This window comes from Manis pentadactyla, chromosome 15, assembly GCF_030020395.1.
Source record: "Manis pentadactyla isolate mManPen7 chromosome 15, mManPen7.hap1, whole genome shotgun sequence".
Taxonomy (NCBI): Eukaryota; Metazoa; Chordata; class Mammalia; order Pholidota; family Manidae; genus Manis; species Manis pentadactyla.
The window spans coordinates 23,218,211-23,492,471 of NC_080033.1; the positions used below are offsets into that span (position 1 = coordinate 23,218,211).

The 274,261-nt window shown below is 42.0% G+C and overlaps 5 protein-coding genes across 17 annotated transcripts; 3 read left to right on the forward strand and 2 right to left on the reverse strand.

Moving 5' to 3' along the window:
* The first annotated feature begins 1,061 nt into the window (after window positions 1-1,061).
* RHPN2 (rhophilin Rho GTPase binding protein 2) lies at window positions 1,062-62,369 on the forward strand. Of its 2 annotated transcripts, none has more exons than XM_036929865.2 (15): window positions 1,062-1,227; window positions 14,122-14,237; window positions 27,404-27,532; window positions 30,095-30,170; window positions 45,277-45,354; window positions 45,782-45,906; window positions 47,486-47,652; window positions 49,775-49,962; window positions 50,365-50,521; window positions 52,113-52,232; window positions 53,777-53,971; window positions 56,284-56,360; window positions 56,700-56,846; window positions 57,152-57,358; window positions 61,863-61,984. In XM_036929865.2, the coding sequence occupies exons 1-14, from the start codon at window positions 1,159-1,161 to the stop codon at window positions 57,332-57,334; spliced, it is 1,827 nt and encodes a 608-aa protein (XP_036785760.1). In that variant the 5' UTR covers window positions 1,062-1,158; the 3' UTR covers window positions 57,335-57,358; window positions 61,863-61,984. The 2 variants fall into 2 exon arrangements, with proteins under 2 accessions (XP_036785760.1, XP_036785758.1); XM_036929863.2 differs by having other exon boundaries at window positions 1,063-1,227; window positions 57,152-57,307; window positions 61,863-62,369.
* Window positions 62,370-63,667: 1,298 nt separating this feature from the next.
* FAAP24 (FA core complex associated protein 24) lies at window positions 63,668-66,852 on the reverse strand. Its single transcript, XM_057493012.1, has 5 exons — window positions 66,832-66,852; window positions 66,465-66,583; window positions 66,207-66,346; window positions 65,900-66,052; window positions 63,668-64,439 (listed from the first exon to the last, which is right to left on the reverse strand). Exons 2-5 carry the CDS (start codon window positions 66,568-66,570, stop codon window positions 64,191-64,193), a joined length of 648 nt encoding a protein of 215 aa, XP_057348995.1. The 5' UTR covers window positions 66,571-66,583; window positions 66,832-66,852; the 3' UTR covers window positions 63,668-64,190.
* Window positions 66,853-67,141: 289 nt separating this feature from the next.
* Window positions 67,142-158,660, forward strand: CEP89 (centrosomal protein 89). 5 transcript variants are annotated; one of them, XM_057493001.1, is made up of 19 exons: window positions 67,142-67,299; window positions 70,462-70,568; window positions 83,568-83,726; window positions 84,853-85,036; window positions 92,615-92,717; window positions 97,819-97,847; window positions 98,802-98,844; window positions 101,101-101,319; window positions 102,457-102,602; window positions 106,633-106,683; window positions 106,940-107,023; window positions 121,336-121,446; window positions 124,658-124,766; window positions 127,270-127,450; window positions 131,501-131,668; window positions 132,269-132,410; window positions 135,071-135,160; window positions 149,189-149,358; window positions 158,293-158,660. In XM_057493001.1, exons 1-19 carry the CDS (start codon window positions 67,261-67,263, stop codon window positions 158,546-158,548), a joined length of 2,391 nt encoding a protein of 796 aa, XP_057348984.1. In that variant the 5' UTR covers window positions 67,142-67,260; the 3' UTR covers window positions 158,549-158,660. The 5 variants fall into 5 exon arrangements, with proteins under 5 accessions (XP_057348984.1, XP_057348985.1, XP_057348987.1 ...); XM_057493002.1 differs by having other exon boundaries at window positions 102,460-102,602; XM_057493004.1 differs by lacking the exon at window positions 158,293-158,660 and adding an exon at window positions 150,050-150,260.
* Window positions 158,661-165,524: 6,864 nt separating this feature from the next.
* SLC7A9 (solute carrier family 7 member 9) lies at window positions 165,525-191,715 on the forward strand. Of its 6 annotated transcripts, XM_036929850.2 has the most exons (15): window positions 165,525-165,722; window positions 166,126-166,274; window positions 167,060-167,207; window positions 167,397-167,639; window positions 168,048-168,173; window positions 168,419-168,518; window positions 169,242-169,286; window positions 169,774-169,897; window positions 170,666-170,769; window positions 180,006-180,102; window positions 181,113-181,262; window positions 186,050-186,224; window positions 187,046-187,080; window positions 187,976-188,088; window positions 191,595-191,715. In XM_036929850.2, the coding sequence occupies exons 2-14, from the start codon at window positions 166,188-166,190 to the stop codon at window positions 188,066-188,068; spliced, it is 1,527 nt and encodes a 508-aa protein (XP_036785745.1). In that variant the 5' UTR covers window positions 165,525-165,722; window positions 166,126-166,187; the 3' UTR covers window positions 188,069-188,088; window positions 191,595-191,715. The 6 variants fall into 6 exon arrangements, with proteins under 6 accessions (XP_036785745.1, XP_036785744.1, XP_036785750.1 ...); XM_036929849.2 differs by lacking the exon at window positions 191,595-191,715 and having other exon boundaries at window positions 187,976-188,274; XM_036929855.2 differs by lacking the exon at window positions 187,046-187,080 and having other exon boundaries at window positions 165,531-165,722.
* On the reverse strand, window positions 190,414-269,840 carry TDRD12 (tudor domain containing 12). Of its 3 annotated transcripts, XM_036929848.2 has the most exons (32): window positions 269,712-269,840; window positions 265,457-265,615; window positions 263,098-263,234; window positions 261,729-261,848; window positions 259,013-259,068; window positions 257,636-257,721; window positions 254,182-254,371; window positions 253,544-253,636; window positions 229,041-229,138; window positions 228,376-228,452; window positions 225,717-225,797; window positions 224,519-224,579; window positions 224,052-224,159; window positions 221,836-222,021; window positions 220,152-220,308; window positions 219,540-219,667; window positions 217,923-218,114; window positions 217,560-217,688; window positions 216,639-216,756; window positions 215,911-216,050; window positions 215,559-215,779; window positions 214,080-214,179; window positions 205,807-205,994; window positions 204,834-205,044; window positions 203,151-203,243; window positions 201,178-201,350; window positions 192,997-193,106; window positions 191,817-191,877; window positions 191,614-191,727; window positions 191,376-191,529; window positions 191,223-191,289; window positions 190,414-190,818 (listed from the first exon to the last, which is right to left on the reverse strand). In XM_036929848.2, exons 1-32 carry the CDS (start codon window positions 269,823-269,825, stop codon window positions 190,727-190,729), a joined length of 4,014 nt encoding a protein of 1,337 aa, XP_036785743.2. In that variant the 5' UTR covers window positions 269,826-269,840; the 3' UTR covers window positions 190,414-190,726. The 3 variants fall into 3 exon arrangements, with proteins under 3 accessions (XP_036785743.2, XP_036785742.2, XP_057348983.1); XM_036929847.2 differs by having other exon boundaries at window positions 190,414-191,289; XM_057493000.1 differs by lacking the exon at window positions 225,717-225,797 and having other exon boundaries at window positions 190,414-191,289.
* Between the last annotated feature and the right edge of the window lie 4,421 nt (window positions 269,841-274,261).

Sequence of the window (274,261 nt, forward strand, 5' to 3'; positions counted from 1 at the left end):
TTACTTGTTTGTCCTGGGTTGTTGCCAGTATTTTAAAACTTCCCAACAGTCTCTAATGCACCTCCACCCCGCTTTTTCTTTTCTTTTCTTTTTTTAAGAGAGAAGGAAATGTTTGGCTTCTTTTGAAAGCAGTCTGTGTTCTGTTCTACCTGTGGTATCTACCGTGACTGCCAATTCAGCAGTAACTGCGCAAATTTGTCCCTTGGTTGGGGGTGGGAAGTAGAGACTGTAGGCCCGCTGTCGGAGGGGCGTGGCCCAGTGGGCTTGGGGGCTTCTGGCTCGGGCTTCGGGATCTGGGCACCCTGTCCTGCCAGGCACGGAGCACCTGGTTCGAGTCTGCGGGTCAGCGGAGGGGAGGGGTGCGTGAGTGGTCCGAACCCAGTCCCGAGCCCCCTTTCCTCCCTACCTCTCAGCTAAGAGCTTTAACACGCACTTTTGTTGTAATACCTTCGACCACTCAAGAGTACATGACCCAGCCCCATTATGCAGTTTAGAAAATTGAGGTTTAAAGTGGTAGTTAGGAAATGTGTTCACGGACGTCTGCCGAGTCTCCTCCACACAAAAATCCTTTCTAGGGATCCCTGCGTAGGCAGCCCCTTCTCCCAGCGCCTCCCACCACCCCCAGTGGATCCGTCTAGTGTCTGCAGCGAGGGTGGGGGCCAGCGAGTTGACCGTCGCGCCAGCCCGTCCGAGTCACCCAGCTGAGGCCCTCTACGTGGCGTTGGGTCTGGTCACTGCCCCCGAGGCGTCCACGCTCCTCCAGGGAGGAGCCTCATCTTCGCCCGCGCGCATCAGCTCCAGACGAGACGCCGCGTCCAGACACCGAGCCCCCGGCCTGCCACCTGCGCCACAGGGGTGAGGCTGCAACGACGCCTCAACTAGCCTGGGAAGGCTGACAGAAGGTGAGCGACGAGCCCAGGGCCACCGCAGCTCTCCAAGAGTAGAGCCCCGGGCCTGGGGCGCCGGCTCTGCCCGGCCAATCCGGAGCCGGGGCGGGGATTGGGGCGTGGCCTAGGCGGGCCGGACAGGGGCTCGGGGCCTGTCCCGGGGCGGGGTTGGAGAGCTGCCGGGTGGGCGGGGCGGAAGGCGGGTCCCGGAGCCTTCTGGGGCCAGCGCGCACTGGAGCCTCAGTTCACCCTGCGCGCCGGTGCCGCCAGTATGACCGATGCACTGCTGCCCGCGGCCCCCCAGCCGCTGGAGAAGGAGGGCGACGGCTACTTTCGGAAGGTGGGCGGCTTCGGGTGGGCGGGGAGTCCGCGCCTATCTCCACGCTGTGGAACGGGCTGTGGGGCTCGCGGCCAGGGTCGACCAGGCCGGGAGGGGGAGGGGGCGTACTGGCGTACTGGCCAGGGCGGGCTGGGCAGATGATTGGGGTGAGGGGTGCGGCGGCGGGGTACCCGGCGGCCTAGAGCAGGTGGCTTCCGGGGCTGGGAGGCGGGGGGCCTCTGGGGGCCCCTCCGCGCAGGTGCCGGCCGCGGATGGGGGCCCGGAGGTGTTTCCGGGTGACCCCCTCTGGCGATCCGGGGCGCGCCTGGAGAAGGGACTCGTTAGTAGTTGCCCTGGCGCCCTCGGTCTCGGGGCGCGCTGGGACCAGAGACCAGCTTCCACTGGAGCGCTTGACGGGGCGCGGGTGGAGACAGGACTACCCCAGAGGGTTGGCATTCTCCTTTGCCACCAGAATGTCCGCCGCTTCTTTGGCTTTAAAAGAAGGGGAGAGTTGCTCGTGGGAGGTAACTTCGGGCGTTGCCCCCTCCGCTGCCTCAAGTCGACCAGGAGGGCGTGAGCGCGGCAGACGTCAGGGCTACGGTCTCTCCCCTTCTCTCCAGATGCTAAAGAAGGTTTATCTGATTGTTAGAGACCTCCGGCGAGTGCAGGCTCTGCGTCCATTCATCTTCGGCGCGCGCGCCCTGGATATAATAGTCCTGCAGCCCGGGCCCTCAAAAGCGACCCCAGCCTGGGAGTGGGGGCGCTAGGATGCTCGCAGGTGGCAAGACCTGGGCAACAAAAATGCTTTCGAGCTCGGAGGCACTGTGACACCTTCCACCAGTCATCCTCGTAGGTCCCTTCGAGTCTAAAAATAGCCTTTGGAGTTTGGCCAGGTTTGACTTAGTGATTTGAGAGATTGTTGGGTTTTTATAGCATTTATGACAGAAGGCAGAGTGCATAATTTATAAATAGGGAAGTGATACTCTTTCCCACAGAACAATCAATTCTTAATTGTTCCAAGCCTAACAATCCAGGAGGTAAAAGGTCTTGGCAGCTTCCTTCTTCTTCCTTGTGACACAGCCTTTGGGCTTTTGCTCTCTCTGTTGAGGAGCTGTGGTAGCTCCAGGGGATGGGCAGGACAGAAGAAGAATCTGGAAACAGGTGAGGACAGAGTGGGAAAATTCTTTTTTGTAAATTGCTTTAACATTTTTTAAAAAGTAGTTTTAAGGTATATTTAAGTTCAAAGATGTCATCATGGGATTACAGGATTATAACTTATAAACTTCTAATTATGTGTGGCATTTGGGACAGAGGATCACAGGCCATGGAATTGCAGAAGGAGGTGGAGCCTGGGAATCACTAGATCTCTGTCCTATGGCCCCAGAGTCTGGCTACCACCCCCACATGATTCCTATGTAGCCTCCAGCAAGTTGCTGGCCCTTTCTGGGACTTCATTTCCTCCCTGAGTTGTTTGTTCTCCAAACAAGTGGAGGTCTGGACCTATAGACCATCTGGGGGAAATGACAGAGGGAGGGGCAGAAGAGATGGAGAACACCTGTGAGAGTTATATTCCTAAATCTTCCAGAACAGGTTTTCCAGGGGAGGATGTGCACTGGAAAGAGAGTGGATGGCCGGCAAAGTGCTGTGAAAGGACACAGGGTTGGATGTTTTTTTAGACGCAATTTCTCTGGTAGTAGATAAGAGAATCAAAGTAAAATGAATCACTGGTTTATATTTAGAAACATCTCCATTGAAAAGGAGACATTGTAATGTTCATTATGGTATATACCAGTCCAAAGAATGTTCTTTGTACCAGAGTAATAAAAGGTGTTGGTGTTGAACCTTTTTTGACTTGTGATCTGAGCCAATCTGACCTGAAACAAATGATCCTTGAATGAAACATAAACGTTACACAGGTGAAGGGGAGGAAGAGCTCTTCAAGTAGCGAGAACAGGATAGGCAAAGACATGGAATTGCCAGCACTTGTGAGGGAACCCTCTGGGCTTGGAGGTGGAGGTGGAGGTGGGAACCAGGTTGTTCTGGTCATTCATCCTGCTAAGGAAACAGAGTTCCTTGGGGATCCATTAAGGTGATCCATTAAAGCAGGACCAGACTTGAGTCATGTTACAAGTCAAATGGCCTTTATGGGGAAGGGAGGAGAGGCAGTGGTGGAGCCAGGCAAAGAACAGGAGGGTTTAGCTTCATGGAATTTCCATTGTCTTTGCCCTTCCTACTCTGATGTGGACTGTTGGTGACTTTTCAGTCAGTTATATAAACTGAGCACAGCCTCACCACCCATCCATCCCACCTGCTCACACCCCTAACTCAAACTAGGGGTCCGGTGAGGAGGGCCTGAACAAGGGCAGTGTCAGCATGGATGGGAAGAACCAATGTATTGGATATGATGGGGAAGGTGCTGCTGACGGAACCCAAAAGGTCTGCCTTTGGTGTCTGGGTGGATGGTCAGACGCCTCACTGATGTGGTGGAACCAGGACGCTGAAGTTGGGCAGGTGCATTTGAGGCCCCCATGAGATAGCCACGTGGTGGTCTCAGTGGGGAGTCCATCCCACAGACCTGGCAGGCATGAGTGCACCCTGGCTGGAGATGTGGCTCTGGGGGACACCACTGTAGGAGGCAGATGGTGAAAAGGACTCAAAACACAGGGAATAATACCACCTCTGAAGGGACAGGCAGAGATGGTAGGCAAGCCAGGAGGGTGGCAGCGTCAAGAAAGCCTGGAGAAGAGAGTCTTTTCAGTGGAGAGGTGTGGTTGATACGTCAGAAGGGCACTGGAAAATACTGGATTTAGTCCTTTAGGGGGCTGTTAGTTAGTAAAGGAGTGGGTGTAGAGTTGGGAGCTAAAGCCAGGGTACTGGGAAGCTGTGATGCTGTGGGGAGGAGATCATTGTTGGAGGGAGGGGACAGGTGTCGGAGGAGAGAGAAGAAGGCAGGTCTGCTTTAGATTGAGGCAGTCTAGAGCCTTGTGAAACTGATGGTGAAGAAGTTGGGGGTGGGGGTGGTTGAAGAGTCAAGGGAGAGTGAGAGCTGTGAAGCGGTCCCAGGAGGCAGGGGGAGAGGGCAAAGATTGGAAATTAGCAGAGTATTGGGTGGATGAGCCAATCAGGGGCAGTAAATGAGGATCCCCCAGACTGGAGGTGTAGTCAGGGCATCATTCAGCTGCTCCCAAGGTAGGCTCCCCCGTCCTAACTTGGAGTTTGGGGATTTTGTGCACATTTACAGAATCAAATTTATTTCTATTAAAATCAGGTCTCTCATTCTGTACTCTTTATCCTATCTTCTCTCTCCTCTTCTTGAGAATGCCATTCTGCTTCATTCATTCAAAAAGCATTTACTGAGTGACAGCTCTGAGCCTGACCCCTGTCAAGTTCGGGGCACATGCGACCCTGGCTCAGTATGGGTTCTTTGGCAGTTCACAGCAGGCTTCATTTCCTGGGGCTCCAAGTAGTGCTCGGAGTTGGTGCTTTGTCTGGATAACTCAGGCATGCTTGGATAGGAATCAACTTCTTTGCTTTAGCCCAGAGAAAAAAAGCGGGGGTCCACAGTTCATATTCAGAGCTTCAACTGTTTTGTGTGACTTGCACACAAAATGAAAAATAATTGCCCAAAAGCCCACTGCCAACTGAGCAGTGGACCCTGAATGTGTGAGCCAGTCATTGGCACAGAGGGAGAGCCTGGTAAATCAGGGTCTTCTCAGGGGCCTGTAGGGACTGTGCAGAGCCCTGGGACACAGACACAACTTGGTCCCTGGTCAGGCATGGACACCCCCAGTACAGACTCTGGCTTCCTGGGCCGACAGCTTGGGGATCTCTGAACTAAAAACAAACAGAAAACAGAATACTTTCTGGACTATCGCAATATGTTTCTCTCTTCTCTGGCTTCTCACTGTTCTTTTTTTCTTTTCTTGCTTTCTTTCTCTACATTAATATGTTTAAATAGAGGTACAACTCTACAACTATAAATTATTTTCTTAAAAGAATGGCCAGTGGAAATTCTTTTTCCCAAACAGGTTTTTATGCTCATCTTAATGAAAGTTGTGGAAGAATGTGTCCTGGCCTATATAGTTAATACAGGCTGTAGGAGTTTCAAGGACACTTCATCCTGAGAGCAGGTCCCTTATCCCAGGGTCTCTGGCTGCTGGAGTCCTAAAACCGTCAGGAATAGCTGTTCTTGGCCAAGAGAAACCCAGCTGAAGAAGAACTAGAGAAAGGTGTTGCCCAGGGCTGTTGAAAGGGCCCTATATGCAAAGTCTTAGCCCAGTGTGGAAGGGGAGAGTCAGGACAGAGCGAGGTATTGTCAGTCCTTATCTCTGCCTCTCCATCCTTGGGGAACACTAATGACCCGAAATGAATTTAGCTCCATTGTTTTTACGCAAGAGCTGGAGGAGAAGTTGTTTCTTGTTCACAGAACCTCCAGGCTAGACAGGGCCCCAAGGTTCACTGTGTCCTGGTTTATGGTCCTTGTTTATTCTGGGCTTCATTGAGGCTCTAGTGGAGAAGGAAGAAGGAATATTTTTCTTTTCAACCCAGAAGTTCCTCCTTTGCTCCATTCACCTTAGTTGGGTGTAATTTCATGTTAGACATGTGTTCATCATTTAGGAGCACACTTGTGTGCAAGGTGCCTTTTCTTGGGCTAAGGCCACAGAGTACGGTGTGGATCATGGGGGCTCATCCACCCCAGCTTTGCTGGGTAGTGATGATGTCCCACCAGGTATTTGGAACCTTGAATCCTTTCCCATGGAGGGAGGGAGGAGAAGAGGTATGAAGGTTGCTTATGCTGCCCGCTTCCCGCCCCATGGTCTGAACCCAGGTTGTTCGAGGTCGCGGGCTGATCATGGCGTTGGTGAGGGTCTGCTAGCTGGACTGGTACATACTGACTGCCCAGAGGGTGTGCCTGACAAACATCTCCTCACACTGTGGGATAGTGGCTGGAATGGGTCCCCTGGCAGAAACAGAATTTTCAGGGTGACTCAGAGGAAAGTCAGTGTGATGAGCTGTACCACTGTAAATGTCCCTTGCTACCTGGAGCTATTTGGATGGATCCCAAGGTGCCACCTGATGATACTGGCATTGGCGTCTGCCTGATCACCACTTCCTTCTTTGGCTCAGGTACCAGGGCCTCATGACACAGAGGCTGCATTGCAGGTGGCCACAGAGGACAGTGGTACTGCAGGTGTGGCTTAGCCAGAGGTCTGGGTATCTGGCAGAGTGGGCAGGAAGGGGTGCTGGCCAGGAGCAAGGTCTCCTGCCTGCAATTCCAAGGGCAGGGGGAGATGTGCAAGTCCTTCTGGCCTTTCCAGGCAGACCTTGAGATTTCACCATAGTCATGTGCCCTTAGAAAAATCCCAGATTTTGATTGGATTATACAAAGAGGAAAGGGCAGGTGACTGAAAGCAACTTCAGAAGTAATTTCTTTTTCTCTAATATTATTTGTATTACAAATATAACATAAGTTATTATAAAAAAGGTATTAACAGAAGTGTACAAATTCACACACACACAGCAGGCCCCACCCCACATAGACACAATTTTATAGATAAGGACTGTTAACTATTGGTGAGTACATCCTTCCAGTTGAAATAGGCAGATCATTAGCTGGGTCTAGAAATACACTTGATTCATGGACATTTTGGTGATCATGAAATAACTTTGTTATTCATTCAACAGTGAAAAACAACTGTGAGTAGTACACAGTAGGTGTTTATAAAGATTTGAGGAACTGACTGAAGGAAACCTTTAGCTAAGGGTTAGGGCTAAGTGTTGATTCATATTGTGGACCCCCCCATCCCCTGTGGAAGGATTGGGATGCTGGATGGAAACAGCTGAGCCTTGATCTGCAGCCCCAATACCCAGCAGAGATCCTGCGATAGCAGGAGGACTCTTTCCAAGCACCAAGTTCATGTTTTAATTTTTATGGAAATGGAAAAGTTAGATTCTGCCCTTCCAACCAGCCCTGAATCTCTGGCATGGTGAAAAGTTAAATTAGATGTATGTGTGTATTGCAGGGTACTGCATGCTATTTCTGTGCTTTCTGGTTGACAGCTTCTGGTTAAGTCATAAACAAACAGTTGTCTTTTCCAGAGCTTGGTGGTTGAGTGAGGGATTGCATAACTAGGAAGGAGTGAGAAAGGCAGAGAAAATATCCTTATGCTGGAAAAGCAGCAGAAAGCACGCACTCTCCTGTGCTCTTCACAAGACTCTCTGGCCAGGATACCCTGTGCTGTCACCCCTCACTCAGTCTTACTCCTGACCTAGAGACCCCGCATTCACACCGTGCCCTTCATCTGGTGCAAACACATCTACATGTGTGGGCTTTATCTTTTGGTTGTGTGAAAGAGGGGTTCCTACTGGTTTTGTGGGCAGAGGGAGCCAGGCGCTAGGCATTGCCCAGAGCAGAGACCCAGTTGGGAGGAAAGACTGCTCCCCTTCCCTCCCGGTAGCCTGGCCTTTTTGCCTTGCCAGTGTCAGTCTCTTCAGGTGTAGGTTGACCATTCTTTCCTTTCTTCCAAATTGAGTGACTCCAGTTTTTGCCTAATTGCTATTCATAAGTACTTGTTTCCCAACTGAACAATCTGACTATACACTAAAGGCATGCAGATGTATGTTAACATCCAGAATTTTTGCTCTAGGTGAACTTATTCTAATTAGGACTATTTTAGTTGCAGGTGCCAGAAAAACTGATTCAGTATGGCGTAGACAGATAAATACTGTGGTATATTTCTGTAATGGAATTCTACTCAGCAATTAAAAAGAAACAGCCACATGGATGAATCTCAACATAGAATATTGAGCAAAATAAGCCAGACCCAGCAGAATATATATGATATGATTCCACTTATATGAAGTTGCCTAGAACAGGCAAGTCTAAGGTGATAGAAACCAGATAGAAAGGTCTGTAGTGTATTGGTTGCTTGGGGCTGATGGGATTGTTCTGTTTTTATTTATTTGTTTATTAAGGTGTCATTGATACACACTCTTATGAAGGTTTCACAAGAAAAACAATGTGGTTATTACATTCACCCTTATTATCGAGTCCCTCCCCCCACCATACCCCATTGAAGTCACTGTCCATCAGTGTAGTAAGGTGCCATGAATGTTCTGTTTTTTGACTGGAATAGTGATTACACAAGTGCATGCATTTATCCAGACTCATAGAACTGTGTAATTAGAATTTGTGTATTTTATTACATGTACATTATACATCGATTTTAAAAGTGGCTTAGGCAGGAACAGGAATGAATTGATTGGCTCCTGTAACTGAGAAGTCTAGAGGAATAGCTTCAGGCCTGGCTGCATCTAGGGCTCAGATGCTGCCACCACGACTCAGTTTCTCAGCTCTGCTTCCCCTGGGTTGGCTTCGTTTCTGGGGAGATACTCCCCTGCTGGTGGCAAAGGCTGATGGAGGAAAATGAAGGTCTCTTTCTGATGGGCTCTGATTGCCCCACGTCAGGTGCTCACTCTGAATCAATCTCAGGGCAAGGGGCCTTCCATTTCCAACTGGCCAGGCATCAGATAGATGTTCCACCCTTGGAAGGATGCAGGGGAGCATGGATTTACACCCTTGACTGTCCTGGGCTGTGAGGTGGGAGAGTGAAATGCTGGTCACTGTGCCCAAAGAGCATGTTGTGATACTGGGCATCCCTCAGCCAGGAAGCATGTGAAGGGTGCCTGGAGGCCGTCAGGCCAGCTGTCCCAGCATCCCCATACTTCCTACCACTCAGGCTCCCTCACAGCTCATCTTACAGCGGCAGAAAAGACATGTGCTTAAGTCCTGCTCCCATCTTACTGCCTCTTGGAGCTTGAGTAGCTTGCTTAGCCTCCAAGTATGGGACCTGAGATGCTGTAACAGGGGCTCTCTGACATGGGGGAGGTGCCCACTAAGCTAGTGATAAAGCTGAGGTTTTATTCAGCACTTGCTTTGTGGGTTATTAGCTGTTGCACCATCCTTCCATATTTTGAGACTGATGCAAATGCCCAAACCTTAGTCGGGAACCAACAGGCTGTGTAGTGGAAAGACTCCTTCACCATAGGACAGTGACACTCAAGGCCAGGACACTTCAGTCCCCTTCCTGCTGTTCCAGTTCCTGGGCCACACAGACATGATGGGTGCTGGCTGCTGCCTTGGTCCCTGACACAAACCCTCACTCCGGTGTCGACAGGGTCCTGTACATTCTGTTGTGAACCCATCAGGAACCACAGCGTGAGTGAGGACATGGGTTCCCACCAGCAGAGGTCCCCTGGCAGGGGCTGGTGGATGGCTGGCAGCCTCTGGTGATGCCAGGGGGTCTTTCTGGCAGGCTTGCCCAGATTCACCTCTCAGAGCTCCTGGGGAAGTTTCCAGATAGCCCTGTGGGCGTTTCTGGTGTGTCCAGCACTCCTTACATTCCTACCTGTCAGTAAGAAGTAATGTAGTTTTGGGTCCAATTACTCAGTCACATCTAATCCTAAGCATTCCTCTGTCTTATCTAGAAACTTGACTCCACATCTGTGGGCTGGTTAGGGCGTAGTGATTCCAGGCCAGCCAGAAGTTGGGTAAAATATAGGCATCAAAGAGCTCTCATCCAAGAGCTGGAACGGCTGCTTATCTTAGTTCTGGGAGCACACCTAAAAGAATTACTTATTTAAGCTTCTCTGTAAAATGGAACACAGCTTTAGTGAACCATGTACTTTTGAGTCCAGTCAGACCGTTCATAGTAATTTTAGGACATGGAAAGGAAAGAGGCTGGCAATTATTTTAGCCCTTTAATATTAGATTAGCTTCCTATAGTAAAGACATTTTTATCTTATACCTGGAAAAAAAGAGAATTTTCTGACTTTAATTTTAAAACAGGGATCATTTAATGGTTTGAAAGATGTTAATGTTAAGATCATTCCAACTCAGATTCTGAATCTCTGTGTGATTTGAACTTGGGGGCCTGTGTTGGGGGCCAGGTGGGTGGTGGCTGGCTGGGAAGTGAGACTGAGAGATCTTTGTGGAAGGAGAGACCTAACTCAGTTTCTGGCCCACTAGTGCAAAGGCCGCTGGTACAGGGATCTCTGAGGTTTCGACTGTAGATAACTATAGATAACTGCCTTCCCTCCTTGGGTCGAGGCCATAGGGCGTGGCTTGGGCAGAGGTGAGACAGGCTAGGTGTGTGCAGAGCTACAACAGCAGTGACGGAGCTGGAAAGGGCATTTTTTTCGCACAGTGCTGTCCACCAGCCACTCCCAGGGCTTAACTACGGCCCCTTCAGGGGCAGTACCTACAGATAGAGGAATGGAGAAAGATAAAGACAAAGGGGTCAAAAAGGAATGGCGCCCTCAACTCAGATCTGAGGACTTCAGTCTGCTACAGTGGGAGGAAAACCATCAGGTTAAAATGAACTTCTATTCTGACCTTAAACTTTTCAGAATGAAACCTTACAATCCAAATAGGAAGTAATGAATAGAGAACACAGAGAATTGACTAAAAAGATATTTTTTAAAATTGAAGTATTGTTAATAGACAATCTTATATTAGGTTCAAATGTACAACACAAAATATTCAACAGTTAGACATATTATTAAATCCTCAGCCCCCCTAGTCTGGTTACTATCTATCAACATAGAAAGATGTTACAGAATCATTGACTATATTCTCTATGCATTACTGTTGTCCCTGTGACCAACTTATATTGTGGTGGCAAATTATTATGCCCCTTTATCCCCCTCATCTCCCCCTTGGTAACCACTGAGTCTACTGCTGTTTTGTTCCTTCTGTTTTGCTTTGTTTTAATATTTCACAAATAAGTGAAATCATATGGTATTTGTCTTTGTCTCGCTTATTTCACTCATCGTAATACCTTCTGGATCCATCCATCTTATTGCAAATAGCAGGATTTCTTTCTTTTTATGGCTGAATAATATTCCATTGTATATATGTACCACAGCTGCTTTATCCATTCATCTATTGATAGACACTTAAGTTGCTTCTGTATCTTGGCTATTGCAAATAGTGTGGTGCTAAACATAGGGGTGCATGTATCTTTTCAATCAGGGATTTTGTTTTCTTTGGGTAAATTCCTAGAAGTGGAATTACTGGGTCATATGGAATTTCTGTATTTAGTTTTTTGAGGAACCTCCATACTGCTTTCCACAGTGGTTGCACCAATTTACATTCCCACCAACAGTGTAGGAGGGTTCCCATTTCTCCACATCCTTGCCAACATTTGTTATTTCTTGTCTTTTGGATAGTGGCCATCCTAACTGGTGTGAGATGTTATCTCATTGTGGTTTTAATTTGCATTTCCATGATGGTTAATGATGTGGAGCATCTTTTCGTGTGCCTGTTGGACATTTGTATTTCTTCTTCGGAGAAATGTCTTTTCAGGTCCTCCACCCATTTTTTAATTGGGTTATTTGTTTTTTGGGTGTTGAGGCATATGAGTTCTTTATCTATTTTGGATGTTAACCCCCTAAAAAGAAATTTAAGTGATCAATAATAATATATGAGAAATAATGTTTACCTTCACTAATAATAAATGCAAATGGGAAGAATGGGATACCTGTTTTTGCATATCAACTTGGCAAAGATTAAAAATACAGTTGATGCTTGAACAGCATGGAGTTAGGGGTGCCAATGCAGTCAAAAATCTGTGTATAACTTTTTTTTTTTGCTATTATTAATGTACAATTATATGAGCAATATTATGGTTACTAGACTCCCCCTATTATCAAGTCCCTACCACATACCCCATTACAGTCACTGTCCATCAGCGTAGTAGGATGCTATAGAGTCACTACTTGTCTTCTTTGTGTTTGTGTGTAACTTTTGACTTCCCCAAACACTTAACTGTTAGTAAATAGCCTACTTTTGGCCAGAAACCTTATCAATAATATAAACAGTCGATTAATGCATATTTTTTATATGTATTATATACCGTATTCTTACAGTAAAGTTAGCTGGAGAAAAGAAAATTCTTTCAAATTGTGTCAAATCTCAAAAATTTTCCAGTATCTTTATGGAAGAAAATCCACATCATATAAGTGGACCTGCACAGTTCAAACCTGTGTTGTTCAAAGGTCAACTGTAATCCTTTTCAACTCAACAATAAAAAGAAAAATAAACCAAGTTTAAAATGGGCAAAAAACCTGAATATATGTTTCTCTAAGGAAGATATACAGGTAGTCAGTAAGCACATAAAAAGATGTTCAACATCATTAACCATTGGGGAAATGTAATTCAAAACCACAGTGAGGTACCACACACTAGGCTATATAACATAACAAAACAAAACAAAAAAGACAGTAGCAAGTATTAGTGAGGATATGGATAAATTGGAACCCTCATGTACTGTTAGTGGGAATGTAAAATAGTATATCCACTGGAAAACAGTTTGACAGTTCCTCAAGTGGTTAAACATTAAACTAACCATGTGACATGCAGTTTCACTCCTAGATAGATAGCCAAGAGAAAGGAAAACACACATCTGCATAAAAACTTACATGCAAATAAGCAGCCCTATACATAATAGCCAAAAAGTGAAAACACCCCCAAATGTCCATCAGCTGATGAATGGATGTATAAATGTGTTAGAGCCATATAATGGGGTGTTAGAGACAAGGAGAAACGAGGTACTGATACACACTACAACATTGATAAGCCTTGAAAACATTGTGCTAAGTGAAATAAGTGTATCACAAAAAACTGTATTTTGTAGGATTCCACTTGTATGAAATGTCCAGAATAAACCAATCTGTATAGACAGAAAGTAGATTTGTGGTTGCCTACGGCTAGTCGGGAGAGGGAACAAGGGAATGCCTTTCTTTTTGGAGGATATTTGGGCTGGTGTGAGGGGGCTGGCCTTAAAGAGGTTAGACTCCCTTATAACTCTGCCCCACAACTATACCTTAAAAAAACTTGAGTTATGTTAAGATTCATCTTTACAAATATGCATCAGATAATTACATATAATAGCAGATACTTGGAAACAATCTAAATGTCCAAGGAAATGGGTATAAGGAAATGGTAAATCCTAAAAAAAAAAAAAGGCGATATTGTGGTCATTAAAATCATGATTTCCAGAAACATTTCATAATAAAGGAAATTTTCATGATAGGGTATTAAGTGAGAAAACAAATTATATGTGCTGCTGTGCAGAAAAGGGTTAACACAGCATGCCTGTTGCTGCTTTCCTTAGAAAGGCTTGCTTGCATCTAGGAACCTGGCTCTTGGGGTGTTCCCTCCATCCCCTAACTGATAAGGTTGGCTTACTTTCCCTAGACTGATGGCACGAAGCCTGTGGTTTATGATATACAGCTACTTTCCTTCTGGGAGACTAGAGTTTTGGTACATGCTAGGCAGAGGGAGCCTTTGTGATCAGCCCCCAGTAAAAACTCTGGGCACTGATTTTCTACTGGGCTAACCTGGACAGTGACATCTCATATTTTTTGTTGCATTTTTGTTCCTGGGAGAACAGTGTGCTCTGTGTGACCCCTCAGGGGGGGAGAAAGCATAACGAAGCCTGCACGTGGATTCTTCCAGACTGCCTGTGTTTTTCCCCTGTGATCCAGCTGTATATCCTTACCGTCACAAATCTTTGCTGTTAGTGCAAATACATGCTGAGTCCTAGCAAATATCCAAACTTGGAACTGGACTTGGGAACTCCCAAAACAGCCACTAAGATGGAAAATAACAACATGCATATAAAATACATGGTCGGGAAAGAAACCAATGCATGGTGAATGTTTTGGAGTTGTGTTATTTTGAGTGACTCTTATTTTCTTTTTATACTTTTCAGTATTTTGTTTATTTTCCATGTGGATGTTAGTTTTATTTTCAGAAAAGCTTAGTTTTTTTAAACGTTTTCTGTTATGTAAACATTGTTGTCATTTTTGGAGTGGTTGACCTTCAGAGGGGCATCTCTTATTTTTCCTTAGGGTTGCAATCCCCTTGCACAAACTGGCCGGAGCAAACTGCAGAATCAGAGGGCTGCCTTGAACCAGCAGATCCTGAAAGCTGTGCGGATGAGAACAGGAGCAGAAAATCTTCTTAAGTAGGTATCTGCTGATTCTACTGCCTCAGCTGGGAGCCAGCCTCTCCTGAGGCCCGTCCATTTATTCCCTAAACTCCTAGGCCTGCCCGCTCCCTCTCTAGCTCTTGGTTTTAACTTTGGGTCCACCTCATTTCTGGCACCTAGAGCAGGCCCTTTCTTGCCTAGAACTTGGTTATATTAAATACACGTATTTTACCCAGACTGTGTGTTGAAGGTACAGAAACAGTGGGAGATGTCCAATTATTGTATTCCTTTTTTTTCTCCCTGCTTTCTGTGGGACTTGTCTGTTTTCTCTACTGCCTACTAGAGAAACTGTGCCTGGTCTAGAATTCACTTCTTGGTAAATGTTTGTTGAATGTATAAAGGGAAAGAAAGAAGCAAAAAGGAGGATAAGGGGACATTTCTATTGCTAGTGTCCATCTCTCTAATGAGAGGGGCCCAGCATAGCCCTGTGCCCGTGGGGCACTCATTATTATGCTCCAGTGGTAAACTAGTTACTTATCAAGCAGAGAACTCAGTGAAGCCTTACATGTGTCACAGGCAGCTATAAGCCCTCCCCTCACCATTCAGCACAATGCAAGACAGTGTGCCAGCTTCCTCTTGTTTACAAAGAGTGGAGACTTTTTTCCTTCAGAGTAACTCTTGTCAGGCCCATGCCACCTTCTGCACTGGGTAGTTGAGGCAGGCACCATGCCTGCTGCCTGGCTGAGTGAGACAGAAACCTGGCAGGGACCCTGGAAACCTGGAAGTGTATGGATAGTGGGTGTTCCCAGTGGTTCAGCTTTACTGCTGGAGGCTGAAGGGATCCGTGAGGCTGCTCAGAGGTTGTTGGGAAAAACAAATACACCAAACTGGGTGTTTGTAAAAGAGCCACAATAAATACTCTGGTGGTCACAGATATGTATGACTGGCATGATCAGCCTCTTCACATGGACCACTCACCTGAGCTCAATAAAGACAGCAGGAGAGTGTCTGACCATGAAACTGAGGTAAATTCATTTCTGGATCAGTCTGTATTTGCTCCTTTGGAAAAATCTCTGAGATACTAAGTGGGGGAAAGGAAGGTCAGGATGGCATGCCCTGAGTGTGTTTGAAGGATTTGTTGTGCATATGCATCTATGTGTGCACAGGTTTTTTCCCAAAAGGACCAGGAAAAGAGCTGTTAGTAGAGTTGGCTCGTGGCAGCAAGACCAGGGGTTGGGGTAGAAGGGAATCTGTCATTTTACTCCCTTCAGTGTCTGAATGTTCTTTTATGAATTACTTTTATTCATTTTTATTGTGAAATACTGCCGGAGCCCAGAATAATCTAACCAACTCCTTGAACCTGCCACTGAGTCAAGAACAGTGGTGCCATGTCTGTGTTGCTTTTGTTACTTGAGGAATAGCCGGGGATGCAAGTCTTGGGGTGGCCAAGTATTGGGAGCCTCTTCTGCAGCTACTTCTGTAACAGAGTGGACAGGAGGTTGTTCCTGGATGAGAATGGGGAAATATTTTAACTTTCAAATGTCTTTTTAAATGTTTGAACAATGTCCCTGTTCCCAGGCAAGTCTGGACCTGGAAATTATCAGGTCCACAGCACAGCGGCCATCATGTGTCCAGGGCCACTGTGGAGATGCCCTCCGTCTTGGGAGTGTCTGCTGTGTGCTGGGCCTGCAGGGCTGGGAAATGTGCGGGTGCATTTCCCTGCATGTGGTGTGTTTTGTGGCCTCAGGCTTCGGCTGACCCTTCAGCAGGCTGGCTCTGTGGTCTGGGGACAGGTGGGCAGCCCTGACTCTGGGACCTCCCCAGGAGTGGACTGCAGTTGATTTGCTGCTCACTCATCCAACAGATGGATTTGTTGAGCCCCTCACAAGTGGTGGGCGGTGTTTGAGGAACAAGGGGGAAAGGCTGCAAGCAGTTCAAACAAGGCTTTACTTCATAATGCTTGGGCTTTTGTGTGGGGGACCTTACTACACAAGCAAACAAATCCAGTCCCGTTGAAGGTGAAGTTTTCTAGGGTGTCGATGAAAAAGAAATGTGATAAAGGTTGATACAGCGTGGTATGGCATGGCCTTAGAGACCGGGTGGTCAGGGAGGCCCTCTCTGACCAGGGACTTGGTAATTCTAAGGCAGGACCTGGGGTGGGGTTTTGTCTCTGCTCTGTTAATGACACCAGCAAACAGCTTTTCAGCCTCTCTGAGGCACAATGGCTCAAGCTCATTGTCAAGTCGGCTGCTGAGCTGGCAGGGGTGGGGGTAGGGTAGGTTGTTAATGATTCTCACAGTGACCTAAAAGTTCAAAGTGCCCCTCTCTGGAGAATGTTGTCAGAGGAAACCCTAAAGGTATTTATTAATCTGACTCAACTGGCAACGGTTTCCCGAAAACAAATAGGGCGTTTGGCCAAGCCCAGCTCTGGCCTCTGGGTGTCCCTGGGCAGCCGATTAGGTGGCTCTCCCTGCCAGCAAAGGGTAGTTTCAGTCATAAACTGGGCCTCACTGTTCTGTCTGTTCATTTGTCTGTTTTCAGGCTCCCAACTGTCCTACCACAGCTACCAGAAAAAGGTAGAGCAGCTGGACCTGGGGGCAGGGGTATTTGGGGAAATGTCCCCCAGAATGCAGGAACACAAAGGTCCCAGTCCTTACCTGCATTATGGGGCCTTCAAGGCTGGGCAGGCACTGTGAGGAGCCATATTTTGTGCCCCTTCAAGATCTCTGATCTTTATCAGCCAGGAGTCCAAGAGCTTCCTTTGATTAGGAAGATCTGAGGTATTTTAAATGTGCTTTTTCTGGCTAAACAAGGACAGCATTCTCTCTCTTTTCCTAGCTCCCTTTCCTTCTTTAAGAAGAGCTGGGGTACAAATGTGATGATGCTTCTCTGAAACAGAGATGGTCTTTGTGAAATTTAAAGCAAGTTGCCACATAGCTTAGTTTTAACTGGTCCTTTGAACAAGGGCGAGTAATTTAATGTCTTTGGGCTTTGGGTTCCTCTCTTGTACTGATAGCTGTTAAACTAGAGTAGAGTGGCCCACTCTAAGGCTTACAGGGTCCAGGTGGGCATGAAAAAGAGTGAAGGGGGCTGGGACTGGTACAGTGATATAATAGGGAGTGGTGGGACTGTGGTGAAGCACAGAGCATGTTCTGTCCCTGGAGGGGGCAGCTGCAAAGTCGCCCAGATAGAGGCCAGGGGCAGAGGTGCCAGGTCTTAAGGTTTTTTCTTTCTTTTTTTCTTTTTTTTCAGGTGAAGCTAGAGATCTGACTTTTTTTTTCCTTTTAATCTTCTGATAGTTGAATTTTTAAAAATAGGCAACTCATCTAAGGGGGGAAAATAATACCCTGAGAACCAAATGAACAAGTCCCACAGCTCTAGTTTGTGATCTCTGGACCAGAGGTTCATGAAGTTCTGGGCCAGGGGTGGCCTGGGGGGACTTTGGCTGTAATGAGAGTGATCTGACTCTCACTCTGTCTCACACTGTTAGGTCTGAGGGGCACCAGTGTGCCTCTTCTGTGAGATATGTGAGCGCTTCATGGCCTGTGGGCCTTGTACCTACTCTGAGGCCTGCCTTCCTGCACTGAGATGGGCTGGCAGCCGATGTCCTACCAGACCAGCTGATCTGCTGCCTTAGCTGGCTGGCCACATGAGGGCACAGGGCAGTGCTTGGCTCCAGCCTCCCTGATTCTGTGGCAGAGCAGGATTTGGGGTCAGGTGGATTAAGGTCAGACTTGTCCAAAAAGGTCTGTGAAGCCGGAGCAAGGCTTTGGTGCCTGTCGATGTGCCTGTTCCTGGAGGGAGATTTAAGAGAAAAAAATTACACTAAAACAAATGGAGATACATGGGTCAGAATGCCAAAGCCACATGCATCTTTAAGACAAAACATGGGAACATTACAGAAAGTTTGGACATGGGATGGAGAAGCCATTTTCACAAAAGAGGGCTTCTTATGGTGGAAAAGGTGTCAGCAGCTCCAACTTAGAGGGCAAGTGTGCGGATGTGGTCAGTAGCCTCAGGAAATAATTGAATGTGGCCCTCCTTCCCTGCTCACAGTTGGTGGGCTGATCACTTACAGAGAGTAAGCAGGACACCTTCTCATTCCTGACTTTTCTCAGCATGTGCGTGCTGTTTATGGAAAGCTTGACAGAGTGGGCCTGCCTCGGCAGTCAAGGCCAGACGGAGACCGTGGAGAACCTGGGCTGGGAGGTTCTTGGCAGAAAAGGGCTGAGACACCCATCTTCCTCATCCTGGTCAGCCTCAAGGCTTCATTTGGCTGTAACGTCTGTTACCAGACCACAGGGGTCTCAGCAGAGGTGTGTTCCCAAGGGAAAACTGAGAAAAGCCATGTTCCTCTAAAAAAGCCCACATAAGCAATTCGTTTTCATCCAGAAAGGCAGCCCAGGTGCAGAGCACCAGGACTGAGGAGACCAAGGCTCTAGTCTTAATTCCTACTTTGGGCTAGCTGATTCTAGCCTCACTTGATGCCCCAGGCTATTCCCCTGGCCCAGGCTCAGAGACCTGGGTGTGCGCACCATATGGAATTGACATACCTTACTTAAAGAAGCCTCCTTCCACCAGCGAATCAGTGAAAAATTGTTACCTGTATTAGAAGCAGCTCATACCCTAGGGTTGATTTCTGCATCAGTGTTGTACCCAAGGGCCAGGGTTGCCTCCGCCAGGCCATCAGCTGTTCTCAGAGTGATCCCCACAAAGAGGACCACATCCAAAGAGCAGCTCATGATTTGTTGCAAATCCTGAATCTCAAATTGTTGCCAGCTTGAGAGAGAAGAGTTGTGGCAAATCATTATGTAGAGTTGGAAAATTCAAGAGTTGGCATATCTGGAAGGTCTCTAGATATTTGGGCAAGGGTCTTAGGGTCTCAATTGTTTATATTTACATTGAGCCCATTCTGTTGCTACAAATGATTCACTCCCTCCCCATTGCCTCCAGAGAGGGGTCTTTACCTGGCCATTTGCTCTTTAACCAACTTAAATTTGTTTCACCCCCACCATGTGGAAAGGGTCATGCCAGTTTCTAGGAGAAATACCAAGAAATAGAAAACAAAGATCATGTCCTCAGAAGTTACAATTGTTTATCTTGCTTCATTCCAAAATAGATTTGAGGCATCTTAACACAACTTATATACCATCAGACAACTTACATACAACATGTACGATTAAAACAAGAAGGAGTGAGGATATGGGGGCAGCAGGAAGGAGAAGAAGAGAGACATTGAACTGGAAGTAAGGCTAATACATGCTGCAAGGTGTTAGACGGGGGTCACAGTCTGTCTCTGAGCTTCCTGGCAGGCAATACAAAGATGGGAAGGTGATCTGGAACACCTTTCATCCCCATTAGGCAAAAGCAAGCGAGTTGCTAAGGAGCTCTTCCCACTGCTGAGGGCTGGGAGAACGTCCTCCCTTGCATCCTCACGGACCTCATCAGCTAGTGAGTCAGTCATGTTCTCGGTAATGTCTCTGTAATACAGGTTTTCCTGCAGCAGATTGTGACCTGTGGTGGGTAATGAAATCAATTCAGTGGGTTGCTGTGGTACAATAAAAATAAATGTTTGGTCTTTGTGCCTCGTTTCTGGCTAGAGCGCCTAAAGCCCTTGGAATCTCCTGAGTGTCTTTTGTATGCTGATGAGGTGACTCCTGACAGGGAGAGGAGGCTGTTTGCCAGAAAGACCAAGCCAGCTTAGGGGGTTGGAACTTTTCAGCCCCACTGCTGGACTTCAGGCCAGGAGAGGGGCTGCAGATTGGGTTCTGTCACCAATGGCCAATGCTTTAATCAATCATGGCCATGTAATGAAGTAACGAAAACTCCATAAAACCCCTAACGATGGGGTCTGGGGAGCATCCAGGTTGGTGGCCACACTGAGGAGGGTGGTCGCCTGGAGAGGGCATGGAAGCTGCCCACCCCTCCCAGGCCTGTGCAACTCTTCACGTGACTGTTTCTGAGTTGTATGCTTTCAAATAAACCAGTGAACATGACTGAAGTGTTTTCCTGAGTTTGTGAGTCATTCTAGTGAATTGTCAGGGGTTAATTCACTTATCTAGTGAATAATCAGGGGTTTTGGGAACTCCTGATTTGTAGCTGGTCCATCAGAAGTGCAGGTACTGCCCCCCCAGCCCCCGCCAAGGTTGTGACTGACACCTGAAGTGGGGACAGTCTCATGGCACTGAGCCCTTAACCTGTGGGGTCTGTGCTAACTCCAGGAGTTGGTGTCAGAATTGAATTGAATTGCTGGGCACCCAGTTGGTCAGAGTCAGAATTGGAGAGTTGCAAACCTCAGCGTATTTAAAAGTAAGTAATTAGAGTAAATAGAATATATTGGGGTGCACCACACATATGGCAAAATTTGGTTTTGTGAGATCTTTGTCTTAGGGGTATGTGTGCGTAGGTGTATATTGTATTATGATGTAAATTATATTTCTTACTGGTGATAATACATCATGGAGAGAAACTGATGGGCCCAAATGTGTGGCAAGGTGAGAGAGCCCAGAGGAGAGGGCAGAGTGGAGGAGAAGTGGTTTCGCACTTTGCTCTCTGGGGGTAAGGGGGCCAGGTGGTGAGCGAAGCAGGGCCATGACAGGTGGCTGGTTCTCATCAGCTGAGGAGGGTGCCCTGGTCAGGTACTGTGACTCTGGCTGGAGCTCTGGGCTGATGAACCTCAGGGGTCCTCCTGTACCCCATCCGGGGATGACCGAGGACTTGCCAGGGTGGTTCATGGAAATGTGTTCGGCAAGGCCTGGGCTCAGTACTTGATTCTTGCTATTGCCACTGGTTGTTTTTGCAGTGATTCCTACTCTGTAAAGTGAGGGACACTGGTAAGGTCTTCAAGGCGGTGCCAAGTTCGCTGGGTAAAGTTTGTTCCTTCGTGTTGCCTAACAGTGTTGTGTCTATGGATGCACCACATTTTGCTTATCCGTTTGCCAGTTAATAGTTACCTGGATTTTCCCACTTTTTGGCTATTGTCAATAATGCTACTGTGAATATTCCCATTCATGTCTTTGCTTGGAGATATGTTTTCATTTCTTTCATGTTGATTCCTAGGAGTGGAAATACTCAGTTGTATGGTAAGTTTATGTGTAACATTTTTAGAAACTACCCAGCTATTTTCAAAGTGCCTGTATCATTATATTCAGGAATGTATGTGAGTTTCAGTTTCTGTACATCCTCACTTGCACTTTTTTATTATAGCTAATCTAGTGATTGTATATTGGTATCATTATGGCTTTACTTTGCATTTCCCTATTGACTAATGATATTGAGAAATTTTCATGTTCCTGTATCTTCTTTAAAATTTGTGTTGAAATATTTTTTTGTACATTTTATGAATTCAGTAAAGTTGCAGGATACAAATTCAATATACATAAATCTGTTGTGCTTCTAGATGCTAATAATGAATTGTGAGAAAAATAAATTAAGAAAATGATCCTGTTTATAATTGCATCAAAAAGAATAAGATGCCTTGGAATAAATTCAATAAAGAAAGTGAAAGACCTATACACTGAAAACTGACACTGATGAAAGAAATTGAAGATGACATAAGAAATGAAAAGCTGTTACATGCTCATGGATTAGAGGAATATTGTTAAAATGTCCGTACTATCCCCAAAGCTGTCTGCAAGTTCAGTACAATCCCTACCAAAATTCCAATGACATTTTTCACAGCAATAGATAAAACAATCCTAAAATTTGTGTGGTGCCAAAAAAACAGAAGATCCCAAAAACAAAGCAAACCTGAGAAACAAGAACAAAGCTGGAGTTATCACAGTCCCTGATTTCAGACTTTATTACGCTGCTATATAGTCAAAACATATTATTAGCTAAAACATAGTATTAGCATAAAAATAGACACATAGCTGAATGGAACAAAATAGCCCAGAAATGAACCCATGCTTAGTGGTAAATTAATTTATGGCAAATGAGCCAAGAATATACAATGGGGAAAGGATAGTCTCTTTAATAAATGGTGTTGAAAACTGGACAGCCACGTGCAAAAGAATGAAACTAAGCTACTATCTTACACCATACACAAAAATCTATTCAGAGTAAAGACTTGAATGTAAGACCTGAAATCATAAAACTCCTAGAAGAAAACATAGGCTGTTAGCTCCTTGACATGCATCTTGGCAATGATTTTTTAAATCTGACACCAAAAACAAAAGCAACAAAAACAAACAAGTGTGACTACATCAAGCTAAAAAGCTTCTGCACAGCAAAAGAAACCATCAAGAAAATGAAAAGGCAAGCTATGGAATGGGAGAAAACATTTTCAAATCACATTATCTGATACAGGGTTAATGTCCAAAATACATAAAGAACTCGCACAACTCAGTAGCAAAAAAAACCCACTATAAACATATTGGCATAAAAATATGGGCAGGGCAGTAATTCCACTCCTAGGAATTTATCCAAAGAAAACAGGATTCCTGATTCAAAAAGACATATGCACCCCTATGTTTATTGCAGCACTATTTACAATAGCCAAGACATGGAAGCAGCCTAAGAGTCCATCAGTAGATGAATGGATAAAGAAGAAGTGGTGCATATACACAATGGACAATTATTCAGCCATAAGAAGAAAACAAATCCTACCATTTGCAACAACATGGATGGAGCTAGAGGGTATTATGCTCAGTGAAATAAGCCAGGTGGAAAAAGACAAATACCAAATGATCTCACTCATTTGTGGAGTATAACAACAAAGCAAAACTGAAGGAACAGAACAGCAGCAGACTCACAGACTCCAAGAAGGGTCTAGTGGTTACCAAAGAGAAGGGGCTGTGGAGGGTGGGTGGGGAGGGAGGGAGAAGGGGATTAAAGGGCATTTAATTAGCACACATAATATAGGTAGGTCATGGGAAAGGCAGTATAGCACAGAGAAGTAGTGACTCTATAGCATCTTATTCCGTTGTTGGACAGTGAGTACAGTTGGGAGGGGGGGGCTTGACAATATGGGTGAATGTTGTAACCACAATGTTGCTCATTTGAAACTTCCTTAAGGTTGTGTATCAACAATACCTTAATAAAAAAAAATGGGCAGAGGATCTGAAAAGAAATTTTTCTAAAGAACACAGATGTCCAATAGAAACATGAAAAGGTGTTCAACGTCACTAATCACCAGGGAAATGCAAATCAAAACCACAATGAGATATCACCCCACACTTCTTTGGCTATTATTAGAGAAAAAAAAAAGAAATAAGTGTTGGCAAGGATATGGAGAAAGGGAAACTTTGGGCATTGTTGGTGAGAATGTAAATTGGTACAGCCAATGGAAAAGAGTATGGAAAAAAAATGAAAATAGAGCTACTATGATCCAGCAATTCCACTTCTGAGCATTTATCAAAGAAAGGAAGGACACTAAAACTCAAAAAGATATATGCACCCTCATGTTCGTTACAGCCTTATTTGCAATAACCAAGATATGAAAGCAACCCAAGTATACATCATGGATGAATGGATAAAGAAAATGTGTTATGTATATACAATGGAATATTATTCAGCCATAAAAAAGAATGAAATTTTTCCGTTTGTGACAACATGAATGGACCCTGAGGGCATTATGCTAAGTGAAATAAGTCAGACAGAGAAAGACAAATAGAGGTATGATCTCACTCATATGTAGAAGCTAAACAAACAAAACCAAGCTCATAGATACAGAGAACAGATTGCTGGTTGCCAGAGACAGGTGTTAGGAGGTGGGGGCAAAATGGGTGAAGGGAGTCAAAAGGTACAAACTTCCAGTTATAAAATAAATAAGTCATCAGGATGTAATATGCAGCATGGTGACTATAGTTGATAATATACTCTGTTGCATATTTGAATGTTGCTGAGTCCTCATCAGAAGGGAAAAAGTTCTGTAACTGTAGATGATGGTATATTAACTAGACTTATTGTGGTGATCATTTTGGAATATATACAACTATATCATTATGTTGTACCTCTGAAACTAACATAATTTGTATATCACTTATACCTCAATTAAAAATTTTAAAGTTCATACCATTTTTAAAAATTGGGTTTTTAAATTTTTTTCATTAACAAAACTCTGTATAATGTGGATACAAATTCTTCATCAGATATATAATTTGCAAATATTTTTTCCCAGTGTTTGGCTTGTCTTTTCTGTTTTTTTTTAATGGAGTCTTCTGAAACACAGGAGTTTTAAAATGTGATGGGATCCAATTTATCAATTTCTTCTTCTATGGATTGTGCTTTTGGTGTACAGCTAAGAATACTGTGGCCAACCCAAGATTGTGAAGATTTTCTCCTACATTTTCTTCCAGAAGTTTTAGAGTTTGAGCTCATATTGAGGTATCTGATCCATTTTGACTTAATATTTGTGCATGGTATGAGATTTAAATTGAGGCTTACCCTTTGCCTATTGTGCAGAAAAGAGTTGTCCTGGCAGGCCTGAGATGGCTGTCCTTTCTAAGGACAACCTTGCAAGGTTGGCTTTTGATTGGTATCTGAAAACTTAGATTTCAGGAGAGTGTCTACCATTCCCAGAACTGGTTAGAGGGGCTCACTGTGCCTAAACTATTTGTACAAACCATGTGGTTTATGCTGAACACCTGCTTTCCTTCTAGGAGCCTGGAATTTGGAACCTACTAGGCAGAGTGCCTACCTGACCAACCCCCAGTAAAAACCCTGGCACTAATGAGTTTCCTTGGTAGATAGCATTTCACATGTGTTGTCACAGCTCTTTTTTTTTTTTTTAACTCAAGTATGGTTAACATACCATATTAGTTTCGGGTATACAACATAGTGATTCGACAGTTATATGCATTACAAAATGCTCACCACAATAAGTGTAGTCACTATCTGTCACCATACATGGTTGTTAAAATATTATTGACTGTCTTCCCAATGTTGTACTGTTCATCCCTGTGACTTAATTTGTTTTATAATTGGAAGTTTGTACCTCTTTTGCTCATCCTCCAGGCCCCCTCCCCTCTGGCAACCACCATTTTGTTCTCTGTATTTATGAGCCTGTATCGGTTTGTTTGTTTGTCACAACTCTTTGATGAAGGGATTAGATGTGTCCTGTGTGACTCTTCTGGGAGAGAGGATTCTTAGCAAAAACCTGTGCCTGACCTGAGGTTTTTGTCAGATCTCACCCCACGCACCTTTCCCTTTGCTGATTTTGCTTTGTGTCCTTTTGCTCTAATAAATCAGGGCAACTACATTCTGAGTCCTTGAGTCCTCCTAGCAAATCACTGAACCAGAGTGGTCTTGGTGACGCTGACATACCTAGAGATATCTCGTTGCCTCAGTACCATTTGTCAGAAACGCTCTTAACCCCCTTGAACTGTCTTGTCACCTTTGTCAAAATCAGTTGACCATAAATGTAAGCATTTATTTCTGGATTCTATTCTGTTCCATTGCCTATCCTTATGCTAATATTACATTGTCTTGAGTACTGTGACTTTATCTTTTAAAATTGGGTGGCATATTCTCCGACTTAGTTTTTTTTCAAAATTATTTGGCTATTATAGGTCTTTTGCATTTCCATATAGATTTTAGGATCAGCTTGTCAGTTTCTACTAAAAAGCTTACTGGGGTTTGTACTGGAATTGTATTGAATGGATAGACCAATTGGGGAGAGTTGACATCTTGACAATGGTGAGTCTTCTCATCCATATACATGAAATGGCCCTCCATTTAATATGTCAGCAGTGTTCTATAGTTGTCAGTGTACAAGTCTTATGGTTCTTTTGTTAAATTTATTCTATTTTATTCTTTTTTGATGCTATTGTGAATGAAATTGTTATCTTAATTTCATGTTAGGATTGTTAATTGCTAGCATATAGAAATAAAATTTATGTATCGAATTGTATCCTGTGACCTTGCTAAATTTTAGTTCTGATATTTGTTTTGTGGGTATCTTGAGATCTTCCACACACCAGATCATGTCGTGTGAATAAAGACAGTTTACTTCTTCATTTCCAATCCAGATGCCTTTTATCTCTTTACCTTTTTGCCCCTGGCTCGAACCTCCAGTACAGTGTTGAACTGAAATAGCAAAAGTGGACATCTTTGCCTAATCATCAGGGGGAAAGCATCAATCTTTCACTATTAAGTATGATGTTAGCTGTGGGTTTTCATAATGCCCTTTATCAGTGTCTTGCCTGAGGGTTTCCACCCCAGGCAAGTTCACTCTAAATTTGGTTAGACTGAGAAATGACAACAGAATGTTCTTGGGGTAAAAAGGTTTATACCCAGCTTTATTCTCATGGCAGTAGATCGAGCATTAGAATCATGTCTACGTCCAGCAGTTTGCAGGCCTGTAATCCATGGTAATTAACTCCGTATCAGATAATGTAATTTGAAAAGAGCACTGGGTGGAGCTTTTTATATAAGTGACTCAGTCAATAATAGCTTATTGCCTATGGGTGTGGAAGCAGTAGCCTAGCAGTAGGCCAATTACATCCTCAAGTAGTTTAGGGTCAGGTGAGGATCCTGGCCATAGGAACTTCAATTTTCCCTACAAGTAAGTTTTAAATTCTCTTTAATTCCTAGTTTGTTGAGAATTTTTATCACAAATCTGTGTTGAATTTTATCACATGCTTGTTTTGCATCTATTGAGATGACCATGTGTTTCTGTCCTTTATTCTATTAATATAGTATGTTACATTAATTGATTTTTCAGATGTTAAACCAACCTTACATTCCTAGAATAATTCCCACTGGGTCATGGTATATAATCCTTTTCATATGTTGCTAAATTTGGGTTGCTAGTACTTTGTTGAGAAATGCGTATATTCATAAACATGTCTATTGTTTTTTTTTTTTTTCTTGTGATGTCTTTTGCTGCTTTGGGGTCAGGACAATACCAGCCTCAAAAAATGACCTGGGGAGTGTTACATCCTCTTTTACTTTCTCATCTGTTTCCTTTTAAGGGGATAATTTGTGGGCTTTTGTGCATGATTGGGAGTAGTTCTCTTTTCTCTTCTCAAGGCTAATTCTTTGCAGAGGTGTATGTATATCTTAGAATTTGTTTCTGACAGCTCAGGGTTATTGGCTCTGTCCCAGGTTCACTTACTGGCAGATGGCCAGCATCTCTGAGACACCTTGTCTGATCACATCTGGCATTCATATTAGAACTTCCCTGTGGGAATTGGGTGGCCTGCTGACCTGGAAGCTGGGATGCTTGGCTGAGAGCATTTCTCTCCCCCTTCTTTTAACAGAGCAGCCACGAACCAAAAGGTGCGGGAGCAGGTGCGCCTGGAACTCAGCTTTGTGAACTCAGACCTGCAGGTGCTCAAGGAAGAGCTGGAGGGGCTCAACATCTCATTGGGAGTCTATCAAAGCACAGAGTAAGTGGGGACAGTGCATCTTCCAGATACTTTCTGAGCTTTGGAACATGCTCTGTCAGAGATGGTGCACAGATAGACCAGAGGCCGTGGTGGCCCCTCTTTGGGAAGCAATGGGATGATCAGGTTCAGGGTTGAGCAAGGTATAAGTGTTAAAGGGATGAACCTGTGGAGTTTGTTGGGAAGACCTGGAGAGCTGGACAGAAAAGCATTTATTTGCCTTGGGAACTTTGGGACCTAGTTTTATAGGAGAGCTGTGTGTCTGGGTCCACACGGGAAAATGGCATCCCTCACACAGGCTAGGTGGTGTCTCTGCTGTAAAAATTCCTTGGAAGCACTTCTGTGTCGAGCTTTGAGAGCTGATCTGTCAGGTTGGGCCCAAGTTGCCCTGCCTTCTTCCTTCTTAGCCTCTCCACAACTCACAGGGCCTGACTCTGGGCCATTCTGTTGATAGGGTGCAAGGTTGTATAAACTGCCTTAACAGGGATCTTTTACATGAAAGATTAGGGGACACATTTTAGTTTCCTGAGGAGTTGGTGCCACTGAGACACTTCAGAAATATTCCCCATTACATATTTGAGAAATGAATGTTTTAATTCAGAAGCATCCCTTAGGGAGTGTTTGTGGGGGGTGAAATATTAAGGCTTGGCCTTCAGAAAAGCTCAGAAAGTCTTCCACCTCAAGGTGAGCTACCTTTGAAAGACATGTCCATCTTTGAGAAGAAATAACTAAGAGCTTTAAAAAAGGGTTTACCTACTTTTCTAAGTGGGGAAATGAGACTTCTCAAAAGGTAGGGGAGCACCAGCGGAAACTCAGTCAGAGGCTAGATTCCTAGATTAACAGCGTATCTAGGAACCTTGAGTTACATTTGAAATATGCTTTTCATGACTTCTCCAGTCCTCTCCGTGGCACCTGGGGGGGTGTTCTACAGAGCTGGAGGGAAAGCGTTCATGCATGAAACCTCTTTTTGTGACGTCCGTGTGCTCTGGCTCACCTACCTGTGGGCTCCCTGTACAGTTTTGAACACCTAATCAGAACAACAGGTGAAAGGCTTCTCCCAACCTACACTCTGGTATTAAGTTCCAGTGTTTTTCCCAAAAGGCCAAAGTTCCCTGAGAAAGCCACGCAGGGCTGAATTTTGGTCATCAATGTAGAATGTTTCATATTCCCACTAAAATGTACTGAAGAGTGGGAAAGCCTGTCGTGAGGGCATCCCACAAAGACATGCAGTTAAGGCCCCAGTGTGATCACAGTCTGGCTCTGATGTGGCCAGTTGGTCCCCTGCCCTCAGAAGAGGGGAGATGTGCAGGTTCATAATGACACCTTGCATTTGCATCTGCCATTCTTCCTGCTTCCAGAGCAGATTGTTTATTAGCACAGTTGATCTTTAAGCACTTCTGTGAGGTGAGCAGAGAAGAAACAATTCCATTGTGTAGATGAGAAAGCACAGGGAAGCCAGAAGTCATGGAGAAAGTTATGTGAGTGCAAGATTGGGGTGGGGTGCCCTACAAGGCGGGGGCTCATGACCCTCACTGCTCCTGGACAATCTGGGGAAGAACGGGCCTTGCCTCCAGCCCTGCATGGGGGCAGGACGGGAGGGTGCTGGGGCCTAGAGGAGAGAGGCATGGCCTTCTCCGTCAGGTCTAGCTTTGGCTGTGGGCTTTGGGGAAGCCATGCCTGGTGGGTCCCGCCTGCTTTCAGCCCAGCCTGGTTGTCTTCTCTGCACCACGGGGCAGTTTCAGCTTACAGCTGCATTGTCCACTCACCCTACTCTGCATTCCTGGCCTTCTTTCTGGGCTGGGCTGAGCAGCCCCAGGAGGTCTCCTATTACAGGTCAGGGAGCTAAACCCATGTTTGCAAAACACAGTCTGAGTCCTGCTCACTTCCTGTTTTCCTGTTGGCCCTGCCCCTAGGTTCAGGGCACGCTCTTGGGCCACCTGTGGGGTAACCAAGTGGTCAGGCAGGGGAGAGGAGGTGGAGGGGAAGCAGCTGGCCAGGGCCTGACCCTGGCCTGGGAAATAGGTGCACTTCCGTCAGGTGGGGCCCTTGTACTCAGGCCCTTCCCTGTGTAGGTGAAGGGTCACCAAGAGGGTTAAGCCCCACAGGAGGCTGCCCCCGAGAGCCCAGGCTTAGAGGCTGTGGGAGGGATGGGACCCTCTGCAGTGAGGAAAGGAGGGGGAGGAGGGTGGAGTTGGGGGCTGACAGAGGAGGTCCACTAGTAGGGTGGGGGAGCAGTGAGTGCACCAGACATAGACCCTGCACGCAGTAGGTTCTCAGCACAGTTACTGAAAGAATGGCTGAGACTGGAGGGATAAATTGGAGTCAAGGTGGGAGGCCCTCATGTGGGCTGGGTAATACAGAAATTGCAGGGCCCTGGGATCAGGTTTACAACAGAGACAAGCACGCGACCACTGGAATGGTCTTCACGGGAAATAAACTGGTGTGTGCTGGTTAGCGTGAGGACACTGAAGGGGACCTGAGCTGGGCTCCTGGGAGAAGGCTGTAGAGTGCCAGGTTCATATACTTTGATAGGCATGTTCATATACTTTGCTGTGTTCCTTATAGGGAGGCATTTATGATTCCCCTGATTCCGCTTGGCCTGAAGGAAACCAAGGATGTGGACTTTTCAGTCGTTCTCAAGGTAATCCAAAGCAGTGGGCCCTGGACAAACTGTTTAAAAAGGAAAAATAGAAGTTGTATCTCCCTTGCAAGTGGCCTTAGGTTCAGTGGGCCACGTGTTGATTTTTGCAGGGTTACCCTGAGTGCCCTCAGCAAGCCATACAGAGAACCTTCTGTGGTCCTTTCATGTCCTTATTCTTGTCTTTGGTCACTCTGAGGCTCCTCCTGTGCCTGGGAGGGCGGGTTAGAAACCTGGGCTGGCCCTCCCCAAGGAGGCCAAGTCGAAGAGGGTCTGTGGTGGACATGGTTTGGAATTGTAAGATTGTATCCTAATTTAGTATCTTTTTTCTTGAATTTTGTCACTGATTTAGACCATGTTTTTGGAAGAATATCTAATTTCTTCCCCAACATTTTGTTATGAAAATTTACAAAGTTACAGAAAGATCGAAAGAATTTTGCAGTGAACTTATTCTCACTACCTAGATGCTACCAAGAACATTTGCTATAGTTAACTTTATCACTTATTTATCCATCTGTGCAAACCTGCATCTTTATGTCAGTCCATCATATATTTTTATGCATTTCAATGTAAATCAAAGATGTTGGTTCACTGTCCCTAAACACTTGAATAGTTACAGTTTATGGGGTTTTTTTCCCCCTCTTATAATTTCTGGGGATCTGGCCTCCTCTCTCTCTTTCTTCCTTCCTCCCTCCCTCACTTCCTCCTTTCCTCCCTTCATGCCTTCTTTCCATCCTTACATCCCTCTTTAAAAAAAAACAGCTTTATTGAGATATAATTCATATATACCTTGCTATTAATTCATCTCTTTAAAGGTGAATAATATCTGGCCTCCTCTTAAGTGTGTGTCTGTCTGGAAGCAGCGGATACTTGTAGGCCCATCTATGCCTCCCGCCATGCTGGATGCTGGTAATGTCACAGCCTTGAGAGCCTGTGGTTCAGCGGGGGATTCAGATGGGAAGTGGGAGAGGAGCGTTGATGGGGGCACCTGGAGATGCCTCACCCCCAGGCCCAGGCCAGGAGCGACCTCCCCATGGCCGAAATATCCTCCTCTCCCCAGCTCCATCGCTCTGAGTTGTAATGAATCATCTCAAGCTTCCATTTAGGAGGAGAAAGGGGAAAGGGGTGCAAGGTAGTGCCTGTCTCTGTCTAAGCTTTCCAGTACAGGCGTAGATTGTCGGAATTAATCCCAGCATCATGAAAAATGCTTAGAAGAATTGTTTCTTTTCACAGTAATCCTGTTAGTTGATTCATCTTGGACTACTTTTAGTTTAGAAAAGAAAAAAAATCATCATGTGGCATTTGGGGTACTATAAAACCTGTCCATTTCCAAGCAACTGGTTAATGCTTTGGAAGCTTCTGCACCTCACCATTCTGGAGCAGACTGAGTCGCTTGACATAAGCCCTTTTATTCAGAGTCTTTTTGACTGCTTCCTTATTTAAATCTAGGTTCTCGTCTCTGACCTTGGGGTCTGTTTTAGAGTTTGAGAGTAGACACTGGTGGTCTGGCAGGAGCCAGGATCACCAGAGATTTGATTTTCTGGGTAGAGAACAGTCCAGGAGCCATGGCTTTATGCCAAGTTTCCCAGGCCAAATAAGCTTGGAGATATCACATTTGCCACAGGTCTGTGAGACTCAGGACAACCCTTGTGTCTGAGTTGCTTTTGTAGGACTGTTTCTTTTAGTTTAGCTCGGTGCCAGAACTGCAGAAGTAACAGATATTTTAAAGGGAGGCTCTGGAGAAATTTGGGAATTTTACTGGCATCTGTAAGGATCCAAACATGTCATGTGCTGAATTCTGCATTAAACCCAGTGAAAAAAAATCATGTGCTGTGGGCATGGCTGACTGCCATTCATTTGAGGCTTCCAACCTTGTCATTTTAGCCTAAAAGGGACTACAAATGTCAGTCGTAGAAAAATGAGAACTTTGGGGTCACATTCCGTTTTCTACCTTCCACATCGTGCTAGAGAGTAACAGGCGCCACAGAGGTAGTTTGACTGACTGCATTTGGGCAGCTCAAGTTGTCTTTCAGATCTGTGTGATGTTCAATGGTCAGTGAAGCTTCACAGCGTGATTCTGTTCTATTTTAAGTAAATGGGCTTTAAAACAACTTCCTTAAAAAGCACCATCAAAATAAATACCTTTTCCAGAGAATTCAAATTTTCTTCTTTGCTTTTAAATACAGCATTATTTATGTTTCTGATTAAGAATGGTATTGCTCAATGTTCAGAAAATACCAAGACATGTAAAGACCCCTTACAGCCCCACCGTGCCTCCCCATGGGGCCCTGTAATTTGCTCAGCACTTAACCTTTGGACACTGGGTCTCTTCCTGTGACCAGGGGCCTGCCTCACAAGGGTGTGTCTCATTCTGTCCATTTGAGCTGAGCATGGTGTCTGCTTGTATTGTAGGTGCTAAACCAGGTAGCAATTAATCTCATTCTTTAGGCTGTTTTCAGCAGCTCTCACTGAGCATCTTTGCATACTTTGCTGAATATTCCTTTTGAATAAACTTCTAGATGTGAATTTGGTAGGTCTAAGATACATATTACGTACCTCCCCAGCAGACATGGTCCTGCCTTATATTTCTACCAACTGTGTGACTGCTTATCTTACTGCACCTTTGCTTGTATAACCAGTTGGGTATCATTCATTATGTTGGTTTTTAAACATCTTTTTTATTTTTGTGAAATTAGGCAAAAATTATTAATATTAGAATTTGCATTTATTTGATCAGCACTAGATTTGAATACACTCTCATGGATGTTTATATGCCCCTTACGTTTCTCCTTTTCAAAAGGACTGTTCCTGTCCTTTTCTGCTTTCCATGGTGTTGCTCTTCTTATTTCTTAGACAAGTTCTTTATATATGAAGGATATTATCCCTTGGTTTTTATATATATATAATATGTATATGTATATATATATTTTTCTTGATACATTCTCTTTAATTTTTGTTACACAGTTTAAAAAGTATAATATATATATTTTTGGCATACAGATTTTATGTTGCTAAACTTATCAGTTCTTTCCTTTATAATTCTTCTATGATGATATGTTCAGAATGGCATTCTCCACCCAGGATGACATAGTACTTTGTTATTTTTTTCATCTACTGCTTTGTTTAAAATTTTGACTTATCCAGAATTTGTTTTGGGGAAAAAAATGTGATGTAGAGCTATAGCTTTTATTTTCACCAAATAGGTTGCCTGTTTCCCTCAAATTATGTATAAAGAATCCATCCATGGTGCTGGATAGTGTCCATTTCCCTCCGTGCACCCCCAGCCCCCATCTTGTTCTGTGCCAGGGAGGCACCAAAAGACTCCTGCTCTGGAACTTCCTATTGGGCGTGGCCCCGGGGGAGAGGCACCAGCAGGAGATGAGAGGGTAAGAGGAGAGGCAAGTCAGGACATTTATTTCCCAGCTCCCTCATCTGGTGTCCTTTGTCATTCCAGTAGAGAAGGGCCTGGTGGCTGTTGGGTGCCTGCCTCAGACAGCCACCTCTCTGGGTCTCCAGAGCTCCTTCTACCCCCACCCCGCCCGACCTTTCAGCTCTGGGGTTGTAATGGCTCTGGAGGTGCAGACCATCCCTGTGGCTTCCCTTAACCCTGCCCGCATCACTGCGACAGCCTTTCTTCACACTCACAGCAAGCACACCGTTTTGTGTGCCCCCTCTCCCCTGCCTGGAGCTGATGCAAGCTCCAGCCTTTCCCTCTCCTGTGGAACCCTGGCTTTTGTTACGTACCTGGTTCTCGGATCTACTTCAGTCGGCTTCTGATCCAAATCTGCTTCCACTGTCCTTCCGTTTCTCACTGTTTAATCCCTGTGTGTTTTAACAGCAGTTAGAGTAAGCCTCCTCTAGTGCTGTGATTCTCCAGAAAAGTGGCTCTTCTTGCACATTTTTATTTCCATATTTTGTCAAGTTTCCTCAAAATTTACTTTTGGGTTTTGATTGTAATTTCATTAGATTTGTAGCTTACTTTGAACAGAATTGTGTCTTTACAACTTGTACCTTTTCATCCATATATGTAATATTTGTAGTTGTAGATAACAATGAAAAGCAAATTTCATGAGAGTAGGGACCATGTCTGTCTTGTTATAAAAAAATGATGTAATGAATATATGAAAGAATGAAATAACTTAGGTCTCTCAATAAAATTATAGTTATTTGCTTAACTAATTAAATTAATTTTATTCTCAAGGATGTTGTGCTTTTGTTCAGATTGTGAAAATTATTGTTCCTCTGTTAGATTTTTCTAACTGGTTATTGGTGTATAACATAGGAAGACCATTAACTTTTATATATTAACTTTTTGGCCACTTAACTTAATTATTTTTAGTTTGGTAGTTTTTCAGTTGGTGCACTTGGATTTTATAAATACACCCATTATTTCGCAAAAAAATGTTTTTTTGTTTCTTCATTTCTAATATTTATATCTTATTTTTCTTAATCTGTTGGCTAGAGAACTTGTAGAATTATGCTAATAGCAGTTATGGTGGAAATCTTTGTCTTGTTCCTGATGTTTATAGTGCATTTCAGCCAGGTATTTTTTAATCCTATTAAATATGTTTAATCCATCCTAGCTTACTAAGTTGCAGTCAGGCATACATTTAGGATTTCTCAAAATCCTCTTTGACTTCCATGAGGTTAACATACAGTTTCTCTTTTAACTTCTTATTTTAAGTGTAGTTTCTCTCCTGATTTTAGGAACATTTTTGTCACTGTCACAGTAGAAGTTGACAATAACGTGCCGCTCTGAAAAGGCTGCAGTTGTCATCCTTGAGCATCTCCTCATGGTAGTCCTTAACACTGCTCTCAGAGATGTCATTGGAGAAGTTCTAGATGAACTTTGTCCTCCCGATCATCCTCACCATAATTAATGTTACCAATAACTTAATTGAAAATCTATATCAGCATCATAAAACGAAAGAAGTTGGATAAAAATGACCGAATTAAAAAACAGAAGGAGCTTTCTGCATATCCTTGGACCCAGCAAGACATCTTCTCAGGATGTATTCTAGGGAACTAATCAGAGGGGTGCACAAGGAGACTGTCATGGTGTTTACCTTAAGTGCACAGTCTTACAGATGACTTAAATGTCTAACAAAAGGGGGTTAAGAATATCATAGAATGTAGTAGGAGTTCAGTTTACTTGTTGAATAAATGAATTGTGCTTTCATTACAATGGAGGCTCATATAACCATTAAGTCATGTTATAGATATTTTGTGGCATATGAAAATGTTTGATACATTGCTAATTTAAAAAAAACAAGCACCACAAAGTCATATATTCATTCAATACAATCCCATTTTTGTAACTTGAGCGTATGTAAGTGTGCATGTGGATGTGCATTAAACATGTAAAAAGCAGGAGGGCCTCTAATGGGGAAGTGTGAAAGGAGTGTACTAGCAGACACTTGAGAAAACATATTTGAACAATCGCACTCATCAACTTTCTCTTTTTGAGAGCCAGCACTTATGACGGATGTTGTAGAAGAACCCAGTCTCCATACCCCCTTATAACTGGCCTGATTTTTTTCCTGTAATACTTGCCATCTTCTAATATACGATGTAACTTATTTATTTGTTGTGCTTGTTACTTATTGTCTGTGCCCCCTTTCAAGAAATAAGCTCTGACGGGAAAGATCATTTTATTCACTGACGTAGCCCAAGTGCTGGGCACAGTGCCTGGCACATGGCAGGTGTTCATTAATATGTGTCATGTGACTGAATGAAGTCACAGAGTGGTCATCAAACTGGACTGTGCACCTGGTTCGGGGGCTCTCTGGGGTGCTTCATCTGTAGAAATGTCCAGAACTGCTCTCACAAAGGTTCCCATCCCAGACTCTGAGGGTAGCATCCTCCTAACAGTCCCCAGAAACAGATGTCCTTTGCCAGGAAGACTCTGTGCCCAGGTACTGAGGGTAGCCCGTAGGATGACGGTCTGAGAGCCTGATTATCTTTGACATTTGCCAAAATTTATTAACATATAGTCACTTACATGGTCACGTAACTATGTTGCAAAGACACTTTAAAATAAAATAACTTCAACTTTCCTTTTTTAAAAAATTTTTATTTTGTTATCATTAATCTACAATTACATGAAGAACATTATGTTTACTAGGCTTTCCTCTTCACCAAGTCCCCTCCACAAACCACATTACAGTCACTGTCCATCAGTGTAGTAAGATGTTGTAGAATCACTACTTCTCTTCTCTGTGTTGCACAGCCCTCCCTGTGCCTCCCCCCACATTATACATGCTAACCATAATACCCCCTTTCTTCTTCCCTGCCCTTATCCCTCCCTACCCTCCCATCCTCCCCAGTCCCTTTTCCTGTGCGAACTGTTAGTCCTTTCTTGGGTTATGTGATTCTGCTGCTGTTTTGTTCCTTCAGTTTTTCTTTGTTCTTATACTCCACAGATGAGTGAAATCATTTGGTATTTGTCTTTCTCCGCTTGGCTTCTTTCACTGAGCATAATACCCTCTAGCTCCATCCATTTGTTGCAAATGGTAGGATTTGTTTTCTTCTTATGGCTGAATAATATTCCATTGTGTATATGTGCCACATCTTCTTTATCTATTCATCTACTGATGGACACTTAGGTTGCTTCCACTTCTTGGCTATTGTAAATACTGGTACGATAAACATAGGGGTGCATCTGTCTTTTTCAAACTGGGCTGCTGCATTCTGAGGATAAATTCCTAGGAGTGGAATTCCTGGGTCAAATGGTAAGTCTATTTTGAGCATTTTTTTTTTTAAATAATTATTTTTTATTGAAGGGTAGTTGACGCACAGCATTACATTACATTAGTTTCAAGTGTACAACACAGTGGTAGAACATTTATACACATAATTCTAGGTTCCAGCTATCACCCTACCAAGCTGTTACAATATCTTGACTATATTCCTTATGCTATACATTACATCCCGGTTACTTATTTATTTTACCATTGGAAGTCTGTCTTTTTTTTTTTTTTTTTTTTTTTTTTGTGAGGGCATCTCTCATATTTATTGATCAAATGGTTGTTAACGACAATAAAATTCTGTATAGGGGAGTCAATGCTCAATGCACAATCATTAATCCACCCCAAGCCTAATTTTCATCAGTCTCCAATCTTCTGAGGCATAACAAACAAGTTCTTACATGTAGAACAAATTCTTACATAATGAATAAGTTACATGGTGAACAATACAAGGGCAGTCATCACAGAAACTTTCGGTTTTGCTCATGCATTATGAACTCTAAACAGTCAGTTCAAATATGAATACTCATTTGGTTTTTATACTTGATTTATATGTGGATACCACATTTCTCTCTTTATTATTATTATTTTTAATAAAATGCTGAAGTGGTAGGTAGATACAAGATAAAGGTAGAAAACATAGTTTAGTGTTGTAAGAGAGCAAATGTAGATGATCAGGTGTGTGCCTGTAGACTATGTGTTAATCCAAGCTAGACCAGGGCAATAAAACATCCACGTATGCAGAAGATTTCTCTCAGAACAGGGGGGGTGAGGTTCTAAGCCTCACCTCTGTTGATCCCCAATTTCTCACCTGATGGCCCCCCTGCGACTGTGCCTGTCTTAGGTTGTTCCTCCCTTGAGGAATCTTACCCGTCTCTGGCTAACCAGTCATCTTCCGGGGCCATACAGGGAAATGTGAAGTTGGTAAGTGAGAGGGAAGCCTTATTGTTTGAAAAGGTTAGCTTTTTACTTCTTTGCATATTTATGCCCTGTGGCTTCTATGCCCAGCATTTGTCTTGAGGTATCTTTGCCACTTGGAAGAATTATGATACTCGGTAAATTTGATACGAGGCACGAATTCTATTTAAGGGTTGTAATTAGGAAGGAAGAAGAAAAGCTATAGAAGTAGCAGGCGGAAGAAAACATGGGAAGATTGATTATTTCTTTGACATATCTTCTTGTAGAGTACTTCAGCATGTATAGGTTTTAAGCTACTACTTAAATTGCGCACACACATTAACATAATAGGAGTATAGTTATATAACCAAAGCATATCTGTAATTACCAGCCATCTCCAGTGAAACCAAGAAAACCAGTTAGGCACCTTAGGCATTTGTGAAAACTTATCTATGATATGGTGGATATTGTCCAACTGAACTTGAACAGTCTGAGAGAAATCAGACAAATTAAAACAACCCATTCCTGGGGACTGTTCACATGCCATATGTTCTTTTAACAGTAAATAGTCTGTAGTTGTAAGACTTTGGAGCGCTAGAATTTGCACTTCTCCAAATTCTTGGTTGAGTTCCAACAGTATAGATCCAGTCAAATTTGTTGTTTTACTGTATGCACAGGCCAGCTTAGATATCTCCTTCCTCATTCCCATGGCAAGTCCAGGAACTGGTGGGATGAGTGCATCTACAGCTGTAGCAGTGCGTGGATCTTTGTTGGGGTTTTTTGATGATCATCTTCTGGCATGAGTCTTCCAGAGAGTGCAGATGTTGGAAGTTCTTTTTCATATCGTATCTTAGTTCATGTTTGGGGTAGCCAAATTAGGCTTTGATCCTCTGTATAAACACAAACAGACCCTTTGCCTACACTTTTATATGCCCTTTATACCCTTGTGTAGAACTCGTTGGAGGTTACCACACAGGAACTGCCCTTTTTTTTTTTTTTGCTTTGTTTTTGGTATCACTAATCTACACTTACATGACGAATATTATGTTAACTAGGCTCTCCCCTATACCAGGTCTCCCCTATAAACCCCTTTACAGTCACTGTCCATCAGCATAGCAAAATGTTGTAGAGTCACTACTTGCCTTCTCTGTGTTGTACAGCCCTCCCTTTTCTCCTACGCCCCCATGCATGTTAATCTTAATACCCCCCTACTTCTCCCCCCCTTATCCCTCCCTACCCACCCATCCTCCCCAGTCCCTTTCCCTTTGGTACCTGTTAGTCCATTCTTGAGTTCTGTGATTCTCCTGCTGTTTTGTTCCTTCAGTTTTTCCTTTGTTCTTATATTCCACAGATAAGTGAAATCATTTGGTATTTCTCTTTCTCCGCTTGGCTTGTTTCACTGAGCATAATACCCTCCAGCTCCATCCATGTTGCTGCAAATGATTGGATTTGCCCTTTTCTTATGGCTGAGTAGTATTCCATTGTGTATATGTACCACATCTTCTTTATCCATTCATCTATTGATGGACATTTAGGTTGCTTCCAATTCTTGGCTATTGTAAATAGTGCTGCAATAAACATAGGGGTGCATCTGTCTTTCTCAAACTTGATTGCTGCGTTCTTAGGGTAAATTCCTAGGAGTGCAATTCCTGGGTCAAATGGTAAGTCTGTTTTGAGCATTTTGATGTACCTCCATACTGCTTTCCACAATGGTTGAACTAACTTACATTCCCACCAGCAGTGTAGGAGGGGTCCCCTTTCTCCACAACCTCGCCAACATTTGTTGTTGTTTGTCTTTTGGATGGTAGCCATCCTTACTGGTGTGAGGTGATACCTCATTGTGGTTTTAATTTGCATTTCTCTGATAACTAGCGATGTGGAACATCTTTTCATGTGTCTGTTGGCCATCTGAATTTCTTCTTTGGAGAACTGTCTGTTCAGCTCCTCTGCCCATTTTTTAATTGGATTATTTGCTTTTTGTTTGTTGTGGTGCGTGAGCTCTTTATATATTTTGGATGTCAAGCCTTTATTGGATCTATCATTTATGAATATATTCTCCCATACTGTAGGGTACCTTTTTCTATTGATGGTGTCCTTTGCTGTACAGAAGCTTTTCAGCTTGATGTAGACCCACTTGTTCATTTTTGCTTTTGTTTCCTTGCCAGGGCAGATACGTTCATGAAGTAGTTGCTCATGTTTATGTCCAAGAGATTTTTGCCTATGTTTTTTTCTAAGAGTTTTATGGTTTCATGACTTACATTCAGGTCTTTGATCCATTTCGAATTTACTTTCGTGTATGGGGTTAGACAGTGATCCAGTTTCATTCTCTTACATGTAGCTGTCCAGTTTTGCCAGCACCATCTGTTGAAGAGACTGTCAGTTCCCCATGGTATGTCCATGTCTCCTTTATCATATATTAATTGACCATATATGTTTGGGTTAATGTTTGGAGTCTCTAATCTGTTCCACTGGTCTGTGGCTCTGTTCTTGTGCCAGTACCAAATTGTCTTGATTACTGTGGCTTTGTAATAGAGCTTGAAGGTGGGGAGCAAGTTCCCCCCCACTTTATTCTTCTTTCTCAGCTTTGGCTGTTTGGGGGTCTTTGGTGTTTCCATATGAATTTTTGAACTATTTGTTTCTTTTTTCTCTATTGATTTTTCTTTCTCAGCTTTGGCTATTCGGGGTCTTTGGTATTTCCATATGAATTTTTGAACTATTTGTTCCAGTTTGTTGAAGAATGTTGTTGGTAATTTGAAAGGGATTGCATCAAATCTGTATATTGCTTTGGGCAGGATGGCCATTCTGACGATATTAATTCTTCCTAGCCAAGAGCATGGGATGAGATTCCATTTGTTAGTGTCCTCTTTAATGTCTCTTAAGAGTGTCTTATAGTTTTCAGGATATAGGTCTTTCACTTATTTGGTTAGGTTTATTCCTAGGTATTTTATTCTTTTTGATGCTTTTGTGAATGGAATTGTTTTCCTGGTTTCTCCTTCTATTGGTTCATTGTTAGTGTATAGGAAAGCCACAGATTTCTGTGTGTTAATTTTGTATCCTGCAACTTTGCTGTATTCCGATATCAGTTCTAGTAGTTTTGGAGTGGAGTCTTTAGGGTTTTTTATGTACAATATCATGTCATCTGCAAATAGTGACAGTTTAACTTATTTACCAATCTGGATTCCTTGTATTTCTTTGTTTTGTCTAATTGCCATGGCTAGGACCTCCAGTACTATGTTAAGTAACAGTGGGGAGAGTGGGCATCCCTGTCTTGTTCCCGATCTCAGAGGAAAAGCTTTCAGCTTCTTGCTGTTCAGTATCATGTTAGTTGTGGGTTTATCATAGATGGCCTTTACTATGTGGAGGTGCTTGCCCTCTATGCCCATTTTGCTGAGAGTTTTTATCATGAATGGATGTTGAATTTTGTCGAATGCGTTTTCAGCATCTATGGAGATTATCATGTGGTTTTTGTCCTTCTTTTTGTTGATGTGGTGGATGATGTTGATGGATTTTCAAATGTTGTACCATCCTTGCATCCCTGGGATGAATCCCACTTGGTCATGGTGTATGATCCTTTTGATGTATTTTTGAATTCGGTTTGCTAATATTTTGTTGAGTATTTTTGCATCTACGTTCATCAGGGATATTGGTCTGTAGTTTTCTTTTTTGGTGGGGTCTTTGCCTGGTTTTGGTATTAGGGTGATGTTAGCTTCATAGAATGAGTTTGGGAGTATCCCCTCCTCCTCTATTTTTTGGAAAACTTTAAGGAGAATGGGTATTATGTCTTCCCTGTATGTCTGATAAAATTCCGAGGTAAATCCATCTGGCCTGGGGGTTTTGTTCTTTGGTAGTTTTTTGATTACCGCTTCAATTTCGTTGCTGGTAATTGGTCTGTTTAGATTTTCTGTTTCTTCCTGGGTCAATCTTGGAAGGTTATATTTTTCTAGGAAGTTGTCCATTTCTCCTAGGTTTCCCAGCTTGTTAGCATATAGGTTTTCATAGTATTCTCCAATAATTCTTTGCATTTCCGTGGGGTCCGTCGTGATTTTTCCTTTCTCGTTTCTGATACTGTTGATTTGTGTTGACTCTCTTTTCTTCTTAATAAGTCTGGCTAGAGGCTTATCTATTTTGTTTATTTTCTCAAAGAACCAGCTCCTGGTTTGATTGATTTTTTCTATTGTTTTATTCTTCTCAATTTTATTTATTTCTTCTCTGATCTTTATTATGTCCCTCCTTCTGCTGACTTTAGGCCTCATTTGTTCTTCTTTTTCCAATTTCGATAATTGTGACATTAGACTATTTATTTGGGATTGTTCTTCCTTCTTTAAGTAGGCCTGGATTGCTATATACTTTCCTCTTAAGACTGCTTTTGCTGTATCCCACAGTAGTTGGGGCTTTGTGTTGCTGTTGTCATTTGTTTCCATATATTCCTTGATTTCTATTTTAATTTGTTCATTGATCCATTGATTATTTAGGAGCATGTTGTTAAGCCTCCATGTGTTTGTGAGCCTTTTTGTTTTCTTTGTACAATTTATTTCTAGTTTTATACCTTTGTGGTTTGAAAAGTTGGTTGGTAGAATTTCAATCTTTTGGAATTTACTGAGGCTCTTTTTGTGGCCTAGTATGTGGTCTATTCTGGAGAGTGTTCTATGTGCACTTGAGAAGAGTGTGTATCCTGTTGCTTTTGGATGTAGAGTTCTATAGATGTCTATTAGGTCCATCTGTTCTAGTGTGTTGTTCATTGCCTCCGTGTCCTTACCTATTTTCTGTTGGGTTGATCTATCCTTTGGAGTGAGTGGCGTGTTGAAGTCTCCTAAAATGAATGCATTGCATTCTGTTTCCTCCTTTAATTCTGTTAGTATTTGTTTCACATATGCTGGTGCTCCTATGTTCGGTGCATATATATTTATAATGGTGATATCCTCTTGTTGGACTGACCCCTTTTTCATTATGTAATGTCCTTCTTTATCTCTTGTTACTTTCTTTGTTTTGAAGTCTATTTTGTCTGATGCTAGTACTGCAACACCTGCTTTTTTCTCCCTGTTGTTTGCATGAAATATCTTTTCCCATCCCTTGACTTTTAGTCTGTGCATGTCTTTGGGTTTGAGGTGAGTTTCTTGTAAGCAGCATATAGATGGGTCTTGCTTTTTTATCCATTCTATTACTCTGTGTCTTTTGATTGGTGCATTCATCCCATTAACATTTAGGGTGACTATTGAAAGATATGTACTTATTGCCATTGCAGGCTTTAGATTTGTGGTTACCAAATGTTCAAGGTTAGCTTCTTTAGTATCTTACTGTCTAACTTAACTCACTTATTGGGCTGTTATAAACACTGTCTTGTGATTCTTTATTTCTCTCTGTTCTTATTCCTCCTCCTCCATTCTTTATATGTTGGTTGTTTTATTCTGTGCTCTTTTGTGTTTCCTTTAACTGCTTTTGTGGGTAGTTAATTTTATTTTTTGCCTTTAGTTAGTATTTGGTTGGTCTGCTTTCTTTGCTGTGATTTTCTTTTCTCTGGTGACATCTATTTTGCCTTAGGAGTGCTCCCTATTCTAGAATAGTCCCTCTAAGATACACTGTAGAGGTGGTTTGTGGGAGGCAAATTCCCTCAACTTTTGCTTGTCTGGTAATTGTTTAATCCCTCCTTCATATTTAAATGATAATCGTGCTGGATACAGTATTCTTGGTTCAAGGCCCTTCTGTTTCATTGCATTAAATATATCATGCCATTCTCTCCTGGCCTGTGAGGTTTCTGTTGAGAAGTCTGATGACAGCCTGATGGGTTTTCCTTTGTAGTTGACCTTTTTCTCTCTAGCTGCCTTTAAAACTGTGTCCTTGTCCTTGATCTTTGCTCTTTTAATTATTATGTGTCTTGGTGTTGTCCTCCTTGGGTCCCTTCTGTTGGGAGTTCTGTGTCCTTCCGTGGTCTGATTGATTATTTCCTCCCCCAGTTTGGGCAAGTTTTCAGCAATTATTTCTTCAAAGACACTTTCTATCCCTTTTTCTCTCTCTTCTTCTTCTGGTACCCCTATAATGCAGATATTGTTCCTTTTGGATTGGTCACACAGTTCTCTTAATATTGTTTCATTCCTGGAGATCCTTTTATCTCTGTCTATGTCAGCTTCTATGCGTTCCTGTTCTCTGGTTTCTATTCCATCAATGGCCTCTTGCATCTTATCCATTCTGCTTATAAATCCTTCCAGAGATTGTTTCATTTCTGTAATCTCCCTCTGGATGTCATCACTTAGCTCTTGTATATTTCTCTGCAGCTCTGTCAGCATGGTTATGACCTGTATTTTTTATTCTTTTTCAGGAAGACTAGTTAGGTCTATCTCCTTCTCAGGGGTTGACTCAGTGATTTTGGTCTGTATCAAATTCTTCTGCGTTTTCATGGAGATAGAGATAGTTTGCGGAGCTGACACATGTGACAGCTGGGAGAACGTCCCTTCTCTCTGGTTTGTGGCCTTCCTCTCCTGGGAGAACAGTAACGTCTAGCGGCTTGTGCTGGGCCACTGCATGCAGACGGGGCTTCTGATTCTTGCCTGGCCACTATGGAGTTAAGCTCCGCGGTTGCTGTGGAGTTTAGCTCCGCCATTGCTGTGGGCGTGGCCTGCCTCAGGCTGCTTCTCCACTGTGGCGGAGCTGGGTTGGAGGGGAAATGGCCGGGAGGCTCTTTATCTCCGTGAGGGGTCTCTGAGCTGTGCTGCTGCCCAGGGGGTTAGGGCACCCGGACTTCCCTGGGATTCACAACAGCTGGGCTAAGTATCCCGAGATGCTTCCGTCCAGCTGTGGGGTCACTGTTCCTTTACTACTTTCAAAAAGCACTCGCTTTTCTTTGTCCCAGGGGCGCCAGCTGTGGGATCTGCTCACAGGTCTTACTGTCCTGTTTCCCTAGTTTCCAGCACCCCATGCACGCACTGTGTCTGCGCTCTGGTGCGGATGGTTGGGGCTGGGTGTTCAGCAGTCCTGGGCTCCCTCTCCCTCCCCGTTCCGACTCCTCTCCTCCCACCAGGAGCTGGGGTGAGGGGCCTCGGGTCCCGCCGGGCCCTTGCTTGTATCTTACCCCCTTCACGAGGCGCTGGGTTCTCGCAGGTGTGGATGTAGTCCGGCTGTTGTCCTGTGTTTTCTGGTCTCTCTTTTAGGAATAGTTGTATTTGTTGTATTTTCAAAAATATATATGGTTTTGGGAGGAGATTTCCGTTGCTCTACTCACACCGCCATCTTGGCTCTGCCCCCCCCTACAACTTTCCTTTTTACTAAAGCAACAAATGCAAAGTTGTAAAATACACATAAACCAAATTAAGAAATCAATCCTGTCACTGAGGAAATCACTGTACTGCACAATCATCCATACATTTTATGTATTGTATATGTATTTTTGTGGGGGGGCACCTGAGACATTAGTGTTTTACCTATTTATGGTTTTGAGTCGCATCTTACAATATCTTACCTCATTTCTCTTACAGGACTTCATCTTGGAACATTACAGTGAAGACAGCTACCTATATGAAGATGAAATCGCGGATCTTACGGATCTGAGACAAGTATGTTTTTCTGTGTGGCAGGGAGGGGAGGATGGCTGCTAGAGCTTGTTGAGTTGCCAAATTATCCCATGATTGCCTTGAGATCTTATAAAATCGCTGGGGGCTGGGGGGGTGGTCATAGAGAGCCACCGTTGTGTGCTGTGTGCCACACCTGCTCTGTGCCAGCCACTGTGTTCAGTGCTTGGGCTACATCATCTATTCAACTTGTGCATAAGAAGAGCATAGAAGGGGACACATGCCCACTGACATGATTTAGGGTTGGATTCTGGACTCCTGGTTCATCCCTGCATTTTCCACCCCTCCTGGAGTTTTCAATATGAGCAGTGGGGCTTGAGCTCTATGGAAATAGTGAGTGAGAACATCTTCAGAAAGGGGACCCCTGCCGCATCCTCAGAATTCACCTCCTTGGTGTTCCCCTTCCTTTCAGGCTTGTCGGACGCCCAGCCGGGATGAGGCTGGTGTTGAACTACTGATGAGTTACTTCATCCAGCTGGGCTTTGTGGAAAGCCGGTTCTTCCCTCCCACCCGACAGATGGGGATCATGTTCACGTGGTAGGTGTCTGTGGCCTGGCCTAGGGCTTTCCCACCTCAGCCACAACCTCGGAGCTGCATGGTGATGCTCCTCTGCACTGAGCCCCTCTTGCTAATTGTCCCCTTTAGCCCAGGAGAGCCCAGAGACGTGTAGAGAAACTAGTGTTTATTTGTAAGGGAACCCAAGGGGAAAGGCTTCAATAGACTGTGGCTTCTTGCTTCTCAGAACAAGTGAGCCGAGGAGAAGAGGCATTGTTTTTTTGGTGCTCATTTTATTGTTGGGAAAACACTGGGGCTCTTGAGTAGAAATAGCAAGAACCAAGAGTCTTGTCCACAATGGGATGGGGGTGGGAATCAGGTTTTGTCCCAGTGACCTGGGCAGCAAAACAAATAGATCAGATTTTAAAAACTGAGGCAGAACGTTTATCTTCTCCAGACTTGGTATTTCCAAAGATGAATGTTGTTTAAGTCCTTTGGAGATACTGCACCTCTTCTCTGAGCATTCATTCTTAGGAGTGTAGAGAAAGGAGAAAATAAATCTAAAAGCTAAGGTCCGTATTCAGCACTCAGTTTCACTATAGCTGGTGGCTACTGATGCTTTCCTTTTGAGAGGCAAGACAGATGACTTTTCCTGAAGATGTTTTAGCTGCTTCCACTTGGGTGAGACTGCTAAAGGTGATTTCTCCTTAGTGTTGAAATCAGAAGAAGCTCCGTTTACCTCCTGGTTGATGTGTGAATTTTAAAACAAATCCTGAATTTTTTAGACTTCAGGAAGAATTATGAAGGGTTAGTAATTGATTCCATTTAGGAGAAGTCTTATATCTTTTTAATATACTTTATTTTTAGAGCAGTTTTAGGTTCACAGCAAAACTGAGGGATTTCCCACATATCCCCTGCCCACACACATGCGTAGCCTCCCTCATTATCAATATCCCCCACCAGAGTGATGGGACATTTGTTACAACTGATGAGCCTGTAAGTGCATTATCACCCAAAGTCCACAGCATATGTTAGGGCTCACTCTTGGTGTTGTACACTCTGTGGGTTTTAACAAATGTCTAATGACATGGATCCACATTGTAGTATCACACAATAGCTTTGATGCCCTAAAAGTCCTGTGTGTCCTACCTGTTTATCCCTTTCCCTTCCCCCAACCTTAGCAACCGCTGATTCTGTTTCTGTCTCCATAGTTTTGCCTTTTCCAGAATATCATATAATTAGAATCATACAGTATGTAACCTTCTCAGATTGACTTCCTTCACTTAGTAATACACACTTAAGTTTCCTCCATGTCTTTTCACGGTTTGATAGCTCATTGCTTTTAGCTCTGCGTAATGTTCTACTGTGTGTATATATCACAGTTTGTTTACTCGTTCACCTGTGAAGGGACATCTTGGTTGACAAGCTCTGTTTCTGAGTGTGCTTGTGGGTATCTCATTCAAAATGAGCAGGCCCATCATCTTGCTTGAAAAGGAAAGTCTCATTGCATGTGCATCTGTGAATTTTTTTTTTCCAGAAATACATTCTGTCCATTTTCACCCCAAAATGGCATTAGCTAGCCAAGTAATCCATATTCTCAACACACATTTCTTTTAAATAGGTATGATTCCCTCACCGGGGTTCCAGTTAGCCAACAGAACGTGCTACTGGAGAAGGCCAGTGTTCTGTTTAACATCGGAGCCCTCTACACACAGATCGGGACCCGGTGCAATCGACAGACGGAAGCTGGCCTGGAGAGTGCAGTGGATGCCTTTCAGAGAGCTGCAGGTACGTCTCCTCAAGGACTGCTGGGACGAGTCCTGGCTCCACCAGCTGGCAGGGGTACCCTGGCTGGAGAGGGTCTGTGGGTCCTCCCCAGGCCCACACTTGGCCTCGTGGGCCCAGCTGCCGGCATTGGTTATCTTCCCCCAAGGGAACTGCTTATTAGCTCAAACTCTGACGTCTCAGTCTGCATATGGCTCATGTACACAGTGAATCCTGTGGTTAACAATTAATGCCTTACAAATGAGTGGTCTGACAGATGGCAGTGAATGAACTGTTCCTTGGAACACTGTTGAAGAAGAGAATAAATTTTCCCAAACAGTGAAAAAGTAGACTTTTTTTTTCCCTTTAATCTGGTGTGCTTCGGTAATACATATTACTATCCATGCCTTCATACTGTGTGCATTCTGCAAAGCCCACACACCTGTGGTTGCTGTTTACCCTCTGTCAAGTGCCTTGTAGCACCAGCCTATAGAGGACCGGGCGTCGCCCCACTGAGTGCAGTGGGTGGGCCTAGCTCATGGGTGTTCGAGGGTACTGTGTGGTGCCCTTCCAGCAGTGCCTGTGTCCTGGAGACCCGGCATAGGGCACGGTGGAAAAAGCATGGACAGTGCAGCATACCACATGATCCCCCAAACTGGCTCACAGCACGTTTCCTCCTGTGCCAGTCCGCATCACTGTGCTTTGGGGTGTAACCCCTGGCAGAGAATATTTTTGGGCATCACACTTTGCTTTGCAAGGCAATGAAGAGCTATAGCTTTGCCGTTTGGGCTAATCATGGAATTGCTTCTATTAAAATGATTGATCCCTCAGGATGAAACGACATGCTTAGATTCAGTGTGGGAATTCATTTCTTTCACTGCAAATCTTTTTGGGCTCCTCTTTCTTCCTGGGGAGTCTTAAGCAGGTATTCCTGGTAACCTGTCTCTAAGACTACAGAGATACGGTGACGCGAAGCTTGACAACAGAGTGGGAGCAAACCCAGAGGAGAGCACACAGCCTGCAGCTGTTGCCACCATTTTGCAGGGCAGTTTATGCTTTGCTTTTGCAATAAAACCAGAGGAACCAGTCAGATGGGATTCATGTCAAGGATTTTATTTCCCCTCCAGGTTGATTGTCAGTTAATGTTGTGACAGTTAATTTTCTAACATGTTTTTTTTTAAAAAGTCAGCTAAGGTCTATAGCATGAAAATTTCCACTGGAGTGGCTGAATTGATTTTTCCTGGGTCCTGGGGGAAAGCCCGGAATTTCTGAATGACCCTGGTATTAAGTGTGAGTGTATCTCCCTAAAGCCCTTTAGTTATTCTGCCTGCTTTCTGCTTTCTCTGCCATCAGATGCCTTGTCATGGAAGGAATTTCTCATAGTTGTCCCAGATGAGACAGCAATGACCAAGGAGCAGGCAGGTTTCCTTGCTTGGTACAGATGTAAATGTTTTGGAAGAGAATCTTGTTTGTTTGTTTTTTTAATTGTGGTAAAATACACACAACAAAGTTACCATTTTAACCATTTTTAAGTTCACTGACATTACATATGACCACATCTTCTACAGCTATCCATTTCCAAAACTTTTTCATCATCCCAAACTGAAACTCTGTACCCATTATACCTATTGAAAAAGAACTATCCATTCTCTCTTCCCCCCAGGCCCTGGCAAATACCTTTCTAATCTCTGTCACTATGAATTTGACTATTCCAGGTACCTTATCTCATAGAATTATACAGTGACTGACTTATTTCACTTAGCATAATGTCTTCATTCATGCTGTAACATGTGTCAGAATATCCTTCCTTTTTAAGGCTGAAAATATTCTGTTGTATGGCTATACCACATTTTGTTTATGCATTTTTCCATTGACAGACATTTGAGTTGTTTCCACCTTTTGGGCTTGTGAATAGTACTGCCGTGAACCTTGTCCACAAGCATCAGTTTAAGTCTCTGCTTTCTGTTCTCTGGGGTGTATACCTAGGAGTAGAATTGCTAGATCTTATTGGTATTGGAGAATCAGGTTTTTAAAGATGCCCCAGGACACCAGTTGTATATTTTTGCTTCTTTTCATTCTCTATTCTTCTGAACAATATGGTGAAATAAATGATTCCCAACTAATGTGCCAAAATTTCCAATTATAGGGATTTTAAACTACCTGAAAGAGACATTTACTCATACTCCGAGTTATGACATGAGCCCTGCCATGCTCAGCGTACTGGTCAAAATGATGCTTGCACAAGCCCAAGAAAGTGTTTTTGAGAAAATCTGCCTTTCTGGGATACAGAACGAATTCTTCATGCTGGTGAAGGTGGCTCAGGAGGTTGCCAAGGTAAGCCTTCCTGGTTTCTGTGACTTTTGGCGGGGTGTGGGATGTTTTAGTGTGGGCCCACTGGAAGCAGGGGGTGCTTCCCAGGACAGCCTGCCCACGATCTGGGCAGCATGTCCACCCTGTCCAGATGCTGGCTTGCATTTTCTTGGTAAGTACCAGTGTTTCAGATATGGATCACTGATTCCATTTGCAGCTTAGCCTGAAAACCAGCATAATGACAGTTGCCTGATCTGCCTGTTAACTATGACAGTGGCAACACTAGGAACCCTTGGAATTGCTCCCAGATTTAGCAGTGGCCTCTGATAGGGCGGCTGCATAGAAGAAAAGGCTCTTTTTCTGTGGCCCTGATCTGTGAAGGCCTCTGTGCCAGTCTCTCCTTCCCCAACATTACTCCTGTTTCAGGTGGCGGAAGTCTATCGGCAGCTGCACGCAGCCATGAGCCAGGCTCCAGTGAAGGAGAACATCCCCTACTCCTGGGCCAGCTTGGCCTGCGTGAAGGCCTACCATTATGGAGCCCTGGCCCACTACTTCACAGCCACCCTCCTCATCGACCACCAGTGTAAGGCCTGGGGGCTGGGAGGCTCTAGTCTTTGGTCGGGGTTGTGGTTCTGCTGGCTCGGGGAGATTCTGAGCTGAGCGAGAGCTCTCTGCCTGCCCTAGAGAGCTTCACAGCCTGGGGGCAGAGCATGGGAATTACCTGTGGGCCCAGGCAACTGTCACACAGGCCAGGGTGGGATTAAGGGGTATGTGTTCCTGCTGTGGGAGGAAGAAGGCTAATTAATTCTGCCTGGGATGGAGTAGACTGCTTCCTGGAGAGGGCTTTTCCCCGGAATCTAGACCAAGGTTAGGACCAGGGCTGGGACTAATGAGATGCTTGGCTCAGACACCAAATCCAGGGATGCCCATCCACTCACTAGTCAAGGTAACATTTTAATGTAGTGTTTTAGATGAATCACAACCAATGCAAAAAAATCTCTGGTGATCAGAATTTTAAATAAAGACACAGATTAGTAACAAGCAAGCAAGCAATGTGTCCTAAGCCACATTGGAGCCTGAAGCAAAAAGAAATTTTGTTCATTTGCAGATTTTTTTGCATTAATTGTAATACTTAGAAAATTGTATTAAAATATCATATATCTTGATTGCTGGGTTTTGGTACTCCCTTAAATTTTGAGCCTGAGGTGAGTGCCTCCCTCTCCTCACCCTAGTTTGGCTATGATCTGAGGTTGGATGAGACTTTTGTTGTAATTAGCACTAATCAAGGCAGCCTTCAGAGTAATGAAAGGGACAGCGTCTGGAACCAGACTGTCCGGGTGAATATCCCAGCTCTGCCATTTATAAGCTGTGTGATCTTGGGCAAGTTACTTAGCTGCTCTGTGCTTCAATTTTCTTATCTATTAGATGGGCATATGAAGAGAATTTATCTCACAGGGCTGTTGTGGGAAGTCAGTGGCTTTATGCAAAGCTAAATAGTGCCTTGTATATAGTGGGCTTTCTGAAAGTGCTGCTGGTATTATATACAGTCTGTTAGGCCAGACACATCATGTAAACCAATAGAGGTGTAGTGCTTCAGTAGTTGGGGTAGAAATACAAATGGGCAGCAGCTGGACTCCTTGGCGTCATCACAATCAGTTTCTCAGAGCCAGTGACATTTGAGTTGCAGTTTGAACTCTAGGAAGGACTTTTCCAGCTTAATAGGGTGAGGAAGGACAGTAGAGCAGGTACATTACCAGAGCTCTGGAACGGGGGCTGAAAGTATGGAGTAGTGGTGTGTGGTTTGGTGACTTAGAGAGAGGACATGTGCCATGGAGGGCATAGGCAGCACAGGGGCCACCAGAGGCATGAGGTGTGGCTCTGCTAGGCGGTTGCATGAGGCTGGGGACGTGGAGGAGGTAGAGAGTGGGGGTTGAGAGCCACTACATGAGCTGGAGCGTTCCTGGCTTTGTGCACAAAGACTTGTGGGCTGCATTGCCTGGGGTGTGTCCGGGGGTGAAAAGGAGGCCAGTTTTCCCAGTGCCTCAGAATACTGGAGAAGAAAGGAACCTGGAGATGTAGTTGAAAGAGAAATCTCTAAGTGGGTCTGAGGTGCCATCTCCAGAGTCTGCAGCCACATCCACAGAACATGATTTATTCTGTGGTTCCCATTGCAGTGAAGCCTGGTGCAGATGAGGACCACCAGGAGAAGTGCCTGTCCCAGCTCTACGACCACATGCCAGAGGGCCTGACGCCCTTGGCCACGCTGAAAAATGGCCACCAGCGCCGACAGCTGGGTGCGTGTTGGCTCTCCTGCTCCCTCCCTCTCTGTGCCCCATTTGATGCCCAGCTGGATCTGCTCATGGACAGCCCCAAACGGTGTCCAGGGCAAGGCTTGGAGAGCAGGGTGTCCTGAGTCATTGTGGCCACTCTAGATGTGAACCAACGGGGCACAGTCTTCTAGCTTTAATGGGCTTCCAGAGTGGTGTATTCATGGGTTCCACAAGGACCCAGGCCTCCCACAGTAGAAACAGAGCTTTGATAATCTTCCAACACGCTAGTGGTCCAGGGGATGGTCCTGGCCATCCAAATGTGAAAGGACACGTTTGTTAACTTTCTTATGTCGCACCTGAGAACTGGTAACAAATTGTCCTAATTTGGTGTCTGCCAAGTCTCAGAGTGAGTATCTTCTCTCTGTGAACCTGAATTCCTCCACTACCCAGACCTGCCCCTGCCCCCACCCACCCAGTTTCCCCATCTCAGTGATGGCAGCTCCATCCTTCTCAGCACAAAACACCGGACTCACTCTCTGCCCTTGTCATTCTCATCCCATATGTGATTAGCAAATCCTGTTGACTCTACCTAGAAAACATATCCCAAATCTGATCATATCTTACCACCCTGGTCCAAGGCACACTCACATAGCACCTACTTAACAACTGTTGACTCCCTTAAACCTTACGCAACCGTATGAGATAGTTATGGTATGATCCCCATTTGTCAGTTGAGAGAGAAAACAGACCCAGAGAGGCCACGTGTTTGCCCAGCTTTTTGCAGTTTTCTCAGCTGGTCTCCTTGCTTTCCTCTTTGCTCCACCGTAGTCTGTTCACATGGGTCAAATCACATCAGTCCCCTGCTCACACCCTAATGGGCTCCATCTCCTTCAGAGCAGGAGCAGATGTCCTCACTCTGCTCTTGTAAGGTTGGCCTCGCCCTGCTCCCTGCACACATGGTCTGGCTCCTGCTCCTTTCTGACCTCATCGCCCTCAGGTCCTCCAGCCACACCCCCAAGGTCCCCTTTGTCTGTGAACACTAGGCATGCTCCTGCCCTAGGGTCTTTGCACTTGCTGTTCTATCAGAAATGCTCTTCTGTTGGATATCCTCACTTCTTTCAGGGTTATGTTCAAAAGTTACCTTCAAAAAGGTCTTTCCTGATCACCATCCCAGAAAAGCAGGTCTTCATTCCCAGCCTTCTCTTGCCATATCTGCCTACCTTCCTTTATTTTCTTCCATAACCTATCATCATGTGATCCATTATGCATTTCTTTGCTTGTTAAGTACCTGTCTTCAACTACTAACATGTAAATTCTATGCATGCTGAGGCTAGTTTTTGTTCATTACTTTATTTCTAGTGCCTAGAACATTTGGCAAATATTTGCTGAATGAATGTTTTATAGATACAAGTAAGCATATTGCCAGTGCACGTAAGCTGTGCAGGCAGATCCTTCAGAAAAGAGAATGAACACTGTTCTGGGCTGATCCTTGGGCACCTTGGCTCTCCTTGAGGTACTTATATTGTGATGAGGGCATGTGTCACACGGTGTTGATTTCCTGTTGACAGGCAAGTCCCACTTGCGCAGAGCTGTGGCCTATCACGAGGAGTCCACGAGGGAGGCAGGCCTGTGCAAGAAGCTCCGCAACATTGAGGTGCTGCAGGAGGTGCTCTCCGCAGCGCACCAGCGGTCCCGGCTCAAGTTCAACCAGCATCAAGAGGCTGACGATCTGCTCAACTTGTTTGAGGCTCCTGACATCATTTGTGAGTGGTGCAGGTGGCTGTGCCCGGCATACTGTGCACCCTGTGTGGGAGGCAGGGGCACTCTGGGGGCCCAGCCGTTACCTGCTGCAGGGGTTGTGCAAACCTGTGCTGGGCCCTAGGCACGGGGGTGGAATGCTGCCCCTGCCTTGGGTTTTCATCTCCTCGTTCCCACATGGCCTCTGCCTCACCTACCCCCTTGTGCCATCTGACTCCCTCCTGCCCCTCAACAAGCCTCCCTTGATGCAGGGGTCCTGCCTGATTCCACCCACCCCTCCTGACATCCTTGAGGGTCTACTCTCCCTGGTTTGCTTCCTCTGGGTGCCTTTCCTTAAAGTCCTTTGGGGCTCCAGCCACTGCCTCTGGTCAGGAGAACCTTAAAACTATCTTTTGCCTTGTGGTTTTTGCTGCACTGCACACCTACCCACGTTCCATCTGCTTGCTGGGAAATGCACTTTGCTGTCTGTCTTCTACCTCTGGCTCTGTGGTTTTAGAGCCAAATGCATCCTTTCTCTCCCCTAAGCTTGTCTGTTCCTCTGTTTTCCATCCATCAGCACCAGCATTTTCTTTCTTTTTAAGGACAAAAATTATTTTTATTATGAAATGAGAAGTATTTCACTGATACAGTGGAACCAGGGGATGGAGGGAAAATTTTTACTTTGGCTGTGACAATTCCTCAAAATCTAGTTCAGTGTGTGTGTGTGTGTGTGTGTGTGTGTGTATGTGCTGAAAATATTTAAGATCTACCCATCTACCCTCTTGGCAGATTTCAAGTATACAGTAGTATATTAATAACTATAGTCACTATGCTGTATGCTATATGTTACAGCTCTAGGACTTACTTATCTTGCATAATTGAAACTTTGTACCCTTGACCAACATCTCATTTCTTCCCTCCCACCCCAACACCTGCCATGCCACTCTCTGCTTCTATGGGATTCCACATATGAGTGAGATCATGCATCACCAGTGCTTTCTAAGCATCTCTCCAAGGTGTTGAACACTGTCCTGGCTTCAGGAATACAGGGGTCAATGGCATAGTTGCTGTCTGTGGGGTAGTAGCCATCAATTTTGTCCTAGAGGACAGGAGTCAGGGGGCCTTTACAGGAGTTAGAGGAAGGAGCGGGGTGGTCCAATCAAGGGAACCCTCTTTGTTCTCATCCCCTGCCATCCCACTTCCTACACCTTTGTCCCTATTCTCTAGAGGCCTACCCCAATTTTCAGGGACCAGCTCCTTAGAGGCAGAGCCCTGCTTAAGCTAGAATCCCAGGCTTGTCTGTAGTAATGTTGGCTGATACCTACTGAGCAGTTGAGGTCTGCCACACACAAGAGTGAGCATCATGTGTATGTGGAATCTCATTCAGCTCTCCCTCCAAATATGTGATGGGGGTACTAGTATCTCCCTCATCTTAAAGAAGCAGCAGTTAAGGCCTAGGGAGGTCAATGTCTTTGCCCCAGGTGACGAAGCTGGTTGGTGGAAGTAAGAATGGCACTCAGGGATTCTCCTTCATGAATACTGACCACCTCCTCCTTGGTCCCATTGTCTGCACATTGTGCTCTGTGGCCAGGAGGTGGAGACACAACCTGATGGAGGGAGGTTCCTGGTGAGGCTGTGGGGTAGGGGGCTTGCCACTGTCACTGTGGATGAGCAGCCTGTCTGAGCCCAGTGCTGTGTCAAGGAGTTCGTAAGCATCCTGTGAATAGGGATGTTTGTGTTACCTTGGCATGCCAGTCATCTCCACATTTTCTTTTCATACTGTTGTCATGTGTATTGAGCCTGCTCTAGGATGCTTTGTTAGAAACTGCATAGGCTTGTGGTTAAGGGTTGGCTTGAGCCTGACATGTATATAATGGTAGAGATTTGAACTACTAGGAGACACAGTTTGGCAAATTGACTTCTCACTGTAAAATCTTCACATTACTCATTAATAATAAAAAGAGGAAACACATCTCGCCCAGGACTTTGTGCTGAGACACAGGACTCCCATAAAAGCCACACCTGAAACATAGATTACTTCTCAGTAGGATTTATGAATGCCAAAGGGAGTCCACTGGAATAAAAATAAGCTCCTTTAGGCAGGGAATGTGTCTGATTGTCACTACTCAGTCCCAGCTCCAGAGCAGGCAAATAGTAGGGACCTAAATGGAAGGTACTGAGCCAGGGGGTTGAGCAGTAGTGCATATTCCATACTACTGTCTAAACCAAAGTAAGGAGAAAAGTTGGCCTCCTCTCCCCTTCAGAAAGAAGACTTAGACCTGAGTTTTCAAGGATAACTTTCAATTACAGAAACATTCATGCTTTTAATCTTTTCCAGCTAAAACTGAGCAAGAGGTTGAAATTATACCACCACAGTTCTCCAAGGTGATAGCAACAGACTTCTTCCAGAAGCTGGTATGTTTAATGCTTATTTTATAATGACACAAGGGGACAGCTTTTCTAAGTTGCAAGTCTATAAGAGGATATTTTTAGATATCTTAGATTTCTTAATGAGAGAATTTATATAAGATAGTTTTTAATTAAGACCATTTAAAAAATAATTTGATCTAAAATCTATTGAATATTTTAGAGAAAGTGGAAATTAACATTCTTACATGACTAGTCATAGCAGTGTTATCCTAGATGGTTTCATTCATCTCTGAGCAAGGCTCAAGGAAATAAGACATTTCCTTTAGCTTTCAAATGCCTGATTCAGCCTTTAGATCCCACACCTAATGATGCTCTACTCCAAAGGGCCCTTTATCGGTGTTTTCGGCTAACAAGAGATGGACACCTCCTCGGAGCATTTGCTTCACTGCAGAGGAAGAGGACTTGGGATTCACCTTGAGAGGAAACTCCCCAGTTCAGGTCCACTTCCTGGATCCTCGCTGCTCTGCTGCGGTAAGCGTCTACCATTCTAGATTGGGACCAAAACTCCTTGGCATCTTTGCAGGCAGTCAGACTGGTAAATACAAAGAAAGGTGCCCAAACAAATATATCTGGTGCATGAATCTGGGGTTCCCTTGTGTAAAAGGCCTGGATGTGTCAAAGGCCTCTCATGGATGCTACATGCCCAAAGAAAAAAGGATTTTTTGCTTTCTTGGAGCACACCTATGCAAATATCTGATTTGTTAATAATCGTGGGAACTGATTCAGGGATTTGAATGAACAGGACAGTGACCTTTTTTTAAATCATGCTTCTGTAGCTAGCAGGAGCCAAAGAAGGGGATTATATTGTTTCCATTCAAGACGTGGATTGTAAGTGGCTGACTGTGAGCGAGGTTATGAAACTGTTGAAGAGCTCTGTGGAGGATGACATTGAGATGAAGGTTGTGAGCCTCTTGGACTCCACCTCGTCTGTGGTGAGTGCTGACAGCCCCTGGCAGTGAATAGCAACCTGGAGTGAAGTCAGGGTGAGTCTGGCCCCAGAGTCTTTACCAGGCACTCTGCCTCCTGCCCGACATTGGGACATGCCCACACACAACTCAACCCCTAAGCTTGTCATCACTGGGGTGTGCTCACCTTGGGTCAAAGAGATCATTGGAAAAATTTTGTTTAATCCTGCAGGTAAAAGAACCAACTGATGTTTTTTTATGATTAAACTCAAATAGAGTTTACAAAATTACAAAAGTAATACATACTCATGGTAACTCATGGTAGAAAAAAATACTCAGATGGTACAGAAGGACTTAAGATGCCATGTGAAACTCTCTGCACATGTCAGACAGCATTAGTCATTTCCTGTGAGATCCTGGCAAGAGTTGGAAGCCTGTACAAGTTCACATGCAGTTATAGCCTTTTTTGCTCTCCAGGTGGGAGGAATCATTGTATCTGTACTCTGCACTTTGCTTCCTTTAGTTATGTACCTTCGTCACTTCCATCTATAATGACGTTCACTTACTCATTCAACACTTAATTGATTGTTCATCATCTGTGTCCTAGGCCCTTTTCAAGTGTTAAGAGGTACAGTTTGAGCTAAGTAGATAAGGTTGCTTTTTCGCAAAGCTGGCTCTAAGCAAATATGTGGTTTTGATTTTGATAAGTGCTGCCGAAAAAGAAACATGTAACACGATGGAATGAGTGGGGGAAGGGAGAGGCTCCTCTGTTCAAGACTTGCCCTGAGACTTGCATGACTAGGAGGAATCAGCCATTTGAAGAAGTACAAGAGGAACACTCTGGGCAGGGGGCCAACAGGTGCAGAGATGCTGTGGCAGGAATAAGTTTCTCCTGCTAGAGGAATGAACAGAAGGCCTTCCACCTGGAGCATCATGACAAGGGAGAGAGTAGCAGGGAATGAAGCAGAGCCTCACTGGCAGTGGTGGGAGTTTGGAGGCCACTGGCTCTTTTAAGAAGGGGAAATGACATGGTAAATTGATTTTAGAAGGACTCTGCTACCTGTAGGCTGGCCGGCTGGCAGCAGAGTGAGCTAGCTGACAGTCATCCAGGCCAGCAATGTTAGCAGCTTACACGGAGTTCAGGGACAGCAGCGGGTAGGGTGGGTGGGGACCATGTCAATGGAGGTGGAGATTGGGGGATGCACCTAAGACATATTTGGGAGGTAGAGCTGGCACAGATTTGTAGATGATTGGTGTAAAAAAAAGATGGTGGAAAGACAGATGAGTCCTCAGATTTTGGCTTGAACAATTGCATCATTTTTTGTAATGATGTGGGGCAGGAGGCAGAGGATAGAGAAAACAAGAGTTGTACTTTGAATGTTCTTATGCCATTAGACATCCAAATGTAAATGTAAACTAGGCAATTAGATGTTCAAATCTTCAGTTCCAGGAAGAAGTCAGAGTTGCAAATAAATATTTGAGAATCGTCAGCATAGATATTTAAAGCTGGAAGAGACAAAATGAAGTGACCCTCAAGGAGATGAGGGCTGAGGACTAAGCCCTGAGATAGCTCAAGCGTTTGGAGATCAGCTAGAAGAGAAGTAGGGGCAAAGGAAGTTGTGAAGGGGAGTTCAGAGGTATGATGAAAAGGAGCTTCTGGAACCAAGAAGAAAATGCTGCCTGGAGAGAGCAATCAGTGGTGCTGAATAGAGTTAAAAGGTGGAGGAGGAAGGTAGGGCCGAGTCTGTTATATTTGGCAGCAGGACAAAAGGACATGCTTTGCGGGGATACAGAAACTCAGACTAGGGAGGGTTGGAGAGTGAATGGATTGTGTGATTCCATTGGTAAGAAATGTCCAGAACAGGCAAATCCATAGAAACGGACGTAGATCAGTGGTTGCCAGGGGCTGGGGCTGGGGCTGGGGCCCTGGGGAGTGGGCGGTGACTGCTGGTGGGTATGAGGTTTCTTTCAGTGGGGGATGGAAATGTTCTGAAATTAGATAGTGGTGATGCTTGCACAACTGAATATGCTAACAACCATGGAATTGTATCAAAATGGTGAATTTTTTGGAATGTGAATTAGATCTCAATTTTAAAAATAAGGAAGATAAAGGTGAGCCTCAGAACACCTAGGGAGAAGGGAATCACGAGAAATGGTATTTTTAAGGGCAGAATCCATGGAATTGCTGGACAAGTGATCAAGGTCCCAACCAGGAAAAAAATAAGTTTGTCAAAAGGCAGATCAATACAAGAGTTGGTCTCTGGACTGAAGGGCTGGAGGAGAGGGCACAGCAGAGGAGGTGTAGTTTTACAGGGCAGCCACACCCTGAAAGTACAGGAAAATTGGTCTTTCCATCCTGTCATATCTTTGAACCAGGCCTGTTAAGAATGTGATGTATTGATTAAAAGCAAGGATTCTACACTCAGACTATCTGGACTTGAATTCTGCTGGCTTTACCACCAGTTGTGTGACCTTGGGCATCAGGGAATAGTTCTGAGGCTCAGGAAAATGAGAAAACAATGCCTAGCTGGGATACATTTCAACTCATAATAAATGTCATAATAGGAGGAGCATACTTTGAATGCTAGTAGAAAGCATCCCAGGATTGAAATGGAAGACCTAGAATCAGGCCCTTTCTGCTGTTATCAAACTGTGTGACCTTCAGCAGATCGATACACTCCCTAGGCCTCAGGTTCCTCATCGGTATAAGTTAGACGAGTGCAGTGGTTTCTAACTGCTCCATAAAGCCCTGAGCATTTCAAGAGGCACACCAGAAAGAGTGGGGGACTGGGTAGTGGAAAACATGCTGAAGGAGGACAGGAAAAAAGGTGGATGGGAGGATGGAAGACGTAAGAAAGGAGCAGAGACATTGGGGTGGTAGCTGGGAGATGGGACATAAGAGGAAAGCTTTTTCAAAGAAGGCAACATGTGCATGACATTTATGTGTACCTGGATCTCACAGTAGGCTTGTGCGCTGATGGGAAAGGTTTGGGAAACAGGAGTGCAGGGAGGAGGAGCTACCTGGAGGAGAGGAGAGTGAGATCCAGGCACATGGGAGGGCTTGTTCCTGAGAACAGATGCAGTGAAGTACAAGGCAGGGGTATCAGGAGGGCATGTGAGGGGCTAGAGAGAAGGAATGAAATTACTAGCGATATGTGGGAGTGCCAGGTACCAGGGTGCCTAGTACTGGTTTGGGGCTGGGGTTAGGATTTCAAGGGAAACCAGCGGCTTGGTAAATACCCTCCAGGAACGTGCTGCTGCGTGGATGAGGGCCTGGGTAGTGCAGAGGGTGGCGCAACCACTGGAGTTTGATATTCGCTGGCTGAAGTATGGAAGAGAACTGAGGGTGTTTCTAAGGGAGTGGTGGTGATGAAGCATAAAAGACTCCAAGCAGGTTAAGCTTAAAAAATGTCTGGAGGCCTCAAATCTACCTCCAGTGCTGTTTGTTAACACTTTTAGTGATAGAATATGTGTCCTGTGGTGGAGTTAATGGGAAGTTTAACAGAAAAGCAAGAGGCATCTTCATTCAAAGGAGACAAACTCAAGAGGGACATCCTATAGTGAATACCCTCCTTTACTGCTGCATTGCTCCAATTCCTTGATTTGTGCTATGAACAGTGTACCCAACCACTTCAGATATATTATATGTATATTTAAATAAATGGTCTGATTTCAGGGGCTGGAACATAATAAATAGCCATAGTCAATAAACATGTGGTGAACAAAGCAATCTCAGTATTGGGAAACCTTAGAAACATGAAGTGTTTAGAAAACAGATTGCTTCAGATTTCCTATTTGAGCCCTACACAGTCCTTAACAAATTAATAGTATGGTTTAACGGGTACAGAGTTTCATTTGGGGAAGAATGAAAAAGTTCTGGAGGTGGATGTGGTGATGAATGTACAATGTGAATGTAGTTAATGCCTCTGAACTGTACACTTTAAAATGGTTAAAATGATAAATTTTATGTTAATCTGTATTACACCAGCTTAAAAAATAGGGAAAAAGTTATTATATTCACCATGGATTCTATATTGTCTTTAAAGAGAATTATAGACCAATTAAAGTTGGTTTATACCTACTGGCCTGGACTGAAAACCAAGTTACCTTAAGTAAAGAAAGCAGGGTACAGACCAGTACATGGAGTGTACCTCTTTTAAGGAAAGACAAATGATGGTGTATGTTTACACCCATATCAAAACCTATATATGAACGTTACCTCTCAAAGTGTAATAGAAATGGTGGTTACCTCAGGGGGAAGGGCCCAGAAACCAAGGTGGGAAAACTGTATGTTTTTTAGATTGCTGACCATGAGATCGTGTGACATTTTCAAAAACACTAAGAATCATAAAAGGTAATGGTCCCTAGCCTAATTTACTGCTCTTGAATATATTTCTTAAAAAGTGTCCTTGATTTTAAGAACCTAATTCTATACAAGCGTTAGTCACCCAAGTTTCAGAATTATATCAACTTAATTTTAAAGGGGAAGCGTAAGTGTACAATGTCAGTCTCCAACTTGGCAGTCATTTGTCATGTATCTTGAGGATTACTAACACCCCTTCTCTTCCTTTTCCATGTGCAGCATAGTAAGTGTGCCACATACTCTGTGGGAATGCAGAAAACTTACTCCATGATCTGCTTAGCCATAGATGACGACGATAAAATTGATAAAACCAAGAAAATATCAAAAAAGCTTTCTTTTCTGAGTTGGGGCACCAACAAGAACAGACAGAAGTCGGCCAGCACCTTGTGCCTCCCATCAGTGGGGGTCCCGAGGCCTCAAGTCAAGAAGAAGCTCCCCTCCCCTTTCAGCCTCCTCAACTCCGACAGTTCCTTGTACTAATGTGAGGAAATAAAAATGTTCAGGCCCAAAATATTCCCGGTGCTCATTAGGTCCTCAGACTTATACCATAATGGAAAATTTCCAAATATTCTCAAATCCTATTTTCCCACAGTGTAAACTTAACAATTGATGTCTTTATGAAATGTAAGTAACAAGAAACCTCTAGATATTTGTGGAAAACACTTGTTTGGACAGTGTCACCATATTGCTGCAAGTTATTTATTATATAAAGTATTATAAATAGAATCATGTTGAAAATATAGCTATTTTTAATGGGTACAGTTATGACTTTTAGTTACTATCAGAATTAAGTTGGGGTTACATATATATTGGTTCTACTCGTAATAGTTTCCATGCTTGGGTAATAGATCATCATTCCTTAATTCAAAATTCTGATGATCCAAAATTAAGGTAGGTCAAGGGACTATAATGATAGACTTAAATTAGTGTTACTAAAAACTGTTCCAAACAACTGCTTCCTAAAGGGGAATTCATTCATCTAAGACAAAAAGATTTTACCATTATTTCTATGTAATCTGAATGCTACTTCCAGAATAAAGCCTATTGCCAAGTTCGTTATGATGTAACAAAAAACAATTTAGGAACAGCTGCTTTTCTTCATTAAAAGGTCATTTAAAAGTTGCTAACACAGTGGCAGTGTTAGACGAAGATGCTATCTACAAGGTAGATAATATACTGTTTGATACTCAAAACATTTTTCATTTTCTTTAAAGTAGAAAGTACATAATTGTATATTTTAAGAGTTTTTAAGATGAGTTAAAAACATTTTATAAAGATGTAAATGATTCAAGTTTAAAGCTGTTTGACTTTTTAAAAATAGCATTCTTACGAGTTGATTTCTCTTGCTCTAAGTTGGATGACACCGTGATTCTAAGATTCACTGTTGACATAGAACAAGTTATATAGCTAAAAATGCATAGTACTGAAATCTAGTTTTGAGAATTAATAAGAATTTAAGTATTTTGTAATGTACAATATCAAAAGGGAAGCAAACCAACTTTGGGAAAATGTAGCCCCTGCTCTTAGGGCCATTTTTGTATAATTATTTAAATAAACACATTCATTTGCCTGAGTTAATGTGTTCTGCTTTTATTTTGCTTTAATTCCCTACCTTAATGCACAAAATGCTTTTCTGGTGTTTGATGTTTTAAAAATTACTAACATTTCACAAAACTGGACTTAAAGAACTTTCAAGTTATCTTAGTATCTTTGAGAACATATAGCATCTTTAACTGTGTTTATTTTTTGAATAGGCAATTGTACCTTTTGATCCCCAGCCCCCAGCTCTCCTCTCTGGATGCAGATGCCCTGCCATATTCCTGTATATCTTCCCATCATTGGGCTGTACATTTCTAAGCACATTGTTTTCCTCCCTCACACACCTTGGCTTTTTAATCTTTAAACAGGAACTCTAGGCTCCAGGCTTTCTGTGTTCAGAAGACATGCCTAGTGATTATAAACAAACTGTACAGCTACCAGGAAGGGAAGGGAGGAGGGAGGGAGGGAGGAAGGAAGGAAGAAAAAAGGCAGGACAATTGTTTATTTACACTGGCAGCAGCCCAAGAAAGCTTAAGTATATTAAGACCAGACCTGAAGAACAGCAGCTCTGCCACCAGAAACAAGGAGCTTATGGTGTACAGTGCTTCATTGTAGGTTTGTTTCCTTTAGACGGCCACATCCACAGTTGGAAACTTAGTAAGACCTTTCCGTGATAGACACAGGTCAAGGGCACACATTAAAAGCCACTCAGGCTGGCTTTTTGCTGAATCTGAGAGTTCCGAAGTAAACTGACTCTCTTAGGAAGATCCCTGCCAGTCCCCTTCTTGCTAGCAGAATGAGGGCAGTGCCATCAGAGACCCAGTAAGTTAAATGCCTAAACCCAGAGAGCAGGGCAGGACAACTGGCAGGTTTCATTCAGGTCTCACCTCACCTTTCACTAGTTGTTGTGAGAGGAAATCTTTGATACCTTTTAAATATGAGATGAATACATGATCCTGTAATTTGTGGTGTAAAGGAGAACGTACAGTAGATGCCTTGAGAAGCCTGTCACCGGGGCTGTGTGAAGAAGGCATGGATGTGCTGTGCTACTGCTGGTCCAACCACTGGCTCCAGTTCTTGGATGGAGGCATTACTTAGTTGCTGGATACTTGGGAACTTCTGAAGCAGAAGGGGAGCTTTCACTTTTCCAACTCCTGGGATCTGTTGCACAGTTCGGAGGAGGGATGGCTCAGAGATCACAGCTGGCTTCTTCCTGAGAAAAGGATTCCTACTTGGCTCTTTGGTTTGCTCTTGAACCTGAATAGAAATGAAAGGAAAAGCACGTGAGTGCCCTCTAGAGAACTGAGTTTTCTTAAACATTTGTAGAAATTTTATCTTTAGTTTTTCCATGTGGTTCAGTTTGACTTACCACAAATATTTTCATATACCATGAATATAATTTTTCAAACAGCAGAATTATTGAAAGATGAACCATATGACTCCACAAAGGAGTAAGAGATAAACATTAATTTACAAAAACTTGAGTTTTATAATGGATATAACCAATGAAAACACTGAGGAATTCAAACATGGTCGTATGGTCCACTAAGAAACGTTTCAGTTGTATGGGATTAAATGATGGCTATACCTGCTTGATACAGGACCTTCAGGAAGCTTGCCTATCAAAGAAAAAACCTTAGATATCAACATTATATCACAGGAAGTCAGGAACAGTTCAGCAAGGGATGTGGTGGAGAGTGGTAGAGATGGAGGGGGATCTGTGGTTCTACTCAGGGCTACTTGTCATTCCAATTTGGTTCTCAGCTACACATTAGAGGAAAAAATTTAACAATAACAAAAACTGATGCCTAGGCCCTGCCTTCATGCTCTGATTTTTAATTGGTCCCTATTTTTAAAAGTTCCCCAGGAAATTCTAATGTTCGACTAAGTTGAATAATCAGAACAGCAGATAATCAGATTTTCAGAAAAAAAATAAACAAATTTGTACCTAGAAGAGCTGATGCTTAAAAGATATATGGGGATGAGGCAAAGTAGCTTGCGGTTGACATTTTTACCAATATAAGTGCAGAATATTGAATGATGGCATCATCATCGCTTGGGAGTCCAAAGTCAGGTCTCCAATTTAATTAGACTTATCTAGAATGGACATCAAGTTCAGCTGGCTGCAGACATTCTGAACTTAAATTCCTCAAAAAGGTTTTATAAATCAACACAGGGAATGCTATACAGGAGACCCTTTTCCGAGGTTTTGATTTCCATGGTTTCATTTACCCTAGGTCAGCTCAGAAACAGATGATCCTCCTTTTGACCTATTGTTAGAAGGTCAACAGTGCCTAACGCTACATCACAATGCTTAGTCATTCATCTCACTTCATCTCATCACAAAGGCATTTTATCATTTCACATCTTCACAATAAGAAGGGTAAGTACAGTATAAGATTTTGAGATAGACCATACAATTTTTATTACAGTGTATTATAACTATTCTATTACATTATGTTATTGTGGTTAATCTCTTACTCTGCCTAATTTATAAATTAAGTTTATCATAGGCATGTGTGTATACGAAAAAACGTACATATTGGGTTTGATACTATGCAGTTTCAGGCATCCACTGGGGATCTTGGAATATAAACTGTAGATTGGGTTAGTGGACTGCAACCATAGGAAGGGCAGTTGCTAGAGTAAAGGATCCATGAAGGTCAGTTAAGAGTCCATAGACAGGCTATTACGGAGGAGTAGGAATTGGTACTTACTAACTGGATAATAAGGCATGAGGCTTCCATCTGGCTGGCCACTGGGAGCAACACCATCCCAAGGTCCAGCACAGTAAATTTCTGTACGGCCAGGAAGTACTGTTCACTCATCTGCGTTTTTTCAACTACTACAATCCCTTGAAGATTACTGGACTAAAAAAGACAACAGTAAACAATTTTGTAACAAAATTCTTTTCAAGGTTACAAAAGCTATCAAACAGTGCTTGGAATGGCCGATGGTTTAATATAAATTATTCCAAATGATAGGAGATGGGATTGAAATCAGTTTCTTAAACTCAGTACTTACATTTCTAACCCGAACCAGCCTCTTTCTATAGCCATTTCCGGCCACTAAATCAGCTTCGGTGATATAAAGAACACAGGATTTGCTGGACAAGTAAAAATCTACCGGTGTCAGGTCATCCTCAAAAATGAGTTTAATTTTCCCTTAAAATACAGGCAAGAAAATGAGTTCCGTGAGCATTCGATGAAAAGAGGGCAACTGGTAGCACGTTTTTTAAAAGTAGGGGTAGGAGAGGACTTATGGAAAGGGCAGCCCACTGACCTTGCATCCCCTGTGCCAGCTGCGACCCGCGCCATTTCTCGTTGGCCACAACGTGCCCAAAAGGCACATGCATGGGTCCTGTGCCATCAGAGGGGTTCCTAGCCATCGGCAGCCTGGATCTAACAAGGGAAACGCAAGAGGCACTTGAGCAGGCTCTCCTGCACACGGATGCACATCCACTCAAAGCCCGGTCCTAATTATCAGGAGCTGCGGAGTGTAAAAAGAGTGATTTGCCAAAGTCTAAGACCCAGGAGATTCCCGTCCTGGTAGCCGCGTCCCTCATTTTCTGATCTCCTGAAAACCCGGCTCAGTCCGCGCCTTGGCTCCGTCCGGTCCAGGGCGGGCACCAAGCTGGCCCGGGCCCTACCTCGAGTCCAGTCCAGGGGCTCTGTCATTACCTGAATCGCGCCACTTCCGGGATCCCTCCCGCAACTTCTTTCAGTCTACCATCCTGCTCGCCCTCCACCTACCACGTCCCCGGATAGGCTATGTGTCAGATCGATACCTGAACTGGCCAATAAGAGAACGGACAGTGCGCCCTGTTTCCGCCCCGGAGGATTTGGAGGGAGAGGGAAGCCTCTGGTTGCCATAAGCGACGGGTGTGAAGTAAGTTTGGCGCTGATTGGTCGAGGAGAAAACAGAGCCAATGGTAGACGAAGTTGTTGCAAAGTCATTTACCTAGAAAAAGTGTCTGGGGCTAGGCCAGCGGGAGCCTGACGGCGTTTAGGGAGCGGTACTCGGCTTTGAGGCCTGTTCGTTGGTCCGACCCTGTTTAGGCCACCCCCGCGCGGCAAGGATGCTCCTGGGGTTTCGGAGAGGCCGCAGGAGCCAGTTTGTAAGTAGATCCTCGCCCAGCTTTCTGGCCGGGGTCTCGGAGTTAAGGGAGAAGGGTGAGGATTTGTCCTGAGATTGAGGCAAGACAGCGGCACAAGAGGACGAGGTTTTCCGTTAAAGAGCTCTGGTTTTTCGTTTCTGGGGAATCCTAGAGTCGGCCTCAGTCGGACAGGAATCGCCCTGTCTCCCCTGCAGCATTCGCTCCGATGTCGGGGTGTTCACTTGTGCCCGGCACACACCTGTTGCTCTCCTGAATGTCTACCGCTGGGAAGGCAATCTTGATTCCTCTGTCCGCCACCCACCACGTACACCTCATCAGCAAGTTCCATAGTCTACCCACCAAATATATCAGCTGTTCTCGCCCCCACCCCGCCTCCAGCGTCTTCCCGGACTGTTGCAGCAGCTCCTTAACTGTTTCTCTGCTTCCACTTTTGCCTCTCTCTCTAGGTACGTCCTCCACGTAGCAGTCAAAGGGGTTCTTTTAAAATACGGATATGATCGTACTATTGCGCTCACGAGAATCCCAGCCCCCAACTCAGGCTTACACACTGTCCAGCCATACTCGGCTTTCTTCTGTACCTTCAGGCTTTTGCTGTTCCTTCTGTCTTGGAATGTTTCCTTCCGAACCTTCCCAGGGCCACTGTGTCGCAGCGAGTGCATACTCCCAGGCTCATCTAACCCCTCTGGTCTCTGCTACTCACTTTCTCTAGTATCCTGACTCCAACAATCAGTTGACACTTTCCGTCACCCTTACCAATGTCTTCACTGCCCTCATTTCCAGCCCTAACTTAGAATTCCACGGTCCATCATTATAACCTTTTCCCGTATACACCCTTAACTCCCTTGCTCCTGTCTTTCTTTTCCACAGGTGCCTGGAAAAATTCCAAACCTACTTACATCCAGTTCTTTGTAAACCTAATTTTGATAAGACACTCCTGAAATCTGTTTTAAGTTGAGGTTAGAAAGCATGTCTGACTTGGCTTTCTGTTCTCAGCCCTACTATCTGTTGGAGCAATTTTAGAAAGGTGGATGTTGAGAAACAATGGAAACACAGTTGAAACATACTTTTGCATCACAATTTTGCTAACTCAGCACATTTACTGAGCTTTTAGTGCATTATTGAGTTCCTTCTGTGTGCCATATAACCACAATTGATTGAAAGCCTGTGGCCATGCTGTCTAAAGGGTAGACAAACCCACAAATAATTCAGCCCCAAATGGAGGGCAAGAACTCCTGTAGAGGCATGTATCAAAGAAGGGATGGCAATGCAGTCCAGAGAGGTGACCTGGGCCTTGGGAAGGAGTAAGGAAAGAGACTTTAGGATGGAGGAAACAGCACATATAAATGCCTGAAAAAGAATTAATTATTTCCTTTGTGGGAAAAGGGAGGCAATTCTGAGTGTTAAAGCACAGTGGATGTGTGTAGGGATAAGGAGGATTAGCAAGAAATGAGTCTGTGTCTATTGGGAGGAATCATGATAGCAGCCTTCTGTGCCATGCTAATCCATTTACCCGTCATGAAGAGAATGGGGCTGTCCCATCAGGGTTTTCATGCTAGGTCGAGGTAGTTTCATCCTGTGTTTTAGAGGCTAAGTCAGGGAGACCACAGTTAGGAAATGATTATGGTGGCACAAAGGGGATTCACTCTTTCAAAAACCAAAACAAAACTCATGATCCCTTTTAGAAAACCTACTGGATGCCAGCCCTGGGGGAGTCACTGGTGAAGAAACCCTTTTTTTGTCTTTGAGCATCTCCCAGGCAGTGTGGGATGGGAGACAGGGAGAGGGGGCAGACGTTAAACTGTCAAGTTACGCACACGTGCAGGATGGTAGGTATTACATAGAAGGGCCATCAGGAAAGAGGGATACAGCAGAGACCTCTTTGGAAGCCCTGCTCTTGGGGTGGGCCCTGCAAGTGGGACTGAGGCTGCAGGAGACATTGGAAGGTCTGCCATCCCTCACCCCTGAAGGATGCCCAGAACCATGGCTCTTTCTCTTGGTTGCGCCTCCCTTCTCTTCCCTTTACCTTGTACCAACCACAGCCTGATACATCTTTCCAGGGGTGGTCGCTGGGTGCTTCTCACTAGCCCACAAGATCTCTTTAGTGTGTTATCAAAACTTTTAAATGGAAACAATCCCTACTTATACCACCTGTGCTTTTTTCTAGTCTTTCCCTCCCAGATGCCTCTGTATTCCTGCAAACTGGGGTACTTGTTATTTCCAGAACACTGCCACTAATTTCTTGCTTCATTCCTTTGTTCATGCCATTTCCTCTTCCTAGAATGCATTTCCATCACATTCCCCAAATTAAGAGCAGTGGCCATCTTGGATGACCAGTGTAAAAGCCCCTGATTTTCTCCAAGGGGACATTAGAAGTCCACTTGCTGGCTCCCAGACCTGAAAGAGTTCTTTCCTCCCTGGGCCACCCCAGTGCTTTGTCTTTACCTCTCCCTTGACACTTTCCATAATTCTGTGTTACATCATAAGAATTTGGGTTGTTTTCTCCAAGCTCTCTCACCCTGAGGATGAAGACAAGGTTTCTTTTTTGCTATAACCGTGTTTTGCTTTGGGTAGGTGTGATGAATGGCTGGGGACTACAACATGAAGACTGGTATATATTCAGAAACTTCTGAGAGACTCCCATTTGCCTAAAGCCAGGCTCTTGGCTTTCATTGAGTGTAGGAACTAGTTTCATTTCTCTGCATCTTTGAGATACTACCTGAAATCTTTATGAAGCCCCTACTGGGTGTCAGATAGTGCACTAAGTGCCAGAGTGCTGGGGTGATAAAGACATGAAGGTTGCCTGCTCCCAGGAAGCTTCCTTTCTGCAGGGGGTGGCAAGTGAGGGAGGAGGGTTATCAGGGGCACTGCTATGAGACAAGTGGTGATGTGAGAGGGTGACTCTGGGGGATGGTCAGAAGCCCCTCTGGGAAAAGAAGGATGAGAGGAACCCACGCTGGGCAGCTGTAATGGTGCTCACTGGGTGGGCATGCTTGTCTGGCCAGATAGGAACTGGAGAGGGCAGCGGGAGGAGTGGGCCTCCTGGTGGGGCTAGATCCCCAGGTGGCCTGTGCAGGTCTCCCTTTCTAGGCCCAGGGTGTGGGGAATGGCAGGACCCAGGTGATCCCATACACCAGTGACCGCTGCTGTGTTTCATCTGTGCAGAAACACATCATCCATGGCATTCTCCCTGCGGCCAGCATTGCACCGAAGCCAGCTGTGCCCCGTACACCTCCTCCCCGCAGCCCCAACCCCTCTCCAGAGAGACCAAGGTGAGTCTCAGGTGAGCAGGCACCGACGTCACCCTGGTGTTCAGCTGCAAGTGGTGGGTCCTGGAGCTGTTCATACTGATAAGAAAATCCCAAGTAGAGTAATTAGATTCATGTCCTTTGAAATACTTGTCATCGTTCCATAATGAAGCACTTAATGTGGTTTTTCTGTGTGATTATGGCCTATCCCTTTCAGGTGTATGTAGTTTTCACATTTCAGAGCTGAATGCAATAACATTTTTTCAAAGTACAAAGCATTAAAACCCAAGGATTTAGGTGGAAAGTATGTTAAAAGGAATCTGAATTGTGCACATAGTTTTCTTTTGAAACATAATTCTGCCTTTCAGCAGAACTGCTTTGCAGGAGGGAGGGAAGAAGTGTGATCACTTGGGGCCTGGGATTCCTCCATCATGCAGTGGGCCCAGCACACCAGAGAGCTGACTTTTTTTCTACTTAGGACCCTTGCCTGTGCCCTCAGAGGTTATAGACACTAGAGAAGTTTAGACTTTTTTATCTATAAGATATGTGAATACATGGCTTGACTGTTAACAATGAGAACTCATTTCATGCAAGGATTATACCTTCATTTTAGTGTACTTTGAAACTAGAATACTGTAAGCCTCTTGATAAAAACACTTTGAAAAATTTTTGGTGTTTGTCCATCACTACAATCTTGATAACAAGAATAGTTGTTTGTTAGTGTTTCCTCAGTGCCACGGGCTCTGGCAAGTGCTTAAGAAGCATGTCATTTCGTCCTCTCAGTGACCCTGTGACAGGGTCCTGTGGCATCTCTGTTTTGAGCTCAAATGTTAGTAATTAGCCCAAAGTCCTACATTTGGCGAGTTTTGACACACTTCAGCTCTTCAGCATCTGAACAACATTCATATTGTATCATTAGGACTTAGATGTTTATGTAGCAGCGTCATAATAGGAGGGTTAGCTTTACATTCCATTATAAAGGAAACAAAAAATGTGTTATTTCATGGAAGTCTTGCTATAGCTCATGAGAAAATCTCTCTCTGTATTCTTTTTTTTATTTTTTATTTTTTATTAAGGTACAATTGATATACACATGAGAAAATGATGTGGTTACCACATTTACCCATATTATCAAGTCCCCACCCATACCCCAATGCAGTCACTGTCCATCAGTGCAGCAAGATGTCACAGATTCACTATGTGCCTTCTCTGTGCTACACTGTTCTCCTCATGACCCCCACACCATGTGTACTAAACATAATACCCCTCAATCCCCTTCTCCCTCCCTCCCCACCTGCCCTCCCACACCCCTCCCCTTTTGTGACCACTAGTTCATTCTTGGAGTCTCTGAGTCTGCTGCCATTTTGTTCCCTCAGTTTTGCTTCATTGTTATATTCCACAAATGAGGGAAATCATTTGGCATTTGTCTTTCTCTGCCTGGCTTATTTCACTGAGCATAATGCCCTACAGCTCCATCCATGTTGTTGCAAATGGTAGGATTTGTTTCTTTTTTATGGCTGAATAGTATTCCATTGTGTATATGTACCACATCTTCTTTATCCATTCATCTACTGAAGGATGGACACTTAGGTTGCTTCCATATCTTGGCTATTGTAAAAAGTGCTGTGATAAACATAGGGGTGCATATGTCTTTTTGAATATGAGAAGTTGTGTTCTTTGGGTAAATTCCAAGGAGTGGGATTCCTGGGTCAAATGGTATTTCTATTTTTAGTTTTTTGAAGAACCTCCATATTGCTTTCCACAATGGTTGAACTAGCTTACATTCCCACCAGCAGTATAGGAGGGTTCCCCTTTCTCTGCATCCTTGTCAGCATTTGTTCTTAGTTTTTTCGATGCTGGCCATCCTTACTGGTGTGAGGTGATATCTCACTATGGTTTTAATTTGCATTTTCCTGATAATTAGTGATGTGGAGCATCTTTTCATGTGTCTGTTGGCCATCTGAATTTCTTCTTTGAAGAACTGTCTCTTCATATCCTCTGCCCACTTGTTAATCGGGTTATTTGCTTTTGGGTGTTGAGGCATGTAAGTTCTTTATATATTTTGGATGTTAACCCCTTGTCGGATATGTCATTACAAATATATTCTCCTGTACTGTAGGATGCCTTTTTGTTCTGTTGATGGTGTCCTTTGCCGTACAGAAACTTTTTAGTTTGATGTAGTCCCATGAGTTCATTTTTGCTTTTGTTTTGCTTGCTCGAGGAGATGCGTTCAGGAAGAAGTTGCTCATGCTTATATTCAGGAGATGTTTGCCTATGTTGTCTTCTAAGAGGTTTATGGTTTCATGACTTACATTCAAGTCTTTAATCCATTTTGAGTTTACTTTTGTGTATGGGGTTAGACAGTAATCCAGTTTCATTCTCTTGCATGTAGCTGTCCAGTTTTGTCAACACCAGCTGTTTAAGAGGCTGTCATTTCCCCATTGTATGACCATGGCTCCTTTATCATATATTAATTGACCATAAATGTTTGGGTTTCTATCAGGGCTCTCTAGTCTGTTCCATTTGTCTATGAGTCTGTTCTTGTGTGAGTACCAAATTGTCTTGATTACTGTGGCTTTGTAGTAGAGCTTGAAGTTGGGAAGCGAGATCCCCCCTGCTTTATTCTTCCTTCTCAGGATTGCTTTGGCTAGTTGGGGTCTTTTGTGGTTCCATATGAATTTAGGATGATTTCCTCTAGTTCATTGAAGAATGCTATTGGTATTTTCATAGGAATTGCACTGAACCTATAGATTGCTTTAGGCAGGATGGCCATTTTGACAATATTAATTCTTCCTATCCATGAGCACGGCATGTGTTTCCATTTATTGGTATCTTCTTTAATTTCTCTCATGAGTGTCTTGTAGTTTTCAGAGTATAGGTCTTTCACTTCCTTGGTTAGGTTTATTCCCAGGTATTTTATTCTTTTTGATGCAATTGTAAATGGAATTGTTTTCCTGATTTCTCTTTCTGCTAGTTCATGGTTAGTGTATAGGAATGCCACAGATTTCTGTGTATTAATTCTGTATCCTGCAACTTTGCTGAATTCAGATATTAGATCTAGTAGTTTTAGAGTGGATTATTTAGGGTTTTTTATGTACAATATCATGTCATCTGCAAACAGGGACAGTTTAACTTCTTCCTTGCCAATCTTGATGCCTTTTATTTCTTTGTGTTGTCTGATTACCATGGCTAGGACCTCCAGTAGTATGTTGAATAGAAGTGGGGAGAGTGGGCATTCTTGTCTTGTTCCCGATCTTAAAGGAAAAGCTTTCAGCTTCTCACTGTTAAGTATAATGTTGGCTGTGGGTTTGTCATATGTGGCCTTTATTATGTTAAGTAACTTGCCCTCTATACTCATTTTGTTGAGAGTTTTTATCATGGATGGATGTTGAATTTTGTCAAATGCTTTTATAGCATCTATGGAGATGGCCATGTGGTTTTTGTCCTTCTTTTTGTTTATGTGGTGGATGAGTTGATGGATTTTCGAATGTTGTACCATCCTTGCATCCCTGGAATAAATCCTACTTGATCATGGTGGATGATCTTTTTGATGTATTTTTGAATTTGGTTTGCTCATATTTTGTTGAGTATTTTTTCATCTATGTTCATCAGAGATATTGGTCTGTAATTTTCTTTCTTTGTGGTGTCTTTGCCTGGTTTTGGTATTAGAGTGATGCTGGCCTCATAGAATGAATTTGGAAGTATTTCCTCCTTTTCTGTTTTTTGGAAAACTTTAATAAGAATGGGTATTAGGTCTTCACTAAATGTTTGATAAAATTCAGGAGTGAAGCCATCTGGTACAGGCATTTTGTTCTTAGGTAGTTTTTTGATTACCAGTTCAATTTCGTTACTGGTAATTGGTCTGTTCAGATTTTCTGTTTCTTCCTTGGTCAACCTTGGAAGGTTGTATTTTTCTAGAAATTTGTCCATTTCTTCTAGGTTATCCAGTTTGTTATCATATAATTTTTCATAGTATTCTCCAATAATTCTTTGTATTTATGTGGTATCCATAGTGATTTTTCCTTTCTCATTTCTGATTCTGTTTATGTGTGTAGACTCTCTTTTTTTCTTGATAAGTTTGGCTAGGGGTTTATCTATTTTGTTGATTTTCTCAAAGAACTACTCTTGCTTTCATTGATTCTTTCTATTGTTTTATTCTTCTCAATTTTGTTTATTTCTGCTCTAATCTTTATTATTTCCCTCCTTCTACCAACTTTGGGCCTCATTTGTTCTTCTTTTTCTAGTTTCATTAATTGTGAGTTTAGACTGCTTATATGGGATTGTTCTTCTTTCCTGAGGTAGGCCTGTATTGCAGTATACTTTCCTCTTAGCATGGCCATGGCCACATCCCAGAGATTTTGCGGTGTTGAATTATTGTTGTCATTTGTCTCCATATATTGCTTGGTCTCTGTTTTTATTTGGTCATTGATCCATTGGTTATTTAGGAGCATGTTGTGAAGCCTCCAGGTGTTAGTTGGATTTTTCATTTTCTTTGCGTAATTTATTTCTAGTTTCATACCTTTGTGGTCTGAGAAACTGGCTGGTACAATTTCAGTCTTTTTGAATTTACTGAGGCTCTTTTTGTGGCCTAGTATATGATCTACTCTTGAAAATGTACCACGTGCACTTGAGAAGGATGTGTATCCTGCTGCTTTTTTGTGGAATGGTCTGTAGATGTCTGTTAAGTCCATCTGTTCTAGTGTGTTGTTCAGTGCCTCTCTGTCCTTACTTATTTTCTGTCTGGTTGATTTGTCCTTCAGAGTGAGTGGAGTGTTGCAGTCTCCTAGAATGAATAGATTGCACTCTATTTCCCCTTTTAATTCAGTTAGTATTTGTTTTACATATGTAGGTGCTCCTGTGTTGAGAGCATAGGTATTTATAATGGTTGTATCTTCTTGTTGGATTAACCCCTTTATCATTATGTAATGTCCTTCTTTGTCTCTTGTGACTATCTTTGTTTTGAAGTCTATTTTGTCTGATACAAGTACTACAACTCCTGCTTTTTTCTCTCTATTAGTTGCATGAAATATCTTTTTCCATCCTTTCACTTTTAGTCTGTGTATGTCTTTGGATTTAAAGTGAGTCTCTTATAGACAGCATATAGATGGGTCTTGTTTTTTTATCCATTCAGTGACTCTATGTCTTTTGGTTGATGCATTCAGTCATTTACATTTAGGGTGATTATCAATAGGTATATACTTATTGCCATTGCAGACTTTAGATTCGTGGTTATGAAAGGTTCAAGTTTTACTTCCTTACTATCTAAGAGTCTAACTTATCTCACTTAATATGCTATTACAAACACAATCTAAAGGTTCTTTTCTTTTTGTCCTCCTTTTTCTTCCTCCTCCTTTCTTTATATATTAGGTGTCATATTCTGTACTCTTTGTCTATCCCTTGATTGACTTTGGGAATAGTTAATTTAATTTTGTGTTTGCTTAGTAATTAGCTGTTCTACTTTCTTTAGTGTGGTTTTATTACCTCTGGTGGCATCCATTAAACCTTAGGAACACTTCCATCTATAGCAGTCGACCAGAGACTGCAGAGATCATTTGTGGGAGGTAAATTCTTTCAGCTTTTGCTTATCTGGAAATTGTTTAATCACTCCTTCAAATTTAAATGATAATCTTGCTGGATAAAGTAATCTTGGTTCCAGGCCCTTCTGCTTGATTGCCTTAAATATATCATGTCACTCCCTTCTGGCCTGTAAGGTTTCTGCTGATAAGTCTGATATTAGCCTGATGGGCTTTCCTTTGTGTGTGATCTTATTTTTCACTCTGGCTGCTTTTAATAGTCTGTCCTTATCCTTGATCTTTGCCATTTTAATTACTATATGTCTTGGTGTTGTCTTCCTTGGGTTCCTTGTGTTGGGAGATCTGTGCACCTCCATGGCCTGAGAGACTATCTCCTTCCCCAGATTGAGGAAGTTTTCAGCAATTACCTCCTCAAAGACACTTTCTATCCCTTTCTCTCTCTCTTCTTCTGGTACCCCTATAATGCAAATATTATTGTTCCATTTGGATTGGTCACACAGTTCTCTCAATATTCTTTCATTCTTAGAGATCCTTTTTTCTCTCTGTGCCTTGGCTTCTTTGTATTCCTCTTCTCTAGTTTCTATTTCATTTATCACCTCATCCACCATATCCAATCTGCTTTTAATTCCCTCCATTGTGCTCTTCAGTGACTGGATCTCCAACCAGAATTCATTCCTGAGTTCTTGAATATCTTTCCGTACCTCCATTAGAATGTTAATGATTTTTATTTTAAACTCCCTTTCAGGAAGATTCATGAGGTCCATGTCATCTTTCTCAGGAGTTGTATTAATTTTACTCTGAACCAAGTTCCTTTGGTGTTTCATATTTGTATATGGCGCTCTCTAGTGTCCAGAAGCTCTACTCTCTGGAGCTGCTTAGCCCCTGAAGCAATGTCAGGGGTCACATGGGAGTGGTATTGGTGCCTGGGGGGAGGAAAGAGCTGTTGCCTGCTTCCCGGCCACTATGCCTATCTGTACTACCTGAACCAGTGGGCTGAGCACACAGGCATAAGCCTCTATGCCTTGCGTTTGCAGTTGCTGTAGACAGATCTTCCCTCTGGCTGGCCTAATGCCAGGGTAGGGTTTGCTGGTTTGTGAGCCACGTGGGGCAGGCCAGGAGAAACACCCAGTGGGCTGCGTATCACGAAGGGGGTCCTTGGAGCTGTGTAGCCAGCCAGGGAGCTGGAGCACCTGGAAATTGAGAAAGCTCCCAACCTGCTGGGCAGAGTACACCTGGACAATTTTGTCTACCTGTCCTTTCTCTTGAGCAGGAAGCTCTGTGTAATCCTTGCTCCTTTAGCAGCCCTCCTGCTAAGGGCTTCCTTGTTAGGAAGTCTCTCTGACAGCCCGAACTTCCTTTGTCCCAGAGCAGCTGGATATGGATCCCTTCTTTCCACAAGCAGCCAGAATCTCAGTCTCTCCAGGAATTCTGCCTGTCCTAGCTTTCAAATCCCCCAGCCATGAGAGTATCATGAAAGCACCACAAAATGTAGGATTGTGCTCCAAGAGCAGATCTCCAGAGTTAGGTATGCAGCAGTCCCAGGCCTCCACTCCTTCCCTGCTCCGTTTCTCTTCCTCCAACCAGTGAGCTGGGGTGGGGGAGGGGCTTGGGTCCGGCTGGGCTACAGCTTTGGTACGTTACCCTGTTCCGTGAGGTCTGCTCTTTCCTCCAGGTGTATGCAGTCTGGCCCAGTCCTCCTTCCTGGTGCTCTTTCAGGATTAGTTGTATTCATTATATTTTTGTATTATATGTGGCTTTAGGAGGAGGCCACTGTCTCACCTCACATGCTGCCATCTTTAATCCTCTCTCTCTGTATTCTTCTATGGTTTACAGAATTTATTTTTCCTGGATTGTAGTCTTTATGAGCCCAAGACAATCAACATGGCTTTGGCAAATTTGGAATACTTACAGATTTTTTTATTTCCAAAAAATATTCAAATTAAACTTCGGTGTTATTCTACTTCATGTATAGTGTAATAGTCTAAGAATCTTAGTAGCAATTTACTTCTGTTTCTTCCTTCCCATCCTTTGTGTTACTGTCATCATGTATTTTAATTCTGTTATAAACCCTACATAGTTACTGTTTTTGCTTTAGACAGTCTTTTACCTTTATCAAAAGTTTTAGTGAGGTATAATGGGAATACAGTAAACTGCATATACTTCAAATGCATAATGTTTTGACATATGTTTACACTGGGAAACTATCACCACAATAAAGAGAATAAATAATATCCATCATCCCCTGAGGTTTCCTCATGGCCCACTGTAATTCCTACCTCTTGCCCTACTCTGCCGCCTCCCGTTCCCCTGCCCAGTCCACCCTCACCCTTATCCCCAGGCAACCACTGATCTGCTTTCTGTCACTGTCAATTAGTCTGTATTTTCTAGAATTTTATGTAAATGGATTACACAAAATAATTTTGCTGGCTTCTTTCACTCAGCATACTTATTTTGAGATTCATCCATATTGTTGTAAAAATCAATAATCCGTCCTTTTTATAACTGAGTAGTGTTCCATTATATGGCTCTGCCATGATTTGTTTATCCATTTAGCTATTTTTGAGTTGTTTTCAGTTTTTATTTATTTTAGAAATAAAGCTGCTATGAACATTTGTGCACAAGTCTTGGGACATATGCTTTCATTTCTCTTGGGCAGATTTCTAGGAGTGGAATAGGTAGATCATAAGCTAGGTGTATATTTAACTTACTAAGAAATCGCCAAGTTCTTTTCCAGAGTTGTTATTCCACTTATGTTCACACCAGCAGTGTATGAGTTTACATCCTCACTGACACTTGGTTTGGTCAGTCTTGTATGTTTGTATGTGTGTGGATGTGGTTTTATAATTTTATTTGACACTAGTTTTCATTCATATTGACTGTCCATAGGTTTTGAAAGTGATGCCAGGTGCATAAGTAACAATGTGTAGAGCTTGTTTGGTGATTCTTTATCTTCATTATGCTTTCTGGACAACCACGTACTGATAAGTTGTGAGACATTCATTATTCCTTTGGCCCAGACAGCTTTGTGGAGTCTGGAGTCCGCGAGCACATCTGAAGTTTCCAACTCCTTCCTCAAAAATTTCTGGGTCTCACTGAGTGCCTGAGGGGCATATTTCCTGCAGCTCACTCCGCGGATGCACTGTGAATGTTGGGGGTGAGGGGTACTCTCTGGTTGCCATCTCCTTGATGGTGGAATGGACCCTTCTCACCACCCTTTGTGGAGGCCATCCTACTGGGCCCAGGTTGGAAAGGAAGAGCATGAGGGATTGTCTTAGCCAATCTTTTAAAGTTTGGATATTCTAAAAGGTATATAGTAGGAGCTCACTCTGGTTTTATGTTATGTTTCTTTAATAATTAATGATGTTGAGCATCTTGTCATGTGTTTGCCATTTGTATTTTCTTTGGTGAAGTGTCTGTTCAAATCTTGTGCTCTCTCTTTAAATCGGTTTATGTTCTTCTTATGGTATTTTGATAGTTCTTTATATATCCTAGATATAAGTCCTTTCTCAAATAAGTGATTTGCAAATATTTTCTCCTATAGCTGACTTATCTTTACATTCTCTTAACAGTATCTTTCAAAGAACAGAAGCTCTTGGTTTTTATGAAGTTTATCTTATCAATTTTTTTTTACAGATCCTGATTTGAGTATCACATCTAAGAACTCTGCCTAACCTAAGGTCACAAAGATTTTCTCCTATATTTTCTTCTAGAAGTCTTACAGTTTTAGGCTTCACATTTAGGTCTGTGATCCATTTGAGTTAATTTTTGTATATGGTATGGAGGGTATAGATTCAAGTTCATTTTTTTGCATATGGATATCCAGTTCTAATACCATTTGATGAAAACGCCATTGAATTAGTTACCTATTGCTGTGTAACAAATTACACCAAAATTTACTGGCTTGAAACATAAAACAATGGTGTTTTTTATCCTGTATCTCACTGTGCTCTTTTTTTTCTTACTTTTTCCTCTCTGTTTCATTTTGGTTATTTTCTGTTGTTTTGCCTTCACCTTCACTAATCTTTTCTTCTGCAATGTGTAATCTGCTGTTAATCCCTTCCAGTGTGATTTTCTTCTCCTAAAGTTCAAGTCTTCTGTATTATCTTCCATGTTTCTACTTAGCTTTTTGAACATATAAAGTGGTTATAATAGTTGTCTTAATGTCCTTCTCTGCTAATTCAGACATATGTGTTCAGTTCTGAGTGGGTTTCAGTTGATTGTTACCTTCATTATGGGTCTTGTTTGTCTCTCTCTTTGCATGCCTGACTGTCTCTGATTGCATACTAGATATTGCTGTGAGTCTTACCTTGCTGAATGCTAGATATTTTTGTATCCCTTTAAATTCTTTTGAATTTTGTTCTGTAATACAGTGCAGTTACTTAGAGCCGGTTTGATCTTTTGGGTCCCACTATCATAATTTTTTGGCAGTGTCTGGAGCAGTGCCCAGTCTAGAACTAAAGATTCCCCACTACTGAGGCAAGACCTTTCAGAGTACTGCACTGTGTCCCATGCCCTGCAGTGTTCCCATCTGTCTGGTGGGAACAGGCACTGTCCCCAGCTGTCTTGCCAGTGGGTTTCAGCCCCAGGCAAGTTCGCTATGGATTCAACGTGACCAAAGAAAATGACAGTAAAACATTCTTGGGGTGAAAGGGTTATACCCAACTTTATTTCCACTGTGGCAGGTCAGTCACTAAAACCCCATTCACTCAGAGCGAGTGAATGCAGCAAGCCGGTGTCTGCCTCTGGGCCTCTCTGCCTGCACAGCTATTGTCTGGGCCTCTCTGCTCATACAACCGTCCCACAGTCATCCTCTGGGCCTCTGTCCTCGGTGCTGCCACCACTCCAGCCTCGGCTCTGCTCTCCTGCAGCACTGCAGCCCTGCCACCGTGTCACCCAGAGCACTGGGCTGAGCTCTTTATATAGTCAACAGCAATGTATTGCCCACACGTGTGTAGTAAGCTAGCTAGCCAGGGCCAGGTGAGAATCCTGGCCACAAGAACCTTCATTTTATCCACCTTCCACCCCTCCAGGATTCTCACCTCTCAATCTGTGTGCCCTCACTCCTCTGCAATGGTCCCTGTGCAAAGAAGCTGGAACATTGTAATCAGATTTAACCAAAAGGACCATGGGTGGATGTGGATAAAATGAGAGTTCCTGTGGCCAGGATTCTCACCTGGCCGTGGTTGACTAGCTCACTACACATCTGTGGGCAATACATGGCTGTTGACTCTATAAAAAGAGCTCCACCCAGTGCTCTGGGCGGGACACGGTGGCAGGGCTGCATGACTGCAGGAGAGCAGAGCAGAGGCTGGAGTGGTGACAGTGCCAAGGACAGAGGCCCAGAGGACAGCTGTGTGAGATGACTGTGCAGAGAGGCCCAGAGGATGGCTGTGTGGGATGGCTGTGCGGGACGGCTGTGCAGAGAAGCACAGAGGACAGCTGTGCGGACAGAGAGGCCCAGAGGCAGAGACTGGCTTGCTGCATGCAGACTCGCTCTGAGTGAATGGGATTCTAGTGACTGACCTGCCACCTGGAAATAAAGTTGGGTATAACCCTTTCATCCCAAGAACGTTTTGCTGTCATTTTCTTTGGTCACACTGAATCCATAGCAAATTTGCCTGGGGCTGAAACCCATTGGCAAGACAGTGGGCCTTACAATTTCCACCTTCTTCAGCAGACACACAGGCCGATCTTGTTGCCTTCTGCTTTGTCCTCAGCAGCCGAAACTGCTGCTCTGGTCCACAGCTCTAGTTTCCTTTTGTGCTTGAGCCTGAGGATACAAGCAGAGCATGGAGTGCTCCACAACCTGCGGAGGGGGCTGCACCTCTCCTGAAAGAACCCGCAGTTCCCGAGTCCTTCTGGCTTTCCACCAGCTTTCAACCAGGTGGGGTCTCAACCAAGGAGGGCCAATGCCTCCAGCACCGGCAGAGCTTCCACCCCAACCTGTTCGTCAAACCTCTGCTCCTCCATTTCTGGGGCTGACGGCTCCACTACATCCTTCTCTTGCCCCATGGCACCTGGCAGCCTGCGTGCTGCTGCTTCTCGGGCCACTCCCTCTCGGGCCTCTTCCTTCACCTGCCGCTCTGCACCCAGCAGCCTGCACTCCCATACTGCTCCTTCTCGTGCTGCTCCCTCTCGGGCCACAGCACTTCGTAGTGATGCCATTTCAGTCAGCTTTCTCTTGGGGTGGACTCCAGTCCTCCACCCTTTCACAGTACCACATGTCCACAGGGTACACTTGAATGTCTCCCCATCCATAGGTGCAGCCCGCTGAGGGCAGCCTGTTCTTTTTCCTTGGTCACCAGTGAACCCAGCTGACTGTCGCCAATTGTCTTGCCAATGGGTTTCAGCCCCAGGCAAGTTCGCTGTGGATTCAATGTGACCAAAGAAAATGATAATAAAATATTCTTGGGGTGAAAGGGTTATACCAACTTATTTCCACAGTGGCAGGTCAATCACTAAAATCTCGTTCACTCAGAATGAATCTGCATGCAGCAAGCCCGTCTCTGCCTCTGGGCCTCTGCCTGCACGGCTGTCCCACACGGTCATCCTCTGGGCCTCTGTCCTCCACGCTGCCACCACTCCAGCCTCAGCTCTGATCTCCTGCAGCATTGCAGCCGTGCCACCGTGTCACCCAGAGCACTGGGCGGAGCTGTTTATATAGAGTCAACAACAATCTATTGCCACACGTGTGTAGTGAGCTAGCCAGCCAGAGCCAGGTGAGAATCCTGGCCACAGGAACCTTCATTTTATCCACAGCAGCCATGTGTAAGCACCTGGCCCTGTTCCTGTAGTCCTTGTGGAAGGTTCATCCCCCAGCCTTGGTTAGTTGCCTCACATTCATGCATGGAGGGGTATTTTGCTGAACACTTGGGGACCTTCTGCACATTTCTGGACTTCCCTCTGTTCAGCTCTTTTTTTTTCTGGGACTTTGTCCTGCAAATTCTGTGTGTTGTAGTGTTCCCAGATCTCAGTTCTATCTCCACAACTCAGGGAGTCCTGGTTCCACCTGGAAATTCTCTCAGGCAGTAAGCTGGAACAACTGTAAGTCTATTGTTTTATTTTGCTCTTTTAAGTGGGAAGGTGAACCCATCACTCTATCTTTCCTATATTATAGTTTTGAAAATTTATGTTTTCAAATGCCTTTAAAAATCTTTCCTATCTTTTTATATATCTTTTTTTTTCCATTTTGGACTTCGATTTTAAAAGGAAAACTACCTGAATATAGACTGCCTGGATTAGAGATCTGGTTCCTTCCCTATTAGCTAGGAAATCTTGGGCAAGTGGAGATGGGAATAATTATTCTTACAGTTGATGTGACATGAAATGAGATTGTCAGATGGCACATAACAGGCTACAGGCATTTAGTCAGTAGATACGCACTGAGTACTGTAGATCAGAAGGTAAACCTGATGTATTCATGCATCCTGTTCAGTGTTCAGCCCAAAGGTTTGTGTCTCACTATCTCACTGGGATGTTTTGTCCCTAGGTCTGCTCTGGCTGCAGTCATTCTGGCAACAACACTGACCGGCCGGACTGTTGCCATTCCTCAGCCTCGCCAGAGATCCCTGTCTGAGAGTGACACAACCTATGTTGAGAAGGACGCTTTCATTGAGCCCTATGCCACCACCTCAGAGCTGAGGCTTCAGTAAGGACCGGATCACTGGCTCTGCTGCTGCTCTGGGCAGTGGAGGAGCCTCTCTTGTGTGTGCATGTGCACGTGTCTGGTCATGACCGCTTAGCACTCAGGTTATCATCGCCAGTGTCAAAGGGACACTGTCCTGGAACATTTATTGTTCTTGAATTGTGTCAGAATTTTCTCTAGAGTGGCTCTTGTTAAATTACAGCTGTGAAAGCACTGGTCATTCCTACGGCAGCACAGAGCCATTGAATTCAGTGCTGCTTTTGGCCCTTAGAAGGATTCTCTTAGATGGTATGTTACAGAAAATTTGTGTAGCTAATATAAAATAAATAGAATAGAAATAATATTTATAGTAAATGCAGACCCAGAGTTTTAACTTTAGTAGGTAAAAAAGTTAATTTCAGATTGGAATGGACGTACTAGAAGCCAAGTAGATAAATGCACAAAGGACATGAAAGTTCATAGTAGATGAGTGATGGCTCAGGCATAAATACATGGAAAAATACCCAGTCTCAGTAAGAAATGCAAATTGATACAGTGAGATTTAAATTCTTTCAGAAAGTTTTAGAAAATTGTAACCAATGTTGTCACAGGTTAGGGAAGTGATTTGTGAAATCATTTTGTAGATGATGCTTATAGACCCACAAAATGTTCTTACAATTTGACTCGGCAGTTTACCATAGGTTGTTTGTTTTATAGGACTAATTCTAAATACAGAAGAGATTATCTGCACATTGATGTTCATTACAGGGTTATTTATAACAGTGAAAATTGTCGGGAGAGAAAAAACTAAGTAAAAGGAGTGGCTGACTAAATGGGTATATTTATTTGAGAGGTATCTTAACATTTTGACTTTAAGAACTTGTTAATGAGGCAAATCATATATGTTTGCAGTGGTAAGAGCTATAAAAACCTGGATATAAAACTAGAAAGAAATGTTAAGTGTGTACAAAGAAATGGGCTAGGGGATGATTTAATCTTTTAGCTTCTGTATATTTTGTAATGTAGTTATAATACTTTTTTTGGTGGGGGATCTCAGGCAGTGCATTTAATACATGTACTTACACCAGTTGAAGTGTTAAGTAGCTCGCTTGTTAGTTGGCTTATTTTGCTCTTTAATATTCCAATACAGACCAAATTGGCAGAGTGAGATGGGGAGAAGAACTTCTTTGCCATCCTTTGAAATGCTGGGCTACAGAGAGGAAGAGGACGCTGACACACTCATGTCATCCAGCTTCAAGGAGTCGGGGGATCTTGGTGCCCACAAAGATGGAGGTCTCACTGGGGCTGTGTATGCTGTGCCACACAGAAATCAGGTGTTTGCCCCTCTCCAGAATTTCTTCTGCACCTTGACGTCAACTTGCAGTAAATTGTATATAGACTACATTAGTTAAGGATTCTCTTTGCTCTCTTTTGCCTTTAATGGCTTTTGTTTGGGGGCTTATTTTTTTAACATGTCCAATCTCATGTTCTGTCTGGTTAGGCAAATATTTAGGACACTTTCTTTATCTTTCCAAGACAAGTCCTTCAGAGACAAAGATAATGTATTTATGTTCTTAGTGTACATTTCCATCTATTACTAGTAATCCAGCTCTTTTCCTTGACTCCAAAAATGAATTTTCCTATTGCTTGTTCTATATCAGTGTGCATGTTGCTTCCTTCAGATTCCTGTCTGACAAGAGGATCGTCGTTTTTCTGTCCATAGTAGCTGACATTCTTTGAGTGCTTACCATATGAGAGTCTCTATTTCAAGCTCTATTTCAAACATGCATTTATCTCCTGTTATCTTGGTGCGATGGGTTCCATTTATGGTCTGTCACACATGGGGAGAAACCAAGGTACAGAGAGGTTAAAGGAGCCCATTCACCATTGCTCAGCTGTTCTGGTTAAATTCTGTGCTCCCACGGTTTTGGAAAATGTGCCATTTCTTTATGGCGAAAGACAGCACCATAATTTCTTCTCTCTTTCTCTTTTTTTCTCCATTGCTACAACGTGTTATTCATAGCGACTATACACACAGACTTATGGCATCAAGCTATATTCATATTGTTTGAATTTATGTGGATTATCCTCCATCATATTGAATCACATTCTAGATGGTCTTAAGGAACTTATTTTGAGGAATCCTTATGTGAGTGTTTCATGAACTAGCCATCACTTTCTAAGATAACAGACTTTAATATGCGAAGTTAGGTTTCTCCACAGCAAAGAGCATGCACGGGAGCAGGCTGATGGCTGCCAGGAGTCCAAAGCAAGTTCGGTTGCAGGGCTCTGAACAGCCTTGGGGAGGCCCCACTACCCTTCAGTCCGCACACTTTCTGGCTGCTATTTGGACTGAGGTTACAGATGCAGGTGCATCATTCAACTATTTGGGAAGTGAAGCCAGTTGTAGGTTGCTTGAGTGAAAGAGCCCGTAAGCTGGAAAGGGATTTCAGTTTTCCACAGACTTAGAATTAGTTTGCCTGGTCAGCTTTTTGTGGGGGGCATAGACAATAGGGCGAGGAAGACACATTGACCTTTTCTGAGCATTGAATATATGCCAGGCAGCTTACATGTGCTATCTCATTTACTTCACACTATTGCGGTGTGTCTGTGTGAAAAAACAGGATAAATGGCCTGCCCAAGGTCACTCAGCACCCACCCAGACAGAAGCAGAACTCAGATCAGGGCACCAGTTTTTCCCGGTTTAGAAGTTCGTGTTTGTGGTCCCCATGCCCTGCAAGAATACTTCTTATACATAAAGCATTTTTTGAGACTAGGATTTAAGTATTCTTACATTTAGTGTATGATTAAAATATGTATCTTTGAAAAAGTGGGTATGTGGAGCATGTAAAACTGCTCTTTAGTCACTAGATGGCGCTAGCTCTGTAGGAGATGTTTACTGTGGGGTATGTTTTAATTTCAAAAAAATAAAAGGAAAATTACCTTCTCTGTATTTGCCATGGACATTCTGTAATCTGAGGTAAATAATTTATAATTTTACCCTTTTTTATGAATCATTATGCTTCCTGTAGAGTGTACAGTTGTCAAAACTAGTAAGATAAGGAAACAGACCAACCCAAATCAGGCAATTTGGAGGAAAGTCTATACCTCATGCCTCTGTGTTTCAGGGTAGTCTGGGCAAACATCTTCATGGGAGCGTGCATCTGCCCAGAAATGGCCTAACAAATGGAAAGCAAGTCTTGTTTCCAGCAGTTTTCTTGTTGGTACCACCCAAAAGTAAGACTGGAGGGGAAATCGGGTGTGTTAATTTTGCAGTTCACTTGATGCTAAGCCCAGTGGACAGAACAGTCCTGTGGGCATTCAGAGACCTGAGTCCAAGTCCCATCTTTACTACTTCCCAGTGGTATGAGTTGGGTAAGTCAGATAGCCTCTCTGAGCCTGTTTCCTCATCCTCTGAAGGACTGTGCTAGGGAGGAAACTGCCTTTGGGCAGGTATATAAATCTGCATGTAGCTACTGAGCATCCAGTGAGTAGCGCATCGTGCTGGGGGCTGGAGAATCGTGTCAGGCAGCATCCAGAGTCACACGGTCCGTCAAATACAATTACAATAAATGTTACGAAGGAAAGGGACAGGGCAGCTTGAAACCACACAGCAGGGGACTTCATCTTTCCTTGAGGACTGCTGAGAATGACAACCAAGGGATAAGAAGGAGTTACCACTTGCCTTCTTCCCTGCCTGAGGTCACCTGATTTTTCTGCCCAATACCTTTATAGATTTCATTCATTAGCCTAAATGCCATTTCATCAGAACTGGTTTTGATTGGTGTTTATTATTTTCTGTCCTTTTTTTCCTGAAATTTAGTTTATAATTTAATTTTGCAAACATAGATTTTCATCTCCCTGTTTTATTTTCAGGGAACATTTCCTCCCCTATTTTATTTTATCTTTGACTAAGTTTATCATCTATTCATTCTATTCTACTTGGGGAACACTAGTTATGTATTAGGTGGATACCCTTTGTTTTCCATGTCTGTTATATTTTCTCTAATCACTTGTCTCTCTTTTTCCTCTCCAGCATTTCTTTATGTGATTTCCTCTACGTACCCTCATCTGTCTTTCAGCACTTTGCCACTGGGTTTAATTGCTTCTAGTATAGCTTTTACCTCTGTAATTGTTTTTATTTTTCCTTTTGTTTTTTGAGCTCTGCCAGTTTACTTTTCATATCTTTCTGTTTCCTTATCATTTTTCTGTCTCCTATATCTGTTCTTTGGATTCCTATGTTAATCTGTACTGTCTTTAATTTCTTGGAGCACGTAAAGGCTGGATTGGGAACAATTAAGGCAGGCTTTTCTCAAGTATCTCCTTTAGCTTCTCCCCTAACCCTTTGCCCTAGGGTGGCACTACTTCTCTTGGGCCCCTCCACACCCTTGCTCTCATTTCTCTGGCCAGAGGAACACTGTGTACCTTTGTAACTGTGACACTTTGTGATTTTTGCGGCCTTGGCACACCTGAAGTCTGGGAAGATTTGGCAACTTTTGGCTTTTTCCCTCTCGTCTGAATTTCATAGATTTGGTAGTTGTTTTCTGGCCATTGACTAAGCTTTCTTTTCTTTTTTCTTTTTTTCCATTCTTTTGATTGATTTCAATAGGTTTTAAGGGAAGAAAGTGCAGTTTAAATGCCTTGTTACCATTTTTAAATAGAAATCACCAATAGGATGTTACTGAAGCTCTTCTGTCATGCATTCTTGGAATTGTTGTGTTTGTGGATTTGTAGAGCACCTTCTTGTCATAAAATATACCATATATTCATTCATTTGTTCATTTATTCATTCAACTAACTACCAACAAACTGGTGTTTGAGTGTTTGCCATGTGCATGCATGGAGACCAGAGAGTGGACGTTTGCACGGGGGTAACAAGTTCTTTCTAGAAACTTCCAGGGGACACAGCATAGTGGGGATGCTGTTGCTGAACGTTAGGAATGTCCCTTTTCTCTCTCCACAGTTTTTAATTTTTAATTTCTTAAATATTTTTGTTACATGGATAATGCATCAGTACACATGACTGACTTATAAAAACTTTCAGTATTGTACATGAAGCAAAAGCCTATCCTGAAACCCTATCATTCTTATTCCAGTCATCCTCTTCTCTCCAGAAGAAGCCTCTATGGTCATTTTGATGTCTGTGTCATATTTTTGGCTGCAAGTAATGGAATAGAAACATAAACCTTAAATAATAGACTTTTAACTCTCCCACATAATAAAGTCAAAAGGAAAGAGACTACAAAGTTGTCTCAGCTGCTTATGGAAGGCTGGCCCCCAAGGTTCCCTTGGCTGCTGCTTCATGGTCACCAGTGGGTGCGGCTGGGCTGGTCCCAAACCAGAGAGGAGGAAGTGAGGCACGTCCTTGTCAGGCTGCTCTGTGTTTGTTAGGGAGAACGTTTTCCCGGTGGGGTGTCACTGGTCTCGTGCCCATCCTTGACCACTTACTAGCTAAGGAGAAGAGGAGTTCCATGATTCATACCCTAGGTCTAAGCCCATGCACTAGACAAAATCAGGATTCTCTTAGCAAGGTGGAGCAGGTGGTCCTGGCTGCTGTGTGGGCAAAGACTCCTGCAGACTGTCTGACTGCATTTGCACATCCATGTCCACATGCAGCTAGAAATACCCGCTGTTTGTTTATGTGCCTGTAGATTATCGACTGTGCTGCACCAAATCAAGCACCTCTGCCTGAGCCTGACCCCTACCCATAACAATAGGAAGCCAGGAGAGCAAGTAAGGGGCCAGGTTGTCTCTCCAGCCAACTTTGAGAAGCCACCAAGCGAGTGACCTCTGTCATCTTCCAGTGGTGGGGTCTTCTCTGGGCAGCAGGTGAGGAAGCATGGATTCTCAAACTCTTGGTTCATCTCCTCTAATGTACCAAGTAAGAGTAGGTCCAGCATGTTGGACCCACAAGGTCCCTGTGCAGGCCCCTCACAGTCCTACTTTACAAATCAGAACTGCCTCTTTCAGAGGTAGTGTTCGGTTTACCATATACTCATCCCAAAGGGTTGCTAGCTGGACCTTTGTGTTGCCTCACCTCTAATGACTGTATAATGCACTTTGGGTGGAGTTATTACGTTATATCACTGATGTGGGAAGAGGCATCTGGAAGGTGCCTTGCCACATGGACTGCACCATATGCATCCGTCAGGGTGACCCCTGCTGGAGGGCAAATGAGTTGTGAGGACCCTGTCCAGCTAGATGGGTCTCACAGCCACAGCACTAACAGTCACACGAATCAACCCTGCAGCTTCCTTGTCACATTGGCAGGTTCCCAGCATCTTGCTTTCATGTCCTGACTTCTGCCATCACAGATTAGTTTTGCATGTGTTTGAACTTCATGCATAAAATCCTAGAACACATATTTGTCTTCATCTGACTACATTGTTAGGTGTGTACAATTGTAAAATATCTTCTTGGTAAACAACACTTTGTCACTACAGAGTGAACCTCTTTATCTCTAAGTGTGTCTTGCTTTAACATCTATTTCATCTAATGTTCCCCGTCTTCCTTTGTTTATTTCTTTTTTATTTGCATGGTCTATTTTTTTCATCTTTTAATTTCAACTTTTCAGTATTCTTATGTTTAGCATATAGAATACAGCACATAGATTTTTTAAAGCAAGTTGACTGAGATATAATTCACGTACCATACTACTCATCCATTTAAAGTATACAATTCAGTGTAGCATATAGTTTTTGTTAATCAAATTGACAAGCTTTTCCTTTGTCTTTTTACTGGATCATTTAGTCCTTTTATATTGAATATGTATATATATATATATGGGTATATTTGATTTTAAGTTTGCCATCTTATTTTATTTTTCCTATTTGTCCCATTATACTTTATCTTTTTTTTTCTTCCTTTTGGATTGATGATTTTACAGTTGTTTTTTTCTCTCTTCTAGTTTGCAAATTATACAGTTTCCTCTCTAAGAACTACCCTAGAAGTTGTAGCATGTGCATTTTACTTGTTTAAATCTGAGTTAGCGTATCATCCTGGAAGAGGATGAAGGGCTGTGACCAGTGCTGCAGAGAGGTGAGGGGAAGGCCTTGCCTAGCTTCACTAATGTCCACACTGTGGCTGGGCTGGCCTTCCTTTCCTTCAAAACCCAAAGTATTGTTTTAGTTATCAAGGTACTTTTCACAATCAGAAGTATTTGGTAATTTTAAATTAAAACTTTTAAATTAGAGTGTTTTTAAAATATCTCAACTTTTTTTTTATTCATTGACATACTTAATGTACACAAAAGGTACATAAACCTTAAATGTACTTCTCAGTAAATTTTTGCAAAGTAGCTATCACCCAGATTTTTAAAAGAAAAACACAAACAGAAGCCCCACTTTGTACCCTAAAAGAGGTCACTGCTTCCCCCAAGTTAACCACTGCCCTGACTCCAAGAGTAAATTAGATCTTCGAAAAATACCTTAGACTGGTTTTGTCTGTTCTGAAAATTTAGGGGTTTAATCATACAGTATGTATCCTTTGGAGTTCCTGAGTGTCTTCAGTTACTGTGTGTAGCAGTACTGATTCTTATTGCTGTATCATGTTTCATTATACAACTATAACATCCAATTACTTACTCATTTTACTGCTGGTGGAAAACTGGTTGTTTCCAGTTTGGGGCTTTAGAGACAGTGCTGCTGTGAACATTTGTATATATATGTGTATCTTTCTGGTGGATGTGTAGAACTCACATATACTGATGAGTGGTATATGTTTAATCCTGGGCACATGTATTGATCAGCCTTAGTGCTAGTAGATACTGCCAAATAGATTTTCATCAGAGGGTATCTTTATCATGGTATTTGAGTCCCCTTAGCATTTTCACATTTCCTTGGTCGTAGTGAGTAGTTTAGCACATATATTCACCTTTGACAAGGTAAATAAATTGTTGGTTCCTAGGAAACAAAAACTAAGGGGTCATTTATTTTTTCTTTCTTCAAATCATGAGTAGAGTGGAAGACCTGTCTGCACCCCCGAGCTGGGTCATTTTGGGGAGCCCTGTGCCTGGAGTCTGGTGGGCCTGACAGCCTTAGCTCTTGGCTCTGAAATGCCCCTTCTCATGCACACCTCGCTAGTCAGTGCTGCCACCTGCCTGCCAGCATTGGGGCCCTTCCGTTGCCTGCAGCTCAGCACCGCTAAGCCAGGCTGATTGCATAAGCAAGAATTTACTGAAGAATCAAGATAGCAAAGGGGGCCTGCCCAGAGAACGCCAGTAATAACTTACTGTACAAGGCACAGCTCACTGCCCTTCCTCTTGGGCAGCCTCTGTCTCCTGCTTGTCTCAGGAGGTGGTCCCATTCCTGGCCCACAGGTCTGTAAGGGACAGTTCTGCAGTGCTGCCACCATTCATGGTAGCTACATAGGATATGCTCACAGACGGTGAAGGGGGAGGTCCCTTTCCATCAGGAGACGTTTACAGTGGACTCATAGCTAGTGAACATGATAGACCTTGATCTCAAATATTTGTCTGGATGAGGGTTGTCACAGGATGGGTCGGCCACTGTCATCCCATGTGGAGATGAACAACAAAGCATCAGTACCAGGGTAGGCTGGGACTGGGCGCTGTGCAGAGCTGGCCAGGTGCAGCACCTCTTCCCAGGTTGGTCCCTCTTCCCAGGTAGGTCCCTGGCGGGAATGAGGGAGGGAAGTTGCCCAGGTAGCATGGGTGGAATGTGACATTAAAGTCAGCCTAAGCATGACTTGCATGGCATTTCATTTGCCACTGGACCTTTCCTGATGGACCTGAGGTTTTAACCAGCTCCGCAGGGTGTACCCCTTTTGTGTATTGGAGAGGGAGGCAGGCAGCAGTGGAGAAGGTAAGGAATAAGGCATCTGAGTTTGTTAGGAGGAAATCTGACACAAATAGCATTTATCACGTTTATTCTTTTCTCTTTCGTAACAAAAAGGTTCCATTGTCACATGAGGTGGACAGTGAAAATGAGGAAAATATTTCTGAGCAAGATGGGTTTCCAGGCTCACCTCTTACACCACAGCCTACACAAGAAAAAGGTAAAAAAAAAATTTTAAGTCTGAAAGCATTTTGAGGCAATAATTATCGGTTAGTTTGGAGGAAAATATATAGCCATTGCTCCTTTATACTGTGTTTCCATGATTATAAATAGGACTATTCCTGAATTTTGTTTTCACTGGAGGTAAGTTATTACACCATCCATTGCCTGGATGTTAGGATGTCTTTGGAGTACAAGCTGCTTCCTTTGGAGTCCATTCTGTTGGTGGTCAGCCATGAGAGGATATGTGGGGAAGAGGGTTGTGGCTCAGGCTCTGCAGCTCTGCAGGTGCCTCCCCCACTGCTCCCGTTCCTGGTGTCACCCGGGGCTGGAGCGGAGTGGTCTCCACAGAGAGCGTGAGGGAGTTTAGCTGTCCTGTTCCCCAGGCTATCTCCAGTGCCAGGAGCAGGGCCTGGCCACGGTGGGCCATCACTAAAGCTTTGTTGGATGAATGAGTGCATGGACATATTTATACTACAACTCTAACCACATCTCCAACTGTCTTTGTCTCCTCTGTTTAGCACAGAGAGAGTATTCAGTGCATCATAGCAAAGGTAGGGAAGAGTATTCACTTTCCTGTGAGGTGGCTTATGTTTGAGAAGTGAGAAAGAGAGCCTGTCATACAGTGGATACCAGTAACTGCTTTATCAGGACCCTCAGAGTCGTTTGGGCTCAAAGATACTGTCACATAAATCGGTTCCTAAGGTGACTGGAAAACAGAATGCCAGCCTAGTAATAGTTCATTCAGAAAATGCCAGTTGGTTAGATGGCATATTTTATCCCTATGGAAAAACCTATTCGAATATTAAATTCATGAGGAAACCATATCTTTTAATTATAAAAGTAATAATTTCTCACAGTAAAAAAAAAAATGAAGAATTATATAAACACACATAGGTGTATTCCCCTAGTTAATTTTAGTGATTTAGAATGTGTGTGTATAAAATATACATTTTGTTACCTACCTTTTAAAAATTATTATGATATCCTTAATACCTCCCTGTGTTCATACATGTCCATCCATTTTCTGACATCTTTGTTGCTTGTGGCCTGATGTGTCGTATATCAGTCAGAATCCAATCAGGAGACAGAAAGCATATGGTGATTTGAACAGGGAAGGTTTACTATAAAGAATTACTAACTATAACAGGATTGCCAACTGAGAGGTAGACAGAAGTCTCAAGAATACAGGAATAGTGGATCTAGGGAGCAGTCACCCCTCTACAGCTAACAGAGCAACCAAGGGAAGAAACGTTTGGAGAATCACCCAAGGCTGAGATGCAGACATTGGCGAGGGTGCAGCTGAGGCCTGCTGGCTGCTGGAGCGGTTAGCTGTGTTGTCCTAAAGAGCTCCCTGGAAATCTGTCCTATGTAGGGGAGTGCCAGGAGAAGCCACCCATGGGGAAGTGCTATCCACTTAGAATAAAAGGGATGGAGGGAGGAAGGGAGGGAGGGAGCCAGCCTCTGGCATGGGGACCCCAAGCCCCTTCCTCCTCTGGTGTCTGGTCTCCAGCGCTCTCTATTGATAAAGCTTATTGTGTGACCTGCACAGAGTGGAAAACTGCCCTAACTCTGGCCTGGGGGCAGGGGAGAGGGTGTTGGTGCCAAGAGGCCGGATGGCAGTGGTGACTGATTGGCATGGTGACGTGGTCTTGAAACACAGATGGTGACTGGGAGGCAGTGCAGCTCCTGCTGTGGGTTTCAGCTGTGGGGTTAAAAGCCCCTGGACACTTCTGAAAAAGGCCCCCATGTCTCTCCCCTCCACCACCAGATTCTAATTTGGTGGCTCTAGGCTAAGGGCCAGAGATCTATATTTTTAAGGAGCATTTTGGGGAGTCTGAATGTGGGTGATCCTTGGACAATGCTTGAGAAGCTGTGGTCAGGTTCAAGACCCACTTCCTCGTTATGAGAGGCTTGGCTGAGTTACTTAACCCTGCTTCCGCCCAGTGCACCACTTGTCAGATTATTGCAAGGATTACATTCAGTCCCACGTGTGAAGCACAGCACCCTCCATAAATGCCAGCTGATAATTACTTTCTAAAGCTGAAGCCATCAATCTGCGAGAGTGGTGTGCCACCCTGCACCCTAGGGACACCTGGCCGAGAAGACCAGGCCCCGAAGTCCTTTGGTCGAGTTCCCAGGCCCTTGGTCAGAGCTGCCCAATAACTGCTCATGGATGTCATCCCCCCTCCATTCTTTGATCCCACCAGAGCCATCCCTCTGGTGCTTTCACTTTTTTCTCCACAGCCAAATTTGTCAGAAGACAATCTCTCCACACCTTCTCCCTTCTCTCATCTGTCAATGTCTCCTCAACCCACTCCAGTCTGGCTCTGCCTCTCTCACTCTCCCAGACCAGTGACCTCCGTACTGGACAACCCTGTGGCTGGTGTTCTGGCTCTGCCTTTTCTGATTGCTTGGCACTGTTCTGCACAGATGATTGCTCCTGCCACCTTGAAAGCCATTTCTCCCCTGGCTTCATGACATCTCACTCTCCTTGTTTCTTCTCGCCTCTTGGGTGTCCCTTCATCTCCTTAGCAGGCTCATCTTCCTCTACCTGCCCGTTAAATGTTCGGGTTCTCTAAGGCCAGTCGAGGCCCTTTTTTCTACTCTCCTAAGCCATCACACCCTGCGTCCTGCTTCTAGTATACTGTTTATTGTTTTTATGCCCAGGTTTCTTCTCCCAGCTTATGACCCTATATAGCCAATTGCCTGCTATTTTATTCTGTTCATTCATTCACTCAGCCATCGCACATACAATGGAGGACCCACTATGTTCAGGCACTATGGTAGCAGCCAGAGATTTTCAAAACATGAATCAGGTAGTGTTCCCATGTGCTCCCCAGGTATCTCCATGCCCTTTCTATTTAGATCTCTTCAGTAGTTTCCCATAGTCTACAAGACCTGCTGGCCCTGCCCCTGCTGACCATTCCTAGCCACTCTGGTGTTCTCTTACTTCCTCAACTGCGTGGTGTTCCCTCCTTCCACTGGGCCTTTGTCTGTGCTATTCTCCCTCCCTACCCACTAATGGCTATTGTATATAGATATGTGGAAGAGGTGGGAAGTGGGGTTATGTGTATGTTCAAATTTTTATGTTTTTTATGGTCAGTTATATCTGAAAGGAAACCTACCCACTTGATACCCATGGTTACCTCTTGGGAGGGGAAAGGTTCAGAGGATTACGTTCATGGGGGAGTTTTGATTAATCAGTGTTACTAGAATTTTTGAGGGCAAGAATGTGTTCATGTAGTGTGAATTTTCTTTCCATAAAGATTAGGATAGTATCTAGCATGGCATCTTGTATGCCGTAGGATGCCCAATTTTTAAATTTTACTTATTTCATTTATTTATTTTATATTTATTTTATTTATTATTTTAATAGTTTACAACACTTGCCTGTGCAGTTTACAGCACTTGCCTATTGTAAAAATGAGAAAGGTGAGAACTCTAGAAGTCTTTAGAGAAATGATAAATGAGAAAACAGGAAATAAAATATACACCAAGCCAAATGAACTGCATATCTTCTAAGTACCAAACTGGACCTTGAGTGATGTGAATTGTGAGTTTAATCATCATCAAGTTCTTTTTCTGAAAAGTTGATGACTAAGATAAAATAGAGATGATTATTTTCTTTGGGAAAATAAGTGAATTAACCTTTAAGAATTTTTCGTGATTATTTTCAAATGTGCTCAAAAGTAGAGACTAGTAAAATGAACTCCCATGTACACATCACCCTTCTACAGATGTTACCATTCTTCACTGGATCCCTTGCCCCTCCCCAGCTTTATTTTGTGAAGAATTAAAGGGAGACTTAGAAGATTGCTTTCTTATGAAAGCAGTAGATCTGATAAAGCATTGGAAGATACCAAGTTAAGACTATCATAAAAGAGTTATTAAAAATGAAAATTATTTCTTTTTATTATCAGTTTAAATATTTGTTTATCAGAAATTTATTCATCACCTCCTGTGTGTCAGAGATGATGGAGTCATGGGCCCTTCCCCTCATCTTCCAGGGGTGGGGGAGGATGTGCAGCTGGTAGACTATGTCTGGGGTGCTGAGGATGACAGTGGAGGTGGGCACAAAGGTCAGGAGAGCAGGTAACACTGCCTGCCTATTACAGGAGTTGGCAGGGAAAGGAGATTTCATTAGGCTGGACTCAAGACAATCCAGGCAGGGTCTCATCCAGTGCCCCAATCCAGGCTGCCCAGGACATTTGATCAAAAGTAGTTGGATTAAAAATTGTGGATCAAAGTGGCTTTTGGGCAAAAATAAGCTCTTCAGAGATTAGTTGTTCAAGCGTTAGTAAGTGTAATGAACCAGCAAGTAGATTTACAATTTTGTGAGTATCTTTAAGCATTTTTGTTGCTTTTCCTGAATTCAGTAGGGTTTTTTTTTCTGTTTTTTGCACATTTGTTTCTAACTTATTTTCAGCTGGTTATTTCTGCTCTGCAAATTAATCATACAAAGTAAAAAGCAACCACCTTTTAAAAAGGTGGAAGTCTAACTTTTCACCACAACAAAGGATACAGGCAAGCTGGGGCATTAGATCATTCCCTTCATGCAGTACCTCAATCCCAAACGTGTGTTTGTAAATTAAAAATGAACACAGTAAGTGGGCAAGATTTGTTTTCATCTGTATTGCTGAGGCAGTTTGCTTCAAAAAACAAATATTTTTCTGACCAAATCAGATGCTACTTGCAGGCATGGTATGCAGAGAGGAGTTAAGCCTTAGCCTATTTGGGGACTGGCAGGTAGATGGTGTGGAGAGAGCCTGGGGATGGAACAGTGTCGGAGAGGTGGGGAAGAGCCCTGCACAGGAAGGGCTCAGAGTCCCACTGAGGAGTTTGGCCTTGGTTCTGCAACATGTGAGCCACTAATGGTGTCCAGGACTGAGCAGAGTAGAGAGATGAGCTGTGCAGAGTCAGGCTCCCTGCCCTGGCTCCGCGACAGCTCGGGGACCCTGTGAAAGCTGTGTCCAGACCAGGCCTTGTTTAGCTCATCTAACATGAGTAGAAGGTGAGTTTGCTCCTATGAAGGTACTCTTATGAATTGTCAGATGTTTTTATCTGCTTCACGAAGTTTTCTTTCTCTTTTTTCTAATCAGATGATAAACATTATGTTCTGAATTTAAAGGTAAGATTAGTTTTTAAAAAACTGATTTTCACAATAAATAGAATTTCCACCGTAATTTTTAAGCAACTTTTGTGATTTGTGGGGAAGAAAACTTCCCTTAAGAGTTCTGTCCCATTGAATGTTTCTTTTTAAATACCTCTAAAATATATTTTTTAATAGTTTTAAAAACTCATGTTTTTCATAGTTTAAAAATGAATGTAATGTATTGAGAAGTTATATAATTTGTACCTATGTAATTTGTAGAATGAATAGACAAATTTGCAAACATGGAGCTAGTTCTAACTTAAGTTTTTAGTTCTGCATTGTCATAGGAATATAAAAAAGGTTTCTCAGTAGAGTTAATTGATAACTTCATCTACTTTTTAGTGGCAGTTAGAAACTTACTCTGATGTGTAATTGAAAAATGAACCGAAGTCCAAAGCCTTCATTCCCTCTTAAGTTTTGGGTTGAAAAGGAAGATCTTACATTTTTTTCTCGATTTTACACGCTTTGGCAACATGCTTCTCTGTATTTCTGGGATCTTTTTGCATGTCCACAGAACAGTCTGGGTGGGAATTTGCTTTGTGCATCTCTGCTCAGCACTTGGCAGTCATTAAAGTCACATGCTTTAGGATGTGAACTGACAGCCTGTCACTCATGGGACCTGCATATAAAGACATGGTGACTGAATTCATGGGCAAAAATGTGGGAAGAAGGCTTGAACAGGACTTCCCTACTGCCTCAGAGAACTCACTGCGAGGGAAGGGAAGACCCTTAAGGATTAAGATTCAGTGAAAAGAAACAGTAGGTGTTAAAATTTCTAAAGCTAAAACAAACTAAGAACTGTAAAGTCAAAATGAAGAAAAAAAGTGTGCTTAAAAATTCAGTATATAATGACTTAGATGCTCCTGCCAGTCTACATTTAGAAGATGCTAAGACTCTTAATTCATTACTCTCATGTTTTTTCTCCCCTAGGATGAAAAGCCACCATTTCATGAAAAACCTCCACCCTGCCCAGGTATTTGTCTTTAGAATTTTTGTTATAATTGAAAAACCTGTTGTTTTAGAGAATACCCAGAATAATCTTACCCAAAATAAAGGTCATATTCTTTTCCCTGTAAAGGCTGTTGCTTCTGTCTTATTACTGAAATAGTGAACTTCCCCCTTTGCCTTAAAATAAAAGTCCAAACATTGGATAGTAGACATTTGTCTTCTTGGGATGTGCTCAGATCCTGGGGAGCCAGGGTGGGTATCTGCAAATGGGGGCTCTGCTTAGGACTGGAGGCAAATTGAGAGGCTTAGAGATACCTTCTGGGGTCTCTCCCCTGTATAGTTGTGGGAACTTCATTAGCTCCCAATGGGGACCTTGTAATTTTTGCCTGTTATGCCTCCATTACTAGTCTGAAAATCCTACTGAGTGTCAAGAGTTCTGAGTCTATCCCCCATGTCGGATTGACTTTATTTTCTATGTCGCCGATTTTAGTGCTGTTTTCTGGGGTAGTGCTATGGCTCTAACATCTAACCCACCAGTTTTCTTCATTGTATGGATTCTGCTGCTCAGCCCATCCTTTGAATTTGTGTTACTAATTAGACTTTTCATCTACATTTCTATGAAATGTTGATAAGCATCTCTCTAAGAATCTAACTATACTCCTTCTAAAATCTTGTAGTTTGTGCTTCTGCCCCTTTGTCCTCTGTTGTTTGACTTTGATGCCTCCCTTAGTTCAGAACTTGATGGATCTTGGTGTTGTGTCTAGTTTGGTCCTTGGGAGTCCCTCTTGGTCTACCTGGGGATGCTGTATCTGCTTACTGCAGGCTTCTTGGGGAAACCAGTGGGCTGTCAGGCATATAGCCTGTCTCCAGTGATAATGGTGTGGAGTCCTTCTTCATCTTGGGTTTCTCCAGGCCCCCTGGGCCTGCGGGCCTCTGGACCTCAGGGTCCTTATATACTGCCTGGTGAGGGACACGCATCTCTGCTGTTGGCTACCTGGCTCAGAGGATTTGAGCCCTTGATACTCCCATTGATGCTCCTGACACTTCATCCTTTCTAGGTTTCTCTAATCTTTTCTAGGTCACTTTGTGTGCCCACTACCTGCCAGCACAAGGCATATCCCTGGAAGCACTCTTTCCTTTTGGAGCTGATCTCTCCTGGCATGATTTAGGCTGCAGCTTCCATCTTCCATCTGATCTCAAATGTTTTCTCTCTGGGGTTCTTCATGGTTATCCTCTTGTTTTTAGTGTAGCTGTGGAGTTACTCATTTCCTAGACTTTTCTTTGATGTTCTAGGGATTGGACATGTATGTATAAGGTATCAGGAGAGACTATCTGGAGCCACTTGTCCTTTCACTAGCCCTTCCTCTCTGCTGAGCTGTGTGCTAAATTGATTGCTTGGAGCCAACAGCCCATCCACCCTTGTCTGCCACAGAAGATCTGCTTCTGCCTTTACTTCCATTCAGAGGCTGCCTTGTTCAGGAACCCTTTGTGGTCCTCACCTTTGACTGCTGTGAGTACAGCTCCCCAGGGAATATCACTCTCTGTTTTCCTCCAGTCTTTCTTGCTACTCCTTCTTAAAATCCCGTGTGATCTCTGGCTTTCTCCTCTCCCTGGTGCCTTCAGGTTCTGCCCACATGCTAATGACTCCTCACTCTCTCCAGCCAAAGCTGCCTTCACAGCTTTGCATCTGTGTCATAAACTGAGTTTAACTTCCCCTGCACAATTGTATTACTTGTCTGGCTAAGTATCTTCCAAACCATTATCTTAGTGTTCATCCTTGATTCATTACTCCCTTATGTTCACACCTGGTCAGCCATTGAGTCCTGTCATCTTCATGTCATCTGTCCCTTCCTCTCTGTCCCCACTCTAGGAGCCTCCAGAGAGAGCCTCCTTGCCTTTGGGCTAGGCTTGATTCCAGTTCACTGTCTTCACTGCTGACCTCAGAGATTCATCTGAAAGTAGAGCCTTTTCCTTTTCATACCTCTACCTAAAAGCCTTGGCTCCTGGGGTCCTGCAGGATAAAACCTCCACTCGGCCTACTATGAGATGAAACGACCTCCCTCAGCTCCTGTCTACCCTCCTGTCACCTTTCTGCCTGTGGCCCACTGCAGTCGTGACAGACCATTCACTGTTTCCTATACAGGCCCTTTGTAAAGGCTCTTGGTAAAAAACATGGAGAACATAGCACAAGGTCTGACAGGGTTTCTGAAATAAAATCTCCTGTAATTTTTATGTAAAATTATAAATATCTATTTTAAACTTTTTCCCTATACTGTTTCAGATGTAACTGGTAGAATACGTCAAAGGTGTATAGATATAACCAAAGAAAAGATTGAGGAATTAAAAGAAGAAAATTTACATCTAAACAATACAAATCAAACCCTTACCCTAGAACTTAACATAATAAAACAATCAATGAAAGAGCTACAATTAAAACTTAAAAGAATGGAAAAAGAAAATGGAAAGCTGAAAGAGGCTGACAAAGCATCCTCTCAAGAAGGTGGGGACCTTTTTATTAAAAGACCAAACAAGAATTCACTAATTTTTAAATTTATGTTGAAAGTATTTTATGTTGCAGTATTTATTGATATTAATGTTGTTGACATTTTGTTACAGTATTTAAGTTTCTTTCATTAATATCCTTATACTTACTGAAATTTGATTTCCTCTGCTGTATCATTATTATCCTAAAGAAATTCTAATACTACTTTTGGTTCTTGATGTCTAGCATAGTATCTTCCATATATTTCATATAGTTTTTATCCCCATGAGCAGCATGTAAAAGTGCCTTTTTAGCCACATTCTTACCAGTGATGAAGATTGTACTTCCTTGATGACTTGATAAGCAAAAAAAATCCCATTTTAATTAATTTTATTATTGATGAGCTTTAATATTTTTTCCATATCTTTTGCAAGTCTTTCATAAATTTGTCCATTTTAAATTGAGACACTGGTTTTTCTTACTGACTTATAGGAGCTCTTTACATGCTATGGATTTTAGCCCTTTGTCATGTTATATTTTCTCAGTTGATAATTCAGTTAAGTCTATTTTTCTTTTATGACTAAAGCCCTTGGCATCAAGTCCTTTTTAATTGTAAGGTTATATAAAGATTCACTAATGTTTTCTCTATACATTTATCTGTTTATATAAGTCTAATATAATGGCCTTAAGTAAGGTGTTTTAGTTTTCTTTATACAGATCCTGCATATTTCTTGTTGTAGACACACTTATTTCTAGATATTTCATATTATTGGTGCTATTACTTTGTGGGGTCTATTTTTCTGTTATGTTTTCTAATAGGACATTACTATTATATAGGAAGTTTATTCTAATGAATTTTCCCATTCTATATGATTTTTAAGGCACATATATGTATATCATCTGAAATGATGACATTTCCTTTCCAATCTAAAAGTTGTATTTTACTTAATTGTACATGCAAAACTTCAACAAACTTCCAAAACACTGTTGACTCTTCAATGTTGAAAAAATAACTTTTATTCATTTATATCTGTATATCTGTATGTCACTACCTCTGTGAGCCTAAAGGGGAAGAAAGGGCAGATGGTTAGCAATTTATACAAAATCTTGATCAATTTGATACAAGTTCTTGTAACACTAAAATTTTTTTTTCAGTAGTGGGTGCACCTGAATTACTTTATTTAAGAAAACAAGCTCAAGAACTGGTGGATGAAAATAATGGGCTGAAAATGACTGTCCATCATTTGAATGTGGAACTGAGTAGATATCAAACAAAATTCAGGCATTTATCCAAGGAAGAGGTAATGGTTTCCAATTAAAAAAAACAGTTTTCTGATTTTTTTTTAGCTTTTACAGTGGAATTGATATCTAATACTGAGGGGTTCATATTTATCATAATATGTTACAAAAAATAGATCTAAAGCACAGTCTTTCTGGGGACGCTTCTGTTTGCTCCCTCCATCTTTTTTCTTCCTTACTCCCTTCCCTCCTCCCTTTCTCAAAACAAAGGAAATAAAGGCTCTTTGTAAAAAAAAAAATTGGGACAGTACAGTAATATATAAATAAGGGAGTAAAAGTCCATGTTGGGTTCCCCATTCTGTCTTGTTCCTCAATGTTATAGCTGTGTTTGTCCATGTACAAACTTTGAAAAGAAAGTAGACTAGTTTTTACAGGCCTCCAAATCACCTAGCTCTCAAAAAAACTCACAAGTCCCATAAGACAATAGTAAACAAAGAGCAGTTTCTAAATAGGCATAAGAGCACCCCTCTGTGGCTATACACCTAGGTTCAGTGCAGAGGGAGCAGGCAAAAACCCCCATTTTCCTGGAAGAGATTTGACAGCATAGTTTCTCAGCTGCTGCCTGAAGGTCTGGCTTCTAATCAGCCTGCATCTAGGTGCTGACTGCAGTAGTCCCCTTTGGGACACTGATGGCTCTTTATATACCCTCCATTACTGGGACCACTGAGAACATAGAACAGCAGCTTGGACAATGAAAAGTTTGAGAGGCAACCAGGAGCTTGGGCCAAGCTAATTGAAGAGGCTCATCTCCTTATACAAGACCAGTTTCTCAAAACAGGGTCAGATGACTGTTTTTTCTGAAATGCAGAAACCAACACAGAGTCAAGAAAAATGAGGAAAAAAGGGAATATATTCCAAGCAAAAGGACAAGATAAATTTCCAAAAACCAATCTTAATGAAGTGCAGATAAGGGATTAACTCAATAGAGAGTTCAAAGTGGGAGTCATAAAGATGCTCACCAAGGTCAGGAGACTGAACAAAATGAGAATTTTGTCAAAGAAATAGAAAATAATAAAAAGTAGCAAACAGAAATTGTAGAGCTGAAGACTATAATATCTGAACTGAAAAATTCAAGAGGAGTTTAGTAACAGAATAGAGCAAGCAGAAGAAAGGGTCAGTGAATTTGAAGACAAAACAGTGAAATTCATCCAATCAGAAGAGCAAAAAAGAAGGAAAAAGTGAAGATAGCTTAAGGGACACCATTAAATAGATCATAGAGAGTTACAAATAAGATGAGCCCAGTGACACCTTATCAAACAAAACACATAATTGTCAGAAGTCAAAGAGAAGGAGAGAATCTTAAAAGCAGCAAGAGAATGACTTGTTACATACAATAGAGGGCCCTACCTACCCACCCATAAGACTGTCAGCAGATTTTTCAGCAGAAACTGCAGGCCAGAAGGGAGTGGTACAATATATTCAAAGTGCTTATATATTCAGAAGGGAGTGGCACAATATATTCAGAGAAAAAACTGCCAACTAGGAATAATATTCCTGGCAAAGTTGTCCTTCAAAATTAGAGAAATAAAGGGTTTTCCATACAAACAAAAACTGAAGGAGTTTATTACCATGAAACTGGCCTTACCAGAAATGTTAAAGGGACTTCTCTAAGCTAAAAAGAAAAGGCACTAATTAGTAATAAGAAAACATATAAAGAACTAATAAGTTAACACAATACATTCACAGGATATAAAATCAATATACAAAAATAGTTGTGTTTCTATATACTAACAACAGACTATTGGAAAAATAAATTAAGAAAATAATCCCATTTATAACAGCATCAAAAAGAATAAAATACTCAAGAATAAATTTACTAAGGAGGTATAATATCTGTACACCAAAAACTACAAAACATTGATGAAAGAAACTGAAGACAGAAATGGGAAGATAATCTATATTCATGGCTTAGAAGAACTAATATTGTTAAAAGTCCATACTGTCTAAAGCAATCTACAGATTCAGTGCTATCCCTATAAGATACCAATGGCATTTTTCACAGAAATTGATAAAGCAGTCCTAAAAGTTGTGTGGAGTCACACAAGACCCCAAAATAGCCAAAGCAGTCTTGAGAAAGAAGAACAAAGCTGGAGATATCATATCTACTGGTTTCAAGCTATATTACAAAGCTGTAGTAATCAAAACAATGTGGTATTTATATGAAAACAGACACATAGATCAATGGAACAGAATTGAGAGCCCAGAAGTGAACCCAGGCATATGTGATCAGTTTATTCTTAACAAAGGAGCCAAGAATATATTCTGGGGAAGGATAGTCTCTTCACTAAATGGTGAGGAGAACTAGATATCCACATGCAAAAGAATGAAATTGGACCTGTGTCTTACACCATAAGCAAAAATCAACTGAGATAAAGATTTTAATGTAAGACCTGCACTGGTCTTGGCAATGAGTTTTCCGATTTGACAGCAGAAACAAAGGTAACAAAAGTAAAAATAAACCAGTGAGACTAACATCAAACTAAAAAGCTTCTGCGTAGCAAAGGAGACCATCAACAAAATGAAAAGGCAACCTTTGGAGGGAAGATTCTGCAAAATATCTGCAAACTTCATGTCCAGTAAGGGACTAACACCAAAATATACAAGGAATTCATACAACTCAGCACAAGAACAACCCAAGTTAAAAATGGGCAGAGGACCTGAATAGACATTTTTCCAAAGAAGACAGACAAATGGCCAGCTGGTATGTGAAAAGATGCTCAACATCACTGTTCATCAGGGAAATGCAAATTAAAACCACAATGAGACATCACCTCATAAAACCTGTTAGCAAATCTGTTGTCAAAAAGACAAGCGATAAATGCCAGTGAGGGTGTATGGAGAAAAAGGAACCTTTGTGTACTGTTGTTAGACATGTAGATGGTACAGCCACAATGGAAAACAGTATCAAGTTCCACAAGATATTAAAAATAGAATTACCATATGATTCAGCAAGTCCACTTCTGGGTATATATCCAAAAGAAGCAAAATCACTGTCTTGAAGAGGAGTCTATACTCCTGTGTTCATTTACAGTAGTCAAAGTATGGAAGCAACCTACATGTCTGTTAGCAGGTGAATGAATAAAGAAAATGTGATCTGTATCACATGTTTTATATGCACAAATATATACACACACGTACCATGGGATATCGCTTAGCCTTAAAAAAAAGTGAGATGCATACAATGATCTCATGTGACTCCTGGAATTTGGGGCAGCCTCACAGGCTTCTGATTTTCTTTTTGAAATAGGACTTAGATTAAAATTTTTAGTAACAGCTTTGTGATATAATTTACACATCATCCACTTCACCCATGTAAAGTTCAGTGATTGTAGTGTATTTCCAGAATTGGGCAAACATCACCATTCCTACGCATCCATCTGCATTTCCTCCCACTACCTGCATTGGCCTTGTGAATCTACTTTCTACCTCTATGGATTTGCCTATTCTGAATGTTCATATAAATGGTCTTCTGTGGCTGACTGTTTTCATGTAGCATAATGTTAACTTAAAAAAAAAAAAGTTCTTGGGGTCACATGATCCAAAAAAGGCTTCCTAGGCCAGGGCCTTCTACAGGACTGTAGGTGAGCCAGTTCTCTTTAAAAAGGCTGTGGACAGGCAGGGCCAGTGACAGAGCAGGCTTCATCCCCGAAAGTGTGCAAAGAGTTCTATCCTCTGCAAATTCTCCACGGCAGTCTTCCACAATCACTCCAGCCAGATGTAATCTCTCTCTCTCTCTCTTAAACCATTGCAGACTTCTGTTTGTACCACTCTTAAGAAAGTGATAACGCTCTACCCAAAAAGTCTTTGTGTGAGATGACTTTTCTCTATTGGTAGACCACAAAATCCTTGAAAACAATGACTGTGTTGTAATGCCCTTAATGACTTAGTGCATTCTCAGTGTCTGCTGAGTGAATGCATGGTGAGAGGGACATTAAGGTGCACACATTAGAAAGTTTTGTTGACTAAGGAATGGTTCCATCAGGGCCAGAAGCCATTAGTTTAATTTGTCTTCACTGTGTGTTTTGTTCTTAGAGTTTAAATATCGATGGTCTCCCATCAAAGGGCCCTATACCACCCTGGTTGGTAAGTGAAAATTATGTAATTTCAGACCCGTATTTTCTGGGCTGTAATTGAATACCTTTTAAAAGCATTCCAAATCAAGTTTATATTCTTTTTTGTTGTTGTTGTTATCATTAATCTACAATTACATGAAGAACATTATGTTTACTATGCTCTCCCCTTCACCAAGTCCCCCCTACAAAAAGTGTATATTCTTCATTTTTTTTTAAAAGTGCTGATTGTGTTTAGATGTAAGAAATATACTAACCTTCTTGTTCAGTTGGATATGAAGTACCTGTCACCCTTATTGCTGGCTTATGAAGACAGAATGAAAGAGAAGGACGAGCTCAATGCCACACTTCAGGTAGGTGGGCAGATATCTCAGAAGGATCAGTTTTATACAAAATGAGGCCATTTCAAACTTAGAAGAGACATTTTGAAGGTAGGTACACCCCAAATCTAGTAGGAACTCAGATATTGTTAAAGGAAGGAAAGGAAGAGTATAGGGGTGGGACTCTGGGAGGTAAGAGGGAGCAAAGGACAGAGGGAAAGAAAGGAGATGTGAGGCAGGGAGTGGGTGAGAGCGGAGCAGGAGGGGTGGGCTGGGATGGAAGGGAGAGGGGGGAGGCATGGGGTGGTGCTGCTTTGGAAGCCGTGGTCTCAGTCAGGCAGCCCGACGTGGGCTGGCGTCGTGGGCTGCAGAGGAGGCGGCAGTGGGCCGTGCTCCTGTCCCGGTGCTCTGTAGCCACAAACACCACTGTTGGCACGGTCAGGCAGACAGGAGGGTTGCAGGCCAGGGATGCTGTAGGCAAATTTAGATAACTTCTTGTTCTGTGAAGAGCTGACCCCAGAGAAGTCCTATTACCAAGCTGGTGGCAGCAGTGAGAGGTGAGGGTTTTGTTATTTCCACCTCATTCACCTCTGTTTCATGGGAAGGAATGGCTTTTGGCGCAGAGCTCATTCTAATTATACGGAAAACCAAGGCTGTATTGGGGTTGTAGATAGGTCCCAGGCCTTTCCATGCCGCATTCCTCTATGTTCTTCATTTAATTGGTGAAAAAGATTTCTGCAATTGGAAGGATCCAGGGAGGAAAATGTTGGTTTTTGTGGGATCGCAGCTGGATAGGTCTGATAAATCACCCAGCCTGTTGTTACGCTGTGTCACGTACATGGCCATGCAATGCAGTTTTGAGCCTTTTCTTCTGGATTTCCTGTTGAATACTTAGTTTTTTAAGAGGGTGAAATAACTTTATACTAATTGATTATATATAAAGCCAAAAAATTAATAAAACTACTGATTTGGTGGTCCTTCTAAAGTGGATAAGGAAACATTTTCTGTGAAGGGTCACTTAGTAAATATTTAAGGCTTTGCAGTCTATGCATTCTCTGTTTGCAGTTACTCAGCTCTGCTGTCGTAGCATGAAAGCAGACACTGACAAGATATAAATGAATGGGCAGAGTTGTGTTCCATTTAAACTATTTACAAAACAGGCAACTGGCTTGTGGGCTTCAGTTTGCCTAACTCCTGTTCTGAAAAAGAGACTCTAGCCCCCATACTAACTAGCTCCTTCCCCACCATATGGGCTTTTTTATTTAAAAAACTCCAGTTTATCCTTTAAAGTCTAAACAAAGGAAAAACTACAGTGTTTACAAGCATCTCTGCTTTTTTTTTCCTGCTCTTTTTTTTTTATTTTGGGTATCATTAATCTACAATTACATGAGGAACATTATGTTTACTAGGTTCCCCCCTTCACCAAGTCCCCCCCACAACCCCTATTACAGTCACTGTCCATCAGTGTGGTTAAGATGCTGTAGAATCACTACTTATCTTCTCTGTGTTGTACAGCCCTCCCCATGCCTCCCCTCACATTATACATGCTAATCGTAATGCCCCCTTTTTCCCCACCCTTAGCCCTCCTTTCCCACCGGTCCTCCCCAATCCCTTTTCCTTTGGTAACTATCAGTCCCTTCTTGGTCTGCCACTGTTTTGTTCCTTCAGTTTTTTCTTTGTTCTTATACTCCACATATGAGTGAAATAATTTGGTACTTGTCTTTCTCTGCCTGGCTTATTTCACTGATCATACTACCCTCTAGCTCCATCCATGTTGTTGCAAATGGTAGGATTTGTTTTCTTCTTATGGCTGAATAATATTCCATTGTATATATGTACCACATCTTCTTTATCCATTCATCTACTGATGGACACTTAGGTTGCTTCCATTTCTTGGCTATTGTAAATAGTGGTGCGATAAACATAGGGGTGCATATGTCTTTTTCAAACTGGGCTGCTGCATTCTTAAGGTAAATTCCTAGAAGTGGAATTCCTGGGTCAAATGGTATTTCTATTTTGAGCTTTTTGAAGAACCTCCATATTGCTTTCCACAATGGTTGAACTAATTTACATTCCCACCAGCAGTGTAGGAGGGTTCCCCTTTCTCCACAACCTCGCCAACATTTGTTGTTGTTTGTCTTTTGGATGGTGGCGATCCTTACTGGTGTGGGGTGGTATCTCATTGTGGTTTTAATTTGCATTTCTCTTATGACTAGTGATGTGGAGCATCTTTTCATGTGTCTGTTGGCCATCTGAATTTCTTCTTTGGAGAACTGTCTGTTCATATCCGCTGCCCATTTTTTAATTGGATTATTTGCTTTTTTTTTTGTTGAGGTGCATGAGCTCTTTATATATTTTGGATGTCAAGCCTTTATCGGATCTGTCATTTATGAATATATTCTCCCATACTGTAGGATACCTTTTTGTTTATTTGATGGTGTCCTTTGCTGTACAGAAGCTTTTCAGCTTGATATAGTCCCACTTGTTCATTTTTGCTTTTGTTTCCCTTGCCTGGGGGGATATGTTCATGAAGAAGTCACTCATGTTTATGTCCAAGAGATTTTTGCCTATGTTTTTTTCTAAGAGTTTTATGGTTTCATGACTTACATTCAGGTCTTTAATCCATTTCAAATTTACTTTTGTGTATGGGGTTAGACAGTGATCCAGTTTCATTCTCTTACATGTAGCTGTCCAGTTTTGCCAACACCAACTGTTGAAGAGGCTGTCATTTCCCCATTGTATGTCCATGACTCCTTTATCATATATTACTTGACCATATATGTTTGGGTTAATGTCTGGAGTCTCTGTTCTGTTCCACTGGTCTGTGGCTCTGTTCTTGTGCCAGTACCAAATTGTCTTGATTACTGTGGCTTTGTAGTAGAGCTTGAAGTTGGGGAACGAGATCCCCCCCCCACTTTATTCTTCCTTCTCAGGATTGCTTTGGCTATTCGGGGTCTTTGGTGGTTTCATATGAATTTTTGAACTATTTGTTCCAGTTCATTGAAGAATGCTGTTGGTAATTTGATAGGGATTGCATTAAATCTGCAGATTGCTTTGGGCAGGATGGCCATTTTGACAATATTAATTCTTCCTAGCCAAGAGCATGGGATGAGTTTCTATTTGTTAGTGTCCTCTTTAATTTCTCTTAAAAGTGTCTTGTAGTTTTCAGGGTAAAGGTCTTTCACTTCCTCACTGAAGTTTATTCCTATGTATTTTATTCCTGCTCTTTTTTTTTTATTAAAGTATCATTGATAAACAATCTTTTTTTTTTAAGCTGTGATACAACACTTTTTAAAATTAAGTATCATTGATATACAATCTTATGCAGGTTTCACATGAGTAACGTTGTGGTTTCAACATTCACCCATATTATCAAGCCCCCCGACCACCACATTGCAAGCATTGTCCATCAGCATAGTAAGATGCTATAGTCACTACTTGTCTTCTCTGTGCCATACTGCCTTCCCTTGACCTACCTATATTGTGAGTGCTTATTATAATGCCCTTAATCCCCTTCTCCCACCCTACCCAGCCTCTTCCTTTTGGTAACCACTAGTCCCATCTTGGTGTCTATGAGTCTGCTGTTATTCTGTTCCTTCTGTTTTGCTTTGTTTTTATATTCCACAAATGAGTGAAATCATTTGGTATTTGTCTTTCTTCACCTGGCTTATTTCACTGAGCATAATAACCTCTAGATCCATCCATGTTGTTGCAAGTGGCAAGATTTTTCTTTTTATGGCTGAATAATACTCCACTGTGTATATGTACCACATCTTCTTCATCCATTCATCTGTTGATGGACACTTGGGTTGCTTCCGTATCTTGGCTATTGAAACTAGTGCAGCAATAAAGATAGGGGTACATATGTCTTTTCAGATCAGGGGTCTTGATTTCTTCAGGTAAATTCCTAGGAGTGGAATTATTGGGTCAAATGGTATTTCTATTTTTTAGGTTTTTTTTTTGAGGAACCTCCATATTGTTTTCTACAACAGTTGAACCAATTTAGTAGAAGTGTTCACCTTTCTCCACATCCTCACCAACATTTGTTGTTTCTTGTCTTTTGGGGAGTGGCTTTCCTAACTGGTGTGAGGTGATATCTCATTGTGATTTTAATTTAGCATTTCTCTGATGTCTAGCGATGTGGAGCATCTTTTCATGTGCCTGTTGGCCATCTGAATTTCATCTTTGGAGAAGTGTCTGTTCAGGTCCTCCACCCATTTTTTTTTTTTTAATTAATTATTTTTTATTGAAGGGTAGTTGACGCACAGTATTACATTACATTAGTTTCAAGTGTACAACACAGTGGTAGAACATATATATACATAATTCTAGGTTCCAGCTATCACCCTACCAAGCTGTTACAATATCTTGACTATATTCCTTATGCTATACATTACATCCCGGTTACTTATTTATTTTACCATTGGAAGTCTGTCTTTTTTTTTGTGAGGGCATCTCTCATATTTATTGATCAAATGGTTGTTAACGACAATAAAATTCTGTATAGGGGAGTCAATGCTCAATGCACAATCATTAATCCACCCCAAGCCTAATTTTCATCAGTCTCCAATCTTCTGAGGCATAACAAACAAGTTCTTACATGTAGAACAAATTCTTACATAATGAATAAGTTACATAGTGAACAGTACAAGGGCAGTCATCACAGAAACTTTCGGTTTTGCTCATGCATTATGAACTCTAAACAGTCAGTTCAAATATGAATACTCATTTGGTTTTTATACTTGATTTATATTTGGATACCACATTTCTCTCTTTATTATTATTATTTTTAATAAAATGCTGAAGTGGTAGGTAGATACAAGATAAAGGTAGAAAACATAGTTTAGTGTTGTAAGAGAGCAAATGTAGATGATCAGGTGTGTGCCTGTAGACTATGTGTTAATCCAAGCTAGACAAGGGCAATAAAACATCCACGTATGCAGAAGATTTCTCTCAGAACGGGGGGGTGAGGTTCTAAGCCTCACCTTTGTTGATCCCCAATTTCTCACCTGATGGCCCCCCTGCGACTGTGCCTGTCTTAGGTTGTTCCTCCCTTGAGGAATCTTACCCGTCTCTGGCTAACCAGTCATCTTCCGGGGCCATACAGGGAAATGTGAAGTTGGTAAGTGAGAGGGAAGCCTTGTTGTTTGAAAAGGTTAGCTTTTTACTTCTTTGCATATTTATGCCCTGTGGCTTCTATGCCCAGCATTTGTCTTGAGGTATCTTTACCACTTGGAAGATTTATGATACTCGGTAAATTTGATATGAGGCACGAATTCTATTTAAGGGTTGTAATTAGGAAGGAAGAAGAAAAGCTATAGAAGTAGCAGGCGGAAGAAAACATGGGAAGATTGATTATTTCTTTGACATATCTTCTTGTAGAGTAACTTCAGCATGTATAGGTTTTAAGCTACTACTTAAATTGCGCACACACATTAACATAATAGGAGTATAGTTACATAACCAAAGCATATCTGTAATTACCAGCCATCTCCAGTGAAACCAAGAAAACCAGTTAGGCACCTTAGGCATTTGTGAAAACTTATCTATGATATGGTGGATATTGTCCAACTGAACTTGAACAGTCTGAGAGAAATCAGACAAATTAAAAGAACCCATTCCTGGGGAATGTTCACATCCCATATGTTCTTTTAACAGTAAATAGTCTGTAGTTGTAAGACTTTGGAGCGCTAGAATTTGCACTTCTCCAAATTCTTGGTTGAGTTCCAACAGTATAGATCCAGTCAAATTTGTTGTTTTACTGTATGCACAGGCCAGCTTAGCTATCTCCTTCCTCATTCCCATGGCAAGTCCAGGAACTGGTGGGATGAGTGCATCTACAGCTGTAGCAGTGCGTGGATCTTTGTTGGGGTTTTTTGATGATCATCTTCTGGCATGAGTCTTCCAGAGAGTGCAGATGTTGGAAGTTCTTTTTCATATTGTATCTTAGTTCATTTTCAGGGTAGCCCAATTAGGCTTTGATCCTCTGTATAAACACAAACAGACCCTTTGCCTACACTTTTATATGCCCTTTATACCCTTGTATAGAACTCGTTGGAGGTTACCACACAGGAACTGCCCTTTTTTTTTTTGCTTTGTTTTTGGTATCACTAATCTACACTTACATGACGAATATTATGTTTACTAGGCTCTCCCCTATACCAGGTCTCCCCTATAAACCCCTTTACAGTCACTGTCCATCAGCATAGCAAAATGTTGTAGAATCACTACTTGCCTTCTCTGTGTTGTACAGCCCTCCCTTTTCTCCTACCCCCCATGCATGTTAATCTTAATACCCCCCTACTTCTCCCCCCCTTATCCCTCCCTACCCACCCATCCTCCCCAGTCCCTTTCCCTTTGGTACCTGTTAGTCCATTCTTGAGTTCTGTGATTCTGCTGCTGTTTTGTTCCTTCAGTTTTTCCTTTGTTCTTATATTCCACAAATAAGTGAAATCATTTGGTATTTCTCTTTCTCTGCTTGGCTTCTTTCACTGAGCATAATACCCTCCAGCTCCATCCATGTTGCTGCAAATGATTGGATTTGCCCTTTTCTTATGGCTGAGTAATATTCCATTGTGTATATGTACCACATCTTCTTTATCCATTCATCTATTGATGGACATTTAGGTTGCTTCCAATTCTTGGCTATTGTAAATAGTGCTGCAATAAACATAGGGGTGCATCTGTCTTTCTCAAACTTGATTGCTGCGTTCTTAGGGTAAATTCCTAGGAGTGGAATTCCTGGGTCAAATGGTAAGTCTGTTTTGAGCATTTTGATGTACCTCCATACTGCTTTCCACAATGGTTGAACTAACTTACATTCCCACCAGCAGTGTAGGAGGGTTCCCCTTTCTCCACAGCCTCGCCAACATTTGTTGTTGTTTGTCTTTTGGATGGCAGCCATCCTTACTGGTGTGAGGTGATACCTCATTGTAGTTTTAATTTGCATTTCTCTGATAATTAGCGATGTGGAGCATCTTTTCATGTGTCTGTTGGCCATCTGTATTTCTTTTTTGGAGAACTGTCTGTTCAGTTCCTATGCCCCTTTTTTAATTGGGTTATTTGTTTTTTGTTTGTTGAGGCGTGTGAGCTCTTTATATATTCTGGACGTCAAGCCTTTATCGGATGTGTCATTTTCAAATATATTCTCCCATACTGTAGGGATCCTTCTTGTTCTATTGATGGTGTCTTTTGCTGTACAGAAGCTTTTCAGCTTAATATAGTCCCACTTGTTCATTTTTGCTGTTGTTTTCCTTGCCCGGGGAGATATGTTCAAGAAGAGGTCACTCATGTTTATGTCTAAGAGGTTTTTGCCTATGTTTTCTTCCAAGAGTTTAATGGTTTCATGACTTCCATTCAGGTCTTTGATCCATTTTGAGTTTACTTTTGTATATGGGGTTAGACAATGGTCCAGTTTCATTCTCCTACATGTAGCTGTCCAGTTTTGCCAGCACCATCTGTTGAAGAGACTGTCATTTTGCCATTGTATGTCCATGGCTCCTTTATCAAATATTAATTGACCATATATATCTGGGTTAATATCTGGATTCTCTAGTCTGTTCCACTGGTCTGTGGCTCTGCTCTTGTGCCAGTACCAAATTGTCTAGATTACTATGGCTTTATAGTAGAGCTTGAAGTTGGGGAGTGAGATCCCCCCTACTTTATTCTTCTTTCTCAGGATTGCTTTGGCTATTCGGGGTCTTTGGTGTTTCCATATGCATTTTTGAATTATTTGTTCCAGTTCATTGAAGAATGTTGCTGGTAGTTTCATAGGGATTGCATCAAATCTGTATATTGCTTTGGGCAGGATGGCCATTTTGACGATATTAATTCTTCCTAGCCACGAGCATGGGATGAGTTTCCATCTGTTAGTGTCCCCTTTAATTTCTCTTAAGAGTGACTTGTAGTTTTCAGAGTATAAGTCTTTCACTTCTTTGGTTAGGTTTATTCCTAGGTATTTTATTTTTTTTGATGCAATTGTGAATGGAGTTGTTTTCCTGATTTCTCTTTCTGTTGGTTCATTGTTAGTATATAGGAAAGCCACAGATTTCTGTGTGTTGATTTTGTATCCTGCAACTTTGCTGTATTCCGATATCAGTTCTAGTAGTTTTGGGGTGGAGTCTTTAGGGTTTTTTATGTACAGTATCATGTCATCTGCAAATAGTGACAGTTTAACTTCTTCTTTACCAATCTGGATTCCTTGTATTTCTTTGTTTTGTCTGATTGCCGTGGCTAGGACCTCCAGTACTATGTTAAATAACAGTGGAGAGAGTGGGCATCCCTGTCTAGTTCCCGATCTCAGCGGAAATGCTTTCAGCTTCTCGCTGTTCAATATAATGTTGGCTGTGGGTTTATCATAGATGGCCTTTATTATGTTGAGGTACTTGCCCTCTATTCCCATTTTGCTGAGAGTTTTTATCATGAATGGATGTTGAACTTTGTCAAATGCTTTTTCAGCATCTATGGAGATGATCATGTGGTTTTTGTCTTTCTTTTTGTTGATGTGGTGGATGATGTTGATGGACTTTCGAATGTTGTACCATCCTTGCATCCCTGGGATGAATCCCACTTGGTCATGGTGTATGATCCTTTTGATGTGTTTTTGAATTCGGTTTCCTAATATTTTGTTGAGTATTTTTGCATCTACGTTCATCAGGGATATTGGTCTGTAGTTTTCTTTTTTGGTGGGGTCGTTGCCTGGTTTTGGTATTAGGGTGATGTTAGCTTCATAGAATGAGTTTGGGAGTATCCCCTCCTCCTCTATTTTTTGGAAAACTTTAAGGAGAATGGGTATTATGTCTTCCCTGTATGTCTGATAAAATTCCGAGGTAAATCCATCTGACCCGGGGGCTTTGTTCTTTGGTAGTTTTTTGATTACCGCTTCAATTTCGTTGCTGGTAATTGGTCTGTTTAGATTTTCTGTTTCTTCCTGGGTCAATCTTGGAAGGTTATATTTTTCTAGGAAGTTGTCCATTTCTCCTAGGTTTCCCAGCTTGTTAGCATATAGGTTTTCATAGTATTCTCCAATAATTCTTTGCATTTCCGTGGGGTCCATCGTGATTTTTCCTTTCTCGTTTCTGATACTGTTGATTTGTGTTGACTCTCTTTTCTTCTTAATAAGTCTGGCTAGAGGCTTATCTATTTTGTTTATTTTCTCGAAGAACCAGCTCTCGGATTCATTGATTTTTGCTATTGTTTTATTCTTCTCAATTTTATTTATTTCTTCTCTGATCTTTATTATGTCCCTCCTTCTGCTGACCTTAGGCCGCATCTGTTCTTCTTTTTCCAGTTTCGATAATTGTGACATTAGACCATTCATTTGGGATTGCTCTTCCTTTTTTCAATATGCTTGGATTGCTATATACTTTCCTCTTAAGACTGCTTTTGCTGTGTCCCACAGAAGTTGGGGCTTAGTGTTGTTGTTGTCATTTGTTTCCATATATTGCTGGATCTCCATTTTGATTTGGTCATTGATCCATTGATTATTTAGGAGCATGTTGTTAAGCCTCCATGTGTTTGTGAGCCTCTTTGCTTTCTTTGTACAGTTTATTTCTAGTTTTATGCCTTTGTGGTCTGAAAAGTTGGTTGGTAGGATTTCAGTCTTTTGGAATTTTCTGAGGCTCTTTTTGTGGCCTAGTATGTGGTCTATTCTGGAGAATGTTCCATGTGCACTTGAGAAGAATGTATATCCCGCTGCTTTTGGATGTAGAGTTCTATAGATGTCTATTAGGTCCATCTGCTCTACTGTGTTGTTCAGTGCTTCTGTGTCCTTACTTATTTTCTGCCCAGTGGATCTATCCTTTGGGGTGAGTGGTGTGTTGAAGTCTCCTAGAATGAATGCATTGCAGTCTATATCCCCCTTTAGTTCTGTTAGTATTTGTTTCACATATGCTGGTGCTCCTGTGTTGGGTGCATATATATTTAGAATGGTTATATCCTCTTGTTTGACTGAGCCCTTTATCATTATGTAGTGTCCTTCTTTATCTCTTGTTACTTTCTTTGTTTTGAAGTCTATTTTGTCTGATATTAGTACTGCAACCCCTGCTTTCTTCTCACTGTTGTTTGCTTGAAATATGTTTTTCCATCCCTTGACTTTTAGTCTGTATATGTCTTTGGGTTTGAGGTGAGTTTCTTGTAAGCAGCATATAGATGGGTCTTGTTTTTTTATCCATTCTGTTACTCTGTGTCTTTTGATTGGTGCATTCAATCCATTAACATTTAGGGTGACTATTGAAAGATATGTACTTATTGCCATTGCAGGCTTTAAATTCGTGGTTACCAAAGGTTCAAGGTTAGCCTCTTTAGTATCTTACTGCCTAACTTAGCTCGCTTATTGAGCTGTTATATACACTGTCTGGAGATTCTTTTCTTCTCTCCCTTCTTCTTCCTCCTCCTCGATTCTTCATATGTTGGGTGTTTTGTTCTGTGCTCTTTCTAGGAGTGCTCCCATCTAGAGCAGTCCCTGTAAGATGTTCTGTAGAGGTGGTTTGTGGAAAGCAAATTCCCTCAGCTTTTTTTTGTCTGGGAATTGTTTAATCCCACCGTCATATTTGAATGATAGTCGTGCTGGATACAGTATCCTTGGTTCAAGGCCCTTCTGTTTCATTGTATTAAATATATCATGCCATTCTCTTCTGGCCTGTAGGGTTTCTGTTGAGAAATCTGACGTTAGCCTGATGGGTTTCCCTTTATAGGTGACCTTTTTCTCTCTAGCTGCCTTTAACACTCTTTCCTTGTCCTTGATCTTTGCCATTTTAATTATTATGTGTCTTGGTGTTGCCCTTCTTGGATCCTTTCTGTTGGGGGTTCTGTGTATTTCCGTGGTCTGTTCGATTACTTCCTCCCCCAGTGTGGGGAAGTTTTCAGCAATTATTTCTTCTAAGATACTTTCCATCTCTTTGCCTCTCTCTTCTTCTTCTGGGACCCCTATAATACGGATATTGTTCCTTTTGGATTGGTCACACAGTTCTCTTAATATTGTTTCATTCCTGGAGATCCTTTTGTCTCTCTCTATGTCAGCTTCTATGCGTTCCTGTTCTCTGATTTCAATTCCATCAATGGCCTCTTGCATTCTATCCATTCTGCTTATAAACCCTTCCAGAGTTTGTTTCATTTCTGTGATCTCCTTTCTGGCATCTGTGATCTCCTTCCGGACTTCATCCCATTTCTCTTGCGTATTTCTCTGCATCTCTGTCAGCATGTTTATGATTCTTATTTTGAATTCTTTTTCAGGGAGACTGGTTAGGTCTGTCTCCTTCTCTGGTGTTGTCTCTGTGATCTTTGTCTGCCTGTAGCTTTGCCTTTTCATGGTGATAGGAATAGTCTGCAGAACTGGGACGAGTGACGGCTGGAAGGACTTCCTTTCTTGTTGGTTTGTGGCCCTCCTCTCCTGGGAGAACAGCGACCTCTAGTGGCTTGTGCTGCGCAGCTGCGTGCAGACAGGGTTTCTGCTTCCTGCCCGGCTGCTATGGAGTTAATCTCCGCTGTTGCTGTGGGCGTGGCCTGGCTCGGGCAGCTACTCCAAAATGGTGGAGTCGCGTTGGAGCAGGAGCTGCTGGGAGGCTATTTATCTCCGTAAGGGGCCTCCCTGCTCCCTGCAGCCCAGGGGTTAGTGTGCCCAGAGATCCCGGATTCCCTACCTCTGGATTAAGTGACCCGCCCTGCCCCTTTAAGACTTCTAAAAAGCACCCGCCAAAACAAAACAACGCCCACCAAAAAAAAAAAAAGAAAAAAAAATTTTTTTAATTAAAAAAAAAAAAAAAAAAAAGCTGGTCGTTCGTTTTTCTTTATTCTCCGGTGCCAGCCTCAGGCCTCTGCTCACCGGTCTTTCTGCCCTGTTTCCCTAGTATTGGGGTCCCTATCCCTTTAAGACTTCCAAAAAGCGCTCGCCAAAACAAAACAGCAAAAAAGCAAAAAAAAAAAAAATGGTCGCGCGCTTTTCTTATGTCCTCTGTCGCCCAGCCTCCAGTGCCTGCTCACTGTTCTTGCTGCCCTGTTTTCCTAGTATCGAGCGCCCTGCACTCTGGCCCGGATGGCTGGGGCTGGGTGTTCGGCAGTCCTGGGCTCCGTCTCCCTCCCGCTCTGCCTGCTCTTCTCCCGCCGGGAGCTGGGGGGAGGGGCGCTCGGCTCCCGCGGGGCCGGGGCTTGTATCTTACCCCCTTCACGAGGCGCTGGGTTCTCGCAGGTGCGGATGTGGTCTGGATATTGTCCTGTGTCCTCTGGTCTTTATTCTAGGAAGGGTTGTCTTTGTTATATTTTCATAGATATATGTTGTTTTGGGAGGAGATTTCCGCTGCTCTACTCACGCCGCCATCTTCCGCCCCTCTCCCTCCACCCATTTTTTAATTGGGTTATTTGTGTTTTGGGTATTCAAGCATGTGAGTTCTTTATATATTTTGGATGTTAACCCCTTATCAAGTAAATCATTTATGAATATATTCTTCCATACTGTAGGGTGCCTTTTTGTTCTGCTGATGGTGTTCTTTGCTGTACCGGAAGTTTTTAGTTTGATGTAGTCCCACTTGTTCATTGTTTATTTTGTTTCCCTTGCCCAAGCAGATATGTTCAGAAAAAAGTTGCTCATGTTTATATTCAAGAGATTTTTTCATATGTTTTCTTCTACAAGTTTTATGGTTTCATGACTTACATTCAGGTCTTTGATCCATTTTGAGTTTACTTTTGTGTATGGAGTTAAACGGTAATCCAGTTTCATTCTCTTACATGTACTTGTCCAGTTTTCCCATCACCAGTTATTGAACAGGCCATCTTTTTCCCATTGTATATCCATGGCTCCTTTATTGTATATTAATTGACCATATGTGTGTGGGTTTATTTCTAGGCTCTCTATTCTGTTTCATTGATCTATGGATCTGTTCTTGTGCCAGTACCAAATTGTTTTGATTACCGTAGCTTTGTAGTAGAGCTTGAAGTCAGGGAGCATAATCCCCCAAGCTTTGTTCTTCTTTCTCAGGATGGCTTTGGCTATTCAGGGTCTTTTTATGGTTCCATAGGAATTTTAGAAGTACTTGTTCTAGTTCATTGAAGAATGCTGTTGGTATTTTGATAGGGATTGCATTGAATCTAGATTGCTTTAGGCAGGATGGCCATTTTGACAATATTAATTCTTCCTGTCCATGAGCACAGGACAGATTTCCATTTATTGGTGTCTTCTTTCATTTCTCTCATGAGTGTCCTGTAGTTTTCGAGTAAAGCCTTTCACCTCCTTAGTTAGGTTTATTCCTAGGTATTTTATTCTTTTGATGCAATTGTAAATGGAGTTGTTTTCCTGATTTCTCTTTCTGCTAATTCGTTGTTAGTATATAGGTTTCTCTATATTCATTTTGTATCCTGCAACTTTGCTGAATTCGGTTATTAATTCAGATAGTTTTTTGGTGGAGTCTTTAGGGTTTTCTATGTATAATATCATGTCGTCTGCAAACAGTGACAGTTTAACTTTTTCGTTACCAATCTGGATGCCTTTTATTTCTTTGTGTTGTCTGATTGTTGTGGCTAGGACCTGGGTATCCTTGTCTTGATCTTGATCTTAGAGGAAAAGTTTTTAGCTTTTTGCTATTAAGTATGATATTGGCTCTGGTTTTGTTATATATGGCCTTATTATGTTGAGGTACTTGCCCTCTATACCCATTTTGTTAAGAGTTTTTATCATGAATGGGTGTTGAATTTTGTCAAATGCTTTTTCAGCATCTATTGAGATTCCCATGTGATTTTTGTCCTTTTTGTGGATGTGTATGATATTGATGGATTTATGAGTATTCTACCATCCTTGCATCCCTGGAATAAATCCCACTTGGTCATGGTGGATAATCTTTTTGATGTATATTTGAATTTGGTTTGCTAATATTTTGTTGAGGATTTTTGCATCTATGTTCATCGGGGGTCTGTAATTTTGTTTTTTTGTGATGTCTTTGGTTTTGGTATTAGAGTAATGTTGGCCTCATAGAATGAGTTTGGAAATATTCCCTCCTACTTTTTGGAAAACTTTAAGAGGGATGGGTATTGATAAGCATCTTTGCTTTTTTTAATCTCCCTTTTAATCTTTTCAAGTATTTGGCAATTAGAGAAACATGTTACCAAGTTAGGAATTGCGTATTTAAAACTTGAGATTCTTGTCGGCCCCCCTTCATAGTTACCTCAGATTTCTCCCTAGAGTGTGAGTGAGCTCCTTGAAGGGAGGGGCTCGGAGCTGGTACTGGGTGTAAGGCTGCCGTTACATGAGACTTTGCTGAAAAGCTAGTAACATTTTATTTTAGCCACAGCAACAGCACTAGAACTAAGAAATACAGGTGTGTGTGTATTTATTACAGTTCACATAAATTTTGTTTCAGGAGGAAATGAGAATGTTTAGGATGCGAGTCCAAGAAGTGGTAAACGAAAATGAAGAATTGCACCAAGAGTTAAATAAGAGTAATCGTGTTACCAGTGAGGAATGGCAAGTGGTATTGCATTTTTGTTATTTTACTAATTTTAAAAAGAAGACAATAGGAATAAACTTTATTAAGTCATCAAATACATTTTCTTTTAACTAAAATATTTAAGAGAGAGGAAAAATTAACAAGGTGCAATGAAAGCCTACTAAATTATTCTAAACTTATATTTTAAAGATTACTTTGAAAATTCTAAATAAGTCTTTAAACCTGAAATACATTTGCTGTTCCCATTTTTATTTTATGAGGTATTTTTCTAGGGCTCTTTTCCTGTCCCAAAGCTGTCAAGTCATATCCTTTCTTAGACCCCTCTGATGATTGCCGGGGCTTTGGAGCACAAAGCCCAGGCTGAGCCCCTGCACAGCCAGCTCCTGTCTGCCCTGCCTCTTCTCTGCAGGCCTCCGTTCTCAGACCGATGAGTGTTGCTCCCTTCTGTCCTGTTGCTGGTACTGCTCCCCTCCCCCAGAATGTCCCTGTTGTGCTCCAACTAATTCATTAGGGCCCTGCACAGATAGTACTGGTCAGTTGCTCTCCCCAAAGGCAGAGTAATTGATCCCTTAGCTCAGTGTCTGACATAGCCCTAAACACACTCCTTGTCCTGGCACCTCCAACACTGTGCCTACCTGTGTGTCTCCGTGTCTGTCTCCCTCTTGCCCTTTTTGAGCTCTTCAAAGGCAGGTTCATACCCTGCTGATCCAGCATAGCAGCAACAAATGCCTATTGCATGAATTTGAGAGAGATGATTGTCCTAGAAAGGTTTAAATGTTTTAATATCACTGGAAAAAAATCAAGTATTTTCCAGTATGATATCCAGAAATTTAGAATCACCAGCATTCTGATCATTAGGCGGGTTTCCCTGATCTTAAGGTCACTGATGTATCAATTGGGATTGGCCTGGGCAGCTACTAGATCTTGGTGTGCTGTTGAACTTAGATTTTCTTCTGTCAGGATTTCTTGTGTGTCTTCTCTTGAATCTCCCTTGAATAGTTCCCTAGGGAGCAGGTCAGTTGGACTGCTTCTGGGAGCCCTTGTGAGAACCTGGAACCTCAGATTTTTTTTCTAAACTTGTATGTAACTGGAAGTCAAGCCTGTTTACTTCTTCTTAGAATAAAACTAAAATAAATAAGGAAAGAAAGACAGATCCCCCAGTTCCAAATCCACTTGTCCGCATTGTTCCCCAGTCCTGTTGATTGGGGTTAAAATTTGTGCCCTGCTCTGGTGAGGGGGCCTGTGGTGCTGTGGGGGGAGCAAGCTGATAGGTCTGTGCAGCACCTGTTGAAGCTCCCCTGGCCAGCCTCCCCTTTTCTCTGAATTCACTGCGCTCCAGGTAGGGGGCAATCACTCTCTGTAAGCAGATCTGCAACCAGCCCTGAGGCTCCTGCAGGCCTGCCCTCCCTCCTTGGTTGCTGCCCCCTGTACCTGCACCGGTGTGAGGTGTGGTACATCCCCACGGATACTCAGGCACCCTGGCTTCCCACTTCGGTAGAAGCTCTTTCCTTAGTTCCAGATACTTCCTTGTTGAGCTCTTCAGCTGCAACTAAACTCTGCATTTCTCCTGACCAGCTGGGGAATCTCATGTTTAATGGGCCTCAGTTTCTTTACTTGTAAAACGGAGGGAGTGTTAAACTAAATCTGATGTTTTAACCTTTTTTTAGGAATGGGGAATCTTTTTCATTAAAAAAAAGAGACAAGACAAGGGTAGAGTAAAAGAGAAAGGAGAGAACAGGGTAGAGAAAAAAGGAAAAGAGGGAAATGAAGAAAGGAGGAAGGCAGGAAGGCTTCTAAGAAAGTCCACAATATAATGCAGACAGAAGTGCAGCTGGTCTGTTTGAGGCAGAAATGAGTAGGCTGGAGCAGACCAACCTGGGTTGGCCCGCCTCCTGCACAGCATGGGATTCCGCCCCCCCCCCCCCCGCCCTCCCACCAAGCCCCTCCACCGTGGGTGGGGCAGCTCGTAGCAACACCTCTGAGGTGCTAGGGAGCTGGGCTCAGGCCACTGTTGGGGTGACATCATTGCTATAGCTTGACTCCTTTTATCTTTTTTGTCTCCTTCCTCCATATCATTGTTTAAGTTGAAAGTGGAAAATTGGGATAACTTGCTGGTTTACCATGTACTTTGGGTGGTAAACATTTAACTAGATGATTTCTAAGGTCCCTTCAGCTCATTCTAATTGGGATTTTTGATCATGGAAGTTGAGCTGGGCTGAGATTTATTTTGCACCATCTCTAAGGAAAGGGTCTGCTCATGTGAAATGAAGGCAGGGGAGTCAGTACAGTTTAAGAAATTGTCCAGAGGCTTTAACAGTCATTGTTGTTTGGCAAATACTCTGATTATGAATGAACGTTTTTTAACTAAAATGGGAACTTCCTAAATTCTTTAAAAATATTTCATGCTAGCTTCAAAATAATCCAGTGGGTGAGGTGATTTGGGGGTTTATGTAGATGAAACAAGACTGGAAGTCGATAATTTTCCAAGATGGGCCTTTGTCCATGAGAGTTTATTATTCTATTTATCTACTCTGCATTTCTCCTGGCCTGCTGGGGAATCTCATGTTTAATGGGCCTCAGTTTCTTTACTTGTAAAATGGAGGGAGTATTAAAGTAAATCTGATGTTTTAACCTTTTTTTAGGAATGGGGGATCTTTTTCATTAAAAGAAAGAGACAAGACAAGGGTAGAGTAAAAAAGGAAAGGCAAGAACAGGGTAGAGAAAAAAGGAAAAGAGGGAAATAAAGAAAGGAGGAAGGGAGTGAGGAAGGCAAGAAGGCCAAGAAAAGCCAAGGATACCCACCAGGAGCGCCTCCAGGAAGGTGAACCCTTAACAGAGTAATGGAGATGCTGTAATATTGCCATTGTGTCATTTCACACTCACAACCTCCTCCTGCTAGGGACCCCCTTCGAATTAAAAGTGAAGGGGAAGTCAAGTTTTTAAGAATTGTATTTACTGAAATACATCTGTTTTATATGTTTTATATGTTTGAAATTTTATATTTTAAAAGTTAGCTGAAGCAGTTCATAATTCAAACTTCACTACTGTCTTTTCCTCTAATTTAATGCAAATGACAGGATTAACAGTGTTAATAACATGTATAACATTAAAGTATGTCCAGATATTCATTACCTACAGCACTTCAGTTGCTTTCTTTTAGACTCCAGAGTATCTCTACAGTCATTCAGTACTTGGATGGCAGTATTTAATTTTGTATTTCAATTGTAGGAAACAGCTTCAGACACAGGCAGAACTTGTTTTGGAGGAGAACAAGTTGTTAATAGAGCAGTTGGAAATTCAGCAAAGAAAAGCCAAGGATACCCACCAGGAGCGCCTCCAGGAAGGTGAACGCTTAACAGAGTAATGGAGATGCTGTATTATTGCCATTGTGTCATTTCACACTCACAACCCCCTCCTGCTAGGGACCCCCTTCGAATTAAAAGAGAAGAGGAAGTCAAGTTTTTAAGAATTGTATTTACTGAAATACATCTGTTTATGTTACAGCATATCCAGTCATTACCCATGTAGCTCCGAGAGGGGGCAGTTCCCTGCCCTGGGCAAGTTCCCTGTGAATTCACTGAGGCTGAATTAAGGCAAGGGCAAGAAGTTGGGAATTAAAGGATTTATTCTCACCCCAGTCTCTCCTCCTTCCCACCGGTCAGGACCCCACCTCTTACACAGCTCCCAAGCTCCCTCTCCCCGGCCCTCTCATGGCCCCAGCTCCCACCAGGAAGGACTTTGTGGGCAGGTCCCTGGTGACTGGTGGATGCCTGACCAATGAGTACCAGGGACACAGGCAGAGGAGAGAATGGGTGTTTCCTCTCTACCCCTGCTCTGGGCAGGTAGTCCATGACTGACCAGTTGCTCTGCTGCCCATAAACATCACATGAATGTGCACACATGCTCTTCGTATATACACACAGTGGGCACTGTTAAGGCCAGGTGGGAATCCCGGTCAGAAAGTTCCATTTTTCCCCACAACCCCGTAATGCATTAATTGCTTTCTCTTAGACTCCATAGTGTCTCTCTCATTATATATATTTTGTCAATCAGCTGTAGATGACAGCTTTAGAGCATAACTGGGTTTATATAGAAATAGTGCCTTATAAGCAGGTAAAGTTATGTGAGGTGATTATTTGGAACACAAGAATGTATTCCTGAATGTTTGTTGAATGAGTAGGTAATTCTAAACCATTACTCTGTTCTCTTGCCCTTCCTTCAGAGCTGTGGGCACTGTTATAGATTAAATCTCCATTAGATACCTTCTGTGACACTCCCTCTCCCCATGTGTCCATCCCTACTCCTAGGAGGCCTCACAGCAGATGACAGATCAAAGTGGATCAGATTAAGAGTCATTTCTCCCACTTTCATTAAAATCAGAATTTATGAGCACAAAAGATAGTAGCATCCTTTTCTCCCCTGGTTTGTTTTTCCATGAAGAATGTAGGACAGGAGGCCCAGATATTGCTGTCTTGCATGAGCCAGTGTAACCCCTTTCCCTTGTGCACGTGGTGACTTAAGAGCTGCCATCTGCACCCACTTTACCTGGAAGAGCTCACTACTGGCCTCTGCTGGTGCTGGCGCCCCACTTGCTGCTGGTAGCCAGGCCGCGCGTCAAGTGAGAGCAGCTGTCAGCCTGACAGGAGCCTCTTCCACAGGCATCCCCCTTTCAGTTGGGGTGGCACAGAAGCATTTGCCTTTACTCTGGCATTATTTGGGGTGGAGGAGAGACAAAGTTGTTGAGCTCAAGATTAGAGATGACAGGGAAATTTAATTTCATATTTACTGAGCTTAATTTTCTCAAACGTAGCAGATCTGAACAGGTCTGATGATTCTTCCAGCCATGTAGGGCAGGGCCCATCTTTTAATCTATGTGATTCAGTCAGCTGCCTGTGTTATTTTGCCATTTCCCAGAAACATTTGTTCATTTTGATTTTATAGAGTAGGAGGATTTAAAGTTTCATGCTATAATACTTCTAAGTGCTAGTTTGAACAGATGAGATGCCTAGGAACTGTCTTATTATTTCATATGACCATGTCACATAGGATGAAAATATTTATGATTTACTTTAGACACAGGACATAAAACATGAAAATTTAATGGGGAAAAGAAAAATATATATATAGTCGTTAGTTGAGCCATTTTTGATATCCTTAAAAATCTTAAGTCTTGTAGTTTTAGTGAGGTACATCATGGTCTTGCACATCTGTGTGCACCTTAAAGCTTCAGTCTTTGGAAAGTCAGGTGCCTTTAGACTGGAATCATGTCTTATTAAATGTCAGATATTTAGCAATAACATCAATATATGGAGCCCCAGTAAGAAGTTGTAATTTACTGAATGCTCAATATAGGAAAAGTAATTTCTAAGTACAAGACCCTTGTTACTAATTTACAATTGACCCTTGAACAACATGGGTTTAAACTGCACGGGTCCACTTATGCATGGATTTTTTCAATAAATGTAGGAAAAATTTTTTTGAAGATTTGCAACAATTTGAAAATATTTTCTTTTCTGAAGCTTACTTTATTGTAAGAGTATAATATATAATACATATAACATAAAATATGTGTTAATTAACTGTCTTATCAGTAAGGCTTATGTCAACAGTAGGCTTTTAGTAGCTTAAGTTTTGGGGGAGTCAAAGTCATATGGGGATTTTTGACTGCACAGGGTGTTGGTGCCCTTACCTAACCCCTGCATTGTTTAGGGGTCAACTGTATATGTCTCCAAAAATTTTTTTAAATCTCATTTTTATAAGCTAGTTCTCATTAGTATTACCTAGGAATCAATAATCATGTTTTTTTAGTCTTTGGTACTAAGTCTTTATCCATCTCTTGTTTTTCAGTTTCTAAACTGACTAAGCAACTGATGCTTCTGGAGACAAGAACACAGAGCCAAGAAAAGGAGCTCACTGAAAACAAGGAGCAGTTGGAAATTTTACGTACCAAATGCCAAGAATTAAAAACACAGTTGGATGGCAAAATTTCAATGCAAGTTCATGCTTCAATTGTAAATGAATTGAAAAGGTAAGGATTTAATGTCTTTTCAAGTTTAAGTGCACCACCATGCATGTTTTTCTAGACAGAGTAGAGAGAGGTTGCCCTGTGTTTGAGGCATTTAGCTGTACCAGTGCGGACATCCAAAACTGAGAGTGGGAAATATTTTATTGAAGTATAGTATGGCTGTCCTTGCAGGCTGCTGTCTGCACTTTGTGTGTGTGATTTCCCCCCCCTACTACTGCAGCGTTTATTGGTTTTAGAACCAAAGATCATTTAAAGTAGGAAAACTGGAAACCTGAATAACCAGTAATAGGGAACTGTTTAAGTGAAAGGATGCAACCATAAAATGAAATACAAGGCAGCCATTAAGCACGACATCACAAAACAGCTTTTTGGGGAGTTTGGGAAAATAGCCATAATGTATTTAAGTGAAGAGATTAGGTTAAAAACAGTGTACTGCATGATCATGATTTTATTTAAAAAATAAAAAAAGGTGTGTATGTGTGTGATTTGAGGTGACCAATATCCCAGTTTGCCTGGGAAACACACCAACCCCTTCAGGATTTAGAAATTTATTCCTGGAGAAAATGCCTTTCAGGAGTGGAGTCAAAATAAGGATATTTGCAACCCAAACTGAGTGTTACCACCAAGAGACCTACATTAAAGGCAATTCTAACAGGGTATATATCAGCAAGAGGAAAATAATTCAAGGTTGGATGTTTGAGAAGCAAGATGGAGCTAAGAGTTAAAGACAGTGGTAAATATGTGAATAAATGTAAATGAACATTGATTCTATAAAACAATAATAATATATTTTGAGGTTTAAAAATACATAGAATTAAAATGCACAACAATAATAGCATATAAACAAAGGGATAATTGGAGTTTGTTCTAAAGTCTTTTTATCATTCAGAAGAGGATATACAGGTGTTGATTAATTTTATAATTTTGAAAATATGCATAATGAAACTTCTAGAAACAATGTATGTAACTTCTAAACTGGTATAAGAAAAGGATTTTTTTTTAAATGAGGGCAAAAAAAGGAACATAAAATAGAAAACAGAATATTAGATTTAAAGGCACATATATCAGTAGTAGATACACTAAACAGACTAAATACTCTGGTTAAAAGATAAAGATTGTCAGACTGGATAAAATAAAAAGCATCTGTTGTGACTTTGTTAAATTAACATTTGTTAAGTAGAGCCCCAGCATGTCAGATGGTGAGCCACAGTACGACCATGAGAGAAAGTGAAATAGAGAGGTTTATAATTCACAGGTACCTGGAGGAAGACATGGAACTGTCCTGATGCACTACTCAGATAGGTCAAAACAGGGTGCATGGAGCACATACCTTTATCAGGTCCGTGGGTGGAGTGCTTTGGGGTTCCCAGGCTAAGGCCAGATTGGAAATCTAAACCAAAAAGACCATAGTTTTGGTAAGTTTAAAGTGTATCTTAGCTAAGGGGTGCAGGAGGGGCAGTTCCCAAGAGGTGGGGGAGATGCTTATCGCATGGGTGAGTCATATGAACTTAAGTTTACCTGTGACTCTACGGCTGTTTTCTTGGGCACATGAGACGGAGAGGGTAGTATCAGGTCAAGGCCCATGCAAGACCATATAAATGGATTCCAAGGCAGAGAAATTACAGAGTGATTTACCTGAACTCTCAATAGCAACTGTGTTGCCTTTAAGATAGGTATCTCAAGCATAAAGACACAGAGAGGTCAAAAGTAAGAGGCCAGAAAAAGCTGTACTACTCAAATAGAAACCAAAAGGTGGTAAATTATATTTGAAGCCACCCTCCCAATTACTGCCCTTATCTTGTGGACAAGTAATAAACAGCTGGAGACTGACACCCATCTGAGGACCGTACTTTGAGGAGCACTACCCTACAGAATCCAACAAGTGTGTGCACAGAATACAGCCCAAATGACTGTCACCAGGAAAAAGGGCACAGAAAGTATAGTAATAGTATAAAATTTTCTACAGCCACACAGAAAGGCAGGTGAGTCTTGTAGGCAAAATGACAAAGTGCAACTATTATGTGTATTGGTTCCCTTTATATATGGTTCCAATATTGCAAACTAAATTAAGCTGTAGCAATGCATAGGTAGGTGATAACACTATTAAATTAATGAAGGGCTCTAGGATTGGGGTTGGACACATGGGAATATCTGGGGTACAGGAAATGTTCTATTTATTGACCTATGTGGTAATTATGTGGGTGTTCAGTAAAATTACTTGTTAAAATAGGCGTTTGTCTTTTATACACTTTTCTATATGTATATTGCATTTCACAATTTTAAAAAATTTAAGTCATGGTTTTTCACCAGAAAAAAATAAAATAAAAATAATCAGAAGTTTCCTCTGGGAAGTGAGATCCTAGGGGTGAGATAAGAAATATTATATTTAAAAACATTTTTAAAGCAACTGTTTCCCCCACCAAATATCAACTGTTAACTATTTTTTTTGCAAATTGTTTCTACCTCTTTTTGTTACATTTTCTGTTGGAAATATATTGTTAGAAATACAATTGATGTCCTTTTTAACCACTATCATTTTTTTCCCCAGGTTTTCCAAAAAGCAATCACCATCATAAACTTGGAATTATATTTCCCATCTATTTTTTGTTTCTGTGAATAACATAAAAGGTTTTTTTGGTGTGTTTTTAGGTTTATGTAAGTGAATTCATACTTTTAGTATCTTGACTTTTTGCACTCAAGTTTTCAAACATCTTTCCATGTTGAAATAGATGGAGAGTTTATTCTTTTTAACAGCTGCATGGCAATAATCATTCCATCATATGAATGCTATATTTTACTTAGCCTATTAATGGAAATTTAAATTATTACATTTACTCCATTACACACACACACACACACACACACACACACACACACACACACACACAATGCTATGGTTTATTTGTATGTGTCATCAAAGTTTTCCTAAATACTTAACCAGAGTAGTATCGTTGGGCCATACCATAAGTGCATTTTCTAGATTTTGATACACTGCTCTCTGAGGTGGCCCACCCATCAACATGTTCCCAACATTTGCTATTGTCTTTGGTTGCTTTTCATTGTGAACTTTACTGATTGATTTGGTACTGGGTCAGTACATTACCTTGACAAAAATACTTTAAAATAAAACTCTAAAATCAAAACAAAAGACAGCAAAGAAGATAGATAAAGATACATTTAATTCAACCTCAATTCTGTGGGTGTTTTTGTCCAGATGTGTCCTCTGCTTTTTGAGTAACTAAAACTAGTAAACTAGACAGCAGTGGAAACTATCTGGAAAATCCATACTGGGTGTTCAGGGAACCAATCCAGGCTGAAATCATTGAAATTATGTGACAAGTAAGGTAGACTCCAAACACATGCAATCTGAGGCCTGTTTGCCAGCCAGCCAGCCAACCAGCTAGGAAGTAACCCCTACATGGTATCAGAGAGATCCTATCTCTCAGAATGTTGGGCAGCCTCTGTGTGCATGGCCCCACATATTCAGTCCTGGTTATTGCATGAAAAGTTAACCAGAGAACCAATAGAGAAATAACTCTTTTCTTGAGCCTCATTTTGCCAGAATTAAATACTGAAATTATATGTATTCCTTATTCTTTTGTTTCTTTTTTCATAAAAATATATAATTACTTTAGTATGAAATAAAATTTGTCTTAAAATTAGGATTGGAGGAGGTACAATTATAACTACGTAAAAATTAACCTGTCTTAAATTTTGGAAGGAATAGGGTATAAGTAAGTGTGTGCATGTGTGTGTGGTGTGTGTACAAACATATACACATACATACAGACATAATAAAAAATTGTGGGCAGAAAAAAGGGTTAAATTTTGATCATCACAAAGTGTATGCCCAGCCATGCCCTCTCTGCTGTCCAGGGGGCTCCATCCCAGGTCCTCCAGGGGCTGGGCTATGGAGGTGTTTCCCCAGAGGTCTTCCAGAGACCCACCCAGGAGCAGGAGGGCTGGACTGGCCGTCACTTTCTTGGTAGTGGCGGCTGCCCCATTTTAGCCTCAGTGTACTGGACACAAGCCTGTGATGTTTTTGTCCATCAGCCAGTTGCAAAAGGAAGAAGAGAAAGAAAGTGCTGAGATGGAAGAGTTGATGGAAAAGTTGGCAGCCTTGCAGGTGCAGAAGAAGAGCCTGATGTTAGAGAAGAACAGCCTGATGGCTAAAAACAGAGCGCTGGATGCTGAACTTGAAAGGGCACAGAAAATAAATCGGTTTTTATGCTTTTTTTCTTAAGCTGTTTTTTTTAACAGTTAAAAAAAGATAATTGAATGTTGTTCTATTTTATATTCTTTAACTTTTAAAATCCTTGATGGAAAGGGAAAATTGAGAGTATTGGCTATCAAAATAAGTGTAGGCGAAGCTTTTCTGTTGACTGACATTAACCAACATTTCTCAAATCTATAGTTCAGTTATACTTGAAAGTCATAATGCTGTGACCCTAAGACTCAGAAGTTCTAGAAGTTATTTCCTAACCATTTCCCAAAAGTTTACTTTGGAATTATTGGATTCCTTTTTCTAAAATATCTTTTAGAACATGGGCCAAGAAATTAGTAGAATAATATATAATTAGGTTATAAAATGTGTTATGTATTTTATGATTCCTGTTAACTTGGCTTGGAGTCAGTAATTTTGATTTATTTATAATTAAATTCAGCTACCTTTTCTCACCTCGGGACAGTAGAAGATTGAGGTTGCTAAAGAATCTATTTAAATGCTAACATACTTGCTATTTTTATAATACAGATATTCCCTATGCCCTAGCCATTCAGGCTAATGAGTTTTTTATTCCACTGTTTGGGGGAACTCTCTAGGAGATCTCAAAAGACAATGGATGTCCTCAAAAAGCAGGTGGAAAAAGCCATGGAGAATGAAATGTCCGCTCACCAGTACCTGGCCAATCTTGTTGGCGTGGCAGAGAGCATAACCCAGGAACGTGACAATCTTAGGTGTCTGGTAAGTTTCTTTAATCACTTAAGCGCACTGCAAGTTAATACACCAGCATAATTTGAAGAGTATTTTTTTTTATATAAAATTACCCATAGAAATGTTCATCTTTTTAACTTTTAACTGCAAGTTTTCAAATTCTCCAAAACTTTATCTTTCAATCATGGAAGAAAAACACTTTTTAAAATTAATTTTATTTTGGTATCATTAACCTACAGTTACATGAAGGACATTATGTTTACTAGGCTCCCCCCTTCACCAAGTCCCCCCCACATACCTGTTCACTGTCACTGTCCATCAACATAGTAAGATGCTGTAAAATCACTACTTGTCTTCTCTGTGTTGCACAGCCCTCAAGAAAAACATTTTTGAAAGCCAGATAACCTAAACTTTTAAATAATGGCAAGTGATATTTTAGAAGACAAATGAATAGAATTAGTCCATTTAACTAGATAGTCATCGCATTTATTACACATACAGAGAGATTTAGCCTTTATATTCTGTAAAGCTGCCTTACTATAGTCTCTGAAGGTGGAACATAAGTATCATAGACAGGTTAAGTAGAGTTTCATCCTAATGACATAGCTTAAAGGTCACAAAGATGCAGCAATAATAATATTCATCCCATATTGTTGCTAGTAGCACCGGTTCCCAGGGAGGGAACTGTGTAAATTATTGGTGGTTGTAGATGATGGAGCACTGCCAGCCTGCAAGAGGGATGCCATGGACATGATTCTTGGCATCTCCACATTGCTTTGAAACGATATGTACAAGAGATTGTGTGGTGAGAAAAGACAGATGCGATGCCAAGCTGATAGAATTTACCACAAAATGTAACAGTGAGTTAGATAACTGCATCTCCGGGGGTGGAATTATAGACAACTTTTAAAAAATCCTTTTTACTTGTCTGTGTTTTATGATTTTTCTGTTTTGAATGCATATTGCTTACATTTTAAACACTTGTTTAAGCAGTATTATAAAGCTCTGGCAGTATAGGATCAGAAATAATTTAATGGATGTCATTACAGAACAGATTGGTGGACTTTCTGAGAAATCAGCAAACTTGGAAGTAACTCAGCCCTTCTCCAGGAGAGTGAGGTGTGAGGAGTCTGTCAGGATGTCTCACAGGCCTATTCCCATTTGACAGAAAGATACTAAGTTCCTTTGTAAGAAAATGGACTTAGGCTTTTAGCCATTGTTTATGTAAGAGGAAATATAAATAGTACACAGCTGGGGTGTGGTGGTGTTAATCTCTATTTTTAATAAAAGAAATGCTAATTAAACCAGTCTTGAGATACCATTCTGTGCTTATATTGTTTTGCTGAACAATGGAAAGTGCCAAACAAACCCGTTCTTCTAGCAAACATTCATGAGGATCTGGCCGCCACATGTCAAGCGGCTCTGTAAAAGTGAAGCCATCTTGTTTGCATGTCAGAACACATAGGTTCCCCCAGGATGCAGGCCACGTACCTCCTGTAGGCCCCCAACTTGGGGCATAGACCACCCGAGCTTCCATGATGAATCCGAGATCTTCCTTGATCCTCAAACGGCCTGGCCCCCCTTAAGGTCCACCCCTCATATCTATGAGCCCAGGATAGAAATACATACAGACAATACACTGTCCAAATACTTAAAAGTTACAGATTAAGCCAACAGCCTGTTAATGAAATATGTTTCTTTCCCCGTGCCTTGACCTTTGTTATTATGTCCTGAAAGCCAGGCCCGCATTTAGAATCCCTAGACCCCGCAGACATAGGGGGAGCTGCTCTCATCCCACCCCAGCTCTACCTGATCTCTGTGTATTCAGACTGCTCTGCCTGTGGCCCTGCAGACTCCTTGCCCTGGGAGCCCCAAGACCAGCCCCTCTAGCTGGGGTCCAGGGGTGACATTGGCTGCTTCTGCCCTGTCCTGGGACTGTGGGCTCTGCACCCCCACTTACACAGTCCTGGCTTCCTAGGCCTTGTGAGAGCCCCTTATATCTTAATTTATTGATATTGGCATCCTAATTTGTAATCCTGCCTTTAGGATGGGTTTTCCATGTGTCTTTTGACGTTATTTAATTCTGTGTCTTGTTTTCCCTTCTGGAAAATCAAATTGTCTCTACTAGCCTACCTTAGAAGGAATGCTCACCTTTACTTATTTTTTAATTTTAGCATTTGAAATAGTTTGTAGTGCAGAGTAGTTTGTTTCCCATGTGGATATTAATCTTAAATCATTCAGCTTCAAATGAAACCCTCTTGGATAGCTGCCCATCCATACGGCATTATGCATTCATACTAAGTTATCCTTAATGTAAGTTATCCTTAATGTGGTAATTATTCAGATAGTCAAGTTCAAAGTTTATTTCCATCATGGCACTTACTCCTTGAATATGACCGAAGGAATGATGAACTCACATCTCCCATTTGTGCCCAGGAGGGGTGCCTAGCATGCTGCTTCTGGTTTTTGCCCCCTCCTCAGTTGTGGCCTAAGTTATGCCCCCCGCCCTCACACAGGGATTGGGGGTTCAGAAGTGTCAGGGCAGGAGGGGTATTGGACCAGGACATGTGGGAGAATGGAGATTACTTTTAAGTAGTAATATTCTTTGCAAGGAATTCTTTATTTTTAAAATTTTTCTGTAAATTTAAAAACTAAGAGCAGATTGTTTTTCTTCTCATTTTTCTTCTTAGGCCAAATATTTAGAAAGTCAGAAGCATGGAGTTCTCAACAAAATGATAGGAGACAGTACTCGCTTGGGAAGGTTAGAGGAAAAAGTCAAGGTAAGTAGTCATTTAGCCTGAGAATTCATTTTCAAATGGGAGTGGAGGCTTACCAGGGTCAGATTTCCATGTTGAAGAAAAGGATTCATTTTGCATGTATGTATCCCTAATCATCCACAGAGTGAAGTAGTACTGGGTTTTGTTGCCAGAAATAGCACCTCTCCACTCATTAAATAAACTTTGATTCATCCACACAATGAGATACCATTCAGCTGTTTAAAAAAAAAGATAGTGTGAGAGAGAGAGAGGAGGGAGGGAGGGAAGGAAACGCGGCCCAGTGTCCAGGCTTTATGATCAAGCCCTGCCCTTGTTGCAGTGAGAGAGCAGCATTGACCTGCTCCTCTCTTGCCTAATCCTGATTGCACCCTCCGGTTTCTCTAACCAAAAAAGCCGCTCTCATAGACTGACTGTCCTCCCCTTGGCCACCTCCGTCGCCTGACCGCCATCCTCCCGATCATCTGTGTTCTGCCTGCTGGCCTCTGAGCATGCGTCCACAGCCTCATCAGACAGACCAGCTTCGCGGGCGGCGGGGGCGGGGAGAGGACCAGCAGGCTTGGGTGGAGGGCAGGGAGGTCTGTGTGAGGACGTGGAGCTCCAAGCATGAGGAGTAGGACCTAGGACCTAGGCTTAAGTGCATATATGTGTAGGACGATGATGACAAGGGCCTAATAAGTGGAGAAATAGATTGATGACTTATAATATGGTGGAAAATTAACAAACTAAGAAAATAACACATTGGTTGGCTGTGTATAAATACTTGCGGTATGGGTGGAAATTTACATATATGTATATGGAAATTTATGTTGTGGGTGTGTCTCGTTTTAGGGAACAAAAGGTTTAATCCTAAAATATTTATTTTTAAAAAGTTAAGTGTAACTTAAAACTGTTCAGACCCAAATGTATGTCCCTATGTGAAGAATAGATTTTATTTTTCCTAGTTTCATAAATATTACTTAAATAATGTGGATATGAAGTTTTTGGAAGGCACACTGCCTTGTAGGTGTTGATTATCAAGCAGTACAGAGATGCTGCCTGAGGGGCTTTCTGGTTTCCAGGGTCTGCCACATGCAGCATCCATGAGCTGCCCGGATCTGGATTCTGGGCTCCCCCAGGGAGGATCACCTCCATGTAAGAAAACTCAGGGAGGAATAGCATACCCATCAGAGCATCACTCTTCCTGTTGATAATAGGCAGTGGCCCTTTGTGGTCAGGGACATTCTCACCACCTATCCCTCTGTGGACCAGAGCAGCTCTGTCCATATTCCCAAATGGTGGGCCTTGAGTCATGAAGCTACTTGAAGGAAGAGTTCCTTTGCTGGAAGGAGAGTTGCAAGTGCCTGCCTTAGTCCCACACTCACAACTCAGGGAAATTTATTCTGTGGCTTCTAGTGATAGGGATGATTTGAAATTTGACCATACAGCTTTTGGAGTTATACTGACTTGTAATATGTCATTATAGATTCCTAGCAGGTATCTTTAATTTTCTAGGAATTTTCTTTGTGTAATATACATGCAATATCAAAGAATGTTCACTATCTGACACAGTATTAAAGTAAATGATGATGTGGTAAATTTAATTTTAAAGTACACTTAGTTGTCATGATCTGAACTCCAAGCAGGATAAAGACAAGGGAGTTCATATCTAGGCACATAGTAATGAAACTGCAGAACACCATTCTGCAGAATGGCAAAGCAAACATTTTCAAAGTGGCCAGAAAGTCAAGTGTGTTTTTACCCACTTTGTACCTACAAGGTCAAAAATTAAGAAGTTTGACAATACAGAGCATTTGTCAATCACATGAAGCAATGGGAACTTTTCTGCTTTGCTCCTGGGGAAATTGACTCAAAGTTTTAATAAAGTAGAACATTCATACAGCTCACAACCTAGCCATTCCTCCCTTATCCTTTCCAAATAAGGAACCTCTCACATAGATGCACCAGGAATCATGTAAAGAAATGATCACATGAGCATTGTTTAACATTGCCCCTAATGAAACAACCCCATATCCATCAGCAGTAGATAGATAAATTGTAATGCATTCATAGAGGAATACCTAATAGGATTGAAAGTGAACAAAAAATATTTACAGTATTGTGGGTGAATCTCATAAGCATCATTATATGTGAAAAAAGCACAACATAAAATGAGTATCTACAATATGATTACATTTACATAGAGTTTAAAATAGGTAATATTAGATTGTTTGGTGCTTACACAGGTTGTAAAACTAAAAAAGAAAAGGAAAAGGTTATAGCAAAAATGAGATTAATGATTATATCTAAGGGGCTGGGTCCCTTGGGGACTCCCGGGGTGCTGTAATATTCTATCTGCTAACTTAGACAGTAGTTACATGGTGTTTGCTTTGTTGGTATTCACTAAATTATTCATATGTGCTTTATCTGCTCCTCCCAAGTACCTATCACCTTATCAGTGAGGCATACCTTGACTACTTAAAATTTCATCCATTCTTCCACACTCCCGATTCTCAGTACCTTGCTTTATTGCTTCTTCTGTAGATAACATCTTCTAACAGACTATGTAATTTTTAAATTATGTTTATTGCTTATCATCTGTCTCCCCTGACCAGGCTATAAGATCCATAAGGGAAGGGGTTTTTAAAATGTTTTTATTTGTTGGTATTTCCCAAGCACCTAGAATAGCACCTGGCACATAGTATTCAATAAATTTGATAAATACTGGGGAATTAATTAAATAATATATTTTACAATTTAAAAAATTCAGCAAAATCAAAAGCAGCATACAAAATAGTATCTCAACTCTGCATCAGAAAGGCTAAAAAGAATACACCATCCTATTAATCTGCACAGAAATATGATGAGTAGTCATGAGCCATCAGCATGGATTTTTGTTTTTTTCTGGTTTTCCTGTTGGCTTTTCTTTCCAAAAGAGGCCTGATCCTCAGAGTGGTTAGTTTTATCTGGGGAATTTATCTCATTATTGTTCATCTAGATAACAGCAGTAAAAAGTCCCCAGAGAAGAAACCTAAGAGCCAGATCCAGATTAGACAGTGCAGAATCTCTGGGAAGGTGAAGAGAAGAGACGTGGAAAAGGCTTCAGAAAATTCAGAAGTGACATGTCAGGAAACCCCAACAGAAGTTGACTAAAAGTGAGGATGTCACATTGGAAGTCAGGGCTGTGAAGAGATCTGGGAATTCAGAGCTGCAGGCAGAAGTCCTTCCCAATCAGGCTGGATTCAGGGAGCCAGAGAAAGGGCTGCAGGGGAGGTGGTATGTGAACTTGGAAGTTGACCCAACCAATCATTGCTCCCACCTTCCCAGGAATCTCATCTCATCCCAATGGAACTAAGTGGCCTCCATACAAAAGTAAGAAAAAGGGAAAAAAATAGAAATGTAATTTACCTACACATGATGAAAATACATCAAAATTAATGTTACCACAAAAGAGATCAAAATTGTAACCCATACTTACTTCAAAGTGAATTGATAAACAGGTAAGTGAATAGATAAGGAAGGAGGCCAAAATGTAGCTAGATACCTAAAATATAATAAAGTGGCCAAAGCTAGGAAGAAAGCTCACAAAGCAGAAACACAGATGGTCAGACAAAGGAGGATAAGAAATGGAACTGCCACAACTCGGGAAAGAAATAGAAGGAAAAGAGAAACCATTTCAGAACTACAGACTCAATTACAAGAGCACAAGGAGAAAGATATAAAAAACACAATCAGGGGCATAAAGATAGAAATGAGAAAGGCAAAGACAAGAAGGCAGAAGTAAAGATGTAAAAACAATTTAGTAGAAAGCATTGGAAAACCAATATACACCTATTGTTAGGGTGCCCAGAGAAGAAATCAAAACAATGGAACTTATTCTTCTCCAAGCTATAATTCATAAATACTTTCCTGAAATAAATGAAGATTTGAATCTACATATTGAAAAGACTTTAAGATGAAAGAATACCTTGGACAACAGGCAAAATACCAAGACATAAGAAAAATAAAACCATGCTGACACCAATAGTAACACTGAGTGCCAAGGAACAGTGGAGTGCCATCTATAAATACTCAGAGAAAGAGAGAAGGAGCCTGTGATGTCTCATCCAACCAAGCTACTCTGAAGACAGTTTTGACCACATAAGACTTTTGGGGAACATTTTTTCTATAAACCTTTCCTAAGGATCAGTCAACTTGAATCAGCCAATCAAGAAATGATTGAAAAGTACCAGTAGTGAGCAAAGAATATATACTTTTTGGTATCATTAACATACATCCAGATAACAGCAGTAAAAAGTGTGTAAATGTGAGCAACATTATGTTTACTGGACCCCCCACATTACCAGGTCCCCACCCCCATGCCCCATTACAGTCACTGTCCATTAGCGTAGTCAGATGCTATAGAATCACTGCTTGTCTTCTCTGTGCTATAATGCCTTCCCTGAGCCCCCAACCCCTGCTACATTATGTGTGCTAATCGTAATGCCGCCTTTTCCCCTTATCCCTCCCTTCCCACCCATCCTCCCCAATCCTTTTTCTTTTGGTAACTGTTAGTCCATTCTTGGGTTCTGTGATTCTGCTGCTGTTTTGTTCCTTCAGTTTTTGCTTTGTTCTTATACTCCACAGATGAGTGAAATCATTTGATACTTGTCTTTCTCCACCTGGCTTATTTCACTGATCATACTATCCTTTAGCTCCATCCATGTTGTTGCAAATGGCAGGATTTGTTTTCTTATCGCTGAATAATATTCCATTGTGTGTATGTACCACCTCTTCTTTATCCATTCATCTACTGATGGACACTTAGGTTGCTTCCATTTCTTGGCGATTGTAAATAGTGGTGCGATAAACATAGGGGTGCATCTGTCTTTTTCAAACTGGGCTGCTGCATTCTTAAGTTAAATTCCTAGGAGTGGAATTCCTGAGTCAAATGGTATTTCTATTTTGAGGTTTTTGAGGAACCGCCATACTGCTTTCCACAATGGTTGGACTATTTTATATTCCCACAGGCGGTGTAGGAGGGTTCCCCTTTGTCCACATCCTTGCCAGCATTTGTTGTTGTTTGTCTTTTGGATGTTGGCCATCCTAACTGGTGTGATATCTCATTGTGGTTTTCATTTGCATTTCTCTGATAACAAGCGATGTGGAGCATCTTTTCATGTGTCTATTGGCCATCTGAATTTCTTCTTTGGAGAAGTGTCTGTTCATATCCTCTGCCCATTTTGTAATTGGACTATTTACCTTTTGTTTGTTGAGGTGCATGAGCTCTTTATATATTTTCGATGTCAACCCTTTATCAGATGTGTCATTTATGAAATATTCTCCCATACTGTAGGATGCCTTTTTGTTCTAGTGATGGTGTCCTTTCCTGTACAGGAGCTTTTTAGTTTGATACAGTCCCACGTGTTCACTTTTGCTTTGTTTCCCTTGCCCTGGTGATATGTGCATGAAGAAATAGCTCATGTTTATGTCCTAGAGAGTTTTGCCTGTTTTCTTCTAAGAGTTTTATGTTTCATGACATCCATTCAAGTCTTTGATCCATTTCGAGTTTACTTTTGTTTATGGAGTTAGGCAGTAATCCAATTTCATTCTCTTACATGTAGCTGTCCAAAATTTGAATTTTGTTGAATACCTTTTCAGCTTCTATGGAGATGATCACCAGTTTGCCAACACCAGTTGTTGAAGAGGCTGTCATTTCCCCATTGTATATCCATAGCTCCTTTATCATATGTTAATTGACCATATATGCTTGGGTTAATATTCAGACTCTCAATTCTGTTCCACTGGTCTATGGGTCTGTTCTTGTGCCAGTTCCAAATTGTCTTGATTACTGTGGCTTTGTAGTAGTGCTTGAAGTTGGAAAGCGAGATCCCCCTGCTTTATTCTTCCTGCTCTGCATTTCTTGGGCTATTTGGGGTCTTTGGTGTTTCCATATGAATTTTAGAACTATTTGTTCCAGTTCGTTGAAGAATGCTCTCAGTATTTTGATAGGGATTGCATTGAATCTGTAGATTGCTTTAGCCAGGATGGTCATTTTGACAATATTAATTCTGCCTATCCAAGAGCATGGGATGAATTTCCATTTATTAGTATCCTCTTTAATTTCTCTTAAGAGTGTCTAGTAGTTATCAGGGTATAGGTTTTTCACTTCCTTTTAGGTTTATTCATAAGCATTTTATTCTTTTTGAGGCGATTGTGAATGGAATTGTTTTCCTGACTTCTCTTTCTGCTAGTTCATCATTAGTGTATAGGAATGCAACAGATTTCTGTGTATTAATTTTGTATCTTGCAACTTTGCTGAATTCAGATATTAGTTCTAATAGTTTTGGAGTGGATTCTTCAGGGTTTTTTGTGTATAATATCATGTCATCTGCAAACAGGGACAGTTTAGTTTCTTCCTTACCAATCTGGATGACTTTTATTTCTTTGTGTTGTCTGATTGCTGTGGCTAGGACCTCCAGTAGTATGTTGAATAAAAGTGAGGAGAGTGGGCATTCTTGTCTTGTTCCCGATCTTCAAGGAAAAGCTTTCAACTTCTCACTGTTAAATATAATGTTGGCTGTGGGTTTGTCATGTATGGCCTTTATTATGTTGAGGAATTTGCCATCTATACACATTTTGTTGAGAGTTTTGATCGTGAATGGATGTTGAATTTTGTTGAATGCCTTTTCAGCTTCTATGGAGATGATCATGTGGTTTTTGTCCTTCTTTTTGTTGATGTGGTGGATGGTGTTGATGGATTTTCGAATGTTGTACCATCCTTGTATCCCTGGGATGAATCCTACTTGATCACGATGGATGATCTTTTTGATGTATTTTTGAACTCGGTTTGCTAATCATCTATGTTCATCAGGGATATTGGTCTGTAATTTTCTTTTTTTGTGGTGTCTCTGTCTGGTTTTGCTATTAGATTGATGCTGGCCTTGTAGAGTGAGTCAGGAGAATTCCCTCCTCTTCGACTTTTTCTGTTTTAATTTTTTTTATTTTGGTATCATTAATCTACAATTACATGAGCAACATCATATTTACTAGACTCCCCCAATCATCAAGTCCACCCAACATAGCCCATTACAGTCACTGTCCATCAGCATAGCAAGATGCTATAGAATCATTACTTGTCTTTTCTGTGTTGTACAACCCTCCCAGTGATTCCCCACTACATTATGTCTGCTAGTAGTAATGCCCCTTTTTTCCCCCTTATCCCTCCCATCCCACCCATCCTCCCCAGTCCCTTTCCCTTTGGTAACTGTTAGTCCATTCTTGCGTTCTGTGAGTCTGCTGCTGTTTTGTTCCTTCAGTTTTTTTCTTTGTTCTTATACTCCACAGATGAGGGAAAGCATTTGTTACTTGTCTTTCTCCACCTGGCTTATTTCACTGAGCATAATACCCTTTACCTCCATCCATGTTGTTGCAAATGGTAGGATTTGTTTTCTTCATATGGCTTAATAATATTCTACTGTGTATATGTACCACATCTTCTTTATCTATTCATCTACTGATGGACACTTAGGATGCTTCCATTTATTGGCCATTGTAAATAGTACTGCGAAAAACAAAGGGGTGCATATGTCTTTTCCAATTGGGCTGCTGCATTCTTAGGGTAGATACCTAGGAGTGGAATTCCTGGGTCAAATGGTATTTCTATTTTGAGTTTTTTAAGAAACCTCCATACTGCTTTCCACAATGGTTGAACTAATTTACATTCTCACCATCAGTGTAGGAGGATTCCCTTTTCTCCACATCCTCGCCAACATCTGTTGTTTTCTTTTGGATGTTGGCCATCCTAACTGGTGTGAGGTGATATCTCATTGTGGTTTTAATTTGCATTTATCTGATGATTAGCGATGTGGAGCATCTTTTCATGTGCCCGTTGGCCATCTAAATTTCTTCTTTGGAGAAGTGTCTGTTCAGATCCTCTGCCCATTTTTTATTTGGATTATTTGCTTTTTGTTCGTCGAGGTGCGTGAGCTCTTCATATGTTTTGGATGTCAACCCCTTATCAGATATGTCATTTATGAATATTCTCCCATACTGTAGGATGTCTTTTTGTTCTACTGATGGTGTCCTTTGCTGTACAGAAACTTTTTAGTTTGATATAGTCCCACTTGTTCATTTTTGCTTTTGTTTCCCTTGCCCGGAGAGATATGTTCATGAAGAAGTTGCTCATGTTTATGTCCAAGAGATTTTTGCCTATGTTTCTTCCTATGAGTTTTATGGTTTCATGACTCATGTTCAGGTCTTTGATCCATTTAGAGTTTAGTTTTGTGTATGGGGTTAGACAATAATTCAGTTTCATTCTCTTACATGTAGCTGTCCAGTTTTGCCAACACCAACTGTTAAAGAGGCTGTCATTTCCCCATAGTACGTCCATGGTTCCTTTATCATATATTAATTGACCATATATGTTTGGGTTAATATCTGGACTCTCTATTCTGTTCCACTGGTCTGTGATCTATTTCCTCTTCAACTTTTTGGGAAACATTAAAGAGAATGGGTATTGGGTCTTCACTAAATGTTTGATAAAATTCAGCCGTGAAGCCGTCTGGTCCAGAAGTTTTGTTGTTAGGTTAGTTTTTTGATACCAGTTCAATTTCCTTCCTGGTAATTAGTCTATCCAGATTTTCTGTTTCTTCCTAGGTCAGCATTGGAAAGTTGTATTTTTCTAGAAAGTTGTCCATTTTTTCTAGGTTATCGAGTTTGTTACCATATAATTTTTCATAGTATTCTCTCATAATTCTTTGTATTTCTGTGGTGTCTGTTGAGATTTTTCCTTTCTCATTTCTGATTCTGTTTGTGTGTGTAGACTCTCTTTTTTTCTTGATAAGTTTGGCTAGAGGTTTATCTCTTTTGTTTATTTTCTCAAAGAACCAGCTCCTGCTTTCACTGATGCTTTCTATTGTTTTATTCTTCTCAATTTTATTTATTTCTGCTCTAGTCTTTATCATGTCCCTCCTTTTACTGACCTTCGGCCTCATTTTTTTCTTCCTTCCCTTGTTTCGTTAATTATGAGTTTAGACTGTTCATTTGAGATTGTTCTTCTTTCCTGAGGTAGGCCTGTATTGCAATATATTTCCCTCTTAGCACAGCCGTGGCTGCATCCCACAGATTTTGCGGTGTTGAATTATTGTTGTCGTTTGTCTCCATATATTGTTTGATCTCTGTTTTTATTTTTATCAATGGTCGTTGATCCATTGATATTTTAATCCATTGATTATTTAGGAGCATGTTATTAAGCCTCCATGTGTTTGTGGGCTTTTTCATTTTCTTTGTGTAGTTTATTTCTAGTTTCATACCTTTGTGATCTGAGAAATTGGTTGGTAAAATTACAATCATTTTGAAATTACTGAGGCTCCTTTTGTAGCCTAGTATGTGGCCTATTCTGGAAAATGTTCCATGTGCACTTGAGAAGAATGTGTGTCCTGCTGCTTCTGGGTGTAGAGTTCTATAGATGTCTATTAGGTCCATCTGTTGTAGTGTGTTGTTCAGTGCCTCTGTGTCCTTACTTATTTTCTGTCAGGTTGATCTGTCCTTTGGAGTGAGTGGAGTGTTAAAGTATCCTAAAATGAATGCATTGAATTTTGTTTCCTCCTCTAATTCTATTAGTATTTGTTTCACGTATGTAGGTGCTCCTGTGTTGCATGCATAGATATTTATAATGGTTATATCCTCTTGTTGGACTGACCCTTTTATCATTATGTAATGTCCTTCTTTGTCTCTTGTTACTTTCTTTGTTTTGAAGTCTTATTTTCTCTGACAGAAGTACTGCAACACCTGCTTTTTTCTCCCTATTTGCATGAAATAGCTTTTTCCATCTGTTCACTTTTAGTCTGTGTATGCCTTTAGGTTTGTGGTGAGTCTCTTGTAAGCAGCATATAGATGGTTCTTGCATCTTATCCATTCTGTTACTCTTTGTCTTTTCATTGGTGCATTCAGTCCATTACATTTAGGGTGATTATTGATAGATAAGTACTTACTGTCATTGCAGGCTTTGGATTCATGGTTACCAAAGGTTCACGGGTAGCTTCTTTACTATCTTACCGTCTAACTTAACTCACTTATTATGCTATTATAAACACAGTGTGATGATTCTTTTATTTCTCTCCCTTCTTTTTCTTCCTCCTCCACTCTTTATTTGTTAGGTGTTTTATTCTGTACTCTTTGTGTTTCCCTTGACTGATTTTGTGGATATCTGATTTTATTTTGCATTTAGTTAGTATTTGGTTGGTCTCCTTTCTTTGCTGTGGTTCTATTTTCTCTGGTAACATCTATTTAGCCTTAGGAGCACTTCAATCTAGAGTACTTCCTTTAAAACACACTGTAGAGGAGATTCAAGATGGTGGCATGAGAGGTGAGGCATAATTAGTCCCCACACCACATATAGTGTGGAAATATAGTTAATACAACTAGCCCTAAACAGCAACAGGAATGATGGCTGCACCAGACTGCATACAGACCTCACATACAGAGCAGACCTCACAAAACTGGGTATGAAAGCCTTGATCCGGCGGGGCCCAAGCCCTTCCTCTACCTCAGCTCACCAGTGGGAGGAAGAGAAATGGAGTGGGGAGAGGGTGGAAACTTAAGACTGCTGAACACCCAGCCCTAGAGGTCTGCTTTGGAGCACAAACCTACATTGTGTGGTGCACTGGTGGTTGGTGGGGTTGGGGAGCTGGGACACGCAGAGTGCTTGAGAGACTGTGATTCTGGCCATTTGTGGAGGACTGGGATCCACATATGGCCACTCTGGGGAACAAAGGAAAGGCAGGCAGTCTAAGAGGCTTCCTAGCAGTGAGAGGGCTGCTGAAGGGGTGGGGTTTGCGCAGAACTTGCTCCGTGGGAAAAGGGATAGGGGGACAGGGTTGTCTGGGCGCACTCTGCCCAGCAGGTTGGGAACTTTGAGGACCTTCAAGTGCTCTGTCCCCGTGGCTGCCTACTCAGCTCTGAGGCCTGCCAGTGAAACGCAGCCTGCTGCACCTACCTCCTTTCCTGCCAGCACATGCTCACAAACCGGCAGTCACTGAGCTGGCATCAGGCCAGCCAGAGAGACGCCCTGCCTACAACAGCTAGAGATGCTGAGCACAGAGGCTTACACCTGTGTGCTTGGCCCACTGGCTCTGATACTGGAGACAGGCACTACAGCCAGGAATCATGAAATAGATCTTTCCTCCCCACAGGCACCAGTGCCACTCCCCTACAATCCCCAACCTCACTCAAAGGGCTGAGAGCTCCAGAGACTAGAGCTTCTGCGGACTAGAGGGCACCACATAGAATTATGAAATGTCAAAGGAACCTGGTTCAGACAGAAATCTCACAAACCACAGAAAAAGGGCCAAATGAAACTGAACTCACCAATCTGTCTGAAAGAGTTTAAAATAAAAATCATAAACATGCTAATGGAGGTACAGAAAAATATTCAAGAGCTCAAAAAAAAATTTAAGACAGAGATTCAATCATTAAGAAATTCCATATCTGAGACACATGAAAAGATGCTCCACATCGCTTGTCATCAGAGAAATGCAAATTAAAACCACAATGAGATATCATCTCACACCAGTAAGGATGGCTACCATCCAAAAGACAAACAACAACAAATGTTGGTGAGGTTGTGGAGAAAGGGGAACCCTCCTACACTGCTGGTGGGAATGTAAATTAGTTCAACCATTGTGGAAAGCAGTATGGAGGTTCCTCAAAAAACTCAAAATAGAAATACCATTTGACCCAGGAATTCCACTCCTAGGAATTTACCCTAAGAATGCAGCAGCCCAGTTTGAAAAAGACAGATGCACCCCTATGTTTATCGCTGCACTATTTACAATAGACAAGAAATGGAAGCAACCTAAATGTCCATCAGTAGATGAATGGATAAAGAAGAGGTGGTACATATACACAATGGAATATTACTCAGCCATAAGAAAAAAACAGATCCTACCATTCATAACAACATGGATGGAGCTAGAGGGTATTATGCTCAGTGAAATAAGCCAGGCAGAGAAAGACAAGTACCAAATGATTTCACTCATATGTGGAGTATAAGAAAAAAGGAAAACTGAAGGAACAAAACAGCAGCAGAATCACAGAACCCAAGAATGGACTAACAGTTACCAAAGGGAAAGGGACTGGGGAGGATGGATGGGAAGGGAGGGATAAGGGCAGGGAAAAAGAAAGAGGGCATTACGAGTAGCATGTATAGTGCGTGGGGGGCACGGGGAGGGATGTGCAACACAGAGAAGACAAGTAGTGATTTTACAGCATCTTACTACGCAGATGGACAGTGACTGTGAAGGGGTATGTTGGGGGGACTTGGTGAAGGGCGGAACCTAGTAAACATAATGTTCTTCATGTAATTGTAGATTAATCATACCAAAATAAAAAATAAAAAAAGAATGCAGCAGCCCAGTTTGAAAAAGACATATGGTCCCCTATGTTTATCACAGTACTATTTACAATAGCCAATAAATGGAAACAACCTGGGTATCTATCAGTAGATGAATGGATAAAGAAGAGCTGGTACATATACACAATGGAATGTTATTCAGCCATAGGAAGAAAACAAATCCATTTGCAACAACATGGATGGAGCTAGAGGGTAGTATGCTCGGTGAAATAAGCTGGGCAGAGAAAGACAAGTATCAAATGGTTTCACTCATCTGTGAAGTATAAGAACAAAGCAAAAACTGAAGGAACAAAACAGCAGCAGACTCACAGTTACCAAAGGGAAAGGGATTGGGGAGGATGGGTGGGAAGGGAAGGATAAGGGGGAAATGGGGGCATTACGATTATCACGCATAATAGGTGTGTGCGGGGATATGGGGAAGGCAGTATAACACAGAGAAGACAAGTAGTAACTCTATAGCATCTTACTAGGCTGATCGACAGAAACTGTAATGGGGTATGTGGTGTGGACTTGATAATAAGGGGAGTCTCATAACCATAGAGTTGTTCATGTAATTGTACATTAATGATAGCAAAAGAAAAAAAAGAAGAAAAATACCTGGTAGAGATGGTTTGTGGGAGGTAAATTCACTCAACTTTTGCTTATCTGAAAATTGTTTAATTCCTCCTTCAAATTTAAGTGATAATCTTGCTAGATACAGTATTCTTGTTTTGAGGCTCTTCTGTTTCATTGCATTGTATATATCATGCCATTCCCTTCTGTCCTGTAAGGTTTCTGCTGCAAAGTCTAATGATAGGGTTTTCCTTTGTAGGTGATCTTTTTCCTCTCTCTGGCTGCTTTTAATCCTCATCAAATTTACAAAGTATAAACTATAGGACATACAAAGGGAAATGGAAATTCAGTAATAATTTGATTTTTAATCCACTTCTTTTGGCCCAAGACAGATTAAGAGATAACAGAATTAATTAAGGATATAGAAGATTTAACAACATAATGTATAATGTTTATTTATGTGTAAATGTACAGAATAAGCACAAAAATTGGCCATAAATTGCCTACAAAAACATAGTAAACCCTTAATGTAGATATAAGATCTAATGATGATCAAAAAGATGTAAACCAGAAATTAATAAAAGCAAAAAGCAAAAAAATGCTCTTTCACCTGGAAATGTAAAAACTGTGTGGTAAACCAATTCTTGAGTCAGAGGTGAGTGTATAAATTGAATGTCATTATTTCAAAAAAAAACCCTCAATCTATATGAACTACATGTCAGAATCTGTGTGACAACAGTTTTAGAAATGCTCAGAGGGAAGTTCAAAACCTTAAACACTAAAGAATAAAAATGTAAAAAGAAAAATAAATGAATCAGACTTTTATCTCAGTCATCTGCTTACCAATAGAGTATCGGTCCTTCTGTTTAAATTTAATTGTAGCATATAAAAACGTAAGCATGACACAAATGAGAAATTTGATTGTATTATACTTGAAATTCTGTAATTGCTTTGTATGACTTTTATGATCCAGTCTTACCCTCCCAGATCAGACTTATCCAGGGTTTACTTAACTCAATATTGCTCTGACAGCCCAAAGAGTGGGTAGGGAATGCATCCGGGAAGCCACTCACCTGGGCTACTCTCAGAGTCCCTCCTGTTCCCCTTAGGGGTACAAGAAGCAGGCGGCACTGAAACTAGGTAACATTAGTCACCATCTGATAGAGCAGCAGGAAGACTTTGCTAGCAAGACAGCTCAGTACCAGCAGGAGATGAGGCACCTCCATCGGATTCTTCAGGACAAGCAGGATGTCTTGGATGAGGCGCTGCAGCAGAAAAGGTAGGGCTGCCCCAGCCCCATGTAATGTTTGTTTTTTTCAATGTTTAGTAGAATTTTCCAGTGTTTTATTTATTTGCTCATTTTGTTTTCATGTTTTAATTTTATTTGAATTTATTATTGGTCTCTTGTTGCTCATTTTTTTCCTTTTGAAATCTTTTCCCCAGCGATCGACACATAATATTGTATAAATAAAAGGTGTACAGTGTGATACTTTGATATGCATATATACTGCATTTATCTAGGATAACTATGTAAGCTTAATTAATACACCTTTCACCTCACATAATTACCATTTATTTTGTTGTTGTCATTATTGTTATGGTAAGAACATTTTCAGATCTGCTCCTAGCAACTTGCAAGTATACAATATGGTATTGTTAAGTATACTCACTCACATGATATACATTACATCCCAGCTCATTTTCTTTAATCCCTCCTTTAATATGCTATTGTGTAGTATCATTTGATACAGAAGTACTCAAGTAAAAAAGATCTATTTTATATAATTTTTATCCTCCATAGTTAAATGTTAGTTTTTATATGGTTGTGTATTTTGATTTACCCACAGTTTGCCCATTTATTTGCTTACTAATTGTTCATAACAAGACATCAGGCCCCAAATGGAGTTGCGTATGCTAAGCCTCACATCACCAAAGCAAGACTTGACTTACTTACAGTTTTGGCTCTCCAGAAATGGAATATTAAACCAGTCAAGAATCACCTGAGCAGCACTACGCAGGTCATCTGCCTTACAGATGCCTACTGTCCCCTAGAAAGAATGTGACATTGCAGTAACCAACCCACTTTTTTGTCTCTCATAACTTTGTTATTATTGCTCCCTTACACCTAGAAAATTCTTTCAGTTTGTACAGCTCTTTGACCTCCATTCTTGCTAGACTGTGTGCTGCCTGATTCAAATAAACTTTTCCTCAAATAAAAATTAAACTTTTGGTAGTACCTCAGTTTATCTCTTTTTTTAAGTTCTAAGGTTGTTTTACTTATTATTTTTTTAATTTTGGTATTATAAATGTATAATTACATGAGCAACATTATTATTATTAGACTCCCCCTATTATCAAGTCCCCACCACATATCCCATTACAGTCACTGTCCATCAGCGTAGTAAGATGCTATAGAATCATTACTTGTCTTCTCTATGTTGTACTGCCTTCTCTGTGTCTCCCCTGCTACATTATGTGTGCTAATTTTAATACCCCCTTTTCCCCACCGTTATCCCTCCTTTCCCTCCCATTCTCCCCAGTTCCTTTCCCTTTGGCAACTGTCAGTCAATTCTTGGGTTCTGTGAGTCTGCTGCTATTTTGTTCCTTCAGTTTTTTCTTTGTTCTTATACTCCACAGATGAGGGAAATCATTTGATATTTGTCTTTGTCCACCTGGCTTATTTCACTGAGCCTAATACCCTCTAGTTTCATCCATGTTGTTGCAAATGGTAGGATTTGTTTTCTTCTTATGGCTGAATAATATTCCACTGTGTGTATGTACCACATCTTCTTTATCCATTCATCTACTGATGGACACTTAGGTTGCTTCCATTTATTGGCTATTGTAAATAGTGCTGCGATAAACATAGGGGTGCATATGTCTTTTTCAAATTGGGCTGCTGCATTCTTAAGGTAAATTCCTACAAGTGGAATTCCTGGGTTAAATGGTATTTCTATTTTGAGTTTTTTGAGGAACCTCCATACTGCTTTCCACAATGGTTGAACTAATTTACATTCTTACCAGCAGTGTAGGAGGGTTCCCCTTTGTCCACATCATCGCCAACATTTGTTGTTGTTTGTCTTTTGGATGTTGGCCATCCTAACTGGTGTGAGGTGATATCTCATTGTGGTTTTAATTTGCATTTCCCTGATGATTAGCAATGTGGAGCATCTTCCATGTGCCTGTTGGCCATCTAAATTTCTTCTTTGGAGAAGTGTCTGTTCTGATCCTCTGCCCATTTTTTATTTGGATTATTTGCTTTTTGTTCATTGAGGTGTGTGAGCTCTTCATATATTTTGGATGTCAACCCCTTATATAGTCTCCCATACTGTAGGATGTCTTTTTGTTCTACTGATGGTGTCCTTTGCTGTACAGAAGCTTTTTAGTTGGATATAGTCCTACTTGTTCATTTTTGCTTTTGTTTCCCTTGCCCAGGGAGATATGTTCATGAAGAAGTTGCTCATGTTTATGTCCAAGAGATTTTTGCCTATGTTTTTTTCTAAGAGTTTTATGGTTTCATGACTCACATTCCAGTCTTTGATCCATTTAGAGTTTAGTTTTGTGTATGGGGTTAGACAATAATTCAGTTTCATTCTCTTACATGTAGCTGTTCAGTTTTGCCAACACCAGCTGTTGAAGAGGCTCTCATTTTCCCATTGTATATCCATGGCTCTTCTATCGTATATTAATTGACCATATATGCTTCAGTTTATATCTGGGCTCTCTAATGTGTTCCATTGGTCTATGGATCTCTTCTTGTGCCAGTACCAAATTGTCTTGATTACTGTGGCTTTGTAGTAGAGCTTGAAGTCAGGGAGCGTAATTCCCTCCACTTTATTTTTCCTTCTCAGGACTGCTTTGGCTATTCGAGGTCTTTTGTGTTTTCATAAGAATTTTAGAAATATTTGCTCTGGTTCATTGAAGAATGCTGTTGGTATTTTGATAGGGATTGCACTGAATCTGTAGATTGCTTTAGGCAGGATAGCCATTTTGACAATATTAATTCTTCCTATCCGTGAGCACTGGATGTGTTTCCATTTATAGGTATCTTCTTTAATTTCTCTTACGAGTGTCTTGTAATTTTCAGAGTATAGATCTTTCACTTCCTTGGTTAGGTTTATTCCTAGTCATTTTATTCTTTTTCATGCCATTGTGAATGGAATTGTTTTCCTGATTTCTCTTTCTGCTGGTTCTTCGTTAGTGTATAGGAATGCAACAGATTTCTGTGTATTTTGTATCCCGCAACTTCACTGAATTCAGATATTAGACCTAGTAGTTTTAGAGTGGATTCTTTAGGATTTTTTATGTATAATATCATGTCATCTGCAAACAGGAACAGTTTGACTTCTTCCTTACCAATCTGGATGCCTTTTATTTCCTTGTGTTGTCTGATTGCTTTGGTTAGGACCTCTAGAACTGTGTTGAATAAAAGTGGGGAGAGTGGGCATCCTTGTCTTGTTCCTGATCTTAAAGGAAAAGCTTTCAGCTTCTCGCTGTAAAGTATAATGTTGGCTGTGGGTTTGCATGTATGGCCTTTTATGTTGACGTACTTGCCCTCTATACCCTTTTTGTTGAGAGTTTTTATCATGAATGCATGTTGAATTTTGTCAAATGCTTTTTCAGCATCTATGGAGATAATCATGTAGTTTTTGTCCTTTTTGTTGATATAGTGGATGATGTTGATGGATTTTCAAATGTACCATCCTTGCATCCCTGGGATGAATCCCACTTGATCTGGATGGATGATTTTTTTGATGTATTTTTTAATTTGGTTTGCTAATATTTTCTTGAGTACTTTTGCATCTATGTTCATATCAGGGATATTGGTCTGTAATTTTCTTTTTTTGTGGTGTCTTTGCCTCGTTTTGGTATTAGAGTGATGCTGGACTTGTAGAATGAGTTTGGTAGCATTCCCTCCTCTTCTGCTTTTTGGAAAACTTTAAGGAGGATGGGTATTAGGTCTTCACTAAATGTTTGATAAAATTCAGCAGTGAGACCATCTGGCCTATTCAGATTTTCTGTTTCTTCCTGGGTCAGCATTGGAAGGTTGCATTTTTCTAGAAAGTTGTCCATTTCTTCTAGGATATCCAGTTTGTTACCATATAATTTTTCATAGTATTCTCTCATAATTCTTTGTATTTTTGTGGTATCAGTAGTGATTTTTCCTTTCTCATTTCTGATTCTGTTTATGTGTGGAGACTCTTTTTTTGTTGTTAAGTCTTGCTACAGGTTTATCTATTTTGTTGATTTTCTCAAAGATCCACCTCCTGCCTTTGTTGATGCTTTCTCTTGTTTTATTCTCAATTTTATTTATTTATGCTTTAATTTTTATTATGTCTCTCCTTCTACTGACTTTGGGCCTCATTTGTTCTTCCTTTTCTAGTTTCATTAATTGTGAATTTAGACTGTTCATTCGGGATTGTTGTTTCTTTCCTGAGGGAAGCCTGTATTGCAGTATTTTTCCCTATTAGCAGAGTCTTTCCTGTGTCTCACAGATTTTGCAGTGTTGAATTATTTTTGTTATTTGTCTCCATATATTGCTTGATCCTCTGTTTTTATTTGGTCATTGATCCATTGGTTATTTAGGAGCATGTTATTAAGCCTTCATGTGTTTCTGGTCTTTTTCATTTTCTTTGTGTAATTTATTTCTAGTTTCATATCTCTGTCATCTGAGAAGCTGGTTGGTACAATTTCAGTCTTTTTGAATTTACTGAGGTTCTTGTTGTGGCCTAGTATATGACCTGTTCTTGAAAATGTTCCATGTGCACTTGAGAAGAATGTGTATCCTGTTGCTTTTGGATGTAGAGTTCTATAGATGTTTATTAGGTCCACCTGTTCTAGTGTGTTGTTCAGTGCCTCTGTCTCTGCTTATTTTCTGTCTAATTGATCTGTCCTTTGGAGTGAGCAGTGTGTTGAAGTCTCCTAAAATGAATGCATTGCATTCTATTTCTTTCCCCCTTAATTCTGTTAGTATTCGTTTCACATATGTAGGTGATCCTGTGTTGGGTGCATAGATATTTAGAATAGTTCTATCCTCTTGTTGGACTGACCCTTTTATCACTATGTAATGTCCTTCTTTGCCTCTTGTTACTTTGTTTTGAAGTCTATTTTGTCTGATACAAGTACTGCAACACCTGGTTTTTTCTCCCTATTAGTTGCATGAATACCTTTTTCCATCCCTTTGCTTACCGTCTGTGTATGTCTTTGGGTTTGATGTGAGTCTCTTGTAAGCAGCATATAGGTGGGTCTCATTTTTTAACCCATTCAATGACTCTATGTCTTTTGATTGTTGCATTCAGACCATTAACATTTAGGGTGATTATTGATAGGTATGTACTTACTGCCATTGCAGGCTTTAGATTTTGTGGTTACCAAAGGTTCAAGGTAATTCCCTTACTATCTAACAGTCTAATTTAACTCACTTCATATGCTGTTATAAACACAACCTAAAGATTCTTTTTTCTTTTTCTTCCTCCATTCTTTGTATGTTATGAATCATATTCTGTACTCTTTGTCTATCCCTTGGGTGACATCTATTTTACCTTAGGAATACTTCCATCTATAGAAGTCCATCCAAAATGCACTGTAGAGGTGGTTTGTGGGAGGTAAATTCCCTCAACTTTTGCTTATCTGGAAATTGTTTAATCCCTCCTTCAAATTTAAATGATAACTTTCCCAAATAGAGTATTCTTGGTTCCAGGCCCTTCTGCTTCATTGCATTAAATATATCATGCCACTCCCTTCTGGCCTGTAAGGTTCCTATTGAGAAGTCTGATGATAGCCTGATGGGTTTTCCTTTGCATGTGATCTTTTTTCACTCTTCAGCTGCTTTTAAAAGTCTGTCTTTATCCTTGAACTTTGCCAGTTTAATTATTATATGTCTTGATGTTGTCTTCCTTGGGTCCCTTGTGTTGGGAGATCTGTGGATCTCCACGGCCTGAGAGACTATCTCCTTCCCCAGATTGGGGAAGTTTTCAGCAACTACCTCCTCAAAGACATTTTCTATCCCTTTTTATCTCTTCTTCTTCTTCTGGTACCCCTAAAATGTGGATATTGTTCTGTGTGGATTGGTCACACCATTCTCTCAATATTCTTTCATTCTTAGAAATCCTTTTTTTGTCTCTGGGCCTCAGCTTCTTTGTGTTCCTCTTCTCTAATTTCTATTGGATTTGCCGTCTCTTCTACTACATCTAATCTGCTTTTAAATCCCTCCATTGTATGTTTCATTTCAGATATGAAATTTCTTAATGAATCTCCATCTTAAATTCATTCCTGAGTTCTTGAATATTTTTCTGTACCTCCATAAGTATGTTTATGATTTTTATTTTGAACTCTGTTTCAGGAAGATTGGTGTGTTCAGTTTCATTAGGCCCTTTTTCTGGGTTTGTGAAATTTGGTTCAAACCATGCTCTTTTGATGTTTCATATTTCTGTTTGGTGCCCTTTAGTGCCCAGAAGCTACAGTCTCTGAAGCTGCTCAGCCCCTAGAGTGAGGTTGGGGGTCATAGGGGAGCTGAGCTGGTGCCTGGGAGGAGGAAAGATCTGTTTCCTGATTCCCATCTGCTGTGTCTGTCCCTAGTGTCAGAGCCAGTGGGCTGAGCACACAGGTGTGAGCCTCTGTGCTTTGGGTCTCTAGCTGTTGTAGGCAGGGCCTCCCTCTGGCTGGCCGGATGCCAGCGCAGTGACTGCCGGTTTGCGAGCCGGTTCCATCAGGCCAGGAAGAAGGCTGGGCAGGCTGTGTATCACAGTGGGGGGCCTCGGAGCTGAGTAGGCAGCCAGGGGGATGGAGCGCCTATAGCTCCTCAAAATTCCCAGTCTGCTGGGCAGAACCCGCCCAGACAACCTTGACCACCTATCCCTTCTCCCGCCCAGCAAGCTCCGTGCAAACCCCGTCCCTTCAGCAGGCCTCTCGCTGCTAGGAAGGCTCTCAGACCGCCTGCCTTTCCCTTGTCCCAGAGCGGCCGGTGTGTATCCCCTTCTCCACAAACAGCTGGGATCTGTCTCTCAAGCACTCCGCCTGTCCCAGCTCCCCATCCTCCAGAGCACCACACAGGGTAGGTTTCTGCTCGCAAAGCAGACCTCCAGGGCTGGGTGTTCAGCAGTCCCAGGCTTCCACCCCCTCCCCACTTCGTTTCTCTTCCTCCTGCCGGTGAGCTGGGGGAGAAGGGCTTGGGTCCCGCCGGAACAAGGCTGTCATACCTTTCCCTGTTTTGTGAGGTCTGCTCTGTTCATGAGGTTTGTATGCAGTCTGGCTCAGCCTTCCTTCCTGTTGCTGTTTTAGGGTTAGTTGTATTAAGTATATTTTGCACTATCTTTGGTTTTGGGAGGAGTTCTCTTCCTCACCTCTCATGCCGCAGTCTTGAATCTCCCCTCAGTTTATCTTTTAACGTATTCTCCCTTGCATCCCAGACCCCGTTTCTCAGATTAGTTTCCTTCTTCCTAAAGAGCATCCTTTAGCTGGAGGACATTGTGCTCAGTGAAATTAGCCAGGTGGAGAAAGACAAGTGCCAAATGATTTCCCTCATTTGTGGAGTATAACAACGAAGCAGAACTGAAGGAACGAAATAGCAGCAGACTCAGAGACTCGTGTGGGAGGGCGGGTGGGGAGGGAGGGAGGAGGGGATTGAGGGGTATTGTGTTTAGTACACATGGTGTGGGGGACCACGGGGAGAACAGTGTAGCACAGAGAAGGCACATAGTGGATCTGTGGCATCTTGCTGCACTGATGGACAGTGACCACATTGGGGTATGGGTGCAGGCTTGATAATATGGGTAAATGTAGTAACCACATTGTTTTTTGATGTGAAACCTTCCTAAGAGTGTATATCAATAATACCTTAAAAAAATTTTTTTTAAAAAGAGCATCCTTTAGAAGTTTCTTTAGTGAGCCTGTGTTAAGAGTAAGCTTTCTTATTTTTTGCTTGTCTGAAAATGCGTGCATCGTATCCTCATTCCTGTAAGATGATCTTGCTGGCTACAGAATTCTACCTTGACAGTCTTTCTCTCAGCATATTCCAGTGTATTCTCTGTTTCATTGTGCTGTTGAGAAATCTTCTGTCACTTTAAAAAATAAATGGTCCATTTTTTCTCTTGCCTCTTTTAAGATCTCCTGTATTATATCCCACAGTTTCACTGTTATGTGCTTAACATGAATTTCTTTGTACTGATCTGCTTGGTATAAGTTACTCTCTATATCTGTGATTTTGTGCCCTTCATTAGTTTAGAAAATTCTCAGCCATTACATCTTAAAATAAGTCTTTTCCCTCTTTCTTTCTTTCTAAATTTCCTCCTGGAACTCAGATTAAATGTATGTGAGACATTCTGAATGACTCCTCCAACATGCCTTATCTTTTAAATTTCCATCTCCTTGTTTTTCTGGTCTACATTATAGGTAATTTCTTCTGCTCACTCTTCCTGTTTACTGATTCTCTTTTCAGTGTGTTCAATGTACTGTTTAACCAAGGCACTGAGTTTGTTTTCTCCCTCATTTTCAGAAGTTCTGTTTGGTTCTGTGAGGACATGTATCCCTTGTCTGCCCTGTTTCCTCACCCCACACAGTCTCTGTTGTGGAGCCCTTCCTCAGGAAGGCTGCCCTTGCTTTTTCTCATAAGCCTTCAATCCCTTTAGGTACCCATGCTGGCACATGGTCAAGACCAGTCTTCCCTGTCTGGTTATGAGCCTCGCTTCCACAGTCCCCTCCTCACCCCTGTACTTACTCTTTATGTCTGGGCCCATCAGTGGCTCTGTGTATGGGTGCTGTTAAAGGTACCTGAGTTTTGGCAGGTCATACCGGGGACAGGCCAGAGGGGATGTGAGAGTCCTGTAGGGTCATGCTGTGCAGGCACCCACAGCCAGGCTGTTGTACTACAGCTCATCCACTGCAATTATTTTATTTTATTCTTATACATGGTAATTCTATAGAGAACAAAAGATGTTTGCACTGGTACCAAAATAAGGGAAGAGAGAAAACTTAGAGGAAAGGTAAGAAGGCATTTTCAGCCTGTGCCTTGTATTCTTCTCTATTTCCAGGGGCCCTGGGAGTTCCATTCCGCACTGGGAGTCTGCTTCAGAACCGGAGCACAGTGGGCTGTGTTCTCTGGTGTTAAGCAGTCTTCCATTTGAGTTCTTGGTAACTTAAGATTCAGAAGAGCTATGTACATGTGTTTTAATTGTACTATTTTGAGTTTTTCCTTTGTTTTGTTTATTTATCTCAGAGAAATGGAAGGCGAGCTTGAAGTTGTGTGGGAGTCTACCTCCAAGGAAAACCGAAGAATCCGAGAACTTCTCCAGGCCACGCTGGCAAGGACAGGCATGTGGGAACACACCAGGGCTTTGGAGGACCCCTGCCTTGATGGCCTCCCTCAGGGAGATGTGCTGAATGAGTGCAGCACCAGCTGCTGTGACACGAAGCTGCCTCCTGCCACCCGCCAGCGTCTGCAGGAGCCCGTGGGCGAGGGCTCCCGGGCCTGAGAGGCCTGCCCCCCAGGAGAGGGGACAGCCAGGGGAAGGGCAAACTCCCTCCAACCACCACAGCATTTTTTCTCCTTACGGCAAGGAGGAAATAAACTGTCTTGGAAATTTAGTGCAGTTTTAATATTTTGCTTTATTTTAATAATGTGATGCTGTAGTTTTATATATTTTAGCCCTTGTACAGCCTCTGGCCACATGGCCACTGAGATGGGCTCTGAGACCCATTGCTTAGGTTGACAGGTGACCTGATGAGCTGGCCTGTCCCTGGGCTCTTAAGCCTGCAGCTGGGAAAGCCCTATGGGGCACCGCCTGCGGGCCTGGGTGCTCACCCTGCGTGCCCGGTGAGTGGTGTAGCTGCACTGGCCCATGGTGGAAGCAGTGGTGATGATATCTGTGCGTTAGCTCTGAGTGGTTTTTTATTGTTTGGTAATACAGGTGCTGGTGGTCCTCATGCCCCAGTAAGTTGTACAAGATCTGTTCTGCCCTCTTCTTGCCCTTCTCATTCCTCCTGGGAAGGTAATTTTGGGGGGGCCATATAGATCCCTGCCCCTTTCAAGACCCCTGACTTTGAGCACCACTTTGGGTCCCTGCCCCACTGCCATCCTCTCAGGAGCATTCACTGGGACTCGATGACAGTGATGCCTGCTGCCTCGGACTGCTTGTCCCTGGGAAACATGGCGACATCAGGCTACTGAGGACCTTAAACAGTGGTACAGAAGGGTAGACTCCTGAAACACATCCTTTTTTCCTCGGAACTAAGGTTTCAAGTGTGCAAATGGGTCCTTAGTCATGTATAAAAGTCATAAATGTGATCTTGACTGCTAGAAGGGAAGTTGAGATTTTAAAAATCACAGTTCTTTTACAGTTTGCTAAACTTGTTCAACAGTTAAACAATTCTAATTTATTTTCATTTTACCAGGGGTAGAAAGGTTTACCAGGATTTAAAACTATGTGTCATCTCCCTATGAGGTGTCCTAGCAAATACCCTAGGTGTTATTTCAAGGGCATTTGTGCCAACTGTCCAATAGCCTGTAGACAGGCTGAGAGATGGTAGCAGCCCCATGAGGCTCCCGCCCTGCAGACTTGCGCTCAGAGGGTGCCCATCGGTGGGAACGCTGCTCTTAACACATCACCTGGAGAGCCATTTTTCCCGCAGTCTTTTTCTTGGCTTCTATGAGAACATTTTATTCCCTTGAGAAGTGAACCTTTTTAGATTACTGCCTTAAGTTTATTACATGTTGCAGTTGTACTTTGCAAGGTCAGTGACCCCTGGGCCTCATGGCCAGGCGGGGGTGGGGATCATGCATACACTTGGCTATGCCAGTCAAGGAGGGCAAGGCAGGCAAGCTGGACCCATTCTGTTACTGAGAACCAGTCACCCCTCCCCGTTGCCTCCAGAGGCTAATGTTTACTCAGCCATTTGCTCTTTCATCGACTGAAATTTGTTGCACTCCCACCATGTGGAAGGGTCATGCCAGATTCTAGGAGAGATACAAGGAGTAGAAAACACAGGGCATGTCCTCAGAAGTTACAGTTGTTTACCTTGCCTCATTCCAAAATGGATTTGAGGCATCTTAATACTGACGAGGTCCGTGAGGATGCAAGGGAGGATGTTCTCCCAGCCCTCAGCAGCAGGAAGAGCTCCTTAGCAACTGGCTTGCTTTTGCCTAACAGGGATGAAAGGTGTTCCAGATCACCTTCCCATCTGGGGATGACCAAGGACTTGCCAGGGTGGTTCATGGAAATGTGTTCGGCAAGGCCTGGGCTCAGTACTTGATTCTTGCTATTGCCACTGGTTGTTTTTGCAGTGATTCCTACTCTGTAAAGTGAGGGACACTGGTAAGGTCTTCAAGGCGGTGTCAAGTTCGCTGGGTAAAGTTTGTTCCTTTGTGTTGCCTAACAGTGTTGTGTCTATGGATGCACCACATTTTGCTTATCCGTTTTCAGTTAATAGATACGTCAATGTTCCCACTTCTTGGCTATTAAGAATAAAACTACTGTGAACACTCACAGTCATCTTATGCTTGGACATATGTTTTCCTTTCTCATATAAATTCCTAGGAGTAGAAATACTCAGTTGTTTGGTAAGTTTACATGTAACATTTTTAGAAACTACCCAGATGTTTTCCAAAGTGTCTGTGTCATTATATTCAGGAATGTATGAGGATTCCAGTTTCTCTACCTCCTCACTTAAACTTGTTATTGTCTTTTTTATCAGTCAGTCTAGTGGTTGTGTATCTCATTATGGTTTTTACTGTGCATTGCCCTATTGACTGATACTGAGATATTTTCATGTGCTTATTAACCATTCATATATCTTCTTTAGTAAAATTTCTATTGAAATATTTTGCCCATTTTATGAATCAGTAAAGTTGCAGGATAAAAATTCAATATACATATATTTGCTGATTCTAGATACTAATAATGAACTGTGAGAAAGAGAAATTAAGAAAACAATATCTAGAAATAATTTAACCAACAAAGTAAAAGACCTGTACACTGAAAACTGAGACACTGATGAAAGAGACTGAAAATAACACAAATTGGAAAGCTCATGCCCATGGATTGGAGGAATTAATATTGTTAAAATTTCCATACTATCCAAAAGCATCTACAAATTCAATGCAACTCTACCAAAATTCCCGTACTTTTTTCACAGAAATAGAATAATCCTAAAATTTTCATAGAAACACAAAAGAACCCAAAAGCCAAAGCAATCTTGAGGAAAAACAAAGCTAGAAGCACGATGCTCCCAGATTTCAGTCCATATTCACAACTATATAACTATAACAGTATGGTTTTTGGCATAAAAATAGACATGTAGATGAACAGAACAGAACAGAGAGCCTAGAAACAAACTCAGGCATATGTGGTCAATTTATGGCAAAAGGGGCCGAATATGCAATGAGGAAAGGACAGTCTCATCAATATATGGGATTGAAAACTGTACAGCCACATGCAAAAGAATGAAACTGGACCAATAACTTACATCATGTAGAAAAATCTCCTCAAATGGATTAAAGAACATGAATGAAGACCTGAAACCATGAAACACCTAAGAGAAACCATAGGTGGCAAGCATCCTTACATCTGTCTTGGTGATGATTTTTTTAATCCAACACTTTCAAACAAAGGCAACAAAAACATAAAAATAAGTGGTACTACATCAAACTAAAAAGCTTCTGCACAGCAAAGGAAACCATCAAGAAATGGTAGGCAACCTACTGAATGGGAGACAATATTTTTAAATTATATATCTGATAAAGGGTTAATCCAAAATTTATAAAGAACTCATACAATAAAAAAAAACAGTTCAATTAAAAAATGGGCAGAGGATCTTAGAAGACATTTTCCAAAGAAGACTACAGTTGGCTAAGAGGCACATGAAAAGATGTTGAACATCAGAGAAATGCAAATCAAAACATGAGATATCACCTCACATCTATTCAAATGGCTAGTATAAAAAACAAAAACCAAGAAATAACAAGTGTTGGATATGGAGAAAAGAGAACCCTTGGACATTGTTGGTGGGAATGTAGGTTGGTACAGCCACTATGGAAAAAGTATGGGGTTCTTCAAAAAATTTAAAGTAGAAATACTATACGATCCAATAATTCCACTTCTGGGTAGAATTCCAGAAGAAATAAATACCCAAAGAAAATCAAAATATGAACTCGAAAAGATACATACACCTTTACAATTGCCAAGATATGAAAACCCAAGTAAGTGTCCATCATGGATGAATGGATAAAGAGAATGTGTTATGTATATACAATGGAATATTATCCAGACATAAAAAAGAATAAAAATTTTCCATTTGTGACAACATGAATGGAGCTTGAGGGCATCATGCTACATGAAATAAGTCAGACCGAGAAAGAGAAATACAGCACAATCTCACATGGAGAACCAAGAGGAAAAATAATAAGCTCAGATACAGAGAACAGATCAGTGGCTGCCAGAGGTGGGTGTTAGGGGGTGGCCAAAATGGGTGGAGGGAGTCAAAAGGTACAAACTTCTAGTTTTAAAATAAAGTCATGGGGATGTAATATACAACATGGTGACTATAGTTAGTAAGTCTATTGCATGTTTCAAAGTTGCTAACAAAGTAGACCTTAAAAATTTTCATCATAAGGAAAAATTACATTCTGTAACTATGGGTGGATATACTTGACTCATTTTGCTGATCATTTTGTAATATATACAAATATCATTATGATGTGCACCTAAAACTCATGTAATGTTCTGTGTCAACTATATCTCAAAAAAAAGAGATGAAGATCTAAGACTTACCAAGATATAGAGATACAGATTGTTTCCCAGATTAAAGTTTTTAAATGCTTTCTTTGCTAATTGTTTTATGGTCAGACTGTAAGTCCTTGACATTTAAAGACTTCGCACATTCCACTGACTCCTCACGAGTTCTTGTTGGAATTCAGGTAGGTAGGTAAGTAAACACTGGATTTTGGTCTTTTGGGTCCCCCAAGCCTGTGAAATACTGTCAGCAGCAGTGGGAAGGCATGTAAGACAGAGTGAGCTTAGGGACAGAAGGTTTAGAAACCCAAGGTAGATCTGCAACAGGTTGACTGCCTCTGTTGCGGAGGAACTGAATCAGAGGATGAGACCAGGAAGCTGTGGAGAAAGGGATTTATACTGCTGGCTAGCTGGGCTTTAAAAACCATTACAGAAGGGAAGCAAATAATGATAAAATAAGTTTTATTCAAAATAAAGTGGTGTTGATATTAATGTAGATGGTGTTAATATCTTCAAACTGCAAGCATCTTTGCAACTGGAAAAAGCACAAATCCAAAGTAAAGGTCAAGAGCTTTAGCAGAAACTTAGGAAGGAATGGAGTTGTATTAAAAAATAACAAAACTTCCTAGGAAATGATCGGTGAGAGAGAACTGATCATAGGCGGAACTTCAGCCAAGTGGTAGAAGAGCTGCACACACAGTATGAGCCAAAGGTCTTGAAGAATTGGGAGTGGTAAGGGGGGTGGGTAGGGATTGGGGGGCTTATGCAGATCACCTCACCTTTTTTTAGACAGGAGGTATGGAGAGGGCCCATGTGACAGGTGACCTCATTGGTCCACCTGTCCAGAAAATTCATGATTGACTGCTAAGACTACGTTTCTGGAATAGGTCAGAATTGTAATTAAATCTTGGTTTAGGAGGCCATTTGGGCTTGTTTCTTTTTTTTTAACGGAAGAAACCACATTTCAGAAATGTTCACCTGGACCAAAAACTAACTGAAGTAGATTTCTGACATTCAGCAAAGGATTTTTATGCCCAGATGTTTCAAACTCAGCAGTTGGCAGAATGCTTAAAGGTTAATGCTAACCATCTGTCAACTTCACAGTTCCAAGATGGGAGTGTGCCGTTACTAGCTCCATCTTACCCCAACCCTGATGCTTGGGGGAGGCTGAGACCCCGAAGCCAGGTGGCTGGTCTAGGCTCAGGGCTTGTCTGGCTCTGGGTGGAGGCCCCCCTACCCATCACCCCACCCTGCCCTTCTCTTGTGGTTTCTGTTAGAATGCCAGCCTTCTGGGGATGGACTTGCCCCAGTGTTTTGCACAGAGATGGGTGTGAAGTTCTTGTGTGAGGGCTGCAGTGTTAGCAGATTCTTCTGGAGTGAGTCGAACAAGCCTGTGGGCAGGTTCTGTCTGAGGTGGCAGGTCCCACCCTGGCCTCTGGTCTCCATGCCCAGGGTGGATGAGCACTGCACTGGGGGCTCAGAGCCTGGCAGGCAGGGGCAGGTGGACCCCACTGAGGAAGCAGGTAACACAGTGCAACACCGGAGCTCTGACTAGGACAGTGGGCTCCTCACATTCTCCACATGGCCTCAAGAGACAGCCCTGAGAAATCTGCCCTTCTCTCAGTTCTGCCTGCCTGGAAGTGCTCCCAGAGTGACCCCCCCAGTGGCTCGCCCAGCATGCTCCTGTGACCTTTGGCCTCACCTAGCTATCTGACATGCTATTAAATTAGAACCCCACCCACACCCCCTGCAAAACTGCCTGAGGAGATGGCTGCGATAACAGTAACAATGCTTAGGGCTGGGCTCTCCATCCAAAGCAAGGCCTTATCTGATAAGGGTTTAGAGGCACTTTGGAGGCCCCATCACTGGAAAGGGCGGGTGTGAGCGCAGCTGGAGGCCTCTGCTCCTGCCCAGAAAGAGCCAGACCTTTGGGCGAGGGGCCGGAGCTCTGTGCCTGACCTGCTTCGTCCCCTCTGGTTCTCATCAGGTGAGTGAGTGTGGAGCCCCTTTCCTCTCCAGCGGCCAGTGAACATGGAACTGGCTACCTCAATAGCGGCACTGCCACATCAGTCAGGCCTGCGGCTGGAGTGGCAAGTGCCGAGCCAGCAGGGACCTGCATGAGGCCTCGCTGCTGTGGCCATATTTTGCCCAAGTCTTGCGGTTCCAAGTGATGCTGAAACCAGTTGCTGCTAAAGCTGAATGGGAGAGACTTGCCCACCTTCCTGGCAGCTCGGTCAGAACCCGGCGGAAGGCAGGCCACGGGCTGTGGGAGGAATTCTGTTCTGGAGAGGAAAGCGGCTGCCCGACCGGAGGTTACACGTGCCACCGTTTGTTCGTGCTGCCTGACTGCTGCTGTCAGTGTAGCCGCGAAAGCAATAAAAGAGTCGGTTCCAAAGTTTATCTCCTCCGGTTCCAGTCTTTAGAGAGATTTCCCTTTACAGGTTGTAGCTAAATAGGGATAATCTAGTTAAGGAAAAACAATTGATCTAGACACAAATGAACAAAACAAAAACATTTTTGGAGAAAAACTGGCTTTGTCCGACCCTCCCCTTTGTGTGTGGTGTCTCCAAGCTTCATTGCTTAAAAAAAAAAAAGGGGGCGTTTAATAATTACCTTTGTTGACCTCTGTACCTTCTGGCTTCCTCCGCTCCTGGGCACAAGACATGGCCATTCCTAGGGTGCGACAGTGCAGACGCAGGCAGCTCCCAGGCCCTGCAGGGCTGAGAAGAAGGTAAGGCTGTTGGGTGGTGGGAGGCTCATCGCTTTTCTGGCCAGTGACTGGAGAGGGTCCTTATTTAGAGAAAGGGTCCTGGAAATGACCATCAACTACTGCAGCCCTGAGCTGATTCTCCTCGGCAGTTTTCTCATACCTGGCATCACTCAGTGAAAAACTCCATTCCGTGGCCCTCTTGTGCACCGGGTGAGTACATCTTGGGAAGTAATGGTGAGAAAAGCACTCCTTCCTGGGACTTGATTCCAGTGTGTTTTAAAATTATTATTCTTGCTTTTGAAAACACGAAGTTGGAACCATGAAAGGAGAATGACTTTCAAAAGTATCACTGCTGAGGATTAAAAGCCAGTGGCATAGGCGCAGGGGTCTGATAGGGAAGGTTTGGAAAAGAGCTCGGGAGCTTTGCTCCGAGGCCAGAATAACATCATGAAGACTTGTTTTTCCTGGGACTGAGCAAATTATCCTGAAGGGATTGACAACAGTCCTCTCCTGAGACAGTAGCTGAAAATCTGCTTCTGGAGTCAGTTCCCACCACCCAGGGCGTTAGCGGAGAGCAGCCTCGCTGATATCTGTTTTGCATCTTGTCTGCTAGAGTGTTTGCTGAACCAAGGCCTGGCCCTCCTTGCAGCCTCCGAGAACTGGCTGGGGGGCAGAATGGGCGAGACAAGCATGAGAAAAAGGAGAGAGGATGAGAAGTCCACCCAGAGCAAGGAGCCCAAGACCACAAGTCTCCAAAAGGAGGTGAGGCCGGCCGTGGGGACAGGCCCTTCCCAGGCGGGGGGTTGTATCAGTGAGGAGCAGCAGGGCCTCCCAGTTAATCTCTGGGTGGGGACACTGTTCCTCGAGGCCCCTCTGCCAAGTGTGTGTGTGTCCCTTGGTGGCAAGCCACAGCTGGGGTCTTACCTGTATTCCGGGATCTAGTCCTGAGCACAGCCTCTGCCCGGGTAGGCGAGCACATACATGCAACATCACCTCGGATTCCAGAAGTCAGGCCTGGTGAGTAGGGGCCTGAGTCAGACATGTTCTTTCTTTTAAAAAAGTATTTTTCTTGATTCATAGATGATTTATGTGAGACACACAGATCTTTAGTGTTCAGTTTGATGGTGGGCCCTGGCCCTGAGTTCTGCCCCTGTAGATAACTTTGTTGAGTTGGCTGGCGTGGAATCACACGGTGCATCAGCTTGGTCTCCTTGGTAGGAAGCTCATTCCCTACAGAGCGGCACCAAAGTGCACAGCCCGTTAATGTCCCTGGAAGCCTCCATTGCCTTACCCACACTGGCTGTGTAACCCTGGGCTGTAACGTAGCCTTCCTGTGCCTCCATCTGCTCCTCTGTAAAGTGGGGGTGGCGATGGTGTGCCCAGCTCCTGAGGCTGTCACGAGTATGTCACATTGATGTCATGTCAGCAAAACCTGCGTTACGGCCTGGGAAGGGGCTGGCACTGCACCGGCCACACCGAGGGTAGGCGGTGGGCCCCCTGGGCTGGATCCGGGCGGCAGTGCCCACTCCTCCTTCCTCATGTCCAAGGTCGGCCTGTTCAGTGGCATTTGCATCATCGTGGGCACCATCATCGGCTCTGGGATCTTCATCTCCCCCAAGTCTGTGCTCAGCAACACGGCAGCTGTGGGGCCCTGTCTCATCATATGGGCGACCTGCGGGATTCTCGCAACACTGGGTAACAAGGCAACCCACCCTGCTGAGCTCTCTCTGCTGAACATGGGGACAGGCTACCTGAACTCAGGGCAGTCGCATGAGAGAGCCCTGCAGCAAGGCCCTGTGAGCGTGGCCCCCAGCGCAGGGAGGGCTCCCCGGACCAGGGCAATGCCGCACCGGGGCCTGAGACCCTCTCCTCTCTGTGTTCCAGGCGCTCTGTGCTTTGCAGAGCTTGGTACGATGATCACCAAGTCGGGGGGCGAGTACCCTTACCTGATGGAGGCCTTCGGCCCCATTCCTGCCTATCTCTTTTCCTGGACCAGCCTGTTCGTCATAAAGCCCACATCCTTCGCCATCATCTGTCTCAGCTTTTCCGAATACGTTTCTGCACCCTTCTACTCAGGCTGCGAGCCTCCCAAAGTTGTTGTGAAATGCCTGGCTGCGGCTGCCATCTGTGAGTACCCAAGTCAGAACCCCTGGGCAGGGCTCACAAAGGATCTGGCACAGATGGTGTGGGGAGACCCTGGCCTTTGCTCCTCGACATCCCGAAAGAGGCCAAGTGGGCTGGGGGTGCCGGTGGCCCAAAGCCCCCGTCCTTTGCTGGCCCTGCTGTGCTCTGCGGGACTGTGGCTGTGGGCCGTCCCCCAGGGCGGCACTGGGCAGGCCTAGCTGCTTCTCCAATACCCGGGAGGGAGGCAGCCCAGCTAGATTTCAAAGGTCACCGCCAGGTGCATTTAATGGATGGGTGGTTGGTGGGGGGCGGCTGGGGGGTGCCTGGTCAGGGAAAGACCTCCCAGGGCCCCAGGAAGGGTGGAGATGTTGAGCTGCAGACACAAGGGTGCCCCACCTCGGATCCTCCCAGTGTTCATCACCACAGTGAACGCTCTGAGTGTGCGGCTGGGGAGCTACGTCCAGAACGTGTTCACAGCAGCCAAGCTGGTGATCGTGGCCATCATCATCGTCAGCGGAATTGTCCTCCTGGCCCAAGGTGACCCGCGGCCGGGAGGGTGGGTGGGCGCCAAGGCACGGCCTTTTCAGCTGGAGGTGTTGCCCCTAAGTGTGTCTCTAAGGAAGCAAGCAGGAATTCAACAGAAAGAACCTTCCGTTTCCCCACTTTTCAGGGTTTGTGTAACAACCTGAGTCAGAGCCATCCCCTCGTTCCCATGGAGATGAGGCAGAGGCCCAGACTGGGCAGCTGACACCCACTATTCACACTGTCTGGCTTAATTACAGGAAATACAAAGAATTTTGAAAATTCTTTTGAAGGCACAAAAGTGTCTGTGGGAGCCATCAGTCTGGCATTTTATAATGGACTCTGGGCGTACGACGGATGGTAAGGCTCTTCTAAGATGCACCCGTCTGGTTGTGGGTTTCTTTAGGTTATTTGAACTAAAACCAGGTGGAAAGCAACAATTTCTCCTTTCTGGGGCTGGGGAGGACCCTAAAATTCACTTTCCCCTCTCCCTTTTGTTATGCACCCCACATCTCGCCCTTCGCTCTCCCCGGACCCCAGAGACACCGTGACCGCTGCCCCTTTCCCAGTCTCTCAAGGCCGCAGCCTGGCAGGGCGGCCATGAGCAGGCAGCAGTGGGCAGGGCTGCCCAGGCCCTTGATGAGGCGAGAATATTCAGCGGCACTTCTGTTTCCACCTTGAAAACACTGGCTTTTGCCCAGGGGACTCTCCATCCCGAGAAGAAGGGCGGCTGTCGGTGGTGCTGGGCTTTCTGCTGCACAAAGTGTCGGCTGTGTTCCTCTCCTTTTCAGGCAGTAAATCTGGCTTTTCAAAGCACCTTGGGAACTCATCACTCCCAATAATTCTTGAAAATTCCAGGGCGATTCCCATGGAGGAAAAAGACGTCCCAACTGACAGATGAGCAGATCTTGGTAGCCCCAGCAGCACCAGGGTTTTCTCTGGAAGAAATGGCCCTGAGATTCCTGCAGAATTTTCTCCATGGTGGACAGTCTTAAATGAGGCCAACATTTATTCTGTGTTTCACAATCTTAGCAAAGAAAATCAACGTCGTGTTGTCGTTCATGTTACTTTGTTTTCCTCTAGGAATCAACTCAATTACATCACAGAGGAACTGAGAAACCCTTTCAGGTAAAAAAGCTGGGCAGGGCAGGAGACAGTGGGCAGGCAAGCGTGTTTGTCTTCTCCCAAATCAGAGGTGGGATTGCTGCCCACCACGATGCCGCGATCCCCTCCCAGGCAGCAAGGGGCTCCCGTGAGCTCATTTACACTCGGAGAGGTTGATTTTGTTTGGGGTAGTGGAAAGGTGGTTGATAGGAAGAACAATATCTCTGGCTTGTTTTGCTTTATGAACAATTCAGTTTTCCTGCCCTGGAGTCTGAGAGAGGTAGAGTGTTTTCTCAGTTGAGAATGTCACGTACCCGCTGGGGCTCTTGCTGCCCCACAAGTCCCTGCATCTGCATGGGCCTCAGCAAAGGCAGCTGGGACCCAGCCCAGCATGGGGAGCAGGCAGGGGGATGGCCAGGGCGGCTGGGAGGAGACTGTTATTACAATCTTGAGAGCGTCTCATGGGCCACTCTGGTCTGACCCTGGATCCCTGCATCCCTTCCCTTCCCAGAAACCTGCCCTTGGCCATTGTCATCGGGATCCCACTGGTGACAGGGTGCTACATCCTCATGAATGTCTCCTACTTCACCGTGATGACTGCAACCGAGCTCCTGCAGTCCCAGGCTGTGGCCGTGGTGAGCGCCCCTCGTCTTTGCTGGGCTGTGGTCTGAGAAGGGCACAGGCACCGTATAAACGCTCCGGCTGAAGTGCTCTCGTGGCGGGGAGGGAAATAATCACTCAGGAGCCCAGAGAGTGAACAGGATGGGGGTGGGGGTGACCTGGATGCAGGCCCAGAGCTCGCCTGGAGCAGGGCTGGATTTAACCAGGGTTGGGGTTTTACCAAATATGAGGGAGAGAAAGGACAAGGCAGGAACTGAGGGCGAGCTTATGATAATGGCTCGTGGTGCTGGTACAGACGAGCAAGAGCAGCGGTGGGAGGGGCAGTGACAAGGCGGGAGTCAGTGTGCTGGAGGCTTCGTGGGGTGGGGTAGCCCAGGAAATGGATTGGAAACAGACAGCGGGGTGACAAGGACGGAGAGCGTGGAGAGGTGCTGTCGTGGTCGCGCTGAGTCAGCCACCACAAGGGCAGGTGGCTGAGGTGGGAAGGGGAACCGGCACGTTCCGAGCGAGGGGGTCAAGGAAAGGCAGGCTGGGTGTCAGGATGCTGAAATGACAGGAAGCTGATGGGTGGGTGCGGAAGACGTGCCAGTTACCATCAAAAAACACTGAGACACTCTGGAGAGAAAAACGGCCATGCTGCCAGGGGCCCTCTACCCCCCTCTCCAGGATGGGGGGGTCAGAGGCTGGGGGGCCGGGGCCTCCAGAGGGCCCAGCGGCTTACTGGGGACCCTCAGCCCTGGGGGCCGTGCAAGATCTCCGCACTCATCTGCTCCTCTCCCCAGACGTTTGGTGACCGCGTTCTCTACCCCGCCGCGTGGGTCGTCCCGCTCTTTGTGGCGTTCTCCACCATCGGCGCCGCCAACGGGACCTGCTTCACGGCGGGCAGGTAGGGCGCCCCCAGCTCCCACCCCCGGGGCAGAGGGTGGAAGACCAGCTCGGGGCAGAAATCCTCCTCACGACACAGTAGTAAGCCGAAGCCCAGGGAAGGCAGCGCGTGACCTGACGAGCCGGCACCCCGGCGCTGGACATGGCAGGCCCCGCAGGGCAGGAGAGGTGGTGGTTTCCGTGCGCTACTACCTACCTTGTGCATTTCTGTTGGCAGCTGCACCCAGAGGGTGGCGCTCAACGTGGGGCAACTTGAAAGTCCCATACTTCCCAGTTGCAAAATACCCTACATCACAAAACCACATGCTAATCACTCCTTAGCATAAGAACCAATCAGATCTACTAAAAATTGCCATGCTAATGAAGCACGTATAGCAGCACCAATCAGCAGAGCATGAGAGCTATATAAGCTGGGTAATATTCTATAGTTCTAACTTGAGAGGCTTGGGGGTGGACCCAGATCAATGGGCCTTGTTGCCACAGGACAGCAGTTGGCAGTCCCGGAGTAGGAAGGATGCATAACTCAAAAGGTTCATGTAATTGTATCCTATTCAATTGTGCTGTCATAAGGGCTTGCTCTACTTTGTGGATAGCTTGTACTGCCTCAGGCGTAAGAGAGCGCGGAGATGTTAGTTGTGAGTCCCCCTCTAGGATTTTAAACAGTGGTTTCAAGTCAGTGGTAGGTATCTTTAAAAATGGCCGCAACCAATTAATGTCTCCTAGGAGTCTTTGGAAATCATTCAAGGTTCGCAGCTGATCATGTCTTATCTCAAGCTTTTGGGGGTAAATAACATCTGTGGAAATAGTGGTTCCTAGGAATTTGCTAATACTAGACTTTTGGACTTTCTCACTGGCTATATTCAGTCCCCAAGTTTCTAGGGATTTAGTGAGCTTTACATAGGCCTCTTCTACCTCTGCTGATTGTGGGGAGCAGAGAAGGATATCATCCATATAGTGAATAATTTTTAGTTTGGGGTAGTTCTCGCGGATTGGTGCTAGCGCTTGCTGAACATACAGTTGACATATGGTGGGGCTATTTGCCATCCCTTGAGGGAGGACTTTCCACTGAAATCTGGCGTCGGGTTGTTCATGGTTAATAGCTGGCAGGGTAAAAGCAAACCTTTCCCTATCTTTGGTATTTAGGAGTATAGAGAAGAAACAATCTTTGATGTCTATTATGATTACTTTCCATTCTCTGGGTAGAGCAGAGAGGAGTGGCAGTCCTCGCTGGACAGGTCCAAACAGCCTCATTTGAGCATTTACTGCTCTCAAATCATGAAGCAATCTCCATGATCCTGACTTTTTTCTGATTATAAATATGGGCATATTCCATGGAGATACAGAGGGTTCTAAATGTCCTAATTGGAGCTGTTCTTGTACTAAGTGGTGAGCTGCTTCCAATTTCTCAGAGGATAGGGGCCACTGAGGAACCCATATGGCCTCCTCTGTAAGCCAGGGTATGGGCATGGCGTCCTCAATGGCCCCTAGGAAAAACCCAGGCCATGACGGTCATTTTTTACTTTGGGAAGGATAGGCTCTGTGCGTCCCTGTTGGTGTTTCCCTAGACCTTTACCAGGGATATATCCCATATCCATCATCATGCCTTGGGCAGGGGTGGAGTACTCATTAATGAGTTTAAGGCCTAGGCCTTGCATAACATCTCTCCCCCACAAATTGACTGGCAGTGGGAGCACATAAGGGGTAACTGTACCTTCTTGCCCTTCAGGCGCTTGCCATCTCAATGGTTTGGCACTAATGGTAGGACTAGACTCATATCCTAAACCTTGTAAAGAGTGTGAGGACTGTGTTACAGGCCATTTGGAGGGCCACCAGGTTGCAGAGATAATACTTTTATCTGCTCCAGTGTCTAGGATTCCTTCAAAACTCTTTTCTTCTATTTTGAGGGTCAATTTTGGTCTGTCTGATAAGTCTAATGCTATGAAAGCGGAATTGTAGTTGGAGGAGCTGAAGCCCTTTCCTCCTCTCTCCGCTGCGATGGAAGGGTAATTGGCGTGGAGACTAGGTAACACTAAAAGCTGGGCTATGCGGTCTCCTGGGGATATGGGGTAGATACCTCTGGGGGCTGAACACATAATTTTCACTTGTCCCTCATAGTCTTGGTCAATAACTCCGGGGTGGGCTACAAGGCCTTTTAAGGCGGCAGAAGAGCGCCCCAAGAGTAATCCAACTGTGTTTGGTGGTAAAGGGCCTTTGAAGTCTGAGGGAATAGGTTGAACTCCCATCTGCGGAGTTAACACTATTCTGGTGGTGGCACGGATGTCCAATCCCGTGGAACCTGGAGTGGCTCTCCTTGGGGGGCTTTGTTGCTCCCGAATGACACTTGTGTGCTGGTTGCCCCATATATTTGCGGGCCCTGACGGCGGGGGCCCCTCTGGGCGTTTTTTGGCAGCTCTAAGGGTTTCCCTTCTATGTCTTTAACAGATCGGCATTCATTGGCCCAATGTCTGCCTTTTTTGCACTTAGGGCATAATCCAGGGGTCTTTTGGGTTGTGTGCTCTAAAGTTGGGCTTCTACATTCTCTCTTTATATGTCCTAATTTCCCACATTGAAAACATTTAATATTTTTATTGGTAATTCTGGCTTGTTTGTGGCTTTGTAATATAGCCGCGGCTAGGCCCGCATTGGTGAGTGGTCCCCCTATTTCTCTGCAGGCTTTTAGTCAAGCATGCATCCCCTTCTGTTTCCAGGGTGTTATCGCTTGCCTGCATTCTTTGGTACACTGCTCGAATACTAATTGCTCCACCAGGGGCATAGCTTGCTCTTGGTCCCCAAATACTCTACCCGCGGCCTCCATCATGCGAGCGACGAAATCTGAAAATGGCTCGCTCGGCCCTTGGATAATCTTTGTCAAATTGCCTGACACTTCCCCTTTGTTAGTGAGGGCTTTCCATGCCTTAGCAGCGCACGCGTTTATTTGTGCGTACACCTGTGCGGGGAAGGCGGTCTGGTTGGCTACCCACTGTCCCTGGCCTGTCAACATATCATACGACCACGCGGGTTGCCCTTCGGCAGCGTTTGCACGTGCCTGGGTCATGCTGATATCATGCCACAACGCTTTCCACTCTATATATTGTCCCATGCTAGTAAGGCATGCTTTAGTCACATACTGCCAATCTGTAGGTGTCATAGCTCTGTCAACCTTTCAATCTGTGCTAAGGTGTAGTTAGCACTGACTCCGTAAGCCCGAATGGATTCTGCTAAATCTTTAACTTGTTTATGGCTCAGGGGCTGGTGGGAGCGTACCCCGTTGTCCTCAAACACAGGGAACATTTGCTTAATTGCTTGTATGATATCTGGGTGACAGAAAGTATGTGTACCGCTCACATAAGGTGGCGGAGCAGTGGGCGACGGAGAGCACCCTGCTTTCATTCTCTCTTTGGCCCGCTTTTCAGCCTTGCTGGTTCCCTTACTTCCGCACTTCGCGGTTCTAGTCTCCTCCTCCTCTTCCGAGGACATTAGTTCATCTTCTGATTCCCTATTGGAAAGTTGGAGTTCCCTCAACTCTTTCCAGGGGTATTTGCTATTTTCTCCGAGGTGGTCGTCACCTGCTTCTCGGGGCTCTTTCGCTTTTGCCCTGGACGGGCTCTCTCCCTCACTCTGGGGCTTTTTAACTTTCGTTCTAGCGGCCCTTTTTCGGCTGCGAGCTAGCTCTGTCTCCCGTTCCGTTTCTGACATGCTTTCTTGGATCTCTGTCAAAGCTCTCTGTCCTGCCTTTATCACCTTTTCACATTTTTCATCTTGTAGGCAAGCTCTAATCAGTTTCCATAGTGGTCTAGTGCCTCCTCTCAAGTGTCCCTCTTCTTCTTCTCTATCAAGATCTTTCCCTAACTTGTCCCAACTCGGGATGGAGAGGGACCCTGAACAGATAAACCAGGGGGCAACACGGTCTACTTCTTTTACAAATGATCCTAAAACTTTGGCGGAGACCTTCAAATTTCGCTCTTTGAGAACTGCCTGTAATGCTGAGACTAACGATGGTGCATTTCCCATGGTGCCTCTTTATTTACAGAGAACCATCAGCCACCACCCTTAAAAGCGCGTCTCTCGGAACTTACCTCTCCGGGCTTTCTTCTGTCCTGCAGTTCTGAATCCTCTCCAGATGTCTGAAGGGTCCTCCCTGTGCCGGTGATGTTCTGGTTCCCGGGTTTCGGCACCACTTGTCGTGCGCCCCGTCCTCGCTGGCAAGAACAGCACGCAACAACAGCAGGATTCTTCTGCAGAAAGCTTTAATCTTCAGCTCTTTGTGAAACAAATGTGTCGGGCAGGACCCAGACTAAACGAAGGGGCCAGCTTATATAGCTCTCATGCTCTGCTGATTGGTGCTGCTATACGTGCTTCATTAGCATGGCAATTTTTAGTAGATCTGATTGGTTCTTATGCTAAGGAGTGATTAGCATGTGGTTTTGTGATGTAGGGTATTTTGCAACTGGGAAGTATGGGACTTTCAAGTTGCCCCACGTTGAGCGCCACCCTCTGGGTGCAGCTGCCAACACATTTCACCGAGTGGTATCTCTGGTTATCTCGCGGAAATGTGCGCACAGTCTAGATCGGGGATCGGCCGGCTTTTCCTTAATGGGCCAGACAGTAAACGTTTGCTTGTAGGCCATACAAGTCTGTCATGTGGATGCAAGTCTGTCTTTGTAGTGCGACAGCAAACTGCCGTGGTTATGCTCCGCTAAAACGTTATTTACATAAGCAGGCACGGTTTGCCAGCCTCTGCCGCCTGGAGCCAGTTAGCAGCTGTGTTGTATTCCATTTTGTGATGTAGCGTCGTAATTTAACATAACCTCTGCCCGTGGAGCTGGGTGGGGGGTGTTTCATGAACACTATCTATGGGAAATGTTCTTGAGCACCCGTCTGGGCCCAGCCGTCCCGCGTTCCGAGTGGGCGGACTCCTGAGGTGAGAGGTCACACGCACACACTATGTGCCAGAAGATCGTTCTTCTAAGGCTGTGTCAAAGCACACAGGCAGTGCTGGTCCTGAAAAGTTCCTTCCTCAAAGGTGTTTTGGCCATTCTAGATTCTTTGCACTTCTATACGAATTTTAAATCAGCTTGTCAACTACAAAAAAGCCTTCAGGGATTTTGACCAGGACTGTGTTGAATCTACAGATCAGTTTGGAGAGAGGACTGCCATCTCAGAAGTATTGATTCTTCCAATCTATGGGCATGGGCTCTATTGATTTTGGTCTTTTGTTTTAAAAAATGTTTGAGTAGTAGGTGACAGTATACAGTTCTTGCACATATTTTGTCAGATTTATCCCAAAATCTTTCATATTTTTTGTTGTAAATGGTAATTTTCAAAATGAAAAAAATGTGGTTTATTGCTAGTTTATGGAAACATAATTTCAACAGCTCTATTGAAGTATAAGTAGCATAAAACTTTATAATTGTACTACTCAACGATTTTAGTAAATTTATAAAGCTGGGCAAGCATCATCACAATCCAATTCTAGAACAGTTTCCTCTTGCCTAATTGTAGTTGATCCCTGCTCCCACCTCCCACCATAGGCAATCACTGATCTGCTTCTGTGTCTGTGACTTTGCCTTTTCTAGACATTTCATCTAAATAGAGTGATACAGTATGTCATTTGTATCTGCCCTCTTTCACTTGGTATATTATTTTTAAGGTTCATCCATGTTGCAGCACTTATCATTCCCTTTAATCACTAAATAGTATATCCAGTACATGGATATACTACATTTTATCCAAGATGCTTGGCTTGTTTCAGTATGGGCCATGATGAACAATGCAGCTATGGACATTCAGCAATATGTCTGTGTAAAGATGTGTTTCCATGCCTCTCAGGTAGATTCCTAGGAACAGAATTGATGGATCATGTGGTAACTTTACGATTAACTTTTAAAGAAACTGCTTAACTGTTTATCAAGTGAATGTTCCATTGTTTCTATAAGCAACACATGAACATTCTGGTTTCATCACATGCTCACCAACACTTGGTATTGTCTTTTTGATTATAGTCATTCTAGTGGGTATATCACTACGGTTTTAACTTGCATTCCTCTAATGACTAATCTTTATTAGCATTTTTATGTGCTAATTCGTCATTCATATATCTTCCAGTGAAATAACTATTCAGACCTTCTGTCCATTTATAAAATTTGGGCTGTTTGTCATCTGATTGAGTTGTAAGAGCTCTCCATATATTCTGGATACAAGTCCTTTATCAGGTATCTGAATTGCACTTATTTTTCTCCCAGTCTGTGACTTGTCTTATTTTCTTAATGTTTTTTAAACATCAATGTTAACTTTGACAAAATCCAGTTTATCAATTTTTTTTCCATGTGTCATTGTTTTGTTGTCTTATCTAAGAACCTTTGCTCAAAGGTTCTGTTTTATCTTAGAAACTTTATAGATTCAGCTTTTACATGTGTGATCCATTTGGGGTTGACTTCGTGTAGTTCTGTACCTGCATAGCTTTGAGTGTTGGCCAGGGACTTGTGCTCTATTGAATTATCCTGGATATAATTTTCATGGGATCAAATCTAAGATTTTTATTTACTTGCTTCTGACTTTTCTATCTCACATAGACAAACCTTCCTCTCCTTTCATGAATACCTATCAAAGTTTTCTTCTAGCATTTTACTTTAGCTCTTTGGTCAATCTGGAATGTATTTTGATGTGAGGCATATAATCTTTTTCCCCAAATATTTACCTGTTGTCCCAATATTATTTATTGAATTATCCATCCTTTCCCCTATGACTTGAAATGCCATCATCATTCCCAATGTACTTGGTTCACTTACTTCATCTGATAAGACTTTTCTGTGCTATTATCATAGTTATTATGTATTTCACAGCTTCAGTAATGTAAAATCTGGTAGGACTGGTGCTCCCATGTTGGACTTCTCCTTTGCCTGTTCAGTTTTTATTTTTTAACATGATTGTGTCCAGTTCCAAAAGTCCTGCTTGCATTTTGACTGCATGGGCTTTATAGATTGGTTTGGGGAGAACTGGTGGGAGGTAGAGTGAATTAACAGCCCCATCTTGACTAAAATCTCCCTCCCTCTAGCACCTCCATTCTTCCTACTTTCACTGGCTTGTTCTGGGAAATAACACATTTATATATTTTCAAAGTTCAAATATATAGTTTTAAACAGATGGGACTTTCTGGATTTGTATTGCTGTGTTATTTTACTGTAGTCAGAAGTGTGTGATCTTTATGCTCTCACTTCTTTGGAAGTTTTAAGATCTCCCTGGTGGCCTACTGTAGTTTTTTTCTGTGTGTGTATATATATATATATATATATATTTTTTTTTTTAATTAAGATATCATTGATATACAATCCTATGAAGGTTTAACATGAGCAACATTGTGGTTTCAACATTCACCCTTATTATCAAGTCCCCCCACACACCGCACTGCAATCACTGTCCATCAGCGTAGTAAGATGCTACAGTCATTACTCTACTGCAGTTCTTACAGTCTTAAAAATGTGTATTCTATTAACTTCTTGCCTTTATAACACCATCAGGTTTGTGTCTTGACGGTTCAAATCTTATGCTCTCACAGTGAATGTGTCAAGCATTGCCTTCTGTTTCAAAGGCTCTTGTTTTTTGTGTCTACTTGGTAAACTGTTGCCTTTTTAGTAGGAACTCTCCCTCTTTTTGCTTTAGATTCCATTGTGTCTGATATTGGTATTGCTGGACCAGCTGTCTTTAGGCTGCTGTTCTTGTTAATACAACAGCCCATCCCCTTTACCTCCCACCTCTTGGTGTCAGAGCTTTGCTTGTGTCTCAACAAACCCACCCCAAGAGTCTCCAGCTGGATAAGAGGAAACTGATCACTTTTAATGTGGTTACAGCTACAGATAAATTTCTAACACATTCCTTTGTTTTCTTGGCTTAAAAAAATATATTATCCTGATTATCCATCAAATTTCCTTTATTCCTTTTTGTCTCCTGCTGATGTGGGTTATATTTCTATTCTTTTAGCAATCATCCTTACAATTTAACATAAATACCTGCGAGTCTATCAGTATCTCAGTTCTCTTCCCGGACTAGTGCTCTGCCTTTTGTATGGTCTAGTGTATCAGCTACACCTTGTTTATAAACCCACACCTCCCAGAAAGGTCATTATGACAAAACTAACATGCCTATTACTTACAGACCCACCCAACATATTTCACTGCCATTCCCCTAATGTTGCATCTTCAATCAACTCCTTCTGAATTCACTTTTTGCTGGGAGATTTTTAAAAGTTGACTGGAGAATAGGAAATGTTTCATAGTTATTGTCTCTCTAAAAATGTATTTTGCCAGCAGTCTTGATAGTTTAGCTATACAGAATTCTCATCTGAAATCAACTTCCCTCATCACTTTGAACATATTTCCCAAGAGACGTCTGTTGTTCTGATTGTCCTAATTCTTAATCTTTTAAAAATTCAGTAGCTTTAAAATTTTTTTCCTTACAATACTTTTACATCTGAGGATGTCTTTGTCTAGTAACTGGGTTCAGTTGCAGGCTCAGTGTTTTCTATTCCGTATAAGCACTCTTTTTTTAAAATTTGCTGTATCCCATTCAATGTAGTTGAACTTTTTCCTGTTCCTTAATTTCCTGTCTACATTGTCCATTTCTCTATGCTTCATACTCAGTTCTAGTTTCTGACTTACCTTTTCACTTGTATCTAATTTATCTGTTATTGTAGTAACTTTTTATTTTTTAGAAATTCTCTTTAGTTCTTTCCTCTTTCTCTCTTCAACATTTTAAGCAGTCTTTCAGGTTACTGCATCGCCAGCAGATCTTGGGAGGAACTACACCATATGGTGGTGTCTACTGATTCACCCTTTTCTGATTTTTTTTTTAACCACTGAAAACCTTCACAGCCCTGTATCTAGAGGCGAGACGCGCCATGGCTGCTCCTGCCAGGTGTTCCAGGCCCTCGGGGCTATTGGCCCTCGTCTAGTTTTTACATTTGTTTCTTGTGTAAGTTTTAGGATTCACATCAGCTCTCTCCTCGAGAAGGCCTCCCCAACCATCCCCATCCTTTCCCCCAGCTAAGTGACGCCTCGGCACTGGGACAATAGCATTCCTCTCAGATGCATTTAGCCACCTCACTTTCTTCAAAACCCACTCACCTCTGGAGGCGGACTCCTCCTCGACGCCAGGGTCCCATCTCTGGCCCGTCTTGTCGTCTCAGTAGTGCAGCTCAGCCTGCTTGCTTACCAACTGACATCTCTATTACCACTTTTGCAGACTCGTGTACGTGGCAGGCCGGGAAGGCCACATGCTGAAAGTGCTCTCATACATTAGTGTCAAGCGCCTGACTCCAGCCCCCGCCCTTATCTTTTATGTAAGTGTGCTTTCCACCATAAAAACACCCCTTGAAGGCAGAGGGCCCCTCAGTTTGGATGGGAAGGTAAACCTGTATTGCTAAGTCCAGTGGTTTTCAAATGATCCAGGTTCCCTTAGTCATTAGACATGAAACAGAAATATGAAAAAGCCCAAGACAGTTCAGTTTACCCAATCCCTGCTCCTTGTTCTAAACTTACCCATGAAAAGCACTGCTTGACTCAACCAAATCTTGTATCCTCTAGACTTCCTACCTATACATTTGTATGTCCTTGATCCTTGGAAACAAACTATACGAAAACCCACTAGCTAATAGGAAAGGAGAATATATGCTTTGCAAGGTGGCTACTGATAGCAGCTTCTCATTATGGTCCAATACTTCAGAAGTCATGGGATCCTTGTGCAGTAAAAACCCTGACACCTTGTTATTGCAGTCCCTCAGGGAGGGTGGTCCCTGGTTGTGTCCAACTGTCTTGAGCACCTGTGGCTCATCCTTACCCCAGCCTCAGGGCCAGGCTCCTCCTCCCAGCCCCAGAGGAGGACCGCACCGTCAGCCTGCTCCCGCTGAAAATGAAGAAACAGACCCGAATGACAAGGCTTTTGGAATCATAACTCCAGGGTCATGCAACCAAGGCGGGTCAAGAACAGACCCAGACAGCTTGCGGTTCACAGCCCAGGGCCCTTTCTCGCGAGGACAACTCTTTGGAAGGAAAACTCATAATTAGGAAGTTGGTGCAATACACATGTATATTTTGTTTTTCCCCAGTTTAAAATCATAACATCAAAGAGTCACAAATTTTCCAAATCCTTTTTGTGTCAGCCTCAAAGAAAACACCTATCATAGTCAAAGTCTGTATTTAACCCCAAATATAATGGGAAACACGGGAGTTGTCTTTCATGTGAAAATAAATATTTATCCACAGGCCCAACTGCTTCTTCACTCTCCTGTGAAGTGGTAAGGATAATGTGTTTATGTACTGACGACCTAAGAATTCATTCTCCTTCTACTAGGGTATCATAGCAACTATTTATATCATCCCTGGTGACATAAACTCATTAGTCAATTACTTCAGTTTTGCCGCATGGATGTTTTATGGCTTGACGATTCTAGGACTGATTGTGATGAGGTTTACAAGGAAAGCAGCAGAAAGACCGATCAAGGTAAGTTTAGTGCCACAAATGTCACGAGTGGCTTTAATTTTTTGAAATGGATTATAGAGGGTAGCTACCTTAAACTCTAGTGGCATCCTTCTATTTCCAACTTGAGTCTACTTGTCTCTTGAATATATTTTAGAGTGGGAATTTGCTCCTGAATTCTGGCCCCAGACCCATTTCCACACATGCAACCACGGATAGTGGTTTGGGCTCCTTCCCGCCTCCCTGACTGAATGCTGTGGGTTTATATACAAAAGAGGAAGAAGAATTGGTTTTGTTTTGCTTATGTTAGGGGCTTTTATTATTTTTTTTAAGAACTGTGCTATTTAGGTAATGACAAGCACAGATGTAAGAAGGGAGGCAAGCTGAGGGCTTAAGTTACTGGGACGAGAGTAAAGATGTCTTTCAGCATTAGAATTTTGCTTAAGAAATTGGTCTTTCTGGTACTGAATCAAGAATATCACTGAGTCTCCAGAGTCATGTGAGACCAGAGCGGCCTGCCTGCAGTCAGGCAGTCCCACCTCAATCAGCTCACCTAGCAGGTGGAATCATGACACAGTACAGATTTTTAATCTGCATAAAATCTCTCAAACAGAAATAAAAAGGGTTTGAGAGAAAATAACTATGGAGACAGGAAAAAAGGGATATAATACATGTATAATTAGAATCCCTGGAGAAGAAAACGAGAGTAACAGAATTCTTAAAAAGTTTAATTCAATAAACATTTCCTGGGGTAGGAGGGAAAATTGGAGGGGGACTTGAACCAACACATTGACAGGTATACCAAGGAACTGGGAAATCAAAGCTAGAACAGGCAACAATGAAATATATTCTCATTAAATGATGGAGTTTTTTGAAAAACAAAACAAAACAAAACCTGCTGTGGGTGTCCACTCCCCTTTCCTGTCCTCCCCCAACCCCAAATCCACTTATAAAGGAAAAAATATAGGCATCAGACTTCCCGTGAGCAGCACTTCATACTCTAAGACCCGAATGACAGCAGATTTAAGGTACTCAAGAAAAGAGAATGTAAGCCAAAGATTTCATATCCAGTCAAACTGACTTTGAAACATAAAATCAACTAACATGAAATAACTCAAGGCAGGTGTCATTAAATGAGGTTGTCTGAGGAACTATCTAGAGAATGAGTTTCTGAAACCAAAAAGTCATTGGCATCAGGTGAATGTATGTAACTAGAGTACTAAGACTAAATGGTGGGAGATTAAACATAACAAAACAGTATATAAATATTAAGCACTGACAACATAACAGAGATGGAAGAGAAAGCATGTGAAAGTATGCCAGAGAAACTGCCTTAGACACTATTTAAAATTAGATGCAGGGGGAAAGAGAATTCCTGGCTAATTTCATTACTGCTTATTACCAACAGTATCTAAAAAAGAGGAGACTAAGGTATGTCTACTATTTATAATGATTACCCTCAGAACAAAAGCACAGCACTTACAAATGCCAAAAGGTATTATCAAAAAAACAAAAAATAAAGAGAGACACAAACCCAATAGACTGTATCATAAAAGACCCCTTACATAAAGAATCAGACTGGGAAACAATCAGAGTACCTTCCTGGTCAACATTATTCTGGTAGAATGCATAATTATTAGGGCTTTCTGCTGTTGTCGTTATTAGTTGTTAATACCATAAAACTTTACAGAAATCTATCAATCTCTTAATATTCTGACTTATAGCTGGTAGTGATATGGGAAAGTTAATATTTAAATTCTCAAAATGAAATACAATATTTTTAATATGAATGTGAGGAAAGTGTCAAATTGCATTCCAAATCCAACACAAGTCAGAGTCATGTATAGGCATACTGAAAAGTGTGAGGCTTGTATGTCTCAGATGTAACCACTTGTTAACCATACTAAGTGGCTGGACATCAGGAAATCATTTTAAAGAACTTTACTTCCTGGTACAATATACATTCTATGTAGTTTGTAGTTCTATGTTAGAACTACAAACTACATTCTCTGTTTCTAATGCAACAGAACAGGAAATTAATAAAAAATTAAACTTTTCAGTCCAAAGGAAATAGGAAATCAAAGTACATAAATCCCTAAAAACAATAATGAAAACAAGACATATAATCCATAATCAGTGCTTTAAAGAAGTTCGCATTAAATGCATCAAAAATGAAATTAAATAGGCAACTCAAAAAGTAAAAGAACAAAGAAGACCAAGAATACAGAGGGAACTGATAAACAACAGAATTTATGGTTCTTAACTGGACTATTTGAGTTTTAGAATTTCCCCATGAATTCTTATTCTGCTGGGGTTACACTTTCCTAGGAAATTGTCCATTCCATCTAGGTGTTCAAATTCATTTGTATAGAGTTGTACAAATTAGTTTCATGATTAAAAACACTTCTTATGCTCTGGAGATTATTTATCCATTTTTATTTCTTATTTGTATATTTGTGCTTTAATTTTTCAAGTTAGCTACAGGTTGTTTTATGGATATTTCAAATTATTTTTATGGAATATATTAGTGATACCCAACCTTACAAAGATGGCAAAAAAAAGGCAGGTGGGAGAAAAAAATCACAGACCAATCTCGATTTTGAATACTGATATAAAAATCTTTAAAATTGTTTAACAAATAGAATCCAATTACGTTAAAAGATAGTATGTCACAACTAAGCCAAATCTATGTGAGGATGGTTAAAGATAGAAAATCTATTAATTATCGGTTTAATTTCTGGATGGATATAATTCATCATATTAGTACATCTATGGAGAAAAGCCCTATGATGGTATCCCACAGATGCCAAAAACAACCAAGTAAAATTCAACATACGTTCCTTACTGATAAAGACAGGAATTTGTAACTATTTCTTAAGCATGGTCTCTCTCTCTCTCTCTCTCTCACACACACACCCTACAGCAAAAAGCTATCTTAATAAGGTAACACTAGAGAGCTGTCTGCTAAAATGAACAAGAATGCCTTCTATCTCTGTCATTTAACACTGCCTGAAGACACCAGCAGGGCAATCAGAAAAGAAGGCAATCCGGAGCAAAAGGATTAGAGAAGACTTTAAAGGCTCTAAAACTTTCTCCTTTCCAAGATAATAAAATTGTACATCTGGAAAATCTGAGAAAGGATCAAAGAAAAAAAAGAAAAATATAGAAAAGTAGTAAGATATAAAATTAACACATTGGAATCAGTAGCCTTTATTTATAAAAGTATCCAATTCAAAGATAATGCAAGAGAACACCTCATTCCCCAAAACAGAAAACAGACTTAGCAAGCAGTTAGACCTCTAAGTGGAAAAGTAATTCTCCTGAAAGACAGAAAAGGTAATTTGAATAAATGAAAATTCATACATGTTTTTGGATAGAAAGATGTCACTGTTCCTTCATTAAGACATTTAATGAGAGCACAATAAAAAACACCATCTAATATATTTTTTGGAGTTAGATGATTATAAAGTTCATATTGAAGAACACAGATTAGTCAAGAAAAAACTTTTTAAAAAAGAGCAATATTAAAATACAAAGATTCTAAAATTTGAGTATTATGGTCTAATGCATGAAAAAATTAATTGCTTTGTAATCCAAGAATTGGGAAAACCTTTCCTATGACTCAAAATCCAGAAGTCATAAGGAGAAAAAAGGACAAATATGACACCAATAAAGTAAACATTTATACATTAAAAAAAGAATAAGTTAAAAATATACATAATGTAATGGGTGAAACAGTCATACCACAAAAAAGGGCTAATATTCTTAAAGAGCTCCTTAAAATTGAGATGGGAATTACCAACAAATGGAGAAATAGAGAAAAGATATAGAAAGACAGTTCAAAGAAAAAAATGCAATGACACTGAAAACTGAAACAAATGCCAGTAAGCCCAATGTTGCTCCTAATAAGAGAACGCATAACAAAATTCTAATGAGACACCATTTCTTGCCTGTGAGATGGGCAGAAATCCAAAGTCTGGCCATCCTCCATCGGTGAGGCTAGGGAACAGCCTCTCTGATGTCCACCAAACACTGCTAGTGGACTACAAATGGTTTAGCCACTGTGGAAGGAAACTTGTCAGTATCTAACAAGTTATGTATGCATTTACCTTTTGACCCAGCCATCCCATTTTGAAATAATCTATCCCTAAGTAAAATTTACTTTAGCATGAGCTGTAACAGCAAAAGATTCATTACAACCCAGTGTCAACTAATGGGAGACGCTGAATAAATTTTGGTGCATCAACAAAGTATAGTATGGAACAGTAGAAGATGGATGAGAAATAATTTCATGTATTGCCATGGCACTATCTCTGGAATATATTAATAGCAAAAAGCAAGGTGCAAAACTATCTTTTATGTATTTGCTACCTTTTCTAGAAGAGAAGATGAACACGTATATATGTGTACACGCATGCATAAATGTATATTTGCTCAAAGAAATAATGGACAGGTAAAGCTAGAATTGATACAATATACAGGATAAATCATCCAATTCCTACAAGTCAATGACAAGACAAAAAAAAAGAGAGAGAGGAGGAAAGAAACATGTCAGGGACAAAGTCCACATCAGAGATGTATACTGAGTATTTACAGAAAAATGACGATGTCTGACGTTTTCTTTATATTCTAGGGAAAAGAGAAAGTAGAGTAGTAGAAGTAAGACTGGCGAAATTACTTAAAAATTTTTGGAGAGCGGGTACCTGGAGTTCATAATATTCTGCTATCTCAGTGTTTTTGTTTTCAGCAAAGTTTTCCAAAACAAAATGAATGCACCTGGGCCAATCACACCCCCGTGTTTCTGCCTCCAGGTGCCCATTTTCATCCCCATCTTGGTGACTCTTGTGTCTGTGTTTTTGGTTCTGGCGCCAATCATCAGTGAGCCCGCGTGGGAGTACCTCTACTGTGTGTTATTTATACTGAGCGGCCTAATATTTTACTTCCTTTTTGTCCACTATAAGTTCGGATGGGCCCAGAAAATCTCAAGTAAGTATCAGCCAAGGGCTGTTCTTCTGTCAGTGAGGTGCGGAGAGGGGCGGCGTGCTGCAACTCCCCTGCCCTCTGCCGAGACCTTCCTGCCACAGGACCCCACGCGGCTAGCAGACCTCACCTCCTCTTTGACCTGCTCCCCTCAGTGCGACACCTCTGGGTTCCACCTGGGGCACCTCCTTTGCTCTTGTTAATTACTGTACCAAATGGGAAGGAAAAACACCATTTTCTTTTCTTTGTAAACTAATGTAAAATTTACCATCTTAACCATTTTTAAGGGTACTTAACCATTTTAAAGTATATTCACAGTGCTGTGTATCTGATCTCCAGAACACCTCTTTCTTTTGCCCGATACATAGACATCACCTGAGAGGCTCAGCAGCATCCCTCAGACACCCAGAAAGTGACAGGGTTGGGACGGTGGCCTGGGTCTCCCAATGCCTTCCAGTCTTCCACTCAGTAATCCTGGTTCCTCATCTGTTGTAGGATGACTGTTTAAAAGTTGAGCTATGTTAGCCACTCTCACTTTGAAAAAGAAAGTAGTGGTACCAAAGTTCATCAAGGAGACTTGGAAGGACACTTGTGTATTATCTTTACAATGTGTTTCCCAATTTACAAAAGCCTTCCAGGCTCCCGAGTGCCCTCACCAGGCCAACAGCAATCCATGGGCCATTTCTTGGTCTCCCTCTCCCTTCAAGTTGAGTTGCTAGAAGGCAGGAATTGGGCTGTGCATAATTTAATCCTGGACTTATGCACCAACCACTTAATATCTATTGAGTAAATGTGATTAAAAATCTGCCCCTTCTTTTCTCCTTCAGCTTGTCTGAACAAAGAAGTACCACCATTCCTTCAGGTACCCTGGGTGGTTTTATTTATAATACATGCAACTCAGAGAGACATACAAGGTAGAAAGAGCAAAACTCAACTGGAAGGGGGTGAAGTTGGCCTGAGACTTTATTTAGCCTGAGCTGGTGGGCACTGAGGGTGCCTTTCTCCAGCCCATGCAAGTTTCAGACCCTCTCATCTGTGAAATCTGACTGTGGTGTTGTAAGAGAGAACCTGTTCCATATTGATTGAGAACATGAAACCAAAAACACAAAATGCATTATTTCTACCAAGGACTTTTCTCCTTTCCTGGACAGTTCCGCCCAGCCCTAACCTCTTTCCTCTGGTCACACCCTGAGCTGAGAGACTGGCTGCAGGCCCACTATCAAGAGGAAAGAAAATTTATTACTGAAAGAAAAACAGCCATTGTCCCCACACACACACCTCTGAAAATAAACTTAGATTTGATCATACCAGCAGAGAAACTAGCCCGGATGACTTACAGTCTAAAAGTATAGACTATGTCTTATTTCTCAGCTTTAGAATATTTAGCCAAGCTGCTCCCTACAAAAACCTGTAAGCTGGAATTAAGGAGGTAGAAATAATGAACAATCTGGATTTTCAACAAGATGCTTAGTGACTTCAGACTAAATATTCAACTCTTGGTCAGTGGCAGTTAAATACACACACAGAATTGAGCCATTCATATTTTCCCTATGGAGTACAACATTTGGTGGCAATAAAACTTAGCAGGTCCAAGGGTGGTTCTGGCCACCTGGGACCACCACCGTCCCCTGAGCGAAGGCTCCAAGGGGGACACACCACCAAGGGGTACTAACAGTGTTACTGCCGATATAATATATGACAATATAACAATAAGCAGGATGGAGTTGACTTGTATTTCTGACTGATCCCCACCCCAGGGCCTGTCACCATGCACCTGCAGATGCTACTGGAAGTGGTCCCGCCAGAGGAAGCCCCGGAGTAGTCGCTCTGTCTCCTGGAACCAAGTCTAAGCTGTGGTGACTTTAGTTTTGTAAGCAGTATTTGAGGTTATTTCTTACTGATGCTTTCTTAAGAAAAAGAATGTATTCAGATGTTTATAATACTGTTATTTTCAGATATCCTTAACTCTTTGGGTGGGGGTTCTAGACAGGCACAGGGACGGGTGGCTGCTCACGTTAGCAGGTGCAGGTGCACTCAACAGATGGCTGCCAGCCAGGGAAGGGCTGAGAAAGAGCTGCCACCCTTTAACAAGGGGCACAGCACATGTACTTAAATCAAGGGTATTCTTCAAACTTGGTGATCAATATTAGGTATATGTATTTATATAGAATTGGTGAGATTTCTGCTTTGATTGAAATAGATTTTTAAAATACTAAACTACAAATGTTTTGCCACCTACCAAAAGTCTTGCCACCCCGATGTTTTACCTGGGATTTATGTGACGGGGCCATCCAGGCTGAATGTTGAGGCCCCCCCTGCAAAGCTGGCCATCCGGAACCAGTCGCAGTCTGTGCGTCCACAGCGGGTACTGTGATGAGTGGTCAGCATCACGGGCTCCCCAACAGCCTTCACTGGCATTTTGGTCAAACCAGGAAGTGGGGTGAATAAATTTTATATTTGGCACTCAGGGAAAAGACTAAAACACGTAAGTAACATTTCTCTGAAAACACTGAAATTTTATTGATATACTACAACTTCCACACCAAAATTGACTAAGTATGTGAGCAATTTAGAAAAACAGAGACAAAAGAACCTTTAAGCTGCATTTTAGAAATTTACCCAAAACAGGAAAACCTGTACATACTAATAGTAGAACCAAACAAAAAAATTAGTAATTGTTTGCATTTCACAAATCAGTGTCCTATGTCCTAGAAAATGCTATTCAGAACTTCGAACAATAGTAAATTTAAACATCAGAAAAAAAATTAAGACTTAAACAAATAGTCCTCCTCCCCCGATGTTTTCATTTAGCTGTCTGTGAACTACACAAGATAATTAGCATTACATCGTTTCTGGGAGCAGGACCCCACCATTTCTACATGGGAAACACGTATTCATGCAACTGTACTACTTGCTGTTGTTATTTGCTATGTTTCACAAAAGAGACTGAATACAACCGAGCACACGCTGCAGATGGCCCACAATCACGGGGGAGGCCAGCGCAGCCCAGGGGCCTGGCCACCACCCCACAGCCCTCCCCTGGCTGAGCAAATGTTGCTTCCACAGAAACTGACACCTGAGGACATTAAGAGTCAAACCTTTGCCGGCAAAGACACCAGGACTTCCTGCTTCCCAAAGAGCCTGTCCAAGCTAGCCACAAAAAAGGAGAATCAAGGAAGGGAAAAAAAGGAAAAAAAAATCACACGAATTTGTATGCCAATTTGACACCTGCCAGTCAATCTGCAGGAGTTGCGGCAGCAGCTCCTGGATGCGCTCCGGCCGCTGTGCAGGCTGCTCCAGCAGAGGGCAGTGGTCGGCCCCAGTCAGGAGCCCACGGCCCACCTGGAAGCATTCTGGGCACCCCCAGGGCGAGGCGAGGCTGCACAGTGAGCAGAATGTCTTATTTTACAGATGAGGAAACTGAGAGCCAGAGTGGGATGCAGACCTGCTCACAGGATGGCTTGGTGACAGGATGGCTTATGCCAGGGATGTACAAAAACTTGGGCATCTGTGCTTTCTGACGTGTGAAAAGAATGCAGATCTTGGGGGCAGTCTCAACAGTCCCATTCTATCCATGTTCTGCACTTTCAGGCAAAGCTGCCCGACTCCCACTGAGGAAGTGAACAGGATTTAGATTTGAGCTCAACAGCTCAGCTTTCTAAATTGTTCAATTAACATGACAAGTCAGGCTCTGGGCATTCCCACATTTAAGTGGTAATGATGATACCCATTTCTCCTGAAAACTGGTGACCCTGGGCATCACTGCTTCCCCCTAGGATGGCGTCGGGGGCGTCTTTAGGATTCCCCACATGCAGGTGCTCTGAGGTCCTTTCAGGTCCCGCTGGAAAGAAACCATCGTCTCCTGTGCCTGGAACCCCGCCGGCTCAGGGCGTGCCCCACAAACAGCAGCTCTCCCTCCCAAAGCCCTGGCTTTGGTCGGTGCGACCCCATTTTCATCCCGGGACTACCTCTTCATAAGAAGTAAACTTACCCTGAGTAGCTACCAAGATCTTAAGAATCCCAGAAGTGTTCATGCACAGTCAGTTATATCGAATCCCAACTAACTCCTGGTTGAAAAGGCCTGTTAGGCAGTGCTGAGTATGACTGTGGAAGCCAGAAACCTCACTTTCTATGCACAAGACCAGGTTTTCAGGAATGCACCAAAAGTAAGTCTACATGAAAAATGTGAATAGACTAACTCCAAAGGGCGCAGTTCATCACCCCAGTGCCACAGCGTGCTCTGTCCCTCGAGTGTGTCGGGCTGGGCTGTGGAAGCCAGGCCTGTGTTAGACTGGCTTCCTCTGTCCTCGACAGTCACCCTGCCTTTTTTCAAATGGGCTCAGAATTTCTCACCATTACCAATCCCAGTGCTGAAAGATGATACTTCATATTTATTCTTGAAATGCAAAAAAGTTGACAGTGACTCTGCTTTTCTGAGCTTTCGTTCACACAGCAACATCTCCTATTGTCTGGTCTCCCGGCTGCTCCTCAGGATTTAGTTCACATTGTCATTCACTGTCACTCTCGTCATCCTCCGAAGTTTTGTCACTGTTCTCAACCAGCTCTGCCACTTTGCGGGGCAGGTTTTTAGAATTTACAACTAAAAGAGTTAGATATTATTTTAAAATGTTAATTATAGACTAATTAGCAAATCTTTCCCCTCATTATTTTGGTCAATGCAGGAAAAGTCTCAGGTTCTTGCTCTATTTTGTGACTTATTTTATATTTTCATTATTTTAGGCAGAAATGAATTGGTGAAATTTGCCTGCTTATAAATAATTATAATCCTTGTATTATAAGAAAGTGTATTTATAACCAAGAATTGACATCTCCTCAAACCAGAACATACAGCACCAAGATTAACCACAAGGAGAAAACTAATTCCTAAGGCTCTACATTAACAACCCATTTCCACAAAGGCTGCCTTCCTACAATCAGCTGGGTGCTTACACCCACCCCCATGGCTCCCAGGCTTTCTCCAGGGAGGCAGTGCACCCCACTTACCCTCCGAGAAGTGGCCATCCTCATCACTTTCTTCCCAGTGATCAAAATCAAAAGCCACATTAGGGTTCTGTTCAATATAACAGTTCACATTACATGAGAGAATAAAACACTCAGAGTGTTAAGACCAGTCAGCCACGGATACTTTCAACTCACCTTCTGTTTGAGTAAGCGACACCAAGATTCCCTTCTCTCTTTTGCAAGAGTGATTACAGGTTCATCGTTCTGAAGGACGCATTTGCAGTTATCTTTCGTTATACTGGCGTGCAGCTCCATATCAGCCAAGTAAAATTTCTCTCCCACCCAGGCACTAGGTTTGCAAACAGAAATAGGGTCAGCCTTCTTAAAAGTGTTAAAAAATTATTTTTTTTATAGGAAATATATATGAACCTACCTGAAAACAACTCTATCTCTAAAATATTTACATTTATAATCTTTTACATTCCTTATGCTTATCTTCAATATGACTACATCTTCCTTTTGGAACCATTTTATTTGTGGGTGGAAGCTAGAAGAAAAGAAAAAGGCTTACACACTCATCGCTGTTTATTCACTAGGGAAGGATGGGAAGTAGACTCCAATAACAGACGGACTTACCTTTTCAGAGGCTCTGTAGTTTTGTTAAGAGAAGCATCTCCAGTGTTTTCAGGCAAAGTTTCTGTACAAAAAAGTCAAATTGTTCTATAGGTTATTTCCAAGTATCCAGTTGCAAAGAATAATTAGAAAAAATTAAAAGGCATATCACTTAGTAAAACTAGTAAAAACAGACTTTGACAAATATTACAATTAAGTTATCCAGAAAGTAAATCCCTCTCTGAAAAGGAACTGCATTACAGTTGGTGGCTACAGGATCCCAATGGTCCTGCTTCTCTGCTGCGTTCTTTACCTGCAAGGACCCTACCAAAGGCAACTTCTGCACAGCGGCCAACAGACACAAGGAACCAAAGCTCAATGTAACATTTCTTAAAACAATGTAAGTTAAACATCTTAATCTATAATATTAGAAGCTTCCATCCAACGACTTAAGCAAGAATGTTCAAAGCAGCTTTAATAACAATAGTCAAAAACTAAAAACCATCTCAACATCTATCAACAGGTGCATAAGTGACAGGAATGAAAAATACATTGGAGAAAATACACCCAATATAGTGGTAACTTTGTATGGGGACAGATGGTAACCACACTTGTCAAATCACTGTTGTGTAACCTGTAACATACTATTTCTTATCAACTATACTTCAATTAAAAAATGGGCAACAAATAAATTGTGGTATATTCAGCTCACAGAATACACTTCAGCAATAAAAATGCCACCTCTGCTTACAATAGTCTAGATGAATTTCACAAACATGATGCTGAGTGACAAGCAACAGAATATATATATATATATATAAAATAGATATATTTCCAATTCAGCAAAATTAATGGTGATAAAAGTCAGAACAGTGGTTCCTGGGAAAGGTTCTAGATGTGAAGGTGCCTGAGGGAGACACCTGGTGTTCTGGAAATGTTCAACAGCCTGATCTGGGTGTGGTTAGTGGGCACGTACATGTGTAAAAAGTTCTGATGAGCTAAACACTGAAGATCTCTTCACTTTACTGGATGAACATACCTCAAATAACAAAAGGAAAGAAGTTATCAAAAAAAAACATTGGTATCTGAATTGTCAAAAATAGGAGGTTAGGCTTATGTCACCTCTATCTAAGTGGAAAGCCTAAACGTTAGAAAATTCCCAAGCATTAATGATTTTATGTTAACCATCTTTTAAATAACCAACCATGCTTCTGGTCTTCTGAGTGTGACTCGGGGTCGGCACCTCTGTCCGGGCTCCTGCCCTCCCGTGGCGTGCTCTGCAGACCTGTGGCCTCATCTGCGGAAGGCGGCATCCTGGATGAGAGAGGTGGAGGTCAGCCCTGACACAAGGGGACAGGCAAAACCTGCCTCCCTACAGGGCCTTCCCGGCAACAAGCAAAAGTCAGGCAACACATGACTTAAGGTCTTACTAATGCCTATCAGACGTGCCCAGCTCTCAGCTCATTTGGGGAGCGCAAGTGGGACAGCCAGCTCTGGTCAGCACTGTGTCCCCTGCGTCAAGCGTAGAGCATGTGATCGGTTCTCTAATATTGCGTCTTATGTAGAATGATATACAAGAATTATATACAATTATATAATCATTTGTATTAGATGTTATTATCAAATAAATGCATCAACTCATTTACCAAGGAAAGGTTCACTTCAAACCATTTACTGTGAGAATAACAAACACTGCTTCTCTCTGCAAAGAGGACAGATGTCAGCATAAAAGCCCTGTCCTTTCCTCTTCCCAGATACCCCCTCTTCACAGTCTGGGTCTATGCCCATAAATATCTTTTTGCATAAATAGTAGAGAATACTTCCAAACTCATTCTAGGAGGCCAGCATCCCTCTAATACCAAAACCAGGCAAAGACACCACAAAAAAAGAAAATTATAGGCCAAGATCCCTGATGAATGTAGATGTAAAAATACTCAATATTAGCAAACTGAATTAAAATATACATCAAAAAGATCATCCATTATGATCAAATAGGATTTATTCCAGGGATGCAAAGATGGTACAATATTTGAAAATCTATCAATATCATACGCCACATCAACAAAAAGGACAAAAATCACATGATCACTTCCATAGATGCTGAAAAGGATTTGACAAAACTCAACATCCACTCATGATAAAAACTCTCAACAAAATGGTACAGAGGGCAAGTATCTCAACGTAATAAAGGCCACATATGACAAACCCACAGTAACATCATACTTAACAGTGAAAAGCTGAAAGCTTTTCTTTTAAGATCGGGAACAAGACAAGGATGCCCACTCTTCCCACTTTTATTCAGTGTAGTACTGGAGGTCCTAGCCATGGCAATCAGACAACACAAAGAAATAAAAGGCATCCAGATTGGTAAGGAAGAAGTTAAAGTGTCACGTTTGCAGATGACATGATATTGTACATAAAAAACCCTAAAGAAGCCACCAAAAAACTACTAGAACTAATATCTGAATTCAGCAAAGTTGCAGCATACAAATTTAATAATACACAGAAATCTGTTGCATTCCCGTATACTAACAACAAATTAACAGAAAGAGAAATCAGAAGAACAACTCCATTTACAATTGCATCAAAAAGAATAAAATACCTAAGAATAAACCTACCCAAGGAGGTGAAAGACCTTTACTGTGAAAACTGCAAGACACTTATGAGAGAAATTAAAGAAGACACCAATAAATGGAAATACACCCCAAGCTCATGGATAGGAAGAATTAATATTGTCAAAATGACCATCCTGCCTAAAGCAATCTATAGATTCAATGCAATCCCTTTCAAAATACCAACAGCATTCTTCAATGAACTAGAGCAAATAGTTCTAAAATCCATATGGAACCACAGAAGACCTTGAATAGTTAAAGAAATCCTGAAAAGGAAGAATAAAGCTGAGGGGATTACTCTCCCCAACTTCAAGCTTTACTACAACACCACAGTAATCAAAACAATTTGGTACTGGCACAAGAACAGACCCATAGATAAATGGAATAGAATGGAGAGTCCAGATATAAACCCAAGCACATATGGTCAATTAATATATGATTAAGGAGCCATGTACATACAATGGGGAAATGACAGCCTATTCAAAAGCTGGTGTTGGCAAAACTGGACAAGTACATGTAAGAGAATGAAACTGGATTACTGTCTAAATCCATACACAAAAGTAAACTTGAAATGGATCAAAGACCTGAATGTAAGTCATGAAACAATAAAACTCTTAGAAAAATATGTAGGCAAAAATCTTTTCAATATAAACATGAGCAACTTTTTCTGAACACATCTCTTTGGGCAAGGGAAACAAAAGAAAAAATGAACAAATGGGAGTACATCAAACTAAAAAGCTTCTGTACAGCAAAAGACACCATCAGTAGAACAAAAAGGCATTCTACAGTATGGGAGAATATACTGTAAATATACAATCAGACATATCTGATAAGGGGTTAACATCCAAAATATATAAAGAAGTCACACACGTCAACACCCAAAATGCAAATAACCCAATTAAAAAATGGGCAGAGGATCTGAACAGACACTTCTCCAAAGAAGAAATTCAGATGGCCAACAGGCACATGAAAAGATGCTCCACATTGCTAATCATCAGGGAAATGCAAATTAAAACCACAATGAGATATCACCTCACACCAGTTAGGATGGCCAACATCCAAAAGACACAGAACAACAAATGCTGGTGAGGATGCAGAGAAAGGGGAACCCTCCTGCACTGCTGGGAGTGTAAATTAGTTAGTCCAACCATTGTGGAAAGCAATATGGAGGTTCCTCAAAAAACTAAAAGGTTAGAAATACCATTTGACCCAGGAATTCCACTCCTAGTAAGTTACCCAAAGAAAACAAGATCCCATATGCACCCCTATGTTTATTGCAGCACTATTTACATTAGCCAAGATATGGAAGCAACCTAAATGTCCATCTCTAGATGAATGGATAAAGAAGATGGGGTACATATACACAATGGAATATTATTCAGCCACAAGAAGAAAACAAATTCTACCATTTGCAACAACATGGATGGAGCTAGAGGGTAGTATGCTCAGTGAAATAAGCCAGGTGGAGAAAGACAAGTACCAAATAATTTCATTCACTTGTGGAGTATAAAAACAAAGCAAAACTGAAGGAACAAAACAGCAGCAGACTCACAGATTCCAAGAAGGGACTAGTGGTTACCAAAGGGAAGGGGGTGGGGAGGGTAGGTGGGGAAGGAGGGAGAAAGGGTTTAAGGGGCATTATGATTAACACACATAATGTAGGAGGGTCACGGGGAAGGCAGTATAGCACAGAGAAGACAAGTAGTGACTATAGCATCTTACTACGCTGATGGACAGTGACTGCAATAGGGTGTGGGGGGGACTTGATAATATGGGTGAATGTTGAAACCACAACGTTACTCATGTGAAACCTGCATAAGATTGTATATCAATGATAACTTAATTTTTAAAAAGTACAAACTGACTAAAATGACAAAAAGTTGTATTGCCATCTACATCTATCTAATACACACACACATTTTAAACACACAGGATCTACTTAATTCCTTTGTCCCTTGTTTCACTGTACATAATAACTAAAGACCTATCACTACACAGTATTGCCTCATTCTTCAAAACTTTTTAAGTTGTGTTTTGCTTTTGGCTTTTTGGGCTGGTAACCACATTCACATGGTTCAATGTTCTAAAATTTAAAAGTCTACACAGTGAAAAAGGCCCCTCTCACTCCATTCCCCGGCCACCCAATCTCCTTCCTCATGGAGGACAATGTAACTCACTTCTGTGCATCTTTTCACAGACAGTCCAAGCCTAAAGGAGCAAACCTGTATAAGTACATGTGTACACACACATACAGACACACATCTGTATATGTACATGTGCCTCCAAGGGGACTTCCAGTTGATGCACAGGAGGCCTGCAGAGTGGCACTCCCTGAAAGGCGGAGGCAGGGTCCCATGTTCAACCTCCCAGGCGGGGGCCCGTCCTGAGGCCTCATCATCCTCTACCCACTACTGTGCAGCAACAGACCCTCTCTCCCCAGCCCACGGCTTTGGCCTAGTTCTCTACTTGTAGGGTTCTTCTCCTTCCTCCTCACACACTTTCCTCAAACACGAGCAAACCAGAGCCTTGCTCAACTGCTTTCTTGAGCTCTAAGCTTAAACTTGGTATTCCTAGACCAACTGGGTATCTCCTCTCCAATAAGCTGGCTGCTTTCTGGGAAATATCCTGTACCTGTCAAGCTGTCCCTATCCTCTTAGTCACTGGGGCTCAGAATTAGAGGTTCACACTCCCATGTGTCTGTCAGTCACTAGGCCCTATGACTTCTGGATCTTCCAAGTCCCCCAAACCTGTCCCCTTCCCCAGTCTGCTGTAAGAATCTCCCTGCTCCTCACTTCTGATCCAGACCACCACAGCTTCCCAACCTGTCCCCTGAAATGGAGTCTCATGGAGCAGGCTCCCTCTGCTCGGTCCAGCTCTCCTCTCTACCTGTGATAGCCACAGGTGTGTAATAGTGCACAAGCACCAAATCAAGTGTGCAAAGGATCTGAACAGCTTTGCATAGAGCTGCAGCTCAATAGCAGTAGTTGTGTTTCATACAAGTGATCAATCCTCATTTTCATTAAATTTACTAAACTGTAAAGACATCTTCATTTAAAAAAATATCTTATCAGTAAGTATGGAGCAGTTTTTGTTTCCTGAAGGTGTGTTAATTAAGATGGAAAACTCCAAAAACTTCAGACTATTGGGTATTTTAATCTTTGCTATGTTCTTTGAAACTTTCCTGCCTAGCAGGACTTCAGGAATTCTTCAGGGTCACCAGTGGTCACATCCTAAATCCACTGGTCAGTTGTCACCCTCCTGCCATTTGGCCTCCCAGCAGTGTGTGCCCGGCTCATCGCTCCTGCTCCATGCAACATCCCCTCACCCGCCTTCCTGACGCCCCTCTCCTGGGCTTCTGTCCATGCTGTTGGCTGCTGCTCAGGCTCCTCCCCGATGTCCCCACAGCAACCCCTCCTCTCAACCTTAGAGGCCCAGGGCTCAGTCCTTGGGCTCTTACGCTCAACCCTTCAGTGCTCTAGTTCAGTGCAGCTCTCAATGCCTAGGACCTGCTGACAAGCCGCAGGAGACCAAGTGATCATTCAAATATATTCGGAAAACAGCTACTTCCCCCCACCTCCACAAGCCACTCCCACCCCGTCTTGAATCTTTTTGGCACAGCATGTGTGCCCCACTCCAGTCTGTTATCCACACAGTAGCCAAGAATCCTTTGATTAAGTCATTCATCTGCCCCAAACCCGCTCACGGCTCCACCTCCTCAGTGGGAGCCCAGGTCACAGGGTCCAACAGGCTCCGACCCAGGACTGCTCTGACCTCTGCACCTACAAGTTCTCCCTGTCGCCTGCTGCTCTGGTCACCACTCCTTCCTCCCTGTCCCTGGAACCAAGGAGCGGCCGAGCCTTCGCTGCTTCACCTCTCGTGTCTGTTCACTCTCACCTTCTTGGCTCAAAGCTACCCAGCCTTCCTTTCTGCATGGATCTGATCCATCTCACTTACCACCATCTGATCCACTCTGTATCTTTCCAGCCTGTTTGTCACCTTCCTCTCTCCATTAAAATGTGGGATAGCCCTTCATCTGTTAGCCCTTCATCTGTTTTGTTAACTCTATCCCCAGGAGGCACTCAAAAAAAATTTACTGAATGAATTTGAAAACTTCAAATTTACCTAGTGACAACTTCAATTAAAATTACTGTTACTTAGACCAACTGAAACGATGTTAAGATGAAAAAATCCTCCAGCAACTTGCTACTGAAACACGTGCAGAGCAAAATGGCAGACTGGGAGGCTCCTCATTTCCACATCCTCACAAAAACACTGAAAGAGCCATGGGAGGCTGGCTGATCCAGCTTTGTAGGGGCTCTGGAAAACCACCAGAGGTTCACAGCCATCAAGCAAATGTCCAGAAAAAGTCAGCTTCAAGATCGGGGGACGGTTCTGTGGCATTTTCACTTGCCTCTGCCCTGCCTGGCTTGGCAGTCTTGGTCTTCACAGATGGCAGCCTGATTGCTGCTCCCCACTTCAAACCAGAGGGAGCAGGACAGGCCTTCTTCACAAACTACTGTCTGGTGAAATTAGTCTAACCTGTCTGGGAAATAGATATCTGAGGGAATGGTGCTAGATGCTCACCTGTGTCTCACAGAACTCAGAACCCAGGCAGCAAAGCGGTAGGCACTGCTCCAAAAAGAGGACTGCTGTCCCAGGGACACCTGGGCGAAGGGCTAGGCCTGGGGACACACTCCAGACCTTCTAGGGTCAGGTGGAGAAACAGGGGGGCAGACTCACTGGGAAATTAGGACACTCAGAAGTGTCCTAATTTAGGAGACCACGTGCATGCCAAGGGAAGATGCACACTCAGAAAAGTCCTAAGAACACCTTTAGCTTTTTTACCTTGGGCCGATTTCTAGGACAGGATGTGGAGAAAATGGGAACCTTTGTGCACTGATGGTAGGAATGTAAAATGGCACAGCTGATGTGGAAAACTAAACACAGAATTACCATATGATTCAGCAATTCCACTTCTGGGGGGGATACCCCAAAGAACTTTAAAGTAGGGACATGGACAGATATTTGTACACTAACGATCATAGCAGCACTATTCACAAAAGCCAAATGTCCACTGACAGATTAATGAATAAACAAAATGCGGCATATCCATACCATGGAATATTTTTATGCCTTAAAAAGGATGGAAATTCTGACACATGCTACAACATGGGTGAACCCTGAAAACATAATGCTAAATGAAATGATCCAGTCACAAAAGGACAAATATTGTATGATTCCGCTTATACGGTAAATAGGTTAACAGAGACAGAAAGTGGAATGGAGGTTACCACTGGTGGAGGGTGGAGGGGAACGGGAGAAAAGGAGTTAGTGCTTAATGGGTTCAGAGTTTCTGTTTGGGATGATGAGGAAGTTCTGGAGATGGATGGTGTGATGGCCGCACAACACTGTGAATGTACCTAATGCCACTGAAATGTATACTTAAAAATAGTTACATTGACAGATTTTGTGGGTACTTTCCCACAGTTTGAAAAATCAAACAGAAATAAGAAATTGTGTTATATTTTAACACAATAAAAATACATGTCATTTAATAAAGTACTGTTAATTTGTTAACTACAATATTTGTTAGATATTATAATAGCACTCAAGTCAAGTTTTTAGAAGTCCTTTGTTGCTCTGCACCCTCATCAACACTTGGTATTTTCTCTCATTTCTGGTGGGTATCAAGTGGTATTATCACACTATAGCTTTGATTTGCATCTTTCTGGTGATTGATAACTTTGAACACCTTTTCATACATTAATTATTGGAGAATTAATTAGTTGGACATTGTGAAGTGTCTGTTCAAGTCTTCTGCCTAGTTTTCTGCTAGTGTCTGAGATTCTCTTCCTGACTGGAAGGAACTGTGGCTACGAGCCCTTTGCTGGACGCACGTGTTCTGCCCACCCTCCTTGCTGGGAGTGCCGGTGTACACTCTCTGTGCTTTCACAGCCTCCCATACACTGCCTGTGGGACTGTAAGCTGGTACAGCCAATCTGGAAGACTATTGGGCAGGAGCTCTAATTATGACCCAGTGGTTCCATTCCATCAGAAACACATTTTAAGTGCACCAAAGCACAGTAGGAAAATGTTTTAAGTACCACATGGAATAGCCCAGAAATTTCTCCCATCAAGAGTAAAATGGGTAAATAAGTTATGATGTATCCATACAATGGAATATTATACAGCTGTGAGAATTTACGATCTACAACTACATGTACAATACTGATGAATTTCACAAATGATGCTGAGTTCAAAAAGCCACATACAAAAGAGAGACACTGCATGATTCCATTCAAACAAAGTACAAACCAGGGAACAGCAATGCATGCTTTTCATTGTCTTGAGAGTGGCTGCCTTTGGGGAGGGAGCAGGAGCCAGCTGAGTCATGCCCTGTGTCTGATCTGGGGCTGGTTTCTGCGCTCAGAAAATCCACCAGGCTACACTTACAATGTGTGCACTTTTCTGTATGTGTGCTGTCAAAAAAAAAAAATCTAACAAAAAACTATTCTGAAAAAAAAAAAACTATTCTGGAAGAGATCTACAGGTGAAATAATATATTTGGGATTTGATTTATAATACTCCACCAAAAACAAAAATGTGGGTCAGGGTATGGATAAAATAAGATTCCCACAATCTTAGTAATTATTGAAGCCAGTTATCAGAACATGGAGACTCTTTAAACTATTCTTTAAAAAAACGTCTACTGTAACACTTGTGAGTCATGCTTCCAAACAGCTCTTCCAAAAAGGAGAGAAAAATCTACTCACAGGGTTTGGCTTGGGCTTTCCTCAAAACTTGGCATTTTAGCTCCTTCGTAAAATTTTTTCAGTTGTTCTATATGTTCTGAATTATCAATGCCCATTCCCATTGACAAAATTTCAGCTCGAACATTATAGTCAATGACAGAAGTTTTCAAATTTGGGAGTTTTGTAATGTGTACCTTGAATCAAAGAAAAAGCACATTTACAGGAATTATCCTTCAAACTTTAAACGAATTACAAACACTCTTGTATGGCCTCTCCATCTTGCTGTGCAATGTCTGATGTAATTGGCCTGGGTGCAAGGGCCTCCCACTGCAGCATGCATATCATTTCATAACCCAGGTACATCAGAATCTTCCAGAACCCAGCCCACATCACAGAAATATGATCAGGGGTGGGGTATGGACCAAAACTGAATCCTGGAATAAAACCCCCAGATGAGACCATGCTAATGCTGTAACCATACAAAAAATTCTAGATCTGATTTTTATTTGAGTACTTTCACCTCTCTTAACAAGGAGGACCCCTAAGGCTCAGAGTCTTCAGGAGCCCAGGAAGGCCTATGCCAAGACTCTAAATCCTGGATTCTAGACAGTTTCTTCCATTTGTTTATTCTGCAACCAAAATGTTCTCATCCATGTCAATTTATAATTAAGTATAACAGAAAATCTAAAACATTCTGATTCCTGTTGACAGGGGGTGTGGACCCTGGACTGGGCATCTTTTTTATGGCAGGAGGAGGGTGGGCCAGGCTGGCACTGGCTGGGGCACCTTCCTAACTGAACACTGGAACATGTTCCCATCTAGGAAGGATGGAAAGGCCTTTCTCCACTCAAACTGGGGACCAAGCTGGTCTGGGGAGAGAAGGTGACAGGTTGTGGGAAGTCTATTGCCTCTCCAAGGTGCCATGGACCCTGCTATGCTCTGGAGCTGTGGAAGCATATTTGCCAGGTGGATTTTCATGTTTTGATTTATTTTCTCAGTTTAAAATTTCAGCTTAAAAAGTTTTCATTTTTTTCTCTGATAAAGAAAAACTGCAATATTGATTATTACATCAACTAAGATCCCCAAATCTCTTCATTTACCTGCACTGTAACCTCTACTTTCTCTCCTTAAAATCATTTTGTCCTCTTACTCTTAAATCTTACACCCAAACTCCTCTTTTAAGTGTTAAGGCTTCTCTAGTCTTACAAAAATAACTTTTAGTAAAACAAGGTTTTATGAACTGAATTCCTGTAATCTTATAAATAATCATAATAATTAAGATTTAAAGCTAATACAGTAAAACTCTGAATTGGAAAGTAGAGGTCTTGGGGCACAATTACATGTTCTGGTCTCACACTCAGACTGTCCAACCCCAAGGTCAGTGCTATGGGTAGGAGTCTCTGTTCATGGAACCCAAGTGCCCCATACCAGCCCTAGCACATAGTAGGTGCTCAATAAATGTTTGGCGAATGAATGAGGTAGAAACAGTAAACATAATGAAACCTATCTTTGGAAGCCCAAGGGCTGGAACCCTCAACATTACCGATCAAGTGCTGGGACTTTAAGATCATTTACAACCAGACAGGTGGCCACTGTACTGCCTCAGGGGCAGTCATGACCCAGGGTTATTTGTTAATAGTGCACAACCAACATTGAAAAAGTGGAATAGATTAGAACTGCAAGTGTTACAGACTGTCATCTGGAGTAAGTACAGTTTCATGGAGCTTCTGTCTCAGTTGTGTGAGTGCATGTGATCATAGACACACGCCTGTGAGCACCAGGTTATAGGGTAAAAGATTCCCTTAAACAAAAAACCCACAACCAAATTCATGTCCTAAATAACATGAAAAAATTATCTCCCTAACATAGAGCCCTAAAGAAGCTTCCATTCTTATTTATTCAGGTAATTTATTCCATTCTAGAATAATTTGCATAATTTTAGGGGCCCATTCCAACATAGATTTCTTTTTAAGGAAACTGCATAGTATACTTACCATTGGATCAATCCAAAGTGTATTTCCTAGAGCCAGTATCACTTTTGCATCATGAAGTTTTCCAATAATTTTATGATGAATATACCCAGTAACCTGAAAAAAAGTTTATCTGAAGCTTTAAGGAAATAGCATATCCTGTACATGCTGCATAGTTTTGCAAAAAACTTCCATGCATTTCATTTGAGCCTCACAACCAGTCCTTGGGGTAGGTTATGGAGGCCTCCATGCCTCTTTGTCAACAAGAGTAACTAAATGTCCAATGCAAAAGGTGACTCAGGGCTTCGAATCCTATGTTTCCCATTGTGGACACATGTCCCCCACCTCCTCTGTGAGCTGTCAATCTGTCTTTAAAATATGGGTATTTCTTTTTCTAGAAGCTCCCTGAGAATGAAGAGAAAGTGATTCCGCTGCTCCTGGGGAGGCAGTCACAGCAGTGGAGCCACTCACCCCAGTGACCCTGGAGCTGGGCCCTGGTCTTCCTATACTCTTTCCTGAGCCCGTAGCTATTTTTCTCTCAAGCAGGGTCCCAGAAACTGAGACCTACCTGTCTGAGCCCTCTCAGGCACATTTTAACTCTAGTAAAGCAGAACAGGAGGGAGCTGCTCCTCATGATTAGATTGTTTCCATTCCCCTTGGGCCCGGTAAATTAATTTAGAAGAACACACACAAGAGACCTTTTCCCCATTTCTCCAGAAGGCACCTCTTCAAGAAATACTTGAGGTCAATCATCTGGACAGACAGATGTTTCTCTAGGACAAGAACCATGCCCTTCTTGCTAATGGTTACATCCAAATGCCCAGTGCAGAGTGGACACTTGGTAAATACTTTGCACGAAGGAAAAAAGATTGCTATTTAATAAGAACTATTTTTATAAAACTCACAACAGTAAGGCTGTGTATTCACCCTGTATTGTAGAACACTTACTTCCCAGATAATGTTTAACCCAGTTTATAACCCAACCTGCCAACTGCAATGGCTTGTTTTATATCCTATTAATCAGCTGGTACTAAATGTAACCTTCCTGTGAAGAAGCAGGGACATCATAATGAACAGGACTCACTGCTCTGGCAGGAGCGGGACTGGCTGGGTGGCCTCTCCACCCTGCACACAGAGCCACATGAGCCCACGTGGGACCACTCTTCCACGCTCAGTCTTGGCAGACAGCCTTCTCCACTTTCAATGTCTTATCCCATTAAGGGTCCAGAGGAAATGTCTCTTTCTTTGGAAGCTTTTCTGGACTTTCTTTCCATGCCCATCTTCCCCACCCCAGTGTAATTACCAGGCCTCTCCCAGAGCGTCCATCACCTACATCCCCCTCTGATGGGGGTGTCCATTTTTGCAGGACCTCACACTGTTTCTTCCCTTCCAGCTGACAGCCAGTGTACCACGATGCACATTTTATACCAATTCTAAGTCTGTGAGTGCTGCTGCTAGTGATGGCAACCCATACCTGGCAAGGGTGCCTGGCTCCTCCCTGCAGGTGCAGAGCCAGGTCTACACACAGAAGCCGTGAGTGCCTTCCTGCACGGGCAGGGGTCCAAGCAGACTGTGCTTGGACAGCCGGGAACAGAAAGCATTTCACCCAAACTCAACACTAAATTCAAATAAACCTCAATTCTGAATGTATTCTGGGTTAAATATATTCTGAGAGCCAACAAAATATAAAAAGCCCAAACAACTCACCTTTGGATTCCATTCAGTTTCATTGTCTGCAGGTTTCACTCTGCAAACAATAAACTCCACAGCCTGTGGGGGCAGGGTGTGGAAATTCCCTGGGAGACGCAGCAACCGGTCCGTTGTGACAAGTCCAGTCCTGCCTTCGTCTATAAACCTTACAAGGACGCCATCCGGGGCCCACGCGCCTTCCTTCTGGCTCAGCTCCAGCACCTGGACCCTGGAGAGTGACAGTGGCCTTAGCCAAGCATGGAGCTCCATGATGGAGAACACCTTTGCCTCAGCTTACTTACTAAATGCAGAACATACAGAAAGACCCCTTAACAACTAGTTTTTACTTCCTAGTAGAAATAACATAAGGAGAGCTGTCAGGAGCACTCAGCAATGGTTTATTTAACTCTAGGGTATCTAAGCACAAAACATGGGCAGTACTTCTGAATGGAATAAATCTCTTTATCTGATGACATAATAAAAATTAACACAGCAGATTAAATACTCAATATTTCTCAATGTAGGCTATTGCCATATGGAGTCAGGGGTGGCATCTGAGGGAAGTTGATGCAAACAGGCAGGTGAGGCAGACTGCCTGGGCTGGGACACCAACTGCCATCACTGACCTTAGAAAACTTACACAATCTTTACAAGGCTCAGGTTGCTTATCTGTAAAATGGGAATTTTTAAAACAATTTTGTAAGAATTAAGTGAGTTGAAGATGTGTATGTAAGCACCATGCAGTGATGGCCCAACAACTGTCCACATACGAATGTTACACTGCATCCATGCTCTGCGTGCAGGAGCCCAGGGTCAAATGAATCTCAGGTGTGGAAGTGGCCAGGTATCTGGGGGCCATGACGCTGCCACCACCCTCCTGGGAGGCAGCCAGGCTTAGTATATGCACACTAGGTCAAACGGACAGAGGTGAAACAGATTCAAAACCATTTAATGTTACCTTGTGCTTTCAGAGATGAAACAGCCATTTTACCTGTGAAAAAGTGTTTTTTCTGCCAATCCATATAATTCAAATTTCGCCACATTTTCAACAGTTGTTTTATTACCAGAATCCTCAAAATACTCATTCATTTTGGCATTAAGAGTTGCATAAAGATCCACATGTGTATCGACAATACGACCAAAGTAATTTGTTGCATTTGAAATATAAAAGGGTATTATCTGAAACATAAACAGTAAACGTTTCTAGATAACAAAAGCAATCTAAGCCAAGCAGTATCTGCAGCAGTCAGCCCCGACCTAAGGTCCTAAAGCACACAAACGGGTTTTAAAATAATCTAGGGAACTGGCCAAGAAACAAAACAAAATAAAAACCTTACCACACTCATAAATTATAATCACTTTAAATCCAATGGAAGATTTTTCAGGGTAAATTTTATTATTTTAAAACTTCATTATTAGTTAAATGTGTTTTGTTTATTTTTTAACTGTACTTTATAAACATCTTAAAATATCCTTATCTCTTGAGCCCTTTCTGATCCTTGTTCACATCACAAGGAGTATCATTGGGAGCCGATGCTGTATGAGGCACCGTGGGTACAGAGGTGAAGCCATGTCCTAGGGGGCCTCAGAAACCACAAGTGGACAAATATACACACCAAAGTGTGGTCAAGAAGACAGCTCTTCACAGGCAAGCATGTGCAGGGATGTTGGGAATGTGAGGGAATGACATCAACATGCGCATGTGTTAGCAGGAGTACGCAGAGGAGTCCAGACCCAGGAACCAAACAGTCTGCATTAAGGCTGGGAGGCCTGCTACCCACCGCAGATGCCACAAGTGGGAACCAGTTACTTGGTGGGATAGCAGAGAAACAGTGTTGACGGTGGACAAGGCAGACAGGGGTGAGGCCACCCCTGGGATCAAAAGGGGTGTTGGCTTTACAGGGCTGACAGTCCATGCCCCCCTCTGTGCCGCCCTCAAAGGTCACTGCCTGTCTTGCTCCACTCTCCTTGCCAGGGATCCGTGTCCTGTTCCACTCCCACCTTGGGCCTCCACATTTGCTTGCTCCTCTGCCTGGAATATTCTTCCCCAGATCTTCCCACAGCTGGATCTTTCTCATCATTTGGCGCTTGGACAGCTGACCCCTCCTCAGTCTGTCCCTTCCTATACTTCCCAAAGGGCCTCCATCCCGCCAGCACACTTACACCAGCACAGCCCCTGGCACTGCATGGAGCTTACAGATCAGGATGGGAAGAATCAACATCTTAACAATACTGTCTTCTTGTCTGTTAATATGGTTTATCACTCCATTTGTGTAGGTCACCTTTAATCACTAATCAGTCTAATTCATTGCTAGTATTTCATACACTTGGATGTTATTGTTAATGTTTTTTTCTTGAAACCTCATTTTCTGATTGTTTGAGAAATGCAGTTGATATTTGTTTCCTTGCCTTTGTGTCCTGCAACCGTAACAAACTAAATCAGTTATGGCGGGGCCTCCTGGGAGAGTGGAGTTTGAGCAGGCAGGGGGACTGGGAGGGTGCGTGTCATCCTCTCCATTGCACCTGTCACCATCTCTCTCACTCACTGTCCACTGCCCACCCCCACTGGACTGTCAGCTGCAGGAGGACAGGCAGCATGGCTGTCCTGGTTCCCGAGCTAGCCATTCTCCAGCCAGTGGACAAAGCTGCCTTACTAAACCCTTAATGCTCACTCAAGCCCACCCCGCCTCTGGCCGGGAGTCCAGCATTCCTTCCACTTGGCAGATGGTGTTTCTGAGGATTCTTCTCCCCTGTGTTTAGAGGCCCCAACAGTCTGGCATGCCAGGCATTAGCCCATTCGGTGGTCACAGTTAGTGAATGCAAGGGAGTGTGAAGAGGAACACTCACTATGATGTTACAAACGACAGGCAGAGTATAGTGTAGATACCAATAACAAATACATTTTTTAAAAGATGTGGGAAAAAAAGTGACAGGGAAAATATACTAAGATGTTAATGGTGACTGTTCTTAGATGGCAGAATAAACTGGAGTCTTTTTCTCCCATATTTCCCAAATGGGAAGGCTCTGTGTTAAGCCTAAGGGGCCTCCACATACACAGGGTGAACAAAATCCAGACAGAGCTGGTGTTGGTGTGTGCGGTCCCCTCTGCACGGTGTCGGCACATCTAAATACCCATGACGGTGCAGAACGCAGGTGGCAAAAAGAAGCTTGTGGACTGGACTCTTGACAGGAGAGCATGAGGCCTCCAGAAGGGTGACCAAATTCTTCTGGTTTGTCCGGGACTTGGTTTTGGTCCTGGGCACCTGGGGAAGGGCCCTCCCAGCCCCCCTGACTGCTTGGATTCCACTCTCCCCAGGAGGCCCCCCATAACTAATTCAGTTTGTTATGGTCGCAGGACACAAAGGCAAGGAAACAAATGCCAACTGCATTTCTCAAACAATTAGAAAATGAGGTTTCAAGAAAAATAACATTAACAATAACATCCAAGTGTATGGAATACTAGCAATGAATTAGACAGCTTAGAGACTAAAGGTGACCTACACAAATGGAGTGATAAACCATATTAACAGACAAGAAGACAGTATTAAGATGTTGATTCTTCCCATCCTGATCTGTAAGCTCCATGCAGTAACAGCCAAAATCCCATCAGGCTTCTAAGTAGAAGAAACTGGAAAGCTGATTTTAAAATTTTATGTGGATGTGCAAAGGAATAATCAAAAAGATACTGAAGAAGATGGGCAAAGTTAGAAGATTTATATACCAGTTCTCAAGATTACAAAGCTACAGTAACCGAGCCAGTGCAGCACTGCGTAAGGACAGGCAGACAGCCCAGGAACAGAAAAAAGAATTCAGAACTCATGTATATGGTCTCCTGATTTATGTCAAAGGGGACAATGTAATTTAGAGGGAAAAGAAGGTCTTTATAATAAATGAGGCTAGGGCAATCAGTTATCCATAAGAAAAAACCCTGCCCCCTAGTCACACCACACACAAACGTTAATTTGAGATGGATATATAATACTAAAGCTTCTGAATTAAAAACATAGGGAAAAATCTTTACAACTTTCGAGTAGGCAAAGATTTCTTCTGGCATGAAAAGCACAAAACAGAGCAACAAACTAGACTTCGTCAAAATTAAAACTTGCTTTTCAACTGGGAGAAAACACTTGCAATATATCTGACAAAGGATATCTAGAATATATAAAGAATTCTTAAAACTCGATGAGAAAACCCAAATTTAAAAATGGGCAAAAATTTTGAACAGAGTTGATAAAAGAAGACATGCAAATAGCCAAAAGCAGTGAGAAGATGTCCAGGATCCTCCATCATCAGAGAAATGTATGTAGTGCCCGTGCAAATGCGACAGAACTGCAAACCTTGCAGATGGAGAATACCAAGTGTTGCTGAGAATGTGGACCAACTGAGATTCGGAGTGTGAAATGGCACCCCCGCCGGAAACTGTTGGGCAGTTTCTTATAAACATACACTTACCATCTGACCCAACAATTCAACTGCTATATCTCACTCAAAAGAACGAAGCTGTGTGCCTGAAGACTTGTAACACAAATGTTCACAGCTGCCAGAAATAGCAAACCACCCAAATGTCCATGAACTTGTGAACAAACTACAGTACATCCATATAATGGAATCCTACTCAACAATAAGAAAGAACTTAGATGAATCTCAAAAGCATTATGCTAATAGAAATCAGACTTAAAAGACTATATACTGTAAGATTATCATAATAATGTGAAATTCTGGTGAGGACAAAACTAGTGACAGCAGATCAGGTTACCAGGGGGCAGGGATGTGGGGCGCAGATTGACTGCAGGGCGGCAGGAGAGACCTTTTTGGAGTAATGGAAATCTTTTTATCTTGATTGTGGGAGTGGTTACAAGATTATATGTATTTATCAAAACTCAAACTATACAGCTAAAAACAGTGGTTTTTACTGTATGTAGATTATACTTCCATATAGTAGATTTAAAAAGGGGGGCGGCTTGGTTACAGGCATTCTGGGAAGGTTTAAACAAAAACAAAAACAAAAAAGTGGATGACCACCCACTCACATCAAAAGGGCTGATGGTGTCACTGAGCAGGAGGAAGCAGGGGGGGCAAGGGCGCGCCTGATGGACCTAAGAACAGGAGGCAACAGGTGACACCGCAACCGCAACCACGGCCCGTGGGCCAGGGCAGCTGGGACTGGGAAGGCTTTCGTCTCCTCTCAAGGCGGGTGAAGCCTGGAGCCCTCTGAGGTCTCGAAAGAGGCAGCCCAGCTGCATGTTGGGGAGGGAACAGAGCCTGGAAATCTCAAAAGTCTCAGAAACTATGTCTGCATATATATTTTGTTTACAAGACATGGAAACAATGGAAATGGGAACTCTGATACTAGAAAAGTTACCTTGACTCAATACCTTCTAAAATTTAAGGAAAATGAATTTTATCTAAAAGTGAGCAAAGCAAGTACCAAGGTCAAATCCCATATTAAGTTATGTAATAGAAAAGAGAGTAGGGAGCAAATAACAATCTCTATGGACAGTAAAAGCCACCAGAAAGCTGGATCCACAAAACAGATCATAATTGTAATCTTTGATTTTAAAACAAGTGCCTTTTAGTTTGTTAATTAAGAAAGTGTTACAAGACATAAAAGAACAACATAAATCAGAATTAGAAAAACTTGGAAAAGAGGTGACAGAACCAGGAAAGAATTAGAAGTTAAAGGAAAAAATCATTTCAGTAATGAAAACTGAGAGGGTTGAATGCTATCTATGTGCAGACTCCCAAAAACCCGTGGCTGTGACCTTTGGAAAAAAGTCTTTACAGATGTAATTAAGTATCTCCAGAGGAGGAGATGGTTCTGGACTATCAGGCGGGCCCTACATCCACTGGAAAGTGTCCTCTATGAGAGGCAGAGACAAGAGGAGAAGGCAGCGTGAAGCTGGAGACAGAGACTGGAGTCATGTGGCTGCAAACTAGGCCGCGCGGAGGAAAGCCGGAGCCCACGGAGGCGGGAAGGCTCGGACAGCGCTGTCCTCTAGAGCCTTCCAGTGGAGCACAGCCCTGCCGACAGCTTGCTTCTGCACTTCTCGTCTCCAGAGCTGTGAGAGAGAACACACTTGTGTTGTTTCAGTCACCCTGTTCCTCATGTTTGTTACAATAGCCCCCGGAAATGAGTACAGCACAGCCACACGAGGAGGAGCCAAGTATGAATTCTTAGGGAACGAGAAGGTGAAAAAGAGAGAGACCTTAAACTCACACGAAAGGAAAAAAACACAGGCATGCCTGGGAGACCAGACCAAAGCAAATATGGCAACAGAACAAATCAAATGAATGTTTTGGTTTCCCAGTATGTATAAAACTTGTGTTTACAGTGCACTGTAGTTGTAAAGTGTGCAACAGCATTATGTCTAAAAAAGCAACATGCATAACTTAATTAAAAAACAGTGTATTGTTAAAAAAATGCTAACATTGTCTGAGCTCTCAGCCCGTCGTAATCTTTTTGCTGGTGGCGGGTCTTGCCTCCACACTGCTGGCTGCTGGCTGCTGGCTGATCAGGGCTATGGTCGCTGAAAGCTGGGATGGCTTATTTCTTAAAATAAGACAACAAGAAGTGTGCCCCATCCATCAATGCTTCCTTTCATGAATGCTTTCTCTTAGCACACGATGCTGGTTGAGAGCATTTTACCCACAGTACAAGCTCAAATCCGGAGTCAGGCCTCTCACACCCTGCCACTGCTTTATCAACTACGCTTATGTGACATTCTGTCTCCGTTGTTGTTATTTCAACAATCTTCACAGCATCTTCACCAGGAGTAGATTCCATCTCAAGAAACCACTTTTTTGTTCGTCCACTGGAAGCAGCTCCTCACGCATTAAAGGTTTATCACAATATTGTGGCAATTCAGTCACATATTGAGCCTCTACCTTTATTTCTATTTCTCTTGCTATTTCCTTTATTCAGTTACTTCCTCCATTGAAGTCTTGAACCCCTCAAAGTCATCCATGAGGGTTGGAATCAACTTCTTCTAAATTCCTGTTAATGTTGATATTTTGACCTCTTCTCATGAATCACAAATGCTCTTAGTGGCACCTGGAATGGTGAATCCTTTCCAGAAGATTGTCAATTTACTTTGCCCAGATCCATCAGAGAGGTCACTGTGTATGGCAGCTACAGCCTCATGAAATCTATTTCTGCAATAATAAGACTTAAAAGTTGAAATTACTCCTTAATCCATGGGCTACAGAATGCATGCTGTGTTAGCAGGCATGAAAACAACATTCATCTCATTGCGCATCTCCCTCAGAGCTCTTGGGTGACTAGGTACATGGTCAACGAGCAGTAATAACTTGGAAAGAATTTTTTTCTCTGAGCATTAAGTGGGCTTAAAATATTCAGTAAACCATGTTGTAAACAGATGTGCTGTCATTCAGGTCCTGTTGTTCCATTTGTAGACCATGGAGAGAGTAGATTCAGCAAATCCGTAAGGGCCTTGGGATTTTCAGAATGGTCAATGAGCACTGGTTTCCACTTAAAGTCAGCAGCTGCATTAGCCCCTCACAGGAGAGTCAGCCTGTCCTTTGAAGCCAGGCACTGACTTTTCCTTTCCATCTATGAAAGTCATAGATTGCATCTCTTTTCAACATAAGGCTGCTTTATCTACATTCAGAATCTGTGTTTAGTGTTTCATTAATGACTTCAGCTAGACCTCTGGATGACCTGCTACAGTTTCTACACCAGCACTTGCTGCTTCACCTGCACTTTTATATTATGGAGATGGCTTCTTTCCTTAAGCCTCATGAACCAACCTCTGCTAGCTCCCAACTTTTCTTTTGCAGCTTCCTCACCCCTCACAGCCTTCACAGAATTGAAGAGAGAGTTGGGGTCTTGCTCTGGATTAGGCTTTGGTCTAAAGGAATGTTGTGGCTGGTTTGATCTTATATCCAGACCACTAAGACTTTCTCCATATCAACAGTAAGGCTGTTTCACTTGCCTATCATTTATGTGTTCACTGCAGTAGCACTTTTAATATCTTACCTTTCAAGAACTTTTCCTTTGCATTCACAATTTGACTAACAGACTAGTTTTCAGCCCATTTCGGCTTTCAACATGCCTTCTTCATGAAACTTAATCATTTCTAGCTTTGGATTTAAAGTGAAAGACATGGGACTCTTCCTTTCATTTGAACACTCAGAGGCCACTGTAGGGTTATTAATTGGCCTAATTTGAATATTGTTGTGTCTCAGGGAATAGGGAGCCCCAGACAAGGGAGATAGATGGGGGAGCAGCCAGAACATACACAATGCTTATCAATTACATGGGCATGGTTTGCAGTGTCTCAAAACAACTATAATTAGTAACATCAAAGATCACTCACTGATCAGAGATCACCTTAACAAACATAATAATAATGAAAATGTCTGAAATGTTGCAAGAATCATTAAAATGTGACACAGAGACAAGAGACATGAAGTGAGCAAATGCAGATGAGAAAATTGATAGACGGTGAGTTGCCACAAACCTTCAATTCGTAAAAAATGGAGTATCTGAAGTACAATAAAATGAGGTATGCTTGTGATAATAAGGTTCCAAAGAAAGTGACAAACTCTTACCTGAACAATTGTACCTGCATTTCAGAATTTTCCTCAAAGGAATAATCCTGAGTGTTCTGAAAAGATTTGTGTGATCATTGCATTATTTTTAATAGTCCCCAAATGAAAACAACTCTCTTTCAGAAAACGTAACAAAAAATTCTGTGAATTGTTGAAGTCGTTTATCTATTTTCCCAATTATTGGGAAACAAACTGGGGCCCTGAAATCAAGCACCTTATGAAGACCCACATCTATCGTCAGATTAACGGTGGCACATTAACACAGTTGGCCCTTGAACAACACGGGTTTGAACAGTGTGGACCCACTTACATGCGGATTTTCTTCAAGGAATATATTGGAAAATTGTTTGGAGATCTGCAACAAGTGTTAAAGCCATTTTCTTTTCTCTAAGCTTACTCATTGCAAGAATACAGTATATGATAAATATAACATACAAGATACATGTTATTCAACTGTTTATGTTATCAGTAAGACTTCCAGTCCCCTGTAGGCTATTAGAAGCTAAGTGTTTTGGAGGATTAAAAGTTATATGTGAATTTTTGCCTGCATGGGGGGTCAGCACCCATAACCCCACACTGTACAAGAGTGAACTGTCTTATCATATTGTACTAAGCTTCTGCTGCTTTAAAATGAAGTATGTTCATTAAAATGACCATTACTTACTGGACAAAAGGATCTTTAAGAGAACTTACTTTAATATATCCAGACACTGGTAGAGTTCGGTTGGATAACCTCACTGGCATGTCTATTTCTGGGTTAATACGGTGTCGATCAGGACAGATCCTTTTATCTCTGAAAAAAAGTGAATTTTAAAGCCAGAAAAAAACAATAATAATTTTGAACATGCATTCTAAAATATTCTTCAGGAAAATTAATCTACAATTGGAACCAGAGAACTTCTTTTCCAAACTCTTTAAAGTTAAGTAGCCATATTAAATACTTCAGATGACACTAACAATATGTAAATAAGTGGAAAGGAATCCTTATATTTAATTAATACTGAATAGACTTAAAGGTAAGAGTTACTTCATTATATCTCCAGACATTCTTAAGCGCAATATGTAAATGAACAAAATATGCTTCTAAAATAAAGACTGAGTTAGAAACACATCACCATAACCCACAACAAAGGCCAATTAACCTCTAAGCCATAAGCCTTTCCTGACCCTAAATGAGAAATACTTGAAGCTTCAACTTCAAAAGTCAACACTCTATTTAAAGGCATAATGGAAATTGCTAATAACCTATTTAATGCATCATAATTGAAAAATATTAATGTCAACAGCTATCTTTAAATTCAATCCTGCAGATAACATCTCAGACATCTGCTACCCATCCCAGTGGTCTACTGATCAAGCTTGGCATCGTGTCTGGATCTGTGTGAGGGCCCCCGTGACTATGATACCCATGCTTTCCAAATTGATTTATGTGCTATGGAAAGTATAGCAATGTTTCTGAAGAAACTGACATATCCAAATGCCTATGGAGATAGAGTAGACTTAAAATAGCCAAAACCAGTTGAAGGTCTTATGTGCCAGGAAAAAGCATTCAAGATCATTAATTATTAGGTAAACAGATGAAAATCACAATGGTCTACCATTCCACCCCTAAGAATGCTCAGTGCCAGGGGAGATATGGAGCAACTCAAACTCTCTTATATGCTGCAGATGGACTGTAAAATGGTCAGCCACTTTGGAAAGACTGAACACTGCTGACCCCATGACCCACCAACTCCAAAGTATATGTGCAAGAGAAATGGGCATGCAGAGCAGCTTCATACGTAATAGCCCAAAGCTACAAACAACTCACAGGCCCATCAACAAGAAAAGGGACATACAGCATTGTTCATACAAGGGAATACTGAGCCACTAAATACATAAATAAATACATATAAACACAACAGTACAGATGGGTGTACTGCAATTCCATTATAGAAAATTCAAAAATGAAATTCATTTAAGTTAATGTTAATTAGTGCTGATAGCTATCAGGAAGGTGCTTACTTATAGGGGAAGTGTAAACTGGAAAGGAGCATGAAGGGAATCTCTAGGGTGGTCCCTCAGAGCTCGGGGATGGCTCACATGGGGGATACATATGTAACAATCATCAAGCTGTAAACTTATCATCTGTGTACTTCATACTTCAATTTTAAAATATGATTACTAGCTTACTTGCAAAAACCAAAAGCCTTAAGACATGGACAAAGAGGCTGCTTGGCTTTTCTGTTTTCTTTGGCTTCCAGAACGCCTGCGGTAAACTCATACAGCTCCGAAGGAATTGTGGCATCTGCTCGCTCCAGGTAGCGCAGGATGCTGACAGCATGGCGTGCGTTTCTGTCCGTCAGCAGCAAGACAGATTTGGTTTTTTTATTGCCCTGTTCTTCAGGAGAACCCTTAAAATTGGGGTGAAGAAAGGAGGCACATCATCCTTACCAGTCTAAAAAGAACTCTGTGGCCTCAGAATTTGTTGTTATATAGAAAATGCTAGTAGAGCATTAAAATATAATAAAAATAAAAATTAAACCTGTTTGGTTAAACTCTGAAAATGATCAGACATGCAGCATAGGCGTCCACCGAAAATTTTTGGCGAGGAAGGAAAGCTGAAGTGAATCACACATGTGGCATCAGTGATGGCCAAGAGTGGGACGCAATCATCAGTTAAGACTGGAAAAAGGGATCCCAACAATTTCAAATAAGGATTCAGTTTTACTGCACTTACTATTACAGAGCAATCCCAGTACATTTCTTTATTGCATTGTACTTTTTAGATGAAAAGAAACTTCTTTTCCACGTTTTTCCCAAAATGTCACAGCCCAGTGATTAAATTCCAGGGAAAAGTGGTCTCTAATATCCTGAAAAATGCCTTTTGCTATTACAAACCTAGGCTGCCCATATATTTCTCACTTATTTTTTACACTTTGGTTTTCATATTTCTAATATTCAATTTAACAATCATGCGTGACAAGTTTCATCACAGGCAGGCACACATATATAAAAGAGACAAAGACCCTCAAGCTGAAACTCCAGGGGAAACGTCTAGACTACGGGGTGCTGCCTACTGACCTGAGGGCCCTGGAGGCACCCAGACCCACTTTAATACCCTATTTCATTTTGAAATTAATATTACTAATAAATTCTCAGTAAACCTGGGAAATGATGAGAAATTTGGAGATAAGGTCTAAAAATGAAGGAAAAGCATGATTCCTATTAGCTCAGCCTTCTCTAAATATATGTAGAAATTAAAACACTTACCTAATACAAGGTGAGAACCAGAACTTAACTTCTTGGTCCACTGTTCTAAGACACTTTTTAAGTTAAAAACTATTTCTTTATGCATTTTCAAACAAAACATTGAACTGCTTTTTACTACCTAAAAGTGAAACCAAAAAGGCCAGTTCACAGTCAAGAACAAAAGCTTGAATGGAAACAGTTGTTCCATCAATAATTATCAATAAAAACAGTTAAAAATTATCTGCAAGGGACCTCATTGACCCACTAATTCTAAGAATGAGATGATTGTCAATTTAAATATACTTCCAAATTCTACAATTTATATCTAAAAACTTGCTCAAGTGAAATAAACACTATTTTGCTAAATAATGCAAGCATACACACACATATGTACTATCTACACACACACCAAATTCATGGCACTATTGCCAACAGGGACTTTTTCACTATACCTCCAATTAATTATTGCTGGAAGGTGGGTATTCTACTTTCTACTGATTCTTACATTTTAATTTGTATTTGGCCTCATTTCTACATCTTAGCATAATTTAAATAAAATTAAATAAATCTTTAGCCAATTTATTTGGCTATTCTGGTCACATGATACCTCTTAGTGTTACTATTTTCTCAAATAGAGGGTACAGAGGATGTTGGCATTTCTTCAAACGGGACCCTTTTACTGCTCTGCCACAACAAAACAGAGCGTGTTCGCTTCGGTGGAATGGCTGGTCCCTACTGCAGGCTCCCAGTCCAGGTCAGGTCTCCTGCTGTCTTTTTTTCACTGCTGTCAGGATTCTGTAACCACCCACTGCCTTTTCTTCTGACAAACTTGTGAACTTTTATTCCCCTGTCAAATGTCAAACTAGCCCAGTAATTCTCTGATGACTTGATATTCAATCATAGTTTAAACCCTGAGGATGTTTTATATGTAGAAGGGCTCACCTTATACACTATTTCTGTTTCAGCTACAGAACAGGTGAAGATCAAGGTCTTTTGAGCCTGACTTGGAACGTAATCAAGAGTTTGGAGTAAAGCAGAGGTTATTTCACTTTCTAGGCACAGATGCACTACCTGGTAACGAAATACAGAAACGTGATTTTAAACATGTTTAAGATGCTCCGGTTTCACTTTTCATAGCTAAGTCAGGATTTTAATAGAAAAGGATGTGTGGAAATCAATGTAAATTAAAATATACAGTTACAGATTTGTGTATGAGAGGAAAGCTGTCATATTTTAGTATTGAGCCATGAAAGAAAGGTTACTTGCTTGTGTTTCTCAGCCCCCACCACACACTCAAAATTGTACCTGCTGGACACCACCATAGAGAGCAGCCTCTTCCATGGCCGTGATCACAACGTAGGGGTCACTCATAAACTCCTGGACCAAATGCTCTATGTGTTTGCTCCAGTGAACTCCAACTGCAACAATCTGATGTGGTGCAGATTCTCTTTCTTCAACTTCAGTATTTTTTTTGAAGTTATCTAATATAGCAAACATCTAAAACATTAGGATAATTTCATTTTTATTTTAAAAGAGAAGAATTGGTTTGATAGAACAAAAGGTAAAGAATTGTACATTTTCTGTTCTTAGAGTGGGGAAGGCCTTCCCAAACATAAAAGTACAGGAAAAAACTAAAACGGAGAAGATGTTAAGTATAAGCAGAATTAAAACAGTATCTGGGGAAATGTGTGACATATGTAGAAAAAATTAACATCCTTTTATAAAACGTCTACAAACTAATCAGAAAATGATGATTCCACCTACAGAAAATAAGCAAAGTAAATAAACTAGCAGGTCATAGAACAGCGTAAATGGCCAGTATGAATTAACAAGTAACCAAGGAAATACATGAGATGCTGTGCTTAGCAATTTGCCTGGAACAGAAAGCTGGACTAAGGTCTCTGACTGCTGGGGTGCAGGAGGACGGTGTGGTGGCACACTGCCTGAGGGAGTGTACATCGGTCTACACTTTTAGAAAGGCAATTATACAATGTGGTATTGCAGAGCTTATTTCTGTAAATAAGAACTGACACTTTAGAGGTGTTCAGAAACCCTTCACAGACCCACACAGTCCATAAGTAACAAAATCTGGACTTGAACCTGGGGCCCTCACTGCTCCCATATGAATGCTCTTGGTCATCATGGTACAGTGCTTCCAATAAATGCTTTATAAGAATTCAGTCTTTGATCCATTGATCCCCTTCCTAGGGGGATTTATGGATCTCCTATGGATAACTCCTAAGGAATTATCCTAAGGGAAACATGTGCAAAAAAGATGTATGTTCTTTAGCCACACATACACACGTTAAATGTTAAATGTTTTGAAATAAAGCATGTTATGCCCCTAGGATTCAATACCACTTGACAAGTAACAATCACGCTACAGAACAGTTAGTAACAGTACTTGAAGGCTGTTTTCTGAAAACTACAAGTTACAAACCAGCACATCAAATAAGGTCCAATTATAAAATAATGTTGTTAATTATATGTATCAACAGACACGGAATTACAAAAAGAAGGAAATAGTCCGATTATCTCTGAGTGTAAGATGATGTATACTGGGAGTTCTCAAGTGTTCTCTATTTCTGAAATTCTCTAAAATAAAAATTATTGCTTCTATAATAAGAAAAATATTAATTAAACATTTCAGAAAACCTCCCTGGGAAAGAGAACTTTAAACATTGGGGAGGAAATGTCAGATAAATGTGTTCTCTTATATTTGGGATAGTGGGATTATAAACTGTGTGGGGTGCTTAATTACAAAAGTTAAAGCAAAAATTATTTTACATTAGCTAGCTTCTTCCCCAACCACTTTTCCTGACATCTGAAAGCAATTAAGACTTTAATTATAAATATATATGTATATTTTATATATACATATATATTTCTGAGTAGTAATGACATCTAACTGGATACACTTACTTGTTCATTAGCTTCAAAGAATAATACTTCCACTTCATCCAAAATTAGGTGACAGAGTCTAAGAAATAATAAACTTTGATATTTGAGAAGTCTCAGGAGGCTATCTGGTGTTGTAACAATTATGTCACCTATATTTTAAAAGAAAAAACAATGAAAATTTTAGATTTTCCATAGGTTTTTCTAACATTTCCTTTGCTAAGATTCCACACACTTTCTAGAAATGCCTTCTAATGAAATAAAACACTGCTTGTCTCACTGAGGTGGATGAGGCAGAGAGGCCTGGCTGCCCAGGTTAACTCCTGTCATTTAACTGATTATAAATAGGTGAGCTCTCACTAGGCTTTGCACTTCTGAAAGGACAGGAGGGCTTTAGTCAACAGTTAACAAAAGGATGTGTCCGATAAGTAGTTGATGGATGAATCATGTGGTTTTTCTCAGTGAAACAGATGTCTCCTCGTCTATATCCATCTGAAATTGAAGAATGAGTCTGGACTAGTGGCCATGGGCTCTATCATCACACAAGCCTCATGTCATCTGCAGTTTGCAAGCCTGGCCGGGCAGGCTCCACTGTGGTCTGTAGGGAAAATCAAACAACTCAGAAAGGATGCTTACACCCCTTTGGGAGCTTCACATTTTTGGCTTCATCTTTGTGGAGACCAATTGTTAATAACACAGGATGAAGAGACCTGGAGGGCATGGTATAGTCTCCCAATAATTCAAAGATAAACTGGGCCTTTTTCCACCCAGGGCACACGATGACTGCCAGAGGCTGCAAAGACAAACAGATTCAGATAATTTTGGATAGAAGTTTGGAAATGAAAATAGTATATGTAGAGCATGCAGAACATTCCCTGGGACAGAGCAAGCTCTATGTAAGCTTTTGCTGTCATCATCACGTAAGTCAGAAAAATTAACATATAATTTCATTAAAATGGATTGACACACATTGACCCAGATTTTCCTAGGGCTTACACTGAGCCCATCACCAGTATTAATTCACTTAGTCTTTAAAGCTTTCTTTAAAACAGGTAGGACCTACTGTTACCTCATTTCATAGATGAGGAGTCTAAGGCACAGAGAGGTGAAGTCATTGCCCAAGGCTGCACAGCTAATCCACAGTGGCAACAGGATTTGAACCCAGGCAGTCTGACCCCAGAGCTCCTGCTCCTAAGGACAAGTATGAACTAACTGCCTCCTGGAAGGGGCCTTAAAAAAGGTTAACATCTCTTCCTTAGGCTGTAAGTTTCCAAGAGCACCACCTGAACCTGCCCTGCAGTGTCCAGGATGCCTCCTGAAGGGGCACTGACTGCCAGACACCTCCCTGGACACATGCCCTCCACTGACTGAAGACCAAATGAGTCTCCTCTCTCCCACATGCAGATCTAGACCTAAAAGCAGGCAGATCGTGGAGACATGGAGAGAGCAGAGGGGGTACAGGAGGCAAGACCTGGACGTCCCTTTCTGGCTCAGGCAGGATTCTAGCTCAACACAAGTTACACCTCACCAAGGGGTCAGCTGCCAACTAACTGAGGGATATGGATGTAGACCCTTAATCTTATCAAATCAATACATGACCTTGCCAGTACAGATCCCCAAAGGAAAATTATTAAATTACATGGTGTAATTACAAAAATAAATGAGTACCTTTTCTAAATGCAACTCTACATGTCTTTTCTTACTGTTTTTCACTTTCTAATGAGTGATGGAACAGTCTGTGGCATATCCTTTGTGACAGGATCTGAGATAGAAGTTTCCATACATCAGCTCACCCAACAGCAAACACCCCGCAGAGCAGAGTTCGCTACTCCACCATCAGCTGATCCTAGCACCGATTCTCTCCTTTCCATCACCCTTCTCAGCTCTCTTCACATTCTTAAGCATGGAAAAAATTAAGTGGGATTATAAATTGTGTGGGGTACTGTGAAATAATGTGAAGAATATGGGACAGGATAACAGAAAATCTAAATTCTAATCCCACTTCTAATCTCACGTAGCTATTAAGAATTTATACCAGTAACTTTCACGACCATCTCATAGGGTTACCATGACAATTCGATGAATATATACATAATCTATATATTCATTCTGAACATCCAGGACTCTCTAGACTCAGCTGACAGCCCACACCTGGGGGCTCAAGATGAAAATCAGTGTTAGAGGATCCAGGACTGTGATAAGACGAAGGACAGTTTCTGCCCTGCCAGCGCGGAAACCAAATGAATAATGGAACCTAAATTTCACCAAAGGTAAAAAGTATGTGAAAATTAAATATTTAATCCATTTTGTTGGTACTTACTCCATTTCTACTTGGTAATGACTTGTAGCAGCCCCCTGTTTGCAAAATGGTGAGCACTGGTGGAAGGTACAGGAAAGGGTCTTTCCCACAATGAGAAATAACTACCACATCACACCCACGAGCTATTGGAGGCCAAGAGTAAGATTCAGTGTGGCTAGGTCCTGGAAACTTACTTCTTAGAAGAGCCTACAAAACATCAACAGCCAAAATGCACAATAAAGCACAGAAAACAAAGCCTCCAACTTCCCCCTCACTGTACCCCAGCCACCACTTTCTACTGCTCAGCCTGGTATTTCCTAAGACCTCACTTGTAAGGCCTCCTGCATCTCTGCTGAGCACCAAACTCCTGCTGTAAGACTCCTGCTTTTCTGGGCTCCAAACGAAAAGGATCAAATAAGCAGTCTACTGGCAGAGAGCTCAGCAGAACAAGAAAGTGGGTTCTTCTAATAATTTTCCAGTAAATCAGCTTCACTCGTAAAGCTTTGTGAAAACATGCCTTTATTTGCTTACTTTTCACAAAGTGTGCCAACAGGATACAGCCCTCCAGCCACACTGCTACTACCCTCCAAGGCTAGGGTCACCGGCGCCATTCTCTTCCGACGTCCTCGTCCCAGGCCCTGGGTACTCCCTGCACAAGCCAGCAGCAGTCACCCGGGGCCTTCCCACACCATCGCCCTTTTATCTGCAACTGGTGTTGTCTGCTTTCCTGGCTTACTTTCTTGTTCTGGTGGAGAGCATATTTCAGTGGTCTCTTGGCAAGGGGCAGAGGAAGTCCACTTGTTTGAGATTTGGCATGTCTGAAAACGTCCTGTTCTCTCTCATGCTTCACTGAGAGCTAACTGTGGACCTCTCAGCAGGAAATGGCTACGTCAGAGTTGTGGAGTCAGTGCCCCCCTAGTGTTATTGCAGGTCTGAGGCCATTCTGACTCCTGACCCTATGTGTGGGCCATTCTCCTCTCTGGAAGCTTCAGGATCTCTGAATCCCCCATTCTGATGCTTCACAGCATGTCCACTAATTTCCTGCTGCTCTGTCGTGCTGGGCCTGTGGGGGGACACTCCTATAGTGGAGAACCACACCTGGTAGGTCCAGAAATCCTTCACTTGCTGCTCTTTTCACAATTTTCTGCCTTCCTCCTTCAAATTCGATTTCAGAGACTGGACCTCAAAGACCCTCAAATTCCCCCTACCCCTGCAATTTCCATCTCATCTTTTGTTCTACTTTTCTATAGTTAGCTTCCATTTTATCTTTCAAACCTACCATCTGGTTTTCATTTCTATAGTATTTTCCATTTCCAGGAACCTTTTAAAAATTCTCTGTTCCTGTTTACAGCTTCCTGTTAAACACATGCAATATCTTCTCTTATCTCCTAGGGTACTTATTTTGTAACATTTTCCTCTGAAATTGACATTGTTTATTTCCTTCACAGTTTGTCTTGGTCTTTTTCTGGTGAGGGCTTTCTTCAAATATCTAAGGATTCCGTGTCCACACGGAGGAGGACAAACAGTTAAGCTGACCAGAACACCTGTGGGCGGGGCAACACTCATCACCACGTACATGCCACATCGCTGAGGACGACAGGACAGCGAGCAGGCATTTTTACTGGGAGAATTCCAAGCAGAAGCATCTAAAGGTTATTTCTCTAGAGCCATTCTGTTTCTCCAAAAAGAGCCAGCCGGTCTCCTTCCTGAAGAACAGGCTGTGACTGTTCCAGAAACAGTAAGGAAGCTCAATCCCCTCCCACTTTATGCCTCCCTCTGTGATGTCTGTCATACTCTGTTGCCCATTCTCCTTCTAGAAGCCTGTGGAAATCTCTTGTCCACTAAAGACTTTGCTCTCATTCTATTCATGCTTGTGATTTATCTTTTTTTTTTATCAAGAAGGAAATAGGTGAACATGTATGATCAATCTACTAAATGAAACCATAGGTCTATAAAGCAATTATGAAAAGAATGCTAAGAAGTCTAGTATTAATTGCCCTGGCAACTTGTTGCTCCTTCTAAGCCCCTTTCCAGAGAGACATTTGAAAACTTATTTCAGAAAAGCATTAAGAGATAAACAATGGTTTTTCCACAAAAGAATTATTCACTCATAAGAAGTTAACCTAGGCCTAAAGCAAACAAATCATACAAATGCAACCTCAGAACTGTTTATTAACCCTTCTGCATTAGAATAGGTCAGTATTCCTTTGTGACTTCGGTTTGAGAAACACGTTCACCTTTTTCAGGTCTGCCGAAAGCGGGGATACATCAATGGATCGGCAAGGCTCAATCTTATTCCGGAGCATCACGGAGGGCTGCGGTGAGCCCAGCTTCAACTTCTGCAACTGAGGGAACATGAGCGTTAGACTGCGCTGTCAGCACCGAAGGCCAAGAGCTTCATGGAAATGAAGACAATACAAACGTCTGATTTCAAACTAAGAACTAGGTATGTATGCTTACCAAAAATCACCAACACTGCCAAAATGAAAGGAAGAGCATCTATTACCCAAATAAAAAAAGAACAATTTCTCTAAAACATACAATAATTCACTAGATAATTTCTAAAAGGGTGTCTTCAGGTAGAGTCCCCCCTCTAAGGGGTTTCTCTTCTACTCTCATATCTAGGAGGGGGAAAAAGGGGTTTAATGAGTAAACAGTATTCTTTCTTTTTTCTTTTTTACTTTTTCTAAGGGTTGTAGAATACCTGTTCCAGGTCAGAGATTCCATCAGCTTTCAAGGGATCAGGATTTAAAAACTGCAACAATCTGTAAAAGAGTTAAAAGGACAATTTGAAGAAAAAAAGAGGTTTATATTTCTTCAACTGAGCTATTATTTTAATTCTTCCTTAAAAGAGGTCAATGAGCTGCATACTTCAAGGTATAGCTATGTGATGACTGCTTGTTCTGTTGTGCCTTGCAGGATGAGAGCCATGGTGGTCATGCCAGTCCCACGCTTGCCCCCCAGGCCCTGGGCCCCAGGCTGTGGCCACAGCCCTGCCAATCCCAGGACCACTGGTTCTGAACCAGGAGAAATACTGCATTATCAGCAGGTCATCTCAGGTTCTTAAGAAACCCACTGCCTGAATCCTTTGCTGTTTAATTCTAAACCACTTCCAGGTTCCCTGGACCCACAGTGGACTGACAGAAGAACTGATATAGTTTAATCAGTGGGTTCAAAGTAAACGGAATTTAGCCAAACAAGAGAGAAGATACAACCTTCTAATTACCAAAATAAAAGGCAACAGAATATCTCAGGGTTAATTTATCAAGTTATAATTTCATGTAATCAAAGGAAGAAATGAGCTACATGGATAATCCAGTATCTTTTGTTCCAAGGAAAATAACCACTTGTAACACCACAACTTTTAGGTGTCAGGATGCAGGGATGCTCTGGAAGGAGGGTGTCAACTCATACACATTACCAGCCCTCCTAGACCCATGGGCTCTCTGGCAGCCTTCAAAGCCCCTGGCCCTGGGACACGGAGGAGCTCCTGCCAGGGGAGAAGGTACTGCAGGGCCAGTCTTCCCAGGCTGATTAGTGGCTACAGTATAACCTACCCACTGCTGAACTGTCTGAAACTCATTGTCACTCTGGTGGTTTCAGAGAAGCCATACATTACTGAGAATGTAAGAGTGCTTTTAGGCTGGTATGATAAGAAATCATAAAAATTGGTATGAAAATGTTTCATGGACTAAACAAGTATAAAATGAAGTTGCTGCTTTACAGTTATATATATGTACACACACACACAGACACACACACACACATATATATATATATTAACTTCAGACCAGGAAATCCAGGTCTGAAATTAATAATAAAATCATAAGTAAATTCTCCCTGCTTATAATTTCATAATAGTTATTTCAATAAAAAATTTAGGCCAAAAAAAGCATCCATACTTCACACAGCCATTCTTCTCATTATATTCTTTCTTCTCAGCCAATCTAAGCAGTTTCTCATTTGACTTCTGACATAAAGCACTAGAAATAAAAAAAATTTATTAAAACTTCTGATCCCATTTACCCTGATCCTGAAAATACCTTTATTTTCTGGGAGAAAATGGAGGAAGTACCACTGAGGAATATGTTGATCTAGGTAAGTAAATTTCTGTGAAAGCCATGAGCTCTGTAAGCATAAAAACCATTTTCACAGTTCTGGTGCTAGTCAAGAGGGAGTAAACCTACTACAGCCTCTCTTGATTACAACTAGAAACTCTGGATAAAGTACAAAACTATAGGGGAGAGAAGTCAAAACAGGAAAAAACAACCATGATCAGGGAGAGTTTCCTGGGCTTTACCGTCCCTTATCTCTCAGTGTTGACCTGAGGGTGGTCAGAGACGCAGAACTGTGTAGTGAATATAAACATCAAAAGATCTTGAGACAAATCCTCTATTTCAAGCCAGAGAACCAGGAGCCTTAGTCAGAGAACATGGGGAATCCCAACTGATTTCCCTTTTCCCTCTTTTCCTCCCTTGGCCCTGCCCATGGCGAGCTTCTATCACAGAGCTGCGCGCTGCAATGTGACAGCAGAGCCATCACCTAAAACCCCAAGAGAAGACCTCTCCCTTCCTCTAGAAGATCTAGGAAATTGGGAACCTGTGGTCTAAAGACTGTGTTGGGAAAATTTCTACTTTTTCCCTTTTTTCTTTCTATTGCTGCTTTGCTTCACAATTGGCCCCAATCACACAGAACTGCATGGCAGTTTCTACAAGAGAACCACCTATCTTGCCAGAGGAACAGAGAGGGAACATCTAGAAGACAGTGAATGTGAGAAAGAAACCTGTGAAAAGAGAGAGGAGAGGAGGATCCCCTATTTCTGTCTGTGGCCCAACACAAGTCCCAGATTTACTCCAAGCTGAACATATTTGGAACAGACCCAAAGACCCAAAGCACCATATCAAACACTTGGAAACTGAGCTAATGTTGACTCATCAGAAAGCAAGAGAGAGAATGAGGTCTGAACCTAAGAGAGCTGATGATCTCCTGCTAAAACAAACAAACCATGAAAATGACATAATCAACCTTCTCCGGAAGATGTTAACAGAACAGGGTCTCCACTATAGTATCCAAAATACAATCCAAAATTACTCAACATACAAACAGAAACAGGAAAATCAGATCACCTATCAAGGGAAAAGATAATCAACAGGTGCCAACCCCAATATGGCAAGAAAATTTTAGAAGTAAAAAATAAATGCAATAAGTAAAAAATTCACTGGATATGTTGAATAGCAGAACAAAGATGAGAGAAGAGTCAAGTTAAAGATAAATCAGTAGAATTATTAATCTGAAGAATATCAAGATAAAAAGGTTGGAAAAATGAGCAGAGCCTCAGAGATCTTTGAGACAGTATCAAAAGGTCTGACATTGTCTCACCAGAGTCTCAAAAGGATAGAAGAGATGGGTGCAGAAAAAGTATTTATAGAGTTAACAGCTGAATACTCCCCAAATCTGATGAATGAAAGAAATCTGCAAATGGAAGTCACTTAAAGAACCCCAAGCATAAGAAACAAGAGAGAAACTACATCAACACACATAGTAATTAAATTGCTCAAACCATATTTTTGAGAGAAAAATCTCAAAAGCATGGGGAGAGCACATGCTGCAAAGAGAGGAACTAAGATGGCATTATATTTTGCACTGGGAACAATGTGAGCAAGCAGATAGTAGGAGCAACATCTTTAAAATACAGGGAAAAAGGAACTATCAACCTAGAATTCTACACCCAGCAAAAATACTTTTTTCAAAAGTGAAGCTGAAATAATTTTTTAGACATAGGAAAGCTGAAATAATTCATCACCATCAGACTCACAATACAAGAAATAGTAAAGCAAGTCCTTCAGGTAGAAGGAAAATGATAGCAGATGGAAATCTGGATGAACGCACAAAATGAAGAGAATTGATGGTAAGCAACTATGCAAATATGGAAGCTATTTTTGTTATTATTCATTTAAATCTCTCTGAAAGATAACCAACTGTTTAAATACTAATGACAACAGATTCTAGTTTTTATAAAAAATGTATAAATAAAATATATTACAACATTAGCACAAAATCCAGGAAGGGAGATATGGAAGCATACTATTCTAAGATCTTATACTATATGTGAAATGGTGTAACATTACATCCTTTCTGTGATTTCATCAATATCACTGACATGCATCTTGATGAGAACAGGGTTACTGTCAAAGCCTTTGACACTCATCTTCAACAATCCACTCTTTGCTTTCTGCCAACTTGTGTTGCTACTTGGCCCATTTCTACCCATCCTTTAACTCAAGACAACTTCACTGAACCTGACTTAGAGAAACAACTTTGTCCAACAAGGTAACAAGGAAACTTGAGCCACTACCAGTTTTTTGTCAGTTGTGCTGCTAACCAGTTGTCACAACACTCTTCTTTTAAATAAATATAGCTTTAATCAAATTTTCCAGGGACACTCTTTTTTTATTTGAAATTGGATACTTTCCTATCATAAATCTTGTAGAACCCTGTGTAAGACAATATCACACTTAAGTCTCTAGTCAGTTATCAATCACACTGAATTTTCGATCATACCTTGTTGCTGGCATATCTGGTTCAGCATACATGGTCATGCCCCTTTCTGCTGGCCAGTACACTGAAGAGGCAACACACTGTAAAAAAATTTTTTCAGAAAGAGTATGTGTGCTAGTAAGATATATATTCTTGAGACAGCAAAATTCCATGGGAGCTATTCCCACAAAAACCATCCCAGATAATCTTTAGGTAAGATAGATACAGGAAGGCAAAGGTGATTACACCATTAGCATAACCACTAGACTGAAATGTCTATAAATAGCAGGTAGCTGGCATTTCAGATAACCAGTGCTTAAAAGGTCCTGTAATTACTTTCACCTGTCTTGTCAAAGGGACTAGGGGACAGGTTAGAATTGAACTGAACTATTAGAGTATCCCATAATCCCAAATTTTCACACTCCTGTTAAAATAAGAAAAATACCCAATTTTGGAGAGAGGCCACTAGGCCAAGAACAAGGGCTGGCTAAGAGAAGGGCTGGTGTTATATCTTGTTTTTTTGAAATACAGAAAACATGCAAACCGTATTTTTTCATAGATGAAATTATCATAACCAAGGATTTTTTTAAAAATACAAAACATATTTTTCTTTCCTAATAGATTTTAAAGAATATTCTAAAATTAACATTATATGAACCTTATATCTAATGAACATTTAAAAATACAACCTTATTTACATCTTTTAAAGAGATGCACTGTTGTTTCTTTTCAGATTTTGTTTTAGGTGAAGCTCTCAATGAATTCATATCACATTTTATAGCTTTATCTGTAAAATAAATAGTGACAAAAGAGCTATCTTAGAAAGTGTTATTAATAAATAGAAATAGGACAAAAAGGATTATAATTTTTAAAGTACTACCATAAGACATTAATACATAAAATTATTGTGGAATAGGGTTTGTATTAAACCTTAGGGGATTAAATTTAAAAATCACCCTTATTATATTTAAAAAACTGTTTTAAAAAAATCCCTTTACCAGAATTAAAGATAATTTATTTTCCCAACTTGGCAGACTATAGTTTCCAAAGAGGGTCACACATGTCTCCTAACACACATGCTCCTACAATGTGGCTTTGAGGCTTCTCCCACTGAGAGATGGGCTCAGTATTCTTTTCCCATGAGCCTGGGTGGACTTATCAACAAAATGATGTAAGAAGAATAAATGGAAAAAAAGGAAGGTATCAGCTCAAGAGGATTAGAGAACAGGGAAAGAAAGCAAACAAAAATCACGATCACCTGAAAAAACAAAATGAGATGATGAAAAAACTCCAAATACATATTTAATCACAATAAACGTACATGACTTGTTAAAAAAAATTAGAGGTGCACTTATAACAAGAGAAATGGAAACTATTCTAAGATACTATTTGTAGACTAAAAAAAATCCACAGCTTGGAACACTCTCTGCTGTGAGGCTGTGGGCAAACAGGCACAGGCTTTTAAATTTCTGGGGGGACTCCAGGATGATACAGCACCTGTGGACAGGTACCTGTAATATATAATAAAATCATATTTTAACCTAAAAAGCCTTCCAGGAATCCACCTAAGAGATAGAGCACCACAAATGCAAAATAAAGTACACTGGAACAACTGGATGCCCACATGGGAAAAATAACCACTGACTATTACATGAAACTAAAATGAAATTTTATTGTCTCCCATGGTGGTCCCACAGGCAAGGTGAACAGTGCTGGCTGTAGAGACCCTAAATCAGCCAGGACAACTTTGCTGTGCTGTGAAGATGCCATACAGTCACTCTTACCTGTGTCAGCCAGGCCGTCACAGCCCCTCACCCAAGGCTGAGAAGAGAAACAGCTTGAATATTCAAAGAGGATAAAACTGAACAGGAACCTGGTTCTCACGTCCTTTATAGAAATCTTTAGGAGAATGCATAGCAATCCTAAACCTTGCCTCCTCTCACACACAGACAGTCCCAGAATGTGCAGAGTCTGTACTTTTAAGACACTAACCAAAGGTATCCTTGGCAGCTGCTTGGTGTATTGATTAATGTAACCTCTTTGCTGCACCACCACCCTCCTCTGCTGTCTACACTGTCTTCAAACACAAAGCTCCAGAGCAGTCCCTCAGAGCTTTCTGACTAACCCCCTGCTTTACAATCCTCAGTCTGACTCTGAATAAACTCCCTTTCTTCATACAATAGCCATGTTGATTTCAGTTGACAGTTATCTCACATCATTAACTTGAAATGGATCATACAACTATATGTAAAATCTGAACACAGAAAATGCAGGGAAAGCAAAGTCTTTTTAAAAACCCTGACAACTTGTATTTAATCAAAATGTAAAACTTCAGCTCTTAGAAACATACCATTAAGGAAATGAAAAACAAGCCACAGACTGGGAGAAAACTCATTCATGATACATATATTTGACAAATGACTTGGATCCAGAACATACTTAATAATCCTCAAAGCTTATAACAAAACCCATTTTTTTAAAATGGCAAAATATACAAACAGGAATTACACAAAAGAAGAGAGAGAAACTGCCAATAATTGCGCATGAGACTTGTGAAACACCCTGCGCACTTGGGAAAACCATCTCCAGTCCAGAAGTCAGTCCTCACCGACGCACCAAGAGGTAACAGGGCAGTGCACTGAAAAAATTTCAGGCATATCCAAACTGAGAAAGTTTACCTCCTACATACTCTTTCCTTAAGAAATAACTTGAGGATGTGCTCTAGCCAAACAAGAACACCAAGGGAGACGATGTCAGGGGACACAGCACACAGGCTGTAACTCAGAGTGGTGAAGAGAAGCCAGGGTTTAAATGGGAATGGTAAGAGGAAGCATTCTGCTTGTAGGAAGATTGGACAATACTGTGGTTTAGAAATCACAGATACCAGAATGTGTGAAGCTCAGAAAATTGTGAGTACTGAACCCATATCACCCATAACTTTTGGAGAAATAAGTAAAATAAGGATAGGGAAAAATAATTATGTTCTTAACACCACCAAAGTAAAGATAGCTAACTGGAGCAAAAACCCCAACAGATTGAAGAGGAAACAGCAATTCAAGTGATCATTGTAAGCAGAAGCACTTGGGAGGAAGGGCAGTGCAAAGGCTGGGAGGGGACGGGTTTGAGCTTCAGAAGAGAGCTAGCCTGCTGCTTCTCACGCTGACTAGCCAAGTCAGAATCACACAGGTCATAAGCCTATCTGCAAGGATGTGTGCTGGATGCAGGAAGGATGCAGCACGAAAACTGGGACTTTTAGAGATTTGGTACCACAGGTAGTTCTGCTACCAGCCAAGATGAAGTCACAAGGACTGAATTTACCCTTCCAAACTGAAACAAAGTAGAAAACCAGACAAAATACATGAAACAATGCTTTTTAGACACTGGATATAAGACATTGCAGGCCAGTTGTCCCTAAGGGCGGGGAATGGGATGAGTCCTATGTCACCCAGCTTACTGCCTAGACAAAGCTGCAAGGATACAGGGAGAGGGGACCCAGATGGAGCTGCGCAGTCCACCTGAATCAAGGACACAGAGAAGGGAGTCCAAAAAGGCTGAGGTGGCTGGAGTATAAGAAAGGAGACAGCAGCCAGGAGAGGGAGTGCTGGAGAGGTACAGTTCAGTTCTAACGCCCGTACAGTCCAACCTTTACAGCAGGGGCCCACAAACTACTTCTATAAATGGTCAGATGGGAAGTATTTTGGGCTTTGTGGGCCAGATGGTCTCTGTCACAGCTGCTCAACTCTGCCTGTAGCATGAAAGCAGCCACAGACAATGTGTAGACAAATCAGCAGGGCTGTGTTCAGTGAGGCTTTATTAGTGTACACTGAAATTTGAATTTCATATAATTTTCAGATGTTCATGTATCACAAAATCTTTTGTTTTTTTAAACCATATAACTCCTACTCTAGTTCATCGAACCTCTGATTTTTAGCTGGGCATCTCGCAGTCCAAAAGGACATCTCCCAGATCTTCCTCCCCCACTAACCATGAGCCAAGCCTCCTTTTCTTTCCCTCCCTTCCAACTGGCTAGACAGGAGACAAAGTGATAAATCACTGTGGAGCAGATGGCAGCAAAATCCTAAGGATGGCAATATCGCAGTAGAGCACAAGCTTCGACTCCTGAGGACCCCCCTGTACTTTTAGGATATGTTGGAGAGATAAACTTCTTGTTTCAAAAGGTGGAGGGAAAGAGAGAACTGTTTAATCAAAATGATAATGTACTGCAGGAATAATTATAACATATGTAGAATTAAAACGTATGTCAATAAAAAAACAAAGGCAGGGAGAGAGGAAATGGAAACCCACTGTTCTAAAATTCTCATACTACACATGAAGTGGCCTAGTATTACTTGAAGGCAGAATATGTTGAGTAAAGATGTATACCAAAAAACCTAAAGCAGCAACGAAAGTACGAAACAAAAATTTATAGTTAATAAGCTAACACAGGATGTAAGATAGAAGCATAAAAGTTGCTTAATCCAAAAAAAAAAAGCCAGAAAAATAGGGAGAAAAGAACAAAGAACATAGAAATAGAAAACTAATAGTAAGATGGTACAAACCCAACAGCATCGATAAATTACATTAAATATGAATTATTTAAACAACCCAATTAAAAAGCAGAGATTGACTGATTAGACTAAAAATATAAGACTCAACTACATGCTGCCTATAAGAACAACCCTTGAAATATAAAAAGACAGATAGATTAAAAGTAAAAGATCATATGGTAAAAAGGAGATACTATGCTAATATCAATCAAAAAATTATGAGGTGGCTACATTTATATCAGACAAAGTAGACTTCAGATCAAAGAATATTATCTGAGATAAAGAGGGTCATTTAACAGTGATACAGAGATCAATTCGTCAAAGGGACATAATAATTCTAGACCTTTATGTACCTAAACCGCTAAGCTTCAAAATACATGAAGCAAAAACTGACAACAATGCAAGAAGAAATAAAGCAATTGTATAGTTGGATATTTCAACACCTCTCAATAGCTGACAGAACAGAAGAAAAGCAAATAAAGACAGAGAAGACTTGAATGACAGTAGCAACCAGTGTGACCTGCCATATATGTAACTGTCCAGCAGCAACAGTACACATTCTTCTCAAGCAGGCACAGAACATTTTCCAAGAGAGAGCATATGCTGGGCCATGATAAAAGTCCCTATAAATTTTAAAAGATTCAATTCATACAGATATGAATGTATGAGGCTTAACTAACCAGAGCCTAAGGGTTTGATCACAGACTAACCGCTCTGACAGAAAACAAATACCCAAACATACCCCCTGGAGCCAACCTCATACCAAATGAGAATCTGGGACAACTTAAAGGTTCAATAAAGATGGACATTATATGTAGAAAAAAGAAAGGGAAGTGGGATGCTAAAGAATAAATAAATCCTGTGATATTTACCAATCTTAACATTTTAAAACTCAGTTTAACTTCATTTCAGTCCCAGAATGTAAGGTTAGAATCCACCACGCCATTGTATTAAGTAAAAAAATCTAATCAAACTGAAAATCAGAAACTTCTCAGGTCCAAGAGAAGAATGAGATCATGAGGCAAACCATTTCCCCCAAAATTAGAGACACTTAGGCGGATATAGAGAATCACAAAAGAGCAAAACCTCCATGGGACCCAGCACCAGAGCAGGAAAATCTGAACTGTGACTGGCAATTGTTAGAGGCTCAACTGGAAATGTGGGTTAGAAACTCCAGTGCACTCCACCACCACACACACTTTTGTGAATTTTACCTCCTGGAAACCTACCAGGTCAGTGAGGATAATTGTCAAAATCCCTTTGGGCTTCCAGCTGGGAGAGGAGGAAAATAACCATTATGAAATAAGCCAGAGTATTCAGTTCTTCTTAACTAACCAGAGCCTAAGGGTTTGATCACAGACTAACCGCCCTGACAGAAAACAAATACCCAACCTTACCCCCTGGAGCCAACCTGCCCCACCTAAGGCAGAAGAGGTGACAGACTAAAGAGGATCTGTGAATGTCACAGCCCAGGGGCATTGGCGCCCTAAAAGGCTGAGAGCTAATCATAGCGCTAGAGACTTCCCCTCCCCCCACACCTTACCACCAGATTACTATATGCCTGTTTACCCAAGTTTCTTTCACCCGGTATATCATGTATGGCTTTAAACAAAATAATTACAAGGCATACTGAAAGGCAAAAAACTCAGTTTGAAGAGACAGAGGAAACATCAGAATCAGACTCACATATAGCAGGGATGTTGGAATTATCAGATGGGGATTTAAAACAATTCTGATTAATATGCTAAGGGCTAATATGAAAAAAAGTAAACAATATGCAAGAACAGATGGGTATAGAATTCTAAGAAAGAATCAAGAAGAAATGCTAGAGATGAAAATCACTAACAGAAATGAAAATTGCATTTGATGTGCTTATTAGTTGACTGGACTCAGCTGTGGAAAGAATCTCTGTGCTTCAGGATATGTGCATTTCAGAAGGAATAAGGTAAATCAAAACTTTATTTTTTAATTGATTAATTGATTTAACATGTAATACCTTCTTCAAAATAATAGCAACAATGTATTTGGTTATGTATGCTTATTTGTGTTTGTATATATGTGTGTATATATGCACATTTACAAACAGTTGATCCTCAAACAATGCAGGTATCAGGGGCACCAATTACCCCATGTAGTCAAAAATCCACATGTAACTTTTGACTCCCCAGAATCTGAACTGCTAATAGTCTACTGTCAACCAGAAGCTTTACTGATACCATAAACAATGGATTAACACATATTTAGAATGTTATATGTATTATACATTGAATTCTTACAATAAAGTAAACTTGAGAAAAGAAAATGTTTTTTCAATTGTTGCAAATCTCCAAAAAATTTTCCAATATATTTATTGAAAAAAAAATCCATATATAAGTGGCCTGTGCTGTTCAAACTCATATGGCTCAAGGGTCAACTGTATAGTGAAACTGAACAAAGGGAACATCATTTAAAATAGTTCGGAGGCCAGAAGGGGCAGTTCTCATGTCTTACCAACTCGTCATTTGCATACGCCCAACAGGAACACTGTTCTCCAGAGTTGCCTATGGTTTTGCATATAGCTTTGCATGTCCCAAATTGCAATTCCTCTGACATTCTCACATAAACCCACTTTGCTGGTTAAATAACTGGCTGTTTTGTTTTCAAGGCTGACTCTCTGTATACAATGTATATATGTGTGTATATACATATATATATATATATATACACACACACACACATATACATATACGTATATATATATCCAATGTGTGCTTAAGTACAAGTGAAACAAATGACAAGGATACAAGGGACAGGAAGAGTAAATTAGGAATATTTTGTTATACAGTACTTTCATCCCCCCAGTGAAATACTTAGGTACAATCTAACAAAGTTTGATCTATATGAGGAAAACTACAAAACTCTGATGAACAAAATCAAAGAAGAATTAAATAAATTAGAGAGATTACATGTTTGTGAATGGGAAGCTTCAATACTGTCAATGTGTTAGTTCTTCCCAATTTGACCTACTGATTTAATGCAATTCCAATCAAAATCTTAGCAAGTATTTTGTGGATAATGACAACCTGATCTTAAAGTTTACATGGATAGGCAGAAGATCCAGAAGAGTCAACACAATACTGAAAGAGAAAAACTCAGCTGGAGGACGGACACTACCCAACTGCAAGTCTTAGTACAAAGCTGCATTAATCAAGACAGTGTGGTGTTGGCAAAAGAACAGACAGATCAGCGAAACAGAATATGGAGCCCAGACATTAGTCCACATAAGTACAGTCAACTGCTGTTTGACCAGGGACCAAAGACAATGCTAAGGAGAAAATAGTAGATGGAACTACTAGACACTTACATGCAAAGAAACCACCAAACAGTCTAGACACAGACCTTATATTGCTCAGAAAAAATTCACTCAAAATAGATCACAGACCTAAATGTAAAATGCAAATTTATAAAACTCTAGAGAATAACACAGGAGAAAATCTAGATGACCTTGGGTTTGGCAGTGACTTTTTAGGTACCACATCAAAGGCATGACCCATGAAAAAAGTAATAAACAAGCTAGACTTCATTAAAATTAAGAACTTCTGCTCTGTGAAAAACACTGTCAAGGGCATAAGAAGACAAGCCACAGACTGGGAAAAAACTTTTGCAAAACACACATCTGATAAAGGGCTGCTAACCAAAATACACAAAGAACTCTTAAAAGAGTAACAAAGCAAACAACCTGATTTAAAAATGGGCATAAAACCCCAACAGACACCTCACCTAAAAAGATATACAGATGGCAAGTAAGCATATGAAAAGATGGTCCACATTGTATGTCAATAGGGAAATGCAAATTAAAACAATGAGATATCACCACATGCCTATTAGGATGGCCAAAATAAAGAACCCTGGTAACACCAAATGCTGGCAAGGTTGTGGAGCAATAGCAACTCTCATTCATTGCTGGTGGTGGTTTCTTACAAAACTAAATAGTCTTACCATATGATCCAGCCATTGCACCCCTTGGTACTTAACCTATATGTTGAAAACTTATGTCCACACAAAAACCTGCACTCAAATATTTATCTCAGCCTTATTCATAACTGCCAAACTCAGAAGCAACCAAGATGGTCTTCAGTAGGTGAATGGATAAACAAATGGTGGTACATCAGACAATGGATTATTATCCAGTGCTAAAGAGAAGTGAGCTATCCAGTCATGAAAAGACATGGAGGAGTCTTAAGTGTACATTATTAAATGAAAGAAGCGAATCTGTAAGACTACATAGTCTATTATTCCAGCTATATGACACTCAGAAAAAGGTAAAAGTAGGGTGACAGTATGAAGATCAGTGTTTCCCAGAGAGGAGGAGGATGGAGGGATGCTAAACAGGACACAGGGAATTTTCAGGGGGGTGAATGATAACGTAGTGTGGATACACGTCATTACACCTTTGTCAAAACCCATAGAATGGACAGAACCAAGAGTGAACTCTAAATTAGGTAGTTTGGGTAATTATGATGTGTCAATGTAGGTTCAAGGATCCTTCCAAATGTTTCATCTGGTGGGAGATGTTGATACTGGGATAGGTCATACCTGTGTGGGGCAAGGGATATATGGGAAACCTCTACACATTCTGCTCAATTTTGATATGAATGTAAAACTACTCTAAAAAATAAAGTGTTTTTAAAAGGAGGGAAAATCTATAGACAGGAAGAGAGTATTAATTATTGGTATAGAACAGAATGCAAAGAATATAAAAGAACTGATGACAGAGGATGAGAGGAGGAAGAGGAAAAATAGTGTTCATATCCTCATTTTAGAGGTGATCAGTAGAACTAAAGAGTTATAAAATTACATTAGATGCTGTTCCTCCTTCTTCACAATTCAGTCCAAAGCCTGTCAGGCGAGGCAAAGAAAAAGGCATCTGATCTGCACTGCTCCGGAAAGGAAACCTGGTGCCTGAGGGTCTCGGAGCCCAGGCTGACTGAGGTGAGCACCCAGAGGGTAGAGGAGGGAAGATCTCGGGGTGAGGTATGAGAGCCACGCAGGGTGAGGAGGGTGCCTTTGTGAGGGTGGGAGTGGGGGCAGCCAATGTGGAAATACAGAACTCATGTGGGGGGTGAGACTGAGCCTGACACAAGAAAGCATCCACATGGGTGCTGTTTGTGGTGGGCAAAGGTATCTGCCTGAACCAAGTAAGTGACGGGAGTGCGAGGTGGGGGGCAGTGCCAGCACTTGAGTGGCATAAGGGGAGCATCTGCACAGAGGTGTAGTAATGGCAGCAAAACATTTGTTACTTATAAGACCAAAAAGAATGGTTATTTATATGGGGGACTGGCCCCCATAAACAGCTATAGTAAGGACGATGGGAAGTAGGATTCTCACAGGCACAAAAGGGTGTGAGAAATTTGGAAAAGCAGAAAACTAGAATAAATCCAGCAGCAGGATCACAAATAGAAGTATTGTTGTAAACTCTTGGTTTCCATTACATAAATCACAGACAGTTATGAATGAGATGCCAACACAAGTGTACACACATGTACTCATACACACACATACACATATACCCTAGGTCTGTCGGCTGAAATGGCCTGGGAGCAACAAAACCACAGTGGAAATGAGCACACCTAGTGCCCATATCTTGGTTTCAAAATGCCATCTCCCAAGAGGGAGCCAAGATGGCGGCGTGAGTAGAGCAGCGGAAATCTCCTCCCAAAACCACATATATCTATGAAAATATAACAAAGACAACCCTTCCTAGAATAAAGACCAGAGGACACAGGAAAACATCCAGACCACATCCACACCTGAGAGAACCCAGCGCCTCGCGAAGGGGGTAAGATACAAGCCCCGGCCCCGCGGGAGCCGAGCGCCCCTCCCCCCAGCTCCCGGCGGGAGAAGAGCAGGCAGAGCGGGAGGGAGACGGAGCCCAGGACTGCCGAACACCCAGCCCCCGCCATCCGGGCCAGAGTGCAGACACAGTGCGTGCGCAGGGCCCTGGATACTAGGGAAACAGGGCAGCAAGAACAGTGAGCGGGTACCGGAGGCCTGGCGCCAGAGGACATAAGAAAAGCGAGCGGCCATTTTTTTTTTTTTTTTTGCTGTTTTGTTTTGATGAGCGCTTTTTGGAAGTCTTAAAGGGATAGGGACCCCAATACTAGGGAAACAGGGCAGCAAGACTGGTGAGAAGATGCCTGAGGCTGGCGCCGGAGAATAAAGAAAAACGAGCGGCCAATTTTATTTATTTATTTATTTAATTAATTAAAAAAATTTTTTTTTTGTGGTCGTTTTGTTTTGGCGGGTGCTTTTTGGAAGTCTTAAAGGGGCAGGGCGGGACACTTAATCCAGAGGTAGGGAATCCGGGATCTCTGGGCACCCTAATCCCCTGGGCTGCAGGGAGCAGGCAGGCCCCTTACAGAGATAAATAGCCTCCCAGCAGCTCCTGCTCCAACGCACCTCCACCATTTTGGAGTAGCTGCCCGAGCCAGGCCACGCCCACAGCAACAGCGGAGATTAACTCCATAGCAGCCGGGCAGGAAGCAGAAGCCCTATCTGCGTGCAGCTGCGCAGCACAAGCCACTAGAGGTCGCTGTTCTCCCAGGAGAGGAGGGCCACAAACCAACAAGAAAGGAAGTCCTTCCAGCCGTCACTCGTCCCAGCTCTGCAAACTATTCCTATCACCATGAAAAGGCAAAGCTACAGGCAGACAAAGATCACAGAGACAACACCAGAGAAGGAGACAGACCTAACCAGTCTTCCTGAAAAAGAATTCAAAATAAAAATCATAAACATGCTGACAGAGATGCAGAGAAATACACAAGAGATATGGGATGAAGTCCGGAGGGAGATCACAGATGCCAGAAAGGAGATCGCAGAAATGAAACAAACTCTGGAAGGGTTTATAAGCAGAATGGATAGAATGCAAGAGGCCATTGATGGAATTGAAATCAGAGAACAGGAACGCATAGAAGCTGACATAGAGAGAGATAAAAGGATCTCCAGGAATGAAACAATATTAAGAGAACTGTGTGACCAATCCAAAAGGAACAATATCCATTTTATATGGGTACCAGAAGAAAAAGAGAGAGGAAAAGGGATGGAAAGTATCTTGGAAGAAATAATTGCTGAAAACTTCCCCAAACTGGGGAGGAAATAATCGAACAGACCACGGAAATACACAGAACCCCCAACAGAAAGGATCCAAGGAGGACAACACCAAGACACATAATAATTAAAATGGCAAAGATCAAGGACAAGGAAAGAGTTTTAAAGGCAGCTAGAGAGAAAAAGGTCACCTATAAAGGAAAACCCATCAGGCTAACATCAGACTTCTCGACAGAAACCCTACAGGCCAGAAGAGAATGGCATGATATATTTAATACAATGAAACAGAAGGGCCTTGAACCAAGGATACTGTACCCAGCACGACTATCATTCAAATATGACGGTGGGATTAAACAATTCCCAGACAAACAAAAGCTGAGGGAATTTGCTTCCCACAAACCACCTCTACAGGACATCTTACAGGTACTGCTCTAGATGGGAGCACTCCTAGAAAGAGCACAGAACAAAACACCCAACATACGAAGAATGGAGGAGGAGGAATAAGAAGGGAGAGAAGAAAAGGATCTCCAGACAGTGTATATAACAGCTCAATAAGCGAGATAAGTTAGGCAGTAAGATAGTAAAGAGGCTAACCTTGAACCTTTGGTAACCACGAATTTAAAGCCTGCAATGGCAATAAGTACATATCTTTCAGTAGTCACCCTAAATGTTAATGGACTGAATGCACCAATCAAAAGACACAGAGTAATAGAATGGATAAAAAAAGCAAGACCCACCTATATGCTGCTTACAAGAAACTCACCTCAAACCCAAAGACATGTACAGACTAAAAGTCAAGGGATGGAAAAACATATTTCAGGCAAACAACAGCGAGAAGAAAGCAGGGGTTGCAGTACTAATATCAGACAAAATAGACTTCAAAACAAAGAAAGTAACAAGAGATAAAGAAGGACACTACATAATGATAAAGGGCTCAGTTCAACAAGAGGATATAACCATTCTAAATATATATGCACCCAACACAGGAGCACCAGCATATGTGAAACAAATACTAACAGAACTAAAGGGGGAAATAGACTGCAATGAATTCATTCTAGGAGACTTCAACACACCACTCACCCCAAAGGATAGATCCACCGGGCAGAAAATAAGTAAGGACACAGAAGCACTGAACAACACAGTAGAGCAGATGGACCTAATAGACATCTATAGAACTCTACATCCAAAAGCAACAGGATACACATTCTTCTCAAGTGCACATGGAACATTCTCCAGAATAGACCACATACTAGGCCACAAAAAGAGCCTCAGTAAATTCCAAAAGATTGAAATCCTACCAACCAACTTTTCAGACCACAAAGGTATAAAACTAGAAATAAACTGTAAAAAGTAAGCAAAAAGGCTCACAAACACATGGAGGCTTAACAACATGCTCCTAAATAATCAATGGATCAATGACCAAATCAAAATGGAGATCCAGCAATATATGGAAACAAATGACAACAACAACACTAAGCCCCAACTTCTGTGGGACACAGCAAAAGCAGTCTTAAGAGGAAAGTATGTAGCAATCCAAGCATATTTAAAAAAGGAAGAACAAGCCCAAATGAATGGTCTAATGTCACAATTATCGAAATTGGGAAAAGAAGAACAAATGAGGCCTAAGGTCAGCAGAAGGAGGGACATAATAAAGATCAGAGAAGAAATAAATAAAATTGAGAAGAATAAAACAATAGCAAAAATCAATGAAACCAAGAGCTGGTTCTTTGAGAAAATAAACAAAATAGATAAGCCTCTAGCCAGACTTATTAAGAGGAAAAGAGAGTCAACACAAATCAACAGCATCAGAAACAAGAAAGGAAAAATCACGACAGACCCCACAGAAATACAAAGAATTATTAGAGAATACTATGAAAACCTATATGCTAACAAGTTGGGAAACCTAGGAGAAATGGACAACTTCCTAGAAAAATACAACCTTCCAAGACTGACCCAGAAAGAAACAGAAAATCTAAACACACCAATTACCAGCAATGAAATTGAAGCGGTAATCAAAAAACTACCAAAGAACAAAACCCCCGGGCCAGATGGATTTACCTCAGAATTTTATCAGACATACAGGGAAGACATAATACCCATTCTCCTTAAAGTTTTCCAAAAAATAGAGGAGGAGGGGATACTCCCAAACTCATTCTATGAAGCTAACATCACCCTAATACCAAAACCAGGCAAAGACCCCACCAAAAAAGAAAACTACAGACCAATATCCCTGATGAACGTAGATGCAAAAATACTCAACAAAATATTAGCAAACCGAATTCAAAAATACATCAAAAGGATCGTACACCATGACCAAGTGGGATTCATCCCAGGGATGCAAGGATGGCACAACATTCGAAAGTCCATCAACATCATCCACCACATCAACAAAAAGAAAGACAAAAACCACATGATCATCTCCATAGATGCTGAAAAAGCATTTGACAAAGTTCAACATCCATTCATGTTAAAAACTCTCAGCAAAATGGGAATAGAGGGCAAGTACCTCAACATAATAAAGGCCATCTATGATAAACCCACAGCCAACATTATATTGAACAGCGTGAAGCTGAAAGCATTTCCTCTGAGATCGGGAACTAGACAGGGATGCCCACTCTCTCCACTGTTATTTAACATAGTACTGGAGGTCCTAGCCACGGCAATCAGACAAAACAAAAAAAATACAAGGAATCCAGATTGGTAAAGAAGAAGTTAAACTGTCACTATTTGCAGATGACATGATACTGTACATAAAAATCCCTAAAGACTCCACCCCAAAACTACTAGAACTGATATTGGAATACAGCAAAGTTGCAGGATACAAAATCAACACACAGAAATCTGTGGCTTTCCTATATACTAACAATGAACCAACAAAAAGAGAAATCAGGAAAACAACTCCATTCACAATTGCATCAAAAAAAATAAAATACCTAGGAATAAACCTAACCAAAGAAGTGAAAGACTTATACTCTGAAAACTACAAGTCACTCTTAAGAGAAATTAAAGGGGACACTACAGATGGAAACTCATCCCATGCTCGTGGCTAGGAAGAATTAATATCGTCAAAATGGCCATCCTGCCCAAAGCAATATACAGATTTGATGCAATCCCTATGAAACTAACAGCAACATTCTTCAATGAACTGGAACAAATAATTCAAAAATTCATATGGAAACACCAAAGACCCTGAATAGCCAAAGCAATCCTGAGAAAGAAGAATAAAGTAGGGGGATCTCACTCCCCAACTTCAAGCTCTACTATAAAGCCATAGTAATCAAGACAATTTGGTACTGGCACAAGAACAGAGCCACAGACCAATGGAACAGACTAGAGAATCCAGACATTAACCCAGACATATATGGTCAATTAATATTTGATAAAGGAACCATGGACATACAATGGTGAAATGACAGTCTCTTCAACAGATGGTGCTGGCAAAACTGGACAGCTACATGTAGGAGAATTAAACTGGACCATTGTCTAACCCCATATACAAAAGTAAACTCAAAATGGATCAAAGACCTGAATGTAAGTCACAAAACCATTAAACTCTTGGAAGAAAACATAGGCAAAAACCTCTTAGACATAAACATGAGTGACCTCTTCTTGAACATATCTCCCCGGGCAAGGAAAACAACAGCAAAAATGAACAAGTGGGACTATATTAAGCTGAAAAGCTTCTGTACAGCAAAAGACACCATCAATAGAACAAGAAGGAACCCTACAGTATGGGAGAATATATTTGAAAATGACACATCCGATAAAGGCTTGACGTCCAGAATATATAAGGAGCTCACACGCCTCAACAAACAAAAAACAAATAACCCAATTAAAAAATGGGCAGAGGAACTGGACAGTTCTCCAAAAAAGAAATACAGACGGCCAACAGACACATGAAAAGATGCTCCACATCGCTAATTATCAGAGAAATGCAAATTAAAACTACAATGAGGTATCACCTCACACCAGTAAGGATGGCTGCAATCCAAAAGACAAACAACAACAAATGTTGGCGAGGCTGTGGAGAAAGGGGAACCCTCCTACACTGCTGGTAGGAATGTAAGTTAGTTCAACCATTGTGGAAAGCAGTATGGAAGTACAGCAAATTGCTCAAAACAGACTTACCATTTGACCCAGGAATTGCACTCCTAGGAATTTACCCTAAGAATGCAGCAATCAAGTTTGAGAAAGACAGATGCACCCCTATGTTTATTGCAGCACTATTTATAATAGCCAAGAATTGGAAGCAACCTAAATGTCCATCAATAGATGAATGGTAAAGAAGATGTGGTACATATACACAATGGAATACTACTCAGCCATAAGAAAAGGGCAAATCCAATCATTTGCAGCAACATGGATGGAGCTGGAGGGTATTATGCTCAGTGAAACAAGCCAAGTGGAGAAAGAGAAATACCAAATGATTTCACTTATCTGTGGAATATAAGAACAAAGGAAAAACTGAAGGAACAAAACAGCAGCAGAATCACAGAACTCAAGAATGGACTAACAGGTACCAAAGGGAAAGGGACTGGGGAGGATGGGTGGGTAGGGAGGGATAAGGGGGGGAGAAGTAGGGGGGTATTAAGATTAACATGCATGGGGGGGTAGGAGAAAAGGGAGGGCTGTACAACACAGAGAAGGCAAGTAGTGATTCTACAACATTTTGCTATGCTGATGGACAGTGACTGTAAAGGGGTTTATAGGGGAGACCTTGTATAGGGGAGAGCCTAGTAAACATAACATTCGTCATGTAAGTGTAGATTAGTGATACCAAAAACAAAGCAAAAAAAAAAAGGGCAGTTCTTTTGTGGTAACCTCCAACGAGTTCTACACAAGGGTATAAAGGGCATATAAAAGTGTAGGCAAAGGGTCTGATTGTGTTTATACAGAGGATCAAAGCCTAATTGGGCTACCCCGAAAATGAACTAAGATATGATATGAAAAAGAACTTCCAACATCTGCACTCTCTGGAAGACTCATGCCAGAAGATGATCATCAAAAAACCCCAACAAAGATCCACGCACTGCTACAGCTGTAGATGCACTCATCCCACCAGTTCCTGGACTTGCCATGGGAATGAGGAAGGAGATATCTAAGCTGACCTGTGCATCCAGTAAAACAACAAATTTGACTGGATCTATACTGTTGGAACTCAACCAAGAATTTGGAGAAGTGCAAATTGTAGCGCTCCAAAGTCTTACAACTACAGACTATTTACTGATAAAAGAACATATGGCATGTGAACAGTCCCCAGGAATGGGTTGTTTTAATTAGTCTGATTTCTCTCAGACTGTTCAAGTTCAGTTGGACAATATCCACCATATCATAGATAAGTTTTCACAAATGCCTAAGGTGCCTAACTGGTTTTCTTGGTTTCACTGGAGATGGCTGGTAATTACAGATATGCTTTGGTTAGGTAACTATACTCCTATTATGTTAATGTGTGCGTGCAATTTAAGTAGTAGCTTAAAACCTATACATGCTGAAGTACTCTACAAGAAGATATGTCAAAGAAATAATCAATCTTCCCATGTTTTCTTCCACCTGCTACTTCTATAGCTTTTCTTCTTCCTTCCTAATTACAACCCTTAAATAGAATTCGTGCCTCATATCAAATTTACCGAGTATCATAATTCTTCCAAGCGGTAAAGATACCTCAAGACAAATGTTGGGCATAGAAGCTACAGGGCATAAATATGCAAAGAAGTAAAAAGCTAACCTTTTCAAACAATAAGGCTTCTCTCTCACTTACCAACTTCACATTTCCCTGTATGGCCCCGGAAGATGACTGGTTAGCCAGAGACGGGTAAGATTCCTCAAGGGAGGAACAACCTAAGACAGGCACAGTCGCAGGGGGGCCATCAGGTGAGAAATTGGGGATCAACAGAGGTGAGGCTTAGAACCTCACCCCCCCTGTTCTGAGAGAAATCTTCTGCATACGTGGATGTTTTATTGCCCTGGTCTAGCTTGGATTAACACATAGTCTACAGGCACACACCTGATCATCCACATTTGCTCTCTTACAACACTAAACTATGTTTTCTACCTTTATCTTGTATCTACCTACCACTTCAGCATTTTATTAAAAATAATAATAATAAAGAGAGAAATGCGGTATCCACATATAAATCAAGTATAAAAACCAAATGAGTATTCATATTTGAACTGACTGTTTAGAGTTCATAATGCATGAGCAAAACCGAAGGTTTCTGTGATGACTGCCCTTGTACTGTTCACTATGTAACTTATTCATTATGTAAGAATTTGTTCTCCATGTAAGAACTTGTTTGTTATGCCTCAGAAGATTGGAGACTGACGAAAATTAGGCTTGGGGTGGATTAATGATTGTGCATTGAGCATTGACTCCCCTATACAGAATTTTATTGTCGTTAACAACCATTTGATCAATAAATATGAGAGATGCCCTCACAAGAAAAAAAAAAAAAAAAGGACAGACTTCCAATGGTAAAATAAATAAGTAACTGGGATGTAATGTATAGCATAAGGAATATAGTCAAGATATTGTAACAGCTTGGTAGGGTGATAGCTGGAACCTAGAATTATGTATATAAATGTTTTACCACTGTGTTGTACACTTGAAACTAAAGTAATGTAATACTGTGCGTCAACTACCCTACAATAAAAAATAATTATTTAAAAAAAAAAAAAACCTCTTAGACATAAACATGAGTGACCTCTTCTTGAACATATCTCCCCGGGCAAGGAAAACAACAGCAAAAATGAACAAGTGGGACTATATTAAGCTGAAAAGCTTCTGTACAGCAAAAGACACCATCAGTAGAACAAAAAGGAACCCTACAGTATGGGAGAATATATTTGAAAATGACACATCCGATAAAGGCTTGACGTCCAGAATATATAAGGAGCTCACACGCCTCAACAAACGAAAAAAAAATAACCCAATTAAAAAATGGGCAGAGGAATTGAACAGACAGTTCTCCAAAAAAGAAATACAGATGGCCAACAGACACATGAAAAGATGCTCCACATCGCTAATTATCAGAGAAATGCAAATTAAAACTACAATGAGGTATCACCTCACACCAGTAAGGATGGCTGCCATCCAAAAGACAAACAACAACAAATGTTGGCGAGGCTGTGGAGAAAGGGGAACCCTCCTACACTGCTGGTGGGAATGTAAGTTAGTTCAACCATTGTGGAAAGCAGTATGGAGGTACATCAAAATGCTGAAAACAGACTTACCATTTGACCCAGGAATTGCACTCCTGGGAATTTACCCTAAGAACGCAGCAATCAAGTATGAGAAAGACCAATGCACCCCTATGTTTATTGCAGCACTATTTACAATAGCCAAGATATGGAAGCAACCTAAATGTCCATCGATAGATGAATGGATAAAGAAGATGTGGTACATATACACAATGGAATACTACTCAGCCATAAGAAAAGGGCAAATCCAACCATTTGTAGCAACATGGATGGAGCTGGAGGGTATTATGCTCAGTGAAACAAGCCAAGTGGAGAAAGAGAAATACCAAATGATTTCACTTATCTGTGGAATATAAGAACAAAGGAAAAACTGAAGGAACAAAACAGCAGCAGAATCACAGAACTCAAGAATGGACTAACAGGTACCAAAGGGAAAGGGACTGGGGAGGATGGGTGGGTAGGGAGGGATAAGGGGGGGAGAAGAAGGGGGGTATTAAGATTAGCATGCATGGGGGGGTGGGAGAAAGGGGAGGGCTGTACAACACAGAGAAGGCAAGTAGTGATTCTATAACATTTTGCTATGCTGATGGACAGTGACTGTATAGGGGTTTATAGGGGGGATCTGGTATAGGGGAGAGCCTAGTAAACATAATATTCGTCATGTAACTGTAGATTAATGATACCAAAAAAAAAAAAAGGCAGTTCCTGTGTGGTGACCTCCAATGAGTTCTACACAAGGGTATAAAGGGCATATAAAAGTGTAGGCAAAGGGTCTGATTGTGTTTATACAGAGGATCAAAGCCTAATTGGGCTACCCCGAAAATGAACTAAGATATGATATGAAAAAGAACTTCCAACATCTGCACTCTCTGGAAGACTCATGCCAGAAGATGATCATCAAAAAACCCCAACAAAGATCCACGCACTGCTACAGCTGTAGATGCACTCATCCCACCAGTTCCTGGACTTGCCATGGGAATGAGGAAGGAGATATCTAAGCTGACCTGTGCATCCAGTAAAACAACAAATTTGACTGGATCTATACTGTTGGAACTCAACCAAGAATTAGGAGAAGTGCAAATTGTAGCGCTCCAAAATCTTACAACTACAGACTGTTTACTGTTAAAAGAACATAAGGGATGTGAACAGTCCCCAGGAATGGGTTGTTTTAATTAGTCTGATTTCTCTCAGACTGTTCAAGTTCAGTTGGACAATATCCACAATATCATAGTTAAGTTTTTACAAATGCCTAAGGTGCCTAACTGGTTTTCTTGGTTTCACTGGAGATGGCTGGTAATTACAGGTATGCTTTGGTTATGTAACTATACTCCTATTATGTTAATGTGTGTGCGCAATTTAATTAGTCGTTTAAAACCTATTCATGCTGAAGTTACTCTACAAGAAGATATGTCAAAGAAATAATCAATCTTCCCATGTTTTCTTCCGCCTGCTACTTCTATAGCTTTTCTTCTTCCTTCTTAATTACAACCCTTAAATAGCCTCATATCAAATTTACCGAGTATCATAATTCTTCCAAGCGGTAAAGATACCTCAAGACAAATGCTGGGCATAGAAGCCACAGGGCATAAATATGCAAAGAAGTAAAAAGCTACAAACAATAAGGCTTCTCTCTCACTTACCAACTTTACATTTCCCTGTATGGCCCCGGAAGATGACTGGTTAGCCAGAGACGGGTAAGATTCCTCAAGGGAGGAACAACCTAAGACAGGCACAGTCGCAGGGGGGCCATCAGGTGAGAAATTGGGGATCAACAGAGGTGAGGCTTAGAACCTCACCCCCCCTGTTCTGAGAGAAATCTTCTGCATACGTGGATGTTTTATTGCCCATGCCTAGCTTGGATTAACACATAGTCTACAGGCACACACCTGATGATCTACATTTGCTCTCTTACAACACTAAACTATGTTTTCTACCTTTATCCTGTATCTACCTACCACTTCAGCATTTTATTAAAAATAATAACAATAAAGAGAGAAATGTGGTATCCACATATAAATCAAGTATAAAAATCAAATGAGTATTCATATTTGAACTGTTTATAGTTCATAATGCATGAGCAAAACCGAAAGTTTCTGTGATGACTGCCCTTGTACTGTTCACCATGTAACTTATTCACTATGTAAGAATTTGTTCTCCATGTAAGAACTTGTTCGTTATGCTTCAGAAGATTGGAGACTGACGAAAATTGGGCTTGGGGTGGATTAATGATTGTGCATTGAGCATTGACTCCCCTATACAGAATTTTATTGTCGTTAACAACCATTTGATCAATAAATATGAGAGATGCCCTCCCAACAACAACAACAAAAAAAGTACTCACTTCCAATTGCAAAATAAATAAGTAACCGGGATGTAATGTATAGCATAAGGAATATAGTCAAGATATTCTAACAGCTTGGTATGGTGATAGCTGGTACCTAGAATTGTCATGTATATAAATGTTGAATCACTGTGTTGTACACCTGAAACTAATGTAATGTAATACTGTGTGTCAACTACCCTTCAATAAAAAAAAAAAATGTGAGAAAAACAAAAAACAAATGAAGTTGAACTTCTGGTTAACATTCATTTGCCACAAGGTAGAAAGTATCCTCATCAACATAATTTTCAGAGGAATAAATTTACTGATGCTATGAAATGTATAGGTTCTTAATGAATGAGTTCTCCGGATCATTTCTACATTTTAACACACCTCAAGCAGAAGACAATTTCCAGGACAGAAAACTCAGAACTGACTTCACAGTACCCTCTGGTGGTTGCTATGTATCAATTCATTCTTCACAGAAGAAAACAGTGGAGTGCAGAATAGAACTTTGCTTACAAGTTAATTGTCCACAGTAAACCACTTTTCAAATTACAGTAACAACCATTTTATGCCAACTGTAACAGCTTTTTTCAAATCCTAGACTGCAAATAGATTTTATCACTTCTATATGCTATTGAGAATGTTTCAACCACAAAAAACACTTTAGTCCTATAAAGAAAAGATAATTAATCCAATTAAAAGTTGAACACTTTTACCACCCAAATAAAACCTATTCCATTTAGCCACTTTTCTATATCAAGTCAATTCTAATTAGCTACTTATTTAACACAGAGCAAATAACTTCACTACTCTGAGCTTCTATTTTTCCTAAAGTAAATGGTATAAAAACAGTTTTTAGGAGCTTTTTTAGAATTCAAAGAAATAACTGGATATTAAAATCAATTAATACACTGTTAACACCTAAACAATCACCAGGCATTTTTTCCCTGGACCCCAAGATTTCAGTAAGTTTCTAATTAATTTTTAAGCTTCCTTGAGATTCTCCATCATTGCTATGGACCAAATGTTGGCATGACCCCAAAATTTATATGTTGAAGTCTTGACCTCCAATGAGATGGTTATTAGGAGGCAGGGATTTTGAGAAGTGATTAGGTCACAAAGGTGGAGCCCTCATGAATGGAATCAGTACCCTTTTTATAAAAGACACCCACAGAGCTCCCTTTCCCCTTCCCTATGTGAGGACACAGCAAGAAGACAGCAGTCCCTCTGTGAATCAGGATGTACACCCTCACTAGACACCAAATCTACCAGACCCCTGATCTTGGACCTTCCAGGTTCCAGAATTCTGAGGAATGAATAAATGTTGTCTATGGTATTTTTGTTATAGTAGTCCAATACACTAACACAATCATGATGAATTATAAATATTTTCAGTTCTATTTGGTCTTTATTGACTCAACAAGAATGAATTAACCCAATACTTGATGTTCTCATGAACAAAGAAAAGGTGACAGTTTAAATAAAAATGTTGGCATTCATTAAGAAAAAAAAATGCCATCTCCATTAAAAGGAGTCAGGGCAACTTGGAGAAATGGTAGATTTCAGGGTTTCAGATAGGAATCCATACTAAAATGGATTAAAGAACAAATTAAAGGGAATGAGATATTTAAATTTTGTAGTAGCAGCCTACAAAATATTTACAAGGGGAAAAGAATAACTTTCATAGGACTAGCCTGGCAGATACTGCCCTAATAAGTGATCCAACTGAACTTCACTAGTAATGGGACAAACCCAAAATGTCCTATCACCCAGTAAGATAGAATCAGAGTACAACATCTCCCTTAAGGTGTCCCTGCCAAAGACTCACACACAGAGCCTTATTGTGACAAAAACACCCACTACTACCAAGGGACACACTACAAAATAACCAGTCTGCAGTTTTCAAAGTGTTGAGGTCATGAAAGTCAAGGAAAGACTGAGGAACTGTTCCAGACGGAAAGAGACTAAAGAGACGTGACCGCTAAATACAAGAGATGCTGAGCTGTACCCTTCTGCCACAAGGGACACCACTGGGACAACAGGCACAACCTGACCTGTGTCTCAGAGTCAGGTGATCACCAGTAAACAGTGCTGATTTTCTGATTTTGGTGATTGTTTCTAGGAAAAAAACACGCAAGTATTGGGGAGATGTGTGGCATGCAGCAAGCCACTTAACTCTCAAATGCTTTAGAAAAGAAGTTCCCTGTAATGTTCTTCAGCTTTTCTGTAAGTTTGTGATTATTCTAAAATAAAAAAATTACTGAGAAAATGCATGCAAACTCCATGAAAGCAGAGACTCTGTTCCTCGCCTGGCAAATCCCTGGAAGAGTCGTCATGACTACCTGAGAAGTGAGCATAAGTGAACTGGGGCGCGGGCTGACCTGTCACAGAAGTCAAGGCCACCTAGAACTGATCAGCCTAGAAACAGTAAAATAACCATAATTATTTTAAAAATTGGAGATAACTGACAAAATAAATAGCTAAGGGAAAAAAAAGGTCTTTAAAGAACAGCCTGCAGCAAGAAGAGGTTGGACAAGAGAAAATTACTTTTCATTATAGCCCTTATGTACTGTTTGATCATTTAACCAAGTATTAATAAAGTACTATACTTAATTCGAAAAATTAGAAAATTATAAGGAGACTTGAAAGAGAAGTACCAAAAATTAATTAAAATATAGTTGAAATAGCTTCTCACAATGATTCCAAGGAAAAGGAAATCTTTGCTTGGTTAACCTTATAATTTTGTTTTTACGTGACAATCCAGTCACACCTCACATTAGCTTTCTTTTGTTACCATCAACCTTATCCTTTTCAAAGATATGAATAGTTCATTCCAACATTGACTCTAAGGAAAAGAAGGAAGCAATTATTATCCAGCAATCTGGGGCTACTGAAAATGATAACATTCATACAATGGAAGGCTGCACACGATTAAACATGATGTAAATGGCTGGTGTTTTTCTGCCTCAATGGAAATACAAGAAATACAAATGGAAACAATACATTCCCATCATGAAAGGGGTTCCCTTCAGCAGGCGCTCTCATCTGGAACCCTCACAGGAGGCATATCAGAATACAGGGTGGGAGCCACATGTGCCGAAGTCCATCACAGGCCACGCCGACTCCACACATGGACGGCCCATCAAACCCACTCGATGGGATGGGAATAATGCCCCCCCGTGTCACGGAGGAGGGAGTAGCACAGTCTCACATCAAAGCCCATATCCTCAAGCCTACATTATACTGGATACATTTGACCCAGTCCATATATTAAGGGAAAAAACTACATAGAGGTCTATACAGCAGGATCCCATTTCCGTGACATAAAAGTTTTATACACACCCTCACACCTGGAGAACTTCGGAAAGACTCTAAATTTAATAAGTAGGTATTAAAGATGGATTTTGATAATCTGTATTTTTCTATGATAACATTACCAAAGTAATTAAAAATAATTTTAAGCGTAGGGAATAATTCAGTTCACTAAAGCTTTGATTAATATATATATGAAATGTTACACCATAGGTATACATACACCCAATATAAAAGTGAAGTGGTACAGGAATTACCAGAGGGTGAGCCAAGCATCAAAGAGGCCAGCAGATTTCACCCTTGTCCAGCAATTCCAACTCATTAAATATCTTGAAGACACAGAATTAAAGATTGGGTATTTCTGCCTTCATAAATGTCTTTTCCTTATGTTTATGCATGCGACTGCTTAAAATAAAAACCCATCATAAATCTATATGGATAACCTGAGGACAAATAAGAATCACTGGTCTGTGGCTGGACTGGAATGAGTCATTTTTACACATGAACAAGTGTCTGTAATGTTCTTTAGATTATAGAAAAATCCTGAGTACAGACTGCAAGGCAAATCAGCTCTGTAAGCACCTACATCATAAACTGGTTCCATTAAATTAAGAAAAGAGAGAGAATAACCACAGGCCTTCTGACAACCCTTACACCAATCTGTAGAGAGTTAAGAATGCACTTCCATGCTGCCTATAAAATCAGAGAAGCAAGTGGTACTTACCCAGGATGGTGGCAGTCGGCGCCAGGTCCCTGACAACACCCCTGGGCCACGGATGCTGGAGAGACGGCACCAGAAATGCTAATCCGTGTGCATCTGATAGGAGGAAAACAGATCAAGGTTAAAGCATAAAGTAAAACCCAGGATACAAATGTGATCTCGCATACTCTTATATACTCTTATGCCATAAGGTTTTGGGAGACCCACCTCGGGGCCAAGGAGCAATGTGAAGGAACTGAAAACAACTGAATATGGCAGGAAACATTTCAGGTAGAGTCTGTGACTGATGCTTCTCAGATTTTCATGCTAATAAATAGCCTTTTTATAATGTCTGAAACTCTAAACATACAAAATCTTGTTTTGCATCTTTCAATTATAAAAATAGGGACTTCTGAAATTATAACTCCTTTTTAGTAAGAAATTGAGAATACTTTTTTCCTGGTCTCATAACAACAAACTAGCAGATTTAGGGCATCAAAACCAGTCACAAACTCACTAGAATTAAAATTTAAATATTAAATTCAGAGTTCAAGTCTCTGCCTGCATATGGGGCAAAGTCTGTACAACTTGTATTGATACACGAAGATTTCTATAAATAAGATACTTTAAAGGAAACATATATCGGGTGAGAATCCACTCACTTTTCATTCCTTGAGAATCTTTTCCTTGCAAAAACATTGGCCAAAGAGTAAGCGCCGGATTAAGTTTATTGGAAAAGGATGCTGACTTTATATTCAATCTTGGGTTCTCTGAAGAATCAAGGTTTTTATCCTCCTTGGGTGATATATAACAAGCGAAGTTCTTTGCAACCAGATCATCATTAACACAGACCTGTACAGTTTTAAAGATTTCATAAATAATAGACAAATACAGTCAAGCAATTCAGAAAATACACTAAATTTAGCCCCAAATTTCAATCTTCATAAAAACTATTTCATGGAACATAACTTGATAGAAATTGATCTCTTGACTTCTGTTCTGGTAATAATGAACTAGATACTTCTGACAGAGCCTCCTGATAAGAAAAATAGTAAGAATCTGTGCAAAAGATAAATGAGTCAAGTCTAATTAAAAAACTTTTTAATTTCTGCTCTTCAAAGACACTGTTAAGAGATGAAGCACAATCCAGAGATAGGGAGACAATATATTTTTAATTATATATCTGATTGTACATGTATGCAGAATACATGAAGAACTCTCAAAAGTCAATAAAAAGAGAAGCCAATTTTCAAAAATGGGCAAAAGACCTGAATAAATATTTCATCAAAGAAGACACAAATAACATATGAAAAGATACTCAACATTGCAAGTCATTAGGGAAATACAAACTTAAACCAAAATGAGACACCATTACACACCTGTCAGAATGACCATACAAGTGCCAAAGAGGATGTGAAGGGATCGGTACTCTCATACATTGCTGATGGGATTGTAAAATAGTCAATCACTTTGGAATTCAGTTCAGCAGCCCCTTACTACCTACAACTATCCATAAGTTTGACTCCTAGGTACTTACCCAAGAGAAATGAAAGCACAGTTCATAGGAAGACTTATACATAAATATTCACAGCAGTTTTATTTGCAATTACCCCAAACTGTTCACAGGTTCAAATGTCCATCAGTAACAGAATGGATAAACACATATATTACATCCAGACAACAGAAGAGTACTTGACAATAAAAGGAACAAGATGGGTATATCTTAACAATGGGTTGAATAAAAGAAGCCAGGAAAAAAAAAAAGAGAGAACACCCTGAGACACAGCCCTGTTCTTCCTTCGGGAGCTGGAAAAGGACCATTGGCCCTATTTTACTTTTTCTGACAGTTATGACCTCATGTGTCCACTATAGGTTCTCTCTGCTAAGCATGCCTTCTGCACTTCACCACCTTGAAGAAAGAGCCTGCAAACAGCCATACACAGAGAGAAAGACCTACTTGAAATGCAAGAAGGAATAAGGTCAGTAGAGAACTTATCTAAAAGATGTTCTACAAGACTGGTACAATAGCCACCATTTTGGTATTTTTACCAAGTTGTGAAATAACCAATGCAAAGTCCCAGGTATGGGATATGGGATAACAAGGGTATGGGATAACCCAAAATGCAATATACACAGTGGCCAATGACCTTTATTACAAATGAATAACGTAATCATGAAGAGGGTGGGGAAGAGACTAACCTAAGTGACTTTGGAAAACAGTATTCTGGCTGCAAGCTGTAAAGCTAAAGACACATTTCTTCTTCACAGGAATGTGGGTTAGCAATTCTGAAATCACCCCATATGAATCCTAGGGTTAACCAAATAACAGACTTAAGCTTAACAAGAGCAGGTTTCTCACTGTCAGAGTCAGGTGTCAAGAAAAGGAAAAGGGAGGGCCAGAAAGAACCCTGAGGTGCTAGAATGGAATGAGAGGCATCAGAACTCGTAATATATGTGCAGATGGACAGATCTAGGAGTGAATGTAGCTGTGTGTGCATGTGGGCTGCATCCATATGTGTGTTTCCTGTCTGCGGAGAGGGCTTACAATCAGGGACACCCTGCAGCTCGAGCACGCCTGCCCTGGTCTTGCTATCTGAATACTATTCTTCCATAAAAGGAACCACTTCTGGCTGGGCTGAAAAATGACAAAATTAGCTGGGAACATCTTATGATACCAGAAAGTAGAGAGTTTTCAACAATGATGAGTATGTTGAAAGCATCCCTAAGCCATTGTGAAGAAGCTCCTAAAGGCATTTTGAGCAAGAAAATAATGATAGCAGTGGGTTACGTGCCCCAGAGTATAATAAAAACCGAAGAGCCCATACTGAGATGAACAAACTGCTGAGTCAATTCACAAGTGGGAGAAAGGGGCAGGTCTTCCTTATAGAATTCCAATTACAAATGGAGAAGGCATGATGGATATGGGCAAGCACCACAGAAACAGTTTTGCAGGCGAGAATCATTGATGGATATTCGTACCTCTCAAAGTATCTCCCCCTAAGATACTCAATGATTTCAAAAGGAAAGTAATACTAACCCTGTAGAGGAAGACGCTGCAGTATCAGCTTAGCCAGGAGATCGAGGCTAAAGTGACTAGTAACAAGACCTAACACCATGACTCCCCTGCTTTGATGCACTGTGTCACGATTCTGTGACATTCTTGCCCCAAACATACAACCTCAACCTGGTCATGAGAAAACACCAGACAAACCCTAATGAGTGACATTCTATGGAATACCCGGCCAGGACTCCTCAGAAGTGCCAAGGTCTTAAAAGATGAGGAAGGACTGACTGAGGAGCTATCACAGATCAGAGGAGACTGAGGAGATGACATGGCATCTTGTATCAGATTCGAGACTGGGGAAGGGAAATTGGAGGGAAAATTGAAAAATTCAAATAAGGTCTATAGATTTTTAAAAATAGTATTTTGTCAGTGTTAATTTTTCAGTTTTAATCATTCTACCATTGGTTTATATGGTTAACATTAGGGGAACCCAGGTAAATCATATATAAAAACCTCTGTACTACCTGTGCATCTCTTCTGTATGCACTTCCAAAGGAAGTTTTAAAACAAATCTACAGTTCAGATGCCTTCGGTGGCCCTGGGCAGCCCAAGATCTGCACCTCCACCTTGTGCCACCCTGCAGAGGGGTCAGCTGGCCCAATGTTAACAGGTAATAACTGGGGCAGAGAAGCCCATGAGGTCCACATCTCTACTTACGTTTTCTGAATCCTTTACAATGAGCACATATTACACACCATGAGAAAATTATGTGGGGCAAAAAAGCAGTGAATGAAAACCATACCAAATGTGTGTGCTTTAAAAAATTATGTCCTCTATTAGAAAATAACATTTCTTACTCATGACTATAGATACAATTTCTTGTCCATTAAGAAATAAAATGCTATCTCAACAAAGCACTAAAGTAATTTTTTTAAATAACCAAAAGAAGAACACACATTCCTGGCTAACTTCTGATCTAAGCCAGACCTTGAAAGATTAAGAAAATTTTCTATGCTGTGTGAAAGACATTTTTTCCTTGGCATGTACTCTGTTTTATAAAAAAATATTTAAATAATGATAAAATATTTTAAAGCTACAATTCCTTCACTTACTTTTTCATTTTTTATAGTTACATAAAGGTAAACCTCAAAAGTATCTTCTTCCACAGCACATACTTTGGCTTCCACCTGGGTTGTTGCTAAATAGTGTAAATGAAAACATAAGTTAGCTGACACTAAAAGTGTGCTTGAAACAGTCCTGTCTTTTTCCCACCTGTTCACTTCTACTAACCACTTGGGGTCACCCAGAGCCTCGCATCCAGTGGCTCCATCCTGAAGACGGGGCATCAAGCTGAAGGCTCTCCTGGCGAGTCCAGGGCAGGCACACATCCTCTGCCCCCATCCGCTGCACCCTCCTCCTGCCACCCCAGGAGCACCTCCTCTAGCACGGTTCTCAGCCCCCTCAGCCCTCCCAGTGACTCCCAAATGCACATTTCCAGGCACAGTCTCTCATCTGAGCTCATTCTACCCTCCAAATGCCCCATGGATCCAGGCTCTGAGCTTCTCTCTCAGAGACTCAAGACCCCAAACAGCAGCTCCACATACAGGTAATGATCAGGCACTATGCTAAGCCCTTTACAAACACATTTCACGTCTCTTACCACACCCTTTGAGGTTAAGTGCTGTTATTGTCATTTTACAGGTAAGGAGACCAGGTTCAGCAAAGGCTATACAGAAGTGGCAGGACTCCATTCAATCCCATGCACCCTGTCTCCACCAAACCTGTAGCTCCCAGCAGCCCCCAATGGGCACACAAGGGCCCAAACTCCAAAACCAGGGACCCTCCCAACCTCCCTTTTCCCCCAGGTCAAAGCATCCGCTGCTCCTTTACCCAGGCAGTGGGGCAGAAGGGCAGAGGAGCCAGGCAGCACCCCAGGCATTTCACACCCACTACTCCCTAGGAGGCCGGCACAGCTGCTCCACTCTGACTCCAGGGGCTTAGACAGATGCCACAAGAGAGACTGTATTTTCCAGTTACAAAAAAAGAGGGCACACTAAATAGGGGCCCTGACGAGTCCATTAATCATAAGTCAGCATAACAGTGATCACACACTAAGCATCCTTATACTAACCCTCACTCACTTAAAAAAGCTAGGCTCTTCATTGTTAGTTCAACGAACACATGTAAATTTATTTTGCAGTGCTATAGCTTCTTTGCAAACTAACAGGCAGGCGTTGTTGTGTAAGGGTCCCTCACCTAAATGGCCCCTTTCTAATTTCAACTTTCAATTACTGATGTCCACATACACCCCCAAAATTCCAGAGGTTCAGGGTCACCATGACACTTGAGGTGGAAGGAGCTCCAGGTAACTCATGAACCCACACAAGGGTCAAAGAGCTGAGCACGCCCATCTCAACCTCTCACCAGAAGGCTAACTCAACTCGGGGGTCAGGTCAAAGCAAGAAACAGTAGTCACAAGCTTGCCTTACCTTTTAGAATGTTCTGAAAGTGCTGAATAGCTGCACTGTCCCACTTCTTGGCAGGTCTGGAACAGCAAGCAGATGCAACTTTATTAAATAAAAATCTGAGGCTAATAACACTACCATCATTTCATAAGTCATATGGCGGATGTTTCTGGCCTTACATATGGAACATAGGATGCAGGTAATGGAGAGCATGGCTCTGGCTCTACTGTGGGGGTGATGGTCCCAGGTGCACCCTGCACTAGCTCTCACCATTGCTGCCTGCACCAGTGCAGTGGTCACTAAGCAAAGGCCCCTCCCTGGGGCTTCCTTAGTGACCCATGACCACCACCGTGGCATTGTCTGCTCCAGCACCATTGTTCCCACTTACCTGGGGCATTTCTGTCCCCAACCTGAACACGGGCTCCCAGGGGCAAGGATTCTGAATATGTAGTGTTCTGCACAAACTGGCACAGAGTGAGGGCTCCATGCATGTTGGTTAAACCAACATCTGAAGAGTGGTTGGAGGAAAGCTAGCCACTACTGTGGTAATACAAAGAGGTATTCCTCACTTTGTCACGCTCTTTCACTGTCTCCCATTTTTATCTGTCACCTTGCCCTTTCCTATACTCTAGAAAGAAAACCCTAGGAAAAGCTGTAGGCGGTGGAAGATCACAAGAAACCAGTATTTGTAAGCAAGGTTGTTTCTCCACTGGTTTTATTTATCAGATACCACCACCATCCTCCAAGCGTTGTTTTAAAGATCAAATGAGGCAACGCACTAAAGAATCCAGCCCAGTGCCTGGCCTAAAATGTTGCTATTTACATTCTTACTCAGATAGATAATAGGCACATTACTTCAAGAAAATTGCAACGGGTTTCTAAAAGGAGGGAAAAAATAGAGACAGTGGTTCTAAAACCTTGTCACACACACACAGAATTACCTAATAAGCTTTTTTAAAAGACAAAATGTGGCAGATGCCTAAGGAGAATGTGACCTGAGAGAAAAATAAATTGAGGCTATGACCAGGTAAATCAATCAATGGCGGCACATATCTGCCTGTCTGTCAATCTCTCTCACATACATATAGAATAACCACATGAAGAGATACCCAATTTTACAAGTCAGAAAAATATAAATTAAAACAAAATACCATTTTCACCTAGCAAACAAGTAAAAAGTAAAAAGCCTGATGATATTCAATGCTGATAGGAAAAGCCACATTTTTTATACCCCAATTGCTACTCTTTTGGGAGGGCAATGTGACAAAATGTATGAAGACTGCAGTACACATATGAGACAGGCATTCTAGGGAAGTGCAAACACAAAGGTACCACAGGCACCTACACCAAGGGCACCCCAAGGCTGCGGCAGGTCCCTGAGGAGGACTGTGGTGCTGGCAAGGGGTTCACGCAGAAAGGGAGCAACCAGGACACAGACTGCCTCTGAGGGAGAGCTGGGCATGGATAGGCCCGTCACCCAGGTCACCCCAGAGGGGGAGCAGCTGGCTGCTCTTGAAGAGGAACAGGGGAGGAGCAGGGCTTGCTGCTGCACTGGGGATCGCTTCCCAGACTCGCTGAGAGCTGGGAGCAGGGCAGCCTGGCAGATCGCACTGACATCAGCAAGCATGAGCTGGCTTAGAACCTTGTTAGTGCAGATTCTGAGGCCAGCCACAGAGTGATGCATCCACCATGGCAAAGGATCTGCGGAGGGTCTTCACAGATCCCACAAAAGCATCCACAAGAGAGGCAGCTTCCAAGTACACAGAATACAATGCAACACCACCAAGATGTGCAAGTTGTGCAAGCTGAGTAAGAGCTGTGCTGCTTCCTCAGATTTTCTTCCTATAGTGCCACAGTCCTGGAGGGCAGGGGAGCAGTGCAGGTGGGAGACAGGGGCTGCCCCCAGGACACAGGCAGTACTTTTTCAAGAGAGCAAAGGTCACAGCCATGCCCCCTGACACAGAACTGCCCAGCACAGGGACCTGTTCTGTACAAACACTGGCAGTGTGGCCAAAGCTAGGGAAAAGGAGCAAAGATAAGGGTAAGTGTATGTGCCTCTCTCTCTACTTTCTCTGTACGTTTTATTTATTTTTTACATACATTCTTATGGGAATGTACAGTGTAAAATGGTTTGGAAACAATCCAGCTGGCTATTAAGAAAGCAATGGTTAAATATAGCAGGTATGCCAATTCTACTTGCCCATGGAAAAGACTGAAAATAGAAAGAAGTGCATGTATTGGCAAAGAACTTCAACATACATTAAGTTAAATTTGCAAATAAGACAGTATGTGGTAATTTTCACTAAAAGCTCCATGCATATGAATATGTACAAAACACTGAAAACGGTCTGTGAGTTCAAAGCCTGAACAGGTCACCAAAGCCTCCAGGAGGGAGGAAGTGGGGCTGGAGAAGAATGCAATTGACTGTTTTTTGTTCTAAATGGTCTATGATCTTACATATCAATGTTTCCCTTTACAGTTAATTTATTCCTTTTTGTAAGATAAGAAAGCCAGAAAGCAAAAAGTTGGGGCCCTATTCAAAACCCCTCCAACTGCAGCTTCTGGAGATGAGGCTGCCCTGGGCATTCTGCAGCATGACCAGGTCCGGCACACGCCGACTTGGGAGACACCTCTTGATGAACAGAGACCTCTGAACTGAGGAACTGATTTCAAAGAGAAATCATATACTCAATTTAAGAGTTCTACCAACGATTCAACATATGTTAGGAGCAGTACTTACACAATTTCCGCACTGTCTTCACAGAAGTCAATGTGTAATGTAACAGGCTTTGTGCAATACAGTCTGAATTTTTTTGCTCTGTAGGGAAGCTGCATAAAAGTTTCTACTGCAACTCGGATGCTTAACAGTGAAACAGAAACAGTTCCATTATAAAGAAAAAGTATATATAACATATTTCTTCAAAATATACCAATATAATTAATATGCTTAACATAAAAAAAAAAACCCACACAAAGACCAATGTTCCTATTACAGCCGCCAACAGCAGGACGTACTTGGAGACATTTTCCCAAAGGAGTGAAAATTGGTTCTTGCAGGGCAAAAAAATTTTACTCTTTTGTATAGAAAGCACAGATACACATACAGTACACAAACATATATTCAGTGTATTTTTTATTTAAAATACCATAGCATGGGGTGGGGAGGGATTAGAAAAATAATGTCTAACAAGGTGCCTTAGAATGGAGAAACACTGAGCAATAACAAACTAAAGCAAATTCTATTTAAGACTTTTAAATACCAATTTCAATACACAACCAGAATTATCTTAAAAGTTTCTGTAAATGAGCAGATGTTTTTATAATTAGTATTTGTCGACTTTGCACAAAAAAGCTGAGGGACTGAAATTTGGTAAATAAGCTGTTCAACATTTTAATTTTCATTCTTCTTTAGGCAAATGACAGACCACTTTATCATACCATTTCTACAGAAGTTGGTTCTCATTATGCCCTGATGGGCAGCCCAGTCCTCATATTTATTAAACTGATATCCCTTTACTATTGGATAAGATGCTATGAAAAAAGTACCACAAACACCAACGCTGACTTGTTCAGTGTTTTCTAGGGAACTGGGATGTGTGGTCCTGGAGTCAGTAAGGGCTCATTCTGAACTGTCTCCCCAATTATGTGACACTTGCATCCTCACTCTGTCAAGCAGCATGACCAGATGCTCTACTCTCTACAAGGTGAGGCTATACCAGCACCATGCCCCTTCTGTGGAAACAAGAAGTTGCTCCCAGTAGCATCTTTCTTGCAGCCAAGCCTCCCTAAAGGACCCATTCCATCACATGAACAAACATGAGGTCAGGCCAGGCCAAGCCATGTAAAGAGCCAGCCAAGAGCACCCAGGAGATGCAGAGCACCAAAAGGAACGTGGAAGGCAGGCCAGAACCACATGACGAGTCTTCATTCTGACCACTTGCTTTTACATTCACTGCATGCAGAACTGGAACCTACAAGTCTTCCTATCTTGAAACTAAATAAATTCTAGTTTATGAATCTCCATCCCCTTGCTTTTAAAATTGACAAGCTCCTTCAAAGTTGACATTTGTATCCTTGACGGGTATAAGGCAAAATAAATACGTACGTACTTTTTAGATTTCACTGGAATGTGCTTGGCAAAATCCACAAGGAAACATTCTGCCAGGCAGTGGTCGGCTGAAGACATAATTGACTTAATAATAGCCCTGCACCAGCCCCTTAGCTCCTGACAATAAACCACACAAACCTACAGAATGAAATAGAAAATTTCAGTGTTAAAATCTCTAGTCATATCATGAGAGAACTAAAAGGTGCACCCCAAACCATCTCAAGCCTGCATTTTACCTTACAGAAAAGGAAAGAGGTGCCAGGATGCTGGACCTGCACTAGCTAAATACTGCCTGTCAATAAACAGGAGCACAGGGCCCCTGGATTTTACTTCATTGCTTTTCTTAGTACAGTTATTTTGGCTCCTTAACTAAGGACAATATTTAGAAAGTAAAATGAGGAAGGTATTGCTTGACCTCCTTAAATCAAAAACAAAGCTTACAAATAATTGTCCATCGTGTGCTCATCTTCCCCGTCCTGTTTCCCGAGGCTTTTCCCGCTCTCTACCATTTGTTTACCATCTGCCACAACTGGATGTTGGCTCCATGATAATGAGGATTTTTGTCTGTCTGTTTACTGCCATATTCCCAGCACCCAGAACAGTGCATATCATGTACTAAGTCTTCAAAAACTAGCTGAATGACTGAATAAATAGATACCCACAGTCCCCTTTTTAGGGAAATTACCTTGCTGGAATGACAGCATGTGATATCCTGACTGTCCCCAGGACTGCCAGACCCCAGCCAGCTGCTAGCAACCCACAGACAAGCAAACCTGATGCTGAGCACAAGCTTCTGAAGCCGCCCAGAGGGGAGAGTGGTGGGGCATGGGGAGAAGGGGAGCCAGGGCAGATTCCTGCCCTTGGGAATTGAAGTTGGAAAGTATATTGCAGCCATTCTGCAAGCGCTGGGTTCTTGAGAGCCTCATATAACTCAAAACACACATAATTCAAGAGAAATTCTGCCAAAGGATGGAGAATCTTTCTAATTAATGCCGAAGTCAAAGCAACTTGCAGGAATGATATGACTAGTCAACAGTTCACACAGCCAGTGAACTTTGATACGGTGGTATACTAGAGCAATTATTAGCCAAAAATGGGATAATTTAAGGATCAAAAATAATGGTGACTATATTAAAAGCCATGAATTCAATAGAGCACTTAAAGATGGAAGGTAGGAGAGAAACACAAATCTCTGGACACTAATGTAGATAACTAGGTACAAATCACTATGCTGGTAATTGATTAGAGAAAGAATCAAGCAATTTCTCCACCTTACCAATACAAACTCATTACTTCAGGTTAGCCAACATACCTAGTAGATGAAGGAAACTTCTCCACAGAAGAATTCCAGCTCATGAATGCAGAAGGCATAAGAAAATCACTATTTTGCAGGCTTAAATGAAAGAGCTGATTTGGGCAGTGCTGGTCCTGCATGATGCAACCAATACATGACAAGCCCATGAGTACCCCCCAAGGGGGGGGGGTCTGGCTACTGCTGTCAGGATCCACTGGTCTTTCTCAGCATCACCAAAAGTACTATCTTCCAATTCAATACCAGATGAAGCCCACACCACTTCATTCTTGGAGAAAAAACAGTGACCCTACATCTAGTCAAGACTTTACTAATTACAAGTCCACAGCAAACACAGGAATAGAGGGATGAGTTCACCATTACCACAAGGAAGCAATCAGGCTATCTGAAATGGGGAATATTTAGAGGGGTAACTGACCTGGTCTCATTTTTCCAACAAGTTAATGTTAATGGTTAGGAAAAAAATCATGTTATTAATGATGATTTTTTCAAGAGGGGTAATTCAAATTACTTCCAATTTATGTAATAAAGAGTATATAAACCTTTTCCTTTCACTCTATTAGAAAAATTCAAACTCCTGAATAGTGACTGATTTGTAGCAAGAATCAGACGATGGGCATGGGAGCCAAGGTTGCAAGGAAAAAGAGGGGCCCTGATGGGGAGCAAGGAAAAGCAGCACGGACTAGCCAAAGCCATAAGCAGCCAAAGGGGAGGCATCAGTCCTAGACTGCAAATCCGCTGTCTTCTTTGCTAAGGTGCCTACAGCTATGATGGATCTAGAACACTGCTCTGGCGCCCAGGCCCAGGAGGATGACCCCAGGGCCTGAACTAACATGATGTCCTGGCTCCTGCTGCCCCCATGAACCTTATACACGAGCCGCTGCTTTCCACAACCAGCCTGCATCTCGTGCGACCAAAAGTAACCGAACATAAGGCAATGATGATAAGCCATTAAAGTGCTCTGAAAGCTTTTATCACCTTTATTGCCAAATATTCTACATTTCAAGTAGTATTTTAAGACACGGTGCTTAGAGGGCACTATACATACCTGACCTTCTTCCAACATTAATGGTTTTATTTCTATATCTTGACACATGCTATTATAGAAGTCATTCATGGCACTGTTTAGTTTGCGGTAGTCAGCTTCATGGTCTGAAGAGGGACCACACCCTTTTATAACCACCCAGAAGCATCCTGGATCTTCAACCTAAAAAATTTTTAAAAGACAAACAAAATAATGATTTAAAAGTAGAACTGTAAAATAATAAACCTTAGAATCACAATAACTTCTTCTAGTTTAGGTGAGCTAACAAATTCTTGATGAGTAACTCTGTGTTAAATGATCCGCCCAAAGATATGTATCTATGTCAAAACATTGCACTGTATACCTTAGACAAGTTATATGTCAATTATATTTCAATAAAGTGGGAACAGAAAGAGATGCAGAGATAAAATTCTAAAACATGTCACCAACATATAATACGTACTTTTTATTTGTTGTGACTCAAAACGCAAACTGAGATCAATGCCCTTAATCGCCTGTATTTTAAAAATATCCATAACAAAATGCAAAGGTTCAGAACAATACTTTTAGGATGCTATGTTTTTCGTAAGAAAAATTAACAAATATGAATATATGTATGTTGTCCTGAAAGTAAGAGAAAGAAATGGTGGTAAACAGAAATAAATATAAATTATTACCTGCAAGAAAGGCCAGAAGAGGGGTAGAAAGGACAGGAATGAAAATCAGACTACTCTGGATATATCTTGTTATCTACTAATGTTATTAGAAACCAAGATTTTTATTGTTGGAGAAAAGATACAAATATACAATGAAAAGTTAAATTTTAATTGAAAATATCAATAGGAAATCATGATTTTTCAAATGTATTTATTTCCTAACTCTGCCTGTTGAAAGGGTTTAAAAATAGTGACATCCCAAGATTTTGGGTCCTAGATCCCAGGTGGCAACAGCACAGATGTTCACATAAGCATTTGTTTTCTTCTGAATGTTTGAACATTTTTAAAATAATTAGTTGGAAAAAACAACAGCTGGCCATTCTGGTTCCAGTAATGACAGAGTAGTTCATGTGGACTAACTCAGCTCCAAGTGACAATGATAAACCCTAGAGAAAATACAAAAATCACAACTTGAAGGCACTGAAGAGTTATCACCAGCAGGTAGAAACTGCAGGGGACTCAATCCTTGACAGGAGGAAAGGACACTGGGTGAAATCCCTGTTTACACACAGCTTTCCCCAGAACAATCCCTAGTCCTGGTGGCCTGAGTGGCTACAATTCCAGCACAAAGTCAATGTTTGTGCTTGAGGAACCTGAGAATAGAGTTTGGGGCTGCCAGGACAGCTGTAAATTAAAGAAATTCTCAGGAGAGTCACACAGGGGAGAGCCCTAAAGTCTGCATATGAAAACCCCTCAAATCCTTGGCAGCTGGTGACCATATAAAGAAACTCACATATCCATAGAGTAATACTACTCAGCAATAAAGAGGAAGGCAATACTGACACACGCAAAGCAGAGATGAGGCTCAAATGCATTATACTAAGTCAAAGAAGTCAGACTCAATGGCTACATACTCCTGTATGATTCTATATGCACAATTCCATTTTTATAACATTCTAGAAATGGGTAAGAAAACAGATCAGTGGTTGCCAAGGATTAGGGATGGGGGGAAAATGGCTACAACGGAGCACTAAGGTAATTTTGGGGGTGAAGGAACTGGTCTGAATTTTGATTGTGGCTGCATGCATTTTTCAAAGTATCACAGAATTCTACATTAAAAACAATAAATGTGGCTATATACGTCACATCACAATTTAAAAAATAGTTTATGGGTAAAAAAATGATTTCAAGCAAACATGTTAAAATTTAAACTTGATAGGTGGTAGATGCCAAGGTTTTCTATACTTTTACGTATGTCCAGTATACTTCTAATAAAAAGCTAGATTTTTAATTTATTTTTAGTCAAAAGTAATGATTCTTTTAGAAAGCTTCCTGCTCTCTGACATGACATCACCTTGACAGTATTTTTACCTAAAATGTTTAACTTAAACACAATCATGAGGAAAGAGACAGACAAATCCAAACTGAGAGGTTTTTTTGCAAAGCAACTGCTGTTGCTCTTCATAAGTTTCAATGATATCAAAGATACAAAAAAGCCAGGGAACTGACCTAAATGAGAGACTAACAGGCCAGGACAAGTAAATGCAATGTGTAATTTATTCGATCTTGAATTAAAAAAAAACATGTTATATAAGACATTACTGAGACGACAAGAAATTTGAACATTGTATATTAGACAATATCATATAAATGGTAAATTTCTCAAGTGTGATAATTAAATTGTGGTTACAAAAGAAAAAGTCTTTGTTCTTAGGAAGCATGTGTAAGCGTTTAGAATTCTCAAATGGTTCAGCAAAAAGAAAAGTCTAATGTACATATAAAGAAACATGCGCACGCAACAAAATATAAACATTTGTTGGAGTCTAGATGTAGCATATATGGTTATCAATATTATTTTTGTAACTCATTTTTACATTTGAAAATCTTCAAAATACCAAGTTGGGCATGAATGCTTAAAAAATTGGTAAGGCATCACAGATCCTTTCAAGTAGCTAGCTCATTTTCTTCTAAACCAGAGGAAATGTAGGACAGGTTCAGTTGCAAATGCTTCCACATGTTTTACTAGGTAGGAGGGGACAGGCTAACAGTTCTTCCAACCCGTCTCTCCTGGCGATCTTAACCATCTTGAGTGGCATTAACCACATCCACGTTGTGCTACCATCCTCACCATCCACCTTTCCTCATCCCCTCTCCTTAGCCCCCGGCAAACACCAATCTACTTTTTATCTCTATGAATCTGACTACTCTTAAGAACCTCATGTAAGAATCGCTAAGTATTTGTCCTTTCCTATCTTATTTCACTTAACATGATGTCCTCAAGGTGCATCTGTGTGGTAGCATGTGTTAGAATTTCCTTCCTTTTTAATGGGAATAATATTCCATTCTACCGTATATATCACATTTTGCTTATCCAGTCATTTGTTGATGTACACACTTGGGGAAAAATTTTTACTATCTGTGTAAAAGAGAAATCAACCTGGAGAACTACAACTGGTACCTGTGCCATACTGTAAAGAAAATTTGCTCAGAGTGTGAGCAGGTAAGAACCGGAAGTGGGGGCAGACCAGAGGGGATAGAGAAACATGGTTCTTGGGTACAACTGAGAAGACGGGTTCCCAAGCTCTGGGCAGTGATGCACCAGCTCCTTCTGCAAAGGTTCTGCCCCAGTGGATTCGCATGTGGAAGGACCGTATCCCTGGAAGAGCCCTGTTCTAAGAAGAAATCCACTTATTCAGGGACTGATGGTGGAGAGAAGCTTGCCAGATGGATCTGAAACTCTTAAAGTCTCAGGGCAAATCCTTTTTAAGAGTCAGCTGCTTCAAAAGCTTGTGAATCTGTTCGTATAAACTACGTTAAGTCATAAAACAGCATAAAAGTTGATGGTTTTTTAAAACCCACCATTTGCTTCGTCCTTCTCCTTTGCCCACTACAATATGATTTTCTTTTTCTTAAAGGGATTTGTATTTTTTTTCCCCAGTAGCTGAAACCCACCCCTTGGCTCTGGTTTGAAACCCCTTCCTCCAAAAACACGCCACGCCTTGGCAGTCTCCTGCATCAGCGGATTCCACGGGAACCTGCAGCTGTTCCGAGGGCTCGGCAGGCCCCACCCCCGCCCCGAAGATCTGACAGGAGCCCCGAGGGCCCGCGCGTGCAGAAGTTGGGGCTCAGAGACCCGGGCGCAAGGGCGCAGGGAACCCCACAAGTGACGCCGGGGTGGAGTGTGCAGGGGGGTACAGGTCACCCCCGCCCCGGGCCCGGGGTGAGGGCCCATCGGAGAGGGCCCGAGTCTGGGGAGAGGCACTGGTCAGGGTCCCGGCGCCCACGGACCCGGGTACGAGGGGCCCCCACCCAGCGCCGGCCTGAGACGGGGTGAGTGGGAGAAGGGGTTACAGACCATCCTAGTCCTGAAGTACCAGTCAGGAAATACAGGATACCCCGGTTAATTCTGAGTTTCGGAGGAAAAAACAAGTAACTTTTTTGCTCGAAGTATGTCCCAAGTGGTGCGTGGTCACGCCTGAACTAAACTGTCCTGTTGTTTATGTGTAATTCGGAGTCCGGGTCTCGTCCGGCACCCCAGGCGCGGGCCCAGTGGCCGGCGTCCCCACCACGGCGGCGCTGCGGTGGGAAAGGGCCAAGGCCCGGCCCGGGCGGCGCTCGCTCACCTTCAGCACCAGCACCTCCAGCATCCTCCCCGCGCGCGGCAGGCCGGCCTCTGGACTCGCCCCGGGAAGGCCCTGGCCGCCGCGGCCGCGCCCCTCTCCGGGTCTCCCGGTCATTGCGCCCTCGGAAGGAGCTTCGGAGGCAACGACGCAGGCAGGGCCTGCCTCCGCCTTCCCCGCTCACCGCCCGCCCGGGCCGCGCACCACCCGCGACGCGCTCAGTCCTCCAAACGCGACGCCGCCCGGCTCTCCGACCCCCGCCCACGCATGCTTCGAGGCTTCCAGAAACCCTTAGCTCTCCAACGGCCGGGATAACGGCCGCCCCTGCGCACAGCGCCCCGGTGTGGTGAGGCGGGGCGCAGAGAGATGCGTGGGAAAGGCGCGGCGCCCCAGGGCCTGGGGTCAAGTGGGTCGCTCCCTGGCCCCCACGACCTCCCAGGGCCCAGGGACACCCCGACCACTATGTTCCCAGCGCCACTGGGCCGAGTGGCTGCCTATGGGCAGATTCAGTTAGTGGTTTTAACTGTCGGCCCCTCCCTCCACCCCACTCCAGCCTTCAGACTCCCTCTTGGTCACCCTCCACCTCGCAGCCTTGGGGCAAGGAAACTCACCCCCAGCCACTGATGCCCAGGCCTTCTTGGCCTCCTGGCAACATTCCCCACCACCTCCACCTCTGGAAAGGCTTCCAGTGCCGGCTTTCCTCCCACCTGGCCCTCTGTTGTCAGGGATCCCCAAGTTTCCATCATTGGTATTCTTGTCACCACCAAAGGTCACACACTGCAGCCTCCTGGGTCAGGTTCCCCTCCAGACGTGTATTTGTAACTGCTGCTAAGGCACTGAAGGGTCCTCTAAACTTTGAACACTTGGAAACCTGTTTTCTCCCCTGAAAATTGGGACTCATAGAGTGATCTCAGGTGAGGTCACACTTTGTGAAACAAAGGACAACCCAAGAACTGCTCAGGGAGGATTAGCTCTTATTACTACCTCAGGAATCTCCAACACGAAGTCAACAAGCCAGAAGAAAGTGAGAGCATTCCTTAAGAATCAAAGGAACCACAGCTAAAAAAAAAAGTGCTGGGCCTAAGTGGTTTTACAGATGAATTCTTTAATATTTCAATTGTGAAAAATAACCCATGTCAAATTGTTCATTTGCTAGAAAGGGAAACAAGGTGGCAAAGAGTGCACCAGTTTGCAGAGAGCATGGCAATTGTGGGGTTACCTATTTGGGAAATAAAATGTTCCTGTATCCAGTTTTGCTTTTAAGAGCAAAAATCGCGTGCTTAAAGTCTCAGGCAGAAGAGTTGGAGAGATGTGTTGACTTAGGATCAGGAGGAAAATACAGCTATAAGTACATGCTGTTCACCTGTTGCTGAATTGGGCTAACCAGGCCCCCGCCTCAGTGAAGGCATCTGGTAGGGCCAACTCACCTGAAAGCTCCACAACCTGAAAAAAATGGGAAACAACCAGATATGATTTAAATGAAGGATCTCAGAGACAGTTTCCAAGCCCCAAAGAAGATGCAGAAAACAGCCTTCTCCTAGTTCTATGTTTAGAGTCAACATTTTTTTCTTTTGACCAGAACCCATGCTACCTATGGTGTTTCCCAAACTTTATCACAACGCAGCCCACAGAGAATGGAGGCATATATACATGACAGCAGGATGAAGAGTCCAGACTGCTGCAATGCGAGCTTGCTGCCCTGGGGCTCCAGCCACCTAGTCCATTTGAGGCTAAAGAAGTCCATATCTGTCCCTCCCCCAACAGCTAGCAGATTTTTACAAATTGCTCCAAATAAATAAGTCATAGGGATGTAAAGACACAGAACATTAGTTAATAATAACACTGTATTGCATATTTGAAAATTGCTAACACAGTAGATCCTAAAAGTACACAAGAAAAAAGAATTTTGTAACTATGTATGGTGATGGATATTAACTAGAATTATTGTGGTGATTGTCTTGCCAATGGGTTTCAGCCCTGGGCAAGTTCACTATGGATTCAGTGTGCCCAAAGAAAATAACAGTAAAACGTTCTTGGGGTGAAAGGGTTATACCTAACTTTATTCCCACAGTGGCAGGTCAGTCACTAAAATCCCGTTCACACAGAGCGAGTCTGCATGCAGCAAGTGGGTCTCTGCCTCTGAGCCCCTCTGCCCACACAGCCATCCTCGGGGACCCTCTGCCTACACAGTCGTCCCACACATCCGTTCTCTGGGCCTCTGTCCTCGGCGCTGCCACCACTCCAGCCTCTGCTCTGCTCTCCTGCAGCCTTGCAGCTGAGCCACCGTGTCACCCAGAACACTGGGCTGAGCTCTTTACATAGAGTCAATAGCAATGTTTTGCCCACACGTGTGTAGTGAGCAAGCCAACCAGGGCCAGATGAGAATCCTGGCCACAGGACCTTTCATTTTATCCACAGTGATCATTTCAAAATATATACAAATATTGAATCATTATGTTGTACACTGAAACTAAGGTAATATGTCAATTATAGCTCAATAAAAAAATTAGTGCACGACATAAAAAGGTGAAAAGATTCCCAAAGCATTTTAATAAGGCAGTTAAATCCTAGTACTAAAACCTGACAAAGATAACGCAAAGAACTACCAATATAGTTGCTAAAATCCCAAATAAAATGCTACCATGTTAAACGCAAGACACACACACAAAATTAAGCCATTAAGTAGGCTGTAAATCTTATTCCAGGAAGGTTAAATGCTGGCTGGTCACAAATGTGACTAGCTCATGGCAGAGCAAACAGCCAAAGGCTGTCAGGAGCAGACTGGCTTCTGCAGGCACTGTGGGGTCATATTAGGTGTAAGGAAATGAAAGTCTAATCACAGGAATGATCTTCGGGTTCTGCAAAGGACCTGGGTGAAGAGTGAACTGTTTTTATTTTTTTGCTCCCCACACCAAAGCATCTTTAAAGCCCCCAACAGAAGGGAAAAAGGGAAAGAGGACAAAGCAGTCAGAATGACAGGAGGGGCAGTCTGAGATTAGCAGGATCTCCAGTCTTGTGCAGACCAGTCTTCTGTCTGTGCTCAGGGTGGTGGGGTGTAGTAGCAGGAAGCTGATCTAAATTTTCCATAACTGGCATAATTCTTAAAAAGGGACCCAGGAAGACTTTCTCCCCTCCTTCCGTCTAAGATCTCTTCTTCCCTAAATTCATCTTACTCTAGTTCAAATCGTCTTACTCTGGAGTCATCATTTCTAAAAGGCAGCCTGCACTCCTCCGGTTTTAAAATATTATCATTGTTTTTACAAAAAAAGGAATGAAAAACATGTTTGGCCCAAAAGCTGACCTGATTATTTGTCAGCTGATTTTTAAGCAAAGACCTTTTTTGTTTTCTTGTACATTTTGCATCAGTTGAGGGAAAGTGGACATTGCAATTATGGCATTCAACCCAAAGGTAGAGCCTGGTGCCTGCCCAGGGTTTATCCCAGGCACTTTAGTTGTCATTTATGGACTTGGTCTGTCCATCAAAGGACATCTGTCAGACTGTCCTTGTTTTGAGTGTATTTTTAATAGCTCAATTCACCATTTTTTTTACTGAAGTATAATTGACATGTAACATCTTATTAGTTTCAGTGTACACATGATTCCATATTTGTATATATTTTGAAATGATCACCTCAATAAATTAACATTCACTGTGTTATTGAATTGAATTGTGTTAATTGCTGCAAGAGGATTCTCATCTTCATTTTGAACTATATGCTATTAAACTAAAATTAACCTTTGTCTCATTTATTGCTTTTGATGTTGACTTCTACTTCATCTGACTAAAACTCTCTAAACTCTTCTTGCTTTTGATTTCCCTCTTTTTATTTTTAGTTCTCTTGCAGAATTGTTTTTTAAACAACTTATAATTAGGTTTAATTTTTTTCCAGTTTTTCTTATTTATTTAGTTGACACATAACATTGTATGAGTTCCTAGAGGGTATTATACTAAGTGAAATAAGACAGAAAAAGACAATACCAAGATCTCACTTATATGTGGAATATAACAAAATCAAAGAAATGAACAAATAAAACAAATAGATTCAAACATGGAAAACAAACTTGTGGTGCCATTGGGGAGGTTGGAGAGAATGATGGAGGGGATAAAAAGGACAAACTTCCAATTATAAAATAAGTCATGGAGATGAAAAGTACAGCATAGGGAACATAGTCAATGATATTGTAATGACTTTGTATAGTGACAGTAACTACATAATGCATATAATTGTTGAATCACTATGTTGTACACCTGAAGCCAGTATAATATTATATACCAATTATGCTTCAGTAAAAATGTGAAATGAAATCTAACAAAAGTTTATCACACAGCAATTTGATACATGTATATATTATGAAATGATTACCACAGGAGGTTTAGTTAGCATTCATCACCTCACATACAGATTTTTCTCCCTTCTGATGAGAACTTTTAAGATCTAGTCTCTTAGCAGCTTTCAAATATGCAGTACAGTATCAGCAGCTGTTATCATTGTGCTATACATTATATCCCTAGAACTTCTTTATCTTATAACTAAGTTTGTACCTTTTGACCT

What these genes read in the sequence shown, in the direction of transcription:
- RHPN2 (XM_036929863.2), top strand. Translation starts at nt 1,159, where the DNA reads ATGACCGATGCACTGCTGCCCGCGGCCCCCCAGCCGCTGGAGAAGGAG. An exon ending in GGAGTCTATCAAAGCACAGA is followed by an intron (nt 27,533 to 30,094) that starts GTAAGTGGGGAC and finishes TGTTCCTTATAG; the next exon opens with GGAGGCATTTATGATTCCCC. An exon ending in ATCCTCGCTGCTCTGCTGCG is followed by an intron (nt 56,847 to 57,151) that starts GTAAGCGTCTAC and finishes ATGCTTCTGTAG; the next exon opens with CTAGCAGGAGCCAAAGAAGG.
- FAAP24 (XM_057493012.1), bottom strand. Translation starts at nt 66,570, where the DNA reads ATGGCTAGGAACCCCTCTGATGGCACAGGACCCATGCATGTGCCTTTT. An exon ending in GGCTGGTTCGGGTTAGAAAT is followed by an intron (nt 66,053 to 66,206) that starts GTAAGTACTGAG and finishes TGTCTTTTTTAG; the next exon opens with TCCAGTAATCTTCAAGGGAT. An exon ending in CATGCCTTATTATCCAGTTA is followed by an intron (nt 64,440 to 65,899) that starts GTAAGTACCAAT and finishes ATTTCTATTCAG; the next exon opens with GTTCAAGAGCAAACCAAAGA.
- CEP89 (XM_057493001.1), top strand. Translation starts at nt 67,261, where the DNA reads ATGCTCCTGGGGTTTCGGAGAGGCCGCAGGAGCCAGTTT. An exon ending in AGGGCACAGAAAATAAATCG is followed by an intron (nt 131,669 to 132,268) that starts GTTTTTATGCTT and finishes GGAACTCTCTAG; the next exon opens with GAGATCTCAAAAGACAATGG. An exon ending in GTGACAATCTTAGGTGTCTG is followed by an intron (nt 132,411 to 135,070) that starts GTAAGTTTCTTT and finishes TTTTCTTCTTAG; the next exon opens with GCCAAATATTTAGAAAGTCA.
- SLC7A9 (XM_036929850.2), top strand. Translation starts at nt 166,188, where the DNA reads ATGGGCGAGACAAGCATGAGAAAAAGGAGAGAGGATGAGAAGTCCACC. An exon ending in ACCTGCTTCACGGCGGGCAG is followed by an intron (nt 170,770 to 180,005) that starts GTAGGGCGCCCC and finishes CCACTTTTGCAG; the next exon opens with ACTCGTGTACGTGGCAGGCC. An exon ending in AAGTACCACCATTCCTTCAG is followed by an intron (nt 187,081 to 187,975) that starts GTACCCTGGGTG and finishes TCCCCACCCCAG; the next exon opens with GGCCTGTCACCATGCACCTG.
- TDRD12 (XM_036929847.2), bottom strand. Translation starts at nt 269,825, where the DNA reads ATGACCGGGAGACCCGGAGAGGGGCGCGGCCGCGGCGGCCAGGGCCTT. An exon ending in GAAGACAGTGCGGAAATTGT is followed by an intron (nt 259,069 to 261,728) that starts GTAAGTACTGCT and finishes TTGCTGTTCCAG; the next exon opens with ACCTGCCAAGAAGTGGGACA. An exon ending in CCAGATATGCCAGCAACAAG is followed by an intron (nt 225,798 to 228,375) that starts GTATGATCGAAA and finishes TTTTATTTCTAG; the next exon opens with TGCTTTATGTCAGAAGTCAA.